Below are 288,358 nucleotides of genomic sequence, written 5' to 3' on the forward strand. Positions count from 1 at the left end.
GTCTACCAGTTCTAATCCCAGTTCTGGCAACTCTCACTCCCTACACTTTAACTCTTTCTGTCTCTCACCTTAACCTTCCTCCAAGTATCCCAGGTACCCCAAGCACACACATACACACTGTACCATCCAAGTTAGGAACTTACCTGTGTGTATGTGTAGGTGGGTGGTATGTGTGTGAACTCATGAGTGTGTGCATGTGTGTGCATATGTGTGTGTGTATATATATATACATATATACACATATATATGTCACTGTGTGCATGATATATGAATTAGTGATCTATGTATGTGTATTGAGTGTGTGGGTAAGGACAATTGATTTTCGTCTAACTTTTGATGGGTGTACAGTGTATGTGCTCGAATTGGTGATAGGTATGCATGTGCCTAGGCTGGTTTGGATGTGTATGTGCCTGAGTGTGTGGGTGTCTGTGTGCATGTGTGTGTGTGTGCACCTAATTGATTTGTATGTTTGTATATGTGCAATTGTGTCACACCCTCCTGTCTAACAGTGCACAGTATTGAGATCCTGAGAGTTGGTCTGACCCCACAGGGCAACACCCAGAACAGAATGTCTGTTTCAATTTACCATGTTTCACTTTATACTGATGAAGATACTTCTCTCATGTTGCTGTGTTTTGTTTCTGCTCTTGCAGTTGTATATTATTTTGGGGTCTGTGCAAAGATTGTAGGTGCTTCTTTCGGAACGAAATAACTGGAAACTTACAGAAAAGCCAGGCCGCACATTACCACAACTGTTCAATATTATGAATGACAATAAAAGTTGATAGCTTTTAATTAAAGGAAACCTCACTGAATTAATGGGAATGAAGTAAAATAAAACAAACTTCCTTTCCCTAAAGCACCCATCTGTCTATCTGCTGCTAGATGTTTAATTGGGAAGTGTCAGAGATAAGTTGCTAAATGTTTTGCCTTTTTTCCTTATAAAATGGAGGTAACAGTAGAAACATCTCATTGGAGAATGGACATAGCCAACTATAAGGGAACATGCTGGCTACTTTCCATTGAATTGAGTCTCCTTAGGTCAGGGGTGGGCAAAATAAGGCCTGCAAGCCAGATCTGGCCTGTGAGGGCATTCTATCTGGCCCATGGGGCCCCTAAACATTTTTTGAAAATTAAAATTTATCTGTCCTTGGTTCATGTCAAAAATGACAGGAACCAGGAGCAGTAGGACCTAGGGGAAGCCTAGCTTGCTCCTACAAGAGCAGAGTCTGCCTGGCCCCAACTCCCCCAGCTGGAAGCCCCAACAGGGGCTTCTGGCCTGGCACTGCCCCGGCGCGGGAAGCTCAGGTAAAGGTGGGGGTGGGGAAGGGCAAAGGATGAGCTGATGCTGAGCTCATGGAAAAGCGACCCATCCCCTGCCCCATGGCCCATGATCCCTGCTGCAACCACTTGCAGTCTGCGCAGGGCTGTTCTGAGGAGGCACAGGCAGCCCCATGTGGGCTGTGAGCAGCTGCAGTGTGGGGTGCCGGCCATGGGGCAGGTGAGGGGCTGCTTTTCCCACACACTCAGCACCAGCTCGTAGCCTGGCCCTGCACCAGCTCCAGGCTCACCAGTCACAGCTGTGCTGCAGCGGCAGGAACTGCAGCCCGCCCCCCCCCCCCCGCTTGCTGTGCTATGCAGTGTTTGCTGCTGCTGCTAGCTCAGAGCTCACACTGTGGTGAGGCTGCCACTGCCACCTCTGTCCTGCTCAGAACATAAGCTCTGGGCAGGCAGCAGCAGCAAACACTGCATAGCATGGCAAGCGGCAGGGTGGAGCTGCTGCCACCACGGTACAGCCCTGACAGGTAAGCCCAGAGCAGGCATGGGGCCCAAGCTGGCATCAGGGTTGGGTTACAAGCTGGTACTGAGCATAGGGGGGAAAGCAGCCTCTTCTCCACCCTGTGGCTGGCACCCCGTGCTGCAGCAGCTCACCACCTGCCTCAGGCTGCCTGTGCCTGCTCAGGACAGCCCTGTGCAGGCTGCAAGCGGCTGCAGTAGGGAGCACCAGCCACGGGGTGGGTGAGGAGACACTTTTCCCTGTGCTCTGCACCAGCTCCTTCCCTGCTAGTGAGCAGGGGGTCGGGGCTGGGGGCCACTGGGAGTGAGCGGGCAGGGAGTACAGGTCTCGCACCAGTGTCCCAGACCAGTGCCAGCAGGGCCCAGTGAAGGGCGGCAGGGGTAAAGGGTCCTGGCCAGCAGGGGCTCTATGGAACCAGGCCCGTTCTCCCTCTCCCTGCTAGTGCAGCCCAGTCCAGCTCCACAGACCCCTGCCAGCCTGCACCCTGCTCTGGGCCCCACCAGTGCTTGCCCTAGGATATTGGTCCCAAGACATTAGGACATTGATCCCAAAATGGTGACCAGGGGTCAGGGCACCTGTCAAGGGGTGGGGCTAGCCATCTGGCCCTCTACAGCTTGCCAAAACTGGGTAAGTGGCTCTCTGCCCAAAATAATTGCCCACTTCTGCCTTAGGTGCAGTTATGATGCAATTACGTGATCCAGGAGCCATTTCTAACTAAAGCAACACAATCTGCTTATGGATAAAAGGAGAAAACTTGCCATCCCTCTGCTCATGGAAGAAGAGGCAAGAAAGAGAATGGGGCTTGGGCTGGCATTGATTGGGCAGGGTGAATGAACTTCACAGAGCCAGGAGTGCTCATCCAAGCTGTGCACAATTTGGCAGTGCTGGTTAATGTACAAATTAGCCTCAAGGGTCCCAGAATATTAGATTTGCAGGTGGCAAGGTCCTTAAGTGAGGTTGTGAGATATTACAGATAAAAATGCCACATCCACATCTATATAATAATGGTTTCATGTTCATCATGAAGGGTAACATTAATGTAACATTTTGGACAAGACCTGATCCAAACTGAAGTAAAAATTTCAAAGTTATTATTGTGAAAAAACTGTGACAGCTACACTGCTTGGGTATGCTATGGAATTAAAGGTAACACCATACTCAGTAGAGAAAAATGTTTCGTATGAGCAAACAGACTAAATTATAGTTGCCTGGAGAGCTATAACTCTTGAGTTTCCTGACTGGTGTGTCAGCAGAATGGGAACTCGGTATTATTTTAACCTTTAGTGCTTTTATTGTTTATTTAGGGCCTAATTCTAATAACCTTAATAAGCTGAAACTCTCATGAAAATCAATGACAGCTTTTATTGAGTATGCAAGAGTAAAAGCATCAGGATTTGGCCCTAGGTCTGTTTTAGAGACACGAATAAGTGCTACCTTGGTTTCTTCTTCTACATGTAATTTGCCCATAGACTACCTAATGAGCATATCCTATATTTCCTTCAAGTTCACTAAGAATATCTTGCACAATTTATGAGCAAAGCATTCACTCACCCATGGCCCATCTTAAATGATCTCTTTTCCTAAAGAAAAACCATCTAGGGTTTTGGAGAACAAGAACAATCAAAATATCCCCACTAGCAATTCTTCCCCAAATCTTTTAGTTCCCATCGAGGGATAAAATACAGATTCTTCTCAGGGTTACCAGGACAATCAGTAAAGAACCTAAGCCTGTAAAAGTCTTCCAAAAACTGATCTATATATATATACACACATATATATAGACGGGTCCTAGGCAGGCTGGCTCTACATGTAATTCCAAGATGGAGCTCCTTGCAAAAAAGGAAGAATATATAGTCCTTTCTTTCAGCCTTTTTTGAGGCTACAATGTGGAGTGATGTAGGAACTGGCAGTAGATATCATCAGCCCAATTTTAAAAGAATTTTGCTATTGAGACTTTCTCTATTTCTAGCTAAAATCCCATGTGTTGCCAGATTTTGATTTAATTAGTTATTAACCTAGTCTAATGTATCTGGGCATATTTTGCACTTCTGAAATATAAGGCATTTCTTTGTCTCTTTTTAAAATCAAGTCTTTAGTTAAACTTGTCTGCATTGTTATTCATGAGTAAGAAAAATTGCAAGGTTGGAATAGGTTTCATCCATAGGTTACAGAGCACAGGGTGGTTTGTCTTATATTTGTACAGCTCCATGCACAATGGGTTCCTGAATGATAAAAATCGCTAATTGGCACCCAAATTTAAATTTCAAAGAATAAGAGTAGAGAGGTGAATATACATGACATTATTCTGCACTGGACTCTGAATTGTGCTTTTAAGATTAGGGTTTAAGGCCCCTGCCCTGTTATTCTGTGAACTATTATTTCTTTTCAGTGCAGACCATAGGCCAGGCCAGGCCAGGTAATAGAAAACAAATAACTGAAAAAAATCAAAGAAAAAGAAAAAACATTTCCTGGACTCAACTTCGATTTATGTCATATTTTTGTCTCACAAAAATGGACCTGTCTAGGACATAATGCTATTTATAAGCCCCTGCAACTTAGTGACTTCGTTATTTTACACTAAAAAGCTTGTGCAAACAGTTTTCAAGATTCCAGAAAATTTTTTATTTTAGTCTTTTGGAATATTTGAATTTAAAAAACAAAGGCACTGAATTGCATTTCTAAAGACTTAAACCAACTCAGGTTTCCTGAAAACTCAAACAGGCTCTGTTCAAAAGGTTCCCAAATCAGCAAACCTTTTGACCAACGCAGTAAAAGCTTGTATTTTCAAAGTAAAACCCAAGCCTCAAACTTTGCATGGGCTGGGATTTTGTGATACTGAAAATCCTCTTGGTGCCCCCTTATGGTGCTTTTATTAGTCACATTTCCTGATGACCTGCCAACATTTTTACTAGGAATCCTATATCCCTGTGAAGAAAAATAATCCAAATGACATATAGATGTGTATTCATACAGTACCAAAGAGAAACAATTTTGGATTCATTTTTCTGTTTATGCTTGTTTAGGTTTACCAATTTAGAGAGAGGTCATTGTTTAAAGCAGTAGCTCTCGGGGGCAAATCTGAGCCGGTGGGGGGTAGGGGGTGGGTATAGTGCCACAGTCACAACCCTCTTCCACCATGAAGCTCACCATGCGTGGTCTCCTGGGACCATTGCAATGTTCAAGGTATGGCTGGAGCCCTAGGCTAGAGTGCGACACCCAGGGAGGCACAAAGCAGGGAGCAGGTGAGGGAAGGAGGACCCATCCATTGCTGCTGCTGTCCCCGGCTGACCCAGGGGCAGGGGAAGTCCCAGGACTGTTTCTTCCTTGCCCCAAGAAAGCACCTGGGTTGGTGGCTATGTCAGGATCAAGCCTTTGCTCCTTCCCCCTCCATGGTGTTTCTACCACTGGCCCAGGGGAACTAGCTGCAGGGAGTACACATCATGTAGAGGGGTTTGTGAGGGGTTCCCTTACCCCTAATCTTCCCTCACACCACACAAACCTCACACACCCACACTGTACCCCCACAACCCCACAACATATACATACCCCCAACATACCCTATGCCCCCTCACAAGCCCCCCCACACCCCACCATACTACTGCCCCACATGCCACTATACACACATACCTCCACCCCACCACACCCCACACACACAATATACAAGAGTACATTTATTTTTGAGTTTTTATGCAATCCCCTCTATATACACTATACAAACAAAAATCAAGACAAATATTTTTTGTAGTAAAAATAAAATGTTATAGTAGGTGTTTGACTTTTAGTGTATGATTTGATTTTTTTCTGGTTCCTAGACAGCAACCCTCCTATCCCAAAAGGAATATTTCAAGGGGGTGGCAAAGGTTAGGGATTACGGGCTGGGACTTCCAGTCCCAATACAGCAACTAGGTGACAGAGCAACTGTCAAAGGGTGGGGCTACCCATGCAGCCCTCAGCTCACCAAAATTTGTTAAGCGGCCCAAATAACTGCCCAGCCCTGCCCTAGATCCATGCCATCTGGAGTCCTATGGGCCAAATGATATAGCTCTGAGTGCCAGTGTGCTAGATCATTCCACGCCCAGGCCAAAAACATGTGGTTGGGCCACCATGTGGGGTTGCTTTATGACCAGATCCAGTGCACAGATCTGTGGATCACAGCCATGGACCAATTCTACATGCCAGCCTCATACTAGATCAGGGCCATGAACTGACCCCACCCTCAGGATCTGGCCCACACTCATCTGGCCCATGAGGTTGAGCACTACTGGCTTAAAACATTGAAATAACATAGAAAACCCAGATTATTTATCAAAATACCTTTATAATCTATGTAATTGATCCAGGAAAAAATATTTTGTTTATTTTATACCACCTGGGTAGAGTGGGATTTTTATCATTTTGTTTTGTTGGGGACAAAATGTTGCTAAATATTTTACTGATAGCACCACATCTCGCCTAATTCTACATCAGAATTTAATTTGCATATAGGAAGTATCAGAGCACATTTGATGTTCCATTAATTTAAAACAGTTGTAAAGACCCTCAGTTCATGTTGTAGCAGTTTTAAAGTGGCTGGGTTAGTATTCAAACCAAACTCTTAAAGATTCTGCCTTATCTGACTGGAGTATATCAAGTAACAAAATAAAATATGATCCTAGGATAAGAAATTCTAAATCTACAAATACTTACAATCTGTTCCTTGTGTATGTAATCAGGCAGCAGCAAAATTAAGAGGGTTAGAAGCAAGAGGAAGGGCAGCCTTAAATTTTTTCTTTTTAAAGCTCTTGTTTAGAGCTGTAGCTCAGCTAAGTGGAGACACCTGGTGTTTGTTGTTGCAAATTCACTAGCAATACATCAAAGGTTCAGAAGGCAAAAGTGTGACACGTTTTCAAGCGGGCTGTATAGAAGGGGCACATCACAACATAGCTGGAAAATTAATCTGCCCATACTAAGGTCTGCCACAAACCTAATGTATTTTTGTTGTGTTCTCAGCATAATTATAAAGGCAGTCTGAACAGATACGTGGTTTTATGCACTTGTACAGCATGTATTTGAGAAAAACTTGCCTCATTCTGTCAGGTGTTAAATCAAAGTGCTAACTTTTGTGTAATGACTGTTTTGTAACACTTAAGAAGTAGCTTGTGTAACACAGTTCCAAGAGGAAGGGGGAAAAGTTTATACAAGGCCAAAGGAATATTAAAGTTTCACTACAGAAGAAATATTGTGGCTGCCAAGGCCTGATTAGTCATAAAATCCACAGCATTATCATCATTCATCTCTGCCTTCTTTTTAATGACCAAACTAAAAAGAGACATCAAAACTGAAAAAAGGGAGGTTCAATAAATGTAGGACAAATAAGTATAAGATCCCAAAATATTTTGATAGAACCCTAACCAAAAAAAAAAAAAGGGAAAAATCATTTGAATGAATCACAAAACATATGTTATGTTTTGCTCTAAAAGCCATGAAGTTTATGCAGTGCTCTATTATGGTAACTGCTTGGCTTTTCATGCATTCCTAAATTACCATGTAATCTAAAACCTTGTTTTCAGCTGCTCTGTATTGGAAAGTCCCTTGCAATAATCAGGATGATTACAGGCTAGTGCAGAGAATAAAACGTGTTTATATTATTGCAAAAATAAAATTGTAATTTGTCAGTCATCCTACCTTCTCCAAGAGAAAAACAAAAAATTGCCTCTTTTTTTCCCCTTCCTGAAAATATTTTAAACAAGGGTTTAATTTTGGCCACACTGCAACTTTAAAACATATGGATAGTTGGTGTAAAAATATGTTTCTTTCCTGTAGGGACTTGACTCTAATTGGTGTGCCAAAACTATCTCACAGAGATTTCATTGTCTTATCTACTTACATCATCTTAATGCGATTTTATTTTACTTTGTCAAAGTCATATTAATGTAAATGTGTTCTTGATAGCAAACAGAGTTCTTTTTTATGCAAAGCAGGATTCAGCTGACTCTAATAAAACAGCTTGCAATCCATTAGACTATAACTGTAATGTATTTAGTTTGTTTCCCAAATAAAGACTGTGTCAGAAAGCTGTATAAGGAGATTTGTCTTGTTTTTCCATAATAATCACTTGGGTGGGGTTACATTATGATCTTTAAATGAATAGTATCACTTAGAACAAACACTTCATATATCTTTTATCTTCCCCTACATACAGTTTTGAGTTTCCTTTGAAAATGCAAAGCTACTTTTCCAGATAAGTCATCAAAATGTTTCCAAAGTATTTTAATTGCCAGATTAACTATATCTTGAATACAAAGATAGATTGCTTGCATTCTTTATGCAGAAATCCTGCTGTAGCAACTAGCAACAAATTAATTTCTTTTGAAACCATGAAAAATATATTTTTCTATGCAAAGTTTAAAAAAATAGTAAATAGATACTTAAAAAAGGTTACTCATTCTGGTTGGGTAATCTGTAAACAAAGAACATGGGATTAAATGTATTCTCTCTCTTTTTTTAGCATCTACGTTATAGCCCTCTGTTAATATATTCAGTTAATTAAGGATTGCAGTGACCTTGTGGCAATTTTTGAAATCTAGGAATTTTTTTTCTGCCTTCCCCACAGTGTCTAAAATAATCTTTTTCAGGTCAAAGTCTGTTTATGTCAGCAACATTCATACTACATAACTAAAATGTTTTAATAAATTTATCAACTGGAAAATATTGCAAACATGTCATTTCCTTTGATACAGACACAAAAAACCCTCTGCCTTCATTGCAAATTCTTGCTCATATGAATCACTCTGAGTAATATTTGCTTTAACTTTCGTGTGGTTCTACAAACAGCCTTTATATGGCCAGACTTCAAAGCTAGTAGAAATAAAGGTTAGAAATGTGATAGGAGTAATCTATTATTAGGCATGAAACATTAAACCACTTTTAGTTATAAGCCTTAAAACCTGAATAATCTGGGTTTTTAACTTGCTGCATATTTACTGTGTTTTTACTTCCTTAGACATTTATCATGGAGAGACTGTTTTTAACAGAAATATTTTCCATAGGAGTATGAACCACAATTGGGTTTAACTTTTCCTAATATTTAATTTAGAAAAACTATAATATTATAACAGGGTTCTTGTATGTCAAAGCAGAAATACCCCATTTGGTGTTTCTTGCAGTGTAAAATTAATCTGTTACCAGCATGCTGACCCGAAAGTCAGGTTTGAGTAAAATAGGCATGAGAGAAAGGAAGGGGGAGGGGAGAGTGAGATAAAATCTCGTTCTTTAAATAGCAGGGGGGAAAAAACACAGAGGAATGTCACAACCCACCACTGACATCAAATAACAAAATAAGGCAAATGTGTGTTTGAGTAAGAAGGTTTTTTTAAAAATGTATTCGCTTCAGCCATAGCTGTGTACATGGCAGGAATGTTAATTGTTAAAATCTGCAGTGTAGCATTTCTTGTAAGCAAAAGAGTTGTATTTGATACGAGTTCATGTTTGCCTCTTCCCTCCCCCTTGTATATTTACAGTGAAAAGAATGTACTAATGTTCTGAAATGAGTCAGATGTCACAGGGAGAACTTTACAGAATTAGGGAACTTTAAACTGTTCGACTGATATGAGCATGTAAGGACAAAACTTAACATTGGTAACATTTTGTTCTTGATTAAATTTGTGCACTAATACAGTAGATTAAAAATAAGTCCAACAGTTGAAAACACATTACAGCTCAAGCACAGCAGGTCAGCCAGAAATAAACTATCACTCAAAATCCAGAATTTAAAATTCTTGTGAGTCTTGGAAAAACAGGGTTACAGCTTTGAAGCAAAGTCCAAAAGCCTGTTCCTGCTGAAGCCAGTGGGACCTTTATCATTGATTTCAGTGGATACAGGCTCATGGTTACCCTTTTTTCATTTTATTTTGTCAGCAGAAAGTCTAGTAATGTCATAATGTTTTACCTAGTCACATTTTGGTTGCTTAGGTGTAATTCTGCTATGTTTTCTCAGATACCATACAAGCAGATTTCACTGAGAGTTACACTCGCTGAGAGGTGGATTAGAAATACAGTTGCATCAGCTCATGCAAAGGTATACATTATGGCCCCAACTCTTCCAAGTATTTCAGACGGGTCACTGCCTGAGAGTTCTTGTCTCATAAGGAGACTTTGCAGGTAGGTACCCTCAGCCACACATTTAGTGGCCCAAACTGTCCAGGATCAAACTTTTACAATGTAAAAACATGTGAACAGATAGTATTAAATTGGGGTCTACGTGTTCCAGCACTTCCCTGTGTGTCTGACTATGAAATTCAACAACTTTCTCTCGCAAGAGTTCAAGTGGCAGTTTCCATTGGGGTTTCATCCATGTCATCAGATTGCACAAGTTTTGCTTTAAATGTTGTGGCTTGAGGTCAAAACTCAGTCGAAATGGATGCATTTCACCTGACTTGCCACTGAAACCAGAGTCAACTACAAATTACGCCTGCCTTGAATACACCAGTAGAAGCCATCTTAGATCCACGGTTGAGATTGGGCCCACGTTTGGGGGTAAGCCTTAAGAACTTCAGCAAACCTTTTGACAGACTTGTACAGAACCTTGACTCTGTAGTCCAAGGTGAACCCAAACTAGTTTCCAGTTGGTTCTAAGTTGCTATTAACATCTTTTTCTGTACAGGACTTAGACTGAGCTGTGATTCACTTCAGTTATTTACATCAGGGTCTTTGAAGTGATCTGGAACAGACCCACATATTGTATCAATTTAAAAAAGCATCAGCTACTTTTTTAGTCTCCTCCTCTCCTTCCACAGTACCCAGTTTCAGGCCAGTCTGGTTTAATAGGTTACCTGTTGCAAATGCTGACATTGTGATACTTTGCAAGTTTGCACATTCACAGAAAGCGTATGTGCACAAAGCCGTAACAGTTGGCTGTCTAAAAAGTAATAGCTCTAGCAAGCAACTGGGAAGGATGTTAATATTGCCGGGGAGGGTGAAAACATAATTGAAACCGTTTATTTTGGGGCATGTGGGACTAAACAAGGTGATAGTTTCTGAGCAACAAATATCCATAATTCACTTGTTCTGGCCTTATAGACTTATTTGCTCTACAAATTTGCTTAGTTGGAAAAATGTAAACAGCAAGTGCTGCATGGAGTGAGCCATTAAACATTAACCTGTTGTAGACTTAAAAACCTGTCTTATTATATTTAAAATATACAAGGGAAAATATATAAGTCTGCTGAATAAAATTAGACTGGTTGTAAAGAAGAGTGCAGCATTTTGCCTTTCGATTCTAATATTTTAAAAGGTGCCTTTGAAACTCTTTGCCCTAGAGAGAATTTTTCCATCATTAACAACTTTCACTGAAAAAGAATTTTTGACTTGCGTTGAATTTTCTCCATCCTTATCATCCCCTAGATTCCTTCATGAAGAGGGCATATTCTGCCAGCCCCACACAGTGAGTAGGCAGTGGTGAGTAGGCGGTAGTGTTGATTAGGGAGTATCCTGTGTCACAAGGCATAAAATGAGCAGGGTTAGCCCCTTTATTCTCCCTTTTCTCAAAGGCCCCTAAAAAACAGCGAACTATTTATTATATATTCAATTTAATCAATTATCTAAGAAACTTCCAGAGATGAGGTATACAGATGGGCCTGAATGGTGAGTGCCCAACTCCTACTAAGTTTCCTCTTGAGACTCCCTTAAATTCCTTTGCTAATCCCAACTATAGACCTTATCCTCTCAGTTGGAACCCTGTGTGTAATCTTAAGGGATGTCACCATCCTACTACCATCTTAAGGGATGTCATATTCTTCCTGTTGTCTGCCTGGTAATCTGAGGCAAAGGGCAATGATTATCCTTCATCTAGTGAAAGATGATAAAATACAGAGGAAGGAGGAGAGAAAGTACTGTGGAGAAAAGAAAGATGTAAAAAGGAGCAGGCACACAGGAGGAAAAAAGACCAAATCCTGCTATTCCCCACACTTTTCTCTACTCACCATTCTTTCAGGTCCATTATCTTCACCATTCTTTGCACTTCCATTTCTTCATCTTTTCTTTTCTATCCTACTCCTTCCCTTCCATGCCCCCCATGTCTTTATGATTTAAAATGTACAGTTGCTATTCTTACCTCTAACCCATGACTGTCTCTGTCAGTGCCTCTGCTATCTGAATGTCATTGGAGTTTACAAACTGTGTAGGGACAGAGTTTGCACTATATCTAGTGCTATGGAGTTCTTGTTCACAACATATAAATAGTAATCCAATGAGAAAGGCATCCGTGAGAGAAAATGTAACTTCAGTAGGGCAATTTTCTTTAAAAATTTTAGCATTAAAAGACAAGATACCCAATATTCAGTCCAACACAGATGTCACACAATCATGTCAGCTGCTTTTCTTAATCTAGATGTTGCCCTGTGGGGTCAGGCCAATGCTCAGGATCTCAATATTGTGCTGTTAGACAGGAGGGCATGGTGTACAATTGCACATGCACACATACAAAACATCAATTAGGTGCATACACATGCATAAGGTGCATGCACACACACTAAGCACATATACCCCCACAAGGCATGCATACACACTACCAACTCAGGCACACACATATCCAAAATTACCAGCCTAGGCACATGCACACCTATCACTTATTCAAGCACCTACACACTATACACACCAAAAGTCAGAGAAAAATCAATTGTCAATACCCGCACACCCAATACACATACACGGATCACTAATTCGTATATCACACACACGATCAAATATACATATACATACCAGGAAAGAAGGCAGTGGAGACAAGGCAATAGAAGTGGCAGAAATCAGGGTAAAAGGCAATAGGGATGAGACAATAGCAAAGAAACGGGTTTGCAGGAAGAGAGGAGCTCAGGGCAGCTGGAGCCACAGGAGCATTGGACAGGTGTTGGAGGTGGCTGTGAGTTAGAAGCAGGACAGGGACAAATGAGACAGAAGTTAGAGGGGTGAGGAGCAGAGATTGGAGCAGGGCTGAAACAGTAGTAAAGCAAAACCCAACCCTGGGGTCCAAATAACGGTTTTATTAAATGAACACTGTACTACACTTGGTTCCTACACACACTCACACAAGCACTCCCACACACACTTATGCACATACAATGGCAGTAGGGATTAAAGAGGATTGGTGCAGGGGATCAAGTCCAGGAGGACAGAAGGAGAGAGGTTCCAAATCCTTAGCTGAAGAGAGGATGTGGGAGATAGCTACCTATCCAGGCTGGGAGGGGGTCCTTGATGGCCAGTCGGGATCTTTCTCTAGCAGGTGTTGTCCAGAGGGGGGTCACCAGCAGGATCTCTAGGTTGATAGGCAGTGTGACATGGAGCAGGTAAAGATGGCATCCGCAGGAGTTGGTCTTCACTACCCTTTTTTATGGGACAGACTACTTATGATCTCCTATGGGGAGGGCCTGTCCAGGCAATGTCAGCCCTGTTCCAGAGGGTTCCAGATGTTCATACTGAGCATGTGCAGCCTTGGCACAATGGTAGATTGCCTCATCTTTTGTTTCTTGAATGCTGAGGGAGGTTCCACTGGCTGGGTCATTGGTCCAGGTATTGGTTTTGATGGTGGGGTGGTTTAGTAAGGGTCTTGCTATCATTGTGTTTCACTCATTCATTCACTCTTTTGTTTCAGGCATTCAAGGAAAACCAGTTTCCATGAGAGAGAGTACAGAATTGCAATATACTTACACAACAGGAATGGGGACAACATGGGAACAAGATGGGAATGGATACTTGACATCACTTTACAGACACAAGCCTAAACCATACAATATTAATATGAAACAATAAAAATCAATGCACAAACGATAGGAATACAATATAATACAATATAAAACACTAAAAATCAACACAAACATAACAGAATACTATTTACAATATATAAAAAAGGGGCTTACTATACTACTTGTAATCACTTATAAGCCATAAAGAGGGCAGAGGGAAAGTCAGAACTGGTTGGGAAAGGGGAGGGAATGTATTTTTAAACTAAAAAAAAAGAAAAACGGGGGGGGGAGTTGTTACATAGACACCACCTAAGTAATTAAACAGGCAATTTGCCTCCTTCAGTTTACCAAAGTTAACATCACTTGAGGCATTCAGACACCCTCCATTTCAAAGAGAAGGAATGCCAGGAGAGTATTCTCCATGAGGTCCTCTCAGTTTTAGAGCCTGTGATTTGTGGCCAGATTCTGACTCTCTTCTTCATGTTGCACAGCCATTGACTTCAGTAGAGCCAGCAAAGAATACCATTGACTTCAGTGAGATTACTCCTGGAGTAGATCTGGTGGGAAAGCATTTGTATGGATTTTTTATGGCATTTTTAAAACCTGGTGGGAAAGGATTTTTATGGATTTTTTTAAAGTCAGTTTTTATCATCGTTCTTTTCTGAGAAAGTTTGACAATTTTTATAAAGGATGAACTTTTCAGCTGCAAACTCGTTTTGATCAAAAAAAATTGATGAAGTCTCAGCATTTCCTGTGTAAGATAGGCACTGTCTGTAAAAAAATAAAAGTCCCCCCATAAAAAATTCTGTGTTTCATTTAAACTCCATTTTCCCTCAGATAACAGTTTGAACAGAAATTGTTTAACTTTTTCTCCTGGAATTAGGTTCTTTTCTTCTCAGCTTGAGTAGCAGTGTCAAAATCTAGCACTAAGGCTTTCAGAATGATGAAATTTGCTGGAAACTATTTGGGTGCAAAGAATTATTTTGTTGGAGGCCATGGTTTTTTGGGGAGAAGTGGGGAAACTAGCTGCAGTTTCAGTTTTGTTTAATTGCTCAGCTACTAAGGATAAGACAGATGCCTTCTTGTGTATTTTAAATTTCTAATAAAATATACAAATAAGTAAACAGTTCTTGGCTTTGCAATCATATCAGCTCTGTAAACCAGTATGAACATGGATTACCAGATAATACATAGCCAGTTCTAAGGTTTTTCTCTTTAAACTTTTTGTGTAAATATTACTTTTTAATGTCTATTATTGAATGTCTATGTTGGCTCTGTGAAGTCCTTCCTGGAACTTTTAGCAACTATATTTGCAGTTGTGTTGCATATAATTAAACAACCACCAAAGAAATAAATAACATCAATAAAGTTAGTGAGGATTTAGCGAGGATTTAGTTAGGGAGCTTCTGGAGGGGTTGGACGTATTCAAGTCAGCCGGCCCGGATGATCTCCACCCTAGAGTTCTAAAGGAACTGGCCGGGGTCATTGCAAGTCCCCTGGCACAACTTTATGAGCACTCGTGGTGCTCTGGTGAGGTACCGGAGGACTGGAAGAGGGCCAACGTGGTCCCCATCTTCAAAAAAGGCAGGAAGGATGACCCGGGAAACTATAGGCCGGTTAGTCTCACCTCGATCATAGGCAAGCTGTTTGAGAAAATTATGCTGGCACACATCCAGGAGGGGCCAGCAGGGGACTGCATACTTAGGGGCAACCAACACGGGTTCATCACTGGCAGGTCCTGTCAGACCAACCTGGTGGCCTTTTACGATCAGATCACCAGATCATTAGATGCAGGGGTAGCAGTGGATATAATCTTCCTGGACTTCCGGAAGGCTTTTGACACTGTCTCTCACCCTGTTCTCATTAAGAAACTATGGTGTAGACACCCACACAGTCAAATGGGTCGCCAACTGGCTGGAGGGCTGCACCCAGAGGGTGGTAGTAGATGGGTCCTTCTCAACCTGGAAGGACGTGGGCAGTGGGGTTCTGCAGGGCTCGGTCCTCAGGCCCACACTGTTCAACATCTTCATCAGCAATTAGGATGAGGGGGTAAAAAGCACCTGTTCAAATTTGCTGATGACACTAAGATGTGGGGGGACATGGCACACTGGAAGGATGCAACAGGCTACAATCAGACCTAGACAGGTTACAAGGGTGGGCGGACGAGAATAGGATGGGTTTCAACACAGACAAGTGCAAGGTGGTGCACCTCGGGAGGAACAACCGGCACCACACCTACAGGTTGGGGAACTCCCCTCTTGTCAGCACGGAGGCGGAAAGGGATCTGGGGGTCATCATTGACTCCAAGATGAACATGGGCCGGCAGTGTGGGGAGGCAGTCAGGAAGGCCAACGCACCTTGGCATGCATCCACAGATGCATCTCGAGCAGGTCCAAGGAGGTGATCCTCCCCCTCTATGCGGCACTGGTCAGGCCGCAGCTAGAGTATTGCGTCCAATTCCGGGCGCCGCACTTCAAGAGGGATGTGGACAGCATGGAGAGGGTCCAGAGGAGGACCACTCGTATGATCAGGGGACAACAGGGCAGGCCCTATGAGACAGGCTGTGGGACCTGAACCTGTTCAGCCTCCAAAAGAGAAGGCTGAGGGGGGATTTTGTGGCCTGTTATAAACTAGTCAGGGGGGATCAGCAGGCATTGGGGAAGTCACTGTTTCCCCGAGCACCACCAGGAGTGACCAGGAATAACGGTCACAAGCTGGCAGAGGGTAGGTTTAGGTTAGATATCAGGAAGCGCTACTTCATGGTCAGGGCGGCTAGGGTCTGGAACCAGCTTCCAAGAGAAGTGGTGCAGGCTCCTACCCTGGGGGTGTTTAAGAGGAGGTTAGATGAACATCTTGCTGAGGTCATTTGACCCCAGTATTCTTTCCTGCCATGGCTGGGGGTCGGACTAGATGATCTGCTCGGGTCCCTTCCGACCCTAGAAACTATGAAACTATGAAACTGTAAGTAATAAATAATTATATGCAGGCAAATGCCAAAGCCATTATCCATCAGGCAACATCTGTGAGCATTAGTTTTGATTAATCAATAATGTTACACAATAGGAGTAGAAATGCAGGTCAGGGCTCTGGAAGAATTACCTACACTTCTCTAAACAGCAAGCTTTGTTATTTTTAAGCAGGACTTTCAGTAGGAACCTTAATTAAATGTAGCATCCTAACACTACTCCCTCAGCAATAGCACTTTCCAAAGCATACTAAGCACTAGTAACTAATCTATGCCCAATGAAAGCCCACATATATATTTGAAAGGCTTTAATGGCATGATTATGTTGATATACCAGAAACTCCCCTTGGTGAAGATGTAGCTTATACTGGCAAAAAAAGAATTCTTAGTAGCTTAAAATCATTTCCTGAATGAAAACAACTTAACTAGCAAAAGGACTTTTTTGCCAATATAAGAGGGTCTATGTCAGGACTTTTGCTAGCATAGCTGTGCTGGTGTGAAGTATAAGAAAATCATACGCTGAACAAACAGAGCTCTGCTAGGAAATTGTGTTAAGCGCAGAATGAACCTTAGTGCAACACGCTGATCTACAATCTAAAGGAATTTTAATTGAGACAACAACAACAAATTAAAATGTTCCTACATACAGCAGTAGTTAGCCACTATGATTAAGGGCTGTGCCCTGAGATGTTCTGGAGCAAGACTAGTCACTCAGGGCAGCCCAAGAACTCATCTATATCAGTCAGCCACTTTTCTACCACCAGTTTTAGAGCTAGGTGGGTGATGGTGAAGTTGCACATTACAGTTAGACCACACTAAGGACACTTAAATATGAATGTCTGCACATTAAAACTCATTAACTCATGCTAAGTGCCCTCTGAACATCTCAAAATTGTACCTCAGGTAAGGGCTAACTCTGGACGATGCTACCTAACTCCCATTAGAGTAACTTCAGGCTGCTCCACAGATGTAAAACAAGCAATTTGCAGTCTTCCAGCACCCCAAGATACATTGCTCCCCACTTCTCACCACCCCCACACACACCTAGAGCAACGATAGGGATAGAGGGATAGAGTCCAGGTGTCCTGGCACTTAGCCATGCCCCTGCTTGCCAGTCCTCTAGTGGTAAGTCACAGCTGTGCAGGCATAAAATTATATTAACTCTTGATGTGTGACTACTCACAGTGCATTCTAATTTAACACTGCTTAGCATTCCACAGTTTTAGTTTAGTCTAACCGTAACATATAACTTCACACTTAGGCACTTGTTACACCTTACACTGTGAGCGGCACAAATGTTGATCAGTGCTAGTTCTAGTGCTAGCTTGGAGTTTGGAGCAGTCACATCCTTAGTCTGTAAACCTTCTCTGGCTGTCCCCCACCTGCACAGCTGTGATTTGCCACTAGAGGCTTTGTGAGCAAGACTAAGAGCTGTAGCTGTGAATTGCCACTAGAGGGCTGGTGAGCCAGGACAGACTTCTATTCCTGCTCTTTGGGCAGGGCTTTGAAAGATCTGGGAATACTGGAAGACTTCAATTTAGGCTGCACATCTGTGGGGAGTGGCTACACCTTAACAGAACAGGAGCTGCATAGTGCAAATCCAGGACCTGCCCTGGAGTGGCATCAATTTAAGCTACATGATGAGTACTTAAAACCACTTTAAGGTTTTATGCAGACAGTCCAGGGGTTAAGAGCTCCAGGAGCCACCCAAAATTAAAAAGACAGGTCAATCTCTAGCTTAAGTTAAAGCTGCCTCAATACAACGTTAAGTTGATCCAGTTTGTCATAGCCACCTGGGATGTACCCCCATGAGCATGGACATGCAATTTGCAGTGCCGCAAAGCTGTTTGAGGCACTGCACACAGCACATGTGCACCCATGCACCATGCTGCAAATTTGCAGCATGGTGGGTTTTTTGATACTGAGAGATCCTGGTTTTAAAAAAAAACCTCTGCTAAAAAAAAGTGGCATGACTCTCATGGCAGCAGCGTGCACCACCAGAAAAGAGAGCCTGGCCAGCCAGTGCCATGTTCTGGCTGCCAGCTAGGCTCTGAGTACCCAGATTGGCACTGCTGCTGCCCCAGGAGGCTCCCAGGACTCCAGGTAAGGCTTCTGGGGCCAGAACATGTCCTGCCCCCAACTTTCCCTACACCACCTGGGTCCCTTTGTTGCACACCAGAGCACACGTGCAGGGGCATGCCCAAGGACAAAAAGCAGTGGCAGAAATATGCACTGCTGCTATTTGTCCCATGGGAAATGAACACCCCAGGCCACCCTACGGTGCCACACCAGAGGGGGTTGGGGTGGGGTCCCCTGACAGGCTGATTTTGTCAGGAACCCTGTGCAGATCCCCTGGGGCTCCAGCTCTGCCCTGCTATCTTGTGAGGGAGTCCCACCCACACCCTTACCCCCATTCCCATCCCAAGGGGATGCAGGGCTCTCCCAATCTCAACCAGAGTCCAGGGTCTTAGCGGATCTGAGGGTTCAGATGGTGCCTAAGGAACCCGCTGAGCCCCAGGATCAGAGGACAACACCCAAGAACTGATGGGCTCTGTGGAGCCTGCAGATCTCTTGGTTCCGGTGTTCCCCAGGGGTGAGCTACTTACATTTCTTGATCGCAAGTACACCCGGCAGTCCACCAGCAAGGTACAGCTTGCCTTGGACTGCTGAGAAGATTTTTACGGTGTCCTCAACACTGTGAAGGTGCTAGCAGGGGAAGACTAGAGGCCCAAGCTCTGCAACACCCAGATCTATAGGCGAGCCCACAGTTTCGTAGATATTCTCTACGCTTACAGGAAGGGTGGTGCGCGAGCCAGCGGGCCCCATGCCAGGCATTGAGATATGTGAGGCCCCTGCCAAACCATCTACTCCACCCACCCAGCCATGAAGTCGTTTAAGACCACAACCCTCAACATCCACAGCTACAGGAAGGATCTCTGGAGATGCCAGGTACCCTCCTTCGTTCAGTACCTTTCTTGCAAGAGACCCTAACAACTCTGGCCTATGAGCCTAACTGGCAGATGAAGTGGTGAGACAGGGTATTTTTTAGTCACCTGTCTGCCAACTCTTGTAGAATGACACCCTGTTCTCCCCAGGCCTGCAGTCAAAGGTTCTCTAGTATGTTGAGGTAGTGCCAGCCGCCTGCTGCACCTCCAGGTCTAAGTGTGGGGCTAGTCCTGAACCTTCTAAAAGTGTACACCCCTGTGAGAGACCCAGAGTTGGCAGACTTTTTCTCCCAGGGAGCCTCTTACATCAGCACCCTCAACTCTTGTGAGTGCCTGGTCCTTAGCAGGGACTTTAATGTCACCCTGGAGGTGTGGGATTGGTCAGGCAGTGAGTGGAACCAGGCCACCATGGGTATCCTCAGAGAGATCCTGACAGAATATTCTCTGATGGAGGTCTTGCAGGCTTGTCACCCTGACAGCGGCCTCCTCCCCCCCACCCCGCCACCTTCACCTATGTGAGGATGTGGGACGAGCAGTTCACTCTCAGTTGGACTGAATTTATATCTCATTTTCACACTTTGCCCAAGCCCACTCCTCTGGTGTCCAGCCAGCCCACTTCAGCAATCACCACTTTATCTGAGCCCAGGTTATGCTGGGGCCCAGGCATCTGGAGCCAGTCTATTGGCATTTTAACGCCAGTCTGCTGGAGGATGTGGGCTTCAGGGAGGCCTGCCGGGAGTTCTGGCTGGCCTGGAAGGAGCAATGGGCAGCTTTTTCCTTGGCTCAGAGATGGTGGCATGTGGGGAAGGTGAGCATCCAGCTTTTTTGCAAGAGGTACACTCAGGGGCACACACGGCACAGGGAGGTGGTCTGGGAGCAGCTCGAACAGGAAGTGCTGGAGCTGGAGAGGTGCTTGGCTGCCAATCCAACCAACCCATCCCTCTGCAGAGAGTGTCAGAAGAGGCAGGAAGAGCTTTGCACTCTGGACAACCATTGCCCTCCTCCTGATGCCTGGCAACAAAACACTGGGGATTGACAGACTGACCGCAGAGTTCTGCCTGGCCTTCTGGGACATCCTCAGCCCAGAATCTGCTGCAGTCTGGGCCAAATCTGAGGGATGTGAGGAGCTCCTCTTGTTGTGCCGGAGGGCCATGCTGATCCTCATGACAAAGAAGGGGGATCCCCTCAACCTGAGGAACTGGCATCCCGTGTTCAGACTACAAGGTGGCAGTGAAGGTCATCTTGCTGCACCTGCAATCTGTGCTGATGGACATGATCCATCTCAATCAGACGCACATGGTGCCCAGATTTTCCATCTTTGACAACCTGTACCTGGTTCAGAACCTCCCAGAGCTAGTGTGCTGGGAGGGCCTGTCTTTCGCCCTCCTGTTCCAGTGCGGGCCTTTGGCTTTGGGCGCTATTTTGTGCAGGCTGGCTGTCCAGGTGCTGTACACCTCTGTAAAGTGTTTGGTCAAGCTTAAGTGGACCCTGACAGAGCCCATCCCATTCAGGTACAGGGTACATCAAGGCTGGCTGCTGTCAGGCTAGTTGTATATCTTGGCCCTGGAGCCCTTCCTTATCCTCCTGCAGAGGTGGGGTAGGTGCTCCAAGAGCTAGCAGTGTGGCTGGTCCTGTCAGCGTATGTCAACAACATGCTCCTTGCAGCCCAGGACCCAGGTGACCTGGCTTGGGTGGAAGCCTGCCAGGTGTTGTATTCAGCAGCCTCCTCTGCCCAAGTCAACTGGGTCAAGGGTTTTGGCCTAATGGTGGGTGATGGGCAGCAGGCAGGCTCACTCCACCCCTCCCCATGCTCCAGGGGATCTGCTGGAGTGTAGGCTTGCTGCTCTACCTAGGTGTCTAGCTGTCTCCCACGGACCCCTCCCCACTGAAGAACTGGCAGCAGCTGGAGGGAAGGGTAGTGGAGTGGCTCCAGGCACAGATGGGACTGCTGCGGTGTCTTTCCCTGCATGGAAGGGCACTGGTGTTCAACCAGCTGGTCCTATCCATACTCTGGCACCACTTCAACATGCTGTTCGTCTCCCCCCAAGGTCCTGGCTGGGCTCCAGAGACAGGCGCTGGAGTTTTTCTGGCCAGGACAGCACTGGGTCACTGCAGTGGTCCTGAGCCACCCCTTGTGGGCCAGGACCTGGTTTGTCTGTGCAGCCAGGTCCTGATGTTCCACCTTCAGGCCCTGCAGTGGCTGCTATATGGCATCAGTATTTATGAGAAATGGAGCCACCTGGGGCATGCCTTCCTCCACCACTTCCAAGGGCTCCAGTACAACTAGCAGCTCCTCAGCCTGCAGGACTTCTCCCTGCAGGACCTGCAAGGGCTGCTGGAGTTTTACCAGGACCTCATCCAGGTCCCCTACAATGCTCACCCAGGGACTTGTTGAGCCCCTTATGAAACCCCCAGCTAGAATTGCCAATGGTGCGGCACCCCGGTTGTGACACAGTCTGGACCTGGGTGATGTCACCCATATCGGAGACCTCATGGACTACAATAGGCAGGTGTGAGTGAACCCTGCTGTGCTGGCCCAATGCATGCATGTGACCTGCCACCTAGTCCTGGAGGTGAAATCTGCCTCACCTCACAATGCCCTTGCCTTTGTCTGACAGGTCCTGCATGATGGCATTTGCCTCACCTGGCCTTGCAGTGCTCTCCACTTCAACACCTGAGCGAGCTGGAGGACAGGAAACCAGTTCACTTCTCCCCCATACATCACTGCCACCTCTACACACTCATGCACTGCATGATCCACCATGTTGCCCTAGCATCCCACCCAGATACCAAGTGGTGAGACCTGCTTGGTAAGGAAATAGCTTGGGTGCCCCAGTGGCTGAGCCTGTACTCCACCCTCATCCCATGAGCCACTGGGGGCCTCAGCTGCTGGCTCCTCCATGGAGTCATTGCCATAGGCATGTATGTGGCAAGCCTTAGCTTTATCAACACCCTGGCCTCCTCCCCCATCGGCAGGCAGAGGGAGACCCTGGGGCACATGACGTTCAAGTGTGCCAGACTACAGTCCCTCCACCTCCATCTCTGGAACCTCCTTCTGAGGTTCTGGATGAACTTTACGCACCCCCTTTTATTTTAAGATACCCCACCCATGGCCCCACCAAGTCCCGGGACCTCCTGATCAACCTCTTCCTGACCCTTGCCAAGTGAGCCCTGTACATAACCAGGAAGAAGGCTGCTTTCCTCTCACTGGTCCACAGATGCCTTTGAGTGGAGCACCACTGGGCAGCATCCACCAGCTCCTTGGACACCTTTGAGGACCAGTGGGTCTGGCCCAGGTGCCCTGCGACTGAGAGCAGAAATGGCTCAGGAGAGACCCCTAGTGGTGGGAAGGGGGAAGCTCAGCTGCCAGTCACCAGGACTGCGCAGGTGCTGGTTGCCAGGGCAACCAAGGAAACAGACAGGAAGGGGCGGAGCTTAGCCCTTCTTAAGCCCAGGCAGGAGGCCAGGAGTGCAGTTTCCCTCCGGTGGCTGAGATAGGAGGAACTCTGCCAGCACAAAGGGGAGAAACTCTGACGGTGGGAACATCCCCTGGTTCCTGCTGGGGGCTGGTGCGCTCGCTGTCTCTGGTAGGGATGGATTCTTACATTTTGACCAGGATAGTCTAGGTTTTATGTTGTAGCCTGGGGGCTTTGTATTCTTGTGTTTATTGGTTTTACCGGAGTACTGGGAGAGGCTGTTAGGGGTTGGAGGAGGCCTCATAGGGACTCCACAGTAGTGTGGGGGTTCCTGGCATTGGAGAGGGCACAGCATTGTTTGGGGTGCGTTGGCCCCAGCCCAGAGTTAGGGGGCAGTGAGACACCCCGGCATTAGGGGGCAGTGAGGAACCCTGATTGAAGGGGGCAACGAAGAGCCAGGAGCTGGCATGGGTGAGAATCCCAAAACAGGCAGTGTGGGACAGGCTAGAGGGCGCCGGTAGGGGCACGGGCTGTGAAATGAGCTAGAGGGTGCTGGTGAGGGTGCAGGCTGAGGGATAAGCCAGAGAGCGTCTGCGCAGCACAGAGAGTAGGTGTATCTGGTGAACAACACCAGATACACCACAGCCCAAGCCTCGCAGATGTAAGGGGAGGAAAGGAGCTGCAGATAGTGCCTCAGGCACCAAGGCAGAAAATAGGCAGCCTCCCGTTTGATTAAGATCTTCCAATCAAGCAAATAACAACAAGGTGTGGCAGGAGAGAAGGCAGGCTGTTGGCTCTTGATCAGTGTTGCGGGAACACGAATAGATGGCCCCGGGGAGGCACAACTGTCACAGGCTACTCTCTCAAGAGAGGAGCTGGGTCACAGAAAGGACATAGATGCTGGCATGAGGCACAGCTGTTCCTTGTCACACACCAGGAGATGAGCACGATAGATCAGAGTCTTGAGCTACAAAGGTGGGGCTTCAGGTGCAGCAGATTGCCGCCAGGGATGCATGAAGAAACATGGAAGAGAAAGAAGCTAGCACTGCCAAGAACAGCCAGGACTCAGAGACGGAGCAACAGAGCCTCACACGCTGGATGAGATAAACTGCGGCACAATCCCCATGCTCCCTGACAAGCCACAAGGTGATCACTTACCTGGTGAGTTGGACAGAGGGAATACTTTAGAGGACTGGGATAGACAGCAGAGACCTGCAAAGGAAAGAAGAAACGAGGAGAGGTCAAGACAGATCCTCCCTGGTGGCAACATAAGATGGACGGGAGGCGGAGCCAGGAGAGAAACAGCTTTGGCAGTGATTGTAACTGAGAAACCAAATAAAACCAATTTTTGTTTTGTTTACTATCAGGGTGATTAATTGCATGATCTCTCAGGGTTTAACATCTTTATTTATTCTCTCAACAACTGAAGCATAGCAGGTGAGTCCCCAATGGGGAGAATTTGTTGATCTACCCTACCCTGGCCACAGAAAAACAGACACTAGCTTCTGAGGCCCAGCCAATTGGTGTCTGGGGACACTAGCCCCTTGTGGTAGGTGGACTCCTAAAGCAGCCCTAACTGAGAGTTCCCTGCACACTCTATCCACTGCAGCACTCTGGCAGTGGGGGCTGCTGCCTAGCTATGACCTGCTGCCACCTGCAACAGCATGTGACTCCAAGGCTGCACACTTGCCAAACCTGGATGGGGACTACACAGCCACAGCAGAGGCACCTGCACCTCTGGGTCAGCTGCCAGTGGGCTGTGGCTGCACAGTTGGCCTTTGTGCAGCACTACTGCTATGTATGCCACAGCCCTACCATCCAGGCAACTATTGCCTGAAATATTTTCTCAGTGTGGTGGTCTGGAGGTCTGCCACCTCCAGCTGGGTCCTGGCTCCTCTGTCTAGGTCCTGCCACTTGCCTCCCTAGCAGGAATTCTGGTGTTTCCTCTTTAAAATATCCCCAAATTCATATTCTTCCACAATTAAAACAAAAGATCACTGTGTGTGTGTGTGTGTGTGTGTGTGTGTGTGTATAAGAGAGAGAAATTGATCAGTTGGGCAATTTAAGTCGTGGTGGGAAGGGGTTAACCCCTCTCTGACTGGGAGGCGGCGGCTGCATGGAGCTGGGCCGGGTCAAGCCCCCGCCCAGGCCCCTACTTCGCCCAGCCCCCCAGGGAGCCATGTGAACAGGCTGTGCAAACAGGTGCGCTGTCTGCTGGCGCGTGAGTTAGCATAGAGTTTGCACAGGAGGGGGCGTGGGAGGCCCCAAGACCCTGCCTGAGAACCTCCCAGGGTGGTCAGTCCCAGCCGTAGCCATCCTATCAGAGGCATGACACAAATGGGCACATGCCGCACCCCGAGGGTCCCCTCAGGCTCTGTGACTCCTCCATCGGGCACCTCAGCTCTTGGCTGCGAGGGCTGCCTGTCCCTTTTTCAGGCTCTGGGGCCCAGGAGCATGGCCACCTCCCCTTGCGGGGTCTGCTCCCTTTTGGGATCTCTGGTGCGCCAGCTGGAGGAGCTCCAGGCCACAGTCCAGAGACTACATGCCATCAGGGACTGTGAGCAGGACATCAACTCCTACTGCCAGGCCCTTCTCCCCTGGGAGCCACTGTCTCCCTCCAGGACAAAGGAGGACTCTGGGACCTCCCACTCTGTCCAGTCTGTCCAGTCAGGGGCATGGACCAAGGTTGTCAAGGGCCCTAAGACCCGCCACACCAACGCCCCTGCCCCGCTGGAGGTTAGCAACATTTACGCACCTCTTGCATCTCCAGCAAAGCCTGATGAGTTGCCACCTCCCACAGGCAACACAGGCTCAACTGCAGCTACCTTCCCCGCTCCCCCCAAACAAAACAAAATGTAAGGTGTTTGTTGTGGGAGACTCCATCCTGTGGGGGACTGAGGGGGCAATCTGCCACTCCAACCCCTTAGCCCAGGAAGTCTGCTGCTTCCTGGGGGCCCACATCTGGGACATTGCAGAGAAGATCCCGAAGCTCCTCCAGCCCACAGACCACTATCCTATGCTCCTTATTCATGTGGGCACCAATGACACGGCTCGGAGCACTCCCAGCCAGGTCATGAAGCGCTACAGGGATCTGGGAGCAGGGCTTAAGGGTCTGGGAGCACAGGTGGTATTTTCTTTGATCCTCCCAGTCTCGGCGTATGGGCTGAGGAGGGAGAGGAGGGAGAGGAGGATCCACATAGTGAACCAAAGACTGCAGCACTGGTGTCATCGGGAAGGCTTTGGCTTCCATGACCACAGTCGGCTCCTTGGCAAGAGAGGCAGCAAGCGCTGGGAAGAGATGGCCTCCACCTCTCTCCCTTGGGGAGGAGGCTCTTCTCAGCCAGACTGGCTGACCTGCTCCACTGGGCTTTAAACTAAGCCTGCTGGGGGATGGGTGGACTACTGCCACTGCTGGTCTACCGAGCAACCCTTGCAAAGCCAGCAGGCCAAGGCACTTAAGGGAGCCCACCCTTGCCTCAGCCCTGGTACAATCTGTGGGCAAGGCAAGAGCCCCCATGGGGACACTTGCCTGCCTGTACACTAATGCCAGGAGCTCGTCCTCCTGCTCAGTGCAAAGAATTATGAAGTCATTGGGATAATGGAGACCTGGTGGGACTCCAACCATGACTGGGCCACTGGACCACGGGTATAGATGGCTATACCCTGTACAGGAGGGATCGTGTAGATAAAAGGGGCGGGGGTGTAGCTTTCTATGTTAAGGAAAGCTACACGTCCCTGCAAGCTGATATTGGCGACCAGGGTGGACAGCTAGAGACCCTCTGGGTTAAAATTCATGAGGAACACGGCACAGGGGACACAACGGTGGGAGTCTACTACAGACCTCCCACACAAAGTCCTGAGCTTGACCAGGAGTTCGCCCGGGAACTGGCTGAGGCCGCATGCTCCAGGACCATGGCTGTCATGGGTGACTCCAATTACCCAGATATCTCATGGGAGGATCACTCAGCAAAATCCAAGTGGTCTCAAAGCTTCCTCTCATGCGTGGATGACCTCTACCTGACTCAAGAAGTCTATGGGCCAATGAGAGGCAAAGCACTGCTTGACCTGGTCCTGGCTACAGGGAATGACTTAATCAGCAACCTAGTGATCAATGGGAACCTGGGTGACAGCGACCACGAGCTGATCACCTTCACCATCCGCCGTAAACTGGCAAGTCAGTCAGCAACACAGAAGTCCTTGACTTCAGAAAAGCTGACTTTGACAAGCTCAGGAGGCTTGTCAGTCAGGCCCTAAGGAACCACGACCCCAGGGAGAGGGGAGTTCAAGAAGAGTGGTTGCTCCTCAAGGGAGTGATCCTCATTGCACAAGCTAAGTCTATTCCATCTCAAAGGAAAGGCAGCAAGAGGGCGCAGCAGCCCCGCTGGATCTCCAGGGACCTAGCAGACCGCCTTAGGCTAAAAAGAAAAGCCTACAAACGATGGAGGACAGGATTAAACCCAAGGAGGATTATTCTGCACTGGTCCAGTCCTGCAGGGAGAAAACCAGGAAAGCCAAAGCTGCAACTGAACTCCAACTAGCTTTGAGCATCAAGGACAACAGAAAGTCCTTTTCTGGATACATGGGGAGCCAGAGGAAAAGCAAGGGCAACATTGGACCCCTGCTGAACCAGATGGGGCAACTGACAACTGACACCCAGGAAAAATCCAACCTATTAAATGGGTACTTTGCGTCGGTCTTTCACCAGTCCCATGGGACGCCCATGCCCATTACGGGACAGGGAGGTCCTGGTGAGGGAGATCCCCTGCCCTCCATCAATGCTAATCTCGTGAAGGAACATCTTGAGAAGCTGGATACCTTCAAGCCAGCTGGCCCTGACATTCTACACCCCAGGGTACTCAATGAGCTGGCGAGCGTCATAGCCCAGCCCCTGGCATGGAACTTTAAAAACTCCTGGTGCTCTGGTGGAGTGCCCGAAGACTGGAAGAAGGCCAATGTGGTGCTGATCTTCAAGAAAGGGAGGAAAGCAGATCCGGCTAACTATAGGCCCATTAGTATGACTTCTATCCTGGGGAAGGTCTTAGAAAAGTCCTTAATGGACTGGCCGATGCCAACATCCTAAGGGATAGCCAGCACGGGTTTGTTGTGGGTAGGTCTTGCTTGACTAATCTCATTTCCTTCTATGACCAGGTGACCTACCACCTGGACAAGGGATATGAGTTTGATGTCTTATATCTTGACTTCAAAAAAGCCTTCAATCTGGTATCCCATGATCACGTCCCAGTGAAACTGGCCAACTGTGGCCTTGGGTCCACCACGATCCTCTGGTCGGACCCAGAGGGTTGTAATTGATGGCAGTCACTCATCATGGTCTCCTGTGACCAGTGGGGTCCCCCAAGGCTCTGTCCTTGGACCCATATTGTTCAACATCTTCATTAATGATGTGGACATTGGAGTCAGGAGTGGACTGGCCAAGTTTCATAGACATTAGGGCTGGAAGGGACCTCGGGAGATCATCGAGTCCAGCCCCCTGCCCAAAGGGCAGGAAGTCAGCTGGAGTCATAGGATCCCAGCAACATAAGCATCCAATTTGCTCTTGAAGGTGTTCAATGTAGGTGCTTGAACCACCTCCGCTGGCAGACTGTTCCAGACCTTGGGGGCTCGGACAGTAAAGAAATTCTTCTTTATGTCCAGCCTGAAACGGTCTTGCAGGAGTTTGTGACCATCTGACCTCATCATCCCTTGGGGCGCTCTGGTGAACAGACGTTCCCCCAGATCCTGGTGGTTACCCCTGATAAACTTATAGGTGGCCATCAGATCCCCCCTAAGCCTGCGCTTTTCCAGGCTAAAGAGTCCCATGGCTCTCAGCCTGTCATCGTAAGATCTGTTTTCCTGACCTCTGATCATGCGCATGGCTCTCCTCTGGACTCTCTCAAGCTTCTCCACATCCTTTTTGAATTGTGGAGCCCAAAACTGGACGCAGTACTCCAGCTGCGGCCTCACCAAGGCCGAGTACAAGGGGAGAATGACGTCCCGGGATTTGCTCGAGAAGCATCTATGGATGCACGCCAGCATTTTGGTCGCTTTGGAGCAAAGCATCCACACCAGCAGATAGGTGGGTGATCCAGGCTGACCTGGACAGGCTCAGCAAATGGGCAGATGAGAACCTGATGGTGTTTAACACTGAAAAATGCAAGGTTCTCCACCTTGGGAAGAAAAACCTGCAGCATCCTTATAGGCTCGGTAGTGCTATGCTGGATAGCACTACATAAGAAAGAGACTTGGGGGTCATCATTTACCACAAGATGAACATCAGCCTGCAATGCGATGCTGCGGCTAGTAAAGCGACCAAAATGCTGGACTGCATCCATAGATGCTTCTCAAACAAATCCCAGATCGTCATTCTCCCCTTGTACTCGGCCTTGGTGAGGCTGCAGCTGGAGTATTGTATCCAGTTTTGGGCTCCGCAATTCAAAAAGGATGTGGAGAAGCTTGAGAGAGTCCAGAGAAGAGGCACGCGCATGATCAGAGATCAGGAAAACAGACGTTATGACGACAGGCTGAGAGCTATGGGACTCTTTAGCCTGGAAAAGCGCAGGCTCAGGGGTGATCTGATGGCCACCTATAAGTTTATCACAGGTGACCACCAGGATCTGGGGGAACGTTTGTTCACCAGAGCGCCCCAAGGGATGATGAGGTCGGACGGTCACAAACTCCTGCGAGACCGTTTCAGGCTGGACATAAGGAAGAATTTCTTTACTGTCCAAGCCCCCAAGGTCTGGAACAGTCTGCCAGCGGAGGTGGTTCAAGCACCTACATTGAACACCTTCAAGAGCAAATTGGATGCTTATGTTGCTGGGATCCTATGACTCCAGCTGACTTCCTGCCCTTTGGGCAGGGGGCTGGACTCGATGATCTTCCGAGGTCCCTTCCAGACCTAATGTCTATGAAATCTATGAAATCCCTAGTTTTTCTTTGAGGACACTATAGAAGGTAAAATTCTTGTCTGACAAACTGCATGGTTTTTTAACGGACTTGCACATTCTTAATCAGTGTCCAATTGGGCATAGAGGTTCTAGTCCAACAGGTCAGTCTAACTTCTCATTTAATCTCATGTTAACAGAAGAACAAGTCAAAAGGATGCAGGAATGGCTACAGGCCCCACTTCCAGTCTCCTTCTGCCCCTTCCCACACTGGGGCAGGCAGACTGTGCCATGGGATTAGCAGCCAGGAACATTTTAAAGTCCCCAAATCAAGTAAGAATTTCAGCACCACCCTCCCCCCCTTCCCCCTCTGCACAGAGACATGCCACCTCCCATCTCCTTCCCCCCGCCCACCTGCTGCTGTTCCTGGCCCTGTGGTTCCAGGAGCAAAGGGAGCTCCAAAGCCATTCCTGGCTTCTCCAGCTTCACTGCATAAGAGCTGGGCTCAGCCTGGGACAATGGCAGTGGAGGCAAGTGGGAGTGTTTCTCCTCCCTGTGCTGAACCCAGTCTCCATGGAGCCTGGCTGGAGTGAGACAGGAGCTCCCCTCACTCCTGGAACAATGGGGACAACAGCATCTGGGGGAGGAAGGAATGGAATAAGAGGGGAGGGGAAGGGATGGGGATATATCTCTGAGCATGAACAGAAAGAGAGGGGAGCATTTCTTACTTTCTTTGGGGACTCGATAAAAATCGCTGGTTGTCTTTTCTGCCATAAGATCAGAAAGGGGGATGTAGCATGCCACTGCACCCCCTCTGGATCTGCCCCAGGGGAGAAAGTATAATTTCAGATCTAGACTCTTCAAGGTACATATCCAGAATCCCAGATAAAGTACGAGTGGTTTGTTCTGTCTGAAACTGATCAATAGCTCCTTCTTAACATCTCAATGAACACGAAAACCCACTATTATTGATTCCATCGTTAATGAAATAATATTACCTCTCAATTATCAGAAACAAGAGCAAAAATGGACGTAGAAGACTAAACCAAAGGACTACAATTATATTTGAAGGAGGTGAACAATTTAATAAACATGATGAGCATCTAAGAATAATTTTAATTCAATGCAGTTATCTTTTTGAGATAGAAAAAGACAATGTCTAAACAAAACTCATGCCAAGAGAAACAGGCACATTAAAATGGTTAAGTTGAAAGTAGTAATACTGAAGATGACTGAAGTAAGGTAACCTCACTTTTTTGTGAGATGTACAAGTAATCAGAAGGCATTGAAAAAACAATCCACTCTATTTGAAAACCAAAACACCTAACAGTTCAATCCAGAGGCCTTTCTTGTAGGCCTGTAAGAGGAAGAAACCAGGAGAGAAATCTTTTTGTGTGATAATTGCTGATAGCACAACAAAACCCCAGGGTTTCCCTACCCATTTCTAAACTTACAGGCACTAATAAACCTTTGTGATACCATTAACATTCCTTATAGTCTCTGTGGACTCATTCTACTCATGAAAATCTCATTATATTCAGTGAACTTGAGATATATTTATGGGCATTTAAAAGTATGTCCTAATTATCAGTTATGCTACATATTTATGACACCTTTACAGTACAGGTATTCCTTATTGTTTCTTATGTGCATTGTGACTTCCCAATTAATGATCTGGATCCATTGTTCAAGGCACTGTAGAGGCAAATAAGAAAGAAACTAGTCCTGGTCATTGCTGGGCTGTCTTCCAGTCTCAATGTGTTGATTAACTGTTTGGCTACCATGTATTGTTTAGTTTTTTTAAGTAGGTCTATTGCTTAATTAGTAAAGTCCATTGCTTTGGAAAAAGATGGAGAAATTACTATATAAGGTTTCTATGTTATGTTTTCTGGCATACCTGTCTTTGTTAAATGGCCCTCAGAGATAGAAAGAAGATAAAAAGAAGAAACAATGGGTATCCAATGCATTCCTGTTGACTATGGACTTGACCTTTCACTCAGTAAACATATTAGGAATTTTACCATTTACCTCTGTGGGCATTGACTCAGAGCCTAAGCTGTGCTAAATACCCTCCATTATTTCTGTGCCAACTTATGCTGAAATATATCATTTGCAAATGCTAGATGTTGACTGGTGTGAAATTCTGAAAATGAGTTATATAAAACTAATTCTTCCAAAATTAAAGTTTTTTAGAGAGGACAAGAAATTTCCTATCTGTGTGAAATGGAAAAGTGCATCAGTATTCCAAAGGTGAGAGAGTAGTTTTTAAATACTTTGCTAAACTCATTCTTATCATAATTCCATTTGCTTCAGAGATTAAGGAAATACAGTTATATTAAGAATAAATTTGGAGAAATACAATAGAAAAGAAAGCTGTAGGTAAGATAAAGATATTGCAGCTATATCATATATTAATTGTATATTTATCTAGGTCTAAGATTTTCTCTTTCTAGGACTGGAATATACAAAGGTTTGAGAGTTGATTCTAACAGAAGGAGAAAAAATCATCAGTTTTTCTGTTTTTCTGTTAATGTACAAAGAAGGTGTGTCTACACATGCCATTAATGCACAACAATAAACTGTAGAGTGTATTGCTCCCAGGAAGCTCGTGGGCACAGTGTTCACACATGCACCTGAACTGCAGCACACTGAGCTGGGTCACAACAGCTGGCTGGCAGGGGGTCCAGGAGGTCATTCTGCCAGTCTAAGAAAGCTCCAGCTGGGCTCAGTGTGCTGCAGAGGGGCTGGCTGGGGCACAAGGGTGCTTCAGTACAGGGCTGGCTGGCAGGTACCCCCTGCACTGAAGCACCCTTGTGCCCAGCCAGCCAGGTCAGTGTCTACGCGGAAAAAAACTTCGCAGCAGGGTAGGAATTTATTAGTTTCTTCTACCCTAATAGGGGCGCAAGTGTAGATGCTGAGATGTTTACTGTGGAGCTAATTAGTCAGTTCCACAGTAAACATCTCATATAGACATGCCCAGAATGTATAAAATGTCCTTTTTCACTGAACACAGTAGGATCAAATGATAGGAAGTAATTTCTTTGCTCACAAACTTCAAGCTTCCCTTTACACCCAGCACTCTATTTAAGAAGTTCTTTGTCTTTCTCCGGGAACTGCACTTGTAGCTTTGGGCTTCTGTCTCCTGGATTTTTACTTAGATTTGCTTAGTTAAGTAACCCACAAATTACTCCTGAAGACCAGCACACGCATATGAGCAGTGACGTTCACTATCAATGCTGCCACAAAACAAGGAGCATTTATTTCTCCTTCAGTTTGACTAAAGTTGATTTAGAAGACGGTTCTTTATGGATAGTCATGGTTCAAACCTCTATTTGCTGGGAACAATCCAACTTTCAACATAACATTTCATGTATATCTAGACCAAGGTTTTCAACTTTTGGATGTAGAACCTGAGATACTCTAGATTCATAATATTCAGAGCAAGCAAATACTCAGTACTTTTAAATAAAGCAGGCCTCTGACATGTCTCAGGTGCAGGGCTGGATGAACACATAAGCAAACTAGGCACATGCCTAGGGCCCTAAGTGAAGAAGGGGCCCAGCTGTGCTTATTCTACATATTGTAATTATTATTCTACATATTATAATTATTGTGTGAAAAAAGTAAGGGCCCACGAGTTCGTTTGCCTTGGGCCCACTAAAGCGTTAATCCAGCCCTGCTCAAGTGAGGCACTCAAACAACACTAGTCACTTTGAAATTCATGGCCTAAACCCTTTCTATCATTTTTCTTATGTTAAAGTTACTGATTTAAAGATGCCTTTCCAGTGGATTTCCAAAATAAATAAGGTTTCTTTTGCTAGGGGATTTCTAGTCAGCATTGCTTTTTGAATATCCTGTCCAGAGCTTCCTTTTAAGGCATATACAGAGAATTATTCAATGACAGTGTTTCAGGATATCCAGAGCAATTAAAATAAACCAGGCTAGGTATAATGAAGAAGAGCCACAGCATCTGTCTCTCAAGAGGATTTAAAAAATCCATCATCCCCAGAGTATTGGTTCCATAATAGTGAAACCTTAAAGATTCTGGCATTTTGGAAAAGTGCCCAAAGTCATCCTCAGTAAGAACAGAATGAGTGAGAAAAAGGAAAACAGACTTTTTTCCTTTTGTATTGGATCTTTATGCATCCCATGCAGGTAATGACTAGATGACCTAACATTTTTAACAAGGCTGGATTTACAAAACAATTTCCTTTACTTCCAGTAGTTTAATCTGATATGTTTACATGAACCAGTAGAAGGAAAACTGATTTCTGCAGTCTCTGATACTAATTTGGTAAGTGATGCATTTAGAAACCTATTTAAAATAGCCAGCCATGTCAACCTGATTCTAATTATGGTTTAGTGAAAGGGACAATAGGAATCAGTCAATTGTCTTGCCAACTTTTAGCATCGTCATAGTCAGGTAAAAAAAAGACTTATTAGATTTCCAAGTCCAGTCCCTTGTAAGTGTAAATGATAATTTTATGATAATTTTCTGAGCAGATCAGATAGTATTTTTCACTTAATTTTTGTTAAACCTTTGCTTTGGCCAGGTGTTGTAGTACTCCTTTCAAGCAATATTTGTAGGAAGTTCACTATGCAGGGTGCTAAAGAAGGATACTAAAGGTCACTTCTTATGTGACCTTAGATCTCAGTTGTTCATCTGTAAAATGGGAATAAAAGCACATCTCTCTCTCAGGGGTTGTCTGCACATTTAATGACTGAAACTTGGTAGACCCTACAGAAATGGGAGCCATATAAATGTCAGAGACAGAAACTTGATCTAAAGTTTATATGAGAATGAAAATAAGACAGTCATTTGCAACCAGTTTCATGCTATTTGTCCAGAAATAGCATAGGCTTTGCTATATACAATTCATATTAATATCCTTTTGCCATGGGTTTGAGTAGAAAACAAAAGCAATTTGAAAGCAGCACACAGATTGTTCTTGCAGTGAAAGCTCAAATTTCCTCTACCTCCTTTCTGCCATCTCTTGGGATCTCTGGTTGAAAATTGTAATTCCTATTAGGAGTACATTTTTGACTTTGCATGTGTCTTCTATCAGAACTGGCACCATGAAATCTAAAAGGATCAGCAGGGGAATTCATGTGTTCCTATTTTTTTAGTTAATTAATTTATTCCAAATGATAAGGTTAGTAATGTGTTTAATAATTTAAGTGATACTGGATTCCAATCATGTGTCCTGTCTGATGCATAGAAAAAAAAATTCTTCACCACAGCAGTCCACAAGGCCAAGAAATTATAAAATATACTTAAGCTTTGTCTGTTATTACAAACAAAACCAGGCTGACATTGGTTGACAGACTGAGATCCAGCCACAACCATTTTTGAACATTAGCCTTTTGGTCAACCAAGGTTACCTGTTGTTGAAAAGACGAGTCAAATCCTGCAGAACTGCATTCAACCAAGCAGTATTACAGAAGATGTTTTAAGATGGCTGGCTCTGTTCTTGCCAGTGGAATAGCTAGTTTCAATATGGGTTGAAAGGCATAAAGAAGAAAGCTATGTTTGAAATCCAGTGCATTTTGAAATGTACAGACATGCCATTAATTTGGAAAAAAGGGAAAACATTCTAAAATAGGAAAATCCTCTACCTGCCATAGTTCAGAGAATACCTTACAAGGATTCAAATACCTGCAGCTACCTCCCTCTTACAAAATTAGGCCCTTAGTTCACAAGCTGTAACTGTTATACATGTTCATGTGAGCAAAGTCAATGGAGATTACTTTGGTGAATAAGCAATACTGAGCGTGCATAAGGCTTGCTGATCTTTTCCCTTGAGTAGCACTTATTTTTACTATGTGATGTGTAAAGCCTCTGGGAGAGTGTCTCCAAATACTAGATGCATATAAGACCAAATAAAGAACATAGCAATTACTTAAAGAAAGCATAAATAATGTAGTGACCAGCTCACAAATGTATGGAGATATAAATCCCAGCTGATCAGTTTTGGTATATCTACTCATGGAATGTCTTACAGCTATTATCCACAGTAAGAGAGAGATGGGGCATTGTCCCTATCTAGTGGCTTGCTGGGATATGCAGGCCTTAAATTCTACAAGCAAAACATCATGGTTTTAGGATCTGATCCAAACTCCATGTAGTCCATAGGAGGTTTTCCATTTGCTTTGCAGGGCTTTGGGTCAGGCCTTAGTGATGCAGAAGCAGAGTTCAAAATCTTGCTGGCAGACAGGGTGGGCTAGTTCTTATGCCAGAATGTAAAGTGTTGGAGACGTTTTATATGCTCAAGTACTGCAAGCAGCAGTTTCTTGTGATACTTTTTCACAATGGATTGGGAAAGCACATCTCACCCAAGTTTTATCAATGCCTGAACACAGCTCTGCCTTCTCTAGATTCAAAACTATGCAGTCCAAGCGGGGACTCTGCTGACAACTTTTGCAGAAATACATGAGTTTCCTGATGTAATCAGGGGGTCTAGAAGACTTGAAAACAGGAGTAAATCATGCCCAGTGCCCAAACGGTCAGCAGCCCTGACTCCCGATGAAGATTTCACGGAGAAATACGGCCCAGACTTGAAAGGGCTAGTGACACAATCACTAAAGGGGTTCAAAACAGTGGCATGAAAACCTCTTCCCAGTCTCTCTCCCTGTGAGGTCAAGTGAGATAAGATGAAAATCCACGCTTGGATCTTGACTCTACAAACAAAGCACCTCATATTTTCCTTTCAAAGTCACTTCCCTTTCTAGAACTCTGCCTCCCTGCTTACGGACATCTAGTCACTCTAACAGAATCTATCTGATTTTTAAATATCAAGCAAAATTTCCTTTTGCTCTGAAGAGATCTCACTATAGCTAAGATGTGTTAAGTCAAATGAGGTCAATTTGTTCACTTAAACAGATTTAAACCTAACATACAGAAAATAGTCACTCATTCTGACCACTGATTTAAGTAAATATGGCACGGCACTCTTAGGATAGTATTTGCAACTCTAAACTGTGTCTGTTGCAGAAGGATTTCACTAAAAAGAGTTTGAGGTAAATTATTTGACAGAAGATGAATGTGAAATGGTCGATGCACATATTTCCTGTGCATCATTTAGAAAATGAAATGACATTTGGAGCCCAAACAGATGCACTTCCTTTCTGTATGCTATGAATAAAAATGTTTGGTTGCATTTATTATTGTTTCCATTGAAGAGGTTTTATTCTGGGTTTTGTGAAAGAGTGACTATTTTCAGCAGGAAAATGAATATGTTTTCTGCAGTTATATAGGCAAAAAAAGATGGTCTCAGATAGCTGATTGGATAGTGATGGTATTTTAGCTTTGAAGTGACAATTTGGTTCTTGTAATTCAAGATAAAATGAACTCGGTGGTCTTAGCTCTGTCTCTCTTTCACAGTCATCCACACTAATGCCACACATAACAAGACATAATTTTACATAACTAGCAGTCTGTGCTCTGAGCCATTATACAAGTCATACCTGATTGAATATCACAATTTCAAAACTGCTGTCTAATCACATTTTTTCAGGCTGTGTGAACAAAATAATGTTATTATAATTACACAAAGTGTCTCTCTGTGTGTGTATGTGTGTATACATATATCTATAATATTAATATTAATGACATTTAGATGATACTATAGCTATAGTCTATTAGCTGTGTGGTATTAACAAGGTATAACAAAGTTATTTGATACCCTTTGAAATCCCACTTGTATTTTCATATCCCTCTTGCAAGTAATTCAGAGACTTGATTTTTATGAGCTATAGCTCTGATGTCACTTGTGTTTTTGCCCATAATAGGTCTCTCTGGAGCAAAAATCATCGAACTAAATTAATAACATCTAAAATGTGTACCTTGGTTAATAGCTGGTCAGGTGGAAACCTCATGGATCTTATTTTAGCTGGCTGATCCTCTTGTGCTATTGTAAGAAACCCAGCTTCAAGCACAGACTGGGGAGACTGCCTCAGCTTAATTTTTTTAATAGAGCTAAGTTAACAGCTTAGTAAACTGTTGAGATCCTGCCCTCCCCCGCCCCCCAACCCCAGGAGTTCATCTATTTTAAATGGTAACATAGCCCTTGTTTTGGGCCGTGTCAAGATCTGAACATCCAGCCCTTTTTCACAGATTCATAGATGCTAGGGTCAGAAGGGACCTCAACAGATCATAGAGTCCAACCCCCTGCATAGACAGGAAAGAGTGCTGGGTTCAAATGACCCCTGCCAGGTGCCTATCTAACCTCCTCTTGAAGACCCCCAGGATAGGGGAGAGCACCACCTCCTTTGGGAGCCCATTCCAGACCTTGGCCACTTTAACTGTGAAGAAGTTCCTCCTAATGTCCAGTCTAAATCTGCTGTCTGCTAACTTATGGCCATTATTTCTTGCGACTCCCAGGGGCACCTTGGTGGGTAGAGCCTCACTAATTCCCTTCTGTGCCTGCATGATGAATTTATAGGCAGCCACAAGGTCACCTCTCAACCTTCTCTTACAGAGGCTAATGAGGTCCTGGTGCCCTAGTCTCTCCTCGTAGGGCTTGGCCTGCAAGCCCTTAACCATACGAGTGGCCCTTCTCTGGACCCTCTCCAGGTTATCCACATCCCTCTTGAAGTGTGGTGCCCAAAACTGCATGCAGTATTCCAACTGTGGTCTGATCAGTTTTGATAAGTAATACATTTTCACAGAAATCAGTCCACTGTTGCCAAATTCTCATTATCTTATCCTGAATCTCAGTGGTTTGTTTTTCCTCAAGACTCAGTTCTAGAGTCATGTGAATCTGTTTTTCTTGTTCCATTTCTTTTCTTAGGTACATATGCAAATATCTTGGTTGCAGAGACAAGCTTGAAAACCTGCTTCCCACCAGGTCAAAAGTTGGAAGGTAAATTAAAAGGACCCCAGATATATTAATACTCTATATTGAATTTTATTATTTTTCAGTTAATCTCTTGGAGTTCCTCAGGGGTGGCCTTCTGTCTCTTGGATGCTTAATGCTTGTGGTGAGGAATATTGTGATCCGAACTCCCTCACTTAGGGTGGATTCATGCTTACTTACATTTAAGTAAATATGGAGATCTTCATTGACTTCAAAGAACTTTGGATCAGGCCTTTTTATCTGATTTGAAGGTATCTGGTTTCACCTCAGGAGCAGGACTGTGAATCCAACATGTTTTCCACAAAGCTACTCTGTAACCTAAATCCTTCAAAGAGAAATGCTCTAAATAGAAAATAAATAAATGAAATATAACTTTACCACAGTTTTCCCCAATCCCCATGCATGCAAATACAGAAGGTTTAGGAATGGATTTCATTCCAAGTATAAAAATGAGTTTAGAAGACTTAGTTTAAATTGTTTCCTGTCTCATAACTTTCCTAACCACAAATATTTTTAATTGTAAGCCACAAAAATAAAGTTATTTAATAAATTAACACTCTGAATGCTTTTCTATTCAACTTTGGCTGTTTATTGGAAACAGTCTTATTTTGGCTTTTATGTATTTGGTTCAAACTACTACTCAGTCTGTTCCCTATCTTATTTCCTTCATGTAATCTACAGATCTGCAGTTGCTATCGTTGCTATGTTTTATAGTTTTGCATTACTGTATTGACTCGTTGCATTGTAGTTTTTTTCTCCTTCCACTAAAAATAGCCTTTATATGAAGCATAAGTAAAAGCCTGGAATGTCCAAAGGAAAGCGCAGAAACATTACAACATTTTGCAAATTTCTTTTGGCCAGAGAAAGTTATAAAATATTCATAAAAAGAAACCTAGCCAGTGCCTGCAGGATAAAAGCCAAATTTTGATTATATGTGGAATTTAAATTCCTGCTGTAAACAAACTGTATTTTAAGTGCGTAGAATTTGAAAAAAAATGTCTATACAATTTATGTCATAAAAATGATGAATATATATACTCTTGTTACTGGGAATAAATGTTCTTCTGTACTGTGACAGATGCTATTGATACCACACTTGAAATGCTAAAGACATTTTAAACTTAGGCAGGATGTCTGCAGACATGAGAACAAATAGAGTTTGTTAAAAAGACACTGTCACCATCAGCACGGTCTTCCTCCTGGTTCCCCTTCTTCTCTAGAGGTGAAGTATACTGTCTGGATTCCCCCAGTACAACAATCCAACTATAGTAGCCAGTAGCATGCTGGAGGGAAAAACTAAAATCTCAATCAGCCATGAATCTAGTCCTATACCTTTCTGACCTCTTTCCTCCCTTCCCCTCTCCCCCCTCCCCCCCACCAATTCAGTGCCTGCTTCCTGCCACATATTGCTACAAGTCATGCAGGTACCGACAGCATAGGGATATGCTAGCTGGGCCACAATTTATCACTAAAAGTACTGGAAGAGTTAGAGGCAAACATGTTTTCACTTACTGGGAGCTATTAATAACTACAAATGAAAGTAATGGCAGCCTGCTTGAGGAGTAAGATATTATTCAACATGTGTAATAAGGGTTACAATCTGCCTAGATAGAAAGTATTGCAAGTTCAGAGAGGAATGTTAATTTTCAAGTTGATGTTGTCCCTTTAAGAGAGCCTCCCACTTTGGCAATGCTTTCAACATTTTGATTGTATAATAGATGGCTTTTCAGTCTGAAACAATCAGAAGAGAATGCCAGAGGGATCCATGAAAAAATTAGCACTGCAAAATATTTTGATATTTTTATTCCAATATTTTATCGGTGTGTGCATACGTTCATGTACAGTGTGACTATTTGTACACAGTAAGCTTACTGTACAGTGCAATATATTAAAATGTTGGTGCTTAAACTGGCATTTAGGACCTGGGTGTTGAAAAATGCTGAACACTCAACTCCTATTAATGCACTCTCAGCTTCTATTAAAGCCAGCATTGGTCCACTGTTTGGATATTTGGTATCCACTGAGCTTTTGAAATCTGAACTTCCCCAAAATTTTGAGATGCAGGATTTTAGGTCTCGAGTATGACCTTTTCTTTGCAGGAGCTAAATTATACCTAGTGACCAATTTATAAGGCACTGTATTCTTTAAGTAAGGAGCACACCAATGATTAATGACACTTGGCCTGTGTGAGAGAACTGTGTCAATACAATTTATCCAAGCTTGTCTTCCTCATGATACCACTTTCTATACCTCAGTGCTGCTGAAGCTAGCATACACCCTGGAGACTTGAGACAGGGGCAAACTGAATTTCCATTGGCCAAATGAGGTTCCACCACCCAAACAAACCCACCTAGGGCCTCATTTAGTGCCTATTGAATTCAGTGAGAGTTTTGCCACCAGTTCCCTGGGAGCAGGATGGGGGCAGAAAAAAAGTAATGCAGATGATCCCCAGCATTGCTTGAGGGAAACTTAATAAACAAACCAGGAATGTAGAACAAGATTCTATGCTGTCCTGCATCTGTATGCTCAGTTAATGCAAAAGAGACAGAGGAACTCAGACATGAATAGAGAGTTGGGGCTTTGTTGCAGTGCTTACAAATTGCTTTGTTCATTAAAGAAATATGGGGGTGGGGGGTAAAGGAACTAGGCTGCTTTAAATAATACAGGCAAATAACCATATAGAAACCTGTTTATGTCTGCAATGCTGTAACAATTGTGCAGTGATATTTTATCTATATGAGAATATAACCTCAGTAAATCTGCCAAGGTCACTGAGACCTAAGGTGAACTGCAGCAGAAATGCAAGTAACTCAGGATAGAAGTTCTCTGTGGGCAAAATTAATTTATATTTATTTGTCAAGGATACTAAAAATTTGTCTGACATATTATCTCCATCTTCTCCCCCTTTGAAAAAGGTCCTCATCTTTTGAGGTGGTTATATTCACTAGCAGCAAGTACTGGGTTCTAGTGGAAAGAGCACACTTACTGTGTACTGTTCAAACAAGAGAGGCTTCTGTCCTGCTACATTGTCCAGCTGCACTAATCTCCTAGTTACACGTGAGGGAGATGAAAGCATACTATTTATGTATTTTGATGACTTGAGATGTGTCCATCCAAATGACCAAAACTAAAGCCCCTCTTAAATCACCTCATCTAAGCTTTCCTACAATTTGTTACGATTCATTCAGATCTTCTGCAGACCTTCGAAGCCTGGGAGAACTAATAAAATTTCCAGTACGTCTATATCAGACCAAGAGCAGAATTTAACAATATTCAAGAACTTCTTGCTGCAAATGGCCTACCCATTTTTGAGAGAGCCAAAAGCCTGTTAGCTTGAGCACTGCAGGTGTTATACAAGGAGAAGGGAGTCAGAAGTAAGTGAAACCAAACAATATGGAGGTGACAGCCTGACACCCTGAATTTCTCCTACAAATGAATTGGAAGCCAAAATATATTATGGCCCGGGTGCTTCTTGGGAGAAACACCACTTAACAACTAACAGCGAGATTTGAACTACTTCCAAGCAGTTTCAAGGTGAAGACCCATGTAGAGTATTTTACAGCTGTCCAAGCTAAATGGGTTAAAGGCAGGAAATAGTGATATGGTTCATAGTTCTAAACAAAAAGTTTACAAAGTTAATATGAGCACTTTTGCTATCTAGGTACTTATTTTGCCTCTATTACTACAGTGTCTAAGTGCATCACACTCATTAATGAATACGTCCTCACAACTTCACTCTAAGTTGCCAAGTAACCCCATTTTTCAGGTGGGAACAGAGGCACGGAGATAATGAATGACTTGCTCAAAGCCATGCTGGAAGTATATGAGAACTGAATTCAGGTCTCCTACCAGTCTCTATCAAGTGCCATAGCCATAGGTTGTCTTTCCCTCCCCAAATTTTATCAGGGTTGGGGAAGAAGCATTTTTGGCAGTTGGCCTTCAGTTACCAGAGGAAATCCTATCTATCACAGAGATCACAATGGACCCAGGTCTATTCTCTCTGATGGAGCAAAAGTAAGATTCCCCTCTTTGGAAAGGCTTATTTCCAATTAAGCCTTGTGTTTAAAGGGTATGATCATTAAACTGAAGACCTTCCTTTTGTTTTGCACATGTGTAGATAAATCTGCTCATCGCATACCCAAACATTTTGCCCCCCAGCCTCAGTGAGGTACTTACTGATGCCTGGGTCAGACGGCTGAAAGGTGGTGGTGTTGAGTGGCAGTCATAAAGGACTGAATTTGGTGGTGAGTTAGAACACAGAGTAATGAACCAGTTGCAGTACTGGTGGGATAAATAATATGGATAAATATCTGAACATAGAGCATCTTATGGAAGTACTGGGATATATTGAAGAGCTATATGCTGCATTTTACTTCTATTGAATAGTTTGGCTTACAGGTGTGCATACTGTAATTGAAGTAGATGACAACACAGCATCTTGGGCACCTTCACCCAGTGCATAATGCTTAATTAGCATGTGTCAGAAAAAACAGTTAATTAGCACCCTATGGCAGCCTCAGCATCTTGTGTATTCTGTGTCCTTATGCTTAAAATGGTGGCAGTGGCACTTTAACTAATGCTCATTGAATGAACTTCAGTTAAAGCACCCCCACAACCACTTTGAAGCATGGGACTGAATTCATGAGACACTGTGGGCACTTCAATTAGACCGGGTCCCTAGAACCACTCTAATCAAAGTGCCTCCCACCGACCTCAGAGCATGTGTAAAAACACCCTTTGTGTCTGTGCCATTCTTCTCCCCAACCTATTCTTGGAAGCCAAACTTTCCTACTTTATCATCAGCTGAGACAATTCACATCAACACTACAAAGGTGTTTGGGCATAAGTATTATAAATAATACTGTATCCTGCTTGAAACTGCAGAGGAATTCAGGTGAACATAATACCCTCCCACAATACCCTCACCCAACCCAAGTGCCCTGTGTTTCCTCACCAGGGATTTTGCTCTTATAAAAAAAAATCCTCAATTTTCAGACATAAAAAATATTTATATATAAATATATCTATATATTACTGTTTCATTTTAGTCATGGAAAGATGGATTTTAGGTTACTTTTTTAAACCTGAAAATTGGGGATTTTCAGAGAAAACTAAGATCCATGCTCCTCACAATGTGCCATGCTACCCCACACTTCTGTGTTGTGTCCCTCACTGCTCCAGGTCCTATCCCACCCCATGCCTCACCAGGTGGATTTCTTACGCCTCATCTGACTGCATTTTCACTTGATACCCGATTCTAAGATTTGTTTTCTCCATGTGGAACAGGTAAAAAAAGCTCATCTTCAAACTGAGTAAATACAATAGTAATCATATTGGCAATCATATCTGGAACCCAAAGGCTGCACTTTTCACATAATTTTATACTTGGGGCTGAGTACTTAGGTTTACAATCCTATTTTCGTATTTCTTTTTTTTTTCTTTGATTGATCAACAAAAATATGTTTATTATTGCAAGTTACCAAAAATAATAGTAATTGATCAGCAGTGGCTATGTCTTCAATTTTCTCTCACTGTCAAGTGGGACCCCCAATACAACAAAACCTTTCAGTGCCATGCTAAGCTGTTAATGTAGGCTATATTTGGACAGATGAGAGCCACCTACTAAAACCACCCACATCAATTTCTTCAATACTCTGTGATGGAAGACTAGTATTCAGAATTCCAGTTGCTGGCACAAACATTACATTAAATTTTATCAAAACCATGTACTACATATGCCCAACATATGATTTTAAACATTAAATGCTTATTTCTATACCACATGTAATTAAAAGCATCAAGCATTTGTCCTCACAAAGAATCCAGTCCTGCAAGCACATACACCCATGCTTAACCTTATGAATGGAATAAGGACTGTAAAGTTAAGCCCATATATAATTGTTTGCAAAGTCAGGGTTTGCAAATTTTGCCTCATGGACTTCAATAGACAAGCATCATGAGCACTTTTCAAGATAATTTGCCTCTTAAAAAGATTGTTTCTCAGCTTTCAAAAAAATCCTGGGCCACTTAAAAAAATTCCCCTCTCCATAATTCAGGCAGAAAGAGACTTCCTCCATGTTTAGTTAATTGAATTCCCAGTTTTTAATCAGCAGAGATACAGAGAAGTTTACTATTAATAAAGGTGCTGGGCTTTCTCCCAAAGATAAAGATATTTTTGCCGTTAACAGTTTGCAGTATAAAAAATGTCCTATTGTCCATCATTTGTAGGACAGCAACAACCACAAGACTTATGTCGGATCAAGGCCCTGACTCATGTCAGGTCACGGTGCTGCAGGAATACGCAGGCTCCTGCCCCCAAGAAAACTTGCGATGAAAATATATAATAAATAAATAAATAAATAAATTATTAAAAATGTAATTGTAAATTATTAATAACATCATTTTTAACAGACTCTTTTTTTAAAAAAATGCCGAGCAGCATAAGAAATGCCAGCTCAGAAAGTAATAAGCACCTTAAAACAGTAGTCTGCAGTGAGAGTGCCTCATTTACAGCTAGGGTCGCCACAATAAACAAACCCTATAATAAAGTAGGAGCAAACCAGGCAAGGGACCAAAAGCAAAGCCAAGGTGCTACACAAGCTCCGAGCTCTAGAGGTCGCAGGGAAAGCAGTGACCCGAGTCACCCGGCTGATTCCTGCCCTGAACCAATAGACTTGTTGCTGCCTCACGTTAGCAGCAGCCTGGGCTATGGTATATCATGATGTACATATTAATGATGGGCATGACGGCAGGAGTAAGGACAGAGGTTTGATTGTTTCCCCCTCCCCCTGCCATGGCTGCGATGGATTTGCTGGGAGGAGGGGCACGATGGCAAAAGGATCCTTGCCCGTAGACGCTGCCCAAGACGAAGAGTACCTGCTGACCTCGCCGGGGGGCTCATCTCGAGCATCATTAGAGGGGGTCGCTCAGCCACAGATTTTCCGGCTCACAACAATGGCTGTATCCTCTGGGCAGACACAGCCCTGCCCAGTGCCCAGCCCTATAGGAACTAGAGCAGGATGATTATGATCACTGCATTAATTCTGCGAAGCATACCCCCATCTCTTCTGCGTTTCTTTTTTTTTTCCCCCTCCTCCTCCTTTTTCTCCTTTCCCCGATCGCGCGCACTGACGTGTCTGACATTTTGATGGAGACTACTGGACAATTTGCTTTCTTGCTCTGATCTCCGGTGTCGCCGGAAAAATAACTGGTTCCTAGCAGGGGGGGAAATAGGGGGTGGAGAAGGAGAGGGGAAAAGGGGGGGGGGACCAACTGAGCCTGCTTGAATTCCCAGTCTTTATCAAGCAATTCACTCACCATTAAAAGAGAGCTGCAATTGCAGATTCAAGCCACATGCGGTAGTGTATAGCAATTAGTCGATAAACTGCTGACTAAAGTACTAAAACATGAAGTATTATTGAAGTCAAGGTCAAAAATGCTTCAGTTCTCTTGAAAAAAAATAGGTGGGGGAGGGAAGGCGGGACATTTGCACTTTCCAGTGACGGGTCCAATCCCTGCCCACTGGACTTTTTATGACAGCGTTTATTACAGCTGAAGCTTCCCTAATTATTTCACTGCTGGTTTTGTAAGTAACCTAATCCTCCAGTTCCTTTATGAAAAGATTCAGAGACATTGACTAACCTGCCTCCCCCCAAGTACACACACCCCTTATTCTTCAAGAAATCAGATAAAAAGGCGATCCAGGCTTCTTCTTTTTTGGCAAGAAAAGCAATAATAGAGAGGCGTGTGGGTGCAGTTTATCTCTGAACAGGAAACACACTAGAAATGGTTGGGAATATAAACACTAAACAAACCCCCCCCCCTTTATTTCTCTTTTCTACTCAGTAAAGCCCTGCTACAGGCTCTGGTACATAAACAGAACAGTTACTTTCGTGCTATCCTGAATGGATTGTCTTTCTGCGCCATTCAATCTGTTTATGAGTATTTACTTTACATTTAGGAGAGAGCCCTTGCACTGCAGGAGTTTGGTGCTTTCCCCTGGGTGTCAGTGTCTGAAGCCTTACATCTGCTCTGTGATTGATGGAGCCTTGAATACACGTTATTACTCTTTCACAAGCAGAAATCAAACAGGCTATTAACTACATTACTTCAAAGAACAGTTTCAATACAATCTACTTATCTTAATTGAAACTTTCTTTGTATGGATATTTGCAGAGGAGATAATTTACAGGTGCGGAACAGGCATCGCATTAGGAAAAGGTAAAGCAGGAAAGGATTTACACCGGGATATATTTTTCTTAAATGCCCAGTATAAAAATCAACAAACCCTGAACGCCAGCTTTTATTTGAGGTAGGGTTTTTTTCTGGGGAGGGGATCTGTCCTAATGGCCGAGTTCTGGCTCTATGCAGCGTGAATCTAATTACAGAATTGCAGCTCTTCACAACTATCCACTGCAATTGTTAACATCAGAAAACCCTTATCACAGATTTTTCCCCCTACAAGGATTACGCAGCATGCAGTACACTGGAGCGCCTACCTTTCCCAGACAGTGATACAGTGTTTCCAATTAGATAAAAGTATCTTCTAGACACTTTAAGACCACAGCGTCAAACAAAATAGAAGTTGCTCAGCTGCTGTAAAACGTTGTGCATTAAGAGGAAAAAGGTTAATATACAATAGAGGAATGCCCGGAGGCTTTCTATTGAGGTTTCCTGAATAAATGCTGCTGCATTGCTTATACAGGAAACTGACTCAGAGTCAATCTTAAATATGATCTTGTCAAAATACTGCAACCCAAGTTCTCTAAAACAAGCGCACTTCAACTCCACTAGCTGTTTACCAGAACAATGCACAGCCTAATACACATATCAATCACATCTCATGTTAAAAGCAATCTTTAAATGCCTTCTGGCCACCTATGGGCACACTATGTAAAGATGACTGAAGTAGTTTGATCTAATTAAATGCATGATGTATTTACTACCTTATAAAGTCAAAAGAAAAAAGTGGACTGTAATTTCATTCTGTAACCACATATTCTCTGGAATATAACGTTCAGATGAAATTTCAAGAAAAGCTCATTAAAGAATGATGCCCACAGATCATCTAACTTACTTATGCTGAATGAGAAGAGAACAGCATAAATTGTTGTTATGGAGCCTCCTACATCTGGCTGAGTTGTGATATTATTTTAAATTATTAAAATAGTTTTCGACAGCTTCCAGTTCTTTGGCATGGGCTTTTATTTCTTGATGTAATCTGAAGACCTGCCATTTTCTTTCGTTTATCTCCCTGTATACAGAAACAAGCTGGATCTTGCTTTTATTCCTTCCCTATGTGTGTTTTAAGTGTAGGGTTCAGATAAGTGGTCTAATTCGCAATAAAATGAGGACATGCATTATGAATATCTATGGGGATGGCTCTACTGTAAAGCCACCAGTCGCTGAGGATCTGCATTTGTCCCCACTGCTCCGCTTCCACACTATTAACTTCAGCCATGTGAATATAATTTTCATTAAAGTAATCCTGTTTCAACTAGACGCTGTGGCTAGAGGTGAAACGTTGCGAAAGCGTTAAAAATAGCTTACTAGTAATTTCAACATCCTGTAATTTTATCACAGATCAGGTTTCAACTGTCATACTGTACAGACCTTATTCCCCATATCTCACATGTTTACTCTGTACCGTGCCAGTCCTACTGGGGTCGGCTGGGTGCCAATATGACAAAATTGGGGGAGAGAGGGAGACAGAGAGGAAAGAGTGCACCATTTTCCAGCCACCCTGCGAAACTGCATGTGAAGGCTGGCAGTGGAGACCCAGGCTGCTGGATCGGTGCTGGGCTTTGCCATTTGATTGCAGTGATCGCTGTGCCTTTCCCTTGTTCTTAAGTTTCTCAGTGTTTGCATAATAACCCTACATGCAAACCTCGCAATGCTTCAGGGCTCCAGAACAATAAATATACACATTTAAAGCCTTTATTGTCTCACGGTTCATGCCCTCGGTTTTAAACAGCTTAATTTCTAGTTGTATTTAACTAGTTTCCAAATGGATTCCCCCCCCTTCTCCCCCTCCTCCCAGTTCCAAACTATTACGAGGTAGCTCCAGCTCTTTCTCGTGTGTGTGTGTGTGTGTGTGTGTGTGTGTGAGAGAGAGAGAGAGAAAGAGAGAGAGAGAGAGAGAGAGAGAGAGAGAGAGCATTTAAGTCAGTATTCCTGTAGCACTTGGTTATATAAATACATTATAATTTGAGAGCGCCCTTGGCACAGATCAGCATTGTAAACACGTACGAGTGTATATACTTCAAAATTAAAAAATGCATACGCAGATCTGGGAGCAGCCTGAATTCATATTCCGACCAGCCCACTGCTCCCATGTATTGATTTCTCATGCATCGGTTATTGTTCCCATCCCTAAATGCAGTAGCTGTCAGTTCAATATTGTTTGCAAAAATCCCGCGATCGGGGTGTGTGGGGATGTGACTCTGTCTGTATGTGTGTGCTCACTTATCCCCCTCTTTTTTGCTGAGTCCTTTTTTTGCCAAGCGAACAAATGCATTAATATTTATATGTTTATATAATCGATAACCCACTTTCTTCCTTTTCCCAGAGAAAAAGGCATCCAACAGCTAATGTAACAGATTAAGTTCCTTGGAAATATGGCAGTGAGGGAGCGCAATGTAACTATGAAACAAATCTGCATGTCTAATAAAAGCAAATCTGCTAAAGAGAATTAGAAAGAAGAGCAGCGCCCCTGAATCTCTGCAGGAAATGTTCTTTATATTAGACATATACAAGCAGGTCCTGTCAGATCCGCAGCGGAGCCGGGCAGCCTTTGTGCCCATCAAAAATGGAAGGGTAACCCTGTGCATCCCCCGGGCGGCTTTCCAGGAATGAAACCAAGTTCCAGAGCAGGCAGCAGCGTTGCAGGATTTTTGCGGGCTTTCGATCCCAATTTTGTCTTGATCTATTCGCCTCTGTCCTCCGCTCCGGCTCAACCCCCACCCACCTTGCCAATTTGATCGGGGAGCAATCGGGCGGAACCCCAACCCCGATTCCACTCGGCTGGGAAACTGGGGGTCAGGAGAAATATTGGGCTGCTTTTTCTATCATTTTGGGGAAGCTGGAGAGGCGCGGTTGGGGTTTTATATTGAGGCTCCGGGCTGGCTGGTGGAGGAGAGAGCTTTCCCCTGCCAGGACCTGATGCAATCCATTCAAGCCAACAAGTTTGGAGAGAATGTTGAGTTCAATCAATTCAGAACGTCGAGATGGAGCCCAACTCGGTCCAGGTATCGTCTGCTCCGCGCCCCCCGCCCCCGCCCCGGGGCCCCGCCAGCCTCGCATGGCCCCCACAAACTTTCCAACAAACTTTGCCCCTCTGCACCCCCAAAAGGCATCCCCCCGCTTTTTAAATTCCTCCACTGATCACACAAATTGGTGTTATCATAAGGTGATGATGATTTTTTTTCCTAGAGATCTTTACCCCTCATCCTGGGAGATCATATTCCCACCTCTAGTCCATGTATGATCTAGCTGAGTGTCTCTAGCATTTTTTAATTATGATGATATCCTATTTCTTTTATTGATTTGATTTTTCTTTTCCCCCCCTGCAGTGGGTCGGTTCTCCGTGTGGTTTGCACGGACCTTACATTTTCTACAAGGCTTTTCAGTTCCACCTTGAAGGCAGACCAAGAATTTTGTCCCTTGGCGACTTTTTCTTTGTAAGATGTAAGCCAGAGGATCCGATTTGCATAGCGGAGCTCCAGCTGTTGTGGGAAGAGAGGACTAGCAGGCAACTTTTATCCAGCTCCAAACTTTATTTTCTCCCAGAAGATACTCCCCAGGGCAGAAATAGTGACCACGGCGAGGTGGTAAACATATCTCTCTCTGTATGTGTGTGTCTGTGTCTGTGTCTCTGCGTGAGACTGGATTTTTTCCCCCCCTGCTTGTAATGTTTATTAAAGGACAGGATTGAAATGTTCCCTTCTGCAGACAACGTGAAGCATGTTAAAGGGGTAGTGCCACTACCAGGGACTCGAGCTGCTTCCCATTGTAAGAGTTTGCAAGGCAGCTTCACACACAGGGGGTGCGATTCATCGGGGGGGGGGCGGGCGTTCAGCAAAGATTAAATAACTTGTTTGCGGGGTGGAGGACTATTTTTAATGATTTCTTTTTACCCCTTGCTGCTGCTTGAACGTCACATGCTTTGCTCTGTGTGTGTGTGTGTGTGTGTGTGTGTGTGTGTGTGTGTTTCTTTCTCCCTCCTCATTTCAGTGCTTGGTCTGGGATTTTTTTTTTCTTGTGCATTTAGATATTGTTCACATTTTTTAGTATGCGATATGTTTAAGAGGGCGGAAATTACGAAATGGAGGCTGAGTGAGATCAAAAGCTATTGAGCTGGCAAAGACGTGTTGAATAAAGTGATAAATGACAGGTACTGGAATAATACATTCAAATAACTTGCAGATATGCCTGGGCGTATTTCAAAGCACTCATGTAACCAGCACAAACACGTTAAGCATTAACAACTATCTTTTCCAATACATTTCGCTTGATGTGCTAGTTTAAAATTACTATGAAAAAGTGGACATTTTCCAGGTTAATGCTGAAATCAAGCCTTGTATCGTTTCCCTGACTTGCACCCGAGAGAGACCCTGGTGCCTTGCACCTGGGAAAGTTTGATTAGAAGTGCCCCAGAAGTGCAAAGCCAAGGGACATCAGATCGCCTGGAGCCCAGAGACTGCGTTTACAGTGTATTCTTCCAGCTCTGTAATTTCATGTATGACCGCAATTCTGCTGGCTACTCCAGTCAGCTGACTGCACTGTGTTACTGAGGAACTATTTTTGTGTGCTGTACAAACAGCGCTATGTTTATGCGGGGAGATGGGCAGTCCACAAACGCTCAGAAGAGCCAGATGTGGCTGCAACAATATTTCAGTGCAAACATGGGGGGCTGGAAGCCTTCCTCCTTTCCACAGTAAGCCCCCATACAATCTGAGCTGCCAGTTCCTTCAACACTCCATAGTCTGATGGAGTTAATTGTAGGGGTTGTTTTCTCACCCCCCCCCCCGAAGTATCAAGTTACCCATTCGTATTACAGCTCCTTAATTAGCGTAGCCTGTCAAACATTTGCCTTGGATGCTGCTTCTTCTGAAACAAGTCCCTAGTTCTTGATGTCCTACTTTTTTGAAAATTGTCCATCTTTCCTGATGTCAGAGTTGACATTTTGGAGCATGGAGAGGTTATTGAAAAATACGAACAGGTTGACCTCTCCTCTGCTGAGAGCTCCTCTGTCCCCTCCCCCTGTCCAACTTTCCTGTGCAGCTGTCTCTGTTCCCCTCCCCCTCCCCCTCCCTACTTCTTATTATTTGCTTTTCAAATTTATTACTTCAACATGGTCTGTGATCTGGAAAAGGGAAGGATTACATATCCAGAAAAGACTACAAAAATAATAGACATTCTCCTAAACCAGACAGGAAATCATTGAGGATTGTATTAGATATTTTGTGGGAAGTTCTTTCGACAATATAGTTGAATGTGCATTTTTTTAATTCCCCTCTGTCACAGTATCATTTGCCCACTCTGCTTGCAATTTCAAGTGGGAACCCTTTTTTAAGAATAAAGAGATGACAGTGAAGGATAGATGCTTTAAAATTGCTGGTGATTAATATTTAACAGCAAAAGCTGCATGTATACGAGTGCTTTACATGCAAGAGTTTTGAAAGGGAGGGAGTGAGGAAGGGGACAAATCATTTTAATATGCCTTAATGATCAGCTCATGTTACTCTGGTATGAACATCAGAGAAAATTAATCCTACCATTATAAGGAAGATCATTCCCTCTATACAGTAATTCTCAGCTGCATGTACATTCCTAATAACATGCATGATTTGATTTTAAAAAAAATACAAACACTGTTAGTAATTAGCTGAATGATTATACTTGTATATTTCATTGGGGCTTTAAGTGATGTCATTTTGAATTATTCAACCATATGAAAACAATTTTCATTTGAGTTAATGGCATGCCTTTAAATTATGCAAATGATTCTTGCATTGTATAGAATAATTATGACAAATGCAAAGCAGGTAGAAAGTTTCCTAATACAGTTCTGTTTTACACCCGGGTGATGTCATTTCCCCTCTGGCCTAAGTTAGTCATTCATTAGCAGAGTAGCAGCAGCAGAAACAGCAACAGCGATACTTCTTTGGCAGAGAGCCTACAGAAACTAGTACTGAGAGCCAGGGCCTAGAGAGGGCAACCTAACACTCCCATTAAGAAATGTACTTTGTTTTCACTTACTCCATTAACTTGTTTATATACATTGAAATGATTTTTTATCATGGATTTTAAAAAGCTTTGAATGATAAAAATGTTGTTCAGAAACACGTAGCTAAAAGACAAAAGGCTTTGTGCAGATTGGCACTTGGTTACTTAAAGAAAACATTTTTCATTCTTTACTAACATATAAAACAATCATTTCAAGTACCTAAGCCTGAGTAATAATTCTTCTATGTAAATGACATTGATATCTGTTCCTAAAGCATAAGCACAGCTGGGTTTGGATCCAAGATGTTTTGTAATCCTTTGCCTATTTTCTCTATATAGAAATGCAGTTCTTGAGTTACAGGTAATTTATAATTATAGTGAAGACATTCTTCTTGGCTATGGTTTTAAACTCCTCCATTTGCATTGAAGAAAACAGGGATAGAGTGAGACTGAGCTTTTATGTGTATTGTAAATCTGCTGTGTCAAAGGTTTTCTGTGATGTCAAAGGTCAACAGAGGCACTTGCTGTGAGTAAAATTGTTGATTAGCAGAGCAACTGGTCTTATCCTAGACTTTTGATCAAGCCAGTGAGAGGTTTAACCATTGTCACTGGCAGATATCTTTACTGGTCTGATGATTAGCAGCACCAGCTTTTTGTAAATGTTGTGTTCTCGCTATCAATGAATAATTTCTCACAGTTGCGGTATTCAGTCAGTGACTGCTCACAAGGGGAAATAACAAAGTAGGTGTGTAATGGTTCTGTTACTCAAAAATTTCTGATGGCATGTTTTATCTGATTGCCAAATGTCTGAGCTAATCAGAGATAAGTGTAAATATAAGTCTTTTTATAGCCAGTTGAATTCATCATCCATATTTAAATATAACCCTCTGTGCTGTTAACACTGGATGTCACTGTGCACTTGAGCCTCAGTCCAGGAAAACACTTAAGTACATGCTTAATTTTAAGCATGTGTGTTGTCCTATTGCAGGTGCTTCTCATTGTCTTATAATTCACTATATGCCTAAAAGGCACATCAGAGCTCCTTCAGACCATTAAGCAAACAAAAGTGAAGTTGAGATTGAGCACCCATCAAGTGCAGGATCAGAATCTTAATGGGTTTAAAGTGTAGGTATTAATGACACAAAATTAACGAAACAACACAGAGTTGAACACATGGAACCCCATTTACATGCATGGAAATAAGAATAGAACAGGGCCCTCTGTCAGGGTTATGTCAATTTGTGCCAAGAGTGACTCTTGTTTACTTAGTAAAAATTACCCATTTATTTTGAGAGGAGTCAACATTCCCAAAGACACAGTTTTCCAACACTGTCATGAAATCCAGCTCACAAGCGCTCCCTGTAGGTCTGAATTCTAGGACTCTGCCTTTCCTACTGAGGTGCCAGATGTGGTGAGAGCGCAGCTGAATATCATCTATCTCCCCTGTAGAGGAGCTGTGCTCTCATTCAGAAGGATGAAATTGTAGTACCTTCACTTCAGCATGCAAAAAAGGCATGGGAGGGCCAACATTAGACAGAAAGGAGGGATGTGGTGCTCCCACTCGTCTAATGGGGCAGGAAAGTGAGGTTTGCCTTCTGGTGTAGTAAAAGCTGTTTTCATTCTTCAGGTCTGTGGGTGTCCTAGGGTCCATAAGGAAAGGCTTTAGATCCAGAAGGTAGTCCATGACTCATGCTCAGGGCCACCTTAAACTGCTTCCACTGCCTAATTTTGGGCTTGGGTGTATACTGAGCAGCAGCAGGAGGGCAGAGTGCACTTCTCAGTGTTGCCATTGGAGCAACACAGGATGTCTTCGAAGTTCCCTTCAGGAGTTATGTTATCACAAGGTCTTAAGCCTCCTCTGTCCCACTACTGTTACTTTACAGCCTGGTCCAGCACAGCCCTGAAGCACATACTCAACTACTGCCATTATGAAAACCTGTGCAGTTGTCTAGTTGAATATCATGCTCAAAGTGAAGTACATGCTCCAGTACTTCTCCAACCCTGTACTTTAAAAAAAGAGTTGGGCGTAACAGTTGGGAACTAACATAAGATAATGCTGCCAGGTTGATGTAATTTTATGGGGCATCAGGATGGAATGGTCCCAATGAGTTTGCTGAGAACTGATGCCATATGAGCAGCCTTCCTGTTTTCTCAAACCCCTTCCTCCCACCAAATCCACAGGCACCTCCCCAACTGGCCCCCAGCTCAATCCACCCAACCCAGTCAGCACAAAGCTCCAAACCCATGAGCTCATATACTGTAGACTCAGAGAAAATGGGGGTTGATGCTGTACCAACTTATAACCACCCCACTCAGCAACCCACAGCACTGTAGCTGAGGTTTCCCATAGATTTTCTGCTCATTTAATCCTCTTCATTGCAATAAGCTGAGGGGGCAATATGACTCTATAAAACTACTGACCTTTGCTGAAGCGATTCTGAAATGGAATGCTTGTTAGCAACTTGTATTTTCATGTTTTTAAAACTGTCAGCACTAATTAGGCTATACTTTAAAAAACATATCAAAATCAGTGCTCATTAAATCCAGGGACGGTATTTGATATGAAGTGTACACTCTAAAAAATTAATTTACTTAGGATGACATGTCATTCTTTTAACTACGTTGTTATTAATTTTACTTGCTTGGCTTATCCTATTAGCGATAAAATGCTTTAAGTGCATTTATGAAAATCTAGTTTGAATCAATGTTTATTTCAAGTAAATCTATTTTACTGTGTTCTAGAAAGATCTTGTTCCCCTCTTACTCACACAAGTAAACCTTAGTCATATGAGTAATCTTCGTAAGTAAGAGCTGCTCACACAAGTAAGGGGAACAGGACATGTTCACTGTAATTTTTTTACCAGGAAATAATTTGTTTTTATAGATTAATATTTGTTTTTTTAAATTCACCTCCATAAAATGTGTAATGTGTAATAACCAGAGTCAGAATGTTTAGGAGAGCAGCATATTCCTAGTTCATTCATTCATTTAGGAGCCTGTTCTTACAGTGTTTCTCAAGTTGGGCAGTATCGGATTCCTCAGAGAACCATACTGATGTCAAAGAGACTACTCTCCTGAGGAATGCTACTCAAGTGAATAAAGATAGCCCTTAATCTGGCCCCTAAATATTTGTTGCAGTCCCACATACATGGTCATGTATTTCTATCTTTCTTGAGAGATCTGCCACACTGCTTGCACAGTAATAGATTTTTCAAGATATGTAGGGATTTGTGCCCTCTTATTTGAAATTAGAATTGAGTCCTTTCCTTAGATTCCAAAATGTGTATCTTATACCCAGGTCTATCAACATCAGTAATAACAACACAGTTCAAACATGCAGATTATGATTATTAAAGGGTGCTTTAAAAATCATGCTAATAGCATCAATTTCCAATGTACACTTGCTCAAATTAATTCAGCTTTGGAAATCAAGCACATTGTAATAGCAGTGTTAGAGATCTGACATTTGTCATAAAATATCATGGTTTTGGTAATTGCATAGCCACTCTTTATATTTTTATCTCTCTCACCACCAGTAACATATACTGGCAAAGAAAGAGGGCAGTGACATTACTCAGGGAAGCCACATGTTGCTAGCCATTAGCCAGCAATCTGGTGTCCATGGTCACTTAAACAGATTTTTTTCCCCTTTATCTTCATTTTTCAGTGTATTCAGACTGTAAAATGCACCCACTGCTCTCTATAGTTGCTGTTCCCAGTCTGATCAGTGGCACAAAACATTAAACTCTTGTCTTTTGAGAATAATAGGCTTTACATGGTACACCCTCAAGCATGTTAAGATACTGTGCAGGCTGGAAAATAAAAATGTTCTAATTGTGTCTTTTAAATAAGCATAGGAGTGAATTAATTAGACTATATTTCGTCTTTAGTTGCTTAGTTACACAATAGTATTCCTAAGCACAAGTAAGATAAATTGGCTCTTTTTGTGCTGCTTGTCCCTTAATCATAATTACTGTATTGCTCAGGAGAGTAACACATACATAGATTTTGCATTTTTAATAATATTCAAACAATATGCACATGATATAGAAAGTATGTTCTGGTTCAAGCTCTTATATGCTTTTATTCAGGAAGAAGTTTTACTATTATGGGAGTAATATTTGCATTAGTTGCTCAGAGATGTAGTTTTGGGAAATACATAACTGAAATATTCTTGAAATGCTTATTCTGGCCCTTTAATTTGTATTCAAAATAACAATGCCTAAAGTCTCAGAACAGTCATACATACTTGATTTAAGAGCTTTTCCTTTGTGTGTGTGTGGGTTCACACCCAGTTTTAACCCTGCAGAAACTAGACATATGTGTGATTCATAATGTCATATCAAGTTGAGCTTTTCATTTTGTAGCTAAAATGTAGCCAGAAGGTCAGGGGAACATCGGCATTTTATGGCATTAATCTGGTGACCTTAATGTTTGGCAGGCATCCATGTTTCTATGTGAAGGTGCCAGGGTTATAGATAATAAAACAGTTTGTTTTCATTTTTGGGATATTTTAGCCCTTCTGGACAATGTGTAGTCTCTCTTTCCTGGGGGGACTGCTATGGGTAAGCAAAGAACTTAATTTCTGTCTACCTTGTTTAATGTTGGCTGTAAACAATGGGCAGATTGATATAGATATTGAACAATGGAAGATTCTGGCAAGAAACCCACTGTACATGCTCAGTAGATGTATGTGAAAATTGGCTCCATTGTTCTGTTGTATGAAAAGCAAGTAAATTATTTACAGATATTTGCTAATTAAAGCACATATTGTTTTACCAGCACAATAGAACACAATACAACAAAGAATAGACTTGCATAATTTAAACCTGCTAATGCAATGTACTCCTTGTTAAGAAAAATATAATTATGTAATCTGCAAGGAAGGCTCTTCATACTGTAACTGTAATAGGCAAAATTACAAACGAATTGCCTGTCAACTTGCCTAAACTAAAACAACTACTTGAGATCTGTAAGCCATCTGATGGGAAAATGTTTTGTCTGAAACCTATTTTCTCCTTGGTCAGAACTTCTATCTGCACAGGCAGATATAAATTCAATTTGAACTTCCATTCAGAAAAAAATAGGAGTTGCTATAGAAATCAGACTTCTAAGTGTTTGTGCTCTTCCCTCTAAACACCTTCCCTACCTAGCCACACACCACATTTCCTAGTATCCCACAAAGACCCAGCACCACTCCACTACGTCTTTCATGCAATTCATTTTGGAAATACTAAATCATGAAGAGGAGGCTGCATAAATAGTTATTAATACAAAAGGGACTAAATCCCTCATCCTTTTTATTATTTCACTTGTATCCTTTGTTTTGGCTCCTCACCTTGTTTTTTTGGTTCCTGACAGGTTGAGAAGGACATCACGGGTCCTACTGCCTTTAGACTTTGTGTTTTGACCTTCATTAAGTTTCTAACAAATGTATAAAGTAAATACAACCCAGTACGCAAATTTGGAAAAGGGAACAACACCAGTCACCTGAATGTAATAAGATCATTATAGCTCTTAAAATAATTGTTTGAGGATTACAGATTAAAGAGCCTGTTTTGGCCTTTCTAAATTCTAGCCTGTGTCACTTAAATTCCCATGTCATATGCATTTTCATTCAGGCTTTATTCTATTCAGTATTCCTAAGTACTTAAATGAAGAATGGTGGACATATAAGTGTTGTTTTGATATGTGTATGTAGGATTTTACTCCTACCACACTTGCATCTTAAGGGTGATTGATGTGTTATTAGATGCTCAGGGAGGAGAGCAAGCTGCCCAAATGCCTTCCCAATGGGCTGCATATGTCCTAGAATAGGAGTGCGTGTCAGGAAGTGGAAGGGACGTTTGTGGATGATGAACCTGAATAAGGACTTTGGATGGAAGGTGGAAATGAAAGCCTTAGCTGGCACTTAAGGCAGAGGATTGGGGATTCAGGAGATCTAGGTCTGTCACCATGGGCAAATTACTTACCCCATCTACAAAAGGAAATAGGTCCTTCATCATGTAGTTGTCAGGCTTAATTTGATAATGTTCAAAAAGTGCTTTTGATGGAAGTTGCTGCAGAGGACTAAAGGAATGTTAGCCATGGATCTAGCCAAATTTTTCTAATGTAGTGCTGCAGGTGCTACCACATGTGTAGTATGTGGGTCTGACATCCTCTCCTGCTAGGGTCACTACATGTTACCAGTAGATGCAAAAAGGATCCACCTTGGAGTATCTTATTCTTCCTAAAAAGCAGAATTTTTCTGGAACAAAGTTACAAACTGCTAATTATTGTATAGCCCTACAGTCCTGAAAGGTATTCCCCTAAGATGGCCACAATAAATAAGTGTAAATAAAGAGAAAAGGGTAGATGCCTTTTATAATATAAAATCTGCTCAAGAACAAAATACTATAAAAAATGTTCCTTATGGCTTTAGCTACTAGTAAGGCCATTGGAGAAAGGAAAGTAGGAAGGTCTTGTGGTTGTGGTTATAGGCTATGACATAGGTGCTCAAACTTTAGCCCATGGGTCAAATCAAATCCATGGAGCTCCTCATGGCTCTAGTAGTTTGGCAGAGGGAAGTGGAGGCAGCATTAATTGTCATGGCTTTCAGAGCCATGGCAATTAATGCTGCCAATGCTTCCCTGCCACCAAATTTCCAGACCTGTGCGGAGCCTTGAATGCCAGGTGATGCAACCCCAAATTGGATCATGCTAGCATGTGGGATGCTCCAGGGCTGAATCGGGTGTGCAGGGCCAGGCCAGTACATGGGGTTGTTCTAAGCCTGCATGCAGTGTGTGGGCCTGGGACACAACCGGACTTGGTGTACAGGCTGGGCCAGTGTACCCAGTCTAGGGTGGCCACTAATGCATCCCTCAATACCAGACAGCCAGCAGGCCTTCTTGGCCAATCAGCAGCAAGGGGCAGGGCTACCACCTCCCTGCCTTCCTCCCTCCGTGGCTGACTCAGAACTCCTCTCCTCCTGGTGCTGCACTGCCCTATCTTGAGGAACAACAAATAGAATCATGAGGACAAATAACTGACATGCATTTCCACCAATGAACTGAAAAATAGGCCTTTTTTGCTGTTTGTTCCTGCTTCAGCAATGTTCTTGGTTCAGGAATGGACAGGGTACAAAGGGTTTAAAAACAGGATGGCCTGGTAAAAAGCAGGAGCAATAGCCACCCTAACCAGATCACTCCGGCAGACTGACCGCATGCATTGATCCCATTCTGGATCAACCCTGCCTGTGGGATCCAGCCCGCAGATTGGTCTCACACCATTCATCTGGCCCACAGGGCCAGAAGTTTGAGCCCCACTGGGCTGTAACACAAGGAAACCTGGGTTCAATTCCTGATTACATTTCAGACTTCATGTGTGACTTTTGGCAAGCCATTTAGTGTTGTAGTGGGGAGGATAGTATTTCACTTGCTGACAGGAATACTGACCTGAAGTCCTCAGATGCTATGGCTTTTAGGGACAGTAAGCATTAGTAGCTCAAGAGGAACCTGCATGCACCCAATTTTTCACAGATTTCAGCTTGTATGAACATGAACCTGATCCTTTACGATGCTTCCACTCCTTTCTCCCTTCCCTTGTGCAAATACAATGCAGCTCTCCATAGTAGCCAAGTGACTTAAGATGTGCACCAGATTCTAGGGGAAAGAACAACCATTTTGTGTAATTTGCATGAGGGTCATGTAGTATCACTTTTCATCCAAATCACAGAAAAATAAAAAATACATGGGGTGTAAAGAAAGAGGATAATAGAGCTCTTTATGTCTAAGTGAAATACACAGTTCTATTATCCATAGTGAATGTAGTCCATAATAGTCAAATTGTATTTTGTGCTCCTGTGGGTGAATGTGTTTTCATCAACAATGTACAAGGTTGTAAAATATGCATCCCCAGCTATCTGCTGTGGTAAAGGTTTCAACAAAAAGACTGAAGATGTTTTCTAATGCAAATTAAACTGATCAGATAAATGACATGCAGTGTCTCCTATAATTGTCAGCAACAGTTTTTACAGTATGTCTCCTGTTTCTCTAGGCCACATATTTGATGTTAGTAGATTAGTAATTCAGTAGACAGCCATGCAGGTGTTCAAATCACTCCTGACCTCCAGAATTCCTTAAATGACCCCTGGAAGCACTGAAGTGAAAATATTCTCAATTTTCCTAGTTATCAGCACCAACTGAGAATTTGTGGTGTCTTGCGCCTCTTTAGAATCAAGATGTGCAGTCATCCCAAGTTGTCCTATAGCAACAGCCTTCTAAGAGTTAATATTTCTTTTTAAAATAATTATTGGCTTTAAACTGATCTAAGTACCGGACCTCTTTCTTTGAATATAAGCATTCCAACCATCTGCTGAGTCAGGCAATATAGGGTACTGTGCTTTCAAGTAGGCTGTAACGGTTGCTCAGACAACAGTGACATAATATTTAAGCATAATGGTTCTGAAAAAAAGTACTGTCCTTTTTTCCTGAACCTCTCCGAAAATGATAATCTGATATCTTTGTTTTAGTTAAAGCAGAATAGGAGGTGGCCTATTAAGATCAATATCTTTTTCTAAACCCTCTGCCCTCTAACTGCCTAACTTGATAGTTGAAAAGATTTTACTTTACTCTGGAGTCCTATAAATGTATTAAAATTATAGGCTGACTGAATACTAAATTTTAGTGGAACAGAAGAAAAGTGGCTGTTTTTGTAGGCAGTTATTTCAAGATTTAGACACCTTTGTGGGCAGGGAATACATTCCCAAGGACTGGTCAACATGGCTAAAAGGAGCAGCTGAAAGAAACCTAATTCCAAAGAAATACTGAAATTGGTGCTTATGTCTTTCTACCACAAACCTGAGTTTTCTGTGTCTGGAAAAAAACTGTAAATGTTCCTTTCATTAAAGACTTACCATGCAATAGAGACCTCATAAACATACCATTTCAGAGCATAGTTAATACGACATAAGTTGAATTTTTCTTTTAATACTGTATGCTACTTGGGTGGTTTTTCATATTTACATGGAGATGTAATTATGGGTGACATAAATGGTATACAGCAGATTTCTTTAATCTTCTGAAGGTTTGATAGTCATATGTCGCTGTATACCTGTTTTTTATTTATTTAATATCCATGTTCCTTTATCATATTTTTTTAAGATGTTCTTCATAAATAAGGGGTTTTACAAATAAGTGAACAATAATTGCTGTTCCAGTACTTAAGAGGGATTCACTGCATTAGTGATTCTGAAATGTGTGGGTTTTCTGAGGGAGCTATACCCCCAAGAGATTATTCATTTGGCTATGCTTTGGGCCTTATAATGGTATAACATCACAGAAGGAACTCTACTATCACTATTTATTATTATATTATGCTAACTAAACTGCTCCAAAGAAATAATTCAGTTTATTTTTTCTTCCTTCCTCCAAAGATGCAGCTTCTAGTTTAGTTTTTAATGTACAAATGCATCTAGCTGATTTGGGACACGTGTCAGAGTAAAAGGTGCTATGTCAAATAAGAGATTTTACACAATGAATACTGGGGTGCCTGACCCTGGGGGAGAGGGGTGGTTGTTTAGAAACCAAGATACTCCTGTGTGGTTGCATCAGGCTCTGGACAGGCTGTTGCCATGCAGCTGGATCAGGCCCTGGCTGGCCATTGACACATGGTTGCATTGATTCAGCTGTGTGGGAACAGAGCCCAATGCCTCTGTGCGGGGCTGGCCCAGCCACAGGATAATCTAGCTTCATGAGGCTTGGAAATATGGTTGCGGAGAAGTGGTGGCAGTGTTAATTGCTACTGTTTCCGTAGTGCAAAAGTTCTGGACCCAGGAGGAGCCCCGTGGGCTGGATTACATAGCTCTGAAGTCTGGACCTGGCCTGTGGGCTGGGATTTGAGTACCCCTGATAAGGAGAAGGGGGTATGAATAAAATTAATTGTTATTGTTGTTTGTTTGTATTATACTAGTCTTTAGGAGGCCTACTCCAGGCGAGGAGCCTCCTCTGCTAGGTGCTGCAACCACAGAAAAATGCTTCCTGTCCTTGGGAGCTTACAATCTAATTGTCTGTGTGAGTGGAACCCTGAGCTTGTTTGTAGTGCTACCAGAGCCCTTTAAGATCTCCCTCCCCCTCTATTTTTCAGTGCTTTTTTGGTATAAGGATCCGTCTTCTTGCCGTCAACAGTACTTAAGTTCATTAGCTATTTCAGACTCTAATTTGAATTATTTAGTAGTAGAACACATCAATAGTATGATGATGGAAAAACTAGGACTTAAGGACTTCTTCAGCAGTCTCAAACAGGAGAAATATTCTTATTGTGTTAATTAAAGCTGTGGTTTCAGGTCATTTAGTGTTTAGAACATCCAGTTCAGCTGTTCTGGTCTTATCCATTTGGGTGAAATCAGTGAAACCACTTTTATGGGTCGTTTGCCATCATGAGTAAAGGTTGCAGCAGTTGACTCTTAGCTAATACTCTCATTTCATGTGTATACCTAATGACATGAATTTACAAGGAACCTAATCCAAAGCCTGTTGAAGTCAATGAACATTTACTTTACTGGCTTTGAATCGGGCTGAAAGCAAATGGTGTTAAGGAAAAACAATCAATAGCAAGAGGGTGCATGTCTAAATTATACATCTGTGTTGAAGAAAATGCTACCCAAAACAGAAAGATATGCTTGGTTTGAAATGACTTTGCCATTAATTAGCAGAATAAATATTGTGATGTTTATTGCTTGTTCATTGTCTAGCTTGCCAAATAAGCCCAACCTGAAAAAATGCCATGATAATATACAGAAATAGGTTTCTTATTTTCCTTTTTAAAAATTAAGCCAAATGTGAAAGGTAATCATCATAAGCAGCCTGACAAGGGAACTGAGATACTTGAATAGAAGTTTGCAACCTATGTAATTTAAGTACATAGAAAAAATGCAGGGAAGTCGAAGTCAAACTCAAAACCAAAACTGGGCCCAGATCTCTATCTTTATATTTCAAAGATAAAGCTAGTTGTTTGCACTTTTCTTCATTGAGTTTTCAAATAGTTACAAATAGGCTTTGAAGTTCACAGCAAACGTAAGCTGAATGTCAGACATTCACACCTCTAAGACACTACTGCATCAGCGTCTAAAGCTGTAGACTCAGAAACCCCAGAAACCCTGCCCTGATCATGAAGAACATCATTACAAATTGGCATTTGTTTACATTGCTAAAATTCAAATCTGTAACTTGCTGCCACTGCAGCTCTGCCAGGAGTGGAAATTCTTGGGCAGGCAGAGTTTGGGGATTTTTCAGCACCATGCTCCCTATCCCATCATTGCTCCACTGCGCAGATCATATTTGTTTATTTATTCTTTCTTGTCATGTAAACAAAGGTAAAGTGAAGGGCTTCGAACTTCCTAGCATTTGCACTCATCTTTCATACACCTGAAGATTTAAATATTCCCCCTTAAAAGTTGTCAAAATACCTTCCATCTAACAGTGCAGCTCACCCCCTCTCCCCGAAATTATTTTTTTGAAATCTGTCCTTTTCCAAATAAAATATTCTCAGTGCAGCCAATGAAATGCTGTAGCCACCAATATAAATGTTGTTTCCCTTGGTTTATATTAAATTTAACTGCCTGGCAAACATAAATTCAACAACAAAAAAGGCCTGAACTTCAGTTGTGGGTTTATGAGCCCACACAACGGACTTTATTCCTATTTCATACATTGCTGGATTGTCTGGTAGCACCAAGCTCTGAAATGGTTTGGATTAGTAGAGGGACACATTCTGTCATTCTTAATTCTTCAAACACCCAGATGGAAATTTTACTTGATGAAGAACTCAAGAATGTGAATCATAGTTCTTACCCATTTCATAATGCAAGAAGCCTCATTATGGCTGCTTCAGTGCATTGTTTTATTCCAGCATTGTGTCACCAGCAATGGCCATAATAATCTACAGGTCCTTTTGCATAGCAGGGAAGGGATTAGCACAGGGGTGGGCAAAATGAGGCCTATGGGCTGGATGCAGCCCACCAGGCCATTCTATCCGGCCCGTGGGGCCCCTAAAAAAAATAGAAAATTGATATTAATCTGCTCCTGGCTGCCTGACATGCAGCCCTCCATGGCTTGCCAAAACTCAGTAAGTGGCCCTCTGCCTGAAATAATTGTCCACCCCTGGATTAGCATTTTCAGAGATGTATGCACAGACTAGTGTCCTCAATACAGCAAGGGGGGCGGGGGAAGCTCTACAAAGGCTTGGAAAATGCTGTTAAACCAATGTAACCTTTTGTCCCCTAAGAGTAAGTGCCATTTTGGGGGCACTGCCGGTATAGAAGAGCCACTAAGTGACATCAGAAGATAGAGCTTCTAGCAGAATTTTCAGTTCAGGGCTGTCCTTTCCCTGCTAAGAGGAAGCAGGAAGCTGATGCCCGTGAATGGCGGTGGCCAATGACAGTCTGGTTCCTGCAGCAACCAGCGGGAAGGAAATGCTGACTGGCAGTGAAGACAAAATGTCCTTGTGGGGGCAGAGCCTTTTTCCCCTGATGAATCTCCAAAAGCTGAGTGGCTTGAAGGCTGAACCACTTGGTAGCCCTTAGGGAGCACTAGGAGGAAAACCTTGTCATGTTTTTGAGATCTTGTACCTCATCCCTAGGTGATAGTCCTGGTTTATGGCATCCATCATTCTTGATTCAGGAAGTACTTAATTCCATACTTAAAGCATTTAGGTAGACCCAGTGAAATCTGTGGAACTGTTAAAGGGTGTACTTTCCAAAACATAAGGGAACCTATCTTCTTTTAATCACTTCAGTAACCTTAGGCACCTTTCTCTTTTGAGAAGTCCATCCTAGGTGCTTGAAGTGACACAAGTGTTTAAATACCTCCCTGAATCCATGCTGTGTGGATTATAGGTGACATTTTCAAGTGTTTGGCTTGGGTCAAACCAAAGGTGAGTTACTGGTAACTCTGAACAGAATGATACCAACACTGGGCATTTTGAAACTCACACACTAAGTGAGGGGTTGGCAACATATGCCCTGTGGGCCAGATCCAGCTCACAGAGCCACTGAATCTGGTTAGCAGAGCCAGAAGTTTCTGCATCTGCCTTCACCTGTGCTGAGGCTGAGCAACTGGAAGCTGAGCCCAAACTTACCAGGCAGCAGGGGACTGATCCAGGACTGGGCAACTTTCAGGTATGCCTGCGTTGCAGCCAGAATGCCAGGGGAGGAGAAGCAGCAGCAGGGTGGACACAGAGTCTGGCCACCCGGCCCTGGTGAAGCTCTGTCTGTGCTGTACTTGAGAAGCAGGGGGCTGGGAAAAGTAGCACCAGCACAGCTCCCAGCTGCCTAGTCCCGGCATGAGCACAGGCAAAGCCAACACCACACAGCCTGCTCTGGATTGGAGCCAGGTTGTTCTGGCATGCAGTTTGAAAAAGTTACTGGCCCCTATCCTAAGTCATTACTTACAGACAAAGGGCAAATAATTATAGGCAAAATCAACCAAGTAGTTTAGAAGGATGTTGTGCCCAAGTCATTTAAGTGCTTTGGACATTTTCATTCACTGCATTTAAGTGCAATTTGGTTTTTTTCTTCTCTGCACCCAGATTAGAAATCAGACCTGCTTAATTTCATTGGCTACCATAGTAATAGCTACTTTTTGTTATTGTTTATTCATATACTTCACTTATGAGTTAAACTGATTAAAAGAACCCTTCTGTGTTTACATTTTGAATTGTATTAGGTGCCCCAACAGTTTTTACAGCCCTAATACAATGATCATTTGCAAAGTACTAATATGATCACACAATGATTTTGATTTATTTTTTTCCTAGCCATTCATATTACTGTAGTGATGGCCAATAGAAAGTTGGTGATCTTAGTTGTTGCTGTGTGGTCGCTTTGCTACCACAAAGAACTTTAAATGTAAAATTGTGATTTATGCTCTTCACTGTTTCCTCATGTTATATCTGCTATAATATTCTACCTGCTTATCAAGCTTCCACTTAAATCCTGGCATGTGAAATGGAGGCTTGCTGGTGAATCTGTAGCAAAACACATGAACTGTTTTTCAATCATTTTACTTGGGTTTATGATTCCTGTATATACCGTATATGTGTTTAAAGGCTGTATTCTCAAAAACAAGTTTATTCATTGATGATATAATAGTGATTGTACTTTTTTTTGGTTTGCTTGGCTTACTTTGTACGACAGCCAAAGTTATCCTTTCCAAGAATTGGTATGGCTATGAAGAAACTAGTAATTTAAATAATAATCATTTGATTATAAAAGCTATTTTAAAAATAACATTTGAACCAAAAACTTGTTTGATCTTAAAGTTGGATAACAGCTGCTAAATAGAATCTTCCTATTACTGAACTTCAGAAATTGTTATACATAATGATTCTATTCAACATCCTAACCAGAAGACCCCATCCAGAAGCTAAGTCTTCATGCAGGCTGATTTTTTTCTCACTCTGACATTTAATAATCACCATGTAATAGCTATAAAATGCATAGCAACTACAGATCTTTTATTTCCAGTGGATGGTGTAATGAAATTGGGTGAAGCCATCCATTAAAATTGTACTTTGTGCTATGCAGTATTGTTTACAAAGTATTGACATTTGTCATAAACAGAAATTTAAAACATTGTCTTTACTGTTTGTTGTTCAGTGGAAGCTTCTATTCAGCACAATGATCGAGTTATTCAACACAATGATAAAGAAGATTCCATTACAAAAGATTCCATTCCATTGTCTTACTTAATATATATGCATGCTTTTTATTTTTAACCAAATATTTGTTATTGCACTAAATGTAATAGAAGGTGACTGTAAAGCAATTTTGTATCATATACGGAAAAGTGAAATATCAGATATGCTTTTCACCAAAGCTACCATAGATTTTGCATTGTATGTAACTTATAATAGTAAACCTACTTTTGTTTGATGTTTAGCAGTATTTTATTTATAGCAAAACAAAACAAAACAAAACAAAAACCAAAAACCCAACAACCCCCCCAGTCAGAATCAGGCATTTCTCTTTGTATAATAACTCCAAGAAATTGTTTCCTTTTTTCAAATAGCTGTATTTATTTTGGAGAAAAATGATGGTTTTATAAATTTACAGTAACTATAATCATGTTTTCACTAGAAATGTTTGGAGTGAAAGGTTCATTGTAAGTCAGTTCAAGTTAAAACATCAACTTTCAAATATTTAACTTAAAAATCTAGAGTTCATCTTGCTTTCCTGTTTCATTATTCTTTTTTTCTGAAGCCTTCTTCAGCCCTGCTCCCATAGTCAGCTATAAAACTTCTGCTTATTTATCACAACTGAAAAGAGTTGATTGTCTCCTGGAAGGACAGAAATTCAGCAATTAGAGATATTTAATTCAACTATATGTTCTGCAGGCTAAACTAAGTTTAAACTGTTTTCTTAGAACGTATTTTTAAGAGAAGAAAATAATTACAGTTCTTTAATAAACATAAGAATGTGCAAGTTTCTTTTGGTGGGAAACATATAACATGTATGTAGTATTTCTTTTGGTATTACATCACAATTTTATTTAATTTTTAAGACAAAAGTTAAATTTAATATTTGAGTATAAGCCAAGGGAAAATGTACCATAAACACAGGAATTTTCTGGTGAGTCAGAGTTCCAAGAATCTAAGATTTATTTAGTCCATTTATTTGAGGACCAACTATAACCATTAGTCATTAAGCCATGAATTTTTACATTATCAACTAATTGCACCCTAAAAGCAAGCTTTCACCCAAGCCATTGGGGACTACAGAAAGAATGTGCTTTCACAATCTACCTTTAAAATGCCTTTTAGGATTACTGCTCTAATGCTCTTGGATATTTTTTGTCACATATATTTGCTCCAAGTAAACAACTAACAGTGACACTAAAATGGCATGCAAATTACATGAATTATCAACTATTCTGTATCACAGGAAAAAGTAATCTGCCAACAGCAAGATAAACTTTTCCAATAACATGTCAAAGAGGCAGTATTACAAGTTTATCATTCATCATAGAGCTACACGTAATGCACTGTGTTCTTGTTTAACTACATCTTGCAGGATGAAGTCATTGCTGTTTCAGAGAAGGTAACTGTGAAGCTTGAAGACTTGGCAAAATGGGTACAATCAGATTTCTCCAAATGGAAGTGTGGTTTCCGAGCTGACCCGGTCAAACCCACGGAACTGGGCAAAAATGGACAGAAGGAATCCTTGATGAGATACAGACAGTCCACACTCAATAGTGGCCTGAACTTCAAGGACATTCTGAAGGAAAAGGCTGATCTTGGTAAATATATTTTCCTTTTCTAAAACTGGTGTGCATTCTTGCATATAGCTGTCTTGCTAAGGACAATAAGCCCAATACTTCCATATTCATTGAGGCTAAATTAGCATAAACTCTGACACCACTTCTATACCGCAAGTTTACTGGGCCTGGCAGTGATGCCCTCAAGCCCACCATGCTACTGCAGGGAACAGTCAGTTTGTGGTATAGGTACAACCAAAGAGCATGTCTACATTGCCAGATGCAGTGCAGTGTAGAGATATGCAAGCTAGCTTTGAATGACCTGATTTTGGTATTGGAAGCAATTTAGCTGCAGCAGCACAGAGCTTGGTATGAGCTAATGTAGCTTGCTTCTTGGCTCCTTTATGGCTAGCTCAGGTAACTCAATGCTGTATTGCAGTTTGTGGTGTACATGCACCCTAACACTTAATGCTGTTAGGTTCCTGTTATGAAGTCGCTAGCAAAGCTAATTTGTAAGGGCTTCCTGCAGAAGCTTTGTAGGCGTTGGAATCAAGCATCAGCTATCCATCATATGGGATTGAGTCTGATTCCCCCTTTCTCAGCAGTTAGAATTGTAGAAGAAAGAGATGCCAGTAACTTATTACATCATACTGGTCATCTCCTTGGTGATGCATGACCATCGCCTATCACTATAGCTTGCCCAGTCTTTGTCTAGGATAACGTTAGATGTCTGAAGTAATAAAGTTTCAGCAATTTCCTTGGAGATTAATTCACAGCTTAATGCATTTTACTGTAGGTTTGTACTAATACGTGGCCAACGCTTTATAAAAAACAGTTTAATTAATATTATACCTTTGTGCCACAGTTTGGTGTTGCCACCCAGTGGATCTGTTCCTCCTTGCTCACTTCCTTCCCAAAAATGGTGAGATACAGGAACATATGTGGATAACTTTTCTGCTGTGTGGGAGTCTCCAATGCTATGGATGCCAGCAGATTTGCATCCTTCATTTGCCATAAATACTCCTAGTCCTACAAGAGGGTCATTGTGTACCTACGTTTAAGTCTATGGGTGGAGAGATCTGCTTACATACAGGTTTAAGGTGTAGGTGGGCACAGAACTCGGGTCTAATACTCCAACTTTATAGGAGTTGCCCAGGTACAACTTTCATTGTCTTTAATGGGACATAATCTTACACAAGGACTGAAAGATGATGGGGCCAATTTCCATAAATAACCCATGACAGCTTGATTAGGAGTCTAACATGCAGCCCGATGGAAAGTAAAATATATTTTGAAGTATAGTCTAATGACTCTGCTTAGACTGGCAAGTTTAAAAAATGAAAGACTGAATGATTTCAGGTTTAGAACGTAATTGATGAAAGGTAAGGAATTAAACATTGTCTCATATTTTGTCAGTTTCATAGGTAGAAGTTTCCTTATCAACCTGAGACGTTGATAGAGGGCCATAGTCTTAACTGTGTAAATGGCAGATATCCACTGTATTTCTTTACATCACCTGAGGATCTGCCTTGTAGAATTCCTTTTGAATCTCAGCTTTCCTGTATAATGCCATGTGAAAGGGATTGTATGATGTGGTGTCTGAGATTAGCAGACGAGGGACTGGCCGTCAGGATCCAGGAAGGCACTTGCAGCCCTATGTTCCTATGTAAATGATGAAAGGATTTTCTCCATCTTATGTTACATCAAATATATAGGATGGAAGTTTAAAGTGGAATTGTCAGTTGATCTTTTTGTTCTTACATCTACACTAAGATTTACACAACTTTTATTATTCTTTTTTTCTTGTTGCAATTACACTATTTCTGGTATTTCACTGCTGTTCTTCATTTCCAATACATTTCTTCATATCTGTTTGGTGTGTCAAAAGAATCTTAATGTTTTTTAAACAGAACTTTTGTGCTTTAATGTGTTCTTGTTTTGTTTTAAACAAACAAACAAAAATCCTTTGCGGTAAGTTATAAAACCAGTATTATTTACCCAGGAGCAAAAGAAAATTATCTTGAAACCTAGTATACAGAGTTCAGAGTTGAATGTCAAGCCTTTGAATATAGACTTTATATTGCAAATTCATACAGAATCTCAACTATAACAGTATAATTTTGATAACCCATATTGCATTGCATGTAGTTTTCTTTTAGATTGTAAGTCAGACTGTGGCTCGTGTCTGTACAAAATACAATTTTGACTGTTGTCTGGTGGGGTTTTTTTAATGTTCTCATTGTGATTGATTATTATTGGTATGAAACCCAAGGGTACAAGGCGACATTTAGCTGGTTAACCTTGTTGCTTTAAAGAATAGGAATAGCCTGTGAAAGGTAGTCCAGACAACTGTTTTTGTTTTGTTTGTTTTTGTTTTCATAGTTTCACAGTTAGTAGGGTCAGAAGGGACCTGAGCAGATCATCAAGTCCGACCCCCTGCCATGGCAGGAAAGAGTACTGGGGTCAAACGACCCCAGCAAGGTGAATGTCTAGCCTTGTCTTAAAGTCCCCCAGGGTAGGAGCCAGCACCACTTCGCTTGGAAGTTGTTTCCAGATCCTAGCCGCCCTAACAGTCAAGTAGAGGCTCCTGATGTCTAATCTGAATCTACCCTCTGCCAGCTTGTGGCTGTTATTTCTAGTCACTCCTGGTAGTGCTTAGGGGAACAGGGACTCCCCCAATGCCTACTGATCCCCTCTGACTAGTTTGTAACAGGCCACTAGATCCCCCCTCGGCCTTCTCTTATGGAGGCGGAACAGGTTCAGGTCCCATAGCCTTTCCTCATAGGGCCTGCCCTGCTGCCCCCTGAGCATGCGAGTGGCCCTCCTCTGGACCCTCTCCATGTTGTCCACATCCCTCTTGAAGTGCGGCACCCAGAACTGGACGCAGTACTCCAGCTGTGGCCTGACTAGTGCCGCACAGAGGGGGAGTATCACCTCCTTGGACCTGCTTGAGATGCATCTGGGGATGCATGACACGGTGCAGTTGGCCTTCCTGACTGCATCCCCACACTGCTGGCCCATGTTCATCTTGGCATCAATGATGACTCCAAGATCCTTTTCTGCCTCTGCACTGATGAGAAGGGAGTTCCCCAGCCTGTAGGTATGGTGCTGGTTCTTCCTCCTCAGGTGCATCACCTTGTACTTGTCAGTGTTGAATCCCACCCTATTCTCGCCCACCCACCCCTATAACCTGTCTAGGTCCAGTTGCAGCCTATTCCTTCCTTCTAGCATGCCCACATCCCCCTACATCTTAGTGTCATCAGCAAATTTAAACAGTGCTTTTTACCCCCTCGTCCAAGTCACTGATGAAGATGTTGAACAGTGCAGGCCCGAGGACTGAGCCCTGCAGAACCCCACTGCCCACATCCCTCCAGGTCAAATAGGACCCGTCCACTACCACTCTCTAGGTGCAGCCCTCCAGCCAGTTGGCGACACATTTGACTGTGTAGCTGTCAACACCACAGTCCCCCAATTTTTTAAATGAGAATAGGGTGAGAGACAGTGTTGAAGGCCTTCCAAAAGTCCAGAAAGAGTATATCCACTGCTACCTCTGCTTCTAAAGATTTGGTGACCTGGTCATAGAAGGCCACCAGGTTGGTCTGCCAGGACCTGCCTCTAATGAACCCGTGTTGGTTGTCCCAAGCATAATCTCCCCTGCTGGCCCCTCGTGGACATGTGCCATAATAATTCTCTCAAAAAGCTTACCCAGGATTGAGGGAAGACTAACTGGCCTATAGTTTGCTGGGTCCTCCTTCCTCCCTTTTTTAAAGATGGGAACCATGTTGGCCCTCTTCCAGTCCTCTGGCACCACACCAGAGCACCATGAGTGCTTGTAAAGGCGTGCCAGGGGTCCTGCAATGACCTCAGCTAATTCCCTTAGCACTCTGGGGTGGAGATCGTCTGGACCAGCTGATTTAAATACATCCAGTCCCTCCAGAAGTTCCCTGATTAGATCCTCACTGACCCTTGGCCTAGGTGAGCCTCCCCTGGGGCCTGAGGGGGACCCAGTGGCGGGGGCTGATCCAGTCCCTGCTCAGGAAAATGGAGGCAAAGAAGTCATTAAATAGGTTAACTTTGTCATCTGGTATGGCGACCAGATTTCCTAGAGTGTCTTGCAGGGGCCCCACATTACCAGGTACCTTCTTTTTGCTCCCTATGTATTTAAAAAAGGTCTTCTTGTTGTCCTTGATCTGGGTAGCTAGTCCCAGTTCCAGTTTTGTTTAAATCCAGTATTAAAATTATTTTTGTCAATGTTGTTGGAGCCAGATATCAAATGAATTAAATGCCTTTTGCTTTCCTGGCCAGGAAATAACTTGAAGGAATTAAGTTTTTCTTGCTATGGAAACAGCTATGTTTGGCAGTGCCAGGAAAGAAAGCCATAGGCCCTCTTCCCCCTTATTTGGTTTGACTGGGATCAGGGTTTAATCGCCTTAATTGAAAGGGTGCTTTGATCTAAGCTGCCTTGCTATCAATGTGTCTGTGACAGGGGGCAGTCTCAGAGCCAGTAACAATGTTGGCCTGCCCACCTGTCTAGGGCAGTCTGCCCTCCTGACTCATCTGCCACACCTTTGTTGTATTTAAGTAGTTGTTTATAGGTGGGAGGCTGTCCATTTTTTGCCCTAATGCCAAAGGCATAATACATGGTTCTGACCTCCATTTTACCATGTTCCGTGCCTCACAGATGGCATCCAAAAGACCACTTCCAACTCCCCTGGCCCCATTGCTGGGCTGCACTTGACCACTGGCCCAAACTTGGCCTCAGGCATCCTTGGACATACCTTGGCCTGGCCTCTGGCCCAATTTGGCCTCAGGTGTCCATAGATGTGCATGGGTCACATGCTTCCCTCACTGGGTCCTCTACTCCGGCCAACCTACATGTAGTCCTTCAGGCCCCACAGACCCTACTCTACGCAGTCTCTGGCAGAGAATATGTCCCCTCACTGGGGCTTTTCAGCCTTATACCCCTTGGGCCTCCAGTGTCTGTTGACATACCTGGACCCGTAACTCAGTCAAAGGCCCACTCATTCACGTACCTGTCAACGTGCGTGGACCCTGCCTCAGGTCACACTCAATGGACCTGGGCCCTAAGCTTTTCTGTTGGGGTGTGCTCCCCTAGCCTTTCCCCTCCACAGTGTCACCCACAAGGCAGTGAGGTCTGAGGCTTTCCTGCACCCCATCCTTGCCTTTCACTAGGGAGAGACAGGTGTGGCATTTCCTGGGAACTGCCCCACCACAAGCAGCCACGCTACACCATCCAACCCCAGCAGGTTGTAGTTTTAAGTTATTCCCCAGGACCAGGAACCTCCTCCATCCTCACAGTTCCTACCCATGACCTCCAGGTGTTCTGGTAGCATCAGGACTTCTGCTAGGTGATGTTCATCCTTCAGCTCCACAATTGCAACTGGCAGCCCTGCTCCTTGGGTCTGGTCTTATACCCTGGCTGCCTATGCCTACACCAATCAGGCAGCCTTTTGACTGCCATGTGACTGCCTGATTGGGTCTGCTCCCACCTACAGGCTGCTCAAGCCTTAAGTGGCAGGCACCAAAGGTGCCCTGCCACAGTGTCCTCTAAACTGACTTTGTCTCAGTTGTATATGACCACAATTAAATTTTGTTTTGCAGATAAATCCAGTTTTAAAGTGGGGTGATCTTGAGCTATTGATCTGTCTGTGCCCTCTCTGCTCTGTTGTCAAAATGGGACATTTGCTGAACACTGTATGTTCATGGAACTCCCCTAACCCTCAGCATCACACCCATGCAACAAATTCAGCTGCACAGTACATACAATGCTCAAAAATCTGCTAGCTTTAGCTATGGCTATTAGGGTTCTAACATGATCTTTCAGACAACTAGGGACAGGGTCTTTTTTTCTTAAACCATGTTGTAAAGTTTTATTTTTATAGACAGCACAGGGTAAGCTGATTGTAAGTTTCATAGTTTAGTCCAGCCTTTATGGGAAATAGGTCATCAAATAATTCTGTGAAACAAATCCTGTCTACATTAGTCTGCTAGCAACACCCATGTTTAACTGTGGATGTAGATTAACAAATTTCTGAATCTTCTGTTGACAAGGCCTAGATAAACCATTTGATTTCCTGGCACTGTTTGCCTTGGGGAAACATACATTTCCTTTATGGAGAAATCCTATAGGACTGAATAGAAAAATGATGTAACTATCCTCCAGTGTATCTTTGAACCATCCTGTAGAATTTAATAGAAAATTATACCTCTCCTAAGGAATTCCAGGAATGGCTCAAATAAACCATGCAGAAGGAATATCATTCAAATTCAATAGGCTTTTAGAGAAATTTCTAGAGAAACTGAGATATTTCTATAGAAGCAAATTGTTGCATCGATATTAAATTATGTAGGACTTCTCCTTAAAGATCATATGTAAAAAAAAAAAAGATATTAAAATATTATTTTTCTGAGGTGCAAGGTTTTCTGCCTCAAAAATAATTTTTTTCTATGTTTTGGGGCATTTATGTTATACATTCTGTTCCCATTTACAAATATGTCAGCATTGAATGCTAGGGGTTAATGTCTTCAGTCTATTTATAGCTTTCAGAATATTTCTTTCAAATGTTGATAAAAAATAAAGAGTAACAATGCAGCATATAAAAATAGAGTTGTTAGGAATGTATTATTCATAATGAACATGAGAACCTGTTTTTCCAGAAGAATTGGTCTGATTAAATCATTCACTACAAGGGCCTCTAGTTATTTATTTTTGTCTTTAGAATTATTTAGGGGATTTTTCTCTGTAACAAATGGACTTGCATAACCATATTTGGTAAACTGGTTGGACATTGCTGAATGAAGAATTATTTCATTTTGCAAACATTTCAGCAACTATGTCATGTAAACACTATCAGTTAAATGTAGAAAAGTTGCATATTTGTATTCCTTGAGCTATAGTTAAAAAAAAAATCAAATTATTTTATATAACATTGCTTCTTACAGAGTTCCTTTAAGTGAAGTATGAAAGCTGCAGTGTAAGCTTTATTGGACTATAAATATGTCATTATAGTTGGACTACATTTATGTGCTTTGGATTGTTGTTTAAGCCAAGAAAATATGTCTCTACAGGTTGACTTTTTATTGAAACCCTTTGAGGCATACAACAGAATGTATTTTAGGCCAAGGTTATTAAAACAGCATTTTCATTTTTGCAGCAGACTCATTGTCAATTATGCTGCCACAAACTGTCTGTGGATAGGCAGTTATGAATGGCTTCATCTCTAAATGTGTCTTTAGAAAAAGAAATAAAAGATAAAGGAGTCAGAGCTGAAATTGAGAAGAGAGATGAGGGGTGAGGATGACTGAATTTAGTGCTTGGAGGCTGCATTTGTTGGGGTACACCCATTCTGTGGAACTGCCTGTGTTTAGTTGAGAAATGGCCTTCTTTCCCACCTCTTCTGCAGTTGCTATATTGAACACACAGAGATTTTTCTTTGTGGGGGTGGGGACTGGGTGCTGAATCATGGGTGACTTGTCTGGCAGAGATTCTTCTTGGACCACCTGTTCAGTCACAATTGACTGATTTGACTCGCTTGAGCATTTCATGACAAACTTTGGGTTCTGGTGTTATACTTAATGTTGCTACTGTTTTATACAAGGTTTATGACCTTTGTCATCCTTAAGTTTGTGGTTTGGGTGGCTATATTGTGAACTGCCGTCATCCAGTGGCATTGCAATTAGAAATCATCATCAAGTTCTGTTGGCTAAGATGTTTTTCTACCATAACCTGGGCTTGTATTTTGGCTTATTACCCTTGACCTCTAAATGCAGATTTGGAGAAACTGAAAGTGATTTTCACTACTTTTAAGTAATATATTTAGAGGTGCACCAATACATCAGTCCAGCATTGGATCGGCACCAATATAAAGAAAATTGAATGTATCAGAAATCGGCCTGTTGTGGCTGATAGTTTCGCCAAAAAATGCTCATGCATGCACACAGCCACAGCGCAGCATGTAGGTGGCGAGGAGCACAGCCTAGCAGCTTGGAGAGCTGCATCCAGCTGGTAAGTCTGTTGTGGTCAAAGGAGAAGGGGGAGGGAAGCGGCATAGGGGGGCATATCAAGGCCCCTGTGATGAGGGAGGGAGTAGGGTGCAGGGGCTGCCCAGCCAGGGTGGGGTAGACCATGGGATAGAGCTGCAGCTCATTTGGGGAATGCATGGCATTGGGTGGCTCCCACCACGGTGTGAACCCCAGGAGGGCACAGGGGGCATATGCCCCCAGATCTGCGAAGCAGGGTGGGGTACAGCTGTGGGCTGGGGCCTGGTGGGAGGCTAGGCCAGGCTATACATGGCAACAGTGATGCTAGAAGGAGGGCTATGGGGGAGTGGGGGGCTGCAGCCAATCCAAATTTTTCCATAGCCCCTCCCATAGCTCCCTTCTCAGCACCACTGCTGCCGCTGCCCGCCCCAAGCGCAGCCCTGGCCCAACTCCCCTCCTCACCTCCCACATTGGTGCACCCCTAAATATATTCTTGTATGTTCCTTGTACATAATGATGAAGAAGATTTTAATGTACTTGATGCTCCTAGGAGCATCAGGTACTGCTGTAAATGAAGCTTATCTTTCTGCAACTATCATGTACTCATACATGTAGGATGAGGATTAAAAGAGCGTATTTTTTGTTTTTTCTTCTTTTTTGCTTTTCTATCAGTTCTTTAACAGTTTTGTCTTGTAAACACTTGGGCACTGACTTCAGTGGAGTTAAACTATCATAACAATGGAGTAACTCAGTGGGGATTGACCCTGCCTGCCTTTTCTTTACCCATCTCTTTGTTTGCAAAGGGACATTTTAGGAACTTGTGCTTTCAAGTAAATCCTTTTACTTGTAGATAAGTCAGGCCTTCACCATCCTGGCTGTTATGAGCTGAGAGCTGATATCTCATTTGTTATAGGGGCACCTAGATTTTCATTCTTGAGAATTCTAGAACTAACATGAATTCTCTTTGTTATCATTTATCATATTCGTTGAATTCAGAATCTTCTTGTTTAACTCATCATGATAATTTTCTGACCAACTAATTGTTACCTGTTCAGTATATTGCTATTCCTCTGGATTTTTTGCTGTAATCCACAATTTTTTCTCTTTATTTGACTTTCGCACTCCTGTCTCTGTAATTGTTATGACACACCTTCTCGGTGTTGGTAAGCCTTACCTGATAATCCCATTGCATTATTTCTGTTTTCTACTCAGTGCCACCTGTGCCAAAGCACACCAAATTTTACCTTCTCTTGTGGATCAAAGTGAGACCTTTTAATGCTACTTAGGCAGCCCTATTGATATAGTCACTTTTCAGTGGATAAGGGTGATTATTACCATGGCTTGTCTAAGGTGCTCAGGGGAGCCTGAATACAGAAAGATGGCTCTTTGGGGAAAGAGCAGACGTTATTGGATGTCTTGTATTATGAATTTATAAAACATCTAGCACATGAAGCATCTAGCACATGCAGCCCTATAAATAACAATGTCTACAAACCAGAGTTCAGCATCTATGGATCAGTAAATGGAAATACTGAAGGTTAGGCCTTTTTTGTTTAGTATGTTTTACTGCATTCCACATTAGGGATGCTAAGGCATGAAATGGTCTAATACCTTTTCCCAAGGCACATAAAAGATACAATCCTGAAAGACATAGAGCGAACTCCTGTTGAAGTCAATAAGAACTGAGGTCACATAGCATTTAGGAATCATGCAGATTGTCCAAACCTCCTCTCCTTCATTTATTTATTAATTTATTTATTCATGTACATAGTTAGTTATTCATTTGTTCATGTGTTCATTTATTTATTTATTTGTTCTTGTCTGATGAACTATAATGTCTTAAGTTGGATTTTTTTTTAACTCTGTGCATTTTCCCCAGTCTCTGTTTAGGATTGGCTGGTTATGAATGCCTATTAAATACTGAAAAGTGGTGCTGTGGTTAGGAATGATATGCCTTCAATGTTCTACAATTCTTGCCTGCCTTTTTTCCTAGATAACATTAGCAGTGTCTGGCTCGCCGTTAAAGGATTTTCTTCTCTTCTCCTCAGACTTCTTCCCTTGTTCTGTCTGTCCAGCCACTGGTTTTCCTCTTTGAGATTTCTTCGGCAACAATCTGAAATTTGGGGAGATTGACAGGGTTTTATGGAGGCTATGTTTGGCCACCTGGCCATTTAATTCTCTGGGTCACTACCTTGTCCAAGGCATGTTTTGATGATTTAAGTGCTGTTAATTTCTTCCTTTCTCTAGGGACAGAATACTTCATAATATTTGAAGCTTATGGTGGCAACAAAAGCATTTTAAAACACAGCCCTGGCTGGCTATGGGAGCCATTCTTTCAGCACTGGTTTGTGTTGAGTCTCTTCTACTTGTGGCCACAAGTTTTTGGGAGAGGAGTTTTACCACAACACATTTGATGTCCTTTAGAGTTATTACAATCTGATAGCTAATGTATCTAGATACCAAATGGCTTAGTGTTTTTGTTCTTTAATTTAATTGCCGTGTCTTCATTAGGAAATGTAAGCAAAAATCAAGACTACTGCTCATTAGGTAGACCCTAAGAGACAACAGATTTCCCTTTATTGTTTCATGAAGCAACAGTAAAGCTAATATTATCAAAGCTGAGCTGATATCAGTTGCTATTGTGTCAGCATTTTTATATCAGTATGACAGTGCAATTTCTTGGTAGTATAGGGTACAGCCATTTGCATTTTTGTCCATTCAAAACATTAGGGAAAATCAATATTGCTAAATGGGAAATCGCAAGGAGCCAAATTCTAGTCCTAGTGAAGTCAATGAGGCTGAAGTTTGCTTGGAGGTCTGCTAAAGCTGAAGTAGCACTTGTTTGTACCAATAGGAGACTTTTACCAAAAACTTCAATGGGAGCAGAGCTGGCCCAAAATCCTCACAAGAAATTACAAACTCTTCAAGTATTACAATCAAATGCAGTATAAAAGCCAGGAGCTTTTATACAGTGACAGTGTCCCTGTAAAAGACTTTGGCAAGTTTTAGCTTGCTTTCTGTCTGTTTTTAGCACCAAGATTGACCTTGCCTGGGACTGTAATAACCTGCATACATCTGCTATCCAGGATTTTTTCCCTTGTAGTCATTGTTGGATCTCACATGTAATTCTTACTGACCATGAGATTTTGTTCCAGTAACTGAAAGCTTGTGTGTTGTGCTTTCTGATGCAGAACTCACATGGTCTGAATCTTATTTATCTAAATGTGTGCCTTTTCTTTTGATCTTCTAAGGGGTGCTTTTTCCTCTCCAGCTCTCTAGTTTCCCCTGCTGACATCTTTTTTTGGGGTCCCTCATGGATCAGATTTGGGGCTTCCATTGTTTTGTGTCTGCGTGATTATTTTTTTTTTGACCAGTATTAATTAGGGAAGTGAGTAAGCTTTCTATGCAAAAGTTACCTTCTACAACTGTCTTTTCTTATAGATCCAAAGGCACCCTTTTATGCCTTGTATCATTTCCATTTAGATAGCCAAATCTGAACATCTATACAAAGTATCAGTACTGTTGGGTGGATGTGCTAACATCCTTTTTTCATTTTTCCTGGCTATTTTCCTTTGTAGATATTCTGCTTTGTTAGGCTACAGAACTTGGAGTTGTGCAATCATCTTTGACTCCAAGCTCTCTGTTAATCTGGCTGTGAAACTGTCTTAATACCAATTTATGAATCATTCTAGACTGTAACCTCTGCTGTCTTGCTAAGATGTAAAGGCTCTTATGTGTACTCTGACATTGTGGCCACAGCATGTAATTCCTTTTCTGGAGGTAAGGAGAAGAGCCAGACACAGCTTATTCAGAACCTCACTTCTGAATTGCTCTTCAAAGCCAGGAGTTCAAAACAAATTACTCCCATGCCCAGAGAGATTGACTGTCGTTGGGTGAGGAAAGCAGGTTGTTTATTAAATGTCTTTTCTTACATGTCTGGTACTTGAAGGTTGGCTTATCACCAGGTGTTCCTGAAAGCCTAGCCCAAATTCTACCTGCTCTGCTGCTGAAGAACTATTAATTGTTCTTTAAACTACAAACACACACTTTGAATTAAATAATTTACTTGCTATTCTTCTCACCTTTATTCCCAGATTAAACTCTGAGGGGTTCTAAGGCTAGTTGCTTGCTACAGTATGATAGAGATATACAATCTGTAGGAAATAAAATCATATCAGGTAATCAGACTTTAGAAATAAAGATAAATCCACATGCACACCATAACTTCAACACGAAATGTCATTACTCCTGCTGAGAAACGGGTGCCTTTTCCAGAGCTGGAATGACAAGTTACTAAAAGTTAACCCCCACCACACCTCTCCATACCCACACACCCATACATATATAACACTCACCATCATTTCTCATTTTAGGAGAAGACCAAGCAAGTTTCTTGTGTAAAAGTGGTCCAGTATTCAATTTTTTATAGACTGCATGGTCTTACCCCTTTGATGCTTCCCCATATACCTTCCTTGTGTATGTACAGCTTGGGGAGTTAGCTTGCTAATACCTGCTCTTTCTCCTCACACCCTCCCTTTCCCATCAACTCTGGTTTGCCTAACATCTGTAGTGAGCCAGCGAGTAGGAATGGGTCAGGAGTCCATGATTCTGCAAGAGTGACTGAATGAGTGGGAGCCAACCAGTAAAGTTGCCTCCCTGTGACTTCAGAGAGTCAAAATCTTCTGCAATGTACACATGATTCTTATTCACATTATGAAGAGGTATACTCATTCACATTGAGAAGACAAAGGATCTACATTGGTAGCCCTGCTACATGAACTTTTAAGACTCCTTTTATTAGTACTGTGATTTCATAATCTCTTTTAGTTCATTTGGATTATATTTGTCATTTTACATTTGATACTAGCAGAAAGTGAAAGTTATTGATAGTTCAGATTTCTTTTTTTTACCTGGGAGATGAATTAATCTGAATACAATATGTATGTGATATATGAAATAGCATGTATTATAATTGGATGGCTTAGTTCTGGAAATCAATGTTGCATAAACTTTACTTCATTTAGCAAAATCTGTACCATGTAAAATTAGCTCTTCCTTAATTTTATTGTTGATAGTAATTTGCTAGTAAAAATAAATCCTCAACATTATGAACATTCAGCCTGTATCTCTTTAGCTGACTGTTACATTGTGAAGGACAAATACTTGCCACCATAAAAAGGCTTCTGTTTTGTGACTGATAATATATATTATTTTGAAGGGAATATATTTCAGCAGCTCATGAAACACAAAGGTGAATTCTCCCATCTGTGGAGTGTTGTGTAATTGATATAAGTAGAAGCTGAAATTCAAAATAGGCTTATACAGAAGCGCACATTTGACTTTTCTAAACATTTAAATATGTATATCACACCCTCATTTTAAGATGCTGGTTAATGACTTTATGAATGTTGGTAGTCAGAGCATTACATGTAGTTTGAGAAATGTCTGGATATGCTTGCTAAGCGGTATTATTCTGACAGTGTACTAAAGGCCATCTTCAATTTGACTGTGCTCTACTTTGTTATGCTGTGAAAGAAAAAGATAATTCAGCAGAGCATTGTGCTGTCGGGTAGAGACACCACACTTCAGAATACAAATATTACTAAGGATAAATGAATCATTAAAAGAACAGTAGCATAAAATATCTGATGAATGAACTCCAGGAGTCTATGCTGGGATACATTTAGCATTCATGGACAGTACCATAATACATGAACTAATAGTATTGGTTCTACATTCAGATGCCAAAAACATTTATGGACTCAGAATAATTGTGAATTACAAGGATATAAATACATAGAGGGGGATTTGGGGATATCATAATAAACCATGAGAAAGATGCTAGACTGGTTTCTAATGTTACCAGAACCTTGAGATATATTTACAACCTTGTTCACACTCCTACAGTTTTAGGGGGCAATTTGCCTTTCAATGCAGGCTTATGATTCCCATTAGTGCCAAAGGGAGTTATGCATGTGTACCTAGGGTAGGATAGATCCCTGCATGTTATACGGACTGAGGATTGTATTACAAGTCTAAAATATAATTAAAACATGAAAATGGTCCCTCTTGTCTTCCTCTGGGCTCCCTCATGTCCTGTTCTTCTTTGAGTGATAAAGGGAGTATAGGTAGAGTGTGACAGGGCAGTTGCTGTTTTCCTGAACACTTTATCCACAACTGCATCACTTTTTCACTCTTTATTATTGAAGAACAAAAAATCCCAAACCCAGATGTTCCCACCTAGGTTTATTTAGCATACAGCATAATGAATTTTAAAAGCATGTTTTAAATACCTGGGGAAAGATGGACCTGTCAGCATTTCTAGAAACAGGGAGGCATCACAATCACTATATCAAAGTTGTGCCTGACAAGAGCTATTAATTAATATCTTGAAAAACTGAAGCCACCATTCAGCATGATAGCTAAGCACATGCCCAACCTTAAGTGTGTGCACTAGATTCACCTATATATGTATATAGGCATGTGCTTATATACCTTGTTGAATGGAGGCTGTGCCAGATCCATTTTTGGCAATATTGTCATTGTACATGTATGAATATTAGGATGATTATTGTTCCACAAGTAAGGCCATGTAACAAATAATAACCAGTTGCACATATTTATTACCTCTGAAGTATGTATAAAAATGTGCACCAATTATTTATATATGTATAAGATCTCCTCCAAAATGTGTACAACATATAAAATGATCCCAAGACTGAAATAATAATGGTGAGTGTAATCATGAAGTGGTAACCTTGATACATTTATTAAACAATCTCCTATCTGTAGAAACTTCCCCAGCAAAATATCTACTGAGTTCACTTTGTGTTCCACCTCTGTTGGAAAGTCACCTCTAATAAACAGTAGGGCTGTGCAAAGCTTTGGTCGCTGATTCTGTTTGGCGGACATTCGGATGAAACTTCAAATCCAAATCATATCAGGAGACCGTTTAATCTCTCTGAATTGAATCAGAACCCTCCGAATCTATTTGGAGAAATTCAGAGAGATTCAATGATTTGGACATAGACACAGCTTTAAATGTTTTTTCTACATACCTCAAGGTACCAGGCAGCTCATGAACGCTGAGATGGTGGTGCAGATGGACTGTCCCACAGAAGCACAGGGGGGTCCCCAGTGCACTTGGCGGTGGACCTGAAAGTGGACCAGAAGCACTTCCGGTCCACTTCCAGGTCCACTGTGGAGTGCGCAGGGGACCCTCCCCCACCCCACCCCACCCCAGCTCAGAGACTGGTGTCTCCTGGGTCTGGGGGAGCACCCAGGGTCCTCCCATGGCAGATCATTGAGCCAAGGGTGTGGGATGGTCCCCCACCAAGCATGCGGGGGGGCCCCTTGTACTAAGTTGGTTGCTGCATCTGCCCCACCATCTCAGCATTCACAAGCCACACCTGGTACCTCGAGTTATGTAGAAAAAACATTTAAAGCTGTGTCTATGGCTGAATTGCTGATTCTTCAAATCAGTATCAAATGTTCAGATTTGGATTCAGCCAAATCAAATCATGGACAGTGATCCAAATTAACAAATCGAATCACTCTTCCCCGAATCAGGCCAAATCTGAATCCGAATTGAATACGGCCCACTTTGGACACCCCTAATCAGTTATTGCTTGGTTCCTTGACAGGGCAGGTGTGCCGGTTCTTTTATTAAGGACAGATAACAGCGCATATAGGTATGAAATATCACAAACATTTTTCAAAAATCAGAAGCTACATGGAAGCACAGACTAGTTCACCAGTCAAGTCCTGGCAGTATGTGACCCTCATTCCACTCCAAAGCCTTTCAAAAATAAAGCGTGCTGCATTACAGGGTCCCGTCTCTCTTATAAGTTCTCTGAAAAATATGTGTGCTGAACAAAATATGTGCTGCTCAGACAAATGAAGTATGGTCAGGAGTTCCACATTCTTTAGTGCTATCAAGAGTCCTTGAGTGGTAGTACTTGATGCCCTGAAGGTATGTAATCCCAATTTCTTGTGAAATAGTCATTCCCTCTGCCCTCACTTGCTGACATGTGGGATCTCAGTCTTTGGTTTCCCTGAATTTCTGGCCCTTCTGGGAACCCTGCAGACCATGCAAACACAGCTTTGCAGGCTGGATCCAGCCTGAAGGTCATAAGTTTGACTTACCCTGAATAGACAATTTGGGGAGCTCAAAAGAGCATTTGCACTAATTAATAGAACTAATGAAAACTGGTTGTCTACTTATTTGGCCTAGCCTCTCTGCAGATCATCTACAGCAGCAGTTCCCAACCTTGGGTTGCAATGTTCAGGCTGGATCCAGCCTGCAAAGCTGTTTTTGCATGGTCTGCAGGGTTCCCAGAAGGGCCAGAAATTTGGAGGCAGGGCAAGCAGAGGTATGTCACTGCCACTACTACTTGCCCTGCTGATGCCCTGTCAACATCTGAGCTGCCTGAATTTGGCCCTGGGGCCAGGGTGAGTATTTCACCTCTGGTCTATTCTATGCTCTGGCTTCCCTTTTAATTGGAGCAAATACAACCAAAGGTTGTTGCTATTGTGAGGTCATGAGATAATTAGTTATTTGTTTTTCATTAATTACTGACAGCTGTTATTTGGTATTTCAGACAAGCTATATGTGAACTCCTACTGGAAACCTGTATACGGCATGTGCATATTTAGTTAAAACAAGCTCATATCCACAGTCACTGTTTTTCTTTCATAACAAATATTCTCTGGTAAAAGTTTTTAAAATTAAAATTCAATTACAGTGTTCAGTAAAAATCTGCTTAAATCCAAATAAATCTATAATGTTTTAGATTCATCTTATAGCATGCAGAATCAATTCTGTATTTAAAAGTTACTAAATCCATTAGTAACACTTAGCTTCCTGTATTCACCAAAGTAGATTTTTAGTATGGTACACAACGGAAATAGAAACAAGAGTCCAGTTCGATTTGTGTTCCCATTAGGATCCTATTCAGATGCACAAAAATGTAGTCCTATATATTTTGTTTTGTGGTAGAGTGTTCAAAATGAACCAAATAATTTTGGCAGTTCAAATACAGAAACTAAAAATAATTTAATCTGCAGTATGAACATGGTTTCATATTTACACTAGCATCTGGCCTCAGGAATTGAATACTCCATTCTTTAAATAGCTTCACTCTAGCTCTTGAATACATTGTGACTAGAACATTACCCTACAGTCATACACCTTGTTTACATATATGTGTAACATGGTAAAAGAATTTACAGTACTTCAAAACTTCAGTACTAGCTTCCCCCACTCCAAAATAATTTTCAAAATGCCACAGTGTAATTCAAGGATATTTTGGAAGCGCTTTTTTAATGTATTTCTCTCAACTGACTTTTGGATATACATTTTATTATCACAGATATTAAACCAGAAGGAAAATCATTGAAGAAAATGGGTGTGTCTACACATGAATTTAAACAGGCTTAAATTTAATGCTCATTAAACTAATGTTGATTAAGCAGGTTTTGTCAGGTATCTACACATGGTGGAATTTGGGACTGACTTTAGTCCCAGATTGCTTCAGCCCTGTCATATACCCCGGTGGCCACTGTGGCAAGCTCCAGCCTCTGGACACATGGCCGCCACCAATTGGCAGCCATGCTGAAGCTGCAGCTACCTGCCAGCATTTGGCAGCCATCTTGGAAACACACCCCTGCCTTCTGATCCCTGGCTAGCCCCTTCCCTGCCCAGAAGCCACGTACCCAGCACAGGGGCAACATGCAACAGCTCCCTTCTTGCCTCCCTCAACCAGGGCTGCCCCTGCCCCTACCAGCAATGCCCAGTGCCCCACTGCTCCAGCCTGGCCCCTGCCAGCAATGACCAGCACTTCACACTGCTGCTGGCCCTAGCAGGCACGCCCCCCCCCCCAAGCCCAGGCCTCCGGAGAGCCACACACCCACCAGTGGGGTCCAGGACACCAACTGCGGGAGGCCCTGGCTGACTCCTTCCTCTTGCACTTCCTGCTCCAGCCTACCTACCCCACTGCCCACCCCCCCCTTCCCCCTGCCCACCCCCAGCACCACTCTCAGGACATGCACATGGTTGAAACAAAAATAATCATAATCTCACAACACCCCACCCCCATCCCTTCCTTCTCCCCCTTCATCAAACAGTGCCCACCCACCAAAGATAAAAAACCTGCTTACAAGTGGCAAGCTATATAGAGAGCAGCCCAGCCCTGAGAGAGGAGAGCTGCCCAGCCAGGAGTCAGGACTATGTTTCCTACGTTAATGCAAAGTAACGCATCTACACGTGCATTAGTCTGCATTAACTAATCTTACTTTAATTTGGTACTTAGTTTTGGGCAGGTATCAAAATTAGGTGCACATAGCCTAAAATTACCATTTCTAAACCACATTAAGGGCGCACATATGTAGACACCCCCCCAGTGTGGCTTAATTGAGCTAATCTGTATTAAATGACTATGTGTAGACATGCCCAGTGTGTGCAATTCCAGAAGCCCAACAATAATAGAATACAAACTTAAGTATACTTTGGCTTTTTTTCTACCAGCAAATGCATTTGGCTTCAATTTTTTTTTTTGCCATTGGGCAGTGTTATTCATACAGAGGAAATAATGACTAGTTTGTATGAAGATGAAGAAACATGGTAAACCTGTGTGTTAAACAGGTAGATGCTATAAATGGGTGGTTAATGTTTAGCACCTTTCAGTCTGCAGGGACAAAGTATCTTTTATGGTTTTATGATCCTTGCTCAGTCTTGCTTTAGGAGGAATTATATCTTTGGAATTACATATTTTGGACTTGCTACTGTTTAGAATGTTAAGCTTTACACAGATTTAGAATATTCTTATTTAAAGGCTGCTGGTGAACATAAAACCAGACTAATATTCTTATTGCTATTTTTCTCATTAAAATGTCTTGAGATGAAACCAAAGCAGAGGAAAAAATACCCAGTTTTTAAACCTTAATCCAGAATCCATTTGTATGAGTCACTAAAATAAAATTACTGAGTGGCGTGGCTAAAAGGCTTCATTTACAAAGAGCAATGTTGGAACACTTATTATGATTCTCAGACTATTTGTAGGTTGTCCCTGGGCTATTGTAGGCACCACAGGTCAGATCCTTTGGTTCTTACTCGCACAAGATTCCAATTACTACAGTAGATTTTTCAACTTGAATTAGGGCTATAGAGATGTTCAGGTAGTTGGGTGGTACTCCGATAACCCCAGCTGGTGCTTGTCCAGTCTCCTCTTGAAGACCCCCAAGATAGGGGAGAGCACCAGCTCCCTTGGAAACGCATTCTAGATTCTGACAATCCTTACCTGTGAAGAAGTTCTTTCTAATGCCCACCCTAAATCTGTTCTCTGTCAAGTTGTGCCATTGTTCCTGGTTACTCCAGGGGGTGCCCTAATAAATAAAGCATATCCTATTCCCTGCTGCCCTCCCCTGATGAATTTATAAGCAGCCACAAGATCACTTTTCAGCCTTCTCTTGTGAAGGCTGAAGAGATATAGGTCCCTCAGTCTCTCCCTGTAGTGCCTTGCCTGCTGGCCTGTGACCACATGAGTGGCCCTCCTCTGAACCCTCTCAAGATTCTCCACATTTCTCCTGAAGTGCAGAACCCAAACTGGATGATGTACTCCAACTGTGGCCTGACCAGTGCTGCATAGAGGGGAAGCATCACCTCCCTGGACCTGTTCGTCATGCATCTGCTAATGCATGATAAAGTGCTGTTAGCCTTGTTGATCACTTTGTCACGTTGGTGACTCATGTTCATCTTGGAGTCAACTATGACTCCAAGATCCCTTTCTGCTGCTGTGCTCCTGAGAAGGTCATCCTCCAGCCTGTAAGTGTGTTGGCAGTTCTTTTTGCCCAGGTGCAGTACTTTGCACTTTTCTTTGTTGAACTGCATCCTATCCTATTTCATTCTGCCCATTTTCCCAACCTTTCCAGATCTGCTTGGATCCATTCACTACCCTCTGGTGTGTTAACTTTGCCCCATAATTTGGTATCATCTATGAACTTGGACAGAGTGCTCCGTATGCCCTCATTCAAGTCACTGATGAAGTCATTGAATACCCCTGGTCCCAGGACCAAGCCTTGTGGGACTCCACTGCCCACATCCTTCAAGGTGAATATCAACCCATCCACCAGCACTCTCTGAGTGTGACCTCTAAGCCAATTTGTCACCTACCTGACCATGTAATCAACTTCATCATAGCCCATCAGTTTATTTACGAGAATGGAATGCAAGACTGTACCAAAGGCCTTTTTAAAATCTAGGTAGATGACACCTACCTCGACTCCTGTATTATAAGCATTTTGTGACCTGGTCATGAAAAGAAACAAGATTGATCAGGCAGGATGTACCTCCAATGAACCCGTGCTGATTTTCTTTCAGCATTATTTCCCCTGCTGGGCTCCCACAGATGTGATCCTTAATGATTTTTTTCCAGAGTTTTCCCAAGGATAGAGGTGAGACTAACTGGCCTATAGTTTCCTGGTTCCTTCTTCCTCCCCTGCTTGAAAATAGGGACCACATTGGCCCTTTTTCAGTCCTTTGGGACCTGACTAGAGCACCATGAGTGCTTGAACAGCTATGCCAGCAGCTCTGCTATGACACTGGCCAATTCCTTCAGCACCCTTGGAATTGGCCAGTGTCAATTGGCCCCAGCCCTTGCCCCACACACTGATCCAGGGAAACATGCCCTCCATTCCTCCCCTGGGGGTGCATGCAGCAGCAGGGGCTGCCCTCCACTCCCTGCAGCCCCTGGATGAGTCTCTTGTGGCTCTGTCCCATGCCCTGTCCCACCCTGGCTGGGCAGCACCTGCCCCAGCCACAGTCCCATTCCCTGCCACCCTACGGGGGCATCAATCTGCCCCCCCACCGCTTCCCCCATAACAGATTTACTAGCCCAACACTACTGGGCTGCACTCCTGGCTGCCTGCATGCTTCACTGTGCACATGGATGGGACATTTATCTGTGACATTATTGGCCACATCAGCCAAAAAAAGTCGATTGCTGATGCTGTCAATTCCTTATATTGGTGCTGATCCAATATTAGACAGATGTATTGGTGCACCTCTAGTTAATATATCATATTTTCTCACATATAACAAACCACAGAATATATGTACATTCTTACTGTAAGAATAAAGAGAAAAAGATTTTTCCAGAGTTATGGTTGCATAAAGCCATGACAACCTAGACTTCAGTTAACTAACCCTCTCTTTCCTGCTTAACTAAGTCAGAAACCCTATCTGGTGCTGAAGACTGGTCTCCATGGGTAAATCTATGATTTTGAACAGAAGTAAAGAATTTCCAAGGCTGTGAAATAGGATGAGAGAGACCCAGAGCATCTTACAAACAGCAAAATTGCCCTGAGAAGAATTAGCTTCATTAGTGGGTGTTGATCTTATCTTCAGGCATAAGTTGATCTTATGCTTGAAGAAGGGTGTTGGTGCTTGAAAGCTTGCAAAGAACAATTTTTCCAACTATTTAATTGGTCTAATAAAAGATATCACATCCACCCGAAGAACTCTGTCTAGTTTGATTAGTGGAACATAAAGCTATTAAAAAGGAAAGACACATGGTAAAACCACTGGAGGGAAGAACAATGAGCTATTAAGTCAACTGACTCCATTAGTTGCCTAAATAATAATGCAACAGCTGCTACACTGTGAAGCAGGAATCAAAAGAGGGTGCTTCTATTCCAGGCAGAAAATCAGTTTCCCTGCTTAGTATATGTACTTCAAATTTGGGGGGCTGATTTTGGAGGAAAAGGTGTGAGTCCCATGTGATAAAATATGATATAGTGCATATCCCCTCCACTCTCACATTTCATAACCAAAACAAGAGTAAGTAATAAATGGGTTTTATAGTTTTACCCATAGAATGTTTGTTTAGTGTTTTCTGTAGAGCAATGCACAGACATGCAGGCGCATACACACAATGAAGCTGAACTTTGATTTCCTGAGAGGTCTGAAATGATTTCTAATCTTGCCAGAACTGTCATCTTATGCTGGTAAAACATTCCACTTTTACCAAGACTGTCAAAGTATTTGGTGTATGATTGTTTTTCTTAAATAAGCACTTTGTTCTCTACTTTCTAGGAAAATAATGCAATTAATTATCTTATTTGAAGAAAGAGATAACAACAGTTCCAGGAATTACATGGCCTGACATGTCTAGGCCATGTAAACATTTTGAATAAGCATATCAAAGAATGTTGCAAATACCTGGCCAGGCATGGAATAATTCTAAACAGAATAGCATTTAAAATTTCATGTACATCAGGGATTTTTGGTTGGGAATGTATTGAAGGTTAGCTAAAAGACTGACTAAGCAAGTAAAATATAGAGAATGTTCTATTCTGCATTTCAGTGTATTCTTTTCTATAGTGTTTTTTTCACACAAGCTTCTTATGAAATGGTTTTCTTCAACATGCCTACAAACTATGAATAAATATTCATACATAAAATTCAGGCCCTTTGGCCCTGTTCTGCAAAGTTCTGAGTTCCTCAAGCAAGATGCACAAAGCTTGGAAGTCACCCTCAAATGTTGAGCCTTCAACACTCTGCAAAGCACCACAATGTCAGCCAAAATCTCTTACCCAATAAGTGAAGGAATCATGGAACTAGCTAAGGGGCTATGGTAACCCTAAATACTCTTCCTACCATGTGAGGAGAAGAAATATCAAGTATTTTAAGGATAATGGCATTGTGGCTGTTGGTTGCTTGAGTACCATGGACAAGGACAAAGACTGCTCTTGGAAAGTGTACAAAATCCTGATACTGAGGAGGAGATCATCAACTAGAAAGTCTTGTTAATCTAAATGAAAAAGACTTCAATTTGATGTGGATTGAAAGTGGGTCTTGTTACCGAAGATCCTCAACTACACATTACTCCTTAAACAGGTTGGGCCTTCATTCAGCTTTATGAAGGCCACCTCAAAGCAGTTTCTCTCAGAATGTGCCTTACAGAAGTTGGTTGCCTTTCTACCTGTGATTCACCAAAAGACCTAGTGTGTTTCAGACACAGAGAGCTAAGCCCCTACACAACGTTCTATGTAAAGAAGGCAGTGCTAGAACTGAACTAAAAATTCATTGCCAAAAGGGTCTTAAGCTTTTATTTAGAACACTTAGCCAGCCTGTCTCTTCTTTTTTGTTTGTTTTTTTTTCCTCCTGAAATGAAACTTGGCACCAAGAATGAAACTTAGCATACAGTTGTATCCAGGATTTTGCTTTATTACATTGTTAGGACCAAACCATTCATATTGTTGCTCTGTCCATTTCTAGTTATAACCAAGCATTCTAAAGGTCAGGCTACCATTTAAGATGGTACACTAGAGTATATCTCACTGTGTTACCCACTGGCTAGGACACCTCTTCTTGGAATATCATGGATTACTCCACCAGGCCTTGGGTGCCATGTTCTACTTGCTTCAGACATGTACCAGGGAAAGAAATCTGCACATAGCAATAAAGATTAATCCACTGACTTCTAACAATTTTTTTTCTTGATCCTAGCAGCTAAATAAATCACAAGTTTGTGAGAGAAGTCCCAATTCAGCTAGAACAGGAGTGGGCAAAATGCAGCCCGTGGGCCAGATGCGGCAAACCAGGCCATTCTATCTGGCCTGTGGGGCCCCTAAACTATTTAGAAAGTTAATACTTATCTGCCCCAGGTGCCTGTCATGTGGCCCTTGATCCCTTGCCAAAACTCAGTAAGTGGCCCTCTGCCCAAAATAATTGCCCTCCCCTGAGCTAGAACCTCTCATTCTCACCATCCAGTGCTTAGCAGTCACCTATGGTAGGATCCAGGCTGACACAAATGGGAACAAGAAAGAATATTTACTTATCCTACAGTAGCTGTTGATGTTCTAGGTTTTGTAGTCAATACAGATGTGCTGATTGCTTCCTCTAGCTACATTTTGAAGTCCTCTATTGCCACAGGCTTTGAATTGTAAGGGAGCTCACTGGTTTGCCCTCTGTGCTCTTTTATGGGAGCATGAGAAAGCACAGACTAAATACAACGTGGGTGTGTCTACATGTGTGTTTTAATGCACAGTAGCCTATTTTACTGTGCATTAAAGCGTCACATTAAAAAAGCTTGATTATACTAATGCACAGTAAAATAGACTAGAGTCACTTAAGAACCGTGCAGATTCATTACTGCATATTAAGGTAGCCTAATGTTCATTTGTTTGGTACCTCACATTGGAGGTACTAGATTTCACATGTATTAGAAAAAGCACCTTAATGCATGTATAGATGTGTCCTGATGGTTGCAAATACTGTAATTTCATCTATGAGGTATGTGTGTGCTATATAGTGGGATCCACATTGAGTACAGTAACTGTGGTTCTTTAAGATACCGTAGAATAAGTAACTGTTCTTTGTCATGTACTATCCTTTCTGAACTCTGTGGAAGATCATGTATTAGCTGACTAGTGACGAGAATTACTAGACTGCTACAAAATACAATTATTTCATAGAATCATTTAAAAATATTTTATTGGAGAAGATAGGCAGGCATGAATCTCATCCAAGTTTTTCCTTTGAAACTAGCTGAACTGAGGATCTGTGCCAAAGGTGCTTTTATTTCATCAAGGCATTGTCTTTAGAAGGTTAGATTGCTCCAAACAAAAGTTGACTTTATAACGCCACCAGGCTTACTTCATTTTTAAAAAGTGGGATTTTTAAAGTAAGTCCTAGATTCTCACATACAGGATTATTGTACTAGTGATGGCCCAGAAACTAGCAATGATTATGTAAATAAGGATGAAGAAAAATCTGAATTAACAGTAAGGTGAATTGAAGTTGAATAATTCTAGAACTTCAGCTGGAAAAAGAAGAAAAAATCACTGAATTCTAAAACAGACTTCAACATAGACAAAGAAAATGTTATTTTAGCATAGATTAAGCCTATGCCTAAGATATAGAAGGATTATTGTGTCTGTTCAAGATGTAATTTCATGCCTGAGAATTTACATTGAGGGAAAACTGGTCTGGATCACATTAGCAAGGGTCCTGTTTTACTGTCAGTTTAATTAAATGGAAACTGCTGGCAAGGAGACTGGAGTAGGTTTATAGAAGCAATACTATTTTGTATGTTGGAACAGGAAACTGTTTGGTCTTCCAGTTTGAAAGGGACACAAAAATGAAACCTGTGATTCATTCTTGTTTACAAACTCCCAGCTAGTTTACAGTGACCTTAGTGAAAAATTAACTACAATTACAAGTTATGCATAGAGACCTTTACAATAGCTGAAGACTTCATAGTTATGAAAATGTTGACCTTTGATAGAGAGGTTAGAATGTAAAAGTTTTTTCTAGAGAGTACATTGATCTTCAAAAGCGAGCACTTTCCCCTTTTTATTTAATGTGAATAGGTTGACAAGCTGTGTAGTAGGTGTTCTGTTTGCGTGTTGCAATCTTGTTGTTAGGCAAAAAGAATCCCTTTAAGAACAGTGGTTTATCTGTTGACTGTGTTTGGCATGCTTCCTTTGGGCTTTGATTTTTAAAAGAAACATATTTGATTACTTTAATAGGCGAAAACACCAAACCTGACTTGTAGAAAAAAACATGTTTTCTTTTCCCTTTTTCAGTTCTGTTTACTGTATTTTCACATTCTGTGTTGTAATTGTACAGTAATTTCCAGTTACAGGGAACAATAGTGGAACAGGGCTACAGACTGCTCCTTCCAGCCTAATCATTTGAGAGCCAGTTGTTCTGAATGACTCAGAAATGTGACTGAAAATTAATGTTTATGCCTTTTAAAAGCCACTCTTTGACACAGACTCAGATTCCATCAAATGCTTTTTCTCCCTATAAAATTGTTTATATAACTGACTTGTACATACCTTTTATTTATATTAATTTTTTATATCTTTTGGAAATTCTCAGTAAAGCTTATGAACTTAAAAGGTGACCTGCAAAGGAGAAAACTTGGCCTGTGCCTCTTTTCCTGTTTTTTCTTATTTCAGATGTATAAACAAAAGCCTGAAGAGGAGTTTTTCTTCCTTCACTTCTTTGCTGCTTGTTTTTTACATTGGAAATTCAGGTCTTTTTTATCTCCTCTATGGTGACTGGAGACCTGGTGAAATAATGACATCACAAAGTAAAGGAGAATAAAAGCTGAACATTTGAGACAGAAAAGAGTTTAGTAAGCTCAATAAAAACATTGCTTTGTTAACTGATCTCTAATGACAACGAGACAGAATATATTTTTTGATTCAACGTTCTTCAAATATGATGTCAAGATAAACAATATGCATTTTTGAGATCCACAAGAAAGACAAATAGAAAAATAAATATTTAAAAAACATAATAACAAAACCACCACCAAAAAAGAGTCTTATAAGCAAAGGAAAGGACAGTTATATTTTTTTTCCCTAAAAAAATCCTTTTCAGGTCACTTTTTTTCAATAGTGAGAAGAAATAAAATGGAAGAGTTTATGATGAAATTTGGAAAAGTGCTTGGTATTAGCTTAAACCTTTTTTGTCTGCTTTTATCACCAGTGTAAGGAGAATTTATGTTTAGTATTGACTTCAATAGGTGCATACTTTTGCATTGTATCTATAGTTAGTTCCACTAAAATAAACAAGATTCCACATGAAAACAAGGTTAGGAAAGGCATTATGTGAGCACAGCAAAAGGGAGAGCAATAAACACCTTGGAATAACAGACTCTCTCCCATCTTCAGGAGCTATTCAACAGTTCCACATACTCCAACACCAGCACCCAACCTGTCCCTACAACAGCACCAGCAGCTCAAGGTGCAGAGGTGAAAAACTTCCATTATTGTTCCTCCAAGGACTCAGATCAGCTGGTTAGTTGTTCCTTGAGCTGGCTAGTCTCCAAGGCTAAGTATAGACAGTCAAAAAAGCCCACGGCTGAATCAGTTCAATCTTTGCAGGTTAGTCTAAGCTGTGTAAATTGAACTGATAAGCAAGTGAACATTCACTTTTGATTCCAGAAATGCAGTCATGTGCCTGCAGTGGCCCAGGCCAGAAGATGGGTAGTACTAGCAAGCCTCCCTGCTCTGCTGGAGCAGACAGCTTGGACCAAAGCTAGCTCGATCACCGTTAGAGGGGGTGGTTGTGGGGGAGGTACACAAAGCATCCTGGGGTGTTGGGGGACTGCAAGTTAACTTGACTCTGGAGGAGATCTGGGACAGAGGTTCAATAAACAAATGTAACCTACATCAGTAAAGTCTCATACTACATCCATCTATGTTGATCTTAAACCGGTTTTGGCCATTTTCAAAGCAGTTTATGTGCACTGAACTTCTGGACTAAGTACAGACATTTCAGAGGTTAAATTGGATTCAGAATGGCCACCTGATTTAAACTTAGTTTGTCCCACTGCCAACCTTGCACTTACAGATCTGGTCTCAGTGACCATCAATCAGTCTAAACCTGTAACTTGGGTTCCATGGACACAAACTGGTCTAAAAATTGCAGAACCCAGTTTAAGATAAACCTAGATCTGTGTAGCATCAGACTAGTTAAACTGGTACATGGACCTTCTATCCAGTTCCCCTCTGCAGCCCTGGAGCTGGGAAAACACAACCACTGGCCCCAGCCCCAGGACTGCTCTTTTCACTTTCCCCTTCTCTGCACTGGTCTATTTCTTGTCCCCAGGCCCCTCACTTCCCCCCAGCCAGCACTCTCAACTCCAATCCCACAAGCTGCTCTGGGTGCAGCCACTTTTATCAGAGTTTTTGCAGTGCCAGAGCTGAGCAAGTAAGTTCCAATGTGGGGGAGGGGTGGGAGGGATGGGAGCTTTCTAAGAGACACCCCACCCCACCCCACCCACAGGTTGCACCTCTCCTCTACCCGCAGGATGCAACTGCCCCCCCAATGCCTTGCAGGTCATACCTATGTCCCCACCCCTTGTAGGTTGTGCCTGCCCCCCTTACTCCATCCACAAGTTGCACCTGCCCCTGCTATACCACCTCCAGGTCACCCCTGCTCCCCTTGGCCCTTGTGGGTCACACTTGCTCCCTCTACCCATGGCATGTTGCTCCTGCTCCCCCACCTCACCTGCAGGTCACGCCTGCCCCTCTTTCCCCAGGTCACACCTCCATGGGTGGTTGTGTGTGCTTCCTCTACGTCTTGTGGGTCATGTCTACTGCTCCTACCTCACCCACGGGTCATGCCTGCCCCCCCACCTGTGGGTCGCACCTGCCGCACCCCACCCCACCCCACCAATAGGTGACACCTGCCTCCCCTACCCCACCTGTGTATTATGCCTGCCCCCCTACCCCACCCACAGGCCACATCTACCCCCATCCCCTGGCAGATCCCTGATCCCCTCCAGCCTGCTAGACCCCAAATACCCTAGCTAGCCCCAAACATCCTGACTTGCCTGATATTAGGCAGCCGTTTTGAATTGATTTAACCTCCTCCTAACACTCCTGATTGTCTGTACTTAGTCCTGTTATGTTACAGATTTGAACTGGTTTCTAATTGCTTATACTGGTTTAGATGCAATTTCTGTCCCTAGCCCAAGTGTACACAAAACCTGGGACCCTATAGCATTTCCTGTAAAAATCAAGAAGGACAATCCATGTAAGCAGGGACATACTGATCCTATTTAAACATGGAAAGGGAGATAGAAATCTCTCTCTCTCTCTCCTATATATATGTATGTATGTGTATATATGTATGTGTATATATGTATATATGTGTATATATATGTATATATGTATGCATGTATGTATATATGTATGTGTGTATATATATATATAGTGGTCTTTTGTTTTAATTGTGGGGGACCATGGATTTTGGGGTATTTTACAGAGTGACTGTGGGAATTTTTATCAGGGATTTTTCAGTTTTCAAATATGGAATACCAGAATTCCTGAAAGGGAGGCCAGTAACAGGACCGTGCCTGCTCAGAGCTAGCATCTTGGACTTAGCTGGAGATGGCTGACCTCCTGGCCAGTTGGGGCCAGGAGGACATGCTTTGACAGTTCAAAGCAGGCCACCACACTAGAAACATCTTCTGGGTGATAGCTGTCCAGATGGCCAGGCATGGGCACACATGCCAGTAGTGGCAGACAAAGGCCAACCCTGCAGCCACAGCCCACTGGCTGTGCAGTCCCCATCCAGATCTGACAGGTGCACAGCAGGTCACAGCCAGGCAGCAGCCCCCACTGCCAGACTGCTGCAAGGTGTAGAGGGTGCAGGGAACTCTCAGGGCTGCTTCAGCAGTGCAGCTGGCACAAGGGGTAGTGTCCCCAGGTACCAATTGGCTGGGTCCCAGAAGCTCCTGAGAGTGCGTAGCCTTGAGTTACTTGCCAGGGCAGCTCTTTGTACTGTTGGGGCCAGGACAGGGCACCTTTTTATACTGCTGGGGACAGTAAAATGCTGGCTCCGGGCTCTAGCTCTCCCTGGCTGCAAATCAGGGAAGAGCCAGGCAAGGTTATTTTGCCCCAAGTAGCAAAATTTGCTCCACAACATAGTGCATGTCCAAGCATGTGTGCTCAGGCAAAAAGCCCTGGCTCAAATTTTCACCGCTTCTATTTGAGCTGCTGCAAGCACATGGGTGTGGATGCACCCATTGTGTCAGTGGTGGTGCAAAGTGCCCTGGGCCCAATCCAAAGATCATTGAAGGAGTCTTTCTGTTGACTTTAGTATGTTTGGATTAAGCTGTCACTCTAACTCCAACCCCACTTTCAAGAACCATGTTACCCTGGACTTGCTGAAAATTCCTTACCAATTGTAATGCTAATGTATCTATAATAACACAAAGTGTGAGAATTCCTTTATGTAGGATGGATTGTTGTGTTGAAGATCTACAGGAAGATTGAACTCTTAATGGGGAAACTGCCTTTTAATCTTTGGCACTGATACAGTTTATATTTGTTCTTGATATTTTACCTAGAAAGGAGAAAAGCTACCAGCCATAATACAGTTGGGAATCAATGCCAGTAAAGCATTTTAGTAACCAGAAACAAAATGAAATTCTCTTACAGCTAGTTTATTTTGATTTTTCTTTCTTTTCCTGCTTCATAACAGTATTTCAAATAATTATGTTAATTTACAATTACAGGTATTTTAATAGTTGTAAGATGCTCTATCCAAGCAATGCCAGCTTGTTGTTTCTGCCCCATCCAATTATACAGTTTGAGTTTAGACATGTAATAATGCTGTAACAGAAATATCCATCATAAAGGATTGAATTTCATGAAGTACAGTATAAGAATAGTTATAGCTTCAATCTAAAAGTCACTTTTTGGTAAGAAAATGACTACTTGGTTTGGCTTCTAAAGAAAGGAGAAAATAGGAAACTTTTCTGAATATTGCCCTAAACCTAATATGGAGCCATAGCCCAATGACAGCAAAAGGGAACATTTTAACGGCAAGCAGAGTATGATAGAATAGAGTAATTATTTCCACTAGAAAATGAGGATCCTGCATTATTTGTACAATAACACAAAGTCATTATTTGGCTACACCGCTGTAATGAAACAATAAAGATCATATTTAATTTAAGTATCATCTCTCAGGGGATTTCTTGTTTTCTTTCAAGAATTTTGGCTACTAAAACAAATTTAAATTGCTGATATAGTTTCCCACTGCTTTTTTTTTTGCCAGAGGAATGGACAGATTCTCCCCTCCTCCTCAGCCCCCTCACATGTAGACCTCTGGTATTCCAGAAATCTGACCCTGTTTGTAGGGAATGGCTCATTTTTCTGTATTGTAATATGAAGCATTCTTGTGTTTGGATACCATGAAGTAGAGAATGTAATGTTCCAGCTTACCATGATAAGGATATGATCTGGTTAAGATAGAAACACTAAAGGAAATTAGTTATTGTACATTTTTTAAACATACTGTGTTTGTGTAACAGTTTCATTTGGAATAATTTTGAGTAATCTTGGAGCACATTTTAAGATTTTTTTTGGCCCAGATAAAAAGTGCAGCTTTAAGATATTTCTCCTAAAATAAATTTCAGACCACCTCATTTATAGTCAGCATGCCTTGATTACTTGCAGACATACTGGAAATTTACATGCGCTTTTCTCCATTATAAAACACTGATCTGTTCATATCATTAGTTCCCTCATGACTCGAGTTTGGCAGCAAGCCAAGGCAGTTTAAATCTGTAGCTGTAAATCGTGAGTTGAAATAGCAGAAAGTGGATTTGTAACTTAAAAAGTGTAAACAGTTTGGAAAATGAAGTAATTTTAGAGTATGATTGATTGCCTTGAGATTGTACTTTAAATTAGCCCAGGGTCTGTAGTCCAGATATATTCACTAAGTACTTATTATACATTTTCACTTTTTGGTGGAATAATAGCATTGTTGGTAGGCTTCTAAACAATATATGTTTCTCCTAGAGTGACCTTTTAGGAAATGAATAGTTTTATTGTAAGTCCATTACTTTGCCTGAAACAACATTTTTGAGTTATTAATTTGACTTGTCCTATAAATAAAGGATTCAAAATGCAAAGCAGCTGCATTACACTGCATATAGTTTATCAAACTTGTACTTAAACATCACCATTTGAGATTGATAATGTGCAGCATAAATAGTTTTTTTGGTGGTAAATTAGTAATGTTTTGTGTAGCCCGTGGTTACTGAAGATTAGTCCTTGAATATTATAGTAGCAAAAATTATGATTACTTTAGCACAAGTGATTAGTTAAGATTCTGGGGACTGGCATATCACAATCACTTGCTTTAAGGACCCTAGTTCATTTAATTGCATAGTTAAGTGTCAGAAATGCACTGGCTGGAGAGTTTCCAGATAAAGAAACATAGAGTCTTACCATTACTGCTCTTGCACACACATCCTTTTCAGGTCTACATGGATCTTTTATGTGTTACTAGTCATATCTGCCACCATGGGTCCTTTCGTAAGGAAAGAAACATAACAGAAACTGTACATCTATACAGCACCCAGCTAAATGGGTTCCCAGTTCTGACTGGATTTTTCAATTTGCCTTGTTAATATAAATACTAGCTGCTACTGCATGCAGTGATAACAGTGGGGACACAGTGCTGATGACATTGGATTAGCAGTGTTCCATGATGTAAATGAAAGATGCATAATTCAGCCCTCTTGTCTGAATTGCATTAAATACTGCAATATGTAGGTTGTGACACAAAAAAAATACGGCTTATACAACACAGGCATTCTGTTGGGAGAAATAAGTGGGTGTTAGAACCTCCTCTTATTCATGATTCAGCACTGGAGTACATGGAGAAAAAATAGGTTTTTAGCCTTCTGACATTATAATTCATGATAATATTGTTCTGAACACACTGGTGACTGTGGGCTAAAAACTGAACCTGTTGCATAGGGAAAATTAGAACAGATAGAAAAAAGATGATCAGTAAAGACCTATTTTTGGAATAAATTAAATCATATTCTAAAACTTTAGAGAAAAAATCATTTTTGACTATATTGAGGTGGGAAGGAGAATGGTGAAAGGAACCTCTTTTTCTTTTGCTACAGGAGCTACAATCAGACACAGTACACAGCTCAGTGGTGCCTTGTCCAAGCCAGGCAGCCAGCTGGTGTCTTAGCACTCCATGGCTTCATAAAGGCATGTGCCATTTAAGTTCAGAGTGCAGTATAATCTGCTAGCATAGACTGACTAAAGTGTTGCTGATATTTTTCCAAAGTAGTTATAAAGAGGTAGGCTCCCACGTACTTTTATGTATCATCAGTCACCTGTACAGGTTCCTTAATGCGGAGCAAGGCCTCAATTTATACTTTAGAGTATGCATGTGACATAACAAAATCATATATACGAGGTTTGATCAGAAAGTTCTAAGACTTGATATTCAGGGTATCGTTCATCAGGAATTTGTACTGAGTGGTCAAACAATCAATCAGGCCTTTTATAAAAAGGTTTTGAGTCAATTGAGGGATAAAGTTAGAAGAAACCACTCCAAGCTGTGTGAAAATGGTCAACAGTTTCTGCACCATGACAACACTCCTTCACACACTGCTGTCTCCATTCAAGAATTTTTGGCTGAAAAAAACATTCCTGTGATACCACACCCTCTGTATTCACCTAACCTTGCCCCGTGTGATTTTTTTCTGTTCCCAAAAATCAAAATGAAGCTGAAAGAAAGGAGATTTCATGACATTCCAACCATCCATAAGAATGTGAAAGCGGAACTCAAAAAACTCACAGCTGAAGACTTCCAGCATTGCTTTTGAAAGTGGCAGTAATGTTGGGACAAGTGCATATCATCTGGGGGACATTACTTTGAAGGGAACAGCTCATAAAAATGTTGTTTGTACACTATTCTGTAAAATAAAGTCTAAGTCTTAGAACTTTTTGATCACCCCTCGTATATAACATACATATAAAATATATATGTGCATGCCTAAATGTTAATTCATTGCAATTCATGGTTACATAAAAATATTTGAAAAGTGTAACATGCTTCATTTAAAGCAGACATAAGCACCTATCATAAATACTTACAACTACTGAAAGTAAAAATGTAAAGTGATTAGAGTTGCATCTTCTGAATAATCTTTCATCTTGTCACTTGTAGATCAATTTCTGGGATCCAGCAGAGTGCAGAGTTTAGTCCTTTGGTTCTGTCAAGCAATTGATAGCTTGTCTCCTGAGACCTGTCTCTGTTCTCCCTGCCTATCATTGATCCTGCCATTTTCATTACAGCTTTACTCACAGAGAACATTTTTAGCATTGTCCTCCCTTGTCCTCTGCACTTTTAACTCAAGAGTTTGCAGTTATACTTGTGAAAGAGGTAGGGTTTAGATGGGCAGAAGACTGGGAGCCAGGACCTGACGAAAGCTAATTCAATTCTGTCATTGACTCTCTCTTGTGGCCTAGGGCAAATCACAGCTTCTCTGACCCTGTTATTCAATATGTCAAATAGGGAAAATAATACTTATCTGTCTACCTATTCCCAGGGATGCCTGAGGATTAATTAGTGTTGATTAAATGTTTTGAAATAGACTGCACTACCTACTATTCAAGAATACTTCAAGCTAGTATATCAGTGGTTCTCAACCTATTCAGGCTCAAGGCATCCCTTGTTAGACTCAAGGCACCCTTCAGAAAATACCAGCTCTTAGTTTTCACTCATTTTCTTAATACAAAAAAATATTAAAGCAATTCTTCTGTTAGAAGGATTTCAGAAAGACCACAATGGGTTTGGATGTTTTTAACATGATAAGTTCCTATTTGAAATCTCTGGGTTTATCTTGTGAATCATGTTTGCATACCTAAGGTAAGAAGAAGGAGGCACTGAGGTCCCAGAGGGGAGAGGAGTCAGGTGTCCAAGAAGAGTGGTTGCTCCTTAAGGAGGTGATCCTCCAAGCCCAAAGGGAGGTAATCCCAACACAGATCAAAGGGGGCAAGAGGGCACAAAAGCCCCCATGACTCACCAAAAGCATATGGGAGCATCTTCTAGCTAAAAAGGAGGCGTACACCCAATGGAAGGGAGGGGCCATCATCAGGGAGGACTATACCTCGGTTGCTTGGGGCTGTAGGGAGGCTGTCAGGCAGGCCAAGGCAGAAATGGAACTGGGACTAGCTACCCAGATCAAGGACAACAAGAAGTCCTTTTTTAAATACTTAGGGGGTAAAAAGAAGGTACCAGGTAATATGGGAACTCTGCAAGACACGCTAGGAAATCTGTTCATCGCAGCAGATAACAAAGCTAACCTATTTAACAATTTCTTTGCCTCCATTTTTCTAAGCAGGGACTGGGCCACCCCCACCTTCCACCGGGACCCCCGCAGGCCCCAGGGGAGGCACACCTAGGCCTAGCGTCAGTGAGGACTTAGGAAACTTCTGGAGGGACTGGACATATTTAAATCAGCTGGTCCTGACAATCTCCACCCCAAAGTGCTGAGGGAATTAGCAGAGGTCATTGCGGGACTCCTGGCATGGATTTACAAGCACTCATGGTGCTCTGGCATGGTGCCAGAGGAGTGGAAAAGGGCCAATGTGGTTCCCATTTTCAAAAAAGGGAGAAAGGAGGACCCAGGAAACTATAGGTCAGTTAGTCTTCCCTTGATCCTGGGTAAGCTTTTTGAGAGAATTATTCTGGCACATGTATGTGAGGGGCCAGCAGGGGAGATCATGCTTAAGGGCAACCAACATGGGTTCTTTAGAGGCAGGTCCTGTCAGTCCAACCTGGTGGCCTTCTATGACTAGGTCACAAAATCCTTAGAGACAGGGGTAGCAGTGGATGTAGTCTTTCTGGACTTTAGAAAGGACTTTGATACTCTCTCACCCCATTCTCGTTAAAAAACTAGGGGACTGTGGCATCAACACCTACACAGTCAATTGGGTCACTAACTGGTTGGAGGGCTGCACCCAGAGAGTGGTGGTGGACAGGTCATTTTGAACCTGGAGGGATGTGGGCAGTGGGGTTCCACAGAGCTCTATCCTCAGACCCGCACTGTTCAACATCTTCATCAGTGACTTGGATGAGGGGGTAAAAAGCACCCTGTTCAAATTCACAGACAACACTGAGATGTGGGGGGAAGTGGGCATGCTAGAAGGGAGGAATAGGCTGCAATCGGACCTAGACAAATTACAGGGGTGGGCAGATGAGAACAAGATGGGTTTCAACACTAACCAGTTCCAGGTACTGCACCTTGGGGGGAAGAACCAGCAGCATACCTACAGGCTGGGGAACTCCATTCTCATTAGTGCAGAGGCAGAAAAGGATCTTGGAGTCATTATTGATGCCAAAATGAACATGGGCCGACAGTGTGGTGACGTGGTCAGGAAGGCCAACTGTACCTTGTCATGCATACAGAGATGCATCTCAAGCAGGTCCAAGGAGGTGATCCTCCCCCTCTATGCAGCACTGGTCAGGCCAAAGTTGGAATACTTCAGGAGGGATGTGAACAACATGGAGAGGGTCCAGAGGAGGGCCACTCGCATGATCAGGGGACAGCAGGGCAGGCCCTACGAGGACAGGCTAAGGGACCTGAACCTGTTCAGCCTCCACAAGAGAAGGCTGAGGGAGGATCTAGTAGCCATTTACAAACTAGTCAGAGGGGACCAGCAGGAGTCCTTGTTCCCCCGAGCACTACCAGGAGTGACAAGAAATAATGGTCACAAGCTGGCAGAGGGTAGATTCAGACTAGACATCAGGAGGTGCTGCTTCACTGTCAGGGCAGCTAGGATCTGGAACCAACTTCCAAGAGAAGTGGTGCTGGCTCATACCTTGGGGGTCTTTAAGAGGAGGCTAGATGAATACCTTGCCAGAGTCATTTGACTCCACTACCGTTTTCTGCCATGGCAGGGGGTCGGACTTGATGATCTGCTCAGGTCCCTTTCGACCCTACCAACTATGAAACTATGAAGTACAGACAGTAAAAAAGCCTGAAGCTGAATCGATTCAATGTTTTCAGGTTAATCTAAACTGCATAATTTGAACCAATAAGCAAGTGAACAGATATTCACTTTTGATTCCAGAAATTCAGCCACATGCTTGCAGTGGCCCAGGCCAGAAGCTGGGAGGTGCTAGAGCACACCTCCCTGTTTGGCTGGGGCAGACAGCTCTGGCCAAGTATAGCCTGCCCATCCTGCATTGGAGGAGGGTTGTGGGGAAGGTGCTGGGGTTGCTGGGGGACTCTAAATTAACTTGAATTCGGAGGGGATCCGGGACAGAAGTTTAATCAACCTATTTAACCTCAATCAGTTATGTTTGATACTACATCCATCCAGGTTTATCTTAAACTGGTTTCAGCCATTTTGAAAGCTGCTTATGTGGACTTAACTTCTGTTGTGTTCCAAATTTGAACTGGTTTCTGATCACTTATACTGATTTATGTGTAATTTCTGTCCCTAGCTCCAATGGTGCTTACATTGGAGGCAACCTGCAGCAACCTTGAAAGGATCTTAAGGAACCTTAGGATGCTATGGCACCCTGGTTACAAATCACAGTATTAGATAGTATGTTGAGCATGTTTTCAACTCTCTGGCCTCCTTCTCTGCTGGCAATGTGACCTCATTCTTGCATGAGTATAGTACAGCCAGCCTGACTTTTTGCTATCTTTGCAAGCAAACAGGCAACCATTCACCAGGCCCTCCTGGGCAAATTTTACTGGAGGCCTTCTCCCTGGCTGATGGCTTTGGAGAAATAGTTTGACTAAAGCATGGAGTGGGAGGACATTCATCCAGATGTGACTTCTAGCTAACCATTGCTCTTTTGCCTACAGGCATTACATGTCCTGGAATCCTTTTCTTTCCGTGCCTTAAAACATAGCATGCATAGAATCTTCTATTTGCCACCTTTACTGACAATGCAGATACTATAATGTTTCCTTCGTCTAGGGAAATTGTATCCTGGTTCTCTTTAGAGGACTGGTAATTGTATAAGAGTCTTCAGAGTCTGAGATCCAAGAAGTCTCTGAAAGAGTGGCACTCTCTTATGGCATGCGGTAACAGCCAAAAGACATTGCACCCTTCCTTTTTTAAAAGGTTGTATTCCTTTCTTAAAAGCCTGCTTTAAACTGCCTCTCTTCACCTTCCCAATCTAGATAAACTACACTTGCTAGTAAGACCCAAATGGCAAAATCTGCTTTTGATTAGAATAACAAATTGCAGAGTAAGCACCTCTTCTAAGGTTTACTGAAGTCAATGAAAAGGTGTTCAATGATTTCATTAGACTCTAAATTAGGGCACAAAGTCTTTCCCTGACCATTTCCATCTCTAGCTATTTCTTTGTTCTATAGCAAGGTCCTTATTCACTATGACTTCTGCCTTTCTCTTCAAGATACTATTGATAGTCCAATTTGGAGTGCCAAAGCCATGATTTCCTTGATTTCAGGGATCTTTGTTAGTTTTCTCAATGACAGCAGGACTTAGTTAAAGCTGACTTGACAAGAGGTTATTTTTTCCAGTTGTGCATCACACTTCTCTCATGGGATGATTACTATCCAACTAAATGGGAAAATCTATTTGAAGTTTTCTGAGGGAAATTTTTAAAATTTTAATATTAATTGATTTTTTTTACACTTCACCAGATCTTCAGTTAACATTTCCAGACTGTCCATTGGACATTCTGACTTGCCTTTTCCAGTTTCCCTTTTCAGTGGAAATATCCATTAAAAATAAAACAAAGAGCTCTTTACAAAGGATAAGTTTAACAATCAAGAGGAGGCAAAAATGAAGTTTTCTTTGTCTCACACCCAAACCCTCCCAGCATGTTCTTTGCTCCTCCTGAAATGCCCCCAATGTTGAAGAACAGAGGGTGTCTGGTGGCGATTCTGTCCCCAGTGGATTTTTGCCTATGAAAGGTTATTTTCTGAATGACCTATCCTAGACATGCAGGAGGTCCCTGGCTTATCCAAACTCTAATGTCCTGGGTCATACTCAAGTGCCTTTTCCTGTGTTAACTCAATTGCCTGTCACTGGATCTAATAAGACAGAGTTTATGTTAAGCACCTATTTTGTGTTCCTTCTTCATTTTCATTACTTCAATATAGACCATTTCTTGAGCCATAAAGTCGGACTAAATGGTCACAACAGTCCCCTCCAAGCATAAACTCTATGGTTACATCCAGACACATCTGCAGTGCCACATACTGCACAGTTAGGTGTTCTCTGCACTGCAAGGGCATGCTGCTGGTGTGCACTGCTATGTTGTTTTTTTTCTTTGGGTTTTTTTTGATCCTTGGGGCCAAAAAACTCCACAGGAAAAAAAAAACAACAGTGCATGCACAGGCAGCACACACAGCTAAAAAGTGGAGCCAGGCCACCTGGAGTCATGCTGCAGCTGCCAGCCAGACTGCTTGGCAAGATCACCATTGCTGCAGCCCCAGGAGGCCACCAGGACCCCAGGTAAGGCTGCTGGGCCCAGCCCAGGGCTGGCCACAGCCTCCCCTACTTTCCCTGGGGTAACTTGCCATGCGCCAAAGCACATATGTCATGGGCCCTCTGCAGGACAGGTAGCTACAAGAGGTAGTGCAAGATGAGCCGCTGCTACTTGTCCCTGGGGAACCAACCATCCACATTCGTCTGGATGTGGCCTGTGGGTGCAAACAAGCATTCGCTGCACCCAGTTCAAGTTTAGACAGCTTACTTTAAGCCACTTAAACCTAGACTGAGAGCAGTGCATGTGGCCATTTGCCACTGCTGGAAGTGGTATGGGCAGCCTGAGGTAAGTAACTCAGGGTTGAGGGAAGGGCTGGTGAGTCTGTAGGGAGGTTGCCCAATTGGGGTGAGGGAGCTAAAAGCCCAATCACTATTGCGGGCAGGGAATAGGAACAGCATAACTCTGGAGCTGGGGTGAGTGGCTGGTGCTTCCAAGCCCAGAGGCTGTGCTGTGACCATGTGCTGGATTCACTAGATTAGGTTAACCCTTTTTCAGTCTAAGTTAGTGCATTTCCAGAACTAACTTAGACCAGGCATACCATTTTCTGGCTTATTTAAAGCTCCTGAACATCCAGAGGAGTAGAAATTTATATTCACCTAACCCTGGTTAGATCAATCTAAATGTGATGCTTCTACATAGGCTCATGAATGTGTCATCTTTCTTCTCACATCTTCTCTTTGTGAATCAACATTTCTCATACTCATTTTCACTCATTTCTGGAGGAAGGGCAACAAACTCAGGTCAGGGATAGGAAGCAGACACTTGATGCATAAGGATAAGGTAAATAACAAATATTTAAAAAAACAAGCAGAAAAATCTACTTATTGGTTTTTTTTTAAAAACCCATGTTACCAGTACTAAATGGGCATGTCTACACATGTATTAGGTCCAGAACCATTTTACTCATGAGTAAATGCTCCTAGGCAGGTATCCACATGTGCGGGGAAGCAGCAGCAGATTTGCTGCTAATGACAGAAAACTGCTTCTGCTTCCTGGGGCCCTGCAATGGGCTCCTACTGGGTGCTAGCTTAGGGACTAGCAGGGAGTAGTGGGCCAGGAGACAGCTGTCTCCTGGTGGGGGCTGAGACATTGCACCCTGGCCCTGGGGGGCTGTCTGGTGCTGGGTGGGGAACAATGTCCCCCTGCCCTGGCAGCAGTGAGCTCCTGACTCCAGCTCCCCAATCATGGGCAGGGGCTTGGAAAGAGCTGCAAGTGGTGGGGCACGTCCAAACCCCCAACCCCAATAAGGATCTCCCATTGCTGGCCCCATGGTCACAGAGCTGGCACTGGGAGATAAAGATTTCTTAGCCTGAGCCCCACAAATGCAGAGCTGGCACTGGGAGATCCTTACTGGGGCTGTGGCCTGGGACCTGTCTCTCCCCTGTGATCTCAGAGCGGGGGGCTTGGAACTCCCTGCTGCCAGGGCAGAACTCCCCTGGGTGGCCAGCTGATCAGAAGCAGATTTGCTCCCAGTCAGACATCCATACAAGCACTACTGTGCAGTAATTAATCACAAGTAAATTTGCTACTTGCATTTGCAGGTAGCAGATTTACTCATGATTAGCAAGGTTTACTGCGCAGTAAGTATGTGCACGTGTAGATGCACACATTTACTGTGCAGTATACTACACGACTGCACAGTAAAGCATCTCATGTAGATACATCTAGTATATATTTCACTATGGCTTAAGGAGTAGAGACGTGTAATTACACTGGAAAAAATAGCATGGGTTCATCTATACAATATTTTTAACGGAGTTTTTACTTCTATTTTTTTCCTTTTCTTTGATTGGCTTCCAAAAATGTTATTAACATGTTGTAAAACAAATATAAGGGAATACTGAAGCTTATTAAAAATTGCTTCTTTTGTTCATATCTGGCAGTTGACAAATTGTCTTCAGCTGTATCTTACCTGTTCTAGTGTGAAAGGTTACCAGAGAAAATGGCAGCAAATAAATTGCTATTGAATGTTGTTGAAGATTAAGCATACTGCTTCTCTATTAAGGCTCTCTTTTAAAGCTTTCTATTCATACTCCTCCCTGCATGTCTCTCTAACACTTGTCTGTTACATTATGTTTGGCACACAAGGAAACATTAAATAGAAAAGAAACGCCTGACTGTGGTGTTACTAAACCCTATTATCCTTCTGTCACATGTCCACTAGGGAGAGGTACAATTTTGGTCCATATTGACCATGATTTCTGAAGCTTTTGCTAACTGTCTTCAGAGAGGATTTCTAGAAACAAATGAAAGTGAAAAGGATATTTTTTACACTTTGAAAATCTTAAATCAATGTAACAAGACAGTAAAATGTAATTATTCTCACTTCTCCTTGTGTCAAGGAAATCAGCATTACAGTCAGGGAGCTGAGGGTTAAAGTGAGCTTGTTATTTTTATACAGACCCAGATACTGCTTATGTGTTGTAAATTGTTAAGAGTAGATAATGCAGTTTTTATGTATACTAAGTACGCTACAAGAATTAACAGGGTTGTGATTTCATTAAGGGTTTCAGAGAGGGCATAAATGTCAACAGCAAAGCTTAACTGTTTAAATCACTGGACTGTTTCCACACTCCACCCTTCAAGTCATGTTTCTGAGAATGGCAGCTAACTGTACTTGCTATAGGAGGCCAAAATTCCACTGAATTTTCTGAATGGTAGTGAAAGGGCCCCTGCAGAAAAAAATAAAGATAAGGCTTTTGACTCATGCTTTTGAGGGTAATGGAAAATGAAGACATTTATTTCTGCCTTATAGGAAAAGGCCCTGATAACAGTGTCTTGTAACTAATGCTGTGTGTGTGTGTGTGCGCGCGCGCGCGTGTCTCATTAAGTTAGTCCTCTACTGGGCCTAAGAACTTGGGTTTAACTAAACATGCCTTCTAGACAAAGCATGAAGTCTTGTTACAAAGAGTTGATTGCAAACATAGAAAATCTCTCACTTCTTTGGTAGTTTATTCCAGTAGTTAATTGTGATTAACCATTGGATAAAACGCTTTGCAGATTTGCATTCACTAAATAAATTAATTAAATTAGATTAAAAACTGTGTGCCTGTTTTTTATTTGAATTTGCCTTGCCATTGGTTCTTGTTATGCCTTTAGTCTCTTTCACCTCCAATGTTTTTTTGCTATGCAAATCTTGGGAAGAAAATGAAACATGAAGTTAAAAAAATTAAAGGTCAAAGTATGGCCCACTTCTCAAAATATTTGTGCATGTAAATAAGTTTTAAGCACATGAAGTCAGTGGAGCTATTCACATATGTAGGGTTGTTTGCAATCTTAACTGATTGCAGGATCAGGCTTTTAGTGTGGTTGTAGGTTGGAAGGTGTGCACAGACTATTGAAAATGGTGTAGTTAAACTGCACTTTATGAATTGGATTCAGCTACAAAATGCTGGTTGAGTTATGTCTGTGAGAATGATAACACTTATTATCTGTCTGTTCATTGTGTAAATCCGACCTCAGAAAGAAATAAATCGTGTTTGAATTCAGTTGAAGTAAAATATATTATTATTTTCTTTCATTATTAAAAGGGCTTTTTACTGTTTGTTTGCTAAAATCACACCAGCTTCCATGTTAGGGCATTAGGTTATTTAAAAGCAAATACAGAAAAATAAAGCCATAGAGAGAACATTTGGCTTGTCTGATGTGACTTGATCCCTCTTCTTGGCCTTGTCATATTCCAAATTATATTTTAACCCTTTACTTATTCTTGTTTTTATTTGCAGTAGAACTGAAGCTTTTTATCAGTAACCAAGACAACTAAGATACACATTTATTCAAAGCTGATGCATGTATAACTTAAATGTTCCACATTTTGCAGAACCTACTTGCTAAAGGGGACAGCAGGCCTTTGTTTAGCTTTATAATCACTCTCCATTTCCCCATCTACATTCTTTAGACCCCTAATAAGGCAGTTTACAAAGGCTTTTGTATCATAAAGCATGATTTCCTGAAATGATCCATCACCTTAAGGATGTGGGTTGACCCAGTTCCAACACTGGTGCTATAACTTTAAAAATAGAGAGAAAACAAATCTTTCATTTTTGAGGAAGAGGTCATACCTTTGTGATCTTTTGGGGGTGACAGGAAATGACAGGAACCCATTTTCAAACTTGGCCATATCTCTTTTGAATCAGCTAAATTTTATGCTCCCTCAGCTTCTGCTGTGGCACTTACTAACTATTCAGCAGGATATCAAAGCAGAGCTTTGAAAAATATAAGACAAGGAAAAGAAAGAGAGTCTTTCCCAGGTAGTAGTGGAGAACATTAAAAAGGAGACAAAATAAAATTCTGTAAAGTGAAGCCAAGATTTCCATGGGGAAGGAAAATGAATTTTGAAAATGACTGTTTAAAAAATAAAGACAGAAATTATGGTGCTCAGTGTGTGACCTGTGTGTATCAAGAGAGTCCCTGGCAATTGTCTATGATGGGGAGCGCTGGGAGCCTTGAGTCACTCACATTTCACCAGCCAAATTCACCTCTGAATCCACCCCTTAAAGAATTGTATTTTTTTCTGCTGAAAGTGTTTAGCCCCCATTCTCTGACTTCTCTTGGAAATAGAATAGGTGGCTGATAGATATGGCACTGGACTAGGAATCATGAAAACTTGGGGAAACATCATTGCCCTGTTGAAGTGAATGACAGAACTCCCCTGAATTTTGTACTTAGCTCTACCGTTGACTTGGTTGGTGACCTTAAACCATTCTCCTAGTCTTAGCCTCTCTTTCTATACAATGGGAGAAATCATATTTATTTGTCTTTGCAAGGCATTTTGGATGTATACTTGCAAAGTGTTCTATAAAACCTGAGTATTATGATTGTCAGCCAGGCTTGTTTGGAGACTGAAAAACCTCATAAACCTGCTTCCTAAGGTACAAATGGATTCTGGGAGAGCAAAGCAGGAGCTGTGGTTATGAACTTCTGGATCAGGATGTAAAGAGAAGTGAAAGTGTCTGATTGTAAACTTTTCTAGTATTATATCTCTTTCATCTTCTACAAAAAAATGAATTTATTATTTGAATCCAAAATGATTTAATGAGATAAACATTATAGAAGATTTGATTAAATGGATCCGTCAGTCATTGATCAATATATTCAATTTTTACTTTGTTAAATAGGACTAGAAAAAATCAGATCCAAATCACTAGCTACAAAGTAACGTTCTTCAACTATAGACTTTAAGTACATATTAGATGGTGCTGGGTTTTTTATAGGACTCCATTACTATGGGATTGAACACTAATTTCAGTCTTCAGAAGATTTGTATGTATTCTCTTTCATTTCAGATGTTAGAACTAATTTTAGGAACTCTCTGAACTGCTCATGTTCTTCTGGCATTGTGACAAAAAACGGAAGGTTGTGGAAGTGACATGAGACACTGTGAACTAGTCCTCTGTCCTTGCCAGGAAAAAAAAGCTGACACATCCAGAAAGATTGTGTATGCATTTTGTGGTGTATATTAGTAATATGGTCTTTCTATTTGCTACCATTTTAAAAACAAAATAGGACAGTTGAACATTAATAGGATATTTACTCTAATGGGCATCTTGTTAATATCACCATTCTCTGGTAAAAACAGCAATAATCACTTTATTACATGTACTATACCAAATTGCCTCTGTTCTTGATTGCATTAGCATTCAAATCAAGGGGAATTTCTTAAAATAGGGATATGCAACATGGGTCCTGTCAACAAAGCAATATCCTTGTTGTGTTGATAATTTACCCAAATTTATTTAAACCTGAAAGCAAAGATTTGCAAGTTCATCTAGCAGGGTTAACTAATTGTTTTATTTGCATTTCTTTATGAACTAAATACAGTAATTCATACATTAATATTTTAAAAGCATTGTAATTAATTAGCTAGCCAAAGCACACCAAGCAGCATTACAAGAACAAATGAATCCAGCAGGAATGAAATGTTATTTTGAAAATTAAGATTTCTTTTCAATGGCACTTTTCTCCTCAGTGATCACATCAGTGCACTGTAGCATGCAAAATAGACTCCACCCTCAAAGCACTGCTACTTGGCAATTCCAGTGATGCAGCAAAAATCAGGGCTGCTTAGGATAAAGGGAAATGGCTGCTAGCCTCAAGACTACCAGAATGGATAGAAGTGAGTGCTGGTTGATTCTTACAACCTTACCGATAATCATTCTCCCACAAGGGCTACTTCACACTGAGGCTATTTGGATTGTGATCACATGGTCAGAGATTAAAAATGGATAGGGATAAATTCATAGATTCATTGATATTAGGGCTGGAAGGGACCTCATGAGATCACTGGGTCCAGCCCCACTGCACTTGGGCAGGAAAAACTGCTGGGGTCAGATGACACCAGCAAGGTACGCATTGAGTAATTTTTTAAAGATCTCCAGGATAGGTGATTGTACCACCTCTGGGGGGAGTCTCCTCATAAAAGGGCTTGGGAAGGAAAGGTTATCCTTATTTACCTGGTTATCCTCTATAAAATGGCACACTAGTTAGAAACTATTTCTTCTCCCTCACTTGGGCTGTTTCTTGCAGTATTACTGCTTTTTCATAACTAGCTGTTAGTTGTTTATCTCTGTTGGATGGCTACATTATGCCTTTTGGATTGCATTGCAAAGGACAGGATCAAGCAGTATACATCCCCCCTAATCTACAGTCATTGGTTTTGGCTATATAGCTCAGGTGTGTTTCCATTTCCTATGCATGTGCTGGTATTATCTAATGATACCAAAAGCCCTTGCCAAAGGGGGTGAAGTAACAATAGGTGGAGGATGTTGTCTTCATTTTAAGGGCTGGATGCTAGAAGGTTCGTTACTAGGGACCTACCTAACTTATGGCGAGAGAAAGCAATTTTCACAGCTTGACCATGGCTCAAAGAACCAATTTTGCAGTTATTTCACAGTGGCCCCACCCCTCGGCACTGATTGGCAGAGAAGCCCCACCCCTTGGTCTTGATTATCAGAGAGATGGGAGACAAGATGGTGGCCAGCATCTTGACTGCTAGCTGCCCTTTGTGCAGCCTCACCCCTCAGCATTGATTGGTGGAGATGCCCAAGGGGGAAGCAGCCATCTTGGCTGCTGCCTTTCATGCCACCCTGACAGCTGGCACCTTCCCCTCCTAGCCTGGCTGTGAGGCTGGATCACAGTAGTAGTGAGGACCAATAGCTCCCACTGGGGAGCTAGAATTTTAATTTTTTTTCCCACTGATTTCCTAGGAAATCACATCCAATGCCATTTTCCATGGAGATTGCTGTTGTTCAAAAAACTACGATTTAAGTAGGTCCCTATTCATTAACACTCACTGGGGTAAAGTTTTATTCTCTTTCGCAAGATGGCCACTGCAAAATTTTGGGCTTTTGTTTTGTGGGAGGTATATGTTTTCATTCACTGTTCCTGAAGGGGCATCGGGTATTTGGATCCATCTGCTCTGGGTGTCATGGTATGCCAATGGAAACCTGTCATTTTAATTGTCTTTGGTGGCAGCTGACATCTTAAATGGAGATCCTAGTCAGTTTGCAGATTTTAGGAATGTAGGCTAGCATTTTTTCATCAAACCGAGGAAGTCAGGAACTCGGCTCATGCTGAAATGTGTGGCCTCATTCATTTGAGTAGCCTTTTACTTACTAAAAATATCTAGTCTTTTCATCAATGACTAGGATTGCTGCTTTTTGTTAGTAATATGGCTATAGTAAAGTATACACACAATCATAAATAAAAAAATAAGATATGTATGTCACCCATGAGGTCTTCCTACATACAATCAGCTATGAAAAAAGGCAGCATCGGCAGTGCTGTTTGCATTTTCCTTTGCAGTTTATCCAAAGGTTAGGATAGGGGGCGCAAAGCTTGATGGTCAAAGCTTTGCATTTTTCTATATTTTCACTGTGTATTCACAATAACTCCCTTGTTCAATTTGCAACCTATACACCAATGCATCGTCCCACTTTATTTAGTTCCCTTGGTACTTTCATTGCTTATCTTATGAAGATCTGTGTTAACATTTATCAAAACAAATGGCAAGCCTGGGACCTTTTAAGTAGTTTTTTAGTTAATAAAACCAATCTTCTAGTTCTGTTATGTTAAAAGTACATTATCTTTTTATTACACACTCTCTACAGCTCTGTCTGTTTTCCTTCTTGGCAATTTCATGACTGCTCCAGTTGATTGCTATATAGAGAATTGCAAAATCATTAAGGGTGGGGTTTTACCAGCTGACTTACAGTACAAACCATTTCTCAAAATAACCACAACAGTGCAAGACTGATGTGTAATTTACGTCACAGTATGTATTTATGAAATAGTTTGTGGCGTATTCACATAGATTTAGGACCAAATCTCTCTGTCTCTCTCTTTTTAATCAAGCTTCTTACTTTTTAATATTTTCCACTCCTTGTCTTGGCTTGCCTCCAATTTAACAGCTTCAGTGAGAAAAAAATAACTGATCTTTTTTTCAGCAGTTTAACTGCAAGTGTATTTTGTTCTTTGATGTATACATTTGTGCTAACTTAACTGCCTTGGGAGAGATTTAGATTTGTGGTAGAATACATTGCACAAAACTGGAACAGAGAATTGATAAAGTTGATGCACAAGTTCAGAATTTTAAACACCAATTGAAGCTATTTAGTCTTATGCACTAGCACATTTCCCTTTTACAAATGTCTTTCTGTATAATGTCTTGTAATTAAAACAGGAAATCATTGAGTAACTGTAAGATGAATAAGAGCACTTAAACTGAAAAGAAAATTACCTTCTGAGAAATTATATTCACAATTTTTTTTGCTTCATATTACAATGTTGGTAATGATAGTAACGGATATATGTACTCTTATCTGTATTATTGTTCTGCTTATGTTTTCTGAAATAAAAAATCATTTTTAGTAATATCAAAAATGAATGGACAGAAAATGGGAAATGCCTAATTATGAAAAATATTCTGTGTCACAACAGAGTAGCAATTACATTGAAACTTCAATATAATTATCAATAACAGTAAAACCTGGAGCAGTGCCAGGGACATAAAGTTAGTGCTCAGCCTTTGCTTGGTTGCTAGGAGCACAGTGAAAGTATAAAGCTTAGAGAAAGGAATGTCTAATATAATAAAGTAACAGAAGGTAGCATAAATCATTGTGAGAGCAGTTCATATTGACATTATTTTATTTAAATTGGGTTGAAACTAGACACTTAATTGTACAAAAGAAGTAAATTAATATTTCTTCTGAAAAATAACTGTATGTTTTCTGAGAGGAAATGGAAATTTGTGTTTCTAACATGAGCCTAATACATATTTGGAATCTTTTAAGCAAAAAAATCTTTAAATGTTTGTTTCTGTTGGCATCAAAATGCATTTTCACTAATACGATTAAAAGAACTGAAGGGCAAAATACTTGGCAGATTTTGCTGTTGAGGTAATTAGGTGCAGGAAGGAACATGCATACTTTTTCCATTGAGCTCTATAACATCCTGGTGTGAAGGTCTTTTTAAAGAAAAAAATGCTTGCTGCCGTTCGAAGTAGATTGTGATAGTTAGCTATAGCCATTATAGTCTGATGTTTCTGAAATAAGCAGACAAAGAGAAACTTATATTTCTGTATTTCTTTCTTCTTTCTGTAAGTAGTGCTTCATCTGAAAGGGTTTGTCAGGAAGTCTTGCTTTTAGCATTTTTTATCTTGAATTACATATTAAAAATGGTTGTACTAATTTAGAAAGCTGCATAGATTCACTGTGTTTGACATTTCATGCATCTCTTACTGACAAAGACAATTTGGAGAATATGCTGTTCAGCATGAAAGCCAAACCTTGCCAATCCCCCCCTCCCTCCCCAAGCCCCCCCACAAAAGAAACTATGTCGATTATATCCATAGATATACAGTTAGTGTTCTCCAAGCATGGGTGGAACCTCACACTGCAATTACAGTTCTTTATAGAAACCTGTTTTGAACTTGAATTATATATAAATAAATGAAATATTGACATTGAAAGAGGTTGTTAAAACATGTAATTATGATATAAGCATGGGATTAGTGTAATTTCAGTTGAACCTTGCAAGCAATGTACTCTTTGTATTATCTTTTTTTATGTACAGAGCTCCTTATTCAAGGTAAAATGACTTTCAGTAATTTAGCATCTTCTATTCTGTAAGCTCATAATGAAATATTTTTAAAATTACATTATTTTTCCTTGTTTTAATAGAAAGTGAGAAGCTTGGTTAACATTTCAGCTTCTAATAACTGGAAACTTTATGATAATTTTAATTTAGATAAAATTCAGCAATATATGCAACTGCAATCAAATGTTATTTTCTGTATTTTGTTACAATAAAAATCATCTGGGGCTGGGGGAGGTCTGTATTTTGCTACTTTGATTTTCTTTCTCATGTGGGTGTGGTTGAGAGAAAATCTTTGTTCCAGGAACACTCTGTTTGTCTTTCACTAAACAAATGTGCAGTTTATCCATTCTTTATTCATACTTAGATGTATCTGTTCAGCCTATTGTGAACAAGCAAAGAAAAAATGAATTATAAAGCATTTATTGGAATCACTTATTGCATGGTTAACTTTGCATACAGGTTTGATTACACCTTTATGGATTGCAATAAGAAGCAAAAAAATAGCTAAAGCAACAAATATGTAGATGAATGTTCCTGTAAATAGCGATCTGGCTTTAGTTTATGACATTGGCTTATGATAAAATGTCATTCATCAAACATAGAATAGTATATAGAATTCTGTCTAATGACTTATCACACATCTTAGTGGAAACAAATGGTTTGTTACAAAGGCTCATGGGAGACACATTTATATGCACCTTGGTACAAAGGCTGACCACATCCTGGCATAAGAAATGTGCTGTCTGATCAACAGAATTAATTCACCAACGCATACATGAAGGTACAAGCAGTAAGTAACAAGCATACAGTAGGTTCTCAGCAGAGCTGAGGGATGGATCATAAGCTTGTTTCTCCCTTGAATGTTTCCAGTCTCTGATCCAGTTTCAGGATTTCTTACTAACGAAGAGAAAATTATACACACTCACATGTATAGCAAAAAGTTATTTCACAATCAAGTGATCGCAGAGGCTCATGGGATAGATACTTGGTAAAAATATTTTGACCACATCTTAATTGACCTAAAGAAGTTCAGCTACAGTAAGTCATCCATTCCTAGAAAAAAGTCATCCATTCCTAGAAAAACTATACACCATTTCCTAAAATATGGCATACGAGTAAGCACTGCCTACACTAAAAATTAGTGTACCAATTTTTACATTGGTAAAAATAATGTTTACCAAAAGATATTTTCCATATACATTGAGAAAGGAATTGTTTTACCTTCTTTTTAAACTGGAGGGACAGGGGAAGTCTTAATACTTATCAAACTGACTGCTTTCAAGAACTGTTTCAGCTCAAAATTTTACATTTATTTTCCAAACAATACTCTGAAATTTCAAAGATGGTCTAGGTATGTTAGTATACAATTTTCCCATTGATACTTTAATATAGCACATTTTGTAATTTAAAAAATATTATATATATTGTTTCTCTGTTTTCAAGAATCAGTTAAAATTAATATTACCTCTTAACATGATACGACACTGAAATAAAAAAGGATTTTTGCCTTTGACTTTGGTTAGGCCAGGATTTCAGCCAACATTCTTTCCAATTATTTCAAGTGTAATCCTACTTTAAGAGGAAGAAAGGTTATTAAGATATTGGTAGTGGGATTAAATATTTGATTATAGTATCTTTGACAGAAATAGAGACTATGTTACTTAGTAATCAGGCAATAGCCTAGCAAGTGTAAACTACAGACTTATACATACCTCCATAGATGTGCAGATAAAAATTAATCTAGGTACCCAGCATGAGGAACTAAATGAACACAAATAGAAATACATCTCAGTTTTGGCCTAATACCCTGATATCAGGGCTGATAAAAGTCATGCTACAACCTTCTCTTGTTGTTATGTTCTGTCCTCTGCTGTCACATTTCCCATTGGTTATCATATGATGAAATTTTGTTGTGATATTTCAAAATTAGATGCCTTAATTTTTATATTGTTTAAAACTCAACAGAATGAAAAGGAAGTTTTTCTGGATTTTTTTGAATTTGCAGTTGGGAAGCCATTTAAAAGTTCATTTGACTGTGGTATACTATGTGTATTTTGTTGTGTGTTGCCTATTCATACAACAATTTCTGTCTGGGATTGCTTATGGTCATAAACATCGCCAGAGTGGAATCAGTCTATGAACTATCTCTACTTCAGTATCCTCTCTCTGATAGTGGTTAATATTAGATATTTTAAAGAAAAGGCCAAATAATCATTACCCTCCCTCTAACCCACACCCTCCTAATAGCAATGAAAAACCCCTCTCCTCTCCAGACATACAGAGTGAATAATTATCATGAAAAACATTTAAAATGGTATACAGACTAGTTTAGTAAGGTGGCATTGGAAATTGAAGATTAACTATCATGAAATCTTTCTATTAAAGTATTTATGGCAGACTTCATGAAATAGAGAGGCCACTTTATGTAAGCTAGAGTAGGGATCAACAACCTACAGCCCATGGGCAGGATCGAGCCTGAGGAGCCATAACATCCAGCTCACAGACATGGATGGGGTTTTGGTGGCATTTGATGGTGGGGGGCTTTGGCAGCAATTGCTTTCCCTGACTGCTGTGAGGAAAAGTGTTGGGTGTGAGCACTTTCCTCATACTGTTGCAGAGAAAAATGATGGAAGTGGTTGAGTCCTCCCACTCTCCCACCAACCCACCAGCATCTAACACAAACAGGGTTGGTCCAGCCTGCAGCCTTAAAATGTTGCTGACCACTGAGCTAGAGCATAGATATTGTCATCCTTACTTAAGCTGTAGTACCTTACTGCAAGGGAGTAAGATTAGGGCTCTTGTGAATAATGGTGTTAGACATGGCCTGAAGTCTCTAAAACAAAGGTGTCTTAATATGTCATTCTGAGGGGTTTTTGTTTGGTCTTCCCTTCTTTTGAAAAATACTTTCTTATTGAAGATAAAATTTTAATGAGCAAACTTGACCTTGCTCCAATTTAAGTCAATGGGACTTTGCCACTGACTTAATTGAAAACAGGATAAGGCCCCCAAATTGGTTACTATGTTTCTTCCTATTGAGCTACAACTTCATTTGTACTGTTTATATTACCCCTTGGACAAAATAGAATGTACTTTAAAGGGTTTTTTGGGTTTTTTTGCAGGTGAAGATGATGAAGATTCAAGTCTCTTGATCCTTAGTTATCCACAATACTGTCGATATCGTTCCATGCTAAAGCGTCTTCAAGACAAGCCTTCCTCAGTATTAACAGACCAGTTTGTTTTAGCTCTTGGTGGCATTGCAGTAACAAGCAAGAGCCCCCAAATCTTTTACTGTCGGGATACATTTGATCACCCAGCTCTTATAGAAAATGAAAGCATATGTGATGAATTTGGTGAGTCATTTTACAGTTACCTTCTTTTTATTGCAAAAATAGAAGGGGTTGGGGGTTTTTTGCCCCATTTGAGTGTTTACACATTTACAAATGAAAAATGTTGATAATGTGAACCGTGTAAAGAACAATGCTATTTACATTTAGAGTGCTAAATTACCAAATGTGCTTTCTACCCTCAAGATTTCTGAGACTGAAGGCTGATGTAATGGGCTTCTAAGTAGTTATAATCTCCATTTTACAACTTCTGTTTATCAGATCCAAAGTTACTGTTATTTGGGTGGAGTAAATAGCACAATTATTCAGTGTAAGTTAAAGGGACATATATTAACATTTGAAATTACTTGCCTTAATATTTAATCTATAATTTAGGCCTTTCCTTAAGGACTCAAGCTTTATAAATTTTGCTTTGTGTTTGTTTGTTTGTTTTTAAAGTGATCATTGCTGTAGCCTGCTAAGCAGTGCAAAACAGAATTCTAAGATTTGCTGTGAGACCCTCTGGCAGCCCACCTTCAGGTGCTTGCCACTTTAAGGGCTGAGTCAGGCAGCCAGCAGGTGCCTGATTGCAGCAGCTATATTAGAATACAGGCTAGCTATATAAAGACAGCAGTTTGCTGCTGGCAGCAAGTAGAGACATAGAACATCTAGTAGGTAAGACCAAGTGACTCTTGCTCCTGCGCATGACCTGAAACTGTACCCTGCTGGGGAAGGGTGGCCTGGTGGGGCTCCTAGTGGTGTGGGAGCCCCCAAGAAATGCCAGGCCAGTTACCTCCCCAGTGAAAGGCTGGTAGGGGTGCCTTAACCCCAGCCACCACTATCTGGTGAGTAATTCTGAGAGCTGTGGGAGTAGTGGGGCCAGGTATACTCATGTGTAGGCACCTGAGCCCAGCAGGAATGTGAGATCCTGAAGACCCCAGAGGGGTAGTGTGGGGAGCATAGTGTGAGGCCCTGCATAGAGAAGGGCTGAATCGGGAGTAGGCCTGAAAGACTGTGCATGTGAGGGGACTGAGTAGGGCTGAACGGGGAGTAAGTCTGAAAGTCAGTGCAAGGGCCAGCTCTGTGAGAAGCTAGTTGCAAATATGAGGAGGAGACCCCAGGGTGGGGCGTGGTGTAGAGTTGTTCAGTGAGGGGCTTGGGGCAGAATCAGCCCCGGGTTTGGCACGAGGCTGGGCCACATAGAGTTGGGGAACTTGCAGGAGCTGAAGGACTGCACGGTGAGGCCAGCATGCAAGTAGTGAAGCCTGATGGCCCAAGATGGGCCACTCAGGAGGAGCTAGGGCAGTGGAGTGTGGCCCAGTAATGGGCAGTATACCAGAGGCCTCCAATTTTGGACTGGATTTGCTCCAGTCTCAGACCAAGGAGTAATCTTAATCTGGATTCCATCTGTGGGGCATGGACGGCGGTGTAGGTGAGGTTCAGAGCCATAGATAGCACCCTGTGGCATCAGGGCTGGGTAAGGGCAGCCTCCCACATTATACCACCAGTTTATGGGAACAGTGAAGTTGTGGCAAATGAGACTGGGTGAACTGCCCCATAGAGACAAGTGGGCAGGCTGGCATGAGACCTTGCCCCAAGTATGCCCTGTGTCACAGGCTCATTGTAAAACTTTTTATTGTAAAACCACATCTCTTACAGCCACTTACAAACCAGGAGAAACATCAGTTACATGTGTATTGTTGGCCACCTCAGAATGACTAACTGTCAGTTCAACAGGAATTTTGCCAAGGCCAGAAACTTCGTTTTGCTGGTGCTCTTACAAAATACTCCTGAATTGGCTGAAGGCATGGGCTCATTGGGCATAGACAGAAGTTAAGTTTATCATGTAATTGGCCCCCTGAAAGTGCCATACCATGACATAAGTGCACAGCTACAAAGTGCTTTAAAAGTGGCCAATCATGCAACACATTAATCCTCAACAAATGAGGGATCAGATGAAGGTGCTCTACTTTAGAGTGTCTTAGGGAACTTGCGTTCCCTAGGAATAATTTGTGGCTTGATCGGGGCTGGGATGATGCAGCCTAGCCCCACCCCACTCCTGGGGCTGTGTTCAGGAAGGGAGAGGAGAGGGAGGCCAGGGCCTGGAGCTTCTCCCTAGGATACTATTCCTGCTGCTACCATTTGATGAGGACAGAGGTGGCCAGCTGCAGCAGGGAAGAGGGGGGCCTTGCAGGAAGAAACTCCAGCCAGGGGGGCTGATCTGTGCCACAGGGTCCCAGAGAGTACCCAGCCCCACCCTGGCTGGGCCATGCTGCCCCTGCCTGCCCATCCCCGTGAGCCCACGCAGCCCATGATGGGGGCTCCCTATCAGAATGTGCACAAAAGCAGCAGGTCTGGGCAACTCTGAGCTTAGCTCTTCTTGTGGGCATTTCCTCCCTACCAGCCTCAGCATCACTCCAGCCTCCTCTGCCAGCACAGCAATGACCCTGCCAGCTACATCTGCCCTGTGCAGCCTCCACACTAGGGCCCCAGTGATGGAAGCATGGGGTATACCGTCTGGACAGACAGATGGGGGCAAAGAGAAGACAGGGAGACAGGGGTGGTGCAGGGTGCTGGGGGTTGACAGGTTCAGGACCCCTGAGCCATCACCAGGTCCAGGCTGGGAATGAGGGTGCCCTGGGGTCAGCTTATGGCTTCAGGGAACATCCCCAAGCCCTGCTGTGGGCTCCCATCATGGACTGGGTGTGGCTGGAGTGCCTCCACCCCAGCCCTGCACCCCTAACTCTGCCAGGGCTGATCAATCCCCCTCCTTTCTCTTCACAGCCCTGGGGGAAGTGCTGACAGCACTGGAACTGCATGGGGGGGCAGAACTGGGGGAAAGGGGCAGGTCCTTGGCTGCAGGCAGGCTTGATTCCCCAACCTCCCTCCCCAACAGGCTAATTCATGATAGTTTCATAGTTGGTAGGGTCGGAAGGGACCTGAGCAGATCATCAAGTCTGACTCCCTGTCATGGCAGGAAAGAGTACTGGGGTCAAACGACCCCAGCAAGGTGATTGTCAAGCCTTGTCTTAAAGACCCCCGGGGTAGGAGCCAGCACCACTTCGCTTGGAAGTTGGTTCCAGATCCTAGCTGCCCTGACAGTGAAGTAGTGTCTCCTGATGTATAATCTGAGTTTACCCTCTGCCAGCTTGTAACCGTTATTTCTAGTCACTCCTGGTAGTGCTTGGGGGAACAGGGACTCCCCCAATGCCAGCTGTCCCCTCTGACTAGTTTGTAACAGGCCACTAGATCCCCCCTCAGCCTTCTCTTATGGAGGCTGAACAGGTTCAGGTCCCATAGCCTGTCCTTGTAGCGCCTGCCTGGCTGTCCCCTGATCATATGAGTGGCCCTCTTCTGGACCCTCTCTATGTTGTCCACATCCCTCTTGAAGTGTGGTGCCCAGAACTGGACACAGTACTCCAGCTGCGGCCTTACCGGTGCTGCATAGAGGGGGAGTATCACCTCCCTAGACCTGCTTGAGATGCATCTGTGGATTCATGACAAGATGCAGTTGGCCTTCCTGACTGCATCCCCACACTGGCGGCCCATGTTCATCTTGGCATCAATGATGACTCCAAGATCCTTTTCTGCCTCTGCACTGACGAGAAGGAAGTTCCCCAGCCTGTAGGTATGGTGCTTGTTCTCCCTCCCCAGGTGCATCACCTTGTACTTGTCAGTGTTGAATCCAATCCTGTTCTCACCCGCCCACCCCTGTAACCTGTCTAGGTCTGATTGTAGCCTGTTGCTTCCTTCCAGTGTGCCCACATCCCCCCACATCTTAGTGTCATCAGCAAATTTGAACTGTGCTTTTTATCCCCTCGTCCAGGTCAAAAATGACCCATCCAGTACCACTCTCTGGGTGCAGCCCTCCAGCCAGTTGGCGACCCATTTGACTGTGTATGTGTCGACACCACAGTCCCGATTTCTTAATGAGAACGGGGTGAAAGACAGTGTCGAAGGCCTTCCGAAAGTCTAGAAAGACTATGTCTACTGCTACCCCTGCATCTAAGGATTTGGTGACCTGGTTGTAGAAGGCCACCAGGTTGGTCTGACAGGACCTGCCTCTAATGAACCCTAAACATAATCTCCCCTGCTGGTCCCTCGTGGACATGTGCCATAATAATTATCTCAAAAAGCTTACCCAGGATCGAGGTAAGACTAACTGGCCTATAGTTCCTTGGGTCCTTCTTCCTCCCTTTTTTGAAGATGGGAACCACATTGGCCCTCTTCCAGTCCTCTGGCACCACACCAGAGCACCACGAGTGCTCGTAAAGCCTTGCCAGGAGTCCCGCAATGACCTCAGCTAATTCCCTCAGCACTCTGGGGTGGAGATCGTCCGGACCAGCTGATTTAAATACATCCAGTCCCTCCAAAAGTTCCCTGACTAGAGCAACCCTGACCCTTGGCCTAGGTGTGCCTCACCTGGGGCCTGAGGAGGGCCTGGTGGGGGGCTGATCTGGTCCCTGCTCAGGAAAATGGAAGCAAAGAAATCGTTAAATATGTTACGTTTGTCATCTGGTGTGATGACCAAATTTTGTAGAGTGTCTTGCAGGGGCCCCACGTTACCCGGTACCTTCTTTTTGCCCCCTATGTATTTAAAAAAGGACTTCTTGTTGTTCTTGATCCGGGAAGCTAGTCCCAGTTCCATCTCTGCCTTGGCCTTCCTGACTGCCCCCCCTACAGCCCCAAGCAACCAAGGTTTAGTCCTCCCTGGTGATGTCCCCTCCCTTGTATTGGGTGCATGCCTCCCTTTTATCTAGGAGACATTCCTGGATGCTTTTGGTAAGCCATGGGGGCTTTTGTGCCCTCCTGCTCCCTTTGATCCGTGTTGGGATTACCTCCTTTTGGGCTTGGAAGATCGTGTCCTTAAGGAGCAACCATTCTTCTTGGACACCTGGCTCCCCTCCCTTCCGGGAGCTGAGTGCTTCCCTGACTATTCTCCTCAGCTCATTGAAGTCCGCCCTCCTGAAATCTAGAGCTGCTGCCTTTCTGCAGGCCTTTGCCACCTTGCGCTGGATGGTGAATTCCAGCAGGTGATGATCACTGTTGCCCAGGTGGTCAAGCATCCGCAGTTCCCTCACCAGGTCGTCACCCGCTTGTTTCCCATACTATGAGCGTTTGTGTAGAGGCATTTGAGGCCTCATGTGGATATGTGCACTGGCCCCCTAATCACAGTATTGCCCTGGCCTCTGTTGCTTACCTGTGTATATGTTCCACTCGTCAGTCTAGGCTGGGCTGTACTTTTGAGTGCTGCTTGGTTTAGCAGTCCAAGGCTTCCTCCTCCCTTGTCTTCCCCTTCCCACAACAAGCCTAGTTTAAAGCCTGCCGGATGAGATCTGCCAACCTAGAAGAGAACACATGCTTACCTTTAGAGGAAAGGTGGAGCCCATCCCACCCGAGCATGTCTGTTGTCGTGATGTGCGAGTCATTGTCAAGGAAGCCAAAGCCGGCTTCAAGACACCATTCCCGAAGCCACCAGTTGGTCTCTGCGATGCACATCTTATGCCGTCTTCCACGGCCTCTCACTGGTAGAACAGAAGAGAATACCACCTGTGCACCTATCTCCTTCAGCACCCCCCCCCAGAGCATGGTAGTCTGCCATCAGGTGATCAGGGCTTCTCCTGGCCACATCATTAGTACCCACATGGATTAGGACCATGGGGTAGTAATCGGTGGGCTGGATCATTGCGTGGATCATCCCCGTCACGTCATGAATCTTTTCTTCAGGTAGGCAGTAGACCTCATGTGTCAAGGGGTCCTGGTGACAGATGGGGCCCTCTGTATCTCTCAGGATGGAGTCACCTATGATGATCACTCAACACTTTCTCCTCCAGGACTGCTTAGCTCCTTCGGCCTGTTCAGAGCATGGAGAGTGTGGAGTCGCCTCCTCTCTGGTTGCCTCCTCTCCCTCCTTCTCCAGTGTTGCCAGGGCCTCATATCTGTTCTCCAGCTGGACTGGAGGAACTGGTACTGCTGTGTTACGAGCAGCCCTGGTTCTGGAGATGACCATCTGCCACTCTGCAGTGGAGGGCACTTCCCAAAATGCTTCTTCCTTGGGTGTGTGGCCCTGCAGGGAAAGGAAATAGCCATCAATTTCTTCCTCCACCTCCCTGATTCCCCTCAGCCTACTAACCTCCTCCTGGAGCTTCCTCACCTGCACCTTCAGGGCCCAAAGGCAGGCGCCTGCAGGACAGGTGTGTGGGTCCCCAATCCCTGCCCCACCCCGGGCCTTGCTGGGCAACCCCTGCAGGCCAGGGGGTGGGGGGACGCCAGCTCCCCCATGGGCTCTGTCTGGATGGAGGCCTCAGACAAGCCCCAGATAGGCTGCTCCCCCCAGGCAGGGGCCCTGGCAGCACTTCGCGTCAACACCATCATAGGAGTTGCTGCTTGTTTTTAGCTTAGTGCAGTGCCTTCAACCTGCCCTAGTAGGAGTCTCCTTCCTTGCCCTTCCTGCTTGCCCACCGGTGCAAACGCTGACGCAAACACCAGTGCGTTCTTACAGATCCAGGGGGGTCCAGGGGGCTTCCCCTCTGAATTGGGGGGCTTCCCCTCCAGATCCAGCTCAGCTGCATCCGGTCCTTCTGCCCACTTATGTTAGGGGGATCAGCTGCTGCTGTCCCTGCTACTGGCTCTGCTGCTGCTGCTGCTGCAGCTGCCTCCGCCTCAGGTCTGGTAAGGGGGGCACACATGCATGCGGGACACACGTGTGCCTGGATCCTTCCTCTCCCCACTGCTTCTGGCTCCCAAGTGCCAGGGGCTAGGTCAAACTGTGGCTTTTAAAGGCCGCAGTTTGAATTTCCCACTGCTGCCACAATCAGCCAATCAGGTGCTCTGGTCTTCCCGGAAGTGCCTGCCAGCAGTCCTGCCCCCTACGCTCCGCTGCTGGGGGGATCCGGTGCCTCCAGAGCCTGTTCCCTAAGGGTTAACCCCGGGGTGCTCCCTAGCTTGGGGGGACAGTCCCCCCTAGCCCTCCCCCTGTTTGCGTGCTCTGTTCGCGTGGCACAGCTTGGAAGTGTGGCTCCCTACCGGCTCAGCTAAGAGGGATCCGGGGGGGCTTCCCCTCCGGATCCGGCTCAGCTGCATCCAGTCCCTCTGTCCACTTACCTTAGGGGGATCAACTGCTGCTGCCCCCGCTGATGGCTTCGCTGCTGCTGCATCCGCCTCTGCCTTGGGAGGCAATAAATAGTGCTAGTTAACATTGAGCAGTTACAGCTTTAACATATGATATTTATAAATCTCTAAAGTAACTCATTTCTTTTAGGAAGACAATATCTATTTATTCATTTAGCTTATAATAATGTTTTTTAGGAATCTCCTGTGGGATTTTAAAAATCCCTGTTTCCCAAAAACGTAATTGTTAGTTTTATACAAATCAAGCCTTCATTCTTTAAAGTAGGTATTGTTTTTCCAGAAGCTGGAAATCCATTCTGATATCCGGAATAAAGTGTTTTATACAGCAGTGCAGAATTGTTCTGCTGCAACACCAAGGATGTCCACCTGTAGAGCCAGACTCTGCAGCCCCTAATGAATAGGAGGAATCCTTTCTCATGTGTATGTCAACATTGACACCCATTATTTCACATCATTTAAAACTACATGCTTGAATTTAGGAATTCAGGACTGGGCCCCACACAGCAACCTAAATTGGCCCAAACCAGAGCTTTTTGAATGTATGGAGTAGAAATACAGATTGCTGTTGAGGAAAAATAGTGAATGAAATGGCTTGTAAGTCTGGTCCAATAGCAAAGTAGTATCATTTTGATTTTTATTTACAGTGAGAGATTCTATACACAGTATAAAGTTTGGGTTTAATTGACTATCCTTCTTATATTGAAAAGGTTATTTTAGGCTTGAAGGAAATTGATGAGCATACCATCTGTTTTCTGTGCAGTATTTTATTCAGGGTCATTCCTTGATTGCAGCTTTATTGAAATAGTTGTGCCTATAATGTAACTATATCATGCAGTATTAGAATAGATGAGTCAAAAAGATCTGACGCAATGAAGGAACCACATTTATTGAACTATAGCTAGTGTCTTTGTTCATCCCCTGAAAGCTAATGGTGCCATTCTCTTGGCCTTTGTAACATTATCAAACCAGAGCCTGAGCAATCTTTGCCCCAAATTAATTATGCATATTTGAAATTTGGTTTAGTTTAACAAATGTGATTTTTAATATGTATATGTATGTATATAACTATGAAACAAAAAACACCATCTTGGTAAATATATTTTACAAAAATAATGATGTGGGGAAATTTGTAATGCTGTTATGTTTGGGTGGTGACAGATTTAAATATTATATTTTTCCTACATTATGAAATGTATGGTGTCAATTATATTAACCTTTCTACCATGCAACAGACAAAGTGCTATTTTATCCTTTTCTTTCCTGCCAGGGCACTAAAATGAACAACACTTTGTTATACAAACAGTTTACATTGATATCATGTAGATTGATGTCACATGTGTAAAGTGATGACTGCTAAATCTAAACAGAGGCAGGGTGGTACAGTAGATAAATGGATAACTGTAAGGCACTGGTATTTATCAGTCAAATCTGAGGAGAACTGTGACTACAGAAGTATGACTAAAATTCTTAAAAGGTGCTTGTAAAAAGATCCAGACACATTTAATTTGAGGGTCTTCTATGTTTTATACTGGAAAAGATGTATAAAGAAAAGGGGTGAAAACATCTAGGTACAGGTACAGTCCTGCATGTATCCTATTCCTGTTTGTATTCCTGTGTTTTCTATGTCTAAATATCCACAATTACAAAGGAAGGGATGCAAAATATTTGGGAGGGTATATCAAACTCACAGCTCCTTAGAAACCCTCTTGTGTGCTCTGATCTGTGATGTGCATGCCAGGACTGCTTCAGTTATTGTGCTGCTCAGTAAAATATTACACTTACTCTGGGAACTGCAGCACCTTGTGATACAGTATGTATCAAATGAGATACCAAAACACCTTGACAAAGAACCTCATTCATTTTAGCATGTGAGCTGCTATACTTGTTAGATGGTTTTAATAGAGAGAAATGTTTTTCCATGAAGCTGGCTCCCAGTTTTTATTATGCATTTTTAACAAGAACATTTTGTTCTGCTATGACCTTTTCTTCTCTTTCTTTTTTTTTTTTGTTCAGTGGGTTAAAAAAAAAGCATCAACACAGGCCGGGTGGTGGTGGGGAAGTGGAAGGCAGGAACTTTTTCTCTCCAAGCCCGCTAGACTGCATCTGCCAATCACCAGAGGCTTGAGCAGAAGACAGCTTAGGCCCTGGCCCTGCATAGAATTCCACCAGGATGGCCCCCATATTTCCACAGAGGTTCTTTCAGAAATGAGATCATAGTGTGGCCTTAGTTTTATTTACAGAAATTACTACAATTGTGGTAATTAATCACTACAGTTGCAGTTGATACTGGGTAAGTATGCGCTTTCATCTACAAGGTCCCAAGGCTGATTGACAGGGGCCTACTTCCTACTTTATTTGTAGTTTTGTGAATTTCATGGAAACAACGAAATCCAGAAATACCTACAAAAACTGCAAAATCAATTAAAATAAAATAAAATAAAATGCTGGCTTCCCAGTGTGAGCTAGTGGTCCTGGCTGCTAGGAGCAGAAGGCACCAGGTGATGGGGTGGCATGAAGGGCAGCAGATAAGATGGCAGCTGCCCACTTGTCCTGCCCTCCCCCTGCTGGGACCTCTCCACCAATCAGTGCTGAGGGGTGGTGCCACACGAAGGACAGCCAGCAGTCAATATGGTGGCTGCCCCCTTTCCCCTCCTCCCCCTGTTGGGGCATCTCTGCCAATTAGTGCTGAGGAGTGGGGAAGCTTTTGGTTGTAGCTTCCATCAGTGGTAAATGCCTGTTAATTCATCCAGTTGTCTTGAAGGGTTCCCCTCCCACAAGCAAATATGTTTTAAAATTGTGAGCTTGCATGTGTACAGGAAACAAAAGCCACTGAACTGTGTTCACTTCTTTTCAATACCCAAAGCAAAATGGAAACAGTGGGAGTTAAAGCGTGCATCTCCTCTTCCACCCGCTCTCCAGTCAGATCAGTTCTTGGTTAGGAACAAAAGAACTAAGAAATTCTAAACCTGCCCAGAAGGCAGGAGCGGCACAGTCAACAGACTAGACTCCTATCTGTGAAAGCTTTTAGGTCCACTAGGCTTTCAGGCAGACAATCATCAGCTAATCCATACTATGAACCATTGTTAATGTCATTGTTACAGCCATCATTCCCTATTCCAGTTGTCCAACTTCCTGGCACCTGGGGACCACACACCACATGAGCCACACAAGGCACAAGTTATGAACTGAGGGCAGCTTGCCATGTGGGCAGCCACTACCCAGGGCTTTACTCTGCCATTTAGGCATCTTGGCGTGCCCTCCCACTGCACACACAGCACAGGTATACTGGCTCCTCCCACAGCTTGCAGCCATGTGGGCCATGCAGGCAGCTTGGCTCTGCACTCCCCTCTTCTTCTGGCCACAGAGGCAGTAAGTCTTCCTAGCTGCCCATGCACAATGCCCACCTCCCCTCCCAGCCATACACCCACCTGAAGTGTGCCTGCCTTTCTCACGGGAAGCACAAACAGCTTAGCCACTTCCTCTACTGTGTGCACAGCCTGGGCACCTCAGTTTCTTCCTGCTGTTATGGTCCACTCCCAGGATAGGGGACAGGAAGTAGAAGCTGGAGGAGGGCAGGGGAGCCCGAAGAACCTGGCTATCAAGGCTGCAGCAGCAGCCAGGAATGGTAGGCAGTGGTGGCTGTGTTGGGAGCCCCTGGGCCTCATGCTAACTCTTTCAGGATCACACGTGGCCTATAGGCTTCCTGTTAGACAGTGCTGCCCTAGACTATAAGCAGAACTATGGACTGCAGCAAGATCTAAGAAAAATGCTTTTTTATGATATCATTTTATTTCTATACATGCATGACTAAACTATATCTAAATAATCACTTCCCTTCAAATGCCCATGCCAATTGGTCTGTAAAAGCAAAAAAAAAATAAAAAAATTAAAATTGAACAAAAGAAAACAAGACAGAAACCTGGAAGGAAAATTTCTTAGTGAGTGACTGATTTAGCTTAAACAGAAGTTTGTTGGCAAAGAAATGTTGCAAACAGCAAATGATTCATTCTTTGGTGGCTGTAATTGAATAACTTTTGTAAATACGTGGGATTTATATTCATTGCTATGTGAGTATGCACATGGAAAAAGAAGAGACATGAAAAAAATGTGTCGTATTAATTTTCATTCTGCAATGCACAGTATTAGCCATAGGCAAAACTGTTTTTTAGAGACATCAGTTATTGCTTTATTGAAAATGGGAATTTGGGGTCACTGTGTAGAAACTTGTAATGGTACAGCTAGTGTTGTATGTGTCTGTAGCACAATTGTCTGTACAAATCAGCTAACAATGGATGTTCTTCCCCTGCCAGATATACCCATTTTAGACCCTGGAGTTGCTCCCATTAAGCACTGATGATGGTGAAACAGAAGTAGAGCCTGTCTGTGCATATGGATAGATGCCTAACTACCCCTTTGTGTGAGCTGTTTTCAGACTCAGAAAGGAAGTTGCAGCAAATAAACATAAAGTGGGATGTGTTCTGTTGTATCTATTGGGCATCTAAGTGGACTTAGTCATCTACATGCAATTCAGTTTGCCTCTGTTCATATCCTTGAAAATCCATTAATGCATCTACTTTTGTAACATCTCATCATCAGTCCTTAAAACAGAGTCACAAACACACAGTGAGGAAAAACAAGGACCCAGCTTTTATATTGTCATTTTTTTAGGGTCTTTAAGAACTTAACATAGAATTACACTTATGCATCTAATAGTGGGTTCATTTGCATGTAAAAATGGGCCTCTATCCTCTGAAAACTTGTCCTCAGAGAGCTTTCTTAGTCTGGCTTCATGTGCAAGCAGTGATCAGCAAGTAAGAAATTAAAATGTAGGGGCATAAGCTTTAACAGCCAGGATACCAAATGTTCAGGTGGTGTAGATCATTTCAGCTGTATTGACTTGGCTAGAGGAGACATTGGCACAATAAGTTTTGTGAACTTGAGATGCAAGATAATATAGCCTGCGTATTAGGAGTTAACAGAAAGGCCATCCTTTGTTTTCTAAGGATACATCTGTCCTTCTGAATTTCTTTCAGGAGCATCCCTGTTAAGCATGCCCCTATCCAATTACACTCATTTGCATGTGTCCAACCTAGAAATGAGGCATCAAAGCCATTCTAAGAGCACCCTCTCATCTTAAGGCTCTTGATCTCTCTATCTTTGGCATGCTTAGGTGTGTTCACGGGGATACCCTCTCAATGGCTTCATTCCCAGGTGTGCTGAAGAGTAGTACAACTGTAAATGCTGTAAATGCTGTTAAGGAGTATGGATATATGCAACGTGTGCTTACTTTACATAGAAGCAGAGTGTGAAGGAAGGCTGGACAACACATTTCTCCTTTATTTTTTAAATATATTTAGTAAATCTTAAATCATTCTGGATTATTTTTATAGCATGCTGGGCCCACTATGCCATTAAAAAGCTGTGTGATCCCTTGGGTACAATAAACACTTTCTTTTTGAGGCAAATAAGTTAAACATTTTATTTGTGTCTGTAAAGGCCAATCTTTTACTAAACATTCATAACAAAAAGTGAGAGGGTTGTATCATGTTGTAGTATTACTACCATTTTCCCCTTGAAAAATGAAACTTATATTCTTTTTAACCATAAAAAGAGCAATGTACAGAAAAAAACAGCTTATTGAAAAATTATGTGTAAAATCACTCAAGTACCCACTCCCCCCAACCCCAGTGAAAACCCAGCAGTATATTGCTTACATTAGGAAAAATAATCTGCTTAACAAAACCCAAATCTTTCTTTCAAACAATGTATAAAGCAGATTCTCCCCCTTCTTTGGCTGGCGAGAGTTAGAATAGCTGTAGAGGCACCACCCCCTGGGACTATGGGGTAATGAGATGGTCTCTGGTCTTAAAAGGAGATGTCTAGCTGATCTGAGGCCAAAGAAGCTGGGGCTGTGTTAAGGGGTGTAAAGCTGAACTTCGGTGTAAAGCAGAAGGGGGAAGCTGTGTGGGATATCTAATGTTCCATAAAGAACGGGTAAAGTGAAAGCAAACTACTGCAGGCATTACACTGGTGCCATTAGTACTGGTATAGCTGAAATTCTGTCTTTGCTTTCATTATGTGTCTCAGCTTCCAGAGGTTTGTGACTCAGATAAAATCAACTGTTTAGGAAAAACTGGCATGTAAAATTAGACTCTTTTTAGGGGGGAGGAGGAAGCACGTCACAGTGTAATGAAACATATGGTGTCCTGTTGGTAACACTTTGTTATTCCTTAACTCAAAAGTGGCTTTCTTTTTAAGCTGTCTCTAATACTACGGTTGTAATTTGTACTAAAGTTTGGATTTTGTGTTATAAATAGAATATCAAAGTTATTGCTTTGGCTACTTCCACACACACACACAGCAACTTCCCCCACACTAGAATGTAGCACAACCAGAATTGAAACTTGGACCCCTTCAGTCTCAGAAGCATTCTTCCTTTTGTCTTTCTATCTGTTCCCTTCTTCAGAGAGGTACCTGGGGTGATGTTCCTTTCCTCTTGTCATCTTCAGTTCCGTTCTTTTTGTCATCAACCCTCAAATTAAGCTGAATGTTCCCCTCAGCATTAGTTAATAACTACTGCTTATGGCTCATGAATGAGTGTTATTCCTAATTCAAAAATACCTGGCAGAATACTGGCACAGACTGGATTTATGCCAATGTGTACTAATGAGATGTCTCTGTTGTGCATGATCAGCATTAACTGTTGGGAAGATTGACTAGGGAAAGATGCTTATCACACATTGATTGTGAGTCAATCACCAGAGTTCTATTGAAGCTTAATTAGTGATAACTGTAATCAAGAGGAAGATTTTCTTCAACATGCCCCAAATTCTGTGCTTTCCTGGAACTGCATCAAGTACCAGAATGTGTAGGTAGACTTGACAAGTTCAGCAGATGGAATCTTCTTTTTTACCTACCAAGCTCACTAGGCTTTACTACATAGCATTATTTGCTCTTTTAAAAGTAGTGTGGCAGTGTTCTGTGTTTTTCCTTTAGAAAACTAATTGCCTTGGCATCAATGAATAATCCTAGGATAATATAATGATGTATATGCTTGATGTAAAGTGGTATGTTTGTAACCTGACACAGAAAAAAATAAAATGGCTTTGATTTTGTATTTTTCCCACTGTTTTTTCACTACTGAAACCTCCTTGACTTCAGCTGCAGTATTCCAGGCCTACCTGTGTTGGGCCTTGAACCATATCACACTCTAGTTAATGATAATAAGAACTTGTAGTAGAGATGGTATCTTTAATTAGACCAATAAGATTTTTGCAAAAGGATTTCTTTAATTGCAAGCTTTCGGGTACATACACCCTTAATCAGACATTGGAGAAAAGACTGTAAAAGCTCTTCTGGGTAGAAATGAAAGTTTATATTTCATAGGATTTCACAGAGGAATCAATAGATGGACAACTCCTCCGGGTAGTCAATTCATAGCTGGTATGAAGCATCTCACCCCCTGTGAGAATCAGTGATGATGCAAATTACCTTGAAAGAAAGGCAGGAGCAGGATCTCCAGTTTAAGCTGGTAACAGTTGCTTCCTGCTTAGGAAAGTATGAAGATTTCATTTTTAAAAATTGGCTAAAATTCTATATCTTCTGTGTGTCGAGATATTGGATTTTAGCCTATTAGGTATAATAACTAACTAGATGGACTCCTGTGGTCCTTTCCAAGCCCCCCTTCGTACATTACTGTGTCTGCCTTTATACTCCCAGTGCTCTGTAAAGGTGGCTCTGTAAAGGTTGTGTGATTGGTACAGCAAGACTTAGTGTTCTAGTGTAACTCCTTTTGCATAGCCCTTTGACTGTGCATCTGCATCTATGCTTTGGAGTAATGGGGCCAGAGAGCTTAGCAACTTGCAGGATTCATCCTTCCCCCCTAAAAAGAACTCAGGTTTCATTTTCAAGTTTCTGAGGAGTCAGTATTAACAGTGAAAAAATGTATTCAATGAATTTTGAAAAATATATTCTTCAATGTTATTTAAAACCTAATTCTTTTTTCCCACCAATTTTAATGTCCCCAGGTGCATGTTATCAGGAGACTGTATTTTAATTCAGTATGGTACTACAGCAAGAAAGTTGCTAGTATCCCACTGCTAAGGCTAGAACATTTTATGCATTTATATACATTCCTGAAAATGTGATATGAGTGTGTGAGCAATATGGGTCTTTGTAAGCATGGATGCTGGGACCTCCTCAGATGAAGCTTTACAGTGGCATCCTCAGCAGTCTGAAAAATATGCAAATTTTTGTCAAGCTCCAGGTAGAGTTGCTGCCTAGCTAAATACTTCAATTTTTCACTTTCTCAAAACAAAACAAAAAAAAACAGGACATAGCTAGAGGGGAACTAATGATTAGTGCATAATAGTGTTATATACAATATAAGTAAATAGATGTAACAGCTCCCAAACATAACTCATGAGTTTTAAGATGAAAATCTGGAAACATTTTGAATTTTTGGTTGGACCTTTTTCTTATTTTGTTAATCCAGCTGTAGAGTAAGTTATTAATGATCCCCAGATGTTGTTTATAATGATTGATTTTTCAGTTGTGAAATAATACTAACAGTTTTTTTAAAACAATTGATATTTTCTAGCATGCTCTGCAGCATTTGAATAAAACGTCTGAAGGCAGAGCTGTTTATATGCACAACATAATTGCTTCTGTTAAGTGATTTCTTCATTCTTAACATTTTTGCTGTAATTGCTTTTTCCCCATACATCTAAAAATAAATATTTGCAAGTTTTGCATTCTGTCACTCATTGTAATGTATACAATATTTGTGTACTTCAGGAAAAAGCACTGATATGGGCCATATTCAGTTTTATTTGCAGCAGTACAAATTCAAAATATCTCTGTCCATTTCAGCACGTTATTTAACGTTTTCACCAGTAGACCTGAGAGCAGAATCCAACCCAATGTTAACAATAAATTGTTAGGTGAACATAAGCAACCTGTGGTAAACTAAAACAATGTAGCTTTATATCCATATAAACTCGTTAGAGACAAATGCTACAATTTCCTTCATTTTAGTAGCTGTTTCAATAGCAACTATATCTTTGACCACAATGAATAATCAGGTAGATTCATTTTTTTTTTTTTTACCAACAAAATCTCTTTTAAAGAGCACTTTGTACTCTGCATTTGCTTTTGACCAGACTATTTATTTCTTTAGGATTATGTGCTCCCATTCCTCAATAAAACCTATTGAAATGATAGATGCCTTTTCTAATCTCCTTGCTTTTCTTTCTTTTCACTTTAACCATTGTTTAGAGTGTAGTAGGCTACACTGTGCACACACAAGCCCTGCCTCATTCTTGCAGCATCTAGTAAATATTCATTGGGGCACTGCAAATGTAACATATGTCAGTTTACTGTATGAAAGTTAGCATGGGCCAAAATACACTTCACAAAGTGTGCATTGAGTAAGGCAGAGATCTGTGATCCCTTAATAATCCAGTGCCTACTTTACTTCCATGATGGTGCATACTTTACCATATGCAATCAGTGAGGCAGACCTCCAAATCAGTGCTTTAGCCTCATGTCATCTTGAAAGGTAAAAACTGTGCAGATTCTAAGGCATGAGGGGAAAAAATCTCTCCTACAGGTCACTTAAGGAGGTTGTATCTATGCCTACTTTTATTTTTAAATTAAAAAGAGAGTGTCAAAAATCCATTATAAAACAAGCTATGTTGAAGAAATGGATCATTAAGCATTTACAAATCAGTTATATCAAAAGGTTAAGTGAGGCAACTTATCTCTGTTCCTTGTGGATAATACAATACAATGTAATAGCATGATCTTTTACTGTAATATAACATGATATGTTTTATCCTGCAGAGACCCTGGAGGAGGTCTGTGACAAAGCCAGCATGAACCATAGTTCCAGACTGTTGTATTAAACACAACACTATCCTTTTCTTCCTTTCTATAAGGAAGATGTGACAGTATAGCATGGTTTAAGAGTATGACTACTTTGAGTTTAAGATAATGGTAATGTCAGCAATAGTTCTAGAAAGGAAGGATTAGTGGGTCACATGCTTGATAGATTTAGTTGATCTCCTGAATAGAAATCTTCTCATATGTAATACCTGTGTGTACTCATTTTTTGGTATCTGTTAATTAAGTGGGCATAGATACAGCCTGAAAAATTGCTGATCCCTATATTTGATTTTCATTGTATTGCTATTAAGATCCATTTCTTCAGTAAGGTAACAGGCAAACTAAGTTAAGTTCATGGTAATTATGAGAACATAATCAATCTATCTTTAAGCTATCTTTTTATATGTATTCTTTAGAGCATCCTTATTTAAATGTTTCTCCAGTTTCAGTCCATTCTCTGGACCACCGGGCATGCCAGAACTCTTAAACTTTGTCTTGGAAGAGTTTTCAATCAATCAGAATACCAAATTTACACTGTTACATTCCCTGAGGTGTGCAAGCCTTGGAATCAGTAATTATTGTGAATAGAAATGAACTTTGCAGCCAGTTTAGGTGCCAACATTCCAAAGGCCAGTACAATGGAAAAGAGAAGTGGTTTATGTCAGAATATGGTCACATTCCTCTGATTAAACCTACTCAAAAAGACAACATTGTAATATTTTCCAATGACTGTTTATCATGAATTACATCAGCCTTCGTTTAAATTACTATTATTTCTCCTTAATGCTTCTCGGTGCCTGCATAATTTACAGCACTGGCAGCTGTGGAGCTATGAAATAACCTTTCACAACCACCACACAATAGTAAAGAACATGGAGTTTTTGTTGTTAATTATTATGAGATTCCTTTAACTTTTTACAAAGTGACATAAAATATTGTTGAAGTATTTATGGTTAGAGCTACTTTTACATGGATCTATGTTGCTTCTGGCTAGTTCTTAACTAAAGCAGTCATTTGTGGTTATTATGCCTTGGGAGATATTATGTCAGAACTGGTTTAAGAGTATTATTATGTATCACATGTCATACATTACATGTCAGCACTTGAGGCTGTCTTTCAATAAAACAAATGTAACTTTAGCTAATGGTCTTTTAGGTATAGGCCATTTGTAAACTTACCTGAGTTTATTTGAAGGTATGCTAAAAAGTTTGTTTCTCTGCCCTTGAGGAATTTCACTTTGGCTTTGGATGGAATTTCCAAAATATTTGTCATTATTTTAATCAGACGTGTAGTAATGCATCTAAAAAGTGACTAGTTTCCCCAATAACTAGGTTAATGTACCTGGAATTGATACCCACTGCTCTATTTACTACTTTTTAGAACAAGGGTATATGGATTCCTTAATAGGTAATGCTAATAGTAGTAACCCAGGTTACTGAGTTGCTGAATGATGGCATTTCAGTTTTGTAAGCCTCCTCATTGTGTATCTTAAAGAAGTAATTCATACATTCTAGATAATCCTTAGGTGAAGGGTGGTATAAATTAAAGGTTACAGGCAGGTCTTAAGTTTCCTTAAAGCTACATTTCAAGTATAGAAAATGCAAACTTATACAAAGCAAACTCTGAATTAATATGCTGTTCCTTTTAGTTCCAAATACTGTGCATATTTTCCAGTGCTTACTTATTTAAAGCAAAACATTAAGCATCCAGCATATGCCAGAAAGTTTACAAAGAATGAAAACACATAAATGACTCATGTGAACATTTTCTGATTTTTTTCTTAACATGTAATTAGTTAATTACTGTTAGCCAAAATAGTTTGGATGATTTTTTCCTGTCTTTGTTTCAGCACCATAAAAATGATCAAAGGCTTTATTTGTCTCTAGAGTGGTAGCATTTAGCTCCTTGGTGCTAGTTATTTTGGTGACTCTATTGTTGGCAGCGATGCCCTGGTGGGCGAAAAATCAGTCTCTGTCCACAGATGGTCAAGCTGAAAAATCAGTTCAGTAATGTAAACATAATAACATAAGAAAAGAGTATTTCACATATTATTTAGCTAAAATTAACAAGGAAAATGTGGCTTATGAAATTTGGATATATTTACATATATCATGTAAGAATGTTTAATATTAGACAACATGCCTGGGTGCCCTAGAAATGAGTCGGTGACCTAGATTTAGAGTTCTTAAGTTTTTATTATCAAAGGGAATCACAAGGCAATTGCAAGTGAAAAGGGAATCTCTCATTATATAAGAATGTAGCAAATGTTTCCTTTTAATGAATGAATATTAGCTATTTATAAAGCAGATAAAAGATGGTAAAAAAGACAAAACTGAAGTTTTGGAGATTTTAATAAAGACTGAAGTTAGTAGTGAAAAGGTCAAAGTGTCATTTGCTGAGCCACGCATTTTGGCATGGTTTCAGAGCTTGCAGTACTGACTGTGTGACTGTGATGCGTGTTAATGAACAGTTGTGGCACTTAACCAAGATCATGGGCTTGTCACATGAATATATATAAAAGATGTGAGAAAAGACTCCCCCCTCCCCTCCCTCCTTTTTGCTGTAGTGTGACCAGTAGAAGGACTAAACAATTAAAAGAAATATTTGAATGGCACATTGTTAAGTCAGATAGTTGAACTATAAAGAAAACTAGTTATGAATAATTGAATACCGCTGATAGTTAAATATAGTGATTCAAAATTGTTTTTAGCTACAGATGTTACGCCATTTTAGAATCTTAGACTAAATAATGTCAGACCTTGTTTGCTTTTTCAGTATGTTATTCATTTATTGGGAAATTCAAAATGTAAAACAGCTGGGAGAGAGCTTCGTGTTTGCAAAGTAATCTTTAAAATGTGTACATTTCAGACCTACTCTTCAATAACTATTTAGAAATGACTGAGTTGTATATTATAGTTCATAACATTCTATAAACATACTCTAGCATGAATATGACAGAGAAATATGAAATGAGAAAATGGGATAATATTAAAACTAAATTCAATTTATTATAGTCTTTATAAAACAGCCAACTGGTTTCTCAATTCAGCAGTTTGTAACCTTCAATAATGTGCATTCAAATTGTCCAGAAGACGTATAAAATATCAGAAGAAGAATGAATCTTTTTGTTTAATTATCTCTGTAATGTTTATATCAAAATGAAGGAGTTAATTTATCTAAGAGTTTCAATGCATGAGTTAGAGCTGTACAAAACCAATCATGTAGAAATAATAGACTACCATTGGAAGTGCTGTACTACTGCAATTTTAATAGCTCTTCAGTTCTACTCAACAATTAGTCCATACATTTTATAGCTAGGCATTTTAAGAAACTGGCATACTCAGCAAAATCCCAGTAATTGGGAGATGATGCAATGTAGAGACAAGTCAGAGGAAGAAAATTAATAGCAAACATTACTAGTTTTTATAATTTTAAATAACCCAACAATAAAGTCTGCAGACCATGATTTCTGTAGATTTTTTAATTTTGTGAGATGGCTTTTGTAGTTTTTAATGGTATTTTGCAAAATATCCATTTAGCACTTTAAAAAGTTGTGATCCAGGCTTCTTTGTCTGATATTAGGTGAAGGCCTGACCCACATACTAGCAAAATCAATAAGAATAATTTCAGTAACATCAGTGGGCTTTGAATCAGGCATTTTGTCTCAACTTCCTTTAGCCCATTATAAAGCTGAGCAGACAGGATCATAAAGAATATCAGTATTCTAACAAGTTAATAATTTAAGATAATCTATTTTTGCTTCTTCTCACTGAAGATATTTATGCCACCTGAACTTTACCTGGGCATTCATTTCTAACAACCCCTTTCCAGTAATGGTCTATGGAGACCTCATTTTTTCTCTTTCCCTGGATCTTCTGAGCATATTTTAACAGCACTTGCAGAAGCAAGATGCTAGCTGCCATTGTCCCTCTGCTTTACCTGTGGCAGGTTAGGGTTCTGTGCTTTGTAGTTGCATGACAGGTTTGATTGTATAGTTTTAGCAAGATTGACAAGGTTTTGTATATGATGGTTTAGCTAGGTATGTGGTTAGGCAGGTGGTTGTACTAGATATGGGGTGTATGACCCCTGTCCCATGGGCCAGATGTAGCTTCTGGAGCCATGTCATCCAGTTCCCCACAAGTCCAAAAATTTGGTGGCACGTCTTTCAAAATTCTGGGCCTGTGGGAAGCCCTAAAGGTTGTATAACCTGTCCCACGCACTAATCCTACTCCTAAAACCAGTGCGCAGAACTGGGCAGGGGTAGATAGGGCCCTATCCCAACATGCAGGGCTGACACAGGACCTGATCCCATCATGCAGGCCTGGGTGGAGGCAATGCAGGGTCTGATCCTGGCATGCAGGACTGGGTGGGGATGGTGCAGGACCTAATTCCAGTGTGCAAGGCTGGCTGGGGGCAGCACAGGGTGCCAGAGCCCAATCCCAACTTGCATGATACCAGCATGCAGGGCCGGTGCGGGGCTTAATCCCAGTGCCCGGGGCCCAATTCCAGCATGTGGAACCAGCACAGGGGGTCTGATACTGGCACACAGTGACAGTGCAGGGCCCAATTCGGGTCATGTTGGGGCCAGTCAAAGCCACATTGACCTGATTTGGGCCATGGACTGACCTCTTGCCACAGAAATGGCCTGTGACCAAACTGAGTGACCTCTGCATCCCTGATTTTCTCTAATTCTATGATTCTGTCATTTTGCTTCTATAGATAAGCAGTTATTATATTTTATTAGCCAGTTAAAATGTGTAAAAAATTATGTACTGTTGACTATTTGGTTCTCCTTACATCTTTTGCCATGCAAGAGGCAGGGATTTCTTAGGGTGATATATTTTTTTGGACCAGCTGAGGAAAATTGTCTTACATTTGAAACTTTGTCCAACTTTATTTCAACTATGTAATTGATCCAATAAAAGATATCACCCTAGGAAATCCTTACCTCTCACATAATTTCTGGACCATCATGGCTACAATATCACTCTTACACTATCCTTTGCAATGGTGTTTTAAGAACTGGTAGTCCATAAAGGAGCAAATACCAATGAAGCAATGGGAATTTTGATGCTTGCTTCAGTGGAAACCAGACGCAGTCTTAGTGCATGTAGCTTTCTTTACCTTAAGTCTTTAACTGATCCCGTGACACAGACAGTTATATTGATTGTTATGGTTGTGAATGGGACCTGGAAATAATAATAGATAATTAAATGAACATGAATTGAATGAAATAAACATGAGTTCTCAGTGGATATGAGACCAAACTCGCCATAAACAAAATAATATTGAATAGACATTAGCACTAGGGCTGTGTGAAGCTTTGGTCCCAGATTCAGTTTGGCCCAATTCAATGGCTGAATCTCCAAATCTGAATTAAATCAGAGGACCCTTTAATCTCTCCAAATCAAATTGGAACACTCCGAATCGATTCATAAAGATTCAGCGATTTGGGCATAGACACACAGCTTTAACTGTTTTTTCTACACACCTCTAGGTAGCAGATGGCTTGTGAGTGCTGTGATGCTGGGGTGCACGGGGGAGCTCCCCAGTGCACTTGGCAGCAGACCCAGAAATGGACCAGAAGCACTTTCGGTCCACTTCCGGGTCCGCCAGGGAGCACAATGACTGGTGCCTCCTGGGTCTGGGGAGGAGCACCTGGGGTCCCCTTGCAGCTGATCACCGAGCCAAGGGGGCCCCCCTCAGTGCACTCCCCATTGGACCCAGAAGTAGATGAGAAGTACTTTCAATCGACTTCAGGTTTGCTGCCAAGCACATGGAGGGCTCCCTCTCACCACACTCTAGTGGGATGCCCCATCTGCCCCAGCATCACAGCATTCACAAGCCACATTGGTACCTCAAGGTATGTAGAAAAAACATTTAAAGCTGTGTCTATGTCCAAATCGCTGATTCTTCTGATCAGCATCGAATCTTCGGGTTTGGATTCAGCTGAATCAAATCAGGGACAGTGATCCGAATCAACAAATGGAATCACTGTCCCTGATTCAGGCAGAATCCAAATCTAATAGGGCCTGCTTCACACATGCCTAATTAATACCACCTACAGTGCTAGAGAAAAAAGTACTGGACTACAGAGTTTAGTTCTGGTGTCCACAATTTAAAAATGATCTTGAGAAATTACAGAAGGGTTAAGAAAAGAGCTACAAAAATGATTCAGGGTCTGGAAAAGTTGCCTTGAAGTAATTTAACTTCTTTAAGAGCTGGCTCTACTTTGAAACAGACAAAGTTCAATCCATTTACTTTAGCCGGAAAAAAAAGAAGAGTTGTACTGAGCACAGTCTATAAGTATCTGCAGGAAATGAGGATTTGTGACAGCCAAGCACACTTTAGTTAAGCAAAGAAAGACATAACAAGATCCAGTTGAAGACAGGTAAACTCAGGCCAGAAATAAGGTGCAATTTTTAATAGTGAGATTAATTAAACCTCACAGAAACCTACTGTTGGAAGGATGAGTAGATTCTCCATCCCTTGAAATTTTTAGATCAAGAGTGAATTTCTCTTTAGTAGATATGAGCTTTCTCAACCAGAAAATATGAGTTGATAAGTGAACCACTGGGAGAAGTTCTAGGGCCAGTGTTCTGCAGAAGGTCAGACAAGATTAGTCTATTGTAATGGTCCCATCTGATCTTAAAATCCATTAATACATTAATAGATTTGAGGGGTAAGACTGCATAATTATAATAGCATTTGGGGCTCCAATCAGGACCAGACTGTACCAAACACTATATTTCATACCCTATGGCCTCATCCAGATGAGTGTGAATGTTTGGTTCCCCGGGGACAAGTAGCAATGGTGCACCTTGCGCCACCACTACTTGTCCCCAGGGAATGCCCATGCCACACACACTTTGGTGCATGGCAAGTTTTAACTCAGTTGGGTTCCGGGTTCCTACTGGGGCTACAGCAGTGGCAACTCTCCCACATGGAGCCTGGTCAGAAGCCTCATCACGGCTCCAAACGACCCGGTTCTATTCTTGAGAGGCACACACTGCCTGTGCGTGTGCTGCTCCGCTTTTTTTTTTCCTGAGGGCTTTTTTTTAACCCCTGGATATCCAGGGGTCAGAAAAACCTATGGAAAAAAAAAGCAGACCAGCACACTCAGGCAGCGCTCCCTTTCAGTGCAGATAACATCTGAATGTGGATATGTGGTGCTGCAGACATGTTTGCGGTGCCACATACCACATGGCCACACTCATCTGGATGTGGCCTAAAAGTGTGGTGTAAAGAGCTTACAGTCTAACTAGATTATGTAAGTATATGAATTTACCCCTTCCTATAGATGGGGAACAAAAGTATGGGAAGACTGAATGATTTGCCTAAGGTCATGCAGGAAATTGGTAGAAGAGCTAAGGACTGAACCCCAGTCACCTGGGTCCACATCTACTGCCTAAATCACAAAACCCTTGTTCCTGCTCTTCACCAAGTACCATTCAGGTTCTCTTCCCCGCCCCCTCGTAGGGCCTATTCATTTATTTATTTTTTAAGTGAAATTTGCTGTCCATCTAGAGTCAATTGTAAACTGTTGTTGTCTACTGTGCTGGGTTCCCTTCCATGTTTGACTTTCCAGAGGTTGAACTAAGGTCTTCCCTGCTTGCTTCTTGGGAGGAGGTTTCAGACTTCTGGATATTAAACCTAAGGCATTTCATATCTCTAGGAGCTGGATCCACTGTTGTGCACTCTAGAATTTATTGAGCTCTATCCTTCTTCAGACATAAAAAGCTTTGACTGGTAATCTGTGATTAGAAGCATATTGGTTGGCTTTTAGCTTCCCAGAGGGTGGATGTACCTAGTACTGCATTAGGGAGTGTTATAGTGAGTGCTATAATTGTCTTCCTGGTTTTTTAGTTAAATTAGGATTTTAAAATGTAACTTGTTAGCAGATTATTTAAATATGTTGACTAATACACACTCCAAAGTCATATATAGCCTTTAATACAACTCGTTATAGAGCTTTTAGATGCATCTCTAGTCGCTTGAAGTTTTACATAATTGTTTTAAAGAGCATGCTAATTAACTGTATGTTAGCAACAAGTGAATAAGAAAAGAGGAGGCCATTTGTACCCATGGAAAGGGTAAGAAGGAAACCAAAAGGAGTAAAGGTAATAATTTTGTCAGGGATAATGACAATGACAGGATGCTGTTAGATGTTTTTTATTCCTATTGAAATACATTAAAATAAGCATATAGATTATAATGTTATAATAAAGAATATATAAGGAATACAATTTTATCAATAAAAAAATCAGTTTGAAAAACAGGAAAAAATGTTTATTAAAATACTTCAGTTCTTCCTGGATCCTTTGCAGCATGCAGCTCAGAGTAATACATTCCAGTTAGCAATGCAGTTATCCTCGGTAGTTTATATTACACTGATTTTGCATAACCATAATCATTTGCCTGATTTACCAAAAAGGATAGTTCTTTAGGTTTTTCCTTTTTTGTGGGGATTATTATGAGATACACAACACACATGTATTCAGCATAATTGTAGATGTATGTTTAGTTATGACAGACTGGGGACGGGGGCGTGTTATAAAACAAAAGCCAAAAAAGAAAAATTACCTAGCTGCAAATCTTTGTAGTTATTTAGTTTAGAAGTTTGAGTCAATTTATGGAAGTCTGTGTTTAGTGTCTTTGGAGCCTGATCATGACATCGGAATGTATTTGGGGGCAGAAAAAAGAAACCTATAAAATGAAATCTGCATTAACTGGTAAGAGCACTTGGCATCAGCATCTCATTGAAATGGAGCAAAGGAGTATACTTGCCAGTGCCGTTTTGAGTTTATAAGATAGCTGGCTGATATGTTTAGTAAGTTCTAAAACTAAATGTAACAATAGCGAAATCTGAAGCTCATCATGACTTAGAAAATGAAGATATAAAATGCATGTGTCAAGTATGCACTCAGAGTAACAGCAAACAGATTAACAAGACATGAAGTTTTTTATCTTGTGAATGAATCTTTATGGTAGGATAAGGCTACTTTTTTTGTGATGTGTACTGTATATGAGTAATATTTGTGACTCATTTAGTCCCTGGCCTACTGCAACTATCAACATTCCCAGCCATGAGAGTTGCCCTTTATAAAAAGAAATATCCTATTTTGGGGATGATGAAGGCCTCAGTTTTAAAGAATTTCCTTTTGTAAAGTGCTCAGACAATTAATGCCTCATGCATGTATTCACAATAGTTGCCTAGCAACCATCAAGAAAGATTCAGGAGAGCAAAGGAGGCTGAGATGAATGAATGGAAACATCAGCTCCCATTTCAGGTGAGTTAAAGGAGGTTTTAGGGCTCTCCTGCCTGTTTCCGTTGGAAACAAGTATCCATGCAAAGAAGATGGTGTTGAGGTAACAAGTACATGCTTCTACTGGCATTTTCATTCAAATATAGAAATAATCTAAACAATGTGTGGTATTTCAGCCAGAAACAGATAAATGAGGCCTCAGTTTGTTTAGTTTTTTTTGGTCTCTCAGGCATAGACCCCAAGTGTAGCAACAGCAAGAAAATTCCTCCTCAGTTATTGGGAATGGGATGTAACACCCTTGTTCCACAATTTTCCTAAGAGCTGGAGAACCCTCAAACTTTTAAAGTTTCTTGGGAACCCACAGAGACATTCAAATCCACATGGACTTCTTCCTCAACCCTAGCTCCTCTTCTTTCTTCACTGATTCCCTATGTTGATGCTTTGCTCTTCCTCCCATCTTAACTCTGGCATGATTTTAGTGGCTAATATTTTATGAGCCCACAGAGTAAAATTGGAAAAATGGTTGGAAAATTCTCACTAATTTTTTTTTAAACAGATACTTCCATATTTGTTTATTTTCCACCAGGAAAATTTAAATTATATATTTATTTTGGGTTGGTGTGACCCAAAACAAAGTATCTCAGCTGTCCAACTGAATCTCAGAGCCCAGTGCTGCCCCAGCCCCAGCCCACAGTGGCAGCCCACCCTGCCTGGGGCACAGATCCAAGGGGCATGATATATATATTTAATGCATATATTAATAACGCATTTAATGTTAATTAGTGTAGCCTGCCTTATATCACATAATTGGTAACATTAAAAACAAGAAAAAAATATAAAGGGGTACATGAGATGAAACTTGGAGACAGAGGGGTGCACTTGTTAAAAAGGTGGAAAACCCCTGATGCAAGTCATCTTGAGAGTCACGTGAACATAGTGTATCATAGAAGATGAAGTCTGACCAAGGAGCTCAAGCTGTAAGGGACCTAGAGCACTTAATCTACAACTAAGAAAGCACAACAGCAACTCAGAAGGATTCAAATTAGTGTTGGATCAAGCTGATACAAAACAGTTGAAATATATATATTTTTTATGAACTGACAAACACAGTATTTTGACATTTCCAAACAACAATTTCTGGAACTTTCCATTTAATAGTTTTTATCCTGAATTAGGATGAAAACTAATCTGAAAGAAATTTCCCATTGGACAGAATTTCCTGGTTTTGATCAGCTTTACCATAATGACATATTTTAAGGAATAGATTCTGAGCCACTTGTGTAAATCTATGACAGTAAATTATTCTACTTTTACTCTGATGTAATTTAGATCAGAACCTAATATTAACAAATTAATGTATCTTTGGTCCAATTCTGATCCCATGCAACCTGAAAACTGATTCTCAGATTTTAGTAAGAAGTTATTTGCATCATGGTAGTGTGATGGGGATCAATATAAATCACTAGTTTACCAGCTGTAGCAGTTTGAGATATCAACTGTTAAAAGTTAGAATTGAAGTATATAGGGTATAGATGGAGAAGGAAATGCAAGATGGTAACCAAAATAAAGTGAGTTTGGAAAGTGGGGGATCTCATCTTTTGCACTGGTAAAAAAAAAAAAAACATTTACTGGCCCTGATGGTTGATAAGTTATCAGACATAAAATGTCACTGATCCTATAGCAGATTTTCTTTTTTTTTCTTTCTAATTGATAACTAAATATAGTTAGTTTGAACAAGCATGATTAATGTTCATTTACAACTTTACTAGAAAATTCCAATGTAAGTCCATAGTCAAATTCAGAGCTTAAAATAGCTGCATAAACTGAATAATTTTTTATAGCAAAAAAGCAATGGATTAAAAAAAAATTTGCCTTTCCAAAATCACTAATTATCTTCATCCCAACATGCAGACACTACTGTGACATTAGTGATATTTACCTGTCATGTATTTGTGGGGATGTGATTTGGAAGGAGGCTGAGATCGGTTTTTAATGGTTGTTTCTTAGATTTAACATCTTTTCAATTTTTTAGTAAGTCTTTTCTTTTTTTTAAGATACAGTTCAATTTAAAAGAAAAGGCCATACATATTTCTAGCAGGCTATGTTTAATTTCAAGATGGTGCCTTTTGCTAAGAAGATAATCAAATATAATGTGTTCCACAACCTCTTCATATGCCTGACCGCAGAAAGCTTGTTTAACAGTTTATTATTATAAAATTAGTATAGCATAGCATAGAACTAACTGGGACCATAGCCAGATGAAATAGACAATGAATAGTTATATAAGGTATTGAAGCACGTGTTGTAGAACACAAGCACGCTGTGTTTTCTTCCCAGTTGTCTGCTGTTTGTTAATGTTTTCCTTTCAACATGATTGCATCTCAACTTAATATCACTTTCCATTTCAGAGTTTACAGTGCCAGCATTGACATAGTTACATCCCCTTTCCACTACAAAGACTGCATGTATATGTTAAAACAGAACTAGGTATGGCTAGTTACTGGGTTCTTCAAAAGATATGCACTCATAAAAATTAAGGGATTGTGTAATTGTTAATTTGGTGTTAACAAATTTTAAAAGTGTGTTTCACCAATAATTGCAATGTTTCACTCTGTGAAAAGTGTGACATTATAATTCTTGTTGAGCAGTTTCCTACCTCTCCTCTTTATGTTTTCATGGCAGGGTATTATTTTGCAATCAAGATAAAGCATTATTTATTTAAGTTCTAAAATATTACATTGCTGAAAGTTTTAAGCTGCAGATCAATCTCTTGTTTTATAAAAGCATTTTATTGATTTTATTTTTAATCTGTTTTAGAATTTTAACTTAAGTTCTACTTGACAGATTGCACACAATTATAGAGGCAGAGAGGTGTTTAGCTATTCCTTTAAAGGAAATAATGCATCTATACTCAATCCATGGGGCAATCCTGTCTCCAGATTTTAGAGTCTATGGGGGAGTGCACCTTTTGTGTTGTTAGATCCTGACCCTTCACTTTGTTGAAGAGTATTACCTTTGCTCCTTTACTCTTGCTCTTGGCCCTGGCTTCAGGTACAAGTTGAGAAGAACAGAATGAACATGAAATGAAATCAAAATAGTAAAGTCAATAATTGATATCCTTGCTTATTGAATCAAGCTGTTATTCATATTCCAATATCATTATAGACAAAAATTATTAAGAGCTGTTTTCCACTTGTAATATACACTTATAATATGTGTGCCTGGATGGATAAAATAATATGTTTTCCGTTTGATTCTTATTTATTGTGACTGGTCTTTAAAGGTTTGCAAGAGAATTAGGTTCCTAAAACTCATTGGAATTTAGTGTCTTGCAGCCTTAAACCCCTTTGAACATTTTAAATTAAAAAAATGCTTTGGGCATTCCATTTTCCAAACAAAAAGCTAGCATATAATGTTGTAGTCTGCAACAAAACTAGTAGGGTGGGAGACGTTCAGAAAAGAAACATAAAGCTTGAAACCTCAGATTAACGGTAGGACTAATATACTCACAAGAATCAATAAGGACAGTGTTGGTAACCTCCCTAAAGTCTTGACTGATATTATCCTTAAAGCAGTTTGTTCACATGAAACAGAACTGTTACATAACATTTTAATTTTAATGTATCAATGTTTAGGATGGGAACAAGTTCCATCCCTACCCAAAAAGAAAATACCGTTCTGGTTGCCCAAAGTAATGCCATATGGTGTGTCAGTAAATTTGAATTGTTCACATTCTCAGAGGTCAGTAATACTGAGACCTGGAATGCAAGTCAGTCAGATAAGAAATATAAATATATGCCTCTGGCCTGGCTGCAGCTGTGGTCAGTGAAAGTAATTATTCACTTCTCACTAGGAGTGCATCCAGATATTTGGGGAGGTTAGGGGGAGATTAGATTGAGTTAAAATGGCCATCCGATCTAAGGTAAGATGGGATGGGGGGGATATTGGGCCTTGGAGGGACTGGGGGGGCAGGTGGGGCCCACAAGGGGGATCAGGGGACAGGCAGTGTTAATGGGAGGATCAGGGAATTGGGGAGCCAGTGGCATCTATGAGGCAATTGTGGGGGCAGATAGGGTCCGCAGGAGGGATTGGTAGAATTGTAGGGGTTAGCAGGGTCTGTGGAGATCATCAGGGAATGGGGGGGACAAGCAAGTTTGTCAGGGGGATGGGGTGGCAAGCAGGTTCCATGGGTGGAATCATGGGAACAGGCAGCATCTCCAGGGGGTAGCTCAGGTCCAGGAGGGATCATGGGGACTCATGGGATCTGCAGGGAAGGTTTGCGGGGGGGTGGGGGGTCTCTCTTCTACTTCTGAGGACCAGGGATTATTTTTAGCACCCTGATGCCTGACACCCAAAAGAACAACCCCTCCATGCTGTCTGCCCCTCCCTCCACCCGGAAGTACTTGCTTAGCTCCCAGCACTGGGAGCTGCTTGCATGAAGGGCTCTTTGGCAGGTGAAGGGGCATTGTCCATTACCCCCTCCAAAACCCACTTCCTCCCAGCTTTGATTCCTGCTCACCATCCAAACTTCAAGGGGCAGCCATATTTCTATTCAGGCAGCAGTGAGGTTTGGCCACCGTGGTACTAGTATTAATTCTAGTCTTTGGATAAATGGCGATTTCTAATAAAGTAATTAGAATGAGTATATCCCATTTTTTATTATAGTAGGACCTCAGGGCTCTTATTGAGATCAAGGTGCCATTGTATAAGGCACTGTATAAACATTTGATATACAGTCTTAACCTTGAAGAGCCTTGAAGTTTCAGTGAACTCCACTTAGAGTCTTCAAAGATTGTAGGAGTCCACACACGGGGTTCATCATAGGATTGTTGCTTGGATGCCTGCCTCCATTTCCAATCCAGTTCCACTTGCTATGTATTCTTGCCTGTCTTAATGATGTTGTATAGCATTGCTATATACTGCTAAACAAATACATCATTTTACCTTAGAGGCAACTAGATATCAATAGTGGAAAAAAATATTCCTATACCTATAGTTTGTGTGATGACAGATGTTAAAAATGATAAAATTCTGTGCAAACCATTTCAAAAAAAGGTTATGAAAATATCAGATTTTGTCATTTAAATAACTTGTCTTTTTTCATTTCCAAGGTTATATTTTTTTAATTGCCATATGTACTTTTTGTGGCATTTGAGTCTTGTCAAATTAAAAAGACAGAGGCTTGTAACAGTTATGACAAACTTCCATATTCCATTGTGTAACCAGTCAATAATATTACAAGTGGTTTGTAAATTCTTTTTCTTAAAAAAAAGAAAAAATACTCCAGTCTGTTTTTGTAAGCATGTATAATAATTATCAAGGACATTTGTTTGGGAGAAAGAAGTTGAGAAAGATGGGGGTTTTAAAATTGCACAACTTCTGTCACAAAAACAGAACAGGCAACGTCATGTGTTGCTAAAGAGCACACTGTTAATTTTATAGTAATATTATTTTAAGAATGCTGATGATACACAGGAAAGAAGTGAATAATTCTTATTGCAAAACTGCTGTCTTGTTATATTTAAAATGGTAAGATTTAATCAGCCCTGGAGTGGTGTTCAGAAAAACAGGACAAAAAAATGACTGAAGCAATAGTGATTTATCAAAGCAGCACTCAAATAAAATAAAGACTTGGCACACTTAGATAGCATAGGCTGGAAAATGCATTTATGTTTTCATGTCTTCTTTTTTCCTCTTGTGCCCTGATTGGTTCATTTTAATACCAGCGTTATTTACATTTGAGGGATGGGCCTATTTTGCAGGAAATTGTCCAAAACCCTACAGCTGTATTTTAAATTGAAATGATTTTTTTTTACGAAGTGATTGCACAGATTTAATTTAGTAATCTATTATTAAATTTATAGTTTCAGGCTGTAAGAGTTCTTTTTCTTTATGTAGAATGAAACTGGACACCTATGAAGATATATGCTATATATACACCTGGCTCTGTATATTAAATCTTTACATATGTTGTCCATTTCCAGAAACAAATAAACTACTTCTTTTGAAAACTCAATTTCTCTTCCATATTAGGGAATGCTATAGACTCCTATGTTCCCTAGTTTCATATAATACTGAAGCAATTTGCACATCAGTCTATTTTTAGTTATGAATGAACCTGATAGAATGCAGTAAGTAGAGTGATTTCTTTTCAGAGATGCTAACTCATAAAACCAATGTGCCGTATACTGCAATTATAACAGTAAACATAATCTAAGCATCACATTTCAAACAAAGAATTGAATTTTCTGTAAGGTAAGAAAATTCCCCTTCTTCCTTATAAGAAATATTATACATATAATAAATCAAATAATCTGAAATTCGATTAAATTGTGTGTTTTTTACTCTTGAGAATGTTCTTCTCTGTATATTGCTAATAGGATTGTACATTATGTATATGAGTATACTAAAGATTTCTCCTTTAACTAATCTGCATGACGCACATTTAACACTAGAGGGCAACTGAGAGTTTTCTTTAAACTAACCAAGCTAGAGGTGGTTTTAATATCAACTAAGTGTTTAAACTTGGTGAGGATTTATTTCCCTGTCTGCAGATTTCTACATATGTAACCTCTGGGTTTCCATTGACAGCAAATAATAATCCAAATAAAGTTTCTTCTGAGGAAAAATATAGACAGAGTGGTTCAGAAGGCTGATTTTGCCCAAATAAGGATATTTTGGAGACCCCATGTGCTAGATAATGATCAACTGACAGTTGGTCATGAGTTAATAATGTTGGATGCTGAAATATGCATACCATGTGGTATACAACAGTTCTGCGGATAGAGACAAACACAGCTATAATTAGACATCAGAAACACAAGGAAGTGTATAAATTGTTTAATGGTAGCTCAGTTAAATTCACTCAAATAACTTCCTGTGAACTAATATCCAGTATAAAAGAGTAGTACACACCCCTTACATTTAATAAAGAATTTACTCTGTGTGGTTAATATGTAAATAATATGCTTTCATTTCTTAGATATTGATGTTCAAGACCTTATATACCAAATGCAGGCCTGATTCTTACCTCTTTATACATTTGGAGAAATTAGAATGTCATCAGTGGGTTTAAACTAGTGGAAAACCTGCGTGGGGGAGAGTAGTAGTGGTATTTAAAACCATAATCTTTTTAATCTTTTTAAAGATTATTGACACTTTTAACACCATTACGCATCTGAAAAAGCTTCAAATGGAGAAAAATGCAGCTTTATTAACATAGGTCATTATAAGTGCATTATCCCAGTGCTCACCTGAACCCCAAGTTTGAAACTCAGGGAATTCAGGCTCCAATTGAAGGTCTCTCTCTTGCTATTCAGAGTCTTCACAGCATCAGTCATAGGTACCTGAAAAATCATTTCTTGCTCACTTACCATTGTCTTCCATGACAGCTGCATTCCACTGGCACCATGAAATTGTCAATAAATAGGGGATGTTTCTAAGTCTGGGAGGTCAATATTAACAATAACTTGGATTGTCTTATTGAAGCCAGTGTCTGAAATGATATGTATGGCCATGGTCCTCTCTACTTTTCAGATCCGAAAACCCAAAACTCACCTCTAATTTGGGTTTCCTTCAATAAATCTATTATGCACTCACACCCATGGTATGTGGAATTAGGATCATAGGATCATAGTTATTGATCATACTTATTCACTTATCAACATACAGGATGCATCTACACAAGATGTTATGTCTCTGTAGTGACAAACAATTGCAATGTAGCGTCAGCAGGTACTAGCCTGTGAGTGACACCATGGGCTCAAAAAAGAACCATGCACTGCCAGGACTACACAGTATTGGTGGGTTCTGCACAGTCATTTAGTACTTGCTAAAGCAAGTACTGACTGTGCAGTACCAACTGCACAGCCAGGGGCACATGTAGACATGCCTAATGACACAAATACATTAAACCCTTATGTACTAATCAATATCACCTCCTACAAGAAGGGAAGGAAGAGGGAGAAACAAGGATTGTTATTTCTAATTCTGGATACTTGCAGAGGTTCTATGGGGAGGGAACTATATGCATATCTAGTTTTATAGGGAGCTTAAAAAGAAAGGTGGTCTGAGAGAGAAAAGGAAAAATGGTAGTTCCACTATCACACACTCAGAAAAGTAGACGTGTTTTTTAAAAACAAACCCACTAGAGCCAGAGACTAATAGTGATTGTTATTCCAGATAATAACATCATAGTTGAGTGCAGTATTACACAGCTGGATTTTTAGAAACACCGGCTTAATTCCACTCCCACTAAAGTCAGTGGAAACCACAGTGACTTCACTGGAACAGGGTTTAAGCCAAGGCTGAATACTTTTAAAAGTTCAACCATTGCAGTTTTCACCTGACTTTCTTCACTTATGTTCCTGGAAATCACATGAAGATGTCGAGGATTTACTGGGCTCTCGGCTTATACCCTCATGCAACAAATTATAATGATTTTTAAGTGCAATGGTAGAGTTAAAAAAATGAATGAAAGAATGAAATCATAGCATTTTTATGATTAAAATAAAGTAGTTGTACTTTCCAAAATACTTTGACATAAATAGGCAGTATTTGTGGCTTAACTAACAACTATGTTATTTCCTTGTATGAGCTGTAAGGTGTTTGTGGCTTCATAGCTACAATTATCAATTCCAAAATCAAAGATTTCTGGAAACTTTCCCTTTTACACCCATCTATTTTATGAATGTTTATCTTCCATATTTAGGTTCTTAAACTGTGTCCAGTTTTTAGTTGTCTGTTACCATATCTGATCTGTCTAATTTGGCTATCTGTGTGGGTATGATTGGCTGTTAGGCCTGTGTAAAGCGGCTAGTATTTGCTTTGGATTTGGCCGATTCAGGGGACAGTGATTCAATTTGGTGATTGGAATCACTGTCCTGATTAGATTCAGCTGAATCTCCAAGTCAGCCAAGCCAGGCCCATACCCTGCCCCTCTCCCAGCCCAGCAGTGGGTGCCCCACCTGCCCCATCTCCTAGCACTTGCGGGGGGAAAAAAAGTCCCAGGTCAGCAGGTTCTGCCAGGCAGGGAGTAATCTCTACTGACCCCCAGTGCTCCATGCTGTGTGGAGGGCTGTGCACGAGCCGCCACTGCCCACCCCCACTCCCCCAGCCCTCTTACGGGTACCCCGCATGGGCCAGCTCTGGTCCCTTTAAGAAAAAAAAAACCTAAAGAAACTCTGGGACTCACCACTCCTGCTGGTGGGGGATGATCCCTGCTGCCCCCCACCATGTGGGGGGGCTCTGCAGGAGCCCCTGAAGCCCCAAGGCTGCCCCAGGAGCAGAGTCCTGGGGCTTGTCTCAACTTTTTTTTTTTTCTTAAAGGGCCAGAGCCCCAGCAGGCGGGGCAGCTGTGGGGGTTGAGGGGGCTTGTGCAGAGCCCCCCATGCAGCTTGGGGGAGCAGCAAGCAGTGGGGATCGCCCTCTGCTCAGCAGTACCTGGTGAGCACCGGGATTTTTTTAAAATACCGAGCTGGGGTGGGCAGGGGCAGCCATGCGGGTGCTGGGGGAGTGGGCGGGGGTCAGAGGGCTAGCAGGGGCCCCCATTGTCCCCTCCCCCAGCCCCCACTCTCCCACCCCTAGTACTTACCAGCTTGTAGTGGCTGCAGCTCCATGCGGCAGCCACCGGGGACTGCCCGAATCATCAAAGCTCCCTGAATCTTTGCTGAAGATTCCGAAAGCTTTGAATCAATTCGGACCTTTAAATTGGTCCCCTGATTCAGTTCAAATTTGGCAATTTGGGCACTGAATCAGTCCGAATCTCCTCCAAATTGAATCACCACCCGAAGCTTCGCACCGCTCTATTGGTTATGTATCTATTGTATTTTCAAGGTATGTAGGTCACGTCTCCATTGGATAGTGCTGACTCTGCTAGAGAGCAATTTAACAAATGCTAGCTTTTGCTGGAATTAGAAATGTTGCTGGGAAAAAGACCTGTTTAACATCTGCTGTGGGTTCTTGTTTTACTTTTATTTTCTAAAGGTTTATAATGAAGGTTTGATACGGAGAACTTCTAATGGAAGTTGATATTTGTGCATTGTGTGTTTTCCTGAGTTTTGATGGTATTGGCTAACTTGTAGCATGGGTTTGTAGTCCATTCTCACTTCTTACTGCTGTGTTTGCAGGCCTTCTGATTATTACATAATCCACTTGTGCTTGTTCATCCCTTTGCCCAGTTTTTTTAACCCAAAATATTCTAAAAAGCCAGATTTTGTTAGTTTTTCTAGTGATGTGATCTACGTACATTTCTAACAAATGCCAGCTTCAGAATACTTTGTAAATTGGATCCAACATTGAGAGCTGCCCATTGAATATTATGGGTATGCAAAATAAGGGTCAGCTTTACTTTGGGAGGAAATAAAATTTTCAATTACCTGGGATATGTGCTCCATCACAGCCCAATCATGTCCTCCTTTAAAATCTATGATAATAGATTTGAGGGGGTGGGGGGCGTGATGACCCCTGCTGCCCTTAGTCTCAAAGGGCATGTTACACATGCTCTAATGTGTTCTGATTAGAACGTGTCAGAGCAGACTCAATTAATTGAATCTTCTAGAGCATTCTAATCAGAACACTCCAGCGTTTTGGGTATTCAGCATCCTGCATTTCAAAATGGCAGTGGGGGAGCTTTTACTAAAGCTTGTCAAGCAAGCTGTAGTTGAAGTGCCACCCACCACCTTGGGAGTTGCTCTAATTAACACGCCCCTACCCTGGAACACATGTATAGGCACCCAAAAGTAGTTCTATTGACTTAGATGTCTGATTCAGTTCAGTAAGGCTCTTAAATATTTGTGTTCACCTTAATCATTTGAATAGTCTAACTGAAGTCAGTGGAATTACTTATGTGCAAGTTAGGCATGTGCCTCAGGGCTTCACTGAATCAAGGCCTTAACCCTTGAAGTTCATCTTCTCATTCTTAGTAAAGGCAGTCCTCTGACTTATGACACAATTGGTTCCTGAAAACTGCATCTTAAGTCAAAATGTAACTCGTACCTGATTTTCCCATAGGAAAATATGTTATAAATGGGGATTGATTCCTGAACCAAAGCCTGATACCCTATTTTCACCCAAAATAACCCATAATTTTGTACTCAATCAATTATAGATGAGCAATATAGCTACATTAATGCTATATTGTAAATAGCAATGATATTGATTTGGGAGGACTTCTATGAGGTGACTTTGCTGGCCTTTTTGAAGGTCTCTTGGTTGGACTTTTTGAAAGGTTCTTGACTGGAGTCTTCTCAGGATTCCTGGCTGCAGGTTTTTCTGCAGTCTTGTCTGCTTTCTTAAAGAAAGTGTCCAAGGAAGTTTGGACAGATGTTCTCCAGGGAGATGGGTGATGTAGCAAACTTGTTTGCTGGCATGGTGTTGCATCAGATCAAGCATTGTAAAGTTGAAACTGACATCAGAAAGTTGAAACAAGGTGTCAATTTATAAATATTGTTGGTGAAAAACATTGTAACTCAAAATGTTGTAGGTCGAGGACTGCCTGTATTTCAAGACTGTACTCCCTTCTTTCCTAAGCTCATAGAGTAAAGCTAAAAGGGACCCTGAAACCATCTGGTCTGACTTCTTGTATTGAGCTATTTACATTTCTGTAAGGGATAGTCTCCATTTCTCAAATCTTTTTGTGGCTCTTTTCTGTACCTTCAATTTTTCAACATGCATTTGCAAATGTAGACAGCAAAACTATATGCAGTAATCCAACATATGTCTCATCAATGGTGGTAAATTAACTTTTTTCTTCTATTCACTACTCTTCTGTTTATACATTTAGGGACTGCATTAGTCTATAGCCACAGCACTACATTGCTGATATTGGTTTGCTTGTCCAATCTTACCCTTAGACCTTTCCAGAGTTGCTGCTCCCATGATATGGTACCCCATTCCACAGCTAAGGTCTGTATTCTTTTTTCCTAGATGTATAACTTGGTATTTGGCTGTATTAAAAAGCATGTTGTTTTGGATGGCCCCGATTACCAAATTATCCAGATTACTCTGTATGCCTGCTTTATCCTCATTATTTACCAGTCTGCTGATCTTTATGTTATCTTCAGATTTTATTAGAAATAATCTACTATATGAAAAATTGGAATAAGGCCCAGCCTGTTACCAGGTAATGTGGAATTCCACTAGAAAATCCCCATTCAATGATGATTCCACATTGAGGACCACTTTTTGAGATTTGTTAGCTGTTTATTAAATCAATTTACATTACAGAGTGCTAATTTTTTAATAAGAGTGACTTTTATTAACCAGCTGTCTCACATAGTCTTCTGTATATTGCATGTATACAGTTACCCTCATCCTTCAAAGTTGTCACCTCACGTAAGAATGAAACCAGGCTTGTTTGACAAGATTTATTTTCCATAAACCCTTGTTGATTGGCATTAATTATACTGCTACCCTTTAACTCTATTAATTGAATTCCCTCTCAGATCTTCCATTATTTTACCTTGCAGTAATGTCACAGTTACCAGCCTATGGCTACCTAGATAATCCCGCGTCTCCTCTTTGAATATTACCAAAATATTAGCACTCCTGTCATCTGCTATTTACTTTGTATTCTGGGTTTATTAAATGAATGTGATCAAACTGGTGATTTCATAGCCAACTCTTACAAACTGATAGATGCAAATTATTTGGACCTACTGTTTTAAAAATGCTTACTCCTACTAATGTTTAACATTCTCCTGGGTTACCAACGGATTGGAAAGCACTTCATCATCATGTGTGAGACATGAACATCATCCTGTTTCTTTTGAAATCCAGAGCATATACTTAGCGAATATTTCTGCCTTGGCTGTGACATTATTAACAACTTTATCATCACCATCTAGTAGTGAGCTTCTACTAATGCTAGGCTCAGCCATGAATTTTTCCTTGATGTCTTATTGGGTTTCTATACTTCATGACTGCTACTTTATACTTATTTCTACATCCTTCTCTTTCTCACTATTTCCTTTTAAAAAAGTGTACTTGTCCAAAAGGTAGAAAAATGTCCTTGTAGTACAAGTTTTAAATTCTAAACACATCTAAGGAAAAAATAATCTGATGTTATGACTTATAAATGTAATATTAATCTATACTTTGTCCTGCATTGTCTTCAGTGGAAATCAAGAAGATTCAGTCAGTTTCAAAATCAGACTCTTATTTATTTGGTATATTTGCAATACATCCAATGTTTATATTTAAAAATAATAACAATAATTAAATAGTACTCTTGTAACAGGATGACATTTATTTTTTAGGAGATAGTCCAGAGAAAAGCCAAAACAAAATCAGTCTGCAGCAAGTTGCATGTCTCCACATTAATCCATACAAAAGTGTCTGTCTGACTTATTTCCAAATGAGGAATGTTTTCTTTAGAGAAGTAGTAAATTGATTTTCCCCACATTTAGAAAAAAAGAATATCTCATTTCTAAAACAAAACCTTAGAAATGGTTACACAAGTATACTCTGTATACTTATGAGTTAGTAAATTGTTCAGATATTTAGTGCACCTCTCAGTATACAATACAGTTTTCCAATGTACTCTGACATGTTCAATTATACACCTACAGAGCATATAAGTTACAGAAAAGAGTAAGAAAGTACGTTGATTAAGAAAATACCTGGGAAAAATTTTCAACAGGAAACTCAGACTTGAGATACTTATAGTACACATAGGGATGTCAGTGTGAAGAAAGAGGCACATGAAATGGTACTGACTGGCATTTATAATGATCATAGTAGTATTTTAAAAACATACTATTAAGTGAACAGTGATTCTAAAGTTACATTTAGAAGGGTTAAAATTAATCTTCACTAACTGTTTCCACGCAGTTATTGGAAAAAGTAGGTGTTCACAGAAAAAGTAGGTGTTCACTGTTGATTTTCATAGGGATACAATGGGTTCTGCTTGCTATGCATAGAAACACTTACTTTCCCCAAATTAAGAGTTTTCTAAATAAGGATCTGACCTGATCTTTCCACCCCATCTGGACAGTTATGCAATAATTCCTGATCTTCCTTTGCTTCTTTCAAGTTGTCCTCTCAACACAGCCCTGTCCCATCTCCCCACTGCATAGATTCAGCATGTCCAAAAAATGAGTAAGTATGGAGGGAGAGCTTCCTGGAGCCTGGAGCCATTGAATAAAATTTTAAAGAATTAAATGTAAAATATGTTATTGTTAATGGGAGAGGAAGGATCTGAGGATGAGATGAAAGAAATTAAAGGAGACCAAAGAGAAGAGGAAATCAAGGAAGCAATTCAAACTCCAAAAAAGCACTGGAGATCACCTAACCATGGAAGAGAATTGAGGTCACCCCTCACCAGAGGAAATGTCTACCATAGGATGGTAGACATTTCCTCTGGTGAGGGGTAAATGTTAAGGGACCCTTCATTAAAGTGGTTTGCTAGCTATGAATTTCAGATATGTAATAATGACCCATAATAATATTCGTTAGGCATCTCTTTGGATGAAGTTGTTTGTCACTGGTGATCTCATTCAGAAAAGATAGTTATCTTACAGATTTTCTGGGATCTGTGGCTTGGCATTGTCCTACCTACCTCTAAGTTGAATTCAAAGCCTATTTGTGTACCACATTTGGCATGGTGCTGCCACTTAAATTGTTATGTGTTCTTGGGATTGATGCACTGCACTGTTCTCACCCTTCTGAGCTCTCAAGCTTCCCAGTCTTTCAAGGGCTCCACAGAACTCCGTGATTCTAAGCCAGAGCAAAGCATTTATATTATCTGGGTTCCAGATTAATTATGGAGAAAACAGGGAGGGGCACAAAGAATTGCTACAGTGAAAGGGGATTCTATTGGGAGAAGATGGGAATCAACCAAGAGAAAATGCTGGCAGTTCTAGCAGGCACTCACAACGAGCAGAAAAACAAATTTCTCCTCACACTTGTAAGCCCTTCTCAAGCTTGTCACATCTGGCTCAGCTTCTTGCTCCTCTAGGGAAAAGAGTTCTTTCTTACCCCAGATTTATCATCACACTTCCCCAAACTTTCAAATCTGATCTATTCCATGGACCTTGTCTTTTTTGTCCTATTTCAATTCAGCCCCAGGACCAAGTACACACATTTCTGTTGGCATATGTGATTGGAAACTGGTATATACCCATAACAGCACAGAAGTTCAGCACACAAAACTAGTCTATACCTATAACAGAACAGAAGTTGAGCACACGCAGACTGATTTAAAATGGCAGAACCCGCTCTATAAGAGTTGCATGCCCCCCTGGGCAAATGTGTGTTCTGTTCGCTACCAGTCTAAACTGCACTGCTTACTGAAAACTCTATAGCTTAGATCAATTCTGCCTTTAGCTATTTTAATGTCTGTACTTAGCCCAGATGTCCAACTAATTCCCTGCTCAGTACGGAGTCAGGTGGTTTCTGTATGGGTCATAGTTGATCATCTTTGCTTTAGGCAAGAATATTGCTGCTTTAGGCAAAAATATTGCTCCTCCAAGTTACTCCACAAAACAGCAACAAGGAAATAAATTAAAGAAAATCTAAAAGCTGTATGGCAATACATATTAGAAATACAGAGCAGCTATCCAAGCACATTCCTTTTATAAGGAAATATGGTGATAGGCTTATAGGCTTCTTTTTGTTCTTTTCAGTGTTTCTGAGAAACTGTAAACCATACAGGTCAGGATTATATCAGGAAATAGTTGTGCAGATCAGAGAGCCCTGAAAAGGGCAGGGACTTTGATCATGGGCATTACAATTTCTTAGACGTTTGCTAGAATAAGTAATGTAGAATGATCAAGAAAAAGGTGGATGTTTAAAGTGTTAGAACTGGGGTGTTTACTTGCATGGTTTGTTGAGCAGCCAACGGAGTCCACAGTTATTTTAGACTTAGTATGAGTAAGTAATCCAGGTATAACAAATGAGGCAATACATTCCACTCTCATTAAAGGCTTTTGGCTACAACCCCGATTTTGTCAAATTGCCAATGAAGCTGGACTTTAACTGTGTGAAGCCCACTTTTTAACACCTTTCCTGTAACAACATGTCTTTCATGTCAGTCAAAATATATAAATGTGTAGAACAATATTGTAGTAAAGCTTCAATTAGTTGGACTTGTGGCAGTAATCACTGTACAGAAAATTTAAACTGTAAGGCAAGACCCAGTCATTCCAACAGGAAGGCTGTCATCATTTGTCTTACATATGAATTCCATCATGTCTGGATCCACATGATGCTATGAGATCACTACAGTGTCATGCGAAAGGGTAGACTTATAGTATATTATAGGATATACTTTTATAGTATAAGGATAGATTTGTTTAGTATATTACTTTGGCTTGTGTAAGCCTCAGAATGTTAATGTAGCATCATAAATGTACCACAGCTCTGTTGTGTAAATACATAAGAAACAGTTCTTGAGAGCATAGGATTTACTGGATATTTTACCAGAACTAGAGTTACTGCTCAGTAGCACCAGTGAATGCATTTTAAATGATGCTACTGCGCAGTAGTGTCTCAGCACATTTTTGCCACGCAATGCTACTGTGCAGTAGTATCAGGCTACTATGCAATCTACATCTTGAGTAGACATGCCTACTGTGATGCTTTTTTCCATACATCAGCCCCTTTATCTTTCTTGCACACAGAAAATATGTTTCCATATCTGACCAGATCCCTATAACTAAATTTCCCTGAGAATTCACAGCTGAGTAGGCAATAAAATGTTTTCCAGAATAGGAAGTGTTATTAAGATATGGTTGTCATTGTGGCTTGTGTAACTGTTGAAGTTCATGACATTTTCATTTCACACACGTTCACCTAATCAAGAACACAGGACTTTACCACCAAGCAGTAATAGCTGAAAAACAAACTTCATATGGTAAACATAGCATTTTCTAATCAGTTAGGCAGGTTTCAGTTTTCTTTTCTTTCTTTTTTTTAACAAGTATTTTGCATCTGAATCTTTCTCCATCTTCACCTTCCTGATTTCTGTATTCATGGCTCAGTCTCCTTCCATAGAAGTAACCAGTATTGCTAAAGCCATTATTATGACTCTATTCCAAGACCATCTAAGAAGAGTGGGAATATATGAGGAAGATTAATGGTAAAACAACAGACAGTGTCTTCACTCAAAAAAATAAAGTAATTGTCACAGTCTCATGGTAGAGTCTTCACTTAAAAAAAGAAAACTAGCATAACCCATTGAGGAAAGAGGTCCCCTACATCTCAGTTAATTAGCAGCATGAAAGATAATGGATCTAAGGGCCTTTTTACTAGCCTTTTACACAAAGGCATAACTGCCCGGTTCTGTGCCCTCAGTGGTGGCAGTGCAAATCCAGAGACAGCAACAAGAGGTTTGCAGCTGCAGGGGGACCTCCTTTTTTGTACATGTGTTGAGTGGTCAAAAAGCTACACACTTTTTGGTTGCAAAAAGGGAAGTGGCATCTCCCCCCAACAGCAGTGAGCCTCCAGCCTCTGCTCGTGCACCAGGTGTCACCACTGCTCTACCACCCAACTGCTGCTGCCAGAGTTAAAGCTGCTGCAGGGATGGTGCAAGGTGCAGAGGGGAGTGAGAGAGATGGAAAAGTGAGATGCCCCTTCAGCTCCATTCTGACCTGACCCCCCACTTAAGTGATGATCCCCCTCCCCTCCTAGGCAGTACCCAGGGCTTGTGTCCCACTCATCATTACACTATTGCCTTTACTTCAGCTGTTGCCCATTAGCAAACTAGAAATTAGCCCATACTTACATTTTACAGCTGGGTGTGTTTTATCAGGTCATACCTGAAATGTTTGACAGAACTCAGCAGGTGAAGTAGCATTCTTCAATGCAAACTTTTCCTGTTCTATTTCAGATTGCTATCTGAACAATTTTAACTGTGAAGATAACTTTATTTACATGTACGCGTGAATATTTACATCTATCTATATGAATGCCTTGTGCCTATATGACTACACTTAACAGGCTGTTAATCTTGAAATAAACTTTAATCCTCATAACCCAGGTCCTGATTTGGTCAGATAATTATGTCCCTAACTCTTAAGCACAAGTTGTCCTATTACCTTTAATGTGGCTTACATGCTTACAATTCACTTAATTTGCTGAATCATGATCTAGATTAGTCTGTTTGCACCACTTAAATGGTGCACAGGTCTTTTGCAAGTTTCTTCACACAGCTTTCAGCCTTAGCAGCAGAGAACATGGTGCTTTGGAATCGTTTCCAGTCAGGTAGTGATGACGACTTACAGATGGAGACTAGACTGACATAGTGGAATACATTTCACCTGTGATTCCAAGTGTGCAAATGTTAAAGATCTTATTTAAAGATCTTCACAGAGCTTCCAAATGTCAAAAAAATCTCATCTTGATACTGGGATGTATATAGTAAAGTTTTGGCCTTGGGGTCTTTATTCCGGGTTCAACAGAATGTGCTTTTGGTGGTGCACACCATACTATTTCCACTGGCAGTTCAGTAGCTGAATTTTTCCTCCTTTCTCTTAAATACTTGAGGAGAAAGAACATTGAGCTAGTGGGTGTAATGGAATGTGTTATCAAATGTTGAGGGGGAAAAAAAAAGAGGAAGACTGATAGCATGTCCAGCTTCTCAGGTTCCTTTGCAGACATATTGATTATGAAAAGACAAATAAGCATCAGCATTTTTTTCTACAGGTCCTTGTTCAAGTTTTTACTTAAATTTGCTTTGTCCATATTGTCCTTCTGGGAATGTTCAAGTTATCAGGCCAGACTAATCCAGCAGTTCACAGAAAATGACTTTTTCATGGGTTCTTGTCTTGGAAAAAAAAAATATTGCATAACTTATCAGATCAATCAACAAGTCAGTACATTTTGAGTATCCAGTATTCTTACAAAACTGTTCATGATCAATCTGTAGAGTGTTTCAAAATTACAATAACCATAATTATGAAATTCAAGGACACTGCAATTTGGTTATGGATATGTCAGGTATATATTTAATATTAAACATTAAATTAGGTGCATGATTTGTTATAAATTATTTGCTCAGCACTAGCAAATACCACAACTCAGAGCACAAAATGGATATAGTTGAAAATATAAATAGTCTTAGAACAATACCCTTATTGGTAATGGTTTGGAGAGCAAAATATTAATGGCTGTTTCATGTGTGAGTGGAAATGTTTCAAATGTTTTCTTTTATGGAGTGGATATTAGAGGCAAGTGCCTTCTACTAAGCTAGTCTGAGTGAAAGTGTTTATCATCTGTCAGTATTATATAATTTTTAAAACTAATTGTGTGTCCTATTTGAATTGGATGTAAAGTGCTCCTATGTCATATGGGGGGCAGTCCTAGACTATTCTGGAAAGAGCTGTTTTCAGCTGCAACTCCTTAGCAACTGAAAGAATGCAGAAAGCCTGATTTCATAATGGTTTTGTGCCAGTTCTGCCGTCTATTGCTCCAAATCAAACAGTATTTATATGCAAGTTCAATATACCTGGAATTTAGTAACAAATGCCCTTTTTGCTTTTAAAGCTTTTAGCTAAACATAGGAGTGCTTTCTAGTGTGATACTTGTTATCCTGAGTTTTGGCATTGTACTTTGTATCGAGACTTGAACTACTTTTACACGTTTCTTTCCTAAAAAGTAATTCAAGTTAAAGAACATAAAAGCCAATTTCATCACTGTTAATCTAAAGACTCCAGTAGACATACAGAAGAGATGAATTTGGCTCAGAAATTCTATGGTAGTCATTACCATTTTTGTGTGTGGGCCAGGCTGTGATAAATTATGGAAACATTTTCATTTTACACTGTATCTTTTTTTTTCTTTTAGCAAGAACACCTTGGCTCCAGGCTAGGATTTGTGAAACTCAGTGTTGCATCCAAATAACGTGTAAGGGGTCAGAATCAACAAAAACAATTAAGATGAAACCACAAGCTACATTTATAAATAAAGTAGGATAGTGTGGCAGTAGCTGGCAGTCTGGCAGCAAAAGCTCAAGTCCTAAGAGCGCATCCCACACTCTGTGCTAGTCACTCATCTATGTTTATATGAGTAATAGAGCAGCTGGGGGAGGGGATTTGTAAGCACAGAGCAAATACTCTTAGTGCTCATTTTGTGTAAGACTGACATCCACACCAAGTCGAGACTTCCAGGGATGTAGAGTGCAGTCACATGCTGTAGCATTCATGAGTACAGATATAAATCAGGCAGATGTTTGTCGACTGGAATGGGTAATAATTTCTTTATCTCTTTGTTTGATTTTGCATGTTAGCCTCAAATGACAATTTCAGAATTGCTTTCTGTAGTACATTCCTACAAACAGAATGTGTGTCAGTGGATTTTTTTTTTTTTAGTGTGTCAATGCTATAATAGAAATTGAAGGGTTTTAGACTTTTGGTTTTAAAACTACAGCTGCTATTTTTTTTCTAAACAGACCAAATATGCCTACTGTTATTCAAAGTATAAAATCAAATTAGCACCCTTTATTGTGTTTGCAAACTAATTAAAATGTAAAATGTCCTCAAACCACTGCCTTACTGTGTGACAAATGTAAGATTAGAAGCAATTAGAAGACACTCAAGAGGTTTATGGTGTTCAGATTTCTGACATTGTTCTAGTCATCCCTTGAAGTAATGAAAACAATGGTTACCTAGAAATTAAATGTTTAAAGCAAATTATCTTCTTCAGTATAGTCATTAGTTAATGATTGTTTATTATTTTTAATGTTGTAGTAGTATGAGGCTGATTTTGATCTGAAAGCATATGCAGGGCACTTAGTATTGAACAAATCATCTGCTTAACCTTATATTTCTATGTGTGAGTCATAATTGGTATTTTGATATAATTATTGAAGGAGACTTTTGATTTCCACCCCTCCCCCCTTTCATGACCCATATACTAGTTTTCTAAATATAGCTCAGAATGGTTAGGATTTATTTGGTATGGTATTTCAGAGCTATCTTATCAAAACATCTTAAGTACCCGATAAAACTGTATTTAGATGGATTGTATCTAGTTAGTATGCATTATGAAACATCAGTCAATGATTCTGATACTTTTTTACTTCTAGAAATATTTGGTATTGACATTTAATAAAAGAACTTTGGTAGGAATGTCATTGTATATTAAAACTGCTTAAAGTTGTAAGGAATGTTAATACTTCAAAACTTCTGGGGGCAAATGTTTTCCAAAGTTTTTTTTTAAATCTTTCAGATAAAAAAAACAAGTGCATTGTTTTAAGTAATGTCAAGTTTTCCATTAATATGCTGTTTTGTTCTTTTTTGCACTAGGAAGATACAAATGTACTTTCAGTGTCCTTTGGAGCCCTGCTTGACTTTCTGTTAATTAGATATGTAAAAGTAGAATACCTTAGCCTTAGGGGATATGATATAGAGAAGTATAGTATATCAAGATATAACCCTTGGGGGATGAGAACCTCATAATGAGCATTTGCTACAGACAGATGTGTACATTTCTGTGACTGATTGTTTTGGAATGATTTATTATACTTTCAGCTGTTAAAAGTCCATGTATAAGAAAATGTGCTCAAATTGTTCTCCATTAATTTTCAGCACCAAATCTTAAAGGCAGACCACGCAAAAAGAAGCCATGCCCACAGAGAAGAGATTCATTAAATGGCGTTAAGGATTCCAACAATAATTCTGAAAGCAAAGCTGTTGCCAAGGTAAATCACTTAGTAATACTCTTTTCACTACACTCTTGTCTTTAGAGACAGTTCGGCCTTTGTTTCCCAGCATACAGTTTCAAATTTAGAGTATAACTTTTTAATGTAAACAAATGAAGAATCTTTTCTGTAGTTCTGTTTTTTTCACTTTAGACTGTTAGAAGTTACCAACAACCATATTCACATAAAACCTCAGGGTATGGGCTTGTTTGGAAAATGGCAGTGATTAAGCTTTTATGGCATCTAGTGGCATCTAGTTTTTATATTCTATGACACACAAACATAGTTTAAGACAGTGCCTTCATATTAAAAATAAACCAGTAGAGCCATTCTCAGTGTTACAATGTGCTTCTAAATATAAGTCTGAAGATAAACATAACATGAAATGAGAACTGCCTCTAAATAATGGTTTCCAAGAAGCACAAAAAGTATGGTTTAATGCTGTGACTTATAAGAAAGACGTGTAAGGAAACTCTAAAAACTAAAAAAAAATTGGACTGGATCTTAATACATACCCTAGACATTTCAGGGGTCTTTGAGCAGTGCCTCTTCTGATATAGTGTATGTGCTGTAGTACTTAGCTACATAGTGTGAAAGAAGGTTGGGTTGTCAGTTTGTATTTTTAGACCTCTGTTAGCCTTCTGTGGGTTTGAGTCCATTTCTTGAAATTATTTTAAAATGAGCTTTCTGAAGTGGAATTTACTTTCCATTTTGTATGTTGTGCATGTGTTTGAAATAGGAATGTTCTTTTCTCTTTTAAAAAAATAATTTACAGTAATGAATCCTTCAGGACATTAATGGAAAGTTTAATTTGAAAGCAAATTGTCAGGCCAAGCTGTAAGATACAAAGATAGAAAACTAGGGGGAGAGAGAGAGAAAGAGAGCCACAGGCTCTTATTTATAATAAATTTCTGTCACAGTGATAGTTGTATGCATTGACCAAACATTTTACATAGATTTAACCAACTCCTCAAGTTGACTATTTCAGCAAATTCTAGGTATGTGCTTCTGAAAAGAAATATCATTGTTGTGAGTAACCCTTTGGGAAATACAGTGAACCTCTTTAGATCAATCCAAGTTTTTCTTGTTTTGCATGTGAACTTGCTAGGGAGTTGGAGGTTAAAGAGTTCAGGTGGAAGTGTCAAGTTCTCAGTTTCTCATATGAGGACTCCAGCATTTCAGTTATGCTAAAATTGACACATGCATTAATGGAAACAAAACCCCCCAGAAATTAATGATGAAATTCTGTCCTTAAGTCGGTGTGACTCTCATTTATGTGCACTTAGTGCTCAGTGGGCATCTACAATATTGTCTGCTGATCTTCTTATACAACTGTTGCTAAAAGATGCTGAATCCTGGCATGTTAACTTTCAGGTTCCTGCAAGGTATTACAAAATTTGTCATAATTTTGTAACTAGAGCATGTAAGAATATTCAAAGTCTGCAAGATACAAATATTTCAAATGGACAGAATTCCCTGTTTTCCAAGTTAAAGCACTGTACATAGGCACACTAGAATAGTGTAACATACAGGTAGTTATGATCCAGGTAGTACATGTAAATAGTGTTCAAACCCCACCTTGTTATCACAGCTTATTGTCTATACTAGCTGTGTTTGTTTTGGGTGCTCTACTTGTCAAATGTTAGAACATTCCTAAAATTTGGCCTATTTATCTAGGCATACTGTGTTCATCATTATGCAGACATTAATAATATTAATTATCTAGGCTGGTTTAATTTAATTATAAATAATAAAAGTGTTCATGATATAAGGTATGATGTGCACACCTTACTAATGCATTAAGTCGCACTGACTGATATAGGACTTCATATGATTTAGGGTTGCAGGACTGAGTGAATATTTTATGTAGCACCAGAGGAGACACCAAGCATATAAGAATCATTCAAACACAAGGTGACTGTACTTTATGCTGCTTGAGTCCCACCTAAATGTTGTCTGGTTTTTCTGTGGAGAGGACTGAGATATACATAGTCTCTCCACATTATTGTGGGTATTTGGGCTGCATGGATTTTAGATATAGTTCTGTGTTGGGCTTCCCTTCTCCCCATTCTGTCCTTGACCTGCTCTTGACAGCAGTGAATGTCAGATCACTCTAAACCAATGCTTAAAATGGTTTAACTGATAATGTAGACAAATCAAAACCATAGGAGTGCTTTAGTCACTCCTATATATATTTTGTCAACTGGTTTTGCCCTCTCGGCATTTTCTTGCAACTAGTGTGCCATTTTCAGTACCCAGTCATGGCATTCCATTGCTGACAACCCTAATTAACAATAGGCCAGTTTCCAAGTGAAGACTGCTTGATTGGTAGAGGCAGAATGGTCTGTCAGCTGTCTTGTTACTGAAGTCCTAGAGGTGAGGTGAGGTTCAAATGGAGGCATATGGAAAAAGGGTTGAGGTTTTGAACACTGTTGTTTTGATCCTGTCAGGATTATGTACAAAACCAACACAGATTGTGAAATAATAATCACTAGCTATATCTGAAGTTCTTTGCTGTCAATCAGCAACTAAAAAACATTGTAAGCCATTATGGTTCTAGTTTTCATGAAGCTTGTTTGCCTTAACTACAAGCAAATAATTTTGTGGACTCTTACTATTACTTGACACACAAAGGCATTTGAGTTGTTTTCAGTATTTCTGAATAAATTCCAGTTCAGGAAGCCTTTTAAAAATGCCTTGTTGCCATCCTAGTACTTGAAGGTGTTGCATGGGGAATGTGCCACCTGTGTGTCTACACTGGTTTTTGAGCTCTCTTCCAGCTATTGTGGCCCCTTTATGCCATATGGAATATACACCAAGGGCAAGATATTATCCTGGGTTGGGAATCATAGAAATGAACTGTAACCTAATACAGACCCCTTCACTGAAGTAGCATCAAGTATGCAAGAAAAAAATATCACACTTTCTTTAATATGAGCAGTGGCCTATGGAATCCTGAGGCTCTAACACTTCCTATGTCACCCCAACTAGGCTGATTTACATGACTTCCAGCTTATGTAAACCACACCTTAGCTAAAGCTGCACTTCTGCTTTTTTCTGGTCTTTTCCCACCAAATAAGTTCCCATTCAAAGAATCTAAAAATGGGTCATAAGACTTGTTAAAGTACTCTGATCTACAAGTTCTAAGAGAAGAAGTGATTTGCTTGTTAAACATGGAAATTGTTCCCTAAATTAATGTACTTTTTATGTCTCCTAGTGAAAATACTAAAATAACTATTTTGCTTCATTTATATGGCAAGGGCTTGGATATTAATTTAAGTTACTGGCATATTCTCTTCCAAAGGCAACAGGTGGCCTGGCATGTTCTCAGACCTGAAGATTTGTACTTGGAACCTCCAACATTATCTGATTAAAACTTTTAATACAGTTCTTCTGGGAACCATCAAATATATATATATGGTTTCCAGTAAAAAAAAAAACCATTATATATAAAAATATATGGTCCCTGTGGTCAATATTTGAGACATCACCCTTCACTTGCTATGAATGACAGTGCCAGTACTAAATATGCATAAATAGGTATTTTTCATTGTTAACATAGATAAACATCCCCATTCCTTACATTTAGCTTCTTTTTACTTAGCTTTGCCATTTTTGAATTATTGTCAATTTCGTAGTTGGGCACTTTATGATTAGGCTGGGATTCCCGAAGTGGCCCATGTGAGTTAGAAGCCCAGGAGCTGTTGGCAGTTCCTTTGAAAATCTTTACTGATAAATGAATGAGCAAGGGAGACGTTTAGAGTTCTCTTCAATATACGCCAAACGGTTAAATGAATTTCCCAGGGCCGGCCATTATCAGTGCATGCAGCTGACTGACTATTAGATGGTTCAATTGGGGTAAATTTCCCAGGGATCTGAAAAACAATTGAAAGTTTCCTGGATCTATCTGAGGGGTGGGGTCAGACATACAGATGATAATACCTCCAGGTAAGTGTGGGGTGATTCCACCCTGACTCACCCGGTACAAATGTGGTCTGAGGGAATGGGTTCAGCTGTAGGTGAAGATGGGTGGAAGGAATGGGGAGGTATGCCTACATTGACTCTGTAAACATCTGTCAGTATCCCCATTGAAAGTAAAATTTTGGATGTGTCATCTGTGGCAAGTCCATAATGAAAAGAGTTTAAACTCCTATAAAAGAAATTTGAACCTTTTTTTTTTTTTGTTTAAAAATCATGAAAGCACTATTGAGTAGAATGTTATAGAGGAAGTGGCCAAGCAGGCCTCAATCCAGTGTTTAGAGCACTTTCCAAGTCTTTATGCTGTCTTGGAAGTAAAAGGAAAAGAAAAAAAAGCCAGAACTATGCAAGCTAAAACTGAGCTGGGTGTAAGATTGTATTTACAGAGATAAGACCTGTGGGTCAGTTTCTGATCTCAGTTGTAACAATATGCAATAACTCCACTGACTTTAGTAGAATTATGCTGGATTTACATTGGTACTAACAAGAACAGAATTTGGGCCTCTGAATCTTACTCATTCACTTGTATCAGTATTCTTTCATATTGCCTGTCACATGGTAGGGACAGTCCAGAGATGAAGCTTGTGCCTTGAACACTGAAAGAATGAAACTCTGAAAATGTCATCAAAGGTTAATTTAATAAACCACCAGGCCAGGTCCTTCCTTGCCCTTTTTTTGGCTACTGTGAGTTTAGCAGGTGCTTTAACCTCTTCAGAGTGTACAAGGGAGAGAGGGAAACTGGGATTCATCACTTGTAATATTTTTTGTTTATTTGTCTTTTTTCTTTATGTTCTCTTGCCTGCTCTGTAGAGAATAACTCCCTTCCTCATTAACTGATTTGTATGTATACTTAATTTTGTATCACCCTCGGTTAAAAATTAAATGTATTAAAAATGGACAGAGAGACTTTTTTTCTAGCACATGCTGTTTAAAAATGAGAAATTGTTCCCAAGCTGAAAGAGTCCACTCCAAATTTTAGCCTGCAACAAATTTATGACTCAAATTAAAAACCCTAGAAATTATTGAAATGATGGGTTCATATTGGAAACTTTATCACAGCCTTCTGTATAACATTGAACATAATGATAATGCAATATAAAACTTTATAAGGGGAAGCCTTTAAATAATTTGCTCAGGACCCAGAGTAAAAAAAAAAGGAATAAAGCCCTAAATCTAAATAAATAAATAAATAAAAACCTATTGCAATGGAAAGGATTTCTGCAAAGTCAATGGAAAGGTTTGCTTTAGTTTCACTGGGGTTTGGATGAAGCCCTTTATCTTTATAGGAATTTCATCAGTAAATGTAAATGTACATAGAACTAAAGATACGTGGTACTATTCCTTGAGAACATCTGGCAAGAAACTATCTAGCAAAAAATACACGAAAATTTGTGAAGGGATAGGTGATGAAGAAAAATCTTAAAAGAAGATGCATTTGTTATCTTGGATGCCTCTGTCTTGCAGAATCTCAAAAAAAGGCTATTTCTTACGGTTTTCACACAGGGAAATTTTACGGAGATGGCCAGTATATTGGGAATGGCCAGCACTTTCTCTTTCTATTCTTCAAGTCCAGATTTTTCATTCTTTGTCCACATAAGAATGGAGCATCCAGCCCTAACTCATTGATTTTTACAGTGTTAAAACATCAGAAAAAGGACCTCCCTCTGTCTTCTTAAACACAGAAGAATTTGCAAGATAACTTCATTTGAAATAAGTAAAATATATCCTGGCTTGTCTCTTCTCTTGGATATTTGCTTTTTGGCTTCAAAGAACTTACTTTCAAAATGTAAACACGAATGTATAACATGCCCGTTTCACAAGTGGGAAAACTGAGTAACCACAATCAGGGGTATAGAATGAGTCACTGCTAGGCACAATGATTAAACCCCAAGAATTCTTGATTCCTAGTGCAGCATTTGTACTACTGGCCCATTGTTTTCCCTATAGACATTTAAATAAAATATTGTGTACTATGACAGTCTTTCTTCCCTTTTTTCAGCATGCAGAAGTTTTTCAGTTTGGTTGTGAAACCATTGGAAAGACTCTTACAGTACATACCAGTGTTGAGAGAACAGTATGTATCCAAAATATATCATGCAACCATCTGACCCTCCTCTAGACTGAGTACTTCTTATTGCTAGTGTTCACTGAAAATATATTGATCACACATTATAAAAAAGCATGGTTGGCCAGTTTTTAAAAGCAGTTTTTAATGTTCTTGTATGCTTATTATTTTTATACATGAACTACTGAAGGTTTGAAATTTAATTTGACTAAATGTGGGAATGGGGCTATCTGCAGAAGGACTGTAGGGTTAGATCTCTTAGTTTCTATTGTTTTGAATGCTGAAGAGAACTATCATGGTTCCAATCTTTCCCTTTTATATTGGGGCCACTGGGGCTGAGGGGTGCCAGGCTCCGGGTGGCAGGTGGAACCACCCCAGCCCCCAGACAGCGTGCGGTACCCTGCCAAGCAGTGTGGTACCTGCACCATGCGACAGGTGCTGCACAGGTGCCAGGTGGTGAAGGGGGTTATCCCCACTGCCCTGTGCTGCACTGGGGGACTCTGCCACAAGCCCTTAGAGGCCCTGATCCCTGCAGCCAGAGCCAGTGAGTGTAGGGCTTTTTTTTTTTTTAAAGTGCTGGGAGGCTGGGCCAGGTGGGGGATGGGGCCGGGCAGGGCAGCTTGTCCCAGCCCAACCCCCCAATACCTCCTTCCCCCGTGGCCCTTCTCTCCTTCTTCCCCTAACCCCAACAAACTTACCAGCTGGAGGTAGCTGTCAGCTCCCTGTTTAATCTATGGCCGAAGATTTTCCGAACCTTTTCTGAATTGATTCGGATGCTTCAAATCAATTTGGAGCTTTTAATTGGTCTCTCAATTTGCTTTGGATTTGGAGATTTGGTCCCTGAATTAGGCTGATTCTCCACCAGATCAAATCAGCTACCAAAGCTTTGCACAGCCCTATTATTAGACATCCTATTAACGAGTGTATGTGAGGGATGAAAGCTGCCTGTACACAGCAATAGATAGCCATAAAAATACAGATCTGGAGAACATTACCATTGTGTTATAACAATTTAAAGATGTGGGCTATTTAAAAATGTTGTGACTCAGATTCCGAACAAAACATTAGTCCTATAAATAGTTCTCTTTGTTTCTCCTTAAGTGTAGTTGCATGGTTTGGCCTTCATATTTAATGCAGTGTTCATCTGTTGAATTAAAATTAAAGGTTAGCCAATTATCCAGATCTGACATGAAATCTTTTTACTTAACAGGTAAAATGTGAGGCCAGGTCAGCTTTTCCCAAACCCAAGAATAACAATGGCAACTGTAAAAAAAGTTCAAGTGAAGATAAATCAAAGGTTGCTGTAGGTGAAGAATGCAGAGCTGATGAGCAAGCTTTCCTTGTGGCACTTTATAAATACATGAAAGAAAGGAAAACACCAATTGAACGAATACCCTATTTAGGTTTTAAGCAGAGTAAGTATAATTTTTCCCACTTTTTGTTGACATTTTAGAACTGTTTAGCTTCTATGTAGAAAGCATTCACACACTGAAACTATTTTAAAACCTTATGGTTTTATATCCACACATTTTCCAGTCAAGACATTTTACTGTTTCTTATGCCTAGATTTGCATCTCTTCCTTCTGCGATAGTTGCTTCAGTATATTTATAGGTTTAAATCCACTGATTATGACTAGAAATAGGCTAGTTAAAAACTCTCTCTAGTTTTCTTTTTTATAAATCTGCAGTGTCTATAATGCCTTTCTTCTGAGTTAATAATATGACGTAGCTTTATTGTGGCCAGATGTTCCTTGTGAAAGGACAAATATTAAAGGAAGATATTTAAAGGTGGTCAAGAAAGGCACAAAAGGGATCATATTTTTAAGTCTAAACATGTGTTTATAGTTAATAAATTACTGACTTCAGAAAATGTAAAAATAGATGGTATCTGTTTAACTCAGAATACAATGTTTAGAATTGCTTTGGCAAATATAGTTTTTAGTGCCACAATTTGTAAAGCAGTTGTAGGTGAAGAGGATGTGGATGTAACTAAATTTTACATAAATATTACAAAGTAAGGGGAGCTCTGTCAGAGTTTACAACAAAAGCTGTAAATGGTTTTTTTTTCTTGTCTATAGGTTGAATGATACTTAAATTACGTAAAGGGAAAACTCATGGTTTGAAATATTATTTACTCTAACTTATCTCCGAGATTAAAACCACGTGTTATTTTGATGAAGAATGTCAAACCTGTATGTTTTACATAACAATTTACATACCTAATAGCAATTGGCACTGATTGCAACAGGCCTCTAGCAGCCATTATAAACTTATATAACTCCAAATGATTACAGTGTTTGTCTGAAAACCGGCTGCTTGAACTGGAAGTAAAATTAATGTACTATGAACAGCTTTGTTGCATTATGCATTGATTCAGATTAAATCAAGGCCTAAGCAAAGGTCTTGATAGTTTTGAAATGGTACAAGGTTCAATGAGGCTTTCGGCATGTTTTGCGTTGAAGACAGCCTTTTTATTTTCATTTTATTCTGCCTTCTCCAAACAAGGAGGCACTGTAGGCTCAAAAGATAAGAAAAGACACTGTTTCCAAAACGCTCAATCCGGGGAGAAATCATCCCATGACATTTAACTAAAATATATATTTAAGTTTTTCTTTATATTCATTGTAGTAGGTGAGTCCAATTGTGCAAATGGTGAAGTACAAAATTAAATTTGCTCAGAAGAGTGAAAGTGTTTGCAGGACTGGACTCTGTATTTGTCCAGCATGATATGTGTAAACATTGCCAATATAAATACATTAGTGGGAAGAACCAGCATATACACAACAACACAGAATTCCCTGGTGGGGGAATGAATTATGTCCTCTCTGATCTGCAGCATTATTGCTGACTACAGCTTGAAATATTTGTAGTATGCCCACTGAGAGTCACGGTTTGTTGGTGAAATACTGTGTAGGCTTTTAGTATAGTGTTGCTATCAATTATTTTTCTATAAATAAATAAATAAATAAAGAGCAAAGACAACAAATTATGGCCATTTTGGGTAGCAGGTAGAAGGTGTGGGGTGAGTCATTAGGCAGAAAGGAAAATAAGTAGTGGCTCTTACCAAATTTTGTTAAAAGTCTTGTCTGTGTTTCCCCTCCATATAGCATTCCTAGTGCTTTTATAACACATCCTGAGCTGGGTGTGGCTGCCCACTGGAAAACAAAAAGAATAATGACAATCCTACCATTGCCATTATTCAGTCTCTCCACCATTGTCCTTCCCTACAATCAAATTTTGGCTGTATGGTATATGGCACTTCTGATGCACTGAAATAAATGTTACCTATACACTCATCCCCCAGCATTGGTGCCTTCAGACAGGGCCAGTTAGAACTTGGCTGACGTCATTGATTATAGAGACTATTTATTACATAGGCTGCAATAAATATATGATATTGTATCTTCATTGTGGCCATTGTACATGAGTCATGCTTCAGTGCTTGCTTTCTGTTAACAAAATAAGTTTTTCAAAAAAATAAGAGCATTCTTTCCAATGGCTTCTGTACTAGTTATTACTATCAAGGTTATAGAAGCAAGCAAAGCACAGCTTTATTTCTCATAAGAAAAATGGAAAGAGCAAAATAACTCTAAGGAATTTTTTCATTCCTTAGATTAATCTAAATGGGTTCCCTTTCACATATTTTTATATATATATAGTCCTAGGTAATACTTACTCTTCAGATTATGTAAATATCTTTTTGAAAATTGTTTCACAAGAGCTTTTTCAAGGGTTGTGAACATTTTTTTCTATTTTCTTTTAAAAACTGTTTAATATACATTTCTTTGAAATGTGTTGGTTAATGCAATGCTTATCTAAATACTTATTGTCCCTCTAACAGTTAACCTTTGGACTATGTTTCAAGCTGCTCAAAAACTGGGAGGATATGAAACGGTAAGTGTTTAAGTAACTTAAATGAAATAATTGTGCAATCTAACTTTCCCCTGTTAGAAAAAATGTAAAACCAAACAATCATTTACTGCATTTTAGAATAGCTGTACACATTGTGGGTTTATTTGGCCAGTTTTGGAAATGGTCCCAATTAGTTCCAGGTTTGGCAAAATTGTAAACTTATCGTAAAAAATACAAGTGGAAAACATATGTAACTCTTCCCTGTCAAGGAAATTAGTTGGGTCTGTAATTTTTTCCCATGTTGAGAAAGGGCTATTATTGTACAACAAGCCAAGATTGCATAAAAGAAATTTCACTTGGCAACATCCCTGACATCTGTTCATGTCTAATATGGGAAATGTATTAAAGGCTTTCAAAAGTAATCAATATTGTCCATTAAACAATAGCATGTTTCAGTACCTTCTCTTATTCCAAGTGTTAAAGATCCTTATTAGACAAGGGTCAGTACCACATAAACAGGAAGTTATCAAAGTAATTCAGAAAATTCTCTGACACTTTTTATCAGCTAACCATATCTGACAAGAGAAGTTTATTTTTAGCTCACAGGAAGAATTGATGGCCATGGATTTTACATCATGTATTTTGAACGAATAAAATATTAGAGCAACAAAGATAGATTAAAATCTTGAAATGAGAAGAAAGAACTGCATTAGTATGGCACATAGAGATGACATCTGTAATAAAGAATAATTGACATAAGAAGATGTCGTCATTGGAAATATTTTATTTGCACACAATGATCAGATTAAGTTGTTCAGTTCCTGCTGCAGTTGGATGAAAGAAATTATTTTTGCTTTGTTTACAAAGTACTCTGGGATGTAACTGTGCTGCAGAGAAATGACAAGAAACAAAATATCGTTTGAATCACAATAATAGCTATTATTTCTTTCCACAGAGTAAAGCATATTGTCCTATAAATTAACAATGTGACTTTATTACACAGGGTGTGGCAGAGATTTGGTGTAATCAGAGATCTAGCATTCACAACAAAGATGTATTATTTGGCTTTTATGATTTGATTTGGCTCCTAAGATTTATATGCCTTAATATGCAACATGTTTGTATTCCTGTATGCAAGGACATGCATGTGTGTGTGTGCATAAATGCACAAGGACCTTCTAGAGCAATACTTTCTGCAGTAATTATCAGCTAAGTGTGATTGCACTGAGTTGTAAAGTGCATAAACTTAATCCAGAGCACATGAGAAGGCAGTGAAAGAATTTGCATAGGAGAGTGACATGTTCAGAAAGCTCAGGGAGGCAGATAATTTTTACAGCAGTGTTTTGGGTATACTTGAAGGGAATGTGGATAAAGCAGGAAGAACAAAAAGGAGGAGTTTGCAGTAGAGAAGCAAGGGGCAGACCTGGGTTCTGTGCCAGCATGAGAGAAAAGGATGGATTTAGAGATGTTAGAGAGGGCAAACTGGGAGGATTTGAGGAAATCCTAACTGAATAGAGAGGAAGGGAAGAGTTAACTGGGACCTTAAGGTTGTGAGCCTGGGTGAGAGGTAAGATAGTGGGTTTATCAGCAGTAGTAGAAGACAGTAAAATAAAATGGGAGCTGAGGAGAAAGATAGAGAGTATTAGGGTTCAGTGCAAGTTAGTGGCAGGAAATCCATGACTCAAATCTCTTCTTGTTAGTGGAGAAACGTCTTCTGAGAATTGAGGCTTTTGTCACCTCCCAGAGAAATGTGCTAATTGGATTTATTCAATGATAAAGTAAATGGTAGTGTCCATTGGCCAGACAAGAGGTATAATCATGAAAATTAACAGTTGGTCTTCACTGGATCTGCAAAATAACTATACCCTACCCCAGTTTGGTGTAAATTTGGGGGATCAGATTTTAATTTTGGAGTAAGTTCCATTGAAATCAACAGGCCTAATTTAACTCCTTTTATGGTCCATGGGAGTTGCAATTCCATACAGCAGAGCTGAATTTGGTTTAGAAGAGGTGAGGATTAGGGCTGTGCGAAGCTTTGGTCCCTGCTTCGATTCAATGGAGATTTGGCCCAATTTGGTTGCCGAATCTCTGAATCCAAATCGAATCAGGAGACCCTTTAATCTCTCTGAATCAGTTTGGAACCCTCCAAATCAATTTGGAGAGAGATTCGGTGATTCGGACATAGACACAGCTGTAAATGTTTTTTCTACATACCTCTAGGTAGCAAGCAGTCATGAATACAGCAATGCCAGAGCACATGAAGCATCCCACAGGGGTTCAGGGGGCTTCCCAGTGTGCTCAGCAGCCAACCTGGAAGTGAACCAGAAGCACTTCTTGTCCATTTTCAGGTCTGCCAGGGAGTGTGCTGGGGAGCGCCCCCTGCACCCCTCAGCTCAGCAGTTGGTGCCTCCTGGGTCTGGGGAGGCACCCAGGGTCCCCCCATGGACAATCGCTGAGCTGGGGAGGTGTGGGGGGGGCCCTGTATGCCCCATGGCAGACCCAGAAGTGAACCGGAAGTTCTTTTGGTCCACTTCTGGCTTTGCTGCCAAGCATTTGGAGGGGCCCCCTGTACTCCTGTGGGATGCTCCATCCATCCCAGCATTCCAGTGTTCACGAGCCACATTGGTACCTTGAGATATGTAGAAAAAAACATTTAAAACTGTGTCTATGTCCAAATTGCTGATTCATAGTTTCATAGTTGTTAGGGTTGGAAAGGACCAGAGCAGATCATCAAGTCTGACCCCCTGCCATGTCCAGGAATGAATGCTGTGATCAAATGACCCCAGCTAGGGGATTATCTAGCCTCCTTCTGAAGACCCCCAAGGTAGAAGCAAGCACCACTTCCCTTGGAAGCTGGTTGCAGATCCTAGCCACCCTGTGAAGTAGTCCCTCCTGATGTCTAGCCTGAACCTGCTCTCAATCAACTTGTGGCCGTTATGATCTTAGTGACCACAGTGCAAGCTTAATAAAAAACAACAACAAGGGTTTGCCTAGTTTTTCAGAAATTGGAGCCATCTCTTGGAAACCAATGGACTCTGTTACACACAGACAAAGATTTAAATTGCTTTCTGAAATCAATCATAACAATAATAATAACAGAACACTTTCCATAGCACTCCTGCCTGAGAACCTTGGAGCAAAAAACAAAACATTAATTAAAGCTTCATAATGCCCATGAGTGAAAGGTAAAGCAGTGTCAGTGTCTAATTAGTTAAATGCCTCTCTGCAGCTCTGTTACCTCAGGCTGTGATCTTGTCAATCTTCCTGAGGGTCATGATAGGGGAGTTCTTACATGAGAGACAACCCAAGAAAATTGAAGTGTTGAAGGAGTGGCATTTAGTGACAGAGTAAGTGGCACCTTTCCCTTTGAGTCAGCACTAAACCAACACTTCAGCATACTTCCACAGGACATGGTGGGGCTGCAGGGACCTATATTCAAATTTGTAGAAACTAAAGTGGCAGAATTTCTGAAGTATTCAAGTCTCATTTTCAGAAGTCACTTTGATATTTAGAAGTTTTTGCGTTATTGAAAGCTATGGAAACTTAGGGTCCTAAAAGTGAGAGCTACAAAAAGTCTTAAGTGACCCTTAACTCCTGCTTTAGTTTCCTGAATCCAAAATTGCAATCTGGAACCTCCTCTCCCAGTCAGCTGCTACATTAAACTGGAGATGCATGGAATTTGTAGGTATTTCAGTTGTCAATATTAAAATCTGTCAGGTACCTAAACACCCAGAAATGCCTTGGTAGTGAAGGGAGTGCCTACAGATGTGTGGGGAGGCTGCTTATGCCAGTCAGCTGCTTCTGTGACTACATGTGCGCCTGGGACAGCAGCACTTTGAGCCAGGGTGGAGCAGCCCTGGGCTGTTGGGGGCATGGGGATCAGGCCTGGGCTCCAGGTGGCAGCACTGGGCAACAGAGGGGCTGGCTGGGGCACAGGGGTGTTAAAGTGCAGGGCTAGGTGGCAGACAACCCCCACACTTCAGCACCGTCATGCCCCATCCAGCCCCGTCACTGTCTTCACATGCGTTTCAGTGAAGCTAAGTACTCCACCTTTAAGATAGTACTGTCCCTGACGATACTATCTTACAACAGAGTTAATTAATTTTCTACATCCTAATACCAGTGTATGTGTAGATGGTGATGCTTTACTGCGGAGCTAATCAGTCAACTCCACAGTAAAGCACATGTGTAGATGCACCTACTATGCTCACATCACCTGAAGGGCTCAATCAAGTAGGTGTATTCAAAGCATATCTAACAGATCAATCTCTGTATGAAATATGGGAGTAGCGATAAACAGGCGTGTTTCCTTTTATGCAATAAGAGGATCCCAGGCATGCCTGAGGGAACTGAAACTCACATATCCAGTCTTCTAGGACAGTACCATAGCTATCAAGCTGTAGGTTATTGTCTAGTTAAAGGCTCTTTGGTGTATATTGGAACAGTGTTAATAGGTGTTAGTACACAGATACACACATCAGAATAGCGTATAGTTTGGTAGTTAGGCCATTCTTGTGGAAGTTTTGGTTTTAAATCCCACCAGGAAAAAGAGGGGTTTGAATTTAGTTTTCCCACATTCTGAGTAAGAACTGCCAGCAAGGATATCAGATAAATGGCGAGCAGTGGCAACACTTTCCCTTCTGGACATATTTTGAAGGAAAGTATTGACCCATGCTCAGTGTTCCAAACAAAAGGCATAGGCTGGCCCAGGGATGAGTATTCAAATTGAGGCAGGTTCCTCCTAATATAGCAAGGTAAGGTACCTGAAGCCAAGAGAGCAGTGATATTCAAAACCCCTGACTTCAGTATGTCCTATTGACTTCTCTCCAAGCTGAGCATATTAGTTGTTTTTAGTCCTATGACAATGGGGATTATTATGCAAAAGGCCTTTTAATTATTTTAAAATAGAAGCATCAATTTGTTAATTAAAAGCTGTTCTAAGAATGTCCCCTTCCTTTTATATAATGTCATTGCTTTTTTGTTGCCAGCCTAAGGCATTGGTGTGATTGGTCACTGTCTGACATTGTTCTCATAATTACTTGATTAAATGTTTACTTCATATTCATGGATAGACCAATCATTGACTTAACTTTAAATTCTTTTATCCAGGAGTGATGTTAGGGAGTTCTGAAAAGCTGGAGTTCCTGAAATGCCAGCACTGGGAAATATAATGTTTAGTACATTTCAGACAAAATGTATAGCTTGTGCTAGGTTGCTAGCAGTAGGTCTGCTGGAAAACAAGAGAGAGTCCAGGTTACAGGATTTCTTAAAATATTTTAACCTTTACCAGAGGCCTGGAGCACCACAGAAATTTTGGATGCTTAAAACTGTCTCATAATGTGGGTCAATCCTGCAGGCCACTGCATACCAAGGGGCTCAGTAGCCCCTTTCAGTGATTCCTTGCACTGTTCAAGCTTCCATGTGTTGTATGGAAGTTGGTAGGATAATGTCTTGACCTTCTTCTAAGCAGAACATTTATAATTTGCTACCTTCTATGGCTCATGGGGGATGGACTATTTTTTTCCAAGTGCATATACACTTCTGCCTGGTGCTGTAACCTAAATAAAGTGTTTGTATGTATACATTATCCCTTTGTATATGTGCAATCTAGTCTGCCTATATCAAGCTTTTATGCAGGAGTCTCAGGCATGCTCATAAGTGCACATGCATAAGTGCATGCTATATTTTGGAAATTAATTTTTAAATTCAAATAGGTAAAGTGAAGGTGAATGCATACATAGATGCATGCTATATGAGCTCAGAGTGGTAGAATGTAGAAAATATGTAGGGAGTTTGCAAAAGAGAAGAGCCCCTTTAAATTAAATATAGCACTGGAGATGGAAGTGATTGATTGATTGATATGGTGCCCTCCCCAACAAAGGCTCAGGACAGGTATAATAAGGGAAGAAAATATCTTATAAAATAGGAAAACGAACAAGAAAACAAAACATAAAAGGTAACTGCAGTATCAAGATAAAGTAGAACCCCCGTAAACAATCATAGAATTACAGAATCGTAGAGAAGCAAAGCTAGAAGGGACGCCATAGGTCATCTAGTGCAACCCCCCAGAATCTTTCCTACTGAAATCACCCTAGACAAATCCATTCTCTAACCTCTTAGCAAAACTAATGTCAATCCTGGCACAAGACATAACACCCTAATCTGTCACAGGAATAGCAGGGGGACCATGGCAGGCAGCATTCTGCTGCTCTAAAGCTTGTTAATATATGTTCAGGATATCCCAGGAAGAAGGCCATGTCCCCCCTCGCTGCAGAGGAACGCAAAAACCCCTACAGTCCATACCAGTCTGATTTTTCCACATAGTAAAATTTCTTCATGACCTCAAATATGGCAGTCAGTCTGACCCTGAGTGGAGAGGCAAGACCCTCTAGTCAGGAACCAGCCAATAGCAGTACTGGCACATCCCAGCCAAAATCCCCAGTCATGGCTGCAGCCGGTGCCTCTGAGAGAGTCTTAAAAAAAACACAGATACATGTAGCAGTGGGGAAAGGGGAAAGAGAATTCCCTGCAGCAAAACCCAGAAGCATGGGAAATACCCATAGCAGAACATAGGCATAGCTATGTTCAGTCCTGACCAATGGCTGTCCAATCTCTTCTTGATCACCTTCAGTGACAGAGTCCATAACTTCCCTAGGCAATCTGTTCCACTACCTCACTGTTTTAACAGTCAAAAGGTTTTCCTGAACCCTCTCTAACTTTTCCACATCCTTTTTAAAATGTGAAGCCCAAAACTGCAAACACTAGATGAGGCCTAACCAGTACTCTAGATGAGGGCTAACCAGTGCTGAATGGAGAGGTATCTTCACCTCCTGTGTCTTGTACTTAATTCTTCTATCGATTATGTAACCCAAAACCGCTTTCACTTTTTTTGTGCAACTGTATTACATTGCAGGCTGATATTGAATCTATGATCTACCAAGACTCCCAGAACCTTCCCCATAATGCTGCCATCCAGGCAAACATCACCCATTTTGTATTCGTATTTTTTATTTAAGTTCCTGAGGGGTAGCACCTTGCGTTTGTCTGTATTGAATTTTATCCTGTTAGCTTTAGCCCAGCTTTCCAGTTTGTTGATGGCCTTCTGAATTGCATTCCCACCCTCCAACATGTCCGAAATCCTTCCCAGTTTCACATTACATGTAAAATCATTCAAGATGCTTTCTATGCCAACATTCATATAATTAATAAACATATTGAATAGCACTAGGCTCAGGACAGAATCCTGTGGGACTCTACTCAAAACCTCCTGCTATTCTGTCATGGATCCACAGATCTCCTTTGCTTGGGGCTGTTGAGCCAGTTGTCTGTCTACCTTAGGGTAGTTTTGTCCAGCCCACATTTCTCCAATTTGTTTCTGAGAAGGTCATGTGGGACCTTGTCAAAGCCTTGCTGAAGTCCATATGCACTATATCCACAGACTTCCAGATTTCCCTGCATCCATCCAAGTAGTTGCTCAGTTGAAGAAAAAGACTAAGTTTGTTTGGCATGAATTGGTTGTAATAATTCCAAGCTGGCTCTTGTGATCAGCCTTTCCTTCTCCAGTTACTTGCAGATGGACTTCCTTAAGTTATGCTCCAATAACTTCCCAGGTATGGAGGTTCCTCAGGTACTGGTTTGTAGTTCCCCAGATCCTCCTGTTTGCCTTTTTAAAAGAGTTACACTACATTGGCCCCTTTCCCAGTCTTCTGGTACCTCACCAGTCTCCCATGACTTCATGAATATCATTGCCAAGGGCTCCACAGTCTCCTTTGTCAGTTCCTTCAGTGCCTTGGGATGAAGTTCATCAGGCCTTTCTGACTTGAATTCATTTAGACCTATCAAAAGTTCTCTGACTGTCTCTTTTGTTAACTCATCCCTCAGCTTGTCCCTTTCCTTATCCAAATAATCCTTATTAGGTATATGGCTGCAAATGAATTCTTTTATGAGGACTGAGCCAAAGTAGGTGTTGAGTAGCTCCTTCTTTACAGTGTCTGTTAAGAGTTCCCCCTGTCTATTTAGAAGTGGACCCACAGCTTCCTCAGTCTTTTTTTTCTGGCTAAAATACTTATAGAACCTCTTCTTGTTATCTTTGAACTTCCTTGTCAGGTGCAGCTTGTTCTTTAACTTGGTCTTCCTGGTTTTGTCCCTGTAAGTTCTTGCTGTTTCCTGGATGGCTTCTTTGGTCACTTGCCCATTTATCCATTTTCCCTGTATGCTTTTCTTTTGCATTTTGCACATCTTAGAAGCTTATTGTAGAGCCACGTTGTTCTCTTGTCATTCTTCTTGTGTTGAACCTAGCTTTGTTTGTTAAATTCCTGCACAGATAGGAAGGGCTTATAGCTTCTAAACAATGGGTTCTGAGCAAGCCTGAAGAGTGGGTGAAGTTCCAGATCTTAGGAGTGACTTCTAAGAATGACCTCCCGTGCATTTTTCCAGCAGACTTGGCTCATTGATGCTACTTGCAGGAGGTTGCACTTGGCTGACTGTAGGGATCATGATGGGGTATAAGGAAGAAGGTGGTCCCTGGTACATCGAGCCCAGGCAGTTTAGGGCCTTATAGATGTGGATTACTGAATATGCAATTTTGCGGATTTTGTGGATTCCATAAAATCAGACATTGCCTGCAAAATCTGGGCAATGCCCATGAAATCCACAGGAAAAGAAAAATTACAGAAAATAAAATTCTGGCTCCCCAGAGAGAGCCAGCAGTCCTCAGGGTGCTGCAGCAGCCTACCTGGGTGGAGAAGGTGAGAGGAAGGGGTGGCTGTTCAAAGGGCTGCTGGCAAGATAGCTGCCTGCCACCCCCCACCTCTTGTTGCTGATTGGCTCTGAGGGCTGCCTGTCATGTGGCCACACCCCTCTGTACCAATCAGCAGCTCTCTCCAGCAATCAGCAGCAAGGGGTGGGGCTGCATGCCAGACAGCCCTCGCAGCCAATCAGTGGTGAGGAATGGGAACACTGGGACCCCTTAGCCAGTCAGAGGCATGGGGAAGGGGGCATTGCACTCCACCTATGAAATTACTTCTGGGCCCCTTGTTCTGTCCACAGAATTGGTGGGTAGCTGCTGTAAATTAGGTAGGTCCCTACTTATAGGTCAATACTTGCACCATTGAAGATGAGTAGAAATGTTGGTACTCCAAGACTTCTGGCCTCAGGAGTAAGGTTTATTGAGAATGTGAATGGAAGCTAGAACAAAGAGCAGAGAAGAGATTTTAACCAGTAGGTCAACATCAGTTTCTGAAGCATTCAGAATTAGGGCATGTCTACATGGATGCACTAGCTAAGGCCCGTGAACCTTCCCCTGGTGGGGGCTCTCATTCAAAGGCAAAATCCCTTGAGCTCACTGTAGCTTAATCCCCATCAAAACTTAAGACCATTTTGCTTCTAGATGAGAGTTTCCACAAGAACATTTCATGCACTGTTAACTAATGCACATCATAGGTGCTGACTTTTCTTTTTGTCAGGGAGGGCCTAAGATGATGGACATGTAAAAAGTTTTACACATCTCAGGTGACAACACTCTTCCTGAGTTGGGGCCAGGACTCTTGGGTCCCCACACATTTGGCACCTCTGCTGTACATCCAACCTTTGCTTACTACCCCTGAAATTCCCTGAATGTCCCTATATTGACATGCCATTATTCAAGAGCCCATTTGAAATTTTGTCAGTGTTGAGACAGGGGGTGCTAATCACTAGGGATTCTGGTTTTCTCTGATAAAAAAAAAATCCCCAATTTTGGGATATCAAAAAGTAACCCAAAATTCATATTTTCCATGATTAAAATGAAACACCACTATACACACACATACACACACACATATACACACACACACACACACACACACATATATATATTTAGATATATAGATATGTAAAGTGGAGTTTCATTTTAATCATGGAAAAATGTGGATTTTGGCTTACTTTTTTGTATCCCAAAATTGGGGATTTTTTTATCAGAGAAAACCAGGATCTCTGCTAATCACTGTGCAGGGAATATTGTAGCTGGATAATTATCATGGAAAAAAACATTGCTAAGCCGTGTCCTTTCCCGTGCTATGTAAGAATGTTCATCACTAGAGGCAGGCAGAAGTGAGACTTTGGTGAAGAAAGGAAGTTTTGATGTTTGATCTGACCAATATGGATGTTAAATTTGAATGTAGCCTTATTCTGAATAGTAGTAGTGGCTATTTTAAAGATTTCTACAATATAGTATCTTGTTCAGTGTGTTTAAAGATATTATTCTATCATTTATTCTTTTGACTTTTTAAAGTTTGTTAGGTATAAAAATCTAAACTTTTAAGAGCCAGGGGAGCTTACCACTATATTATGTTCAAGTAGCTAGACATACTTTAAGAGAATGTCAAGTTCAGCTGTAATATAAGAGGGTACAACTCCACTGATATCAGTGGAACTCTGACCATTTATGGAAGACTGAACTTAATCTAGATATATAACATTTAATTAACTTTTTATGTAAAGCATATTGTTTTTGTGTGGGTGCAGTGTTAGAATGGTATAGGCAACTCACTATGGCCCCAAAAGCATGAATTCATGCCTTTCTCAAGACTGTGGTCAATGGCCACCTCCAGTCAATGGGTACCTGGTCATCTGATCTAAGGAGTCAGAGGTAGCTAGATTTAATAACAGCTACAGCACTACCTTGTATGCCACTGAATACAAAAACAGGCATGTCCAAAACAGTGTATTACAATGGGCCCATATAGGCTTCAGCAGGCCATGCTATTTTTAATAATGTAGATGAAACAAAAAAATATTGTAAAAGATTTCAGTTTTAAGGTTAAATTTCAAAAGTGTCTGTGAGACTCTGGAGTCTAAACTCCATTGGGCACGTCCACACATGCAAGCATGTGTGCTTGCAGCAGCTCAAATACAAGCGGTGCAAATTTGAGCCGGGGCTTTTTGCCTTAGTTCACGTGCTTGGACATGCACTTTGTTGTGGAGAAAATTGTGCCACTTGGGGCAAAATAACCCTGCCTGGCTCCTCCCGAATCTGCAACTAGGGGAAGCTGGAAGCCGGGGCCAACACCTGTGCTGTTCCCAGCAGTATAAAAAACTCAGGGCTACTCACTTTCAGGAGCTTCTCGCTGTGACCTGCTGTGCACCTGCCAGACCTGGATGGGGACTGCACAGCCAGTAGAGGCATCTGCCCTTCTTGGTCAGCTGCCAGTGGGCTGTGGCTGCAGAGTTGGCTTCTGTGCGGCACTACTGCCATGTGTGCTCCCTGCCCAGCCATCTGGGAAGCTATCATCTGGAAGATGTTCCCGGTGTGGTGGCCTGCTTTGACTATCAAAGCATATCCTCCTGGCCCCATTTGTCCAGGAGGTTTGCCACAGCCAGCTAGGTCCAAGGTGCCAGCTTTGAGCAGGCAGGGTTCTGCCAGTGGCCTCCTTAGCAGGAATTTTGGTGTTCCATATTGGAAAACTAAAAAATCCCTGATAAAAAAATCCCAAAGTCACTCTGTAGAATACCCCAAAATCCATGTTCCTCCACAATTAAAACAAAAGACCACTATAAAGAGAGAGAGAGAGCAATCAGTTGAGCAATGTTTTATTGATATATCTACAGTGTTAAAGTAATGTGGAAGCCTACCAGTGTCTCTATCATAATAATAAAATGAACTCTAAATACACGTTTCGTGAATACATGAACATATATTTTGCTGCCCCACAGGGGCTACAGTCCCCCAACAGGGGCCAACTGGCCCCCACAGAGGCTACCACCCCCCCTTCAAGACCCACATGCCCCACCTAAGGAAGGGATCAGGGGCCTCCGAGGGGGAGGTAGGGGTGGGGGACCAGGCTCCAAGCAGCAGGATCACCACTGCTGCAGCTCCAGTAGGGCCCAGGACCCCAGGTAAGGCTGCTGGGTCCAGCCTCTCCTACCCCACCCAGAGTAACCTGCCATATGCCAGAGGGCACGTGGCACAGACATTCCCTGGGGACAGTTAAGAGCAGTACAAAGTATGCCACTGCTTCTTGTCCCCAGAAAAACAAATATCCACACCTGTGTGGACAAGGCCTTAATGTTTTAATTTCTGTCTCTAAATAGTTTAAGCATTCTTTACCAAATCACTATTGGTCCCCAGTTCTGTGGTGCAGCTGAGGTGAACTTAGCAGAGAACACAAGGCAGGAACAGGAGGCATAGATATTATTTTATTTTATTTGCATCTTTGCTTTCTTTGAATCCCTGACACCCCTGGAGCTGTATGGGACTACTCTAATTTAAGCCAACTGCAACAGCCCCAAGGGGCCACTATAGTGCCCATATTAGTGGAGTGCAAGTCTCTCTCTCCATGCCTCTTTTCTCCTATACATCCACAGCATTTCCCTAGGCTAGAGAGAAGTGGAAAAGGGCCAGCTATGCTGTCCAGGGATTTCTGTATGTCAGAACCCATAGCTGACAGCTAACCTGCTTTTGTAATGGCACAAAGCATCTTTATCTAGCTTGCTCATCAAGTGGATCCTGTTCTTGTTGAAGCCAGTGGCAAAGTTTACACTATCATCAACTGTAGCAAGGGCAGGCCTTTCCCGGGCAACTCAGATGGTGAACTCATTCATGCTCACGTGGGGAGACTAAAGTGATCAAGTCTGACTTGTGACTGCAGTACCATTGGTTTAGTAGTGATAACAGACAGCAATGGTCATAAACAAGGTGATATAAGAATCTGAATAGTATTGATTAAGGGATAAACTGTGTCCTGAGATGAATGTATGTCTTCTGTTTAAATTATCCGGGCATCCAGAATATGTCACTTAATTGAAGAATATATATATATATACATATATATATGTGTGTGTGTGTGTGTATTTGCTCCCTTGCCTGTTAGCTTTGGATAAGGAAGAAAATAAAATATTAAATTAATAAATGCAGTCAGTTTCTTGGGCAAAATGGTCCCCTGTGTTTAAAAACAAAATGGATGATTTTGAAGATGTCAGTTAAATATACAGTTTTTCCAAGTATATGGTTTAAATACCTTTACAAAAGATATTGTTACAAGTTCAAATTACTGATAGGTAAAATGCTATTTTAAATTTACCTGCAGCAAAAAGTAGATAATGGTTATTTCTAAGGGGAACTAGACTAATGATAAACTTCAGAAATCCCTCATAGAAATTATAACATTACCAAATAGCATATCTCCAACTATGCTTTTGCTTTAGGAGCATGTTTTCTGCAAAAAAAGGGTTTTCCTTTTATGTAAAGAAAAAGGCACCCTTTGACCAGCAATATTTAACTACTCTACCCATCTCTTCTTCTTTAGATTAAAATTACAAATCCTAGATTGCAAGTTGTGATATTTGTTTTCTTCTGATTGCTGCCTTTAGCTGCTTAGTGAACTCCATTGACAGCTCTGTGGGTAACTTTGAAGAAGCCTCTGGGTTTGAATATATTAAGATCCACAGCATTTCACAGAAAAAGGACAAAATTCTCCCATAATTGTCCCAGTCTTTTCCCCATAGTTTTCTACTGGCTCTTGTTATGAGCTGCATGCAAAAGAGGGTGATCAATTATGTTCATCTTCTTCCCGTTTTTCTTCCTGTTTTAAATATAGCAGAATATAGAAAATAATGAACTGGTATTCAGAAACAGTTCTTTTGCCAGGTCTTCCATCTGTTATTCTGTATAATCCTAATTTCTGTATAAAAAAACAAAACCATGGCATGCAACTCAATACGTTACAAGATGTTTATTTTCATCGACTTGGTCCAATAAAGTACATAGCTCAAATATTAACACTGGAACATGTTAAGATTTCATTACCGTTTGATCTATATATTTTACTGACATAAATGGATAAAAATAAACAGCTTGTAACATATAGAGTTACAAACTCTGCTTTTGTGGATTTAGAGTCTGTGGTGGATTTGGATTTTGCAGCAGATTTATTTTCTCTGATTCAGTTAAAATAACTACGTAATCATTATTTGTGCTTAGTTCTAGCTTCATTTTCATAATTTACCTTGGGATTTGTCTGCATAACTTCTGATGGTTAATGACCCTATATTGATTGAGATTCTCTTTTTTGCAAGACTGAATTGCTAGCGATTTGATAATGAACTTGTGGTAAGACTCCATTTTAGAATAAAGGAAACAGATGAATATAATATAATTTTCTAAAAACATAGGCACACTATACGTTCTGTAGGGGCTTTTATACTGTTTGTAGAACATGCCGTTCTGAAAGTGTCACACATGTATTTGTTGCTGTGAACTCAAATACTGTAGAATCTGTAAAGATGCAAGATTAAATTTTCCATTGCCATTTTTACAGATAACAGCCCGTCGACAATGGAAACATATTTATGATGAATTAGGTGGTAACCCTGGAAGCACAAGTGCTGCTACATGTACTCGCAGACATTATGAAAGGTAAGATAACAAATCTGAAATGCTTGTTTAATAAAGAAAAAATTAATTTGGAGAGACTTCAAAGCTATTTTGTAAAGAATTAGGAAAAGTGAGAAGGAGAAAGGGTGGGGGAGAAGAGAGAGAGAGAAGGCACAAGTGCAAGCTCTTAAAGGCATATTTCTCCAACTATTTAGTCCTATAATCCACTGTAATTTAAACCAGAGAGTGTCTCTCCAAAGGCAAAACAAATAAAACAAACATCTGATTTCTTTTTTGGTTTTTACTTTAATTTTACCATACCATTTTTCTAGCAAGGAAACTCCAAAACTGAACAAAATGTAGCAAATGAAAAATAATAATAGACCACTAATTGAGACAAATATTTGTACACCATGATTATCCAGAATACAAATTAAACAAGTTGTGATCAAAATAATAGGGTGATCCACATTGTAGAATGTCATTAAGATTAGGTGCATTCCTATTCCTTAATTGTCTCTTCTTTCCTTCCTGCCCAAAAGCTGCTGTCAAACAATTCTCTTTCTCAGCAGCCATTACTGCTGGTTAGAACTTTTGATTGCTTATTCTTCCCACGTAGACCACAGGGCTGTGTGAAGCTTCGGTCCCTGATTTGATTTGGTGGAGATTCAGCCTGATTCAGTGGCTGCATCTCCAAATCTAAATCGAACCAGAGGACCCTTTAATCTCTCCAAATCAAATTGGAACCCTCTGAATTGATTCAGAGAGATTTGGAAAGATTCACCGATCCAGACATAGAGACAGCTTAAAATGTTTTTTCTACCTACCTTTATGTGCTCGGCAGCAAACCTGGTCTGGAAGTACTTCCAGTCCACTTCCAGGTCTGCCATGAAGCGTGCTGGGCTCCCTTCCCCCTGCGCCCTCCTGGATCAGTGACTGGTGCTCCCTGGGTCTGGGGGTGCACCCAGGGTCCCTCTGTAGCTGATCACTGAGCCAGGGGGGCATGGGGGGATCCCTTGCGTGCTTCCCAGTAGACCCAGGACTGGACAGGAAGTCCTTCCAGTCCGGGTTCTCTGCTGAGCACATGGAGGTCCCCCCACACACTCCTGTGGGATGCTTCATCTGCCCCCACATCACAGGGATCATGAGCCGCACCTGCTACCGCAAGGTATGTAGAAAAAACTTTTAAAGCTGTGTCTATGTCTGAATCTCTGATTCTCTGAATCAGCATCGAATCTTCAGGTTCAGATTTGGCCGAATCAAATCAGTGACAGAGATCTGAATCAGCTAATTGAATCACTGTCCCTGATTCAGGTCAAATCCAAATCAAATGTGGCCTGCTTCGCACACTCCTATTACATAATGGCTTCCTGGGCTTGTGATGCTAATGTACAGTAAATAAAACACTGTAGCAGGAATCTTTTAAAATGAAATTTAACAAAGTATTGTTAAGAAAATCCTTTGAATTTCTGTGTATGCCTACATTCATGCTCATACAAAAATCTAATCTAATTTTCCAGAGCATAAACTGGTTACCAGTTGGGGTCAGGAAGGCATTTGGTTTTACGTAAACACAGCATTGTCCAAAGCTAAATGAGTATGAGTTTCTCAAAGTCTTCTAATGTCACAGCCCAACTTACAGAAATTGCATCATTTGATAGGGGGAAATTTCTAACCTTAAATTCTAGCAGTAGTAGCTAGCATAAGACCCATGATTCACAGTGAAGAATCTGCTTCACTGCCGCCATAGAAGTCAAGGAATTCCAGAGTCTAGTCCAAATAAGTGATGAGATGCTGTCTGCATCAGGCTGTTTTTTATTTTCAGATGTTCCTAATAAATGTTATAGACATGTAACTGACTTATCAGGCTGTGTGCTGACAATAGGGTCCATAACTATAAACTCAACAGCTTCAATGCCTGGGCCAGCTGATCTGGTTGAATTTGGCAGTCTAGGATTTCCCATACTCAATGAAGTCTTGTTTCTTTTTCAAGGAAGTCCCAGAAGCATGAGCACTGAAATGTCAGTTGGCATTGGTTTAGCAGAGATAGAGACCCATTGGGCTTTATGAGAATCTGTTGTTATCATGGAAAAGATGAACGAGCAAAATGCAAACACCCCTTTCTTTCCTTGTACTTCCCTGTTAGTTGTTTATTATGTTACATTTGAAGCCATATAAATGTTCTTATTTTGAGGCATAGATATTTACTTTAATGCCTTTTCTGAGCACTTATGTGAGGCTATATTATAAGTTGCATGCAATTCTGTCCTTGTGTCCCTCTGCTATAAATTATAAAAAGGTGTTTTTACTCTAAAAATACCCCATTGAAGTGTCTGTAGTATGTTTCTGCAACCCAGAAAGTCTTTTAAACCCAAGGAGTATCAGGGAACTGTGTAGCTTTGCTACCAATCCAGTAGCAAAGTGGGCTTGGAGAATTGGCCTTAAATGTAACCTTGACTCCCAACTCCTTCATTTTTTAAATCATTTGGATTTGAATTTCTGGAGTCAGAATTCTTTCCTATAATTTCAGTCTTCAGTTAGATCCAAAACGAGAAAAGCCGTATTTTCCAATTGCATTCTAAATTCTGCAGAAAGATGGCATTTGCAACAGAAAACTTGTCACATTTTTTCACCAGTAAATCTGAATCTTAACCCTGAATTGACCTTAGGCATAAACTTCAATCTCTTCCTTTAACAAAACTCAGTTGACAGACAATTCCTGGTACATTCAAGAATTTAGAATATTGGCTGCCTTTTTTCCATGACAGGAAGAATATATTAAGTTTTAAGCATGAAAAAGATAAAATTGTGTTTTGTTTCCATTGGTAATTATGAGTACAGCACCAGTAAATGTAATGCTCATTTATAGCCAAAGCACTTGAATGACATTTAATCTAAAACTAATGCTGTGCTACAAAAATAGATCAGAATACATGTATGTTTTTAGCTTGAAGGTAAACTGTGAAGCTTAAACTGGAAATTGACTTAAGAAGTAAGTGCTGAATGACCACTCAATATTTTTCCATATTTGAAGTCGACTGGCTTTTTCCTATTTACTAGGAACAAAGGCCACAATTCCCTGATGTGTCTCATTATACTGACAATCAATTTGACCTAGAAGTACTAAACCCATAAATCACGGGGAATTGTGTTACATTTGACTAGTTTCCCTTAAATAACGTGGGGATGGGGGCATAGCATATATGCATGTATACCTGAGCTACCTCTAAACAAGATAACTTGGAAACTATAAATAGTTTAGTTACATTAACACAATGCTCTTCACCCCATCAAATTAGCTCAGGTGATGTGCTGCATTAATGCAAATCAGTGCTGTAGCAAGGGGGGCTGGTGACTGGGGTGACTGCCCCAGGCACTGAAATGAAGGGGCGCCAACAGGTGCTGCCCAGCCGGGGTGGGGCATGGGATAGAGCCATGAACAGCTTGTTTGGGGGGGGAGGGGGCACAGGGATGTGAGAAGGGAAGCTCCCACCACTATGTGCAGTCTTGAGCAAGCATGGAGGTGGGGTGTGTGCTCCCCCAGACCTGTGTGCAGGGCAGGGGTGGGCTGTTGCTGTAGGCTTTGCCCCAGGCACCAAACTTCATTGCTATGGCATTGATTCAAATATACTGTTTCTGGTACCCAAACTAGCTCATTTAGGCTAGGACAGACCTTCAAAAACCCTGAACATTAATTGATTAAATCTTTGCATGTTAGTCTAACCTGGCTAGGCTGAACTGGTTTGTAACTGTAAAGACATTCTCTCTGGATCAGTGATCACCAACCAGAGGATATTGATTCACTGGTAGATCTTGGAGCCTCTTGCAGTAGATTTTGAAGACTCTTGGAGTCTATGCGAGGCTGAGATGGGGGACCAAGTGCCCATGTGCATGCACCCAGCTCAACAGGTCAGTCCATGGGGGAGAGAGGGGGTGAGGGCTAGATTGAGGCCCCTGTGGTAAGGGACAGTGTCACAGAGGCAGGAAAAGGGGTAAGTTGAGTAGGGCCCCACCTGGGTGGGACTTACCTGCTGGGGAGATCCACCCCCAAATAATTTTTTCTCCCTCTGCCTCAATCTGCCCCCCCTCTGCTGGGTGTGGGGAGAAGGTGGGGTGGCGGTTCAGGGTAGATCTTGGGTTACTTTTAAATGCCAAAGGTGATCTCCTACTTAAACAGGTTGGAGACTACTGCTCTGGACTGAGGAAATTCAGGCACATGCCTGCAGTGGTTCAGGCTAGAAGTTGTGGGGTGCTAGAGCAGCACAGCAATGAGCTAAGCGGGGGGCATGGCCAGGCCCTGGCAGGACCTCTGATTAGGGAAGTCTACCTGTACCATCCCAAGTTTTTCCCTACTCGCTGCTCAAGGAGCGGGAGTGTTGCCAGCCCCCAGCCCAAGGTTAGCACACTGAGGCAAGGGAGGGTGTGCAATGTATGCATCTGTTGATGATACAGAGCCTTTCAATGTTCATCCCTGCTTCTTTATATTGTCTGCAGCAAACTGACAGTTAAACAAGCCAGCATGGAGCTGATACCATTGTTTATCACCTCATCAGCAAAACAATACCCTTTCTCAATTAGTTCAAACTCTTCTTAAACAGCTTACCAGCTGTCCTGTTGATTAGTTCCAAAATGCCATAAGCAGTCACTGTTCTGTCTGCCTGTCCAAGTGAAATTGGAAACACACACAGAACCCCTCTCGGCATTAGCTAGCATATCCCATGCCTAGGGTCTGTGGGTCTGGGGTCTGTGCTGTGGGAGTTGGGAGGGAGGGAGAAAGGGAGGGAAGGAGGGGGATATTCCAGCTTGAGCAGTGTGGGGGAGAGTGGGGGAGGGCAGGAGAAGACAGGCAAACTCTGCTCTGTCTGCAGTCTCTGCCAGAGCTCTAGCCATGGAGCAGAGGGGATGGGCCATTCCTGCTGTGGAACAGAAAGCCCCATCCAGCCCAGAGAGCATGCCAGGATGCTGGGGGAGTTCGGTTTATCTTAAACTAGCAAGGGGTTGGGGACAGACATTACATAAACCAGTTTGAGCCAAACCAGTTAAGTCTGATACTGCATTCAACCAGGTTCATCTCAAACCAGTTCAGCCATTTTCAAACTGGTTTATGTGCACTAAACATCTGTTCTGTTACAGGTTTCTGATCACTTAAACCAGTTTATGTGTAATGTCTGTCCCTAGCCTTAGAGTTACCTTAATTACCTCTTCAAGGTATTGAATTGTGCCATGCAGACATACACAAAGAAACTTGTAGCTATTTACGCTGACTTTGAACATCGATAAAATTGTATTGAATGACCTTTGGATGGCATCATTTGTAAACTGTGAAATAAAATAGCATTGACCTGGTATTGCCTCACCTTCTTGAAGCTAACTCATTGGCTCAGGCCACCTGCTAGGTGGAGTTTCAGAAAATTTTGAATTGATTCTAGGGGAAAGAGCAATATTTTCTGATCATCGAGGAGAGCTGTCTTTCAGAGTAGGTGCTAAAAGTCTGAGTAGGCAGGCAATGGAGTCCAAGGCCTCACCTGAAACCCACAGGCATTCAGAATAACCTGATTTTTCGTAACCTACAGCAAATTATGAGGGCTTGTAACTGTAGAATTTTGTGGACATGCTTCTGAATTAAATTGTATGGCTGCCAATTTAAGGATTCAGTAGCCCACAGCTTGGAATGAAGACTCCTAAAGCTGTCACCTGAATATTACACAGTTTGCTGTGACTGAGACAGCTTGCTTTTATCACTGAGATGTCTGCTTTGTTTTTGTAGAAGAGGAAAAAAGATTTAGTATGCATTATCATCTGATTTATTTTTCATGTAATATGGTTCATGTTTCTAGTAAATGTTTTCATTTTAAATCAAGGCGAGGTTGCCAATGTTTCAGTAAGTGTTATTTGTATATTAGTTAGACTACTTTTGTTTTATTAATGAGCGTAGTAATGAAAGTGCAGGTTGCTGAATAGAATCAATGGATGTTTTTATTTAAAGCATAGCAGGAATCATATAATGCTAATGAATGCATTATTGTTGCATGTTACTGTAGGTCTGACTGGTCTGAACCTGCCTCTGATTGGTTTAAATCAAATAGGCTGAAGCACTTCATAAAAATGTCTTTGTCAGCCTAGTTTTGCTTCAAAACCTATTCATCTCTGTCAGGTTTTAATATTAGTACCAGGCTCTTGGCCATAGTCCATTAGTACAGTACTTAATTGCTCATGTTACAGATGATTACCAATATAAAAAGCATTAATGTTTTCCCATCGTGGTGCTGTTGCTATGTAGATGATTCAAACCCATACAAAGCTTATGAGTTGTTGTTATTTTGGTCATACTCTTTTTTTTTTTTTTCCAAATTATTTAATGCTTTTGCCTTGGGTGATCATAGAAAGTAAGTATGTATGTGTTATTGACATTAACTGGTTCAAGCTGAACCTTTCCTCCCCAAGCTGTCAGAAATTCTTACAGCTCATTGTCAGGATCTTTCATCTCTATCTTTTATCATCAGCACAAGAAACAATCGGAAATGGCTACTTTTCTGCGAAGCACTGTTCTTCACAGTGTGTTCTACTAATAGTGCAGATGTGGTTTTTATACAGGGTTTGAGGTTTCTTTTGCTTTTAAACAAACTGCAGATCTGACAGCTTTAATTTGGCCTTATAAACAATGGGCCCCTTTTCCAAAATGCTCATATAAATTGAATGAGTACATACTTACTATGGATTTATCATCAGCATTACAAAAAAAACACCGTGTGACATTCAGAAGCTCAAAATGCAATGAAAAAATAAAATATGAAGGAATAAAAAGCTTATGGGACCATATATGTGTGTATACACAACTTGGTTTTCCCTATAGTAACAGAAATTACACGCACATGCAATTTGAGAAATTCTGGAATAGATAATCATATGATACTCTGACTTTCTCACATGCTTTTATGAGCAGTGAAATAGTTAACAAGGGTGACACCTGAAGTATCATCACTAACAGCTGAATTAGCATCAGTTATGCTTACTTCACATTTGGAAAGTGTTCTCCAGAACCATAACAGCTAGAGATTTATTGTTTTTTTAATGGAAGTTGAGACTCTGGAGAAGAATTGAGAGGTCAGTTCACATACCCCTAATTGGTTCTTCTTGCTCCAAAAGAAAAGGTGTACTCAATATTTTGAGAAACAGGGCATTAACTTTGCAGTCTAGGTTTTTATGCTGTGTTTGTACTCTAGTATCTGACCACCTGTAACACGTGCTAGATTAACATCCTTATGCAAAAAAAGAGGTGTGAGAGATTAAAATTTAGCATGGAATAGGGAGGATGGCCTAAACTAGGGATAGCATGAGATAGGGAGGAGGACCCAGAGGGTTTTTCCTTCCAAATTTAATTCACAAAAACTAAATAAAAAACCCCATCTTATTCTACCAGAAACATATCAGGTTAAACTAAAGCCTTTAAATGCTTTCTTTTTAACTGCTGTAATGCTTTCATGACCTAAGGATATTGTGAAGTAATTCAATATGTAAGAGCATTTAGCATTCCATGCAAATACTGTGTGGCTTTCCTGAAGTACAGTATTTAGATAACTTCGTAAAGTGTGGACTTTTCAACAGAATTCTGTCAGAAAGAGCAGCTAGTCCTGTACCTTGAAAAATCTAGCATCTATATAGAAATGTTTATAGATGTATTTAATACAAGTAATTAATAGAAGGTTTGGATTTACATTGTTAAGTGTGAAAATACCCTGAGGCAAAAATTAATAAAGTGTTATGTCATGCTGTAAACTACAGCTCTTTGTTTAAACCCCCCCCAAAAAATTTCCAAACAGCCATTTTTCTTGTCATATGAATTTTGTTGTTTTAGTTTTGTTTTCATCCTGCTATTTTCCTCTAAGTAACAGCCTCTGAGAAAGTTTGCAAATTGCAGATTGTATCCATAGATTTCCATCAGGCATAAACTTAAAGGATGGATTAGGTGTTTTAGCCCCTTTTCTTTTTGATAAATAACAAGAGGTTTCTACTTATGATTTTCTGTCCTCTGGGCTTTATCATTTAGATTAAATAACTGTACTCTCAAGCATGCCACTGAACAAACATCTTTTCAATTATGTGAGTAACAGATGCTTTAACAAAGGAACTATTGAAAATTCAAAAAGCACGTCCCCTAACCAAAAAAATAAAAAATAAAGTATCAGATGACAAAAGAATGCAATTGTTTACCATTAAAGCAGCTTCTTAGCCATCTATTCAAAACATCTGAGAACACTGTGTTTTTGCAAAACTTATTTGAGACTTGTTTTGCAGCTTTGGAGACTTACTGCCCAGCATTAAAGTCAATAAGAACAGTTTACATGTTAGTGTATCTGATAGGAGGACCGTCTTTCCTAGTGTTGAAGGACAGATTGCTTAATGTGTGAAGAGGGAAGATGTTCATCTTATCTGTTATGCCTCTGGCCCCTACCCAAAAGGGTACTTTTTGTACCTCCCTAAGTAAGTGTATTGCCCCAAATGGGGGTGTGCAGAGCAGAGGCCTAGCCAATAGGGCTGTGCAAAGCTTCAATCCCTGATTCAATTTGGCAAAGATTTGGCCTGATTCAGTGGCTGAATCTCCAAATCAGAATCAAATCAGAGGACCCTTTAATCTCTCCAAAACTAATCGGAAGCATCCAAATCATTTTGGAGAGATTCTGAAAGATTCAGTGATTCTGACACAGAGACAGCTTTAAGTGTTTTTTCTACATACCTCTAGGTAGCAGGGGTTCATGAATTCTGTGATGCTGGGGTGCATAGAACATCCCACAGCAGTGTGGGGGGGCTTCCCAGTGTACTTGGCAGCAGACCCAGAAGTGGGCCAGAAACACTTCCAGTCCACTTCCGGGTCTGCTGGGGAGTACTCTGGGCCCCCCCATGCCTCCCTGGCTCAGTGACCGGTGCCTCCTGCATCTGGGGGGGCACCTGGCGTCCTCCTGTAGCCAATCATTAAGCCAAGGGGCCATTGGGGGGAGGCCCAGCACACTCCCAACCAGACCTGGAAGTGGACTGGAAGTACTTCTGGTCCACTTCCAGGTTCGCCACTGAGCACATGGGGGGGCTCCCCCTGCACTCCTGTGGGATGCTCCATCTCCCCAGCATCACGACATTCATGAGCCACACTGGTACCTCCAGGTTGTCTGGAAAAAACATTTAAAGCTGTGTCGATGTCCAAATCGTTGATTCTCCAAATCAGAATCAAATCTTCAGATATGGATTCAGCTGAATCGAATCGGGGACAGTGATCTGAATCAATGAATTGAATCACTGTCCCCAATTCAGGCCGACTCCTAATCGAATAGGGCCTGCTTTTCACACCCCTAATAGCCCAGCAGGTCCATGCCTTGGGCAACACCAGCTACTGCGGTGTCAATCAGCCACCCCTGCAGTCTCAACTATTTTTATAACTTTCAACAAAGGCGGCACCTGAAACTGCCGCCCCAGTTGCCCTCCTTTAATTACACTTCTGAAGCAGAAATTGACCCAAGGTGTCCTCTACCTTTTCCACCCTTTTTAGTGTGGGGTGGACACAGTAGAGGGAGGAACCTCTACCATTCTAAAGGGAGTTCATTCCCTGCCTTCCAGGAGCTAGGAAATGAGCTCCTTTCTGACTCATTCCTTTCTTGAGCTCTTCTATCAGGAAGTGGCTCAGGTCCCTTCTTTCCTAATGCAGAAGTATTCCTAAATGGCTGCATTTACCCTTCATCTCTCCAGCTGCATGCAGTGGAGGAGGGTACATCTTCCAAAGCAGAAGGGGCAGGGTTAGAGGGACCACCTATTGCAAAACTGTTCCACAACATGTCCTGAGTCTCACAGGCAGGCAACCATTAAGGAAGGCTGCTAGATCAACAATTGTGTGGTTCCATTAGCTAAACACATTTCTGTTTATTGGGGAAACACGTTCATAGCAAAAGCAAAGTTGATTTCTTGCAAGTAGCCTGGGGAAGGACCCTCTCCCATAATCGCTGTGATTCCATCGGCCATACCCTGTCCCCCTCCATTGAGTGGCGTCTACAAAGAGGATTTGGCTTTCCACAGACATGTGGGTCTACTGGATTAAGCTCCTAAACTTCTATCTCCAGTCCATTCAGTTCAATCAGAACCTGTGTTTGTACTATCACTATTTTCCAGTTTATTTAAAACTAAACATATTTAAATTCTATACTTGTACAGTTCCCATCTTTCAACAGTGTGAGTATTCTCATTACTCAGTTGCATGTCCAGCAGGCTGTAAGGCATGTTGTTGATGAAAAGATGAAAGAGCCATTTTGATAAAATTGTTGGTTGTAGCTGTGTTGGTCTAAGGACATAGGCAGACAGGGTTCTTTGGGTAAATGTGACATCTTTTATTAGACCAACTGAATAGTTGGAAAATGGTTCTTTGAAAGTTTTGGGGTACAAACACCCTTCTTCAGGCACAGGGAGAGTTTGCTGTTGCTTTGTGTGCTCTCCCATTTCATTAAGAGAAGACGGTTCTTTGGGAACAAAATTGAACACAAACATATTTTGTCTTTGCTGTTAAAATACATGCCAGTTTTGTGCTTCAGACAAATGACCCTATTGCTATAGTACACTATACAAAGAAGTGCATGCTTGCTTTAGTAACCCCTGGATTGTACAACACACTACAAATGAAATCAGGCTTTTTTGGAATATGTTACTGATTTCCCAAATATATTTTATTTCCCTACTCTAGAAACAGAGAATGGTCCTCAGGTTTTGGCCATTCTCCTACCCCTGCCTCTTCTGAGTATTTGTCCTCAGTCATTGGATACTTGGGCCGGAATTCCTCTTTGTTCCTAGAAAGCTAGTAACTATCCTGTGACAAAACCTCCAGCTGAAGTGGTGGCTTGCTCCTCTGCCTTTGGTGATAGCACGACTTGACAATATGTTTCTCTTTATAAGGGTATACGTTTTTTTTTTAAAGCATCGAACACCTTTCAATGAGACCACAGAGAGTCCACTCCAAAAAATGCATATTTTGTCAATGACTTCCAAAGGGAGTGCTTCTTAACATTTTTAGACTCAAGACACCTCTTGTTAGACTCAAGGCACTCCTTGGAAAATACCAGCTCTTTGTTTTCACTTTTTTTTTTCACTATATAAATATAGTAGAGCAATTCTATTGCAAAAGACTCCAATACCACAATGGGTCAGAATGTTTTTAATACTGTGGATTCCCATTAAAAATCACTAGGTTTATCTTGTAAATTATGTTTGCACGCTTGGGTTTGTCTTGTGAACCATGTTTGTTAACACCTTATGGCATCTCACAGCACCATTGAAAAAATCTCAAGACATCCCAGGGTGTTGTGGCACCTTGGTTGGGAATCACTGTCCTAAGGGATAGAATCAGTTCAGAGGGATTCAGAGCTGGCAGTGTTAAGTATTATTGTGTTTTTAGTTCTTTCTCTATAGTATAAGCTTAATGAATGTATTGTGTAGAATGACAAATAGGTAGTATTACATTTTTAAAAATCTAATATCTGAACTCAGTTCCATGTTCTGTGCCCTGTTGGTATTGTTAATGATGGGATGGGAGTTTTATTTTAGGAAGAGAGCAGTTGCTGTAATAAATCAGACAGATGGTCCCTGGTGTCCAGTATGTCTTGCCTCTGTGAGCAGCTCTTAGCAGGTCCTTCAGTAGAAGGTGCAACAATCTCTTTACTGGACTTCTCTTGAATAACCTGTCCAAAAGGGGAGCTTCTTTGATTGTTTTATTCTCTGAATGAAACATGAGGTTTTATGTATCTACTCAGAATTTTTAAATTATCTCTAATGTAACCATGAATGCTCTTGTAATCTATATAAATGGCAAAGCCTTTTTTCCATCTTAGTAAGTCTTGGGTCTCAGTTACATCCAGTGGCAATGAGTTCCACAAGTACATAACATACTGTTCAAATGTCTTTCTTTTTCTGCCTTTCAATTTCCATCTTCAAATCTTTTAGCCAAGAATTAAACTACTGGCAGTATATAAATGATGCATTAAATCATTCCTGAGATATACAGAGTTTCTATTTTTTTACATTAGTATGTTGAGCCTGGAGCACTTGAAGAAACAATATGATGTTGAGTGGGAGACATTAGGAGACACATTTTGTGCTGCCAAAGAAAGAATGAAAAAAAATTAATACAGAAGTGAGCTGTGTAGAAACAGCGGCAGTTGTGAATTCATCACTCCAAACTGCCTTCCTGCCCTTAACTCACCTTACACAGCCTGTGGGTAGAGCATCATGCACTGTACATATGGTCGCTGCAATACCCATGCATGGTAGGGAGAATTAAAGAGGGAACTTGGCATGCTTAGCACTGAATTTCCTTTCTCTTTCTGGGTTTGTCAGACCTTTTACATTACTGTAAGAATTATTTTTAAGTCTATAAATAGAAATGCATTCATACATCCTGTGAAGCAGTTTGGCCAAAAAAGTCAGTCATTCTGCATAATCAGTATTTGAAAATGTAGTGGTTACTGGTTCATATTCAATTTTACCTTATTTTTTTTATGGTTGGGAAAAAACATCGACTAATCAAGATTAAGGTCTTTTTTGTCTTTTATGAAATGCTAACGATGCAGACATGTTTGATATACTGTGAAATACATTTCTCTAATGTGAAGTTTCTGCTTTTTGTCGGGAAAGAGATGCAGTCCCTGGAGGATTTTAGAATTTGTAAATATAAAATTATCTGCTTCAGTGTTTCTTAAAAAAAGGTTGGCAGAAAGCCAGATTACTTACATTACTGTAATAGATTTGCTGACCTCTGACATTTGCTGCAGAGAAGTACATTGAATTTTTCATAATATGAGATGATGCAGATCTAAAAACTCAGTACACTCTGCACCATTACTTAATTCAAGATTTAGAAAAGCAAAATCTTTTTAGAATAGCAATTTATACGTGATTAAACTTAATATCACCGATTGTAATAAATCAGGATTAGTATAGTCCTGATTTGTTAATCTAACTTGTATTGATTTTAAGTTGTCTTTATTTAAAAAAAAAAAAAGTCTTGCTTTTCACAGTGACTGAATTTAATAAGAAGCTCTGTGATAGCAGAGACGCAAAGACTCCCCTACTGTTTCTGCTCTTGGCTGGAAAATGTTATTCTTGTTTTATTCCAAGAAAAAAAACCTCATGCTGCTAAAAATCTGCTGCCTGTGGAAAGATTTTTTTAATACACTGCTGCTTAAATTTTCTATTTATGTTAATTGACTTATAAATAATACATTTTATTAATCTTAATATTGGAATCTTGATCATGATAAAGACCCTATTATTTGCTCTGCTTTAGAGGCATATATCCTTTAGAGCACAAAATATTCCTTTAATTCTTCTTATAAATAGTTGGTACTTCCCCCATAAAACACAGCTGTGCTTCAAAGCAACTGAAAATATGCCTGTTGTTCCCAAATTTTAATATATTCTAGGTATTCAGTTGTATTTTTGAACGTTGTCTTTACCCACAGTTGTATAAGGATTGATTAAATCTTAGCTGTGCTGCAAATATTTAACAAAAATCATGTGCTAGTTTCAAACATGTTACATTCTGCTAAACTATTTGTATAATAGAGAACCACATTCTTCCTGTGTTGGGCAATGATGACCTTAAATTGGCTAAGTACATTATGTTTTGATGGCATATTAGCTGCATGTTCAAAATGTTCTGAAAACTATATTAGCTTTATTACTCTTGTACTATAAAAACTTCTAATAATCAAATGATAAGATCATATCCTGTGGGTAATTGTGTTGTACCATGACAGAATAACTGAAAAAACATTCAGTGAAAATCGTAACAAACGGAAATATCTATATGAAGCAGCAATTGTTCATGGTGTTAGGCTTCATGTTAATCCCTAGAGCCTCACAGTGCATATTCATGTGTACTTCCTTTTTTCTCTCCCCCACAATCTGAAAATTATCTTTGTACTCTAGAGAAGCAGCCGAGCATTGGCCTTCATTTAAAAAGAAAAAAAAATTCCTAGAACAAGCCATCCTTGTGTTTTGATTCAGTTTTACCTTAGTCATGCCTCTTTCCAGATACAAGAAACATTTAATTCCAGATTTCCTGCTGTTGGCTCTAGGCCTTTGACCAGCTATGTGAAATATATTTTTACTGCGGTCTTATTGCCAACTGCTGAGCTCAGTGAAAAATAACTAAAATGAAAATGTTTTACTCCCACATGAACTCTAAAGATTGTAACAGGAAATTTAAGCCATGGTTACTAATTAGTACCAAACCTAATGAGTTCTGGTGTGGTGTATTGCAACAAAGAGGAGAAGCTTTTTGTCAGAAATTGCCATAGAAGGATCCATAGAAAGAATGCTAACAGTGATTAATCATGTCAGTCCCAGCCTTGTTCCCATTTCTGCTTTAACCAGAAGGTTAATCACACAGTATCTTTTATTAAAAGGACCACTAGTGGTACAGTATCATCTTTATCTCATTTAGAGCTAGAAGCAGCTATTGAAACATTTACTGATGGAATATGTAGATTTCAAAAGGATGGCATGTTCCCATGGAAACAAAACAAAGTCAAACAATCCAATTGCAGGGCTAGCAATTATTGCAATAAAATGTGTTTTTATTAAATGTGATTTTAAATATTTAACACATGGCAGAAAGATATAAATATTGCCCTGTATGAAACCAAAACTTACCTCTTTCGTATAAAGTCCCAAGCAGTGCACACAGCACAGAGAGATGTTAAGTGGTTCATGAATATTTGTGCTTGACAAATGAAATTTAGCCACCTCAAGTATGAACAAGATTATTTTTTTCTTATTCAGCTTAGTTATGTTTTTTATTATATAAACATTAACTGTAATATTACAGTGGGAAGCAGGTATTTGGCAACTATATATTATTTTGCTAAGTCTGCATAGAGGGAGCAGTTTCCAGTTTTAGCAGCTGTAACATGTTTAAACTCAGTTTGTAATGGGATCTGAAGATGAATATTCCCTGTGGGCTCTGCTTAGCTTCATTATTGGAGAGCTGCCAAATACAGGGCTAAAAAGTATTATTCACGCCTCTTTGCACATACCATGTCAGAGCATGCTCAGTTAATGAATTTTGTTTCTAATATGGCATAAATTAGCTTTATATTTTAACATAATTTATGTTGTATTTTATTAAAATGTGAAATATTATGATCACAAGCAATCTAATTTCTGCTCTCTGAAGTCCAAACTGTGTTTGAACATCTAAGTATTTAAATCAAAATTGCATGGTTAGAAACAGATTCTAGGATAACAAACGAATATCTGAACCAAAGTTTTTTGCCTTGGAGTCTTAGATTAAAGATAATGAAGGATTCCCGGTATTTGAACAGATTTATGTTGTTTATAAGCAAAGTACATTTTCTTCATAGAGTCAGCTTGTCTTTTTTTTATAGACAAATTGTGTTTGCTGCATTAAAGTTCATATTTTTAAAGTCAGAGTCTTGCATTAATCCCACAGTGAGTCATTAATCATACCAAATGCATTATAAAAACTTTAATCACTGAAGTTGAAACTGAGATTGTAATGCAATCCATCCCTTTTAATTACATCAGTTATTTTTCCTTTCAGATCAAGAGCTACATTGAGAAGAAAAAACAGATAGATTAAAACTCACACTGTTTGATGTGTGTGTGGGTTTTTTTTTTAAAAAGTGATTTTATACACTTTGTTCAAGAAAGTTCCACAATTAAAATTCTTTCATTTTTAAATCCCCTTCATTTTCTTTGCTGTCTTCCCTCCATTAGCAGCTCCCCCAAATCTCTTGTCCTTTTATAGGCAAAAAATATCCTAGTGCAGGGGTCAGCATAACTTTCACTTTACAGATCTATCAGGAAGAGCTAGTATAACTCTTCTGCATCAATCCTTAGAAGTTGGGGAAAATCATGTCTCCTCTCCTCTCTACCAAGTTTCCAGTCTTCAGACAAATTTATATACAACCCAAATGTGTCCTACCAGGCTACAAGTACCTATATGTGCTATCAAGGTTTTCTTCAGCTTTATCCTGTGTTACTGGCATTCACTCCATAAGACTGGGAGTAGGCAGAGAAAATTAAAAGAAAGGGTTGACTATTAAATCAACCTAAAACACTGTAGGGTAGCTCCTCAGATGGTGTATCGATGTAGCTTCATAAACCAACACAGCTCTATTGACATCAATGAAGCCACATCAATGTATACCAACTGTGGATCTTGCCAAGTAAGTTGATTTATCATACTTGAGCTTAAATATTTAGGGCAAGTTTACAAAATTGCTTTTATGTCATAGAAAAATGTGATTTATTAAATAAACTGTTCATAGCTGATACATTTTTCTTCTTTGCTAGAATTGCAAAAACTGATCAATTATTTGTTCCTTAATCCTTTAGATTAATCCTGCCATATGAAAGATTTATTAAAGGAGAAGAAGATAAGCCACTGCCTCCAGTGAAACCTCGGAAGCAGGATATCAGTTCCCAGGAGGGAGAAACTAAAACAAAAGGGGCTGGAACAAAACGCATCAAAAATGAAAGCCAAAAGAGTAAGAAAGAAAAAGATAATCCACAGAAACCCCAAGATGCATCTGAGGTTAGTTGCTTTCCCTCTTTGTAACTTTTCAATTAAAAATGTACTGTTTTAATTGCTTAAAATCCAGTGATAAAATATATCATTTAAACTTGAGAATTCCAAAAATAATTGGCTTTTCAGTTTGCTCAGCAGCTGAAATCCAATAGTAATGTCCTTGTGTGTTGTGATCATGCTGCACTATAAACAGGGACCAGTGAGTTCCATATTGTGTAGAAGTGGTAACAGGATACCAAGACTGGATGTAAGAGGTACAGTTTCTGTTCATTGTATTATAAAGCGGTCACCGTTAAAAAGTCAACAATTTCCAACAGGAGGCTACGCAGCTGCCACAATTATTTCCTAATTTAAGTATAGGGTTGGAGGAACTGTAATACCATTGATAATGCTGTGGTAAGTATTACCAAATTTTAATGGTAACTTCTGTAGCAGCACTATTACACAAATGGATGCATTCTCATTTCTATTTTTTTAAAAAAGTTTTTCCTGGATTTTAAATAGGTCTAAAAATCTGCTTTGGATTGAAACCGAAAAAAAAAGAGGCACAGCTCTTATAGTAACTATTCAGACAAATTACCCAATAAAGTTAATGGGAATCTTGCCATAGGCCTCTATTCTTCAAGCTGCTTCACATGACAGATTCACCTGCCTAGACTTGGTACCATAGGTAGGGCTCCATACAGAGCCCATCCCTTGTCGAGCTTCTTATTAGGGCTGTGCAAAGCTTCAGTCGCTGATTCAATTCAGAGTAGATTCGGCAACAGAATCTCCGAATCTGAATTGAATCAGGAGACCCATTAATCTCTCCGAATCAAATCAGAAGCCTCCGATTTGATTCAGAGAGATTTGACAATTTGGCCATAAACACAGCTTTATGTTTTTTCTACATACTTCAAGGTACCAGGTGCAGCTTGTGAACACAGAGATAGTGGGGCAGATGGAGAATTCCACAGGAGCGCAGGTGGGTGGGCGGGGGTGAGCTTGGCAGCAGACCTGGAAGTGGACCAGAAGTACTTCCAGTCCACTTCTGGGTTTCTTCATGGAGCATATGGGGGACCCCCACCCCCCCCACTCCTGTGAGATGCTCCATCCACCCTACCATCTCAGCATTCACAAGCCTTGCCTGGTACCTCAACGTAAGTCGCAAAACCTATAAAGCTGTGTCTGTAGCCAAATTGCTGATTCTCCAGATCAGAATCTGAATCTTCAGATTCAGTGTCAGCTGAATTGAATCAGGACAGTGATCCAAATCAGTGAATCGAATTATTGTCCCCCGAATCAGGCCGAATACAAATCCAAATCAAATACGGCCCACTTCACACACCCCTATTCCTTATATGATTAGACAGGCCTAAGGACTCAGTTGAACTCATATATCTGGAAATAAAGCTATCTACTAATGTGCACATTTCATTGAATTTTCAAAATCTGCAGAGTGACAAAAAAATTCAATGGGGCTTGTGCTCTTACATTACTTAAGAACTTTCTTTTGAAACACACGCCTATTCTTAAGCTGTTGAAATATACTACACATTACAAAATGTACTGCGACAGACAAGTATAGTGTGAAGATAAGCATCTAAAAAACATTTATACCATCCATTATGTAGTCAACAGACCACAGTAGTTCCTCTGATGCCATTACTGTCTGGTATATGTATATGAACTGTATTTAAGTGGTTTGAAAAATCTGTTTTGATACAGCTACCAAGAATTCTTCTTTCTATGACTTAAAAATAGTGAAGTTGATAAATCTGCATGTAGCTCAGACCTCAAATGCAAGGCTTCAAATAGAGTGAATTGTTATAATTATGTTAACTCCCTGTGCCAACCCCCCACACTTCCCCTCCAATTTCCCCTCTCCAAAACTCAGGTTTACAATGGGACCAGGAAGAAACTACCTGGTTTAGAATGCATATTTAAAATGACTTGATCCACAGAGCGTAAAAGTCTGAACATATCAACCCTTCACAGAGAGACCGTCCCTTTTATTTTAATGTTAAAGGAGGAAACTTTGTGGACAAACTTCACTACAGATTAAAAATACATAAAGGAGAGAGTGCACACAAACCTGCTTAAGCAACTGCAAAGTTGTGACACAAATTGCCTAAAGCAATGAAATTCAGAGTTAAGGCTTGCATTCCATTCCTCATTTATCCCTTTGTGCTTACTTAGTTATTTATTGCTGGGGTCTCGGATCAGTGAGTTATGTTACATACCATATGTACTGCAAAGCACAATGTAACAAGCCAGCAATAGTGTGTCAGTCTTAACTTTGAATTTCTTTACTTTTGTTCTTTTGTATCTCAATCTTCCTGCTACTTAAACGGCAGTTATTTTTGTGTGGAGAAAGCGTTCTTAGTACTATGTATCAAAAAGCTGCAGAAAAGAAGCAGAGTGTAGACATTAAATTGCACAGTAAGAGTTGTTATCTACTGTAATATTTTATCTCCCGTATTGAAATGATTCTCTCCTGTCTGATTATAACTTTGATGTTTTTAATGCTAACAGACAAACCCAACAGCCAATACTATTTATGAAGCAGTATTGGGGGCTGTCATCCCCCATAAACATGTGCAGATTGGCTGTGTACATATGCTGATTATCCTTAGGCTGGATGGGCCGAATACCCAATGTGGGAACTGAAAGAGGACATGCACTTGTTTATAGGAGCTCTGCTCAAGATTTAGTACCTGAAGTCCTTGTACATCCTGTTTTTTTCCCAGCTGTCAATAAACAATGCATCCACATTGTGCAAAGTGGGGAGGATTCCCTTTCCCTGATATTCTTAAGGGACCCACTATTAGGTGGATAAATGATTTAATAGACTTCACCTTTAGAATCTGAGTCAATACAACTGCACAGATTCTAGGTAACTACCTAATGAAGGGTTTTCCACATCAGGAGTCACTAGCATGTCCATAGCTACAGAGGCCATCTGTGCTGTTTAGATGGTGACAGTTTTAGGCCAGAGGCTCCTAAATCATGCCCTGGGGATCTAACATGGGAAAGGAAAACTTACCTGTACTTAAAGCTCATGGAGAGCCAGGTTTAGCTATAATGGTGTCCAAGGCTAGAGAAGCAGGAGGAATGGAGAAAGGGTTAGAGTAGGAGGCTTTGCATCAGTTGCAGGCATGTTGAATGTTAATGAGAAAATATGGTATGTTAGGGCCCTGTTTATAGGCTGCATTCTGGGTGTAATTGTGGCTAGGGGAAGGGCCTAGTAACACATCTTAAGGTGTTGGGCAGGCTGGGTACACCGAGGACCCAAACAGGTTCAGAGGCTTTGCATAGATAGTAGGGCTGTGCGAAATTTAGCCAGCTGTTTCAATTCAACACTGTTTTAAATAATTTCAAGCTCAAAACAGTGAAATCAAATCAAAATGAAGGGCTTCGAAACAGTCTCAAAACAAGGCTAGTCAAAACATTTCAAAAGTTTTGAAATGTTTCAAAAGTTTCAAAATGTCTCAAGTTTTGAAGCCAGCAGTGAGAGACAGGGGAGCACAGCCCTGGCTCTCCCCATCTCCCACTGCCAGAAGCTGATAACAGCATGGGGGAAGGGAATTGATCCTGGCTCAGTTCCCCTGCCCAGCTCTGTGATCCAGTGGAGGAGGGTGGGGGATGGAGAATCAGCCCAGCTGTGCTCACTCCCACCCCACCCCTGTACTGCGATTGGGTAGGGCAGAGAGTCAGCGCAACTGGGCTCACTCCCACCCCCGCACTGCAATCAGGTGGGGGTGGGGCAGAGTCAGCCCAGTTGGGCTCACTCCCACCCCCCGTGCTGCAGTCGGGAGGAGGGTAGAGAGTCAGTCCAGTTGGGCTCACTCCCACTCCCTGCACCATGATCGGGGGCGGGGCGCGGAGCCTTTCCCTTTCGACGGAATAGAACAGAACAGCTGTTTCGAATAGAGATGAAATTCAAAATGGAACGCTGTTCCATTGAACCACCGAAACTGAAGGCAAAATGGACTGATGCCATTTCGCACAGCCCTAATATACAGCTCTGCTAACTTGAATATCCCTTTGGATCTTCCTGATCTGGGGGAAGTTAAACTCCACTATATTAGGATGCTGGCTTTCTGATAGGAAGGCAGTGTTCTGGGGCAGAATTTGGCTTTATTTTATTTGTAACATCAAAGTCAATATGGTCTGAGTACAGTCCTTCCAACTGCACTTTCACCACTCGCCTGGACAGAAGTGGGAGTTACACATAAACATGCCTAGGAAAAGACAGAGTTAATGTATTACAGTTTAACTCAGTTTTATTCTCTTCTTTGTTCTGTTAAAGTCAAGTTGCCCAGTGTAACCAAATACAGGATAAAATGTTATTAGCCTCTGACAGAGCACTTCTTTAAAATAGCAAAAACTTCAATCAAACTATTGCTTAGCAGAAACAAAGAGCAGAATGTAGAGTTATTAAATATGATTTGTCCTTTTTTCCTGCTTTGCTCATCTGTCTGGTATTTTCCTGTAATTGTATAAGCTCAAGAGACCAGTGATAGTACTTTGTGAAGGACTAATGATGGTATTTGGATTGAAAAAAGCAGCTATTAGTTAAAAAAAAAATAGTTACAATGACTAACAGACACCGTAACTAATAGGAAAACCCAATACAGGAATATTTAAAAGCAGCTGTGAAGAAATAAATCTTTAAGATAGTTGTAATTTTTTACATACATCCCTCCCTCACATGACAGACCATAATGCAGCATTTAGATAATAACTTTCTTGATGCCTTTTATCTTTACAACTAAGAAAGAAAGAAAAAATAATATTAAAGCGCTCACACAATGCTACTGTTTTATGACTTTCTTCTACTAACGCATGTCAGAGGCAAATGACAGCAATTTTGAAAAGGGTTGTCAGTCACCTGTATCACAGATGGAACATTATAATGACCTTCAGGGTTACAGTTCATTTGTCTACATAATGGAATGAATAGTGTGAATTGTGCACACACGCTTTATTAATGGAGAAGCATAAAGAGCGGCAGTTTCATTGACTATAACTTATAAAGGCTGTGTTTGTAATACTATACACACACACTCTCTGAATGTTGACAACTTAATTTTAATCTGTTAATAAGAAAGTATGTCCTAGTTAAACTATAACTGTGATTTGCAAATATCCATAACATTCCATTTCTATAATTTTGATATTTTAATGTAGAACCAAATGTGACTGATCTGTTCTGTAAGCACTGAAGGGATTATATTGGAAATCTAGTCATAAGACATGCTAACCAGGACTCATTTATAGGTTCCTAAGGTGGATTTGGCTATTGAGGGAAGGTTTTGTATCTTTCTCAATTGTGTTGTGAAAACCACTATTATCCTTTCAGATAATTGATTTTTAAAACAAGACAACTGCAGCATTAAATTAACTGGTCAAATCACCAGCTGATCTAATTCTTTTTAAGCAGGTTACAAACCTCTGCTATTTGGACGCTTCTTATTTAGACCCAGAGATGGGTATATTTCATGTTTCTGGGCCACCTCATTTCTGGGAGTTTTTTGCTTGGGTCTGATATGTGGTATTAAAGCTTTCACATTTCAGCAGGCTGATTGACAAGTACATTTCTAAAAAGCAGCCACTGTTTGCCTGTATTTTATTTTATAAACAATCAGTCAACACATACTACATTCTTATTGCTGTCTATTGAAATATTTTATTAGGTCTCATCAGAACAAGAGAAGAATCAAGAAATTTCAGACCAGAAAGGTTTATCTGAGCCTCCTGAAGTGGGAGAGATGAAGAAGCATGTTGAAGGGCACCAGCCTCTCTTACCAGAGGCAGCAGGGCTGGGCTCCCTGGAGAAGGAAGACTTGATGGAAAGCACTTCAAACAGCGATAAAGCCCAGGAGGATGTTCAGCACTCATCCTCATTTTCTAGTATTGCTGTACCCCCTGAAGAAGACACCACATTGGATGCCACTGTCAACAAGCAGTTATGCACCCCACCAGATGCCCTGGATGACACAAAACCAGAACAAAGGGCACATGGTTTTACAGACAGCTTAGAAAAGGAGCCTCCAGAAACACCCTTTCATGGTTTCCCTGCAATACAAGTACAGTTACCAAGTCAAAACGACATGGAAGATGATAAATTGCCAGAGATGGCTGATTACATTGCAAACTGCACAGTGAAAGTGGATCAGTTAGGAAATGAAGATATACATAATGCACTAAAGCAAACCCCTAAAGTTCTCGTGGTACAGAATTTTGATATGTTCAAAGAAAAGGAGCTGCCAGGTTCCATTCATGATGATCCCGGGTTTAGTTACACACCACTACTCTATTCGAAGGGTAATCCAGGCATCATGTCACCACTGGCAAAGAAAAAACTTCTATCTCAGGTCAGTGGGGCAGCCCTGTCATGTAGCTATCCTTATGGTTCACCTCCACCTTTGATTAGCAAAAAGAAATTAAACAATAGAGATGAACTATCTTCAAGTATAGCACAGGCTCCCCACACTCCTAATTCCGATTCTGTAGCAGTTAATAGACCATCAGTAATACAACACGTACAAAGTTTTAAAAGCAAGATTTCAGAAGAAAGGAAATCTATTAATGAAGTATTTAGGCATGACTTATTAAGCAAACCAGATCCTCAGCGTTGTGATTTTTCTAAACATCACCTCAACTCTCTTGCTGAATCATACATACCGAAGCTAAATCTCCAGGACTGCAAAGATAAAATGAGTGAGAAAAGGGCACTGCAGCATTCCCATGTGCCCAGTTTCTTGGCAGATTTTTATTCATCTCCTCATCTGCACAGCCTTTATAAGCATACAGAACACCACCTTAATAATGAACAGACATCAAAGTACCTCCCCCGGGACATGTTCAGAGATTCCGAAAATATTTCTACTTTTACTCAACACAAACACCAAGACAAGCTACATTTAAATTATCACCCATCTTTGCATCAGCAAGAAAAAAAGACTGTAGTGGAAGCCTCTTCAGATGATCAGCCAACAGACTTGAGTCTTCCAAAGAGCATACACAAACAAACTGTTAAGGCTCCTGGATCCAGCCTCCCCCATTCATCAGTGGGGCAGCAAGAAAACAAAAGTATTTCCCAGTTCCAAGTGGCAAGCAGCCAGGCTTTGAGCATAGACTGTAATCCCAAAGCATGTCACGTTTCTCCAATGACCATGGCAGCATCTAAAAAGCATGTGGAATCCCTTCAGAGATCCAGAAAGCAGCAGAATCAGAGGCTTGAGAATTTGAGAAAGATGGAGGGGATGGTCCATCCCGTTATGAGCCGCAAAACTAGCCCCCAAACCATTGGAGCAGCTCGGCCTTTGAAACGGAGCCTGGAGGATTTGGACAAAGTCATTTCCGGAAAAAAAATCCGAGCTGTGTCTCCTCTGCAGTTACCAAAGGAGGCATCTGCAAAAGAAAAGATTGCTGATCACAAGGGCGAAGGCAGCAAATCAGTGCATGGTATTCATTCTGGCAGCATGTTGGAAAGTCACAAATTTCCCCTTTCCAGCCCCATCTTCACAGGCTTGTACCCAGGAACCCTCTGTGCGGGGCTGAACAATCGCCTCCCAGCTGGATACTCTCATCCGTTGCAGTACTTGAAAAATCAGACCGTGCTTTCCCCACTAATGCAGCCTTTGGCTCTTCATTCCTTCATGGTGCAAAGACAATTTCTTACATCCCCTGGAAATTCTCAGCATCTCTATAGACACTTAGCTGCAGCAACACCTGTAGGAAGTTCATATGGTGACCTTTTGCACAACAGCATTTATCCTTTAGCTGCCATAAATCCTCAAGCTGCCTTTCCACCTTCTCAGCTGTCTTCTGTACATCCTAGCACAAAACTGTAAAGCCCCCTAAAAAGTGTCTGAAAAAAATGTTAAGTTAGCTACATTCCTTCCCCTGTGATAATGTCTTGCAGAATTAGAAATCAGTATTTTTGTTAACCAGTATGCAGTCTCATCCAGCCTAGCTAGGTGCTTCATACTTAACTGAGACACTCCTACTTTTTGGTTCTTAATTCTGGCTTCCACGTCTATTTCCCAAACATTTCATTTGGCATACTAGTTTTCTGAGAGGATTTACACATATGGAGAGCAAAAGATCAGAGCAAGCCAATGGGCTTGAATCTGGTCTCGCTGAGGTCAGAATCAACATTTGCAGTTGTATTGAGTGAGCATAGAATTAGGGCAATTAGCATGTTTCAGAACAGGCAAGAACTTGTGATGAATCTGAAAAGGAGAGCAAGACAGGAAATGCATACAGTCATTAGATGTGCTTTTTTTGGAGGGAGTAGGGGGTAATTTTTCCTGACTAAATGTTCAATCAATGCAATGTATAGTCAAATTGCAATAGATTTTTTTTCCTTTTAACACTATTAGAACAGAAAGGTAAACACTGTTTAATTTGACTGTACATACCCTCTTCATAAACTACCAGTGTCGCATTCAGTAACGTAATTTATAACGTAATTAAGTTTTGTTTGTCCAGTATATTCTGCATCTTTTTTTTAATTAAACAGTATCCTTTGATCTGCAACTTTTTAAAAGGCTGTGGCTGTCCTATTTTTTTTTTTTTGTATGTGTTTGTAATTTTTCCAGTTCTTATACTTTTGAGCAGCTTTTGTGTGTGTGTGTGTGGCAATGTTATTGTTTACAAACTGAGGCAACTGGTTCAGATGACTCTTAACCAACATAAAACATACTGTAGATAATACAACAGTGCAATGATGCAAACAAAGTACCTTTTTCTCTGGTCTGATCCTGAAAGGTGCTAAGCACCTGCCACTTTCACTGGTGTTATTGTGATGGCTCCTACACTGCTTTACTGACCACAGAAATTTTACTTTGCCATACCATGGTCTGTGAATTTCTTCAGAACTATATACTTTACCGGTTCCTAGGCTGTGAAACCCTCCTGCATACCAGAGAAATTCTAAAAAACAAAACCTCACTGGCAACAAGCTGCTGAATAACAAGGGCATCCAGAAGACAGATTTGTGGTTTGTGAGAATATGTCAAGAATTTCAAATATTAAAACACGAACAGCATTTATTTTAATTGCAGGTTTTATGAGTCCTGTACCTCAAAACAGAGATGGGCTAGTGATGAACTCCTCTACTAAAAAGCAGCCCAAAGTTCAGGTTCAGTGTGAACAATGAGTCACTAAGCCAGCCCAATCTTTGTCATTCACAGAATTCACTTGCATTCAGAGATCTAATACAGTGTAAACCCCATTCATGGTGCTAGATTCTTAGCTGGGGTGCATCTGCATGGCTACTTGCCATCAAGGGAGGTTCTTTGCCCTAGCTGTGAATCTAGTCCATTGCCTCTCAAAGGATATATGACCTATGAACGTTTTGCAGTGGCCCTCTGTATACATGCTGGGAACTAGTCTGTGTCCCTGAGAATAATTTTTGAGTGTTAAAAGCCTATGAGTGAAGGCGCTGGGTTTTCATGATAAAAGACATTTCCTATGACTGTATGTTCACTTTGAAGGGCATTACTACCCTGAAGCTAAAAAAAAAAAAAAAAATGGATGTGTAACAATGGTATCTGACAATGTGAAAAATAGTTGTGATTTGAACATCCCAATTACAATTCAGATACAAAGTAAGCAAAGCTGTTAAAAATACGAATGGAAACTACTAAGTAATACCTTGCATGCTACACATCTCATTATAATTTCCCATGATATGAAGCCAAATATAATATATAATATAACATATGTAATATCCAAAGGTGGAAACCAGAATAATACAGTCATCAACTGTTAACATTCCAATGTCTTCAAGTAAAAACTGTATATTCCCATGGTAAAACTATATTTAACTGATTGATGAGCAGGCTAGTAGAATTTACAAAATGAATGTGCTAATGCAGTTGTCTTCAGTTCTACAAACTGTTGAGAAAATGAAATTATGAATTTGATTGCTCAGATGCCATGGCATAGAGGGCATCTCTAGTAAAGTTGCACTAGACCTGAATCACATAAAAGTCAAGGGTTATGGGGGAAGTAAGCCTACAGCAAACACAAATAATATGCCTGCCATTTAACCAGCAAACCAAACACTTCATGCCCTTGTTTAGGATAATTTGCACATCCTGAAATCATGCATTTGTTTACAAGTCTCTGATTTCACTTTTGATTACATCATTTTGGAATTTTATCACAGCACAGTGATAAAATGTTAAAACAATGTTAACACAGTGCAGAACTGGGAGAGTTTCTTCATTTGTTCCATGAGGAAACTAGCTGTTTCTGTCTGGGGAAGCTCATAATATTCTGGGCAAAACATTAGGACAAATAAAAAGAAATGATGGCATAAACCCCCCAACAGAAGCAGTGCATTATTTGTTTAAAAACTCTTAACAGAAATCTTGGAAATCTTTCAAAAGACTATTGAATTCTCTATTGGCTGAGGACTACTTTTTAAAAATGTCTTAAATGGGGCTTTGTTTGCATTGTTTGAGTTCAAGGGGCCTTATTATTGAATGAAATTGCACAAGACTTTCTTTGTGCAATCAAACCATTGTCACTGGTAAGTTTGCAAAGGAAACTGTGGAATCTAATTGGCAATAGAATCATAAAACTATTTACCAAGAACCAGTTCCAGAAAATGTTGCAATTCAAATGCACTATGCTCAGGATTCATTTGAGATTCTAAAGGTTGTGAGAATTAAAAAAAAAAAAAATACCCAGCAAAAACAACATCCATGAAACTTCTGGTTACAGATGGAGTTTGACTTTAGGAAACAGAAACTAAAAATAGAACCTAACTGAATTTCTTAATAAAATATAGTTCTGGAAAAGATTAACATTTGTAAAGACTGCATTTTGCAACAGATCTGTTTTATTTATTTAGTTTCTTGACAAGTTAAGTTCCCATTTGTATCAGAGCATACAACGTCATTTGTTCAGACTATTGACTTTACAACTTAATGAATTGGTGCATGAGTCCTTCAGTACTGTATCTTACTTTGTTGATGTGTCTAATGGAAGTTTCTAGGTGGTCACAAAAACATTTTCTGTCGTGTGCCTTCAAAGAGAACAGTTCATTTCTGTTTACTTATTGTTCTATATGGTCACCTTTTTGGTAGTGGGCAACAAGTCACTGATCTGATTTTACAACTGTCATGACCTTAATGAGAAATGCGAAGTATTTCATGTACACGAGGCCCACTACATTGAAACAACTATCAGCACTTACAAAGATGTTTGCTGTAAATGTGGTTGATATTTCACTTGTTTTCCCCCACCCCATAGTTTTAAATATGTTCTAATAATGGCAGCATACTCTATTAGCTGTTTATACTTTTTTAACTTTCTTTTGTTGTAAATATTGTATACTTTTTGTGATTCAAGTTATGTAGCCTATATGCTCTGTAAGGTGATTATTTGTATATAGCAAAATGGCCCAGTAATATTATATAGTTTCCTGTTTAAAAGGTTATTGAGTAACCTTTGCATTAGTTTAAACACTACCAGACATAAAGCTGAGCCAACTATAAACACTCAATTTTTGTATGTTTTCCAAATTGTACTTATTAATGCTTTTGATACTGTATTATGTGCCAATAGTTTCCCAATCACATAGCAAGCAAAAGATATTTTGTACTTTTTGATCCACTGTAATATTTAATAAAAAATGTTACTATCTGTCCCCTTTTGTGTTTGATTACTAGTTCTGTAAACAGCTCTTATCACAAGGGATTACATATTATCCTCTCTGACCTTTCAACCCTTTTATATTGGCTTCTCTAGAGAAAATATCCCTCCCTGCAAATGATTAGATTAAAGAAATGCAAGTTTGCTTGGGGAGGAGGAGATAGGCCTCCCCAGTGTCCCTCTGTATCTGTGTTCTCTTATTAAAATGTGGCTATGGTTAGGCTAACTATAAAAATAGCTTTTGACTTGATAACCATCATGCTCAGCCAGTGGCTTCCATAGAAAATTTACTCCGTTTGCACCTCAGAGCAGGATTTCTCCAACTGCCAGGACTGCAGACTCAAGCTCGAATCTGTTCTTGGCTCAACCAAGAATAACGATTTCAGAGTCAAAAGAGAGCCAGTGATTTTGTTGATCACAGTAAACAAGTTCTAACTAAAACTCACATTAGTTATATTCCCAGCTGATGCCATAAATCTTGGTGCGTCTCTAAGAAAACTCTCTTAATGAAAAATGCCAGTACGTGGTTACATTCCCATCCTAGCTGGCTGGGAAGATCATTTCCTTCAGTGTATTTACAGAATGTATTTCTATCCGAGCTATATACCAAATCTCATCAGCCTTAAGAGCAAATACATCCCAATGCTTATGGCCATTTGCATGGTCCTGCTCGAAACTTTTTCTAATCATTATGCTTACAATTTATTAGCTTAAATGATTTCATGAGCTTTAGAATGGGGGTACATTTCACCCTGTGTACACAATACACTTCTCCCTTGTCCCCCCATCCTGCCCCAGCCCCATAAATTCCCAGCAACTAGCAAAAATGAGCTTCTGAGTACTGATGCTGCTTCATGCGAGGGATTCAGTATCATTTGCCATGTGCCACTGTATGGTTAAAGCCATTTGGAACAATAAATGCTGCTTTGTAGTCAAGTAGCTCCTTGTATCTGAGGACATAAAAGCATGTTGCAAAGAAATCAGTTGAGCCTCAGTCATCTACCATATGAGCAGTTTTAATCAAAGTAACTTCCCACCCAAAGGAAGTAACAGAATGTCCAACACAGGGGTAGAACTGGCATCTCATCTCATCTTCAACACCACTGAACAATACTGACTAAGCTGATGTCACTGTCAGATGAGGCAGCCAGGTATACACTGCAATTTTAAAAAAAGCTGCAGAAAACCATTACCATTTGTAGGAAGGTGAGAGAAAATGCCAGAAAGAACGAGGAGGTCAGACCTTCAGCTGGTGTAAATCAGTGTTCCACTGAATGAAAAGAGCTTTGCCAACATGCTAAGAGTCAGACCATGCTATGAATTTCTGAGAAGAGTGACAGGCCAATAGTAATGCAGAGATATCTTTAACATATGAAAAGTTAGCATTTTATATATTGCATCATCTGGCCTGAAGTGGAAAGGACCTTCCACAACTCTCCCTACAGGACATACAGATGGAGCAGCAATTCAGAAGGAGATGTACATTTTGTGCATGTGATGATGGGGTCTTCAGGTCAATTAAGAACAAGGCAGCGTGAAGAAACCTACTGGGGATAGGGCCAAGGTTACATGCTCCCCACACTAACAACTCTGTGGGCAGAGGCTGCTCCGTTTTCCCCATAAGCTGTTGCTGGGATCATAGTTTACCTGCAGATTGGAAGCACTGTATCCACACTGATGCTCACAAAGGTATTCAAGCTTCATGTGAGGAAGGGTGAATTTCACTACAACACACACACTAGCAAAGAGGCTTACAGTGCTTAAATAATAAGATGCATGCATGCATGCATGTGTGCGCACGCACACACGCATGCACACAACTTTGCTACATAGCTAAATCTTATGTCTGAGTTTGGCCCACTCCACCCTCTGGCATCTACACAGAAAAACCCTTTATCATGGGGTTGTAGGTGTTTAAAACTAAGCTAGTTTACTCAGCTGGGTGTATAGAGCCTCCTCTACACATGTAGGTAAAGGCACAATTGGATTTTGGGCACAGTTGGGACCAGGAGCCCCATCAGCTGCAGGACTACATTGGCTGTAATCACCCCCAGGGCTGGGAGATTACTGCCAACCTCAGTCCCAACTTGCAGCCCCCCCATCCCTGCTGCTGCTCCTCATTCATGACCTGCTGACCCCTGGCCCTGCCAGTGCCCCTCGCTCCCTACCCGCAGTCCCCTCCCTCCTGGGCCAAACTATGCCCCTCACTCCCAACCCACAGCCCTCTGGTGCTGCCAGTACCTCACACTTCTGGTTCACAACACTCTGCCCCCCCCAGTGACCCTCATTCCCCACCCACTGCCCCCCCAGCCTTGCCACTGCCCCTCACTCCTGACCTGCAACCCCCCTGCTTCCCCCAGCCCTGCTGGAGGGGGCCTCCAGCTGCCTCCATCCTAACTAGGCCAGAATGCAGCAGCTCTGGCTCATGCAGGCAGCAGCAGAACAAGTGTGGCCTCAGCATAACTGGAAGGAGGAAGAGGAACCTGTAGCACCACCTCCCCACCCCCAGGCTGAGGCTGATGTGCTGCACCAGGTGACCTGACTACATCCCCTCCCCCAGTAATGTCTCCCAGGTGCCCTATTCCTGCAAGCATGGGCACCAGCCCCTGATGCCACTAGCCCAGCTGTGCAGCTCTCTACTGCCCCCAAAAGGCCCCTCTACCCCCTTCCCCCACTGGATGGGCAGATGCTTTCCCTCTGCCCCTGTGCCCTGCCACAGCCCTCATACCTAGACACCATTCCCCAGTGCTGGCAGGCACCCCTCCCACACCCATCCCCTCCACCGCTCCACCCCCACCCAGACAGTCCTCCAGCCCTCGCCTTCCAACCGCTGCCCCCCACAGACTTACCAGGATCTAGCTGCTGGGACTGCTCCTACCACACTGCCTAGCCACGAGCATCTTCACACACAGAGCACATGATGCCCCTGCCTTCAGTTGCCCTCCCCCTGCTCCCCACAGTGGAGCAGAGCAAAATACCAGACATTGGTTCAGATTGAAAAACTCACCTGGACAGATCAAAGGACCCAAAAAGAGGGCATGTCTGGGCAAGGGTGACTGGTGCCTCCTGAGTCGGGGGAGGGGGGGCAGAATTTGTGGGTGGGCCCAGGGACAGGCCAAAAGCCCCATATCCACTCCAAACTGCAGACCACCACACGGAGCCCTGTGGCTGGAATTTCTGGCCGGAACACGTGTAAAGCTGCCTCCACCCCCTGGGCAGGGGGGGTGGGCCCAAACCTCAACCACAGCTGCCATGGGCCCTGCAGGAGGAGCTGTGGTCTCTTCGCCCAGCTCTGGGTCTGTGGTCACTTCTGGTCCAGGGGTTAGTTTAGAGGCCCATCATAATGGGAGGCCCTAAGCTGCAGCTTTCTTAGCTTGTGCCTAAATCTGGCGCTACCTATACTTCTGTGCCAATCTTGGGGGGGGGGGGGGAGGGGGGACTTACCCTCCATGCCCCCCTCAGTCGCCTGTATGTCTGGGAAAACCCAGACATATGGTAACCCTATCTAAAAACCTCTCCCACGATTCCTTATAAAGGAAAGAGCCAAACTCTTGCAATTGCCTCAAAGACTAGAATGTCTCGGATACAACCCCAGATACAACTGAATACAAAAATAGGAAAGACAAAGGAACAGTTCACTGAGCGAAGGTTCAATTCCAAGCTACACTAATGTGGGTTATCTGTGCATATCTAACAAAGACCTATGATTGTCCACATAAATTAAAGGCAGTGTTTTTCAAAGCAGCCTAAAGGAGAACAGCACCCAAATCCCAGTTATTATTCCCTTAGGCATCTTTGAAAATACCAGTGTAAGTGATTAACTACTAATCATTCTGTAAATCTGCAGTAAAGCTGGTAACACCATTCAGATCCTAGCTCTCAGTCACGTGTTTTAGTTCAAAGACTATTTATCTCTCGAAGGGAGGTTGAGTATAATTAAAGTGTGGGGTAATTTTAGCAGATACACATCAAATATTAAAATGTTATGTCTATGGATCCTGGCCCTTGTACTAGCTGCATTTTTGTCCGATTTTGTTTCTATTTCCATTCTTGCTAACCCATTCTCGTGTTCAAATCACCTTTTGCTTTTCTTGCTGAGTCAAGGGCTCACTTCTACCTGATGTTTGGAACTCATGAAAAGGGTTTTTATTATACACAAAATATATCAGTGAGGAAGACCATTCTGACCAACAAATTAGAACTCTTCATGTACTGTACACAACAGAAATGTGAACTGACTCTATAGAAATATACTCCAGTAAACTTTCTCTACTAACAAGCTAGTAGTAGAGGGCTACATTTGTGTATTTCAAAGTTGTTAATACAGGAAGTAGTTTGCACTTCTGCAGCTGCGCTGGCTTTACAGTCCTGCCACTAGTAAAGCTCTGTTTTTGCAGCAAAATTTGCAGGCTTAATCCATACAACAGAGGGAGCTGAGATGAAAGCAAAGCATCTGAGCCTGACTAAAGTCTTGTTTATGCTCAGAGTCAGGGGTGGATCCAAGGAGGTGAAGTGGCACGGGCACACCCCCACTTTTGTGAAAGCAGTGGCCAAGGACTTTTTCTTAAGTCCCAGAAGAAAATATGACATCCCTTCCACTCTGGGCTCAGTAGTACATTCCCTTTCCTCCCTCCTCTTCTCTGCTCACCAGTGCCTCTGTGCCTGGCTGCCCTGGGGTCAGAGGTGGAGTCTAAATGTTCCAGAGCCACTCCTGCCAGCTCCAGCAGGGCTCCACATGGAGCTGGGCTAAGCCAGGGACAGAGGCAGCAGTGGGTCGGTGCCTGCCCAGTCCTCCCCCCAACCCTGCAGTGTTCCCTGCTAGTCTGGGAACAGACACTGGGGGGTGGGGAGGGAAGGGGAAAGAAAGGAAACTTATCTGCATGCTGCTGGCATTGCTATCTGTAGCTGAGCCTGGTTCCATGTGCAACCAGCTGGAGCCAGGCAGGAGCAGCTCTGGAGCCCTTTCCCCTGTATGTCCCTCCCCCCCGCAAAGGCCAGCTGGGGAGAGCAGTAATGGAGGAGTGGGTGAATGGGAAGGGAGGTAAGGGAAGGAATGTGTGCTAAGCACGGAGTGGAAAGAATATAATTTCTGCCTGAGGGACTTAAAGTTCCTGGCTACTGCTCCTGTGGTGCAGTCCGCCCAGCCTGGTTCTGGGGGAGGGGAGGAAGCTGGGAGCCACGGTGCAGCCAGCCCTGTATTGCAGGTTGCTGCTCCCATACCCCACTTTCCCCAAATCCTGGATCCAGCCCATGCTCAGAGTTGCAGCAATTTCTCTGAACAGGTGCTTTAAAAACATGCAAAACAGGTTTAGCTTATTTCCATTTAGCATAGTGTTTGGAATAGGAGTAAGTAAAAATAAAATAACAACCACTCCAGATTTGCATCTCTAATTAAGTCAGCACAAGTTCATGTGGTGCTAAGGTCTGAATACAAAGCAAATGATAAAAGATGGAACCTGAAGAATCATATATATATTAAAAATAATATATAAAAAAAACCTCACCACCTTCTCAACATTAAAGGCAGAATCCAGTGGTTTGAGCCTGGTCATGGGATTCCAAGTGTAGGCCAGAATTTTCCACTGACTTGCTGCAAGGTCATGGACAAAACACTTCATCCCACTATGCTTCTCTTCCCCCCTCTGTAAGCACTAAGTAATCAAAGTCTTCTCAAATGAGAAATTCTACAAAAATCCATTATTATTATTACAGTTTTTTGCATCTTCTTTTCAGTCTTGTTACCTGTTGTCAAATGTATTTAACATTGTTTTGTGTTTTCATAATGAGGGGGTTAGAACTGAGAGGGAGGAAAGTATACCAGTAAGAACAAGGGAGGTTATTCAAGAATCCTGGAAAACCTTCCTTACAGTATCAAACAGTTAGCACTTACCAAAGAAAAAAATGTTTTTGTTTTTCTCCATTTTCTTCTTCTTCTCCTCTCACTTTCCATGCATGTCAAACATCTTCATGCTGCTGTCACTATCTGATAGCCCTAACCTTTTGAATTTAAAGCTGAGCCTTTCTGTGCTACACCTATCACTTTGCTGCTCTTTTGCATAAGTGAATAGGTCCTTGTGGTGTCAGCACTTTTCCTTTGGTGGCAGACAGGAAGTGCTGCTTGGGGGTGCTGGTTATCCAGTAAAAAAAAAAAAAAAAAGTTGGAAAAGCTAGTTCAAAAAGTGCAGACAGAGCATTTTCTCCACCATTACTCAGCGCACAGCTTGCATGTGGTATATTTTTTTAAATTCAGTTTTAGATTTCCATAAGCTTTCTTCAAAAGCATTCCCTAAAAATACTATGGTAATAATGGGTGTGAAAAATCCCTGGCTTATATGTTCAAGGAACTGAAAAGCCAGGTCTACAAAATGCTTTAGCTGTGGCAGTGCCTAACTTTTGGGCATCTTGCTTCCTAATGGAATCTAGAGTCCTGGATTAGCTTCTGAGACTCCTTATATGGGGGGTGGTAAATCCACCCTCTGCAATCCCACATTTCCTTGCTTCTGACTTTTGAGCTTCCATACTGCACTTCTTGTCATTCTTGTCTCTTCTGTCAGCATTGAAAAGTTGAACAGAAGAATGGACAATTCAGGTATTCTGTAGATGAATTTCTAAAAAGGTTCTACTTGAGGGACAGGAATTACAGTGTGGATAACTTTGTTATAACCTACAGGGTACTGTATAAATGCAAACAGTGCTCAGACTGGTTAAGGGTAACCTCAGGGTTGACCCTAAATATCAGTGACAACCTACTCTTAAAGTCTTTTGAAAATACCACTAATTTTCAAAAATAGATGTCTAATATGAGTTCCTGGATCCATATTTAGAGTATTAAATATGTTTGGATTGCTTTACAAAATGCTGCCTGCTCTGTTTACACTGACATAAATGGGAATTATGGATAGTCAGCAATTTTGAAAATAAAGCTAAAGTTATTTAGGACTAGATACTACATATGGCCTTAGCAACCTAAGTTCAAACACCCATTTTAAAAATCATGGTATGAGTCTATGTGTCCTAGCGTATGGCTCCCTGATGCTATTAGGGGCATCCATGGTCTTCACAAGATTTTTAGTTATAATCTAGACATGACAACACAGTTACAGAACATTGTTAGGGAACAGTGTTAGAGCTGGATTCATAACCTAGTTGACAGGATAGTTTAGAAGCATGATTTCTTTTATTTTTGTGTATTCAGTGTGTCAACAAACATAGTGGCTAAGTAAGGCAACATAAAATCTCAAGCTAAAATTCAGGTTTGTTTGGGCACCCTCTATTTACCTTTCAGGATAATCTGACATTGAATTGTTTGGTCATTCTACTAATTTGCTTGTTTATTTCAGTTCAGCATAGCAGGGCTACCTGCTACCCGGTCCTTATGCTACTGAAACCATGCATAATATTCCTAATTTGGACTTCTTCAGTGAAATCTTATGATCCTCACAGTGGAAGTTCATTTCACTGGCTAGAATATTCTGCTATGTACTGGTCCTAGAGAATTCAAATTCAGGAGCCACTGCCACCCCTGTGCCAGTCAACAGAATATCTCAGGGCTAGAGGAAGGGTCTTCTCCAGAGATAAGCCAAAGTATGCTCTAGGGAGCCTATGTACGTGCATCAAGGCTGCTCCAACATGCTGTAATTACAGCATGTCAGAGCAGAGTCAATTAATAAACTCTGTTACAGCGTGGTAATTACTGTGCTCCAACAGACTCCAGTGTCACATGTATCAGCATCCCTGAACTGAAAAACAGCAGCGGGGCACTTTAACTAAAGCTCATTTGGGAACACTGATACATGTGATGCTCTGGGAACTTTAATTAGAGCGGCTCTTGGAGCCACTCTAATTAAAGTGCCCCAATCCCTCTCCCCTGCCTGCCGGAGCAGTGTGTAAATGCCCCCAGAGTCTAGTTCAAGAGGCTAGCCTGGAATAGCACCAGTTTCTGTTTCTGAGGACAAGTCTTTCTTTTCCATGCTGTTGGGTGGTTGGTGCCCATGAAATGATTTCCAGCAAATGTTGCTGAGAATATTTCTGTTTCTGGCACTGGCTTCTTGCAGTCAGTCATCATAGCACATGTGATCTTTATTGTCCTTTTAATATATTTTATGAAGCAAGGACTTAATTCCCAGGGGGTCCCTAAAAGGTGAGGAGCATCCCATCTCTTTCAGGCAAACATCAAGAAAACAAAGAGCAAAAAGAGGAAAAAAGCAAATGTCAAGGAGAGCTGGTAATAATGTCCCTTGATGAAAGCCTTTTCCTATCCTATTCCATGTTCCTTTTGTAACGCTGAATGATGGGGAGGAGCAGAGAGGTTTTCCCAGGCTGGGGCAGAATTCCCAATTGGTGTTGGAACCCAACTACACAGTCAGGAAATCATTCAGGCAGCAATTGCATCCATCCCAGTATAAGGCAATCAGTGCTGTGGCATGTAATCCTGATATTGCCCCTCTGCCCCAAGGAGCACCTCAGGAGCAGAATTTTTCAAATGAAAGAGCATTTTAAAAACAATGGAGAAACCACCCAGGCATCCAAATTCTTTCTTACACATATATGACCCTGCAAGTTCACCAGGCATTGTCCTACAACAGAGCAGGAGAAGAGGGCATCAGAGACACAGGGGCTACTTGCAGCCCTGGGTTTGAAAAAGCAGATGCAGAAAAGCTGTGCTCTCTCTTGTGGCCTAGAAGCAAGGATATTTTCCCACCTAGTGCCCCTACATAGGGGTCTGGTATTGAGCCTGCACAGTGGAGCCTTGATGACCCAATCTCAGTAATAACTGGTCCTTGTTTTCCTTTAGCTCTTCTATTTATCTTGCAGTAATGGAAATTCTTGTATTTATTTTTAAAATGTTACATACTCCATCTAGTGTCTTACCTGAGGAATAAGCCTTTTAAATGGGTTAAGAAGGCCCCTGTATGGGCCACTCAGTGCCATTTTAGCCAGTATTTATGTGAATCCTTATATATGACATTTTTCCTGCATTACCTGTGCGTATCTTAGCACTTGTTTGCAAAGGACAGCGCCTTCAAGCTGCTTTGACTGCTGATCTTTTTATGGGGGGAAAAATAATTTCACAAATTAATTAGAAAGGTATTTGTAAATGTTCCCTCCTATGCTACTGTTGTGTAACAGAATGCAGATATTTCCTGTCTCTTTTTGTGCATGAGTAAATAATATCATGAGTCCCCAAGCAGCCTTTCAGATCCATTGTTCTAGGTGCTATACAGACATGACAAAAGAAAGTCCCTACTGCAAGTTACCAAGAATAACCAAACAGTGCTGACCTGGAGCTACAGTAGCAAACCATAGAAAAAAATATTTTTCTCTGCTGGGGCATAACTTCATAACTTGCCTTCTGTTTTTCCTTCCTTTGCAGCATCAGAGATTGGCCACAGTGAGATGCAGAATAATAGGAGGGGCAAACTAGTGTTTAGCGGTACTGAGGAGCCTCTCTAATTAATGTCTGGCTGTTGCATGTTGCTTAATCCTGTGATTAAACTGATCACTATATTTGGGCTCAGAATGGACTTTTCCCTCAGGTCAAATTGGCAGAACCTGCAGTCATCTCCTGTAGCTTGGAACATAGTTCACTTGATACAGTCAGTTGGGCATATAGGACCTAACAAATCTCTGACAGTGTCCTTATTCTCTTCTGGTCTCTACCTTAGTACACTGCTGTTTTTGAGGTTCTTGTACTGATACTTTTTAATAGTGTTGTAGGATGTTTTGCTATTTGCCATGTTCCAAAGGGGGGAGCAGACCAGATATTTTTCTGGGTCCTCCCAGAATAAACATCTGCTCCAGAATTGCCTGCCTGTACTTGGTGACTAGTGGCCTTTCCAGTTTTTGAAATCCATTTTTGAAGGGGAAGTTAAGCCTGCAGGTGTACCTCAGCTAAATTCAATGTGGACACTGGCAGACAGCACTATCCAATCAACAGCGTGGCCTGGTTCTGCCACTGCTCAGTAACTTTGGCCACCTGATTTAATTCACCTGTACTTTGATTTCCACTTCCTTAAAATGCTTTGTGATCCAGGAAGAAAAGTTGGGGAGGGGGTGTCAGGAACAAAATGCCAAAAATAATCATATTAAAAATAATGTTAAGGAGGCACCTGAACTGCTTTAATTTTTCCTGCAGAGAAAAAATCAGAATAACATAATATTGTGTCTATCCAGAGAAAACAGTTTCATTTTACCAATGACCACAAAAACTAGACTATCGTCCTCTTAATTGCATAATGGCTGGACTGCTCTACAGTACCCTTTTTGGTTATAAACACAAACACATTTCACAAAGTCTTGATTAGACAATTAGCACATTCAAGGCAATAATTCCCTGCTCCTTCTTAAGAATGCAGTCCTGAAAGATACTGATACCTGCATGCAATGTTTAGTACCCATATGCTATGTGGCAGCCATAGTACATAGCATTAACATGTCTCCATATGCAGCTTTTATCTGACCACATCATGAAGTCAGATCACTTGCTTACAAAGAATAAAAGCAATGTGGTGACAAATTGTCATGCAATGACATCAGAGATGTTGATGTATGAAACAACTGATAAAACCAATATTCTCTGGATCAGATTCCTGAGAATCTCTGTGCCAAGAATGGAAGATATGAAGCTGGTATCTGTATGGAGCAAAAGTAGCTTAGGTGCCTTCTGTAAACAGTACACACTTTGTTCCTCCTTTTGAAGATTTACTTTAAAAAAAAATAAAAGCCTTTAATATTCTTGAAAAAGTAATTTCGCCACAGAGTACTTTGAAAGCTCCTGCAACTATAGAGACATTAATCTGATGTTGGGACTTGTACAGTGCCTTTTCAACATTTCCTTGGTGATTCTATTAATACTCTAGTAAAGAAGACGGATATCAACAACTTTATTTACAGATGGTAAAACTGAGGCAGTGAAACAACATACCCTGAGTTAAGCACCAAATCATGGGACATCTGGACTTTCAAGCTCAAGTTCATGTCACTACTGTCTCCAGTCCTGAGATTCAGGCAGCATCCCTGCTCTTTGTCAGAATATTTGGACATCATTCATGTTCCTGTGGGATTCCTTGAGCAAAACAGAATGCAACAATGCTTCTATGATTAAATGAAGTCACTTGGCACTAGTTGTTTGTGATTAGTTCCTGAAACTAATCCCAACCATCAAATATATGTTGCACTGATATTTATAGTGAAACTTGATGTCTGGTGTCGTCATTATGAGAGATGCTGTTAAGTCAAGTGCCAAATTTGTTCCATCTTAAAATAGCTAGGGTGGAAATTCTAAATAGTTGTTTATCAATTCAGCTCCCTCCCTCCCCAGACAAAGAGCAAACAATACCACCTATTTGTTTTAGGGCCTCCAGGATAACAAAGGCTGATTAATGAATTTATTCCCCAGAGTTGTGAGGACACTATTTTGCCAATCTACTAGTAAGAATGTAAATTAAACACAATGATGATTAGTTGAGGTCTGTAAATAACACAAGAATGGAAAGTATGTTTGCACCTCTGAGAAGGAACAGAGGCATAAAGAGTGAAATTTAAGTTTCAAGAAACTGAAAGAATATGGGGAAAGAGAATTAAAAAAAATCCAGTATAGTGCCAATAAATCTAAGGCACTTTACATTGCCTGAGGATATGACATCGAGTGAGGAGGCTATCACAACAGCCTGGTGAACCAAAGACTGCGGCGCTGGTGTTATCGGGAAGGCTTTGGCTTCCATGACCACAGCCCGCTCTTTGGAGAGAGAGGCAGTGAGCTGCTGGGAAGAGATGGCCACCACCTCTCTCCCCTGGGGAGGAGGCTCTTCTCAGCCAGGCTGGCTGACCTGCTTCACCGGGCTTTAAACTAAGCCCACTGGGGGATAGGGGGACTACTGCCCCTGCTGGCCCACTGAACGGCCCTTGCAAAGCCAGTGGGCCAAGGCACTTAAGGGGGCACTTAAGGGAGCCCACCCCTGCCCAAGCCCTGGCACAATCTGTGGGCAAGGCAAGAGCCCCCAAGGGCACACTTGCCTGCCTGTACACTAATGCCAGGAGCCTGGGCAACAAGCAGGACGAGCTCGTCCTCCTGCTCAGTGCAAAGAAATATGATGTCATTGGGATAACGGAGACCTGGTGGGACTCCACCCATGACTGGACCACGGGTATAGAGGGCTATACCCTATACAGGAGGGATCGTGTTGACAAAAGGGGCAGGGGTGTAGCTCTCTATGTGAAGGAAAGCTACATGTCCCTGCAAGCTGATGTTGGCGACCGGCATGGACAGCTAGAGACCCTCTGGGTAAAAATTCGTGGGGAATTCAGCACAGGGGACACAACGGTGGGAGTCTACTACAGACCTCCCACTCAAAGTCCTGAGCTTGACCAGGAGTTCGCCCGGGAACTGACTGAGGCCGCTTGCTCCAGGACCTTGGTTGTCATGGGTGACTTCAATTACCCGGACATCTCGTGGGAAGATCACTCAGCTAAATCTGAGCGGGCGCAAACCTTTCTCTCGTGCGTGGATGACCTCTACCTGACTCAAGAAGTCTATGGGCCAATGAGAGGCAAAGCACTGCTTGACCTGGTACTGGCTACGGGGGACGACCTAATCGGCGACCTAGTGATTGATGGGAAGTTGGGTGACAGCGACCACGAGCTGATCACCTTCACCATCCGCCGTAAAGCTGGCAAGTCAGTCAGCAACACAGAAGTCCTTGACTTCAGAAAAGCCGACTTTGACAAGCTCAAGAGGCTAGTCAGTCAGGCCCTCAGGGACCATGACCCCAGGGAGTTGGGAGTTCAAGAACAGTGGTTGCTTCTCAAGGAAGCGATCCTCAGTGCACAAGCTAAATCTATTCCAACACGGAGGAAAGGCAGCAAGAAGGCACAGCAGCCCCCCTGGCTCTCCAGAGACCTAGCAGACCTACTGTGGCTAAAAAGGAAAGCCTACAAAGGATGGAAGACGGGATTCACCTCCAAGGAGGATTACTCCGCGCTGGTCCGGTCCTGCAGGGACCAAACCAGGAAAGCCAAGGCTGCAACTGAACTCCAACTAGCTTCAGGCATCAAGGACAACAAAAAGTCCTTTTTTAGATATGTGGGGAGCCGGAGGAAAAGCAAGGGCAATGTTGGATCCCTGCTAAACCAGATGGGACAACTGACAACTGACGCCCAGGAAAAAGCCAACCTATTAAATAGGTACTTTGCGTCAGTTTTTCATCAGTCACACGGGATGCCCATGCCTGCTATGGGACAGGGAAATCTGGGTGAGGGGGATCCCCTACCCTCCATCAATGCTGACCTCGTGAAGGAACACCTTGAGAAGCTGGATACCTTCAAGTCAGCCGGCCCTGATAATCTGCACCCCAGGGTACTCAAGGAGCTGGTGAGCGTCATAGCCCAGCCCCTGGCACAGATCTTTGAAAACTCCTGGCGCTCTGGTGTAGTGCCCGAAGACTGGAAGAAGGCCAATGTGGTGCCGATCTTCAAGAAAGGGAGGAGAGTGGATCCGGCTAACTACAGGCCCATTAGCCTGACTTCTATCCTGGGGAAGATCTTAGAAAAGTTTATTAAGGAGGCCATCCTTGAGGGACTGGCCCAGGCTAACATTCTAAGGGATAGCCAGCACGGGTTTGTTGCAGGTAGGTCTTGTTTGACCAATCTCATTTCCTTCTATGACCAGGTGACCTATCACCTGGACAAGGGAGAAGAGATTGATGTCATATATCTTGACTTCAAAAAAGCTTTTGATCTGGTATCCCATGATCACCTCTTGGCCAAACTGGCCAGTTGTGGCCTTGGCTCCACCACGATCTGCTGGCTGGGAAATTGGCTTCGTGGTTGGACCCAGAGGGTTGTGATTGATGGCAGTCACTCATCGTGGTGCCCTGTGATCAGTGGGGTCCCTCAAGGCTCTGTCCTGGGACCCATCCTGTTCAACATCTTCATTAATGATGTGGACATTGGAGTCAGGAGTGGACTGGCCAAGTTCGCCGATGACACCAAACTTTGGGGCAAAGCATCCACACCAGAAGATAGGCGGGTGATCCAGGCTGACCTGGACAAGCTCAGCAAATGGGCAGACGAGAACCTCATGGTGTTTAACACCAATAAATGCAAGGTTCTCCACCTTGGAAGGAAAAACCTGCAGCACCCTTATAGGCTCGGCAGTGCTACGTTGGTTAGCACTACAGAAGAAGAAGACTTGGGGGTCATCATTGACCACAAGATGAACATGAGCCTGCAATGTGATGCTGCAGCTAGTAAAGCGACCAAAATGCTGGCGTGCATCCATAGATGCTTCTCGAGCAAATTCTGGGACGTCATTCTCCCCTCGTACTCGGCCTTGGTGAGGCCGCAGCTGGAGTGCTGCGTCCAGTTTTGGGCTCCACAATTCAAAAAGGATGTGGAGAAGCTTGAGAGAGTCCAGAGGAGAGCCACGCGCATGATCAGAGGTCAGGAAAACAGATCTTACGATGACAAGCTGAGAGCCATGGGACTCTTTAGCCTGGAAAAGTGCAGGCTCAGGGGTGATCTGATGGCCACCTATAAGTTTATGAGGGGTGACCACCAGGATCTGGGGGAACGTCTGTTCACCAGAGCGCCCCAAGGGATGACGAGGTCGAACGGTCACAAACTCCTGCAAGACCGTTTCAGGCTGGACATAAGGAAGAATTTCTTTACTGTCCGAGCCCCCAAGGTCTGGAACAGTCTGCCAGCGGAGGTGGTTCAAGCACCTACATTGAACACCTTCAAGAGTAAATTGGATGCTTATCTTGCTGGGATCCTATGACCCCAGCTGACTTCCTGCCCTTTGGGCAGGGGGCTGGACTCGATGATCTCCCGAGGTCCCTTCCAGCCCTAATGTCTATGAAATCTATGAAATCTATGAAACAACATAGCAATAACAAATTTGTTGAGAAGCATCATTTATATGTATTCAATTTTTGGACACTTGTGTGTCCTTAGTCCCCTTCTTGGCCAATCCCAGCTCCAAAGGAAGATATAAATGTGGTGTTTTCTGCAATTCTTTATCAACTACAATATAACCATGCATGGACTCTGAAACACAGGTGGGGGAGGGTAAGGCCAGAGGTATAACAGCCAGGGTCTGAGCCCTGGGCAACTGTGAAGGAATGGCTTCAGGGACTCGGCCAGCTATAATAGGTGCTGTTCATGAACCCCTCTCCATCTCTGCCAAGTGAATACCTGGGACTGGTGCTGGTAAATCATAGCATGCAACAACATATTTCAAAAAACATCAGCAGCTACTGTAAGGTAATGTCTTGCCCTTGCCTAGTGGTTACCTATATAAAGCTTTATATGACCCACTATTATTGATCATATAAACAGGAAATGGATATCCAAGTCTCAATGGAATGGGGTTGAAGCACTGCTTTTCTGAAGCCTGACCTCTAATGTAACATTTGGTAACTGTTTATATTAAAGACCAAATAGCAGCTCTATCAATATCTGAAATTCATATTTCTGCAAAAGTGGTCTCTGATGCTGCCTCAGAGCAAGAAGAATGATCTTTAACCTGTATGAATAGAATGTGACTATCTTCTTTAGAGCATAGATTAATACATTCAGAAATCCATCTTGATAATCCTTGAGAGGAAATTGCTGTCCCCTTACCTCTCTTTTAGGATTGGCTACCAATAATCTAGAAGACGATCAGAAAGATTTAGTCCTGCGCAAATAAAAAAAAATGAAAAAAACCCGCAATGTACACTGTTTTAGCTATATCTAGAGTTTACTGTGCTTTTTTTCTAAGTGGTAAGCATATAGGTTGGGGGGGAGGGGGGGAGAAAGAAACAGTTACTTGTGAAATGGTCCTGGCCTGCAGCAGAGGTTTTCAGGTGTTCCAAATGAGCCCGATTTGCAGTATCGCCCATAAGAGAAGATGGTATGTTCAGCTCTGCCAGGGCTTTCATAAAGATGTTCCAGTCTTTAGGTGGCTGTTTACTAAAACCAGCGTGATTCTGGAGGGCTCTCTGGACTAAGTCAGACATGTTAGAACCCCGATGAGCATTTCTTTGTATACAAACCCCCCTTGATCATCCCAAGAAGAAATATGTTTGCGCTGACTCAGTTTGCTGGGCAACACTTCAGCATTTTTTCCTGTATCAGATAGGTACGTTATCCAACACTTCCTGAACAGTGGGGTCAAGATTTGTTGGTGTATCCAGGGTTTTTGCCATTTCTAAGGGATTCTGTTCTGGCATAAACAGGGGTAATTTCCCTTTATCCAGATCGCCTTGCTTCACATGCACCAGGTATTTTTGAAGCACAGCAGCATATAGTTTAGCTTTATCATATTCTGTTAAACCCAGCCTTTGGACAATGTCCCTCATTTCAGCATGCAATAAATGGGTTGCCTCAGTTCTGGTATTTTCCTGAGGTAGTGGAGGAGTCCTTAATTGCTCCAGCTGGTGGCTGGGCACCAGGTACATTTTTTCCACATACTCCATCACCGATTAGTGAAAAGTCCCATGATCAGAGGGATGGCAAAACTTAACAGGGGACCAGTAAGTCCCCCAGACTGTTTCACCAGCTGTTTCTTTTTTTGAGAGAGAGCGAGTCTTTTGTTACTTAGGTTTTTTATAATTCTGCGTCTCTTTTTCAGTATGCGGATTTGGTGGGGTGTCAAAGGGATGTTTCCTGTTAGGGTGTTCAAAGCAATTTCTGAAATGGCAGCTACTAAATCCTCAGAGTCCGAGCAGAGTATAGCTTTCCTCTGTTGGGGGAGGATTGAACAAGCAGTTTTAAGGCAGCCAAATTTCTCTTCATGCAGTTAGACATGTTCCCTTCTGCAGGCCCAGGAGCTAAAAAAGATCCCACTGCTACATCATCTCTTTTTATTTCCACCCACCGCTTTTTTCAAAGTGTAAATTGCTGGGTGATCAGGAGGGATAAGCCTGGTTCTTAATCTAAAAGCCTCAGGGGTAGAAGTGTTTAAGTCTATCACCAGATACCTATAAGATTTTTTAGTGGCATCCTCAAAAGCTTCTAGAAAGAATTGGGTCTTGCCCAGGTACATCTGTCTTGCCAGAGATACCACCTGCAACTTATCCCTGGGGTTTTTAAACAGAACTATGTATGTTGTGTTGAGGGTGATGGTACGGCTCCTTTTCCCTTAGCAGAAAACATTCTGAACTATATACATGATGCTAAGGTTCCTGTGATGTACGTACTTGGTAAAGGCTTTCTCTGTTTCACCACTCAGACAAGCAGAGTCCATCAAGTCATCCACCACAACCATATTTACTTTATTTGGGGGAAACAAGCAATCGTCATTAAGACTCTGTGACACCCCCTCCAGAAATTTGATAAAAGGGTATTTACAAAGTAATTCTTTATACAAAGGTTGCCAACAGCTATAACAACACATGATATTCTCATGCATAGGAGACAGCAAACTATCAGCATTATCTAGCAGATTTTTTATAAATTAACTTTTGCTACGGTTGCTAGGCCCTGCAAGAATCACAGAAAAGGGATGCTTCCAATGCATATTTATATTCAAAAACCCTGGGACAGGGACTTGAAGTTTTCTACGAGGACCCTTTTATCGTAAATGACTTTCTGTGTTTTCTTAATAGTCTCGGTTTCGATCATCCAGTGTTGTTTATTCCTGACAATCGAGTTCAGTTTTACTGCAATGGTTTTAGGGATGTCCCTGGCAGGGTTGCCCCATAATCAAGCTCTCAAAATTGACTTTTTCAGTTGGCCACATTCAGGGTAATCCCCTTGACTTTTAGCAGACCTTTCCTCCCAACAGCTTATACCCGTAGGTTTTGGGGCCTGCTGACACAAACTCTGTGATATGCTCATCCAGCAGGATGTCGCTTGTGAGGTCACCTAAATAATTGCCAAGCGGGGGGGTTCTGGTCTCCCTCACGGCTCCTGAAAATCACAGAGTCTGTATCGTGGTATAGACACCAGTCTTGCAGGCTGTCTAACAACTCATACAGCTCTAAATGTGCATATGCTGTAGTGAAGCACGCTATGAAGATGTTAGTGTTGCCTGACAATCTGTAACGCTCTTCGGCATGCTTCCAAGACACTCAGGCCATCTCATCATTGATAAAGTCATGGGAGGAAATGTCATAGGAGGGGGAAAAGAGATCTTCAGGGTCTCTCACAATACTGCTGTTTGGGAGATTTGTTCTCTGGCTGAATTTACCCCACAAAGAATTTAGAAATAATTTTGCAATTTGCTGTTTTGCAGGGTTTGGTTTAATATGCTCAGGTCGCAAAGACACGCCTTCTTTTTGCAAGAAATTGGCCACATATTGTTCTTGCTTTTCTTTGTCAGTACACCAGGTGGTACACCCCGAGGCTTCAAAAAGTGTGTTACTCATCTCTGGAAAATGCCAGACCTCATAGATTTTAGCTACTTTGTACCCTTTTGTGATACCTTTGTTCAATTCAGGTGTGCACCAAGTGCCCAGGAGGGCCCTTTCCTCATCCGTGTGAGTACATTTTGGCTGGTTTATTTCTGTGCAGGTGCAGCACACTGGGAACAGGAGTTTCCCATTCACCCTGACAGGTAACACCGGGAAAAAGAGCCTGCGTGGCGGGTACAATTTCACTTTGGCCAACCCAAAATAGCTTGACAGGGGTCCGAAATTGTCGTGAATGATTTTGGAGTGCCCGACAGGGTATTCCTTTGTTTTGTTGATGAAGGGGTAGAGACTAGTAAAATTATAATAGTGAATTTGCTCGCCTGGGTTAGCTTTGTAATATAACCAGACAGCATTAGTCCTCCCCCTAAAGAGAGCATCCCTAAGTATCAGAGGTTAAGGCAACTGGGCTCTGCTTAATAAATCATCTGATTGTAACAAAATCCTCCACTGGTACTCCCAAATGGTCCTGATGGTAAACCACACTCCCTTAAGGTAATCAGCCTTGTGCTGCATCTGATAATTCAGAAACCCGTAGGTTGTCCCTTTCAAAGTGTTCCACTCATTTTCATTGTAGCAGGTGACACAGCTGTGGAAAAAACAACCATTATATTCAAAGGCTGTGGGTCTCCCATCAGTGATGGCATAGCCATCTAAAAAATAGCTCCCCACCTGAAAATCCCCACCCTGTAAGGCGTGGTGAATTTGAATATTTTCTTTTTCAGAGAGATACGTGAGCCACTGGATAGCAGGGTTCGAAAATCTCTTTGTCTGTCTGTGGTAGTTGTCTGGGGGAAGTAGTGGTCTGGTCTTTCAAAAACATAAATATGTACATGGCCATGCACACAGAAGCCAGCATAATATATTGGAAAGGCTCTATGCAGAGATTTACACATCTTAGTTTACGCTCCTTTTTCTCCATCTCTACCCGCCAAGTCATTTTCATGATCTCATTCCTATAGAGGCGACAAGACTTCTTCAAAATTTTTACACCCCCCTTGACCATAATAGGCCAGCTCTTTTTGTATATCAAAGGTCTTATCACGGTTGTCCCGGTACCAATCTAAAAATTGCTCTCTCTCTCTCTCTCTAGTCATCATGCTTTCAACCCCATGGTACTCTGCTTCAGGGAGAGGCCCCACATAATTCTGATTTTCCCGTGTGTTAAAAAAATGTGGGAAATGACCTTTGCATTCTTCAAAACTCATGGCCTGGGGGAGTTTGCTAAATTTCATAGGCAGAAAGTTTAAAGAATCTATGAAATGGATATCCAGGCCAGTGACTTTTATGCACATGAGTTTACCTCCCCTGGGTGATGAGATTCATGGCCATTTTTTCTTTTAATAGTTAGCTAACAATGAAGTAGCTGTCATACCCCTTGGCATTGTGAGCTATGAATGTGTAATCCTGATACTTTTTATTGATAAAGACCTTAATAAAGTCTGAGAGGGATTCTTCGCCCTTAAATTCCCAAATCTGCTCTGTCTCTTGGGCCTTACCCTCCCAGGGGGTTTCTAGAGCTAACTCCATTGCAAAAAATGTAATTCGGTACGTGCATCCCAGTCTCCTGCATACATTCGAAATCATAAAAAATGTAACCCTCCCATATTTCAGGTTTAGTAATCCGGGACATAAAGCACTGGTGCTTGTCTACAACCTTGATCTGCCCATAGCACTGTTTGCACTGCCTCCCCTTACATTCGTGGTTTTTGTCCACATAAGATTTACATTCATAGCACAGCATTTTAGACAAACAGTCAACCCTTTTCTCAGAAGCCAGAACTCTGTGTCTCTCTAAGCACCCTGAGGACCGACAGATCGGTTTATAGTTAGGACACCTCTGTGACTCACTCACATTATCTGTGCAGTCTGGGGTCAGACAGAGGCAGAACCAGAACCTACACGTGTGGCTATGGCTGTACAATGCCTGACAAAGATCACAATAATTTCTTGCCCCAAAAACCTTTTCACGTCCAGAACCCCATAATAAGGCTTATCATGCAACATAAGGAAACAGGTGTTTGGGTACTAGAGCATGCTGTGTGTTTTAAAGAAACTCCACCCCGTTTTCTCCTTATGCATAACTAGATGAATGTTAACCTTTACAAGATCTTCAAACAATGCTACATCCTTCAACATAACTTACTTTTGTGCTGACCACCCCAACTTGTCATGCAGTTGGTTTGCACCATATAGCAGCTCTGCATCTGTGGCTCCTCGAAGAGTGGTCAGAGCAAGCAGACTACCAGCAAAACAGAGCTTAGTATCAAAGGTGTTAAGATCAATTAAATACTGTCTCTTTTTGGCAATAATTTGGGAATAGGGGATAGAACTTATCACTCTCCGGGCACCACCACCCACACCTCTTACAACTACCGCAATCAACTGAAATGTTGAATCAAAGAGTATTTCTCTCTAACTTTGTAAGAGCTTGCTGATCCACTCTAAAAACAGGTCAGTGGACATGTCATTTAAATTAATAGTTGGGGAATATAAACAGTTGTGCATGCCATTTGCCTGAATACAGAGCTGGACATAATCAGGAGGCATGAATAAACAGCGGAGATTTTCTACAATACATTCTACCCCCCCCTTCTTATGACTTCAACAGCCATGTGTACTGGTACAAGTTCAAGATTCCTAAAATGAAACTCCTCTATATACCTCTGGGCTCCAAACCAAGCTATAAGCCACTCCCACCTTCTCACCCATACCATTTCTGGATCTGGCATGACATCCTCCATAGGCTCACGAGGGTCTACATTCAAGTAACCCTCTGAGGCATCTTCTAAATCACTTTCACCATTTTCACTGTCTGATTTCACAGACCCAGGGGGAGCTGGGGTTTTTGAGGGCCCCTCTAGAGGGACTTCTAATTCATTTTCACCAACACGGCTCTCTGACACCACAGGCTTGGGAGGAGTGGGGTTTTTTGAGGGGCCCTCTAGAGGGTATTCAACATCACATTCATCAGACCTGCTCTCTGGCTCCACAGGCTTGGGGAGGTTTGGGGCAATTGTGGGGTTCTCTGTGGGCGTTGTCTTATTTTTTCTCAATATGCACTTAGCCTTTTCCACCCTCATCTTTAAACAGGCCCTTACTTTTTGACCCGCAAGCCACTTGTTCTCAGGTTTATCAGGGCCTCCCCTCTTATGATGCATACCATGCCTAGTGTCAGGAACATACAGCCCACATCCCCTCCATACAACATGCACCCTTTTGGTTGCACAATAATCATGATCTTTCAAGGATCTATGACTGCCAGCAACCCTGCAAAGTCTCCTCTTTTCCCTTGAGAAATAATCATGGTCCTCCAAGGCATCATGTGTATCAGACCCCAAAACAGCAGCTTTGGAACTTTGAATGTTTGTGTTTTCACACGTGTCTCTCTCAGGGTTTGGTGGTTCATTTTCCTCTGAGGAACCATGTGGTCTTTTCTTTTTTTTACCGTGTCCTTCTGCTCTGGTTTGGGTGGGGTCTGGTCTGTGGGATTTCTGATCTGCAGGGTGGGTGTTTCTGTGGTTTTCAACAAGTGCTGCTAGAGGCCTTCGAACTGGCGTGTGTTCCTCTGGTGTTTCTAGAACATTATCTCTCTTGGGCGGTCTTGCGTGAGATCACTTGGGAAATATAACATTGACATCTTAGCATCAACAATCCACTTCCAAGATGAACACACACTTTGTCCCTAACCCTTAACCTATCTCCTAACCCTAAAACACACACAGTCCTATCCCCAAAACGCAGTTTTAAAAGCTACAAGGCCGAAACACCCATTCTTTAAAAGAACCATAGCAAAATTAACTCCACCACCCTGAAAACACTTAATGACTTTCAAAAGCTTGATTTCAGAAAAACGTACCTTTCACTACAGGATAAATACATGATGGGACATGCTTGCTCTGGTTTTCCATTCTTCAAGAAGGGTTTTCTGCTTGGGGTAAACAGTTACAAAATGATGTTCTGATATAAGCCTCATATTAACGCACCCCAAATATCTCTATGTATAGAGAGTTAAAAATGGTTAGGTACATACCACCCCTGTCTTGTTCTGCCCCCTCTGAAGTTTTTCTGGTGTAGAGTTGGGCTTTTTTCTGCTGTAATGAAGACCCCACCAAGAAACAGTAAGTAAAAGATACTATAATGAAACAGAGAAGAAATCTATACATAAAGAAGTAAATGAAGCAGTAACAAAACAAGATATATAAAACATATGAGTACATAACTAGATCCTGTCTGGGAACAGTTCCAGAATTCTGAGAAAAGGGGTGTTTTCTGCCCTTCTCAGGGTTATATCCTGATGACGTCTAATTTTAATATGTCATGGATTGGCAGGTCATCGTCAAGGACTGCCCAGGATATTGCATACTGGTCTTTAATTCATCCCTGTAGACACCCCTTGTGGTGGAGGATGGCCCTGGTTTTTGCATCCTGCCCTTTGATTCATTCCTGTAGGCCCATTGTGATGGCTCCAAAACCTATTCAGGCTGCCAGTCCCTATTGTAAGATTCTTAGGTGTGAAAGCAGCAACTGATGGAATCAAAATCCTTGAATTTTGGGTGCACACACCCTGCCAGTCTTTTTTGTAACGTTCTTAGGTGTGAAGACAACACTTCGTTGCAGCCATCAAGTTACAGCTCTCCTGTATGGCTCCATAGATTTTTCTTTAGGCCTGTTCCAACATGTCCTTAGCTGTGACCCCTTATAACCAACAAGTCTCTATACCCCCCCCTTAAAGAATAACATCTGTAAGAATGTGTTTCTAATAAGTTTTATTTTCATCAGTCTCTGTACAAAATTTACACCTTTTGCTAGTTTTATACTATATTCTGGCTACATTGCTCTCTGGAGCAGGAATTTATAATTTCTTGTTCCAATTAAACGTTCAATGTAGGGTATCAGAGGTTTATCCTGCTCATGAATAACACCACGTAAAGCAACATGTGGGTCTCCAGCCAGATGAATATGGTTTATAATTGCCACGCCCTAAGCTAAATATTTCTCAATGAGGCATAGACAATCCATAGAGTACCCTAATGCCATTAAAGCATTTAGACTCTCCATACACAGTTCAACACAAAGTTTCCGAATTGTCTGGTTTATGTCCTCATCTATCCTGTCCATACATTCATTGCTTCCTTGACCTGGTGCATATAGAAGCCAACCCTTGCAGGCTTCAAAAAATCTCTCTCTCAAACAATATTTCAGTATGCCATAACAAACACATACAAGAGATTTAATGAGCCTTCTATGACTCTGTGGTAAGACAGGTCCAGTTTGTTCAATTCCCAGTTGTCTTCTAGTTGCACCCTCTTCTGCTGAAGCACCAGGACTCTGATCGCCACAAAAGTAGCTTCTCTTTCCAAGTACCAAGGTTATAGAGCTGCTGCTGCATTGTCTTTCTGGTGTTATGAGAAAGGCTTCATCAAGCTGCAGAGGAATTTTTAAGGAGAAGCTCTGGTTACCCTCTATTTAAGGAATTGATAGTCAATTCCTGCCCGCCTTCCTGCCACCAATAACCCCTTAAAAATCCACCCACCCACCCACCCACACACACACACACACACACACCAGCTCCTCTCCAAGTTCAAAACACTCACCAGTGGCTCTGCCCCAAGAGACATCTTCTTCTCCCTCAGCAACCAAAATGAGACACCTCTCTTCTCCAAAATCATCAGCATCTGCTCTGGACCTTTGGCCACCAAACATGTCAGGAAACGTTTGGGTTAGGGGGCTACTCTCCTTAATATCCCCCTCTTCAGAACCGTTGCTATGGTATGCTATGCTATGGTAGTGTTTTCTTGGCAGACATCTAACTGGCCTTCGTGGTAAGGCAGAAACAAAGGGCCTTACTGGTGTGGTGTAAGAATCCATACTTGCCCCCTGTGAAGAGATGAAAAGTTAACACAGGCCCACCCTGTTACCGTAAAAAGCTGCCCCCTCCAAAATAATTCTAGGCTAGTTACCTCAGCAGAGTCTTTGGAGTTTAGGTTGTCTGCCACTCCCAGGCCCTCTGCCTGTGGCTCTGATGCGGTCTGTTGGGAGTCTGCCATGGTCCCCGGATCTGTTTTGGGAGTCCAGGAATCTGTCTCAACCACTGAGCTCTCACCCATAGTGCTGCTGAGAGAGGTCTGAACAGTGTCTGAGGCTTCCAAAGCATAAGAATCCATATTTGCTTCTGCCTGTATTAGCATGGTTTCAGAAAACACGTGGCCTGGTTTGGAGGGTTTTCCCAACAGGATTTAGACAAGAGGCAGGCCAGGGACTGCCAACCTAGGTCCCACCCCTCCACCACAGTTACTTTTATGTCCATGGATATGTTCATTTACTTGCCCCCCTATTGGCTCAACAGCATTCTTGGGAGGAGGAGTTTCCCAGTTAAGGAGTGTCCATTCTGATGTCACAGGCCATGTGATGGGAAAAGGGTATTCTGGGATGCAATATGGTGGCCAAGATGACTGCCGACATGGCTGCCGGGGGGCTAGGCCTGATGAGGTCATGGACCATGTGATGTGAACAGGGTGTTCTGATATGCAACATGGCGGCCAAGATGGCCACCAACATGGCTGCCAGGGGGTGCAGGTGTGGAGTTTCTGGTGGCAAAGGTCAGGGGGTAGGGGCGGGACTTCTGACAGCAAGATGGCGGGCAGGGGTCTGTGTCTAGGTGGGGGGGTTGGGGCTGAGCTAGGGCAGGGCCAGGAGCGGGGGCAGGGTGGTCAAGGGGAGGAGCACCTGTTAGTGGGCGGGGCTCGTCAGTTTGACAAGAGGTTTACCCTATGTACTACTTCCATACTCTTGTCTAGGCTTATGCATTGAAGGTCCAGGTGACTTCTCATGCATAAATCATGATCCCAAAAGGATCGACAGTTGCCCACTTCAACATTTAGCTTCCCATGACCAAGGAGAATCCATACTTGGTGGAAATCTTGTTGCACTCATTTTAGGAAGTTAAGATACAGTTTCCTGTGAAAATATTGTACATAGTGTACAGCTCCAGTAGCTCAATGTACTATTCAGGAAAGAAGAAAGAACACAATGCCTACAGTGAATGGTGTGACCTAAAATTCACATCCTTTTATATTTACCTCTATATTTCCATTAATAGATACCTTTCTGGTTTTAATCAATATGTATTAAACATGTATCAAACATAATTTTTTTCTATATCATTTACATAGCAAGTATCCATCTGTTCGCAGTCCATTCTTGCCTGTAGCCTGGTGACTAGGTTGCCATCTTCTGCTTTAGTAGATTTGAGTTCAAATCCCCTGAAGCAATGAGCTCAGGTGTCGTTTATTCTGGGTAGGTGCTTCATGAGCAGGGGAGTGGTGGGGGGTTAGACAAGTTTTATGTCCATGTATATGTTCATTTACAACAAAGCATAATTGCATTTAGGTGCTTCTGGGTCAGCACGGCAGTGCTTCTGAACACCTACCATAGGGATAAATCTATTAATGTAGGCCAAAACTGTAGCATTTAGGTGTGAACATGATTCAGGCAGTTATGCAAGGGCAACACAATATCACTGAGTGACTTAGGGGGCTAAAAACCTGTGCATCCTACCAGTGAAATAGAATTCTGTCCCTAGAGACCTACATTTTGTTGTTTTTCTTTGTTTCACATCTGGCCAATTTAGATGGGTTCTACCTTCTTATCCCCTCTAGCTCTTTCCATACCTTGCCTGGGGAATCCAAGCACCAAATTCAGGCTGAGGATTCCAGTAGGGGGCAGATTGCCTGGAGGCATGTAGTGGTAGGATATAAAATGCTCAACTTTGCAATGCATTTGAGGAGCTAGATCTTGGGCATATCTACACGAGATGCTGACTGAGCATTAGCTGAAAAATACTGCACAATAGCACATCACACCATGGACAGTGTTAATATGGTTCCGCACAGTATCATTAGGCTACTGCATAGTAGTGTCACCTAAAATATGTTTGCCAGCAACACTGTGCAGTAACTCTGGCTACTGTTCATTTCTATAGTACTTGATTATATAAGTACTAAATAAATGCACAGTAACAACTGTGCAGTAGTGTCTCATGTAGATGTGCCCCTTAAGGAACTAGATGACTAGATCAAGAATCACCAAAAAATCCATTATAGACCAGAAAGCTGCATCCAGGTCACCAAAGCCCCAGGCTGGCAACATAATTTGCCTCTCTCTCTTTTCCCTCCACAGCACCTGATGGAAAAATACTTACAACATAGTCCATTGCATTGTCTTTGATCCACACCATGGCAAGTGAACAAACCACACTGTTCTTTTTATTTAATGAAAAGGCCCTGCAGCTGAGGTAATTCGGATGTACTGGGATAATTTGAATGCTAGTAAACACCCACACACTATGAATTTCAACACTCTAAAAACATCAACAAATTAACACAGCATCCATATGAGGCAGAACAGTGAGTAGTATAGCACTGTCCCCTTTTTATGAAGAGAAACTGAGGCACAAATAGATTATGGATGACTTGCCTATTGTCATATCATGGCTTGAAATAGCAAGAGAACAGTGGAATGCCTGATTTCAATGTGGGCCTTATGCCAGTAGACTGTGCCTCCTCACTCTTGGAAGTACAAATAGTAGTCAGGGGAACAGTGGGTACATTTACTGAGCAGTTGACTAATGAACTGTGTAGTAAACTTAATGCATGCACCCCTGTTAGGCTGAAGTAAATGAATTAGCTCCACAGCAGGATTATACCGTGGAGTAAAAACTCCACAGCTGACATGTAGATGCTGCTCCAGCTCACTGGGGCACAAGAGTGCTTTGGTGTGGGGGCTGCCTGCTGGCTAGCCCCACTGAAGCACCCTAGCGCCCCAGCCAGCCCCTCCATAGCAAGTTGAGCTGGGAAGAGCAGCTCCAGGCTGGCAGGCTGACCTCCTGGGCTCCCTATCAGTGGGGGACTGCTTCAATCCAGCTCAACATGTTGTACATGAATAAACTCCAGTGTCTATTGCTCCAGTTTATTGCTCCCAGATGCACGTTCAAACAGTATGCCCAGGAGCAATAAACTCCGGCACAATAAACTTCAGAGTTTATTCATGCACATTAATTGCACTTCTAGATATGCACAGTATTTGTAAATTGAGAAAGGAACCAATTTGTGGAGTGATGTTTTTATTCAATTAAAATATTACAAACACTAGCACTAATTAAGAAAACAATAAATACCTGACAACACCATTATGAAGTATAACACAACGTGAATGAGAAGTTCATTAGAACAAATGGCTTTGCACTATTAATATGGATGCATATTTGTTGGCAGCACAGGTTAAAAGTAAGTTTTTTATTCCACCTAAAAGTGAAACTAGAAGGCTTTATCATTTGTGAAAGATGGCTACTATTGGGAGATGATTTTTTTTTGTCTGAAATAAATTTTTAGAATCCTCCATTGCCTTAGAGCTATTGCATATCTCATTACTTTTTGTATCCTATCCTAAGCCCATTATATTCCACGCAGACCCTCCCCTTTCTTTCTTGTGTTACTCAGTCACCAGACTTTTCAACACTAAAGTCTCTGAAGGGTTCCCCTTTCCATTTGTCTGTACAATAACTAGCACACTGGGGCACACACAGGGTTGAGGCATCTAGGTACTCTTGCAATATTTAAACACAATAAATTGCTTGTAGGCCATGCTTCCCCACATTAACCAACTGCCAATCTCCCAGCTGTGGCTGTTGCACAGAGCATAACATGTTCCTTCTTCCTTGTCCCAACTTTCACTAGGCAAGCTGTGTTTTTGTGCCATGATACAGGCAGGTGGTGTAGGCTGCTCCTGGGTCTACAGCAGCAGGAGCAGGGGTGAGTGGGAATAAGTGGAGCCCCGAGGATTTGGGGGCGTAGTGCAGCTCAGCAGCTGCAGGCAGCTTATATCGGCCACTCCTGTGGCTGCTGCAGCAGGGGCTCAGGTGAGTGGGGACAAGCTGTGTGATGCCCCAGGGCTCTGCTTCTCCCCACTTCCCCCAGCTCCTGCTGCAGCAGACAGGGGAGCAGCCAACACCACCTGCCTGCACTACAGCATGGCGCAGCCCAGGAGCTGGGGTGACTGGGGACAAGCAGAGCCCCAGGGAATTCAGGGTGCAGCGCATCCCAGTGGCTGCAGGCAGCTGGTGTTGGCTGCTTCTGGGGCTGCTGCAGCAGGAACTGGGGTGAGTGGGGAGGAGTGGAGGCCTGGGGCTGCAGCAGGGAGCAAAGTGGATAAAACTGTAAGTGGGTGCAGGGCGTGGGGAGGGGGACGTGGCTCTTGCTGATCTATGCACCCCAGGAGGGCTGTAGGCTAGGGAGCTGTGCTGGGCTCTTCCCGGGGGGTGCATACCCTCGGATCTGCATGCGGGATGAGAGCAGACTGCCACTGCAGGCTGGGGCCAGCAGTGGCACCAGGCTTTTCCCAGGGCATGGCAGCAGTGCCAGAAGGGAAGTTTGGGGGGGCTACAGTGAATTTTGGGGTGGCAGCAGCTTCCCTCCCAGTGCTGCCGTCTGCCCTAAGCACCGAGAAGAGCCCAGTACTGCTTCTGGCCTCAGTCTGCAGCGGCAGCATGCTCTTGTCCTGCATGCAGATCCAGGGCCATGTGCCCCCTGGGAAGAGCCTGGTACAGCCTCCAGCCTGCAAGCTTACCGGGGTGTGGATAGCAGCAAGAGCCACCCCCACCCCCCACCACCCTGCACCCCCTGACAGTTCCCTCCATTTTGCTCCCTGCTGCAGCCCCAGGAGCAGCTGATGACCTGCGCCCTCCCCCTGCCCCTTCCCTAGTCCCACCCTTACTTCCTCCCTCCCTCCCTCACCACCATGGGAACATATCCCTATTTCTTACATTGTAAACTGGGTTCCCTTTATGCAAATTTGATTTATGCACAGTTTTCTGGGAACCATGTAAATCAAAGGAAATCTACAAAATTGGATCAATTTATTAATTGCAACTTAAATACCTGGAACTGTGTTGCTCTAAGGATTGACTGTGCACCAGTTATATCAATGAGCTCAATGTTGTTGGTCTCCAGGTTAGGCTGCTGCTTGCCCTGCTTCTCCTGCGGCTCTAGCGTGAAGGGGTAGATATTTGGCAATGAAGTATTTGTGTATCTCTGTTGTACTGTGACAACAGCTAGGCTGATGCTGCAGTGCAGACTGATAGACTGTACACAATGATTCTAGTTTTGAGAGCTTGCAAAAATACTTCTTCTCCAAATGCCCACAGAACTCTGAAATGAGAACTAAAGCCATTTATTTCTAATTATGTTTGGCACGCACTCACACACACATACATACGACTAAGGAATGTGATTAAAGCAGTTGACTTCCTAAGCAAGGGCAATGGTTTCAACATATCCCCAAGTAGGCAAGGAACAAATGGGCCAAAAAAAAGGGAAAAAAAGTTATCTTTGCCTTAGCTACACAAAATTATTGATTACAAAGCAAAAGGCAAAACAGTTAGTGCATAACTTAAGGTATCCTAGGGCTGGTCAATGAAGGCAAATTGTTTCTTTTAAAATGTATGCTGTTTCTTCTGATCTAATGTAAATAGAACAAAAGCCCAACACACATGCCACTGAACGTGCAACGTATGCATGCTCACGACCCTGTCATTGCCTATGAAACAAAGCATCTTCTACTGGTTTGTAGCGAGTCTATTGGCTTTAGCTTGAAGTCAACAGAAATGTGATAATGAGCTCCAATGATGTTAGAGGATGAGTAGGAGTTGTTTTGTAGTACTATATTTTTTTTAAATTATTTTTTTTCTCAGCAAGATAATGGTAATGCCCATCAGGGCAGACACACTCACGCAAACCCATATGGTTTTTACTGAGCTGCTATTTTATACTTTCACAAGAAACAAAGTTTACTTGAAACATGCAAGATGCCAGATTTCCAGCGATAAAGCCCACAGTGCACCACATACAGGGCATTAGGGTACATTTTCCCTGCTACTTTTCTTTTCTTCAGCAGAGGGGAGACAAGACTGCTGTCTGAGCAAAGAGGCAAGTTTACACTCCAGCCCATTCACTTCTTAGCCTACTTCTGAACAATTTTGCCAAGGATATCAGTAGTAGGAATTCTGGGCAACATGTGAATCAAGGGACTGGTACGGGATCCAATTCCCATTGACTTCATGGTATTGACATGCATAGTATGTTGCAGGCTTCAGGCTTCAGACTTCGACCCAAGGCTGACAATGATCCCTATCAGTGGGATCCATCTCCTGGTCTATATGCTGGCTCATGTATATTTGTGTATATTTAAACAGAAGTTGCTTCTTATTCCTACTGTCTATTCTTATCCCTGCTTAGCTGGGGTAATTGAAAATACTGCTTCTTGCTTATATAAGATCAACCAGCTGAGTTGGAGGTCTCAGTTCAGTTCCCAAGGGAAAATACTCAACAAGCTTAATATATCTGTAGTCAGTGAATTAAAATATACATTCTGCAAACACCAAGGTCAAGAGTTGCGGCTGGTGCAAATTATGGTGGCTCAAGTGTGGCCAATGGAGCTGGACACAGGTGTCTGAGGTCAGAGATCCTGCCACTTTATACCAGCTGATGAGCTGGGACCAAGAATGACATTAGCAATCTCATTAAACCAACTGCTATTTATATGCCAAATTTCAGGCTAACTTAAACACGTCAGAAGGAAATAGGCACATGTGCCACCTCTAAAGAAAGAAACAAAAAAGAAACACATTAGTCCATAACTAGAGGGACATATTTTAAATTCTGCTAAACATTGTGTTAAAAATATTCTGGAATAAGAGAAAGGTGAACGAAATCCATTTTCCCTGCATTGGGCATAATCAGCAGCAGGTACAGGAGTACAGAGAAGTTATACACACTAAAGCCACTGAACAAACTATTGTATGCAGCTTCCTGCAGTTGTGTTGGAAGAGTAACTGTGGGCCTGCTCTACTGCTATTTGCATTCTCAGTGGAGGGCACTGGACCTGTATCACTGCCTAGTCTTATCATAGCTTTCTGAGTGGGGCCTACTTGGAACCCATATGGAGACCCTTTTCATTGCCGAATGAAGGCACCCCTTTTGGCTGTTCACCCCATAATCCTCTGATATGGAGTTTATGGCCTTCAGAGGTGCAAAGACCTTGGAAGTTACTTTGTGTTTAATGCCCCAAGTATACAGGTAAATAAAACTTGTAGACACAATCCAATCCTTTGTTGGTGTAAACTGTAGTACCACCACTACAGTCAATGGGATTACCTCACTATTACAGGTCTCTCTGTGCTGTTATGATGGGAGAAAGGGAACAGGTGCTTCTCATTTTCTTGTGAGGAAGAACAAACTTACTTTGTGGCAGATATCAAGGATGTCAGGAACCCTAATAATCAGCCTGACCTGGTCTGATTTGCCAATTGGGATGTACCAAGCTGGCTAAGCCTGGCACCTACCTGGTGATTGAAAGGGGCAGCAGAGCCCTATTTAACCTGTGGCAATGGTTTCAAAGCCACTTAATGCAAATACATTCAGTGAGCTAGCAGCCTTATTTCCTAAAGCCTGTTTGCCCTGCTTACTTCTGACCCGAGCAGTAGATCAATCTGCTCATGCCCTGGTTGAACAACACAAGAGAGGATGTCATGGCTGAGAACCTACAGCAGAGACAGCTGCCTACTGCCAGAATCAGTCACTTTTGAGGGGTGGAAGCTAGACCTGGTCCTTTTCAGCTTTCCCCACTGGGGTGGCTTAGGCAGCTTCCCCACTCAATTGCCAGCTTGTGAGAATGTTATTCTTAGGAACCTACCCCTTGCCATGATTTGTATATGGAGTCCAGGTACCAAGGATTTTATTAGATAGCAGGACACCTAAAAGTTAGACATTGGTCTGAGTCTGGGTCCCTTTGTGGATCTAGCTATTAGTAAGTAAGGAGAGAGTTATTTACTTGACTTTCATTTACATGTTTTGTTCAGTTAGGTCAAATTTTAGCTCCAGTGTTTACTATTTTGGTTGCATTAACAAAAACACAAGAATGTGTTGCAATCACATAATATTCATCTGGCACATAACCAAGAGAAATAGCGATGATCTTAATGGTCCTTTTTAAAATAGCAGAGAAACCAGCTCAAACAAATTAACTACCCTGCAAGATTCTGTGGTCCATAAAATTCTTCCCCAGGCTCCATGGTTTTAAAATAACATGAAAGAAATACTTTCCATAAAAAGTAGTTAACTAACATACAGTTTTTATAAGTTGTAATTTTGAGTGTTACACCAAAACAGAATAGTTATACAAGCATTAAATTATACATTATAGAAGGCTGAGAATGACACCAAATTACAGAGCCACAATACAAAAGTTTTGATACACAGCAATAGCTGTTAACACTGTTATTAATGATGACCTACAGGATGGGGAAAAAATCTATTGGTCTTTGTGGTAAATGAGAAAAACTTGTAATTGATGTTCCTGTATCTCTTATCTCCTGTTTCCAACCCAAGAATATAAAGAGAGGACAGCAGACAATTCAGCTTCATTTTTACTTTGACTGTAAATATTGTCTTATATGCTCTATTTTTGCTGGAGGATTTTTTTTCTTGGAGACCCACAAAACTAAGTGGATGTTTTCTCAGTCCTCAGCTAGAAGAACATAATATTGAATAATCAGCAAGAGCTTTTCTTTTAAGCTTGTTAGTATCTGAATTTAACAAGAGCAACCAAAAAAAGCATTAACACAGCATGAAAACTGGATCTTCTCAGTTACTCAGGTTTCACTCCTGTGTTGATGATGTTTTTATCTTGTTTATTTTCTAGTCATCCATAGTATTTTAGAAAATGCAGCCTAGATAAAAGCTATTTTTTATGTTAAAAGCATACAAACAAGCTGTAGAGTAGCAAAAATTGGTCTGGTGCATGCACATACAGTGGTGTGTTGGTTGGTTATTTTAATAATGTTCACTGCATGTCTCAAACTTTATATACACAGTAATTTCACACCTACCTTCAAGACAATATAATTAGCAAAGAAATGAGAATAATGTTGAAGACACAATGATGAAGAATGTCTTTCATTCAAAAGCTTGTTCAACTTTATTCCAGCCATGCAGTTGGTCCAATAAAAGATATCTCTCCACCCTAAAATCCTTGCCTCTTAAATAATGTTGTGGCATAGGACTTACGTTAAGAGAATTCTGAGAACAAATGTGGTCACTAGGCCTGTGCGAGTCGGCAGTGATCTGATCGGTCTTCAGATCCTGTTGCTTCAGATGGCAGTGATCTGATCCAGAGCTTCAGACCAGGTTTCTGCCTCGATCTGGCTGAAATGGCTGAAAAGCTTTGGAACCACCTTGGAGATCCGGCCATAGGGTATAATAGGGAATCAATGAAATATCTATAACTGTTGTTTTTTGTCTTATTTGGATGAAACTTGCAGGGATGGTAGCCTCTGCTGAGAGCATGAAACCTGCCATGTTTCAAGAAGATCAGTGCAGGGGTTTGCGGGGAACTGTACGCCAAATTCTTGAAAGCAAAACTCATGTCACGGCTGTGTGTTATGCCATAGGGGGTTGAAAACTGAGGGGGTGGTGGACACTGGTGAGGCCATGGAGCCTGCCAAGTTTCAAGATGATCAGTGCCAGAGTTTGGGGGGAACTGTACCCCAAATTCCTGAAAGCATAGGGGGGTCAAAACTGCAGGGGTGGTAGCTCTTACTGAGGCCACAAAGCCTGCCAAGTTTCAAGAAGATAGGTGCAAGGGTTTGGGAGGAACTGCACCTCAAGCTGCAGACAAGCAAAACTAGTAACATGGGTGACACTGTGTGTGTTAAAGTGCAGCAGGGTGACAGCTGCAGGGATGGTGGCCCCTGCTGAGGCCATGACGCCTGCCAGCTGTTGAGGAGATGGGTGCAGGGTTTCTGGTGCCCTGCACCCCCAAGCTGCTGACAGACAAAACTCGCGAAGCTCTGAACCACTTTGGGAAGCCTAATGAGGCCAGCACTTTGCCCTGGACATGCTGCTTCAGACCCCAAAGCATCTGAAGTTTCTCTGGATCTGAAGCTCTGTCCAAAGCCTCGCACAGCCCTAGTGGTCACCCATAAGCCCTAATCTCTCTGTTCCCCAGCATGGGTTTAGGAGCCTTTATCTCCATTCCTGCTGCCTTTGCTAGACAAATGGAAACTTCTATATACAGATCTTAAAATGTTTTGGCTTCTCACAGTGTATGCACGAAGAAAGATTTGTCAAGTCAGTTATGAATCTTTAATCTACTGGACTCTCAGAAAAAAATCAAACATTTTGCATTCAGTCAACACTAGGAGTGTCTACACATGCATTTCATCCTGGCTCAGTTCACTCAGGTGTAAACTGCCCCTGGCAGCAATGACTAGGGCCCCAGGCTCCTGCTGGCCACCACGCTGGGCCTACTGGCTCACCATGCTGACCATCACCTAGCCCATGGCTGTCTGGGCTTACCCAGCTCCCCCGCAACACAAGCTGCCTGCTTGGCCACAGTGCGCCATCCCAGGGCCACCACCTCTCAGCTCCCACCAGAGAGATGCCAACAAAGGGCTTCTGGACACCACCACTGGGGCTGCCATCACTCTCCTTGGCCTCCAGCCCCACTGCCTCCTGACCCACTGGGCCAGCCGGAACTGGTGGCAGCATATCATCCAGCACACCTGGGACAATGAGCAGTGGCTGGAGGCCTTCCACATGACCCAGGCCACCTTCTGGGACCTCATAGAGCAGCTCTAGCACCACCTGGAGCAGCAGAACACCAGCCCCTCCCCATGCACACCCTCCTGGCCCTTGCCCTGGCATAGGCAAGGCCATCACTGGGAAGGCCATCCTGGAGGTGTGCACCACCCTCCAGGATGTGCAGGCAGACACTATGATCTGCGCGCACAATTTCCTGGTTGTGGTGGTTGTGTTCCATGACCTGGGATTCACCCAGTGTATCAGGACCCTGGATGGGACCTACATCCCTATCACCTGCCTGCCTCACAGAGACCATCACATTACAGCCAGAGGGGCTTTCACCCTATGGTGCTCTATGCCACTGTGGACTATGGCAGGGCCTATGAACACATGAGCACCGGCTGGGCTAGCAGTGTCCATGATGCCTGTGTCTTCCAGAACTCTGGCCTGCTGGGCTTGGTGGAGAGTAGCTGCTTTGTGCTGGGGCTGCCACACCTGCAGCTGGGTGCCATGGCCCTCCTCATTGGGGAGCTCGCTTACATGCTCCTGCCATAGCTCATGCAGCCCTACACCAGCCACCTGGACCCCCACCAGGTGCACTTCAAACGCTACCTAGGCTGCAGTGTGCATTTAAGTGCCTCAAGGGCTGCTGGCGCTCCCTCACTGCCCACCTCAGTGTCACCAAGGACAACCTCCCCATGGTCACCATTGCAGCCTGTGTGCTGCATAACATCTGTGAGGCCTGGGGGAAGCTCTTCCACGAGACCTGGATGGAGGAGATGCGGCACACAGTGAATGCCTGGCAGTAGAAGCACCACCTGTTGCACCCCCCGCCCCCATTGAGGCCCCAGGACAGCTGCGCATCTGCCAGCAGGGGCTGGGGCACCAGGTGTAGGAGGCAATGGCCAACCACATCCTCCAGCACTCCACACTCTAGCTCATTTGCACCACTGCCCACGGACTCCCCACCCCTCATTACACATGCCTCACAGCACCACACTCATTACACACACCTCACAAGGACAAGTTTTTATTTCTCTCACATCAACCACAATTCCCTCTCCCTCTCTAACAAAAAGAACCCTCCTTCCCCCTCAGCAAACAGAGCCCCTCCACCACCCACCAACAATAAAAAAAATCTTCTTTCCTGTAAAAACTATTTACAATGTCTGCTACGAGGAATAGAAGGTGTCATCTGTTGTCCAGACCCCTTTGCTCAAGAGGTCTGCTGCCTTCCAGGAGCCAGGATCCAAGATGTAATGGCAAATGCCCTCCACCCCAGGTCCCAAAACTGGTCTACCCCATGCTCCTCATCCACATGGGCACACACCAACAACATGGTGAGAAACAACCCTGGGAGAATCATGAGTGATTACAAGGCCATGGGGATGAAGCTCAAGGAACTAGGAGCACAGGTGGTCTTCTCCTCAATCCTCCCAGTTAGAGGCTGAGGCTGTTGGAGGGAGGAATGCATCAAAGAAGTCAATCATAGGTTTCAAAGTTGGTGTTACCATTCTAGCTTTGGATTCTTCAACCTTGGTATGCAATTCAATGGCACTGGCTTGCATACAAGAGATGGTACCTACCTCACAGGCAGACAGGAGAAACTCTTCTCCACAAGAATCACAGACTTGCTGAAGAGGGTTTTAATCCACTGCTGGGCATAAATCCTCTGACCAAGAGGACCAAGAAGAGGGTATTCACATAGGGGACATCTGGATAATTACCAATGTCCAGAGACACTTGCAGAGGGACAGAAAACCTGACATGACTAGGGGTGAGCTCAGCTGTCATCATCTACCTAGACTTTGGCAAGGCCTTGATGGCCTGTTTCCCATGAAATCCTCTCAGTTAAGTCAGAGAGTACTGGCCTAGACCAGGCTACAGTGAGGTGGTTTGGTAACTGGATCAGCGGCCAATCCCAGCGAGCGGTAATTGATGGGCTGGCATCATCCTGGAGGGCCGTCTCCAGTGGTGTCCCCCAGGGATCGGTGCTTGGGCCCATGCTGTTTAACATCTTTATCAATGACCTGGATGAGTGAGTGAAAAGTGCAATGATTGTTTGTAGGTGATACCAGACTGTGGGGACAAGCAAGTACATCCAAGGACAGGACAAAGATCCAGGACGACCTTGAGAGGCTGGTCCTATGGGGTGAATGCAGTCAGATGAGGTTCAACAGGAACAAGTGCTGGGTCCTTCATCTGGATAGGAAGAACCCTCACCATATCTATATGATGGGTGGTGCTCCACTGGCTGGTGGTCCTCTGCATCTGAAAGGAACCTGGGAGTGACAATTGACCAGTGGATGACTATGAGCCACCAGTGTGATGAAGTCACCAACAGTCTCTGGCTGTTTGCCTGTCAGTGCAGACACCACAGTGAGTACATTGAGCAGGGGCTTTCCTGGGGCAATGTTGGCTGCTAGTCCCCTGGCATGTGTGACTCCCCCTCCGGCAGCTGGTGGCCAGGGCATGTGGTCCTGGCCCTGCTCCAGGCAGCTTTGGCTCTTTACCTGTGTGGAGCTGGGGAGAGCAGTGGGGCTGAGCTCAGGCTGGGGTGCTGAGAGGCACTGGACCCGGGGCACAGGCTAGACCAGGGGCTCCTGGCTACTAGTGGCAGCTTATAACTTCTCCCAGGCCCAGGCAGGGGCCTGCTGTGGGGCAGAGGATGGCTGCCAGGGGACAGGTGGCCCTAGGGTCAGGGGCCAGGTAGTGAGCAGCACAAATGCAACCACCAGGGCTAAAATGGTGCCCAGCAGCCAGCGATCATTGCCTGTGGCCTGCACTGCCTGGCCCAGGATGGCATTCTGTGTGAGAAGCCCATGCCCACCTAACTGCAAAGGCACAGGTCCTTAATAAAATTTTACACTGTCTCCCACCTCTCTGTGTGCTGTTGTGGGGGAACTTGGGTCTTGGGGAGTGAGGGCAGGCCAGGTGGGGAGGAAGGGCAGGGGCAGGGGCAGGGAGGGGAGGGCCCTCCCCCTAGTGTGGGCCTTACCACATAGCTGAGGCTGGTGTGGCTGATGGCTCCACTTGGTCCTACCTGGCAGCAATGGCATGGGGCTCTAAGTGGTGTCTTCCAATGGTGGGATGTGGCATGTAGGTGCCCATGCAGGGGATGCCTCCAAGGGAAGAGCTGGTGCTGCTGGTTGCCGGTGGTGTCATGGCCAGCCATGCCTCATGGCTGGCCTTGGGGCTGCGGAGCTGGTAAGGCATGCCCTGGCCAGGGCTCCCCAAGCTGCTGATGGAGACCACAGCCAGGAAGTTCAGTGGGGCAAGGTGCTGGATGCCTGGGGGGCCCCACTCCAGTGACATCACCAGAGGTGCTAGGTTGGAGCAGGGTCTTGGGCAGGCTGCCCATGCTGCTGTAGACAGCATGGCTGCAGCCTGGGTCCTGGGGCACAAGGATGGCTGTCAGTTGCTGCATAAATGGCATAGACTTATGGGCACTGCTGGACCAACAACTGTGGTTGGTCATGGTGACCCGCTGTGCCCACAAGGCCTTGACCTTTATGCAACACTGCTGCACTAACTGGTCATGCTCACACTCCCACATTTAGCCTGACAGAGCCTCACAGATGTGGGTGTTGGAGTGCCTGCCCCTCTTGAACTGATGCTGCACCTCCGCCTCACCCCACCCCACAGTGCCACGAGGTCACTAGTCTCCTTGTTGGTCTAGTTGGGATCCTGGGTGAAGGGCATGGGTGTGATCATAGGCCTAAGTGAGGAGGACAAAGTCATTGTGGGTCTCGTGCCATCTGTCAGGGCCCCCACACAGCTGTCCCTGTCCTGCCAGGCCTGGGCAGCTGCCTGCAGCACCCAGACATGGCATATGTCTGGTAGCTGTGTGACAGAGGCAATGCTGGCCTGGACAATATTGTCCTGGCAGCCACATAACACTGCAATGCCAGTCAGTGGCGCTGGAGTGCAGGCAGGCTGGTGGGGCTAGCCTGTGGCCTGCCCAAGGGGACATGGAGGTGGGGGAACAAAGGGGCCTGGAGTGCCCTCATGTTCCTTGGTGGCATGCCCCAGGTCTCAAAATGCCTTTTAAAGCCTGAGGCAGGGGCTTCCGTAGAGACAGCCCAGCCCTGGGGCAGGAGAAGCTCCTATCCCAGGTGCTCAGGGCTAACCTGAGGCCAGCCCACTAGTGGCAGGGTAGACCCAGGGGCAAACTTGCTCATGGGTCACATCTACACAGTTGTTATGGTGCAGTAACTAATCCCATGTAAATCTGCTACCTACATTTGCAGGTAGCAAATTTACATGGGATTAAGAGTTTTTACTAAGCAGTAAGCATGCACACACATAGACATGCATGCTTAATGCTCTGAAAACTAGGCTACTGAACATACAGACATCTCACGTAGACATGCCTAATGAGACAGTATAGTCTACCCACAAAAGCAAATATTGTTGAAGATGTTAATACACTTGTTAGCACACATCCATCTCATCAAGGTACTAAGGAAGAGGAAGTAGGGGGATAAATGTTGATGATAATAGACTGTACCTTTAATTTATGGTTGTCAGTCAAGTGGTCATTGTGCAGGACCACATGGCTTAACCCAAACGTTTTGAGAGGTTTAATGACAAAATACTTTAAAAACTGATAAGAGGCTTTGCAACTTTTAGTTTTTTTGCTGCAAGCAAAATTTCTTTGACTTCAATGAGAGGTGCACAGTTAGCATTTAATTCCAGCGTTCATTAACTTGCAGTGTAGAACTTGTCTGTGAAGAGAGCAATGCATTTCTTGGTACACCCACACCAAGTTCTTGAGAAGCAGAACATGTTTTAGTTTTAAGTCAGAATATTCAACCCCAGAAATTTCAGACTTAAGGCTTTATTTTTTGCTCCTATTCCACAGCACATGTTCTACTGTGATAGAACAGTTTTCACTTACCCTCGTGTCATTAGTACTTTCATTCATCTGTAATGGAGTCCTTAGGCACAAGAGGGAAGGAAAGAAAATAAGTCATGTTTTATAATACCTCTCAAAGGTTTAACTACAAGATGTGCCACACATGTCTGGTTGTTTTCCAATGTAAAATGTCATGCTTTGTTTCATTCTTTTAGAAAGTCATTACCATCTCCTAAAACAAAGTCCCTAGTTAAGTGTCAGTAGAGATGTACAATGATGTTCATCATTTGCAGCTACAGATTTTGTAAGCCATCTAGTGGCCTAATGGGGGGGATAGATGGGGGCAGGGGAGAGAAGGGGGAGTGGGGCAACTGCTCTGGTGTTGACTTGGGGATGGGGAGGAGGTGGGGGCAGGGAGTGAAAAAAAAAAGCAGCTGCTGCTGGCAGCTGTCCCTTCACAATCACAAACAAGAAGTTATCACTTCCTCTTTGCCCTGACATCTAGCCATGTCCCTATACTGCTGAAGCCAGTCATATGGCATCAATTTGTTTGTCTTTGTTTTTGGCAGGGAGGAAGGAGTTTAGTTTTGAATCATTAGCAACTGAAAATAAGGCATTATAGGGTTCTGAATCTCAGTATCCAAATGTGCAGAACTCATGAGTTTGTTGCTTCCATCTCTTGACTTTTAAAAAGTGTTGTAAATAGATTGGTCAAATGCCTTTTCATTACAACCAAATGCTTTGGCCAGACCACAATAAAAAGTATAAGCATTTTGAGCCACACCACAGATTCAGTGCAACAGCATTGCTGAGTATGAGGTTCAAAAATGTATTTTATAGAACAGAAAATGTGTTCTTGTAAGGGTCCCAAATCCTCCTCTGAACTTTGCCTCTCATTCGCCACACTCTTGACCTCTCAAATCTCTTGAGTGAAGTGAAAATCCTGTTTCTTTTAACTGTTAAAGGAGGGCCATTCCAGTACCTGCAGAACCCCATCACGTTTTGATGAGACTGCTAATCAACTATTTACTAATGCCTTTGTAGTCAAATATTAGACTAATACTTGGCAATATTAGACTAGTACTTGGCAATTTTAAAGGATGATTTGTTTCTTTCTGATCATGTTTCCAAATAATTCCATTTTGAATATATTTGTCCATGTGATGGTCAGTAACTGCCTTCAAGGTTTTGCAGTCATAGAGATCATATCATAATCACAAAATCATATTTACGAAGAAAATTCACAGTTAAAAAAAACAAGCCGATCTGCCTATTACAAGATGAATAGGCTCTTGTCTGTTGAATATCATAGGAGAACGTTTTCTGTTCTATGTAGTCTGATCAAATCAAAAAGCCTTTCCAAAACAGCTCATCAATGCTTCATCAGAGAAATAATATGGCACTGGTTTTCTTCAGTAATTTGTGCAATCCTGCTTCAGCCAAATTTCTAAGTCTCTCTATACATGATAGCGGTTCTTATGATTTGTTGATTTTTTTCATGTTTATCTGGTATTGAACACCGTTCTGGACTAAAGCAAACTTTCTGTAACTAAACAACTTTGCAGCAGCAGCAGCAAACAAAATCCATTCAGGAGGAATAGAGAAATTAATCTCACTTCACACATTTTCCCTATAAAAGCAGGAGTGAAAAATGGCAAGTTGCAAGAATTTTCCTTTCTAGAGTAATGAAAGGAAATTTTCAATTTTTTTTTTTTTTTGCAGTGGCTGAGCATGCAAAAGCAAAAGGTGAACTCTCATGGATTCCTGGCCATATTACAAGATATATCAGAGCATCATTACTTAGCAGTTCTTCCTCTGAATAGCTGCAGTTGCCTGAAGTTTTTGCTGAAGATGTGGCCTCTGATATACTGTCAATTTAAACAAAATGTTGTCAGCAAACAACTGATGTTTCATATGTTTTTCACCATTCTTAATTTCTTGATAATGAAGTCTACTTACGTGGTCTAACCTTTAAAGCCAACTCACAGCTTGGCACTTTTTTGTCTTGCTTCACATGCGCAAAACTCAGGCTGCTATAGGCTGTCAAATCAATAGCTGAGAAATAGTTCAAGTCAGACTGTTAGAATAAGGGTTCTGGTTTAATGAAACTTTCTGAATAATGATAAATAAGAAACCTGCCACCCTATACACAATATATTAAATACAAGGAATATGATTACTTGTTTCCAGTTTTATTTGGCAAGTATTTTCATTGTATGGTGTTACACTTCCATGGAAGTGAAGAATGCTTTACTTGCCTCTAAACAGCAGATACAGAACCATTCTGACCACAAGATGGCATTGTGTACATGGCCCTTCCTTGAACAAACAGAAAAACCATCAGTAAAAGATTTCATGAGGTGTTTCCTAACACACTTCATCTTTTAATTCTTTCAGGAAAGCATCACCTAAGAGTTAAAAACATGGTGGTGGGTGATGTCTGCTGTAGCTAAGTATTGGTCTGTTTTTAAATTGTAAGCTCTTCTTTTTCAGGAGTTTATAATCTCATTATAAAACTGTGCCCATTTCCCAATTGGAGAGCAAGCTAGGGGCTCAGGTTGGGAAAGAAGTGCTCTGATTTTTTTACAAACTTATTACTGTTTTGGAATTAGTGAAAGGTCATCATTTAATTTGCTGCAGTGAAGTTACTTATGAAAGCAAGAAGGCCAACAATGCCAGTGAGAGATGGAGCAGATAATTTGTTTACACAGAGTTCTGTATTGTGCCCAATATAAATGATAGCCTACAGCTAGGTCTAACTGAAATCAGAAGACATATAGAAGACATCTCAAGAGCCTGGAAAAGTACATCAATAGTGCCTTCACAAGATCCTTCAGATTAACTGGGAGGATAGATGCACAAACATCAGCATCTTGGCTGAAGCAAATTCCAACAGCATTAAGGCCATGATCATCCAAAACCAACTTCTCTGGACAGAACATGTTGTTTGCATGCCTGACTCCTGCCTTCCAAAGAGAATCTTTTTCCCAGAGCTGAAAGAAGGTCAGTGAAGTAGCGGAGGGCAAAAAAAGCACTTCAAAGATACCCAGAAAGCAAACATGAAGAGGTATAACATTAACACTTGAGAGGCCCTTGCTCAGGACTGACCAAAATAGAGGAAGGCTCTTTGGGAGGGACCTCAACATTTTGAAACAGCTCTTCGACAGGCAGAAGAGGAAAAGAGGAACAGGCAAAAAGAACATCAGAACATCCAACGCAGCAACACAGTGCCCATCCCTCCTGGAAACACCTGTCCTCACTGGGACAAGACATGTGGATCTAGAATTAGGCTATGGAGCCACTGGCAGACTCACTATTAAGATCTTTGGGAAACTATCTTACTTATTTGCAAGTGATAGCTCATCTAACTGAAATAAAAGGCATAAAAGAAAGAAAGAAAAACACTTAAAAACTGAGATATTTTTCTCCCTCTCTAGCTTTGGTAAAACACATGGAGATCAATCATGTTTGGACAAAATCACCTCTGAACCAGGTCTCAGTGTAAACATGATGGTAACACTATTGCTAATACCACATCTCTTCTCAAATTACCTTCTAGAAGTCCAATGACAAAATTCCCATTGACTTGAGCACTAAAGAAATGGGCCCTTGAAACAGGAGTTGGAGGTGGGGGCTGTATTGCAAGTGTAGTTAGAAAAAGGATATAAATGATTTCTCTGCACTAGGTTCTGGTTTTAGAACCTAAAATTGATGGCATGATGCAAGTGATCACTTTAAATTTACTACAAACAGACAAAGGAGCAGTACAAGTTCTGTGTATTCTTTACCAGCACTGCCTCTGCACCATGGTCTCCAGACTTACTGTTAAATTGGATAAACTGAATCTGACAATACTCGCTTCTCCCTAGGAAATGTTTGGTTTTGGGCATTGGAGACAGAAGAGTCTCTCTGTCTGATGAGAAAAATGAACCATTGCTCCTATTTTCCATTGACTTCAATGTGCATTATTGGTGCAACATTTGGCTTACCCCCCAAACCAATTTCTTGACCCAAGTTAGCTCTACCCAGAAGTGGCATCCATTTTTCATGTTAAAGTTGGCTTTGTTTTTACAACTGGATTGATTAAGGGGTCAGAAAGAAATGGTTTATCCAAATTCTTATGCTGTTTTGCTCAATTGCTTGTCAGTAGCACCTAGCTGATTCAAGGACAGCTTACCCACAAACTCTATAATATGGTTTGAAACACTTGTACTAGGCTTACCTTTTTGGAGCTTGGGTTGAATTCCAGAATCAAGGCTCTGCTGTTTGATTGGTGAAGCCCACCCACCAATCTGGAGGCAGCACAAGAGAAGCAATGCCCCACCCTTTTCTGAAGGGAGGGAGCAAGGAGCAGATGGACCTGAATCGGAATTGCACCAGCCAGGTGCAAAGAACTTCAAGGGTGAAGCCCCTGAAGTTCCCCCTGAAAAGTATAAAAGGGGAGCATGCTCGGCATGCTAGAGAGAGACAATGAGGGACAGTGAGTAGAGAGGAGCTCCAGAGATCGCTGTCCTCAGGACCTTGCTTGAGTTTCAGAGATGCACAAATTGGCGCACGGTGAATCAGGCTCTAGGAGCCACTTGAGGCGGCTTGAGCCTGTGAATCTGGCAAGCACCTGGGCGGTCGGTGTGCAGACTGGCACACAGAGAGCTGGCCCTGGGAGCAGCTTGAGGCTGCTTGGGCCCCGCACAGTGTGCAGATCAACACATGGAGAATCTGCTCTGGGAGCAGCTCGTGGCTGCTCATGTTAGCCCTGGCCCTAGGCTGAATGACCAGAGCTCCACAGTGTGGCTCTGCCTTTAACTAAAAGAGCCCCAGTGCCCAGAGCAGGGCCCGGGAAAGGAAGGACCCCCAGTGTGAGACCGGGGAACCAGAGCCTGTAAGGTTTCAACTCCCACAAGCGAGAGAGCCCTGGGCTGCCCAATGGGGGGCGCCAGGCCATTGAGGAGAGCCGAAAGCACTGTTCAAGAGAGGCTCTCGTGGGATCAGCCACCAGGGGACAAGCCTTGCCTGCTTCAGAGAGGAAGCGTGAGTTGCTGGGGAAGTAGGCCCCGCAGGGGAGGCAGGCACAGGACGGGAGGGTCTGCCACCTCCACCCTCCATTGTGGGAGGGGCATGTCCACATCCCAGGGCCCTAATGGAGAGGGGCTCCAAGGAAACCCCCCTGGGAAGTTCTGAGTGCACTCCCTATTTTGGGTGACTGTTGTTGTGTCAAGGTCTATATAGCTATGGGTATTCTTTAAGGAATTTTCTATGGTTTATGTTCTTAATGTGTTTATATGTAGGTCTAGGAAATTTTATTAACTTATATGAGTTATATACGTTGAGTTCCCATATGTGTTTATAGTGTTTTAATCTTAACTATCTTGTTCAATGTATTAATTATTATATATGTTGCAAGTTATATGGTTTATGTGAATTGTGGGATATTATACGTTTTATCATAAGTATTTATTATCGTAATACTTTGTATATAGTTAAGCAATCAGTCTCGACCTAGCTCTGTAGAGACTGGAGAGAGGGAACTGCTCTAGTAGCCGGCCCCTCAGGACCTTGGTCAGCACAGGTCACCACCCTGCCTGACCCCACCACTGTCATTGAAGGACAGGGCACAGCCCCCTGGGTGGTTCGGGCTACACACTGAAATGCATGCATCATTGCCTAAGGGAAGGGAACTCATCCATAGGATATTAGAAAGAGATTCGCCACTAATCACAACGTGTTTACTTTACACAGTTTTGTATAAAGATTTCCAGGTTTGGGTCTGAGAAGAAGCAGCTGAACAGTTTTTAATACCTGATGCTCTGATACCATTCTGTGCTTGGTTTACAGTTTTCTAGCATCTTGGCCACCACACTATTTTGTACCTAGATTTTTAACGGTGACTCTGCTCCATGCCACAAGACTGGCAAAATGACTTTAAACCCATTTTGAAAAGTGACTTAGCTATTTAGGCACCTGAATTTGCAATACTTGGGTGTCTTAATCCTTCACCTCCTCCCCAAGTACTGCTCTGATCCTGTGTCTCCAGATATATCTCGTCTCGGGGACCCAGAATGGGAACAGGGGAGCTGGAACCTCTAGCTGCACAGAGTAGAGCTGGGGCAGGACGCTGCTGCAAGAGGTGTCAGGTGTCAATATAGCTTTATATGGTGAACAAAAATCCAAAGCCCTGAATTTTGTGGCAGCTACAGGACCAGGGAAGGGTTAACTTGGCTTTTGGTGGTGACATCTGAAACCTCTTCTTGCAGCAGTATCCTTCTCTACTGTGCTCCACTTCAAGCCATTTGGACACCTCCCTTACTCATATGCTACACAGCAGCCCTCCATTCCACTTGGGGCACCCATGCTATGGGTTGGCCACCCCGGCTTAATAATAATTAGGATCATGTGGCAACCCCAGCTTTATCATCATTGTTTTAACTCTGATTTCCAAATGGAGAATTCCACAACTGAGACATTAATGTGATTGTGCATTTTTCTTGATAGAAATGATGCACTGTAATATACGCTTTCTCAAAAAAAAAAAAAAATCTTACAAGATTTCTCTCCTCATGAATTTCAGCAGATGCCACTGTGGGATAACTTGAGCTTTCTTGCCAAGCCCAGGAACTGCTTGTATTATTAGATAGATAATTTTCTTGCTTACTGAAAGGAACAAACTACTTACCTCTCTGAACTACAGTCACTGTTCACTGTAAGTACATTTAGGTCTTGTATTTACTGGGCAAAAATGAGAGAGATTTTTTGGGAAATAAAGACTTAAGCAAAGAGCTCTGTCAGAAAAGAGTTCTATCACCTGTATCCTGCTTTTTAATATGAAACTAAAGAATGATATACAGAATTACAAGGCTGATAACTAGGAACAGAGAGATAAAATTTGAGGCTTTTGAAGTTTAATACTTGCCAGAAAATTCCAACCTTAATGTTGATAGGCTTTTACCAGTAAATATCAGTTTACATAGGAAGCCCTACTTATGCTTAAGGAACCAAGGGTTAACCTGAGCCCCAGATGGACTGAAATGTACCTCACTAACAGTCAGTTCATCTGTAATTTAAAAAAAGTCTGACTACTAATTTCTTATTTTCTTTTAATTAATGATCTACAGGTAATCATTATGAATTGTAAATAGCCCATTTCAGCATTGATAGCAAGACCTCCCATGGGAAATTTTACCCCATAGCTTACATTTGACTATACTCTTTCACTTAGTATTTACCCATATTTTACCCTTATTCTATTGCATGATTACAAATCCATTAACTAATCACATGTGACAACTTGGTTATCGAAGGGAGCTAGTATTTTACATCTTCTGTGTGGAAAAGAAAATATTTTAACAAATAATTATTCAACTGCTGCAATCATAGAACATTGAATTAAGTGCTTTGAAGATCTCCGTCAAGACAATCTTGATGAAATCAAAGAAAATTTTATGTGACAGAACATATGAATGAAAATGCCAGAAGGCAATCCAGTTCTGTCTTATTCAAATAAGACATTAAATGCAAATCAGTTATTAAAGTGTAGTATTCTGACTGAAGAACAGGGTTGTTGTGAATGTAAAAGATACTTGTTTTCAATTTCAATTTACCAAACTGAAATCACATATAATATGATTATAAAGCTATTGCTGTGCTAATAGGACAAAGACATTTTATAACCTTAAAGGGAGTGGCTCATTTACTTCCTGTAAAGCCAAGGAAGTAAGGAAGTTTTATATGTATAACTCCTGTTTCTTAGTTTACCCCAACTGTAAAAATTATTAAACCATGGTATAAGGATGACGTCTAGTATTTATCAGGGACCCTGGATTACTCTGTTTAAGGAATGGGCCCCTGAAACAGGCAGAGCCCTCCCCCACTCTCCGCAGGCTGCATGGCTGGAGCCAAGCCTGTGTCGGGCAGAGAAGGATGCTGCTGGGCAGGAAGGGGGTGCCTCACCGTAGCAGCATGGCTGGCACAGGGGTCCTGGTGGTGGCAGCAGCAGCACTGAGTCTCTCCTCCCCACCCTTCCACACATGGTCCCACCCACTGGCCCACAGAGGCCCCCAGGGGTGGACAGCAGGATGGGGAGCACCGAGCCCTTATCCTCCCCATGCACAAATCTTGGGGGACATGTGCCCTCCCATGTGCCCCTCCCTGGGAGTGTGCACAGCAGTGGGGAGCAAGCCCCCCCCACATCCCTGGACAAGCTGCCCGTGGCTCTGTCCCTTCCTCAGCCAGGTCCTGTGGCTGTGGATTCCCACCCTGGTTAGGCAGCACCTTGAGCCCCAGCCACCAACCCTGTCCTACTCCCTCACTCACTGTGGCTGCCTCAATCTGCCCCCCAGATCCCTCCCCCCACATCACCTATGTCCCCACCCCCCATAGACTTACGTGCAAGCAGTTGGGGGAGCTGTTCTCCACTGCTGGCTGGCTATATTGCTGGGCACATGCACACATTCGCACTCACACATGACAATGGTGCCCCCTGCATCCCACTCCTCCCAGCCCCAATCAGCCTCTTGCAGGCTGGAACTCTGCATGGTTTCCTGCATTTTTCTCCTTTAAAGGAGCAAATGGAAAACCCATATCCCTGGCATTTATGAAGCGTTTAAAGATCCACAGCTGCTACAATGAGACTACAACAGACTTGAAATTTGTTCTGTTCAGAACATCTATCTGGAATTAGCCAACACAGGGCGGTGGGAGGGGTTCAGGGTTGTGAATCTTGATGGAAGCAAGGCATCTTTCTGGATCTCATTCATAAGAGCTTACAATGCTCCATTGTCTACCCTTCCTATTGGCCAGATTAAGCCAGCACACCAGCTTTTGTGACTCTCATTCTTAGGTATCTAATTCTCCTGCATTTTATGAGATGCCTGGGTGCCTAACTTTGCTGCATTTGCTACATCCAAACATGTATGGATATGCTCATGTCTTGTGGATCTAGCTCTCTAGCTCCAAAGCCAGCAGTGAGCTAAACAGCCTAACTCTCTTTCAAGAAGAACTGTCCTGGTGAAGTCATCAACAGTACAGGCTCTGTAAGACACAGGCCCCAACCTCAAATGGCACTTATTGTGCATGATGGTTTTATCTCTGCTGACTCTCAGATTCCAACTTGGGTGCTCTAAAGTTATGCCAGATGATATTTTATTTATTTTTCTTCTCAGTCCAACACTGAAAATCAGTATCCATGCAATTATTGTCCACTAGTCTTTCAGCATGAGATATATTCAACAGTGCCTTGAAGATAGCTGTTGGTGTCAAACAAATCAAGTGAATTTTCAGAAGGACAGCAAAAGCTGACTAGAATAGGACCAAATTAAGCATCACAATAAGATCCATAGTATAAGGAAATAACCAAGGATAGACAGACATGCATGTCACAGAAAATGCTAAATATTGATAGCTAGAAATAAATAGAACAGTCTACAGTTTCGCCTCCACTTAATGCATCTCAGATACCTTCACTCCTGAACTCTTTGGCTCTGGCTCCCTACTTTTGACTCTGTGTTGTGCCTCTCCTTTTAGCTCTCATGGACTGGTGTGTCAGTCACTCCCAATACTGTGTGCACAATATTCAAAGGAGTGATTACCATATCAGGCCCCAGGAATGGCTTGAATTGCAGCTCAATCTTGAATGTCGTAAAACACTTTTCAAGTAGCTGGATGGACACAAAATAACTGATTCCAAACTGAATTATCTCTAACTTTTCTCATTTAAAGCAGGTGCTAAAGAGAAAGCAGGTGCTAAAGAGAAATGTAAACACATATTGATCTTGGTAAATGTGTTGCAATATTCCTCACTTGATAACTAGGACAGCAACAATTTCAGTAGAAATTATACCCTGGCTGCTAGAGCAGTGTCTGTGTGCCAATTTCAGGCCATGAATCCTGCCAGCTGTCAAGGAGATAGGTGCAGGGGGGTTCTGGGGTGCTGCACCTCTGGCTGCTGACAGGCAAAACTCGTGACATCGGTCCTTGTGCAACTGTCTGTCTGTCTTGGGGCACCAGGGGATGGGGAGGGAGGAGACACTACTGCAGGCCTGGCTGCTAAGCTACTGTGTTACCAGTTACCAATCAATCATGATTCACCCAGGGACCAGCTCAACACATAGTAGCTAGCTAATGTAGCCAGTTAATTACACCTACAAAATCACAAACTGTGAGGAAATAATCAATACAGACAATCAACTGCTCCAAGACAGACACAGTCAGTTGCACAAGCACACATGTCATGAGTTTTGTCTATCAGCATCTAGGATTGCAGGGCTCCAGAACCCCTGCACCTATCTCCTCGAAAGCTGGCTGGCTTTGTGGCCACAGCAGGGGCCACCATCCCTGCAGCTTTCACCCTGCTGCACCCTAACACACAGTTTCACCCATGTCACGAGTTTTGCTTGTCCGCAGCTTGAGGTGCAGTTCCCCTCAAACCCCTACACCAATCTTCTTGAAACTTATCAGGCTTTGTGGCCTCAACAGGAACCACCAACCCGGCAGTTTTTACCTCCCTGTGGTGTAACACATACTCGTGACAAGAGTTTTGCTTTAAAGAATTTGGAGTACAGTTCCCCCCAAACCCCTGCACTGATTGTCATGAAACTTGGCAGGCTTTATGCTCTCAGCAGAAGCTACCACTGCTACAAGTTTCATTCAATCCAGACAAAAAACAACAAAGTTATAGATATTTCACTGATTCCCCATTATACTTTATGGTCAAATTGCCAAATTGGGTCTGAACATTTTCCAAAGTGAATTGGAAGCTCCAAATCAATTCAGAAAGCCTAAAGCTTCCAGTGATTCAATTCAGATTCATAGATTCAGCCTCTGAATCATCCAAATCATCTCTGAATCTGAATCATGATCCGAAGCTTTGCACAGCCCTAATATGCAGAGTCCATCAAGATTAGAACAAGTCTACTTGTGGGCAAGCAATCTTCAATTCTTCTTTGAAAGGCATCAGCATACTCCCTCTCATTGAAAGGTTAAGCAGAAATTCTGTAAAGATAGTGGACACCTGGATTCATAATTAAGGAATCACCTTTCTGCATTTAGCATCTTGTCTGGATGTCAGGTCTAAAGGATAACATCTAGCATAAGTGCAACTAAAACTGCATATCACCAGCCTATGTATTTCAATTAGTGGGGCATGTCTTCTTAAAAGCTACATGTACTATATTGGCACTAATATTATCCCCTGAGGGAAAGGGACTGATGCTAACTTAGCCTAAATAAAAACAAAGCTTAATTCACTCAAACTGATTCTGCAGTAAACTCCTGGCCCTTTTTACTACCTGAATAAGATAGATTAATAGAGTATCTGAATTTGTTTCCCCTAAGTAATTGGTTGGTATGTGTGTTGTGGCTTTTTCCCCCCACTTCATCTAAGATATGATGCAATCTCAACTTCAGGGCCCTATGTGGTCTCAGGAAAAATAAAGGTAAATTTATTAATTCAGGTAATGAAAAGATCATTTGAAATTCATTAAATAATCATTTTTAGATTTAAAAATGGGAAAAATATATGAAAAACACATAAATTGTAAGTCAGCCATTACTACTAATGACTCTCTAACCTTCCTTGTCAAAGTATCAATTATGAAAGCAAATTTAATGGACAAATACAAAGTGAACATCAACCACAGGATCAAATAGTTGTTTCATGGGCAGATAAAAATCAAGCTGAGGTCTCAAGAGAGCAAAGAGGATTTTACTGAGGATAAGAAACAGATCATGAGTAAAGAATAATGTGATAAAATGCTCAGAAGAAATGCAGATAATCAGATAATATTGGGCATCAATTCTATCTTTTTCAAGGAAAATGAAGTTCCTTGAGTAGAACCCTTTCCCCTTGAATGTAGTGGGCATGTGCTTGATAGCCTCTTTTTTTTTTTTTTTTTTAAAACAGCAGGGAGAGATTGCTGATCTTAAACATTTCTTGAGAGAGAGGTCCCTAAAAAGGAATGGGGAAAAAAAAAGGGTATAAAGAGGGAAGATTTTCAACTGCTGTACAAGCTACTATTTCCTTATTTGTGGGGGAAGGAAATAAGAAAACAAAGAAAGGATCTGAGACAGGCAGTCTCCAAAAGGGTAGGAAAGGGAATGGAAGAAATTGAACTGCAGCTCTCAAGCACTAGATCAAAGCTGAGGACACATTTGTGGTCCAGATGCCAAGGCCTTTGGCAGGACCCCTGCCAGGAGGCCAGGGCTTGCTTCCCCTTAGAGATTTATACAGTTTCTTCTGACTTGTTGGCCAGGAATTTTATATTATTTAATTAAGCCTTTGGGTAAAGGACAGAGATTGAGAATGGGTATTATCTTCCACACCCAAATGTCAATACCCAAATCATCACCCTGGTCAACTGAAAAGCACCTAAAGATCTGACAGTAGTTTTGAGGATTATTTAAAAATATTTTAATAAAGGTTTTTCAATGATGAGTCTGACTTCTTTAATAGTTGGTTTTGAAGTTTTTTTCCTCTCATCTCTGGTGGAAGCACAAAGTAAAACACAAGATATACCACTGAAACCACAGTTCAGATAGAGATGCAAGAGGTATCAAAAGCTGCTGTGTTTGTTTGTCACATTCCATCCAATCTAGGATAGGGTATGTATGTATGTATGTATGTATGTATGTAAAAATAGGACATATTTATAATTTTATACACTTGCCCCCCCCACACATGTATATATACACACACATATACATGTAAGCTAAATGGAGACATTTGGGCGGGGGGGGGATTATGGGAAGGTTAGATTGGGTTAAAAATGGCTACCCAATCTAATTTAGTTCACTCAGGTGCAGACTTTACACTTAGACTTGGTCTCAGTGACTGGAAAGAGACTAGTCTAAAAATAGCAGAATCCAGTCTAAGATATATCTAGATCAATGTACACTTAAACTTAACTGAGCTATGTTAGACCCATGCATGGAACTTCATTAATTACCTGCACAGCTCCAAGGCTAAGAAAGCCCAGATGCTGGCTCCAACCGTGGGGCTGCACTTTTTGTACCCACCACCCTGGCACCAAGCTATTTTTAGCTGCTCCCCACCCCCCTCCCATGGACCAGCCAGCAACCCCCCTAATCTCCCCCCCACACACACACATTCTGCAAGCCACTCTGGGTGCTGGATTTACCAGTGTTCACCACTGCTGGAAGCTGAGCAAGTGTCAGGGGAGAGGAGCAAAAGGGATGGGGATGTAGGTTTGGTGGGGGGGGGGTTAAAAGTAGCCCCTTGTCTCCCTAAGACCCTCCACCCCCCACACAAGCCCCTCCTGACCTTGCCAAACTTTTTGGACCCAAGCACCTACCCCTCCATCCCCCCAATTACTCCCACGGATGCTGCCTGCCCCTCTACCACTCAACCTCCCCCGCAGTTTCGTAGATTCATAGATGTAGGTTCGGAAGGGACCTTGTAGATCTTCTAGTCCGACCCCCTGCCATGGGCAAGAGAGAAAACTGGGCTCAAATGACCCCAGCCAGATAAACGTTGAGCCTCCTCTTAAAGACCCCCAGGGTAGGAGCCATCACCACTTCCCTTGGAAGTTGATTCCAGATCCTAGCCGCCCTGACTGTGAAGTACTGCCTTCTTAATGTCTAGTTTAAATCTACTCTCTAGAAACTTATGGCCACTATTCCTTGTTACTCTGGGAGGCACTCAGGGGAACAAGTTCTCTCCCAAACCCCACTGGTCCCCCTAGTAAGTTTAATAGATGGCCACCAGGTCCCCCCCCCGAAGCCTCTCCTCATAGGGTCTGCCCTACTGTCCCTGGATCATGTGAGTGGCCCTCCTTTGGACCCTCTCAATGCTGTCCACATCCCTCCTGAAGTACGGATGCAGTACTCCAGCTGTGGCCTGAGCAGTGTCGCATAGAGAGGGAGGATCACTTCCTTGACCCTGCTTGTGATGCATCTGTGGATGCAGGACAAGGTACGGTTAGCCCTACTGACTGTGTTCTCCCCTTGTCGGCCCATGTTCATCTTGGAGTCAATAATGACTACAAGATCTCTTTCTGCCACTGTGCTTTTGAGAAGGGAGTTCACCAGCCTATAGGTATGCTGCTGGTTCTTACTGCCCAAGTGCAGCACCCTGCACTTGTCAGTATTGAATCCCATCTTATTTTCATTTGCCCACCCCTGTAACCTGTTCAGGTCCTGCTGTAATCTATCCTTCCCTTCTAGCATGTCCACCTCACCCCAAATCTTGGTGTTGTCTGCAAATTTAAACGGGCTGCTCTTCACCCCGTCATTCAAGTCACTAATAAAGAAATTGAACAGTGTGGGCCCAAGGACTGAGCCATGGGGGACCCCACTGCCCACTTCCCTCCAGGTCAAAAATGACCCATCCACCACCACTCTGAGTGCGACCCCTCAGCCAATTTGCAATCCATCTGACTGTAGGCATCAATGCCACAGTCGCATAGCTTTTTAATGAGAATGGGGTGGGAGACAGTGTCAAAGGCCTTCCTGAAGTCCAGAAAGACTACATCCACCATGACACCTGCATCCAGTCATTTTGTGACCTGATCATAGAAGGCAAATCGGGTTGGTCTGACAGGACCTGCCCCTAATTAAACCATGCTGGTTGCCCGTGAGCATCATCCCTGCTGCTGGCCCATCACAGATGTGCTCCTTGATAATCTTCTCAAAGAGCTTCCCCAGGATTGAAGTAAGACTAACAGGCCTATAGTTGCCCAGGTCCTCCCTCTTCCCTTTTTTAAAGATGGGGACCACATTGGCCCTCTTCCAGTCATCCGGCACCTGGCCAGAGCACCACAAGTGCTCATAAAGTCCTGCCAGGGGCCCCATGATAACCCCTGCCAATTCCTTCAACACTCTGGGGTGGAAAGCATCTGGACCTGCTGATTTGAACACGTCTAGCCCCTCCAGAAGTTCTCTAACCCAGTCCTACCTGACCCTAGGCTTGGTGGAGTTTCTCCCAAGTCCGTCCTGAATCTCGGTATGGGAGTCCCAGTTCCTGCACAAGAAAATAGAGGCAAAGAAATTGTTAAAGAGGTCTGCTTTCTCCTCTGGTGCAACCACCAGATTGCCAAAAAGGAGGCATATAGTGGAAGGGAGGGGCTATCAGCAAAGAGGAGTATACCTCCACTGCTCGCATCTGTAGGGGGGCTGTTAGGAAAGCTAAGGCAGATATGGAACTAGGGCTAGGATCAAGGATAACAAAAAGTCCTTTTTCAAATACATAGGGAGAATGAAGAAGGCACTGGGTAATATGGGTCACCTGCAGCATATGCTTGGCAATCAGGCATTCACAAAAGTCCTTGATGAGCCAGGGGGACTTTTGGGCACTCTTGCCCCCTTTGCTTCTTGTTGGGATTGTCACCACTTGGGCTCTTAGTATCGTCTCCTTAAGGAATGACCACTCATCTTAGGCACCCAGTTCCCCTACTCTCCAAGACCCTAGTGCCCCCCCCACTAAATCATCTCAGTTCATTGAAATTGGCCCTCTTAAAGTCTAAGGCTACTACTTTGCTGCAGGCCCTTGACACCCTGCGCTGGATGGTGAATTCCAGCAAGTGATGATCACTATCGCCCAGGTGGTCGAGGACCTGGAGTCCCCTCACCAGGTCATTGCCTGTGGCCAGGATCAGGTCCAGCAGGGCATTCCCTCTGGTAGGACTGTGTTAAGTGGAGGCCCTGTATTTCAGCCAAGAACCTCTGTGAGCAGTCATACCAGGCCGATTGCTCCTCCCAGCAGATGTCCGGATAATTTAGATCACCCATGACAACTACATCCCTTGCCTTAAGTTTCTGTCTGCCTCCCTCCTGATTGCTGTGCAGATGCCACCTGCCCCCCACCCCTCCTGCAAATCCCTGATCTTCCCCCAAGCCTGCTTGACATCCCTACCCCCAGCCCCCCCGCTAGCTCCCTCCAATCCCAACTTATCTTAGATCAGGTGGCCATTTTTAACACTCTAACTTCCCCCTAACCTCCCTGAATGTCTGCACTTAGCCAGACACACATATATACATGCACATACATATGTAAACATACACACACAAATGGGACAAATGTTGCTTTTAACCACTTTAAAAGAGGGATAACTGCCACTTGGAAGCACATGTCATCATCTATAATCTGTTAAATTATGCATGATCTTGTAGCAATACAAATTAGTTAAATGACCCTAACTTTGAATGAATGAATGAATGAATGAAACAGGTAGATTTTCGCAGCATTTTTACTACACTATGCTACTATCACTACAGTATTGTACATTACACCTGTTATAAGTAACAGCTTAAATGGGTACCTTTGATATCGACACAATTGGTATGTTGGTTTCTATTACAGAAACCCTGTTTAGGGGGAGCAAATATTTTTTTTTTCTCCTGACAATCTGTTGAAGTGGTACAAGAGAAGACCAAATTAATTAGCAGGTTGAAAAAAAAAAAAAAAAAAAAAAAAAAACTTATGCCAGTAAAAGAACGTAATTGTTCTTTTGGAGAATGATCCCAGAATGTCAAGTGGTGAAATTTCCTCACCAGCTTCATGAAAATAACCTACATCCTCAGAAAATGTTACTTTTTGCTTAACCAGGAGAAGCTGAGTCTTCACTGTCACCACATTAAAACTACCAAGAGCTTGCAAGCAGCAGATTACCATAGCTTCACTTGGTTTGTACTGTTTCAACAACCGTCAAAGCAGCAGTTTTACGTTAAGCCAGCTAGACTTATAAGGCTAAGGCCTTTTATTTCATGATACAAAGCACCTGTTACTGAACCAAAACAGGGCAAGAACAGAGCATATGATAGACTGCTATAATGAATACTCCCAGAAATCTCTTATATACACTGAACTTCTATAGTTTTCCTGTACTGTCCAAAGGTTTTAAGAGTGATTCTGCACAAAGTGAGCACTTATCTCAAGGCCTATCTATACTGGTTCTCCAGTGCACTTGATGCTAAGAAACACAGGCATTGCCTCTATGAGTGCTTCAGGGCTCAAGCACCCACCAAAAAATTTAGCAGATGCTCAGCACCCACAAGCCACAGCCATTTGGGTTTTACAGCAGCAGGAGCCTCATCAATTGCAGAGAAAACTGTCCAGCCTGGACGAGCTCAGGGGCTTCAGAACAAGATTTGGAACACTTACATAATAAGCAGGACAATAGAACACGGCATAATACATCAGCAACAGAGAAGGTAGGGCACTGATTTTCACCCCCACATTACAAAAGCAAAAGGGACATTAATTTAAATAGTGATAAACGAATAAAAATGACAAGAATTATTGAAGACACATACAGCATAATTAGACTATCAAATTCATGTTGATTAGATAATATCATGGCTAAGTACTTTAGCAGGATTAAAGGATGATTGGACATTTGTAAGAATACTAAAACTTACAATAGTAAATATTTTTTAAAATCCTAGAATTTTGGAAGTCTGCAAAGCATCATGTATAAACTAACCTCTAAAGTAGTGCAGACAAGAAAGAAATATAACGTCTACAGGTTATGCCATAATGTCGTTCTGCAGGAGTTGCTCACCTTTCTTCTAAAGCAGATGGCTTTGGTCACCATCAGAGTCCAGCTCTTGGACCAGACAAAAATTGCAGTGTCGTAGCTTCTTCTGTGTCTTTGTTTATTGATTTTATTTTGTGGGAAGTTTATAGTAACCTCTACAAAGTAAACAGTCTTAACAGTATAAAAAGACATTTCACTCGTTACTATGTTTTCCCCTTTGGGGAAATACATAAAAGAACATTTAGAAAGCTATCTTGATATTAAAATGTTGAAAGACGTTTTTTCCCCATGAAAAGCAATTTATTTTGATGTCTTGCAGACAGATTTTTATGTGAATATATAATGTAATACACATATGGGAAGATCTCAACATAACCACTTGGTAATGGCTGTATTAAGAGATCATCATATCTTATTTTGATATGCTCCCTTAAAAGAAAACTGCAGCAACTTTAGTTGCGACATGATTTTCATTAAAATCACCCACCTACATTGCCTCGCTTTGGCATTATCAATCATTGTTTGTTCCCCCCCCCCACCAATGAACTCATAAATCAATCAAATGCTCTAAAATTAAAATGTCTAATAACTCCCTGTAAGTTTATTACAGTTCTCTTATGATAATTGGACAGATAATATACGTTATTTGAGCACTGCCATTGGCTTTAAATTTGCAAACCAACATACAGGGTGCCACCTAGAAGAAAACAGTGATTTTTTCCTCTTTAAATCTAGGGACAAAATATTTAATGGTGGTTTCAGTAAGACTGGTGGTTTGCAAATATATTTAACATATATGTCTGGCAGACTATGCTCAGACTGACTGAATTACTTATAGTCCTTATTTAGTCAGTATGATACAAGATATCCTAAAGAATAAAGCAAGCAGCTGGAAAGCAGAAGAAACATATTAACATTTGCATACGCTTATGTAAGAGAAATATCAGGTGACATAATATGTCCAATTATATTTTCATAAATACTCTCCCTGTAAATTTTGGATCTCATTAGCTATTAGAGCTGCAATTAACATTAGCTACTATACATTGCTATCTTCTTTGATTATTAAATTGAAGCATTTACTATAGTCAGGGCTAGCCTAAAGGGATGCACTCAGTGGACATTACAAAATGTGTGATTTTGCAAAGGGAATTAAATCATAAGTTAGTTGTTTTCTTACAGAAGTCATGAACATATTTATAATTCTAATATTTCATACTTTTATTCCAGTTTAAAGATTATACCAATTATTTTATGCCAGAAGTGTTTTATCCAAAATGCACTTTATTTGAAATACAGATTTTAGCGACAGACTTTGTTAACCTTTCATAATATATTAGCTTTCATATTTATATCTTTCTATTAAAGTAACTAAGTTAGATTATAAATTAACTGTGAACACTTAAGCAGTATTTCCAAGTGCATACAAAAATAAAACATACAAAGTATTAATACAATTAGTACAATTAAAAGTAAATTACAATAGAAGTAAAAATGTAAACACATTAAGCTAATGTCTAAGATAAATTTTCAAATTTTAGTTCCATCTACATCAAGATAAAACAACCAAGACATTAGAAATGGTGCAAGTATTGCAGTAAAGAAACCCTTCATCTTCTACTCTGTTGCTATTAACCTAAAGTTTGTACCATCAATTGCATCTAAAGGGTAGTTCACAGTACAAGGAACGCATGTTGACTGTTTCTAGCACCTGCGTTTCCAACCTCTGAGCCACAAAGGTTTTTGTTTTTTTCAAATTGCATTTAACATAAAATTATACCAATTTGTTCTCTTCTGGGATAAAAAAAAATTAGCTTCTGAAGCAAGCAGCCCATGTCCATTGAAAAATACTTACTGACGAGATAATGCGAATGTGATTAACAAATGAGATGCATAAAACCTCTAGTTTTTCCTTTTCATTGTGCTGCATTCAAAAATTTTTAGTAAAGTATTAAAAAGCAAATACCAAGTGCTTTCAAATGAGTTAGCTCTTTCTCCCATTCAGTAGAATCCACTTAAAAGGCACCCTGATTGGAAGCACATGGACTTGATGGCCAAAGCTTATACAGAGGATGACAAGTTCAAGGACTCTGGATAAACTGCATTGCCTGGTGCTATCTGATAAGTCTAGTCACAGCAGGAAACCTTTTTGAATTGGTATTTGCTAAAATAAAAATCTTCCCTCCTTTGGGGGCTTTTGTTTACTTTGCATGACTATACTGTTAAATTATGATTGCTTATCAAACAAACTTACCATTTTTACAAGCGTTCTATATTACTAATCTTTTTTCAAGCCATGAAGTAATAGAAAATATCAGAATTAATTCCTATGAGTCCCATAGTTGAGAAGATGGCTTAACTGACATGTTTCTTTTAGTACTGGAGTGACAAGAGAATTTCATTATCTTTAGTAAGGCAAGGGTGTCAGACAGGGCCTGTGGGCTCAATTCAGCGCATGCAGACTCCCCATCCAGCCCGCTGGGCCACTGCACATTTGAGGGGATGGTGTCCTACAGAGTTTAGGGCCCTTTGGCCATGGCTGTCAGTGGTGAGCTTGGCTTGCCACCACTGCCCCCAGATCACTGTTGCAGACCTGGGCCTCCTTCCCCCAGACTTCTTGCCATCACTGGACACCATACTGCTGCTTGGTATGGTGGCCACCCCTGTGCTCTGGGTTGGATCTGGACCAAATGGAGCTCCATGGTTTTTCTCCAGCCTGGACCCCAAGTGCGTTTGATGCCCCTGCATTAAGGGGTCAGGCAACTTCTGTAATACTACCCCTCTGCTAGTCTGCACAATTTACTCCTCAAGAACAAACCCAAAACAACAATATCATTACATAAGCTTCAGCATTTACTTTATACTACACATACATAGAACTTCACAGCTTGGGAAATAACCCATTGCAAACTGAAACAGTCCTGTACCAAACATCAACCAAAGCTGATATTAAAAATATAACTGTATTCATAAAGCATCACCTTCTTCCCTCTAAGGATCTGAGATGCTGAGCAACTTATTAAAAACAAAAGGCAATAATAATAATAAAAAGTCCTTGTTATATTTCAAACCATTTGAGTGAAACACAGAAACAAGCAAGAGAAAAGAGGAAGGCAAACCTTCAAGTATCTAAATGTATATGCTTAATGAACAAAAAAGTGCAACTTTTCAACAGCAAAATACTATATAGCCTGTCATTGTGCAGAAGGCAAATCAATAAAGATCTGCCAGATCTAGATTTCTAAGGTCAAAATATGTTGCCAGCATGAAAAGAATGTACATGGGGAAAGAGGATACTAGATTTGAAATTGCTGGGCAGACAGGTCATGGCTTCCCTCCTTTAGACAAGGGACTAGGGCCAGACAGACAGACAGACAGACAGACAGACAGACAGACAGACAGACAGACAGACAGACAGACAGACAGACAGACAGACAGACAGACAGACAGACAGACAGACAGACAGACAGACAGACAGACAGACAGACAGACAGACAGACAGACAGACAGACAGACAGACAGACGGAACACACTCTAAGCACTGAAAACCTAGGGAGAAGAATGACAGTGGAGCCAAATGCTGGTGAAACAAGTATCAATGCATTTTTGTAAGAATCCATCCTCCTCTTCCACATCACTTCCGTGGTGGGCAGATAACCCTGACCCATGACTAAGAAGCTGGTAACATGGGGAGACCGCTTAAGCAGGAGTGAGGATCGTTCTTAGTTTGGCCAAAACAGTGAAGAAGAGCAACAGTGTTGCTTTTTTACCATTGTTGAAGCCTGACAGAAGCATTCTCATGAGGATTTAAATTTTAAATAGTCCCTAAACCTCTGTAAGAAAGGAGGTAGGGACCTGGGATCTGGCACTCTATCAAATACATTATTACCTGCTTTAGACTTAAAATCCCCTGCTTCCAAGTTGTCTGTAAGATGCTTATGCACCACACTTTTAAGCAAAAGATTGCGTTTTTTATGGCAGGCAGCTACTGATCAAAGCAGATTAGAGAATAGGACTATCAGATCCCAAAGAATCTCTAGTATGAAAAAAGAAAAAGGTATTATCCTATGAGACTGAAAACTAGGAGATAAATGCTGGCAGTACTGAAGTACTCCTGGACTTTGGAAAGGTAGATCATAATTTCCCAACAAAAACATTAACATTAGACATTATTCTGACAAGTAATGAGGAACTGATCACCCAAAGGGAAAAACAGTGATTGATGGGAGGTAAACGATCATTATCTGGTTCTTTGTTATGTATGAACACATTAAAGAACCCTCTTGGCAATTTAAGAGGGTCAGCTTCCCTAAGCTAAAAATAGTTACAGTCAAAATTGACTGAGGTGTTCTTGGGTGACTGGTTCCTTTAAGGGGAATGGATCCAGCTCTGTGACAGCTCACCTCCCACCTTGGCCTGGTGAGAGGCATTTGATACTAAAAAAGGTTGGAGAATTAGTTAACATGGAAGATCATGTATAACAGGGAGAGAAAAGCCCAAAACATGTAAATAAAGGGAGATGCAGGAAACCTGGAGGCTCCCAGAGGCTCCTGGCATAAAGAAACAAAAAATTAAAAAAAGTAACCTATGGACCAAAACAGCCCTGGCTGGAAGCCTTAGATAAAAAAGATAAATGTTCATATTACAATATATGACCTATGAAGGACTACTGAATATTGTCTTTAGCCCAATCCAAGATGACTTCAAATTTAAGATAACCCCCAAAAATCATATTCTATATATGGAAAATGTATAACTTAATAATATGTTATAATCTTCCATGTGTAGAATCTAATTTTTGGAGGGTCACTTAAATTAGTCTCCCCCACCAGTGTAGCAGGGAAAGCAACAGCTGGGGCAAAGGTGGGAGATGGGGTTGGCCAAGCATGGTAGCTCTGGCCCCTGCTCTGCCAGGCAACAGCAGCAGCTGAGGCAGTGGTGGTCCCAGCCTGCTGGGCATGTAAAAAGGATAGCAACAACCACCTGCCCTCCACCTTGTACTCGGATCCAAGATGAGGAGTTTCATTGAGCCTTGTCTTGGATTTGGGTAAATAGGTTAATTTCAAGCTTTAAACAAGCAATTTTCAACCAGGATGCTGTGGCACTTTTGGGTGGCATAGCATTTTTAAGAGTGCTACACATAGCACTGTTAGGTGTGCAAACATCTACACACAATTCACAAGATAAGTGCAGAGATTTCCAACAGGAATCCATACTGTCAAAAAAAACCTCTGATCTGTTGCAGTCTTTCTGAGTTCTTTGAATCTAATAAGGACGAGAACCACTGCCTTAAATAGAACAGTTGTGGATTAAATACTACCTGAAGTGAAGTGTCCTCAAACCAAGAGAGTTTTATTTACCTTTGGTTTTCCAAGAAAGAATAAGAGCCTTAACAGAACATAAGTCTTAATACTTGTTCACCTGGATCTGCTGAGATAGGGCAAGCCTCTGACAAGAGAAATGAAACAGCACATGGTTGTAGCATTCTAGTTGGGAAGCACTCTGGAACAGCAAGTTTGTGACTGGAAAGTATCACTAGTTGCCTAATAAAACTGCAACGTTAGAAAAATACTTTGCTAGATGTAACAATGCCACAATTCCTCAGTCACAAAACAGTAGTTTACTTTAGTTAAAGAATTAACCTGGTAGAGGGGATGTGAAAAACAAAAGAAGAAAGTGAAGTTGATGACAGTAACTATTAAGATATCAGCAGCTGACACTTGATACATTTGGAAGGGTTGCCCATGATGGCTCTACACTTGACTCAGTGAATCAGCAAGTCACTTCCAGTCCTATGTTCCTAAATGAATACGTTTAACAAACCTTTGCACATGTTACTGGAAGGAAACGTGTCATTCTAATACTCAAACATTATGAGTTTGTATTTCTCTGGGGAACTAAAGGAATAGAGATAAGGGACTCAAAAGACAGAAATAATTAAGGCAGACCAATACAGGCTCTCAGAGAACAGACCTTGTCTAACAAATTGTATATCTACCTTTGATATTACAAGTTTGGTTGATAATGGGTACCTGCACTGATGTAATGCATTTAATTCTGCAATGTGTGTGAAATGACCACCCCATTCAGATTAAAATACTGGCACTATAAATCAATACGGACATATTCAGTGAACCAACTGGCTGCTCTTAAAATACAATGTTAATTGGGAATCATCAATAGTGGGACCTCAGATAGGTCAGTTCTCAATCCACCATTACCTCAAAATTTTTAATCTTCAAAGAAAGTATAAAAGTGACTGGTAGTAAGCTGCCAAAGCTTGACTGACTAGTCAAGAACGAGACAGGTAGGTTATAAAGAGCAATCTGAATCACTTCAGGAGCTGGTACAAAATGTAATACAGCTAAATGTAAGTTATAAATCTATCTAGGAAAAAAAGTAGGCCAATTTTAGGATGAAGAATGACAATCTTGAAAGAGCAACTTGGGAGGCAACCTGTATGATGAACGTTATTTCTCAGTGCAATGCTCTGGCAAAGAGCAAAAACATGATCCATACAGGAACAACAAATAGAGACCACATACATGCACACAAGTATTTAGGAGATCATTACAGGAATATTACTTCCAGTTTTGTATTTCTGCACTTAAAGATGTTTGAATAGTTGATAAGTTCAAGGAAGAATTCTAAGAACAATTATGGCTTCGAAACAAAAAGGTTCCTTGCAATAAGATATTTAAGGAATTCAATATGTTAAGCAGAGCCATACCCCTGCATTTTGGTACTCAGTGTAGGTCATGTGCAGAGTGCCCCCTTACATGCTAATACATAATATTACTTCAATTTGATTTTGCACCCCTCTGTGTGAGGGCACCCAGTGCCTGTACACCACAAGCACAACCCGAGCTAAGGTAATGATATTGAGCTTATTAAAGATAAGGTTAAAAGGAAACTCAACTGTGATCTAACTGCCTACCTGTAAGAAAAAATATTAGCAGAGGGTTCTGTATTAGGAGACAAAAGTATAACATGTAAAAGCTGGATGTTGAAGCTCAAAAAATTCAAAGCTTAAATGTGAAAAATGTACACAGGAGTAATAAACAGCTCATGAAGGGAGGTATTGATTAGTTCTATCACACTTTGCATCTTTAAAATCAATACTGAAAGCCAGCTTTAAGATACATTGCAGTGCAAAACAACTTTACTGAGCTTAATGGAGAAATTGCTGAGTATTCAATGGCCTGATGAATTCCAGGATAAATCATCATTAGTGTTCCTTTGACCTTAAAAATCTTAGAAATATACCTTGGAATAAAGTAACCTCATGGAGGTGATGTGGTCAAAAACTGAAAAATGTACTTTTTATTCCAACAGTTTAACACTTGAAGGCAAAGGAGTTGCCAATGTCACAGAGATTTTTCCTATAACCTATTTCTAAATGGAATATAGGGCTGCAAAGGATCTCAGTATATTACTAAGTCCAACCCCTGCTCAAGTCAGGATCATTCCAGTCTGAATCATCCCAGCCAACTATTATGCCTATCTGCTCTTAAAAACTTCCAAGGACTGAGACTCCACAATTCCTCAAGTAACATGCTCATTTATAAGCTTTAAAATTCTCTCCATTATCCAGCCTAAATTTCCCTTTTTGTAATTTAAGACCATTACTTCTTGCCCTGCCCCTGCAGCCACAAAGAATAGTCCATTACTATCTTCCTTATAATCACACTTCATGTATTTGCTTCTGCATTTTACTTCTGTATTTTTCTTCCCTTATTTTTGTCTATGGTATTTGCAGTCCACTTTTTTGAGGGCGTCCAATTTACACCAATCATGTATATGTTCTTTTCTTTCTCTGCCTGTTATTTTTTCCCCCCCCACCTACAAACAATCTTTTACAATTTTTTAAAAGATTGAGCACAGTTACCATAGACAAAAATAGGGTCCTGATTAAATATAAAATGAGCAGAAGCTTTCTAGAAGCCACAGGCCCCAAGCCTGCAAAGGGATTTGCATATAAAAACCCGTACTTTAACACACACGCGCTCCAATAAATTAATACAGAATAAGGTTTTTGCTTGCAGATCCCTTTGCAAGGCTACAGCAAAGAGGATATGTATGAGGATAAAAATACAAAATTGAGAAGCTATGAAGATCTGAGCTTGTAGTACTTTAAAACTGTATTAAGATTTTTAAAAACTTAATAAATGGCATCATGTAGCACAGCGGATTACAACAAGCTATAAACCAGGATAATTAATAACCGTATAGAAGGCATCTAACGCTAACTGCTTCTATTAGTAAAAAAAAAAAAAAAGTCTGATTTTCTCATGTACTAAAATCCAACATATAAAACAAAGCTATCCAGGAACACAAAGATGGGCAATTAGGGTCTTCAGCTAGTGAGTTCTATATTCCAGACCTCTACCCAGGATTAAATCTTCCTTTTCTTAAACAAAGATCAGCAATTCAAAACTCGTCAAGGTCAATGGAATATTAGACCGGCATTACTACAATACTGTAAGCCCTTGCCCTTTAACCTCAGAGGCAATGGTTTACTGCAGACTGGTCTTGTCTGCAACTGAGTGATATGTATGCATAAATTACTGGTATGACTTTCAGAACAGAATCTATAGTTATCTGAGGATTGACAAATGCATCCCCTCACCTAGGTGCTGAGCATTTCCCGGGGGGAAATGTAGTGTCTTGCACTCTAACTGTCAGAAAGAGAAGATCTTCCTATCTACTGCAGGTGTCCTGCAGCAGTCCCAGTGAATTTCCTGCTCATAGGATTCTATACTTACCACAAGTAGTCAATAGACTACAAAGGAGTTGTCTGACTTCACTACATTCACATGTTGTCTCGAGGAGTTAAAAGAACACAAGGGAGAAACTCCTAACTACATTTTAGTACAAGGTCCTGCATACAATTATTCTGTCTACCACAAGCTGCTAGGGAGTAGTATGAAAGAGATCTTTTTGACATGGAAGGTTTTCATGCATCCCTTACAGTTATAAAGGTGACAACAAATAGAACACTCTACTCTTAAAAACTTCTTGCTGTGTATAGTAATTTATTTTTAGTAAATATTGCCCATCTTAAAGTAATAGACTTTAACATGTTACTGGTGTAGAACGAACAGCCACACTATCAAATTATACTATTATGTGCCATCAGAACTAACAAGCCAGCTTCAATAATCCTGGCCTATTCTGACAGCATATCAAGCACAAGGAACCTCACAGATTGCAGACTGAGTTGGCAGGATTGTTCAAAAATGAACCAACTCCTAAAAAACTTAACTGATGAACTTGGCGACTGTGTATCAGACTTGCTTAAGACAAACCTGAA

The 288,358-nt window shown here is 41.7% G+C and overlaps 1 protein-coding gene and 1 long non-coding RNA gene across 8 annotated transcripts; one reads left to right on the forward strand and one right to left on the reverse strand.

The window, feature by feature from the left end:
• Positions 1 to 12,798: 12,798 nt before the first annotated feature.
• On the reverse strand, positions 12,799 to 47,182 carry LOC149859761 (uncharacterized). 2 transcript variants are annotated; one of them, XR_016443639.1, is made up of 3 exons: positions 47,073 to 47,182; positions 23,997 to 24,050; positions 12,799 to 14,283 (listed from the first exon to the last, which is right to left on the reverse strand). It is a non-coding gene; the product is annotated as an uncharacterized LOC149859761 (long non-coding RNA). The 2 variants fall into 2 exon arrangements; XR_016443640.1 differs by lacking the exon at positions 47,073 to 47,182 and adding an exon at positions 45,892 to 46,021.
• A 2,304-nt stretch (positions 47,183 to 49,486) lies between these two features.
• On the forward strand, positions 49,487 to 221,670 carry ARID5B (AT-rich interaction domain 5B). 6 transcript variants are annotated; one of them, XM_090057477.1, is made up of 11 exons: positions 49,487 to 49,820; positions 50,145 to 50,402; positions 68,846 to 69,071; positions 121,068 to 121,298; positions 169,078 to 169,190; positions 175,168 to 175,242; positions 176,444 to 176,648; positions 179,075 to 179,127; positions 193,380 to 193,477; positions 209,825 to 210,023; positions 215,696 to 221,670. In XM_090057477.1, the coding sequence occupies exons 1-11, from the start codon at positions 49,800 to 49,802 to the stop codon at positions 217,856 to 217,858; spliced, it is 3,642 nt and encodes a 1,213-aa protein (XP_089913603.1). In that variant the 5' UTR covers positions 49,487 to 49,799; the 3' UTR covers positions 217,859 to 221,670. The 6 variants fall into 6 exon arrangements, with proteins under 6 accessions (XP_089913603.1, XP_089913604.1, XP_089913605.1 ...); XM_090057478.1 differs by having other exon boundaries at positions 49,491 to 49,820; positions 50,145 to 50,399; XM_090057479.1 differs by lacking the exon at positions 175,168 to 175,242 and having other exon boundaries at positions 49,494 to 49,820.
• Positions 221,671 to 288,358: the final 66,688 nt, after the last annotated feature.

This window comes from Crocodylus siamensis, chromosome 7 (assembly GCF_052110815.1).
Source record: "Crocodylus siamensis isolate JL-2025a chromosome 7, ASM5211081v1, whole genome shotgun sequence".
In the NCBI taxonomy this organism is placed as follows: domain Eukaryota; kingdom Metazoa; phylum Chordata; order Crocodylia; family Crocodylidae; genus Crocodylus; species Crocodylus siamensis.

Excerpts from the sequence above, each read along its gene's own strand:
- ARID5B (XM_090057477.1), top strand. The coding sequence starts at position 49,800 with ATGGAGCCCAACTCGGTCCAG. Across the intron at positions 49,821-50,144 it reads TGGAGCCCAACTCGGTCCAG|TGGGTCGGTTCTCCGTGTGG; the intron begins GTATCGTCTGCT and ends CCCCCCCTGCAG. Across the intron at positions 69,072-121,067 it reads GAAGGAAAAGGCTGATCTTG|GTGAAGATGATGAAGATTCA; the intron begins GTAAATATATTT and ends GTTTTTTTGCAG.